The sequence below is a fragment of the Pogoniulus pusillus genome, chromosome 15 (assembly GCF_015220805.1).
Source record: "Pogoniulus pusillus isolate bPogPus1 chromosome 15, bPogPus1.pri, whole genome shotgun sequence".
In the NCBI taxonomy this organism is placed as follows: Eukaryota; Metazoa; Chordata; class Aves; order Piciformes; family Lybiidae; genus Pogoniulus; species Pogoniulus pusillus.
Window position 1 is genome coordinate 9,748,216 of NC_087278.1, and position 279,910 is coordinate 10,028,125.

General features: G+C 46.9%; 12 protein-coding genes and 3 long non-coding RNA genes across 33 annotated transcripts in view; 8 read left to right on the forward strand and 7 right to left on the reverse strand.

Moving 5' to 3' along the window:
* The first annotated feature begins 326 nt into the window (after positions 1-326).
* On the forward strand, positions 327-20,588 carry TMPRSS6 (transmembrane serine protease 6). The gene is made up of 17 exons (XM_064154803.1): positions 327-474; positions 642-784; positions 979-1,046; positions 2,223-2,407; positions 5,272-5,313; positions 6,607-6,811; positions 7,137-7,273; positions 8,806-8,918; positions 9,366-9,475; positions 10,126-10,271; positions 11,492-11,590; positions 14,163-14,276; positions 14,531-14,647; positions 15,787-15,955; positions 17,421-17,692; positions 18,853-18,989; positions 20,430-20,588. The coding sequence occupies exons 1-17, from the start codon at positions 327-329 to the stop codon at positions 20,586-20,588; spliced, it is 2,364 nt and encodes a 787-aa protein (XP_064010873.1).
* A 1,370-nt stretch (positions 20,589-21,958) lies between these two features.
* KCTD17 (potassium channel tetramerization domain containing 17) lies at positions 21,959-29,505 on the reverse strand. 9 transcript variants are annotated; one of them, XM_064155314.1, is made up of 9 exons: positions 29,209-29,505; positions 28,502-28,610; positions 26,731-26,822; positions 25,709-25,804; positions 24,924-25,049; positions 24,176-24,314; positions 23,639-23,711; positions 23,441-23,525; positions 21,959-22,137 (listed from the first exon to the last, which is right to left on the reverse strand). In XM_064155314.1, exons 1-9 carry the CDS (start codon positions 29,413-29,415, stop codon positions 22,114-22,116), a joined length of 951 nt encoding a protein of 316 aa, XP_064011384.1. In that variant the 5' UTR covers positions 29,416-29,505; the 3' UTR covers positions 21,959-22,113. The 9 variants fall into 9 exon arrangements, with proteins under 9 accessions (XP_064011384.1, XP_064011386.1, XP_064011389.1 ...); XM_064155316.1 differs by having other exon boundaries at positions 24,176-24,242; positions 29,209-29,503; XM_064155319.1 differs by lacking the exon at positions 23,639-23,711 and having other exon boundaries at positions 29,209-29,503.
* A 6,296-nt stretch (positions 29,506-35,801) lies between these two features.
* Positions 35,802-38,762, reverse strand: MPST (mercaptopyruvate sulfurtransferase). 2 transcript variants are annotated; one of them, XM_064155324.1, is made up of 3 exons: positions 38,673-38,762; positions 37,474-38,123; positions 35,802-36,880 (listed from the first exon to the last, which is right to left on the reverse strand). In XM_064155324.1, the coding sequence occupies exons 2-3, from the start codon at positions 38,066-38,068 to the stop codon at positions 36,582-36,584; spliced, it is 894 nt and encodes a 297-aa protein (XP_064011394.1). In that variant the 5' UTR covers positions 38,069-38,123; positions 38,673-38,762; the 3' UTR covers positions 35,802-36,581. The 2 variants fall into 2 exon arrangements, with proteins under 2 accessions (XP_064011394.1, XP_064011395.1); XM_064155325.1 differs by lacking the exon at positions 38,673-38,762 and adding an exon at positions 38,490-38,671.
* Positions 38,763-38,834: 72 nt separating this feature from the next.
* LOC135181873 (thiosulfate sulfurtransferase) lies at positions 38,835-48,176 on the forward strand. 3 transcript variants are annotated; one of them, XR_010305006.1, is made up of 2 exons: positions 38,835-39,797; positions 47,696-47,774. XR_010305006.1 is itself a non-coding variant. In XM_064155327.1 (2 exons), exons 1-2 carry the CDS (start codon positions 38,915-38,917, stop codon positions 47,992-47,994), a joined length of 909 nt encoding a protein of 302 aa, XP_064011397.1. In that variant the 5' UTR covers positions 38,835-38,914; the 3' UTR covers positions 47,995-48,176. The 3 variants fall into 3 exon arrangements, 2 of the variants coding, with proteins under 2 accessions (XP_064011397.1, XP_064011396.1); XM_064155327.1 differs by having other exon boundaries at positions 38,835-39,524; positions 47,696-48,176; XM_064155326.1 differs by having other exon boundaries at positions 38,835-39,500; positions 47,696-48,176.
* Positions 48,177-53,712: 5,536 nt separating this feature from the next.
* On the reverse strand, positions 53,713-55,564 carry LOC135181558 (uncharacterized). Its single transcript, XR_010304919.1, has 2 exons — positions 55,473-55,564; positions 53,713-55,149 (listed from the first exon to the last, which is right to left on the reverse strand). It is a non-coding gene; the product is annotated as an uncharacterized LOC135181558 (long non-coding RNA).
* Positions 55,565-62,042: 6,478 nt separating this feature from the next.
* On the reverse strand, positions 62,043-73,788 carry LOC135181557 (uncharacterized). The gene is made up of 2 exons (XR_010304918.1): positions 73,478-73,788; positions 62,043-62,878 (listed from the first exon to the last, which is right to left on the reverse strand). It is a non-coding gene; the product is annotated as an uncharacterized LOC135181557 (long non-coding RNA).
* A 93-nt stretch (positions 73,789-73,881) lies between these two features.
* Positions 73,882-86,437, reverse strand: CSF2RB (colony stimulating factor 2 receptor subunit beta). Its single transcript, XM_064154852.1, has 12 exons — positions 86,319-86,437; positions 82,569-82,753; positions 82,099-82,247; positions 80,576-80,747; positions 80,347-80,479; positions 80,083-80,243; positions 79,082-79,227; positions 78,806-78,980; positions 77,618-77,708; positions 77,269-77,338; positions 76,279-76,382; positions 73,882-75,995 (listed from the first exon to the last, which is right to left on the reverse strand). Exons 1-12 carry the CDS (start codon positions 86,435-86,437, stop codon positions 74,801-74,803), a joined length of 2,700 nt encoding a protein of 899 aa, XP_064010922.1. The 3' UTR covers positions 73,882-74,800.
* Positions 86,438-94,327: 7,890 nt separating this feature from the next.
* Positions 94,328-134,403, reverse strand: NCF4 (neutrophil cytosolic factor 4). Of its 4 annotated transcripts, none has more exons than XM_064155328.1 (10): positions 131,951-134,403; positions 105,534-105,618; positions 102,983-103,133; positions 102,084-102,154; positions 101,184-101,311; positions 100,145-100,202; positions 98,394-98,492; positions 97,535-97,665; positions 96,807-96,872; positions 94,328-96,044 (listed from the first exon to the last, which is right to left on the reverse strand). In XM_064155328.1, the coding sequence occupies exons 3-10, from the start codon at positions 103,131-103,133 to the stop codon at positions 95,834-95,836; spliced, it is 915 nt and encodes a 304-aa protein (XP_064011398.1). In that variant the 5' UTR covers positions 105,534-105,618; positions 131,951-134,403; the 3' UTR covers positions 94,328-95,833. The 4 variants fall into 4 exon arrangements, with proteins under 4 accessions (XP_064011398.1, XP_064011399.1, XP_064011402.1 ...); XM_064155329.1 differs by lacking the exon at positions 131,951-134,403 and adding an exon at positions 105,722-105,762; XM_064155332.1 differs by lacking the exon at positions 98,394-98,492.
* A 3,115-nt stretch (positions 134,404-137,518) lies between these two features.
* Positions 137,519-147,593, forward strand: PVALB (parvalbumin). Its single transcript, XM_064155333.1, has 5 exons — positions 137,519-137,537; positions 137,871-137,938; positions 139,904-140,036; positions 140,470-140,579; positions 145,977-147,593. The coding sequence occupies exons 2-5, from the start codon at positions 137,878-137,880 to the stop codon at positions 146,003-146,005; spliced, it is 333 nt and encodes a 110-aa protein (XP_064011403.1). The 5' UTR covers positions 137,519-137,537; positions 137,871-137,877; the 3' UTR covers positions 146,006-147,593.
* Positions 141,885-156,285, reverse strand: LOC135181877 (uncharacterized). The gene is made up of 3 exons (XR_010305007.1): positions 156,114-156,285; positions 149,931-150,018; positions 141,885-143,038 (listed from the first exon to the last, which is right to left on the reverse strand). It is a non-coding gene; the product is annotated as an uncharacterized LOC135181877 (long non-coding RNA).
* A 3,577-nt stretch (positions 156,286-159,862) lies between these two features.
* On the forward strand, positions 159,863-171,287 carry IFT27 (intraflagellar transport 27). Its single transcript, XM_064155334.1, has 7 exons — positions 159,863-160,001; positions 163,905-163,984; positions 165,056-165,115; positions 165,770-165,829; positions 166,761-166,878; positions 167,204-167,313; positions 167,516-171,287. Exons 1-7 carry the CDS (start codon positions 159,968-159,970, stop codon positions 167,612-167,614), a joined length of 561 nt encoding a protein of 186 aa, XP_064011404.1. The 5' UTR covers positions 159,863-159,967; the 3' UTR covers positions 167,615-171,287.
* Positions 171,288-185,114: 13,827 nt separating this feature from the next.
* CACNG2 (calcium voltage-gated channel auxiliary subunit gamma 2) lies at positions 185,115-239,561 on the forward strand. 2 transcript variants are annotated; one of them, XM_064155336.1, is made up of 5 exons: positions 185,116-185,451; positions 185,999-186,144; positions 233,983-234,066; positions 237,815-237,955; positions 238,444-239,561. In XM_064155336.1, the coding sequence occupies exons 2-5, from the start codon at positions 186,003-186,005 to the stop codon at positions 238,977-238,979; spliced, it is 903 nt and encodes a 300-aa protein (XP_064011406.1). In that variant the 5' UTR covers positions 185,116-185,451; positions 185,999-186,002; the 3' UTR covers positions 238,980-239,561. The 2 variants fall into 2 exon arrangements, with proteins under 2 accessions (XP_064011405.1, XP_064011406.1); XM_064155335.1 differs by having other exon boundaries at positions 185,115-186,144.
* A 13,324-nt stretch (positions 239,562-252,885) lies between these two features.
* EIF3D (eukaryotic translation initiation factor 3 subunit D) lies at positions 252,886-260,896 on the forward strand. Of its 2 annotated transcripts, none has more exons than XM_064155340.1 (15): positions 252,886-253,015; positions 253,410-253,544; positions 253,835-253,880; positions 254,255-254,391; positions 254,491-254,576; positions 255,020-255,092; positions 255,240-255,355; positions 255,569-255,701; positions 256,323-256,470; positions 256,653-256,783; positions 257,226-257,311; positions 257,535-257,664; positions 258,058-258,200; positions 258,976-259,256; positions 260,732-260,896. In XM_064155340.1, exons 2-15 carry the CDS (start codon positions 253,422-253,424, stop codon positions 260,743-260,745), a joined length of 1,647 nt encoding a protein of 548 aa, XP_064011410.1. In that variant the 5' UTR covers positions 252,886-253,015; positions 253,410-253,421; the 3' UTR covers positions 260,746-260,896. The 2 variants fall into 2 exon arrangements, with proteins under 2 accessions (XP_064011410.1, XP_064011411.1); XM_064155341.1 differs by having other exon boundaries at positions 255,243-255,355.
* A 117-nt stretch (positions 260,897-261,013) lies between these two features.
* On the forward strand, positions 261,014-270,831 carry FOXRED2 (FAD dependent oxidoreductase domain containing 2). 2 transcript variants are annotated; one of them, XM_064155338.1, is made up of 9 exons: positions 261,014-261,184; positions 261,758-262,288; positions 263,799-264,050; positions 264,522-264,791; positions 265,451-265,617; positions 266,272-266,437; positions 266,945-267,186; positions 268,074-268,244; positions 269,023-269,219. In XM_064155338.1, exons 2-9 carry the CDS (start codon positions 261,780-261,782, stop codon positions 269,121-269,123), a joined length of 1,878 nt encoding a protein of 625 aa, XP_064011408.1. In that variant the 5' UTR covers positions 261,014-261,184; positions 261,758-261,779; the 3' UTR covers positions 269,124-269,219. The 2 variants fall into 2 exon arrangements, with proteins under 2 accessions (XP_064011408.1, XP_064011407.1); XM_064155337.1 differs by having other exon boundaries at positions 261,016-261,184; positions 268,967-270,831.
* Positions 270,832-272,264: 1,433 nt separating this feature from the next.
* The window catches only part of TXN2 (thioredoxin 2), an 8,724-nt gene continuing 1,078 nt past the window's right edge, over positions 272,265-279,910 (forward strand). The window contains exons 1-3 of one of the 2 annotated variants that reach the window (XM_064155342.1): positions 272,265-272,322; positions 272,977-273,191; positions 275,110-275,233. In XM_064155342.1, coding sequence (XP_064011412.1) covers positions 272,977-273,191; positions 275,110-275,233 — 339 coding nt within the window. In that variant the 5' untranslated portion in view covers positions 272,265-272,322. Of the gene's footprint in view, positions 272,370-272,976; positions 273,192-275,109; positions 275,234-279,910 lie in introns of both variants that reach the window. The other variant, XM_064155343.1, reaches the window with a different exon arrangement.

Sequence of the window (279,910 nt, forward strand, 5' to 3'; positions counted from 1 at the left end):
CCAGTTTTAAAACTATTCTCAGCCTGGGAGGACAAATAAGAAATTGTTGCACTCATTTTTAGGTTTAGTAGAAGCAAAACCCAGGGAATGATTTGAAAACAGAGGGATTGCCAGGAGGCATAGACAGCACAGTGTCCTGCAAGCCTGACTCACACTGTGTTAGGGGTTTTACTCACATGTGCACTGAGCAAAGTCTTTGATCGTGAGCAAACAGACCTAGAGATCTTGGGAGAGCAGCACAGAAATGGCAGAGCACCTCCAGAGTCAGATGTCAAAGGATGCAGAAAGCCCAGCCTGACCATGTGTTATATCACTAGATGCCCCTGATGGAGGCCGAGCAACAGGAGGAAGAGTCCAGCTCCCTCTCAAAGGATGAGTCAGAGACTAACTCACGAGGCTGCCTCCGCTACGTGCCCCTGGGGATAGCCTTTCTTTTGCTGGCTGGAGCTGCTGCAGCAACCTGGTATTTCCTAGGTAAAACATCAACATATTTTGTCCCCATGCAGAGGGCAAATGGGTGCAAAGGCAATACCTCAAAGTGCATTACCAACTCTGGGTGATCTTTCCAGACTCATTCACAGGTGTAAACCCTTCTCTCCTACCTATCAGCAAGGTGATCCGGTGGTGTGTTCTGTTGGCAGACTACAGACCGTGGCACCTGGAACCAGCCATCCTGCAGTTCTACTGTGGCAGCCTCCAGGTCCTTAACCGCCGATACTTCCCGGACCTTGGGCGAGCGGAGTCCAGAGCCTTCTGGCTGGAGTCAGCGAAGCTCCAGAACGTGGTGAGGGCAATTTCACGACCAAAGCTGGCACTGAGGCAGTTCAGTCAGTAGAAAGGATATGAGGTTAGTTACCCTCATCCAAGTGACAGACTCGATGGGTCTGTACAGCAAAAGGGATGAAAAATAAGGGTGGCCACAGGTCCTTTGCCACTGTAACACTGCGCAATAGTTATCAGACGATGTTCTCGTTGCAGCTGAAGGAACTGATTCGTGCCACAGAGCTAGGTCGGTATTACAACTCGAGCACAGTGTATGCCTTTGGGTGAGTACCACCCACAGCATATTTGCTTCTTTGTGTGTGAAAGCTTCCAGTCAATTGTACTCTGGTTTCTCTGAAGTCTGGCCATAGCAACCTGCTGCAGTCCCCATCATGATCTCTCGCCGAGGCTGGGCAGACCAGGTCTAGAACGGTTCCACTGTGACAGAGCTGGAGATATTTGCTGTTCATCTTTCCCCATGGTCACAATGAAAAGCTAAAACTGAGAAATTTTTCAGAAAGGCAGAAGTTTAAGACAGGAAAAAAAAAAAATCACTGGGAAGAAGGGGCTGGGAGGGGAAGTCTTCCCTTTCTAAACAGAAACTAAGCAGCTGGAAATTAATTTGTCTAATTCAAGAAAATAATTGTATGGACTGATATTCTAAGCACTGGATGGGAGAGGCCAAAATTCACCATGGAAAAGGTACTCCAGGCAAGAGGCAGGGTCCATTTGGGAACAGGGCAACAGGACAGGACAGATGAGTGACTACAGCTTGGCAGGGCAATAGAGTAGATGAAGAAAGCAGGAACAACTTCCAAACTGACACCTACATTTGCTTCTGACTTTTTTTTTTTTCCCTGTGGAAAACTACACCCCTAAATTTGTCCTGAGCTAAAGATAATTCCAGTTTTCAAACAAGGAAAGAGAAGTTTCACTTGCAATTCTTTCTCCAGCCTTTAACTGAACAAAGGTTTGTTTCAACATCTCTTCCCCCTCCCTCAGCCAGTTTTCTCTGCCAGCTGGTTGGACAGAGCTTTCCCAGTCACAGTCTGCTGCAGCTTGAGCCTGCCCAGCATTAATGGCTTGTGGTAAGGTACTGAGTCACTGGGAGGTGAGACAATTAAGTCTTGAGGGTTACTTTTCACCCCTGGGTTAGTAGTAACAAAAGGTCATTTCTACATGAAATAAGACTACTCATTAGACCAGTCTTGATTAATGGTCACACCAATTTGACTATATATGGCCATCACTGAAGACAGATGCTATAGAATGGTTTCCTCCCCCCCCAGAGACTGAGCACTAACCAGCACCATGGACATAGCAGCTCTCCTACCCCGCTCAGAGTGATTTCTCTGGCTCCCACCAGTGAGCTGGGAAGTCCACACCGATGTGGCTGTGGAAGAGCAGTGTGGGGTTAATCCCTGGGATCTGCTGGGTTTAATGTGCTATTTCTCTCTTAGGGAGGGGGCTCTGACCTTCTTCTTCTGGTTTGCCCTCCAAATCCCCGAGAGTCAGCAGAAGGAGGTGACAGCTGAGAGGGTAAACACAATGCTGCACCGAGAGCTCTCCACCAGATTTAACAGCTCGGGCAGCCTGTCCTACCAGCCGGAGTACAGAGTCAACCCAGACTCACTGATCCTTCTGGGTAAGTGCCATCTGCTCGCCTGGGGCCTAAGCAGTCAGAGATGCTCCAAGATTTACAAGGTGCTGAAGGGAAGTTAGGAGAAAAGGTCAGAAGTCACTACTGAGGGGGATAGGAGAAACCTGAAGAGAATAGGTGGAAAGTGAAGATCAGGGGATACAATTAGATGCATTTCTAGAGGAGAACTGAAGTCTGATTGCAAAAAGCATCCTTCCTTTGAAAAATTAAACATCATTGGATATCTGGCTGACCATAACCAGCTAGATCACTTCTTTTTCTGCTCCCATCAGCTTTTGTTCTCTGGAGTAAGATCTTACAAAGGTCATGACTTTGATCAGCTCAGCTCAGCTCAAAAATAGCAAGCAATCAGGTTTCCTGCTTTCCTTTGGGAGATTATACCAGGCTGCTTGATTGGGAGAAGAACAAATGCAACATACCTGGGTCACCAAGAGTCTTCCTCTGAGGCAAAGCAACTGAAGCTACCACTACAGCTCTTGACAAAGAGTTTTAAGGATGATTTATTTTTATCCACAGCAAAAATCACAGCCTGTTTTAAAAGCCACCCCTACAGAACTGCTCTGAAAACTCTGAATCTGTTAAACAGATTCTAGGTAAAGGGCTCAGGATATGTCTATATTCAATGCATCCAAGTCCAATGGAACTCATATTTGGTCTTTATGAAACTTATAAGCCAGACCTGATCCTTCTTACAGAGCCCCAAGCCTCACAGGTTTTAAAATACATTGTGTTTCTTCTCTTCCCTCAGGACTCTTATTTCCAAGTTTATTCCTTCCAGGGACTTTACACCTGCAAGGTTTTTTGCCCAGACACACATTTTTCTAGGGTGAATCCTTTTTTTTTAACCATGTCCCATCCATATATCCTTTAACTTCTCTCTCCACATCTCTTTTGTTTTGAGGGCTATTTTTTGGGAGTCATCCAAAGAAAACTTGATTTCCTTTTTTTCACACCCTCATTCAGACCATCATGGTTGAGATACTATTTCTGAAGTGTCTCTTGAAGACATCTCTTCCTGAGATTACCATTGGTCACTTGTTTCTGTCATAGAATCATAGAATCAACCAGGTTGGAAGAGATCTCCAAGATCATCCAGCCCAACCCAGCACCCAGCCCTGTCCAATCAACTAGACCATGGCACTAAATGCCTCATCCAGGCTTTGCTTGAACACCTCCAGGGATGGTGACTCCACCATCTCCCTGGGCAGCCCATTCCAATGCCAATCACTCTTTTGTTTCCAGCATACCAAACATTTTGCTCAGCCAATTTGTATTAACTTTCTTAAGATATCATAAGAGAATGTTAAATGCTTCCAAGCCAGCCCATCTAGCATTTTCCCTTCATCTCCTCATTTCATAACAGAACCCATAAGCAAACAAACCCGATGGTGCCATTCTTTTAGCTGTTCCCAGTTCCTTCATATTCCTTCACGCTGGTTTCATGTTTTATTGATTTCAGCAGGCCACATTTCTTTCTATTTTGGAACTAGCATACCAATCATAGTCTCTCCAGCTCCTACTTTCCCTAGTCCTTTCCTCTCCACTCTGAAGCACTGTCTAGCAGCGCAGATAAAAGCCAAAAATCTCTTATACTGCTTGGCCAGAGTGACTGCAAGGCAGTGACTTAACCTCTGGCTTCATTTGCTCTGTAGAGTTGGAGCAAATAGCCAGCAGGACATTAGCACTTCATTGCTTTCTGACAGACTCATTTGCTGGCCTGCTTAGCTCTAAGGATTAAGTCTCCCCGACACCTGCTTTAAGACACAGAGTTGGAAACCCCTGACTAGCACAGGAACCTCTCCAACACTTTATTTTTACCAACAGCTGCTCTCACCCCAAGACCCTAGAGTCCCCCTGCCCCCAAAGAGTTTAGAGACTTCCTTCTGCTTACAGAAACCCAGGTTTTATTTATTACCTTCAGATAAAACATTACTTAATATTAGCTCAGCATATGTCCTTTCCTACAGCACACACTTCTCTGGGAGCCTGTCTTATGCCTGCAGGATCATCTTTTCCACAGTTGTTTTTGCCATAACAGAACTGCTCAGCTCTCCCCACAGAATTGCAAGCTTTGCTTAGGATCTATGAAAGACCAAAGCCCTGACCTAGGCAAGCCCCCAACAGCATTTCTCACACCCAACTGACCTCACAGTGCCTTTTGTCTTGGCAGTTATTCCCAGTAGCACCTGATCTCTGGCCACTTCCAGCTCAGCTGGGAGACTGGAGCAAAGCCCAGCTCTGCTAAAAGTTATTGTGCACCCTGTGACTCTGTTTTGCACAGATTTGTAGTCCTTGCATTCTCTGCATCTCCCTTCTCCAGAGGTGAACTCTGTAAGTATGTTGAGTAGCTCATCAACTAGTGATCACCAAGAGACCTCATTCTCCACCCTCAGTAACTCATCTACTTTTCAGTGAGAGTTATTTAAACTGGAGGAGCAGGGGAGGGGTGAAGGCTCCTAGAAGTGAGGCTGTGCCCTGTGGTGTGGCTGGCAGAGGAAGAAGATGTCTGAAGCAATGCCCATCTCTCACAGGAAGGAGAAGAGATCCTGGAATAGCACACAAAAATGGTCAACTAAAATAATCAGGGAAGGCTGTGGTGGGCTGGAAAGCAAGAATTTGGGCTCTTGTGTTTGGAGTGGAGACCAGAGAAATTTCTCAGAGAGATGGGGTGGGGAAGGCATGGCTGAAACAAATCCCTGAGGACAGACAAAGTACCTGGAGGGTGCCCACAGTGAAGTTGTGAGCCATTTGCAAAGGAAGTGAGGGAGTCACCACCGGGCAGGAGAGCACTCAAATACTACCACTTTATCTTTTTGTTTATCTTCCTGTATATATTTTCTTTCTAACAGAATCCAGTGTGAAAGACATAGTAGTGCTGAAATCCACTCTGGGTAGGCTACCTTCTCCTTTCCTTTTGAGTTCATGACTTTATGGGAGGGATTTTTACAGGGGACATGAAGCTTGTTAGTTTCCTGGAGTGGTAATTGCTGGGAAAGGGAGATGAGAAGAGCAATGAGGGAATGCCAGAGCTGATGTTTGCCCAGATCCAAACTACATGATCCAGCTATATGCTGGATGGCTTTGAGCATCTTCACACCTCTGCCCCAGTAGCGCAGAGAGAACAGCTCCCAGGGGCAGTGCACGGTCGTGTTGCCCCTGTGCTAAGGGGTGCTGTCAGACAGCTGGCTGTGCTGCTGCAATGGACTTAGGCCACTCTGCTGAGTGGGCTGAGGGTTTCCCTGCATGGCTCTGCACTGGATATGCTGTCAGTCATTTAGGACTCCACTGTCTTGGTGATGTTTGAAGATTCTTTCAGTAATTTCAGGCAGTGTTACAAGTTCAGCTTGCATTAGATAAGCTACTAGAAACTCACAGTATCACAGTATCACCAAGGTTGGAAGAGACCTCATAGATCATCAAGTCCAACCCTTTACCACAGAGCTCAAGGCTAGACCATGGCACCAAGTGCCACGTCCAATCCTGCCTTGAACAGCCCGAGGGATGGCGACTCCACCACCTCCCCGGGCAGCCCATTCCAGTGCCCAATGACTCTCTCAGTGAAGAACTTTCTCCTCACCTCAAGCCTGAATTTCCCCTGGCGTAGCTTGAGGCTTTGTCCTCTTGTTCTGGTGCTGGCCACCTGAGAGAAGAGAGCAACCTCCTCCTGGCTACAACCTCCCCTCAGGTAGTTGTAGACAGCAATAAGGTCACCCCTGAGCCTCCTCTTTTCCAGGCAAAACAATCCCAGCTCCCTCAGCCTCTCCTCATAGGGCTGTGCTCAAGGCTCACCCTTAAGTTTTTACTCTGAAAGCCTGCTGAAACCTGGAAATGAAACAAGGGGGTGTAAAGCCAGGAAGAATATGGGAGTGAGAGGAGAAAGAGGTGAAAAAGAAAAGAAAGCAAATGGAAGAGAACTGTACTGTGCTGATATTTTAAGGCTGAGGTAGTATTAGCTTAACCAAGGCAGAGGGGATAGTTGTTACAGAGAGAAACTGGGGCAACAGCATGAGACCTGCGGCACCACATGTGTAAAAGTGAACTAAGGGCACTGGGGTGAGTCAGCCTTACTCTGAAATAGGACAGTCTCATACCTTAATTTCCCTTACAACCATCTCTAAGCTTCCCTTTGTCTTCACTTACATTCCCTTGAGGTTTAAATTCCTCTGTCCTTTCTCTGGATTCAGGTTGCTACAGGTACAACTATATCCAGGAGGATGACATCCTAAGGTTGGAGGGCCCTGACTACCTGGCATCCAGCTGTCTTTGGCACCTCCACAGCCTTCAGGGCTACATGATCAAGCTGCACCTGGAGTGGACTCTCACAGACTGCAGGGACCGCTTGGCCATGTACGATGCAGCCGGGCCCCTGGAGCAGCATCTCATCACCTCGTAGGTAGCTCCTGAGCAGAGCTAGCACAGCAGGGAAGCTGGGCAGGATGGCACAGCACACCGCAGCAGGGGAAGGTGTTAGACTACAGCAGAGGAAGTTCTCTTTGATGCCTCTTGCCAATCAGCTGAAGCCACTGATGTGGGATATCACACAGCCAGCTGTGCAGTCTGAGCCTACAGCAGCAAGAGCTGTCTCTCTGCTGGCCCTTTATCTGATTCAGCAGGCGTGTCCTGTGCATAACAGAGATTTCCACTGTCTTTATTTCACTCCTTCTCTTTCCTTCGCTCATTTCTTACTTCACTCCCATCTTTTTATCTCCCCGAGGATCTATGGCTGCAGCCGGCAGGAACCTGTTGTGGAGGTGCTTTCATCTGGCCCTGTCATGTCCATCGTGTGGAAAAAAGCCATGTACAGCTACTATGACCCCTTCATCCTCTCAGTGCAAGCAGTGCCCCTCAAAGGTGAGGAAGGGTCAAAGTGGGTTGCCATGGATACAGGAATAAGATAGATTATCTCCTACAATATCACATCTCGTAGAGGTGCTCCACCCACATCAGGGTCAGAATTCACTCTATATTGCAAGGGTAGAGGTGGTCACTAAAAGCAGGTTAGATGCTGGGACCAGTGCTGTTTAACATCGCTGTCAGTGACATGGACAGAGCAACCGAGTGCACTCTCATCAAGTCTGCAGATGACACCAAGCTGTGTGGCACAATTGGGATGCTAGAGGGCAGGGATGCCATCCAGAGGGACCTGGACAGGCTGCAGAGGTGGGCCCAGGCCAACCTCATGAAATTTAACGAGGCCAAGTGTAAGGTCCTGCACCTGGGTCAGTGCAATCCCAAGCACAACTCCAGGCTGGGTGGCAAATGGCTAAGAGCAGCCCTGAGGAAAAGGACCTGGGGGTCTGGGGTGATGAAAAGCTCAACATGAGCCTGCAGTGTGAGTGCAGCCCAGACAGCAACTGTGTGCTGGGCTGCAGCAAGAGCAGTGTGGGCAGCAGGCAAGGGAGGGGATTCTGCCCCTTTGCTCTGCTCTCGTCAGACCCCACCTGGAGTAGTGTGAGCAGTTCTGGAGCCCCCAACACAGGAAGGACATGGAACTGCTGGAGTGAGTCCAGAGGAAGGCCATGAAGATGCTCAGAGGGCTGCAGCAGCTCTGCTATGAGGACAGGCTACAAGAGTTGGGAGTCTTCAACCTGGAGAAGAGAAAACTCCAAGGAGACCTTATAGTAGCCTTCCAGTATTTGAAGGGGCCTATGGAAAGGCTGGGGAGGGACTATTGACAAGGTCTTGTAAAGACAGGATAAGGAGTAATGGGTTTAAACTGGCAGAGGGGAGATTCAAGCTAGGAAGAAGTTCTTTACAGTGAGGGTGGTGAGACACTGGCACAGGTTGCCCAGGAAGCTGTGGATGCTCCCTCCTTGGAACAGTTCAAGGCCAGATTGGATGAGGCCTTGAGTGACCTGTTCTAGTGGGAGGTGTCCCTGCCTATGGCAGGGGGTTGGAACTGGATGAGCTTTGATGTCCCTTACAACCTAAACCATTCTATGATTCTGTGTTGCTCCCTTGCCTGTGCTCATACATTAGCACCTGGCTCAAGTCTTTACAGTCTTCTCAGACTGGAAATCAGAGCCTGAATGATCACCATACTTTAAAAAAAGAACATAATACCTTAAAAGGAGGCCAAACTTTCATATAAGGACAGACCAGATATGGCCTGGACATCACATCCAGATGCACTTGCAGATAAACTCAATTCAAGAGTCTCAAGCAGCAAGGTGCATTACCATTGCCCTTCTCTGGGCATGAGGAAGAAGCTGAGAGTCTTGCCAGATAAAAATGGCCCTGTGAAGGGCAATGGTGGAACATCCCAGTCCCCTCTAGCATCAGGTCTTAGACCCCCTTTTTTCCTCTCTTACAGCAGGATGAGCCTCAACCCAGGCTGAGGTTGAGCTGCCAGGTAGCAGGGCTTTCAGTGTCTCTATTTACAGCCTGTGAAGTGAACGTGACCCTGCGGGAGAGCCTGGAGCTGCAGGGGAAGATTGGCACCCCACACTACCCCAGCTACTACTCGCCCAACACGCAGTGCACCTGGCACATGACGGTAAGAGCTGGCTCCCACAAGAGCATCCAGCCCAGCCCTCAACCTCCTGTGGCACTCCCCACATCAGAGAGGGCTGCAGACGGCGCTCTCAGTCCTATCATGGTGAGGAGCAAGCAGAGGGTGGCAGCCTGCCTAGCCTTCACATGATGTATTTCTGAAGGAGAAGGAGTCTAACATTCCATGCCGGCACAGAGGTGCCGTTGCTGGAGATGAACTTGAAACCTGACCTTCAGGGAATCTTTTCAAGGCAGAACCAGGCTGCTTGGCTTTGCTAGGACACCCTGGGCTGCGGCAGAAGCGCACTCTATGGGGTGCTTCCTTCTGGCCTGCCATGTGTTGATTGTCAGCTCTCCCACTCACATCTACCCTGAACGTCTTGTGCCATCCTGAGGGGGCTGCAGCACTCACAGGAGTCATCGACACTGCTCTGGACCCCCTTGCCTGCAGGTTCCATCCCTCAACTATGGGCTCACCTTGTGGTTCAACGCCTACTCTCTCAGCAGACAGAAACAGGACCTGCCCTGTACCCAAGGCCAGTGGATAATTCAGAACAGAAGGTGTGTGCTGGGGTCTTGTTTCGGTCTCTCACTTTTCACGTTGGATTAAACAGGGATTAAACCTCTGCAAATTCCCCACTGTCTTCAGACACCAGGTCTGAGGAAGAAGAGCTTATCACCACCCCCACTGGCCACTGCTTATGCTGCTGCCTCAGGCTTTTCCACTTGTTTTCAGCCTCTCTTGTTCACAGGCTCCCAATGTGTCTATGTCTTACAGACTTGCTCTGAGCTACAGTCTGCCTTCTCTGTCATGCTGCTTGTATCAGTCTTCCTAGTTTCCTCCTGTGTGTGTAACCCTGGTGTCCTCCCACGTCTCCCGGGTTTGCAAACCTGCCTGTCACAACCTCTGCAATATTACCTCTGTGAGCCTTTGCCTTGCATACACCTCCGTACAGATCTTCCCCCTAGCTCCCTATCTCCTGCTTTGATTTCACCCATTTCCCACTGCCAGACTTCCCAAAATGAGCAGCCATAAGTAGCCAGGTCTGCTGTCCACCACTGCCCTGCTGCAGCTGCCATTTTGCCTTCCTGGATTCCCCTAACACCTAATTTGTGTGGCCCACTTCCCATCCAGCCCCACAGAGCCTCTTTGTCCCACTTCGTTGTCCTCCTCCCCTGCCTAAGGCATCCTGCCTTTGTTTGCTCCTCAGGCTTTGTGGCCTCCGGACCCTGCAAGACTACGCTGAGCGGATCCCAGTCACATCCTCTGCTGACATCACCATCACCTTCACCTCACAGATCTCCTTAACTGGCCCTGGTGTTCAGGCAGCTTACAGCCTGTACAACCAATCTGACCGTAAGTTCAGGCTGCTCCCTGATCCTTAGTGGAGCAGTGACAACCAGCAGCCCCGTGCTTGTGTTAGGAGAAATACAAGACACCCTGTGAGCCCTAGGTGCCAGCTGCCTGCGAGGCACATCCTCTCAAATCAGTGATGCACATAGCACTGATGCCCCAAAAAGAGGAGGCACTTCATAGAATCACAGAATGATGATGTTGGTTGATTTGGAAGATACTTGCAAAGTTCATCTAGTCCAGCGTCCCCCCTTGCAGCCAGCAGGTCCATCCTCCACTAGATCAGCTCAGAGCCTTGTCAAGCCTGACCTTGAATATCTCCAGGGATGGGGTCTCAATTACCTCCCTGAGCAACCTGTTCCAGTCTTTCACCGCCCTCATAGTAAAGAACTTCTTCCTAACACCCAATCTAAACGTCCTCATCTCTAATTTCAAACCATAGCCCCTGGTCCTGTCACTGCAGTCCCTCTCCAGCCTTCTCGCAGGCCCCCTGCAGTTACTGGAAGGCTGCTACCAGGTCTCCCTGGAGCCTTCACCTCTCACTTTCCTGCAAAGTTGCTTCTACACATGTGGCCCTGCCTCATACTGCCAGAGCATCCATATGTCAAAACCAAGGTCAGAGAGTTGCCTACACTTTCATCCCCATACCCACATCATGGACTGGCCTTGGGAATTCAGCAAGAGACCATCTGCAGCTTGAAGTGACTTTTATTTTGATTGTCAGAGCTCTTACAGAGAGCTGTTTCCTGCTCACCTCGGGATGCGTGCAAGTGAGAGACAACCACAACCACACACAACTGCACCTATGCAAATGCATGCCCACAGGCTGCCTTTCCAAGGTATCTCCATCTCCCTCCTAAACGGCGCCTGTAGCACACACCAGCCCCTCAATGCCTGCACCTGGCAACAAGTGTCTAACACCAAACCCCTCACAGTCCTGACCTCGTTTTAATAACGACTCCAGAGCTTTCCCACAGCATTCAGCAGTCATGAAACGGTGCTAACCCAGATGTACAGCATGCCAGGCGGGTGGTTGTCCTGCCCCTTGCCCAGGGGTATGACAGGAAGCAGAGGAAAGAGCCCTCTCCCTGCCTGGCTTCATTTGCTGCAGCAGCCATGGTCAGGAAGGTGGCAGCCCCACACTCCTCTTTGGAGCCACAGTACTCTGCTGCAAGGAGCTTTCCAACTTGCTGGAGACTAACTGCTCCCTGGTGTTTTCACAGCCTGTCCTGGGGAGTTCCTGTGTTCTGTGAATGGCTTGTGTGTCCCAGCCTGTGATGGAATCAAAGATTGTCCCAGTGGACTGGATGAGAGAAATTGTGGTGAGTGATTTCTTCACCCTGCTGGTCCCTAGTCTCAGTAGGACACAGCACCTTGCTTCTCCAAAGGTAGGGAACGATGAGGAGGATTCAGCTGGCCTAGGTGCAGCCTTGTGCCTGTTTAGAGCCTAAACCTAGGTGTAGTCTTGTGCCTGTTTAGAGCCTAAACATAGGTGCAGCCTTGTGCCTGTTCAGAGCCTAAACCTCTGCATCCTTAAAATACTTATGCCATGGCCATTTGGGTTCAGCCTGCTTGGGACAGAGCAGCAACACTTATTGCTGCTGTGCACAGCACAGTCTTCCCAGGGGGACCTCTAGTACTCACGCACCAAGAGTTGCAGGCAGCCTGAAAGAAGCCTCCTGCCCAGCCCAGCCCAGCCCCCACCTTGTCCTGCTTTTCCCCCACCCACGCTCCACAGCCAGCCTCAGCTCTGGCCTGCAGCTCCATCTGCTCTTATACCTTCCTGCCCACACTTCCCCAAGCCAGCCCTCTGCCCTGATCTCTCTCCTTTCCCTCCGGACCATTTCTGACACTTGATCTGTAGAGATCCTCACCTATATATTGCACCACATCTTTGAAGCATCTAAGTCCTTGATCAGCCATCAGCAGTCTGTGCTGATGCAGACACCATCCCTGGCATTCCAGGGTTCCTGCAAAGCCCCATTCCTAGGAACAGCTATTCAGACTCAGGCATGACAACTAATGATTCTGTTCTCCCATTCCTGGCGAGTGGGGGGCTTCTCACATTGCTGTCACCACTGAGTTTTCATTAGTTGTCCCCTGCAGCTGTTTTTTTCACAGACAGAAAGATCCCTCAACCACTGGAGATGGTAGCCAAACGTTCAGAGGAAGGTGTAGCAAAATCTAAAGTAGAAGAAGGAGAAATCTTTCACAAGGAAGGTTTAATTCAGTGCTGGAAATGTGAGAGCACTCACAGGATTGCTAAAGTTGTGTTTTGTATTCAGAGAATCACAGGATCATCCAGGTTGAACAAGACCCCTGGGATTAGCAATTCCAACCATTAACCCTACTCTCTAAAGGTCACCTCTAAACCCTATTCCCTGGCACCACATCTAAATGGTCTTTAGACACATCCAGGGATGGTGACTCAACCACTTCTCTGGGCAGCCTCTGGTCTGACTACTTTTTCTGTGACAAAAAATATCTTGCTAATATCAAGTCTAAACCTCCCCTGAGGCAGTTTGAGGCCATTCCCTCTTGTTCTGTTGCTAATTACTTGTGAGAAGAGACCAGCCCCAACCTCTCCAAAATGACCTTTCAGGTAGCTGTAGAGTGATGAGGTCTCCCCTTAGCTTCCTCTTCAAACTAAACAGCCTCAACTCCTTCAGTCACTCCTCATTAAGATTTTGTTCTCCAGACCCTTCCCCAGCTTCACTGCCCTCCTCTGCACTTGCTCCAGCACCTCAATATCCCTCTTGTATTGAGATGCCCAAGATGGGGACACAATGCTCGAGGTGTGGCCTCACCAGTGCCAAGTACAGGGGGACATTGTCTTGTGGACAGTGTGCTCTGTCCCATCACCCAGCTGTCTGATGTCAGGGCTTGCTTCCTTCCCTCATGGAGACACAAGCATCTGTATGAATAGCTGATCCCTCCTTGCACCTTACTAGCTTCTTGGTCCTGGATATATTTTGTGTTTCACAGGTCAGCACAGGCCAAGACTAAACAAAAATGTGTTTCTTTCTCAGTGTTTTCAAACACCCTTTTATACTGGAAAAACAAAACAAAGACATCCTTATTTCCTTCCTTGCTTGTATTCTGCATCTCTGCTTATTCATTCCGTGTCTGTATGGAACAATCCTTGTCCCATAGCATATATTCCATACCCAAATTCAGCTTTCACATGGCCTCAGACCTTCACGTGCCTTAGACATATGGGAGCCTCATGCTTACTAAGAAATGACAGTCATTGCAGTAAGAAAATGCAATGCAGCAGGTGCTGGCAGGAGGTACTGCCCCACCATGCTGAACAGAAACATAAAACAAGTTCTTGTTATGAAAATGTGTAATCAGAAGTTAGATTCTGTGACAGGTAGGCACCTTCAGCCCACCATGAGCAGCTCTCAGAGATAAAGGACACAGAGAAATCCATTGCTATCAGAGAGCAAGGGGAGAAGGTGGTGTACATGGGAAGCCGACCCACGAGCTGGGGCTGGCAGCAAGGCAGGAGGAGCAGCGACCTCACGGCACAGGATGCACTCCTGCAGAACCCAAACGAGACAAGCAGAGCAGGGCTGCTGGCGGTAACCCAAAGGCTGTCAAGGGCCCACTGATCCTGGGGCAAGTCTATAGCGATGAGACAGGCCTGAGGCCAAGCCAAGTAGTCAAGGAAGGCCAGGTCAGCACGGACAAAGTGAAAGTCAGGGTGCAGGCATACCCACGGCGCAGATCAGGCAGAGCCTGCAGGGCTGCACTGTGCCAGAGCTGATCTTGAGTACATCTTACGAGACGGGGGAAGAGGCTGCAGAGCCTCCTGGTGCCTCTAGAACCCTGACCCCACGCCCATTGCCATGTCTTGCGCACCTAACTCCTGGATGCTTCCCTCCCACACAGTGTGCCCTGCCAAGTTCCAGTGCCGCGAGGACAGCACTTGCATCGAGTTCAGCAGGGTCTGCAATCAGCAGCTGGACTGTGCCAACGGCAGCGATGAGGAGCAGTGCAGCGAAGGTAGAGGGGACAGGTCTGGCTGCAAACACCTTCCCCTGTGCTCAAGCCAAGGCTGCCAGCAGCATGCTTCCCTCTGGTGAGGCAAGGGCAGCAGCTGCTCGTGGCATTTGCTTTGCTTGTAGATGACAAAACTTGCTCAGGGAATTCCCTCACATCATTTATGGAGTTCTCCCAAGCTCCCTCTTGCCTCTGCCCCCACACTCAGAGGGCTTCAGGCAGCAACTACAACCTACCACTCCTTTCCCTCTTTGCAGTGGTGCCCTGTGGTCCTTTCACCTACCGCTGTGAAGATGGCACCTGTGTGAAGAAACCCAACCCCCTGTGCGACACCACTGCAGACTGCAGGGACCTCTCCGATGAGAAGCACTGCGGTGAGGAAATGCCTGGTGGCACTTCAGCCAGGCAGGGTCAGGACAAGGCTGCCAGTCCCCCTGCCACCCCAGCACAAGCACCTACCCTCTCTTGTTCCACCACCTTCTCCCTAACCCAGCTCCTCAGCAGCACTGATGGCATCCTGCAGTGGCAGTAGCCACAAGCTTGCTCTCTGTGCTGAGCCCTGAGCAGGCATTTGCTCTTTGGCCAGCTGCTCCCCAGCTCCTTCAGGCAGAGGCATCAGGCCAGCTATCATCTCACAGGCCAGGTCCTGCCCACAGGCTGCCTGTCAGATCGCTCTGTTGGCTTATGTGAAGCAATGCCATCCTGCAAGGCTCCAGCCAGGGAAATCACTCGTGCCTGCATGGTCACTGGCAGAGACAGAGCTTGTGTTTAGATTTCCCTGCTTGGCTTTTCTGGAACCCCAGTGACAGGGAATGAGTGTGAGGGCTCCTTGACATGGCAGCAGGTAGCACAGGCAGCAGGCTGCCTCAAAGGCACCCCCAGGCTGTGCAGGCATCGGCAGGCACATGTGGTGGGTGGAAATGTTCACGAGGCCTGTCCTGGGCAGTACATAAAGCACCTGCTGGCTGGGTGAGGCGAGGGATTAGAGTCAACCTCTTCAGTCGATCAAGTAGGAAAGGAAGGGCAGGCACAGTGTATCATGGCCTGGAACACAAATCCTATGAGGAGAGGCTGAGGGAGCTGGGGGTGTTTAGCCTGCAGAAGAGGAGGCTCAGGGCAGACCTCATTGCTGTCTACAACTACCTGAAGGGGCATTGTAGCCAGGTGGGGGGTGGCCTCTTCTCCCAGGCAACCAGCAATAGAACAAGGGGACACAGTCTCAAGTTGTGCTGGGGTAGGTGTAGGCTGGATGTTAGGAGGAAGTTGTTGACAGAGAGAGTGATTGGCATTGGAATGGGCTGCCCAGGGAGGTGGTGGAGGCACCGTCCCTGGAGGTGTTCAAGCAAAGACTGGATGAGGCACTCAGTGCCATGGTCTGGTTGACTGGCTAGGGCTGGGTGCTAGGTTGGACTGGATGATCTTGGAGGTCTCTTGAACCTGGCTGATTCTATGATTCTATGATTCTATGTGCCCTTCCTCCCCTGAGGTTCCTGCTGTGTGTGTCCCTCCCCAGAGTGCGGGCTGCAGGCCCCTCTCAGCAGGATCGTGGGTGGTGCAAGCTGTGTGGAAGGGGAATGGCCGTGGCAGGCCAGCCTGCAGGTCCGAGGGCGCCACATCTGCGGGGGAACGCTCGTCGCGGACCGCTGGGTGGTCTCAGCCGCGCACTGCTTCCAGGACGACAGGTAACAGAGAAGGGGGGTGCTGGGCAGGAGAAGGATGTGCATTGCTGTCCAGCTCACACATGTGGGAGGATCACCCAGCCCGTGAAGATGTCAGAAGGCAGCAACAGTCGGGCAGGTCACCTGTGGCTTGAAGCTGGGAAGAGGGGTATGGATAGGTGCACTAGTTTGGGTGCACATGCAAGGGGAAAGAGGCAGTGCTGGGATTCACAGGGGGGCTTTGGGAGGGCAATGGTAGGAGAAGGCACTTCACAGGTCCAACTTTGCGCTGGCTCTCACCTGTCCTCAGGTTGTCACAACTATGGTGGTGTCAGCATGTGCCAGGATGTGGCCAAGATAACCTTAGCTGTGGAAGATGCTGTTTGGGTCTCATGCTGGTGCTCTCTCACAGTTCCTGCCACCCAGTGTATGCACCACAGCAACCACAGCAGTAGTCAGATCATGGGGGCTCATTCATTCTTTCAGACTGGGATGAAGTGAAGAGGATGACAGGGCTGGGTAGAGGAAGGAGTGTGCACCCTCAGGACCAGTCTCTGCTTCCTCCAAACTCCCTTTTTCCTCTACCAGTGAGCCGGTGGAGAACACTCACCTCCTCAGTTAAAACTGCTGGACTTCCCTATCTACCCTTCTCTCCTGGTGCTATGTGAGCTCTGGAAGGAGGAACTGGTGTTCATCTTTGGTGTGGCAACACCAGCCTTGCATGGACTGAGGATGCTTTGCAGTAGGCTTCTCCCCTCATTCCACTCCTGCCATGCTCCTACCTGCATCCTACAACCCTGTAAGAAAACCCACCAGTGCACGGAGCAGGCCTTTCAAGCAGTCCATGTGAGATGCATTTGGCCATTTTGGAGTGTCCCAGTGCAGGATGGATGGAGCTAGCACATCTCTGTTAGATGGCTTATGTGTGTGCCTGTAAGGAGAATTTAAGTGGTGTGAGAAATAAGAAGGGAATGAAAAGAAGAGCAGAAGAGCAGAAGAGCATCAGCAGGAGCATGCAGTGGACCTTGCTGTGGGCAGCAACCTGTGGAGGCAACAGGCTGAAAGCGAGTCCTGAAGGAGAGTTTAGAGCCAAGGGAATGGTCAAACCAAACTAGGGAGGTTTTCACACCCAGAGAGGCAGAGTGGGAGAAACTGATACGTGTAAGGTGTACAAGACTTTGGGTCTAACACCAGCCCTCTTCCTGCTTCCTCCTGCTCTGCTCCTGGGTGATGCCCCTCTGACCTGCACCCTCCTGCTGGAGGCAGGTTCTCTGTCAGCTGTTAGCTGTTCTGCTGTCAGGGATGTCACCTTGTTAGGCTGTTTCCAGCTTTAGCTTTTGGATTCTCAAAATCAGTAGCCAATTAAAGGAAAAGGCCCCTCTGAGGGAGATTATTATCCATACCAGACTCCTCAGAAGACTGTAACAGAAGCAGACAGCCTTACCCATCCAGCCCTGTGATGAGCTGTCTTCTCTGCTGTGTCCTGCAGGCTGGCCTCTGCCTCCATCTGGACTGTTTACTTGGGCAAATATTTTCAGAATGCCACCAGCCACACAGAGGTGTCCTTCAAGGTGATCCACCTCTTCCTTCACCCTTATTACGAGGAGGACAGCCATGATTATGATGTGGCCCTGCTCCAGCTGGACCATCCTGTGATCATCTCACCCTTAATCCAGCCCATCTGCTTGCCTGCTCCTTCTCATTTCTTTGAACCTGGCCTTCATTGCTGGATCACTGGCTGGGGAGCCCTCAAGGAAGGTGGTAGGTGCAAGGTCTTTGCTGCTGGCCTACTGTAGCAGAGCCAAGGCAGAAACATATGCTCAGATGTAGGGTATGCAGGTTAGGCTTCTATTCACCCCAAAGCATCCTCCACTCTCTTTGCTTTTGGGTCACAGATTGGCCAAAGTTACCTATTGAGTGCCTTGAAGCCTCGTTTGGAGAGCCAGGCATGAAAGTCTGGGAATCTATATGGGGACAGCACTTGTTCCTTCATCCAGAGACTAGAACAGCCCTTCAGGAATTAGAGGTCTGCCTAGTGGCTATTAACTCATGACAACACTGTGGAGAAGCCCCAAGCCCAAATCCCAGCTGCATGCTTACATAGGTATGTGGGATGTAAGCATGATATGTGGGATGTAAGCATGTTATGTGATCATTCCACTGATCAGAGAAAGCAGAGATCAAAAACTTGCTTCTCATCAGATCTGGAATGGGCCTCCCAGAGACCCCTGTTTGTGTCCCCCATAGCTACACTTTCCCCATGTCAAAGAACCTAGACCTGCCTCCCCCCAGAATCACCTGCAGCAGTAAATTCAGTGTGAGCAGTGCAGGGCCACCTGAGGATCCCAGTGTGTAATTGTTAGCACACACTCTGGTACCACTGGCCCATTTTGACCACTGCTAGGGGCCAAGACCTGTCCTGCAGGGTGGCATGGATGGGTCCATTCTGGTTTGTGAGGAAGAATGTAGCTGCACAGATATGGACTCTTCATGTTGCCTCCCTGTAAGGACAGCAGAACGGGTCCAGGCTGTTCTCTGGTAGTGCCTGTCAGTAATATGGATGCATCCATGTCAGCTTAGTTGCCCTCACTAACAGAAACAGAGGTCTATCCAGAATGGGAATCTTTCTTTGCATACTTAACTGGAAGACCTTAATGCTGATTTCAGTCAAGAGCAAACCCAAAACTCTGACATCCCAGAGGCTTCCTCAGGTCAGAGGGAAAGAGACTGAAGGGGAAAGTTACTCCTTCCATGCAGGTGAAGTTCTCTGCTGAAAGCCAGACTATGATGGCAGTGAAAGCAGAACAGAAACTCAGCAGCTCTCAGCACATAGCAAAAGGGGCATGGTCCAGAGGGTCAGGGTAAATGATGGGAAGCTCCACCATTGCTCACTTGCACTATTTTTGGTGCTCTCCCCTCAGGGCACATCAGCAACGTTCTGCAGAAGGTGGATGTGCAGCTCATCCAGCAAGACATCTGCAGTGAGGCCTATCACTACATGATTTCTCCCAGGATGCTGTGTGCTGGGTACCGCCAGGGCAAAAAAGATGCCTGCCAGGTGACAGAGGGGTTGTGGGCTCAGGGCTGACTACCAGAGGTGGGATGTGTCCTAGCTCTCCCAAATGAACAAAGATAAGGGTGAAAAGACCATGAAATGCCTGACTCCCTTAACATTTTCTCTGATCTAAGTGGCCAACAAAAGCTCTCAGGACTGCTTCTTCACAGGTTTTTTTTTTGCTTTAGAGAGGATCCAAACACATTTAAAGCTCTCCTTTTCTCATTTCAGCCCATTCTCCACTCTACTTCCCTCTTTAAAGTCACATGTCTACATCAGCCTCTTACCCCCTCAGTCCCTTTAGCATCTTATAGAATCGTAGAATCAACCAGGTTGGAAGAGACCTCCAAGATCATCCAGTCCAACCTAGCACCCAGCCCTATCCAGTCAACCAGACCATGGCACTAAGTGCCCCAGACAGTCTTTTCTTGAACACCTCCAGGGACAGCGACTCCACCACCTCCCTGGGCAGCCCATTCCAATGCCAATCACTCTCTCTGGCAAGAACTTCCTCCTAACATCCAGCCTATACTTCCCCCAGCACAACTTGAGACTGTGTCCCCTTGTTCTGTTGCTGGTTGCCTGGGAGAAGAGGCCACCCCCCACCTGTCTACAACCTCCCTTCAGGTAGTTGTAGACAGCAATGAGGTCACCCCTGAGCCTCCTCTTCTGCAGGCTGAACACCCCCAGCTACCTCAGCCTCTCCTCATAGACTTTGTGTTCCAGGCCCCTCACCAGCTTTGTCGCCCTTCTCTGGACACCTTCCAGCACCTCAACATCTCTCTTGAATTGAGGGGCCCAGAACTGGACACAGTACTCAAGGTGTGGCCTGACCAGTGCTGAGTACAGGGGCAGAATAACCTCCCTTGTCCTACTGGCCACACTGTTCCTGATCTGTTAGACAACAACCTCTCTATTCCTGCAGTACTATCAATCTCAAGGAATTCCTGTCTCACTTCCCTTCAAGTACCCAGTTATATTTCACCAGCTTTCTTGCTCTCCACATATTTGCAAAGGCCACACTGAGAAGAAAGCAATGAAGCTGTCAGCTTCTTGGGACCTGGTTAAGGGGGAGGAGTTTGCACCATGAAGGAACACAACAATGGGTCAGATGTTTGCAGTGGAAATGGTTTTTCACATCTGCCTAAGGAACAAGGAACACTGCAGATGTCCCAGGCATGAATCAAGGGGTTGCAGGAACCTTCATACAGAGGGGCTAAAAGCCAGTGTGATCCAACAAGAGAAGCTGGTGGATCATCAATGCTTTTGTGTCTTTATTCCTTGAGCCTCTTGATTGTAAGTTGCTAAGCAACTTCAGTTCCTGCAAATTCAGCTGGATGTTTGGGGGTTGGACAAGATGACCTTTAAAGGTTCCTTCCAACCTACAGCATTCTGTGTTTATGTAATCATTACCCCACCCTATTTCTCTCTCCCTCTCTCTAGGGTGATTCTGGAGGTCCACTGGCCTGCAAGGAGCCCAGTGGCAGGTGGTTTCTGGCAGGTTTGGTCAGCTGGGGAATGGGATGTGCTCGCCCAAATCACTACGGAGTATACACCAGGATCACTCAAGTGCTGGGCTGGATGAACCAAACCATGAGCTGAGAAAAGTGCATCTCTGCCTCTCCCCATCAGACTTACACTCACATGGCAGTCATTCCTCATCTTGCTCATTTGCTTCTCAGAGACGAGAGTTTCTGTGTGGGATGTTACCAGACTCAAGATGCTCTTCTGAGCATGGCGAAGAAAGCCAAAACACAGATCTACAAAACTGCTATGGGGATTACAGAGAAAAGCAGGCAGATCCTCTTCCTCTTCAGGGAGCACCCCGAGATGGTCTTAGGCCATCCATCCAACAGAGGTGTTGGGGAGAGCAGAATGGACAATAACACAACACACAACAATGGTCCCAAGTTGATGGTTTCTGAGAAAAGGAATAAGGGGACTTGAACTTTCCATGAACCATGTGATTCAGCCACAACCTTGTGCTGGAACATTTGCTGAAAGAAAATGTGACTGATGTAGTTAGAGATTCCAGTAACTGTGAAATCAATCTGCCTCCCTCTTCCTTCCTGCTGCTCGTCCTTCTTCCCCCTTCCCCTCCCATCACTCCTCCTCTCCCATCTCCCTAATTGCTTTTCTGAGCTGGCATGTGCTGCTCAGTGTGCTGCTCGGCTCAGCCAGGCAGCTCTTCACGTCTCGCTGACTCCCAGGCACAAGTCCAGCATCACCCCCTCAAGCGCGTGCCCTGCCTCCCAGCTGGAGCTGCACCAAGCCTCCACTGCTGCACTTTCCTCAGGGAAAGGCCTCAGCCCTCGGTAAAAACACTGGAGCAGCATCCCATCCTCTTCCCTCAGCCCTTCTAAACACCTTTAGTACGAGGATGTCTCAGCTGCTTCTATCTCCTAACTCAGACAAGCCAGGAGGTGAAAGAGAAGGTTTGAGGGCACAGTGCTGAGACAGTGGCTGCTCTGGCTCTGTTTTTTTACTGCAGACACCCATGCACATATATACCATGGGCCACACTCTGGAATTAGAAATAAAAGTGATCAGAAGGGGGTTTTGGCTCTAGTTTGCCTTTCTCTGTGAAAAAACAGAAAACAACTATCTTGGAGTTTTTATCCTTTTTGACCAAGCTTCAATCCTGCAACTGGCAAAGGTTTCCAGAGCCCTGCCCCACCTCTCAGCTGGCCTCCAGGAGCAGTGGGGTCAACAGATTAGACAGATAGGTGGTCCTCACTTATCATTATGACTTAGGGGTGCAGATTCCAATAAGCAAACCTGCTCTGTAGCCCAGCTGCCTGCAGCAGAGGAGCAGCACAGTTGCAGTAAGAACTACCTCGAGCCTCCGAAGGACAGGCACAACACAAACAGCTACTGGTGGCTCCATGTGACGAATCCAAACTTCTCTTCTTCAGCTCCCACCCCGTTCTACCAACACCAAATTTCTGCCACTTGAAATGAGAGGCTGCAAGGAGGAGCAGACTGTGAGTTTTATTGAGAAGTTACAGCCCAGTGTCCTCGGGCACCGCAGTGAAGCCAATGCCCTGCTCCCTGGGACGGGGGACTTCTGCTGCTACCGGACACGACAGCCTGTTCCCGGTATCAGGGCTGCGCTCCTGTGTCCTCCTCACCCTGCTGACACAGGGCTGCTCTGGGGGACAAGAAGAGTGGCACTAAGGAGTATGATACCCAGCGCAGGGACACCCCACCAGCAGCGCAGCCTGCCCAAAAGAGGGCAGAGGCTCTGCATTTACCCTTCGACCACAAGACCAGACCAGCTGCCGGCAACAGCCAAAGGGTCCTTCTGCAGCAGCCACTACCCGCCAGGGCCCCAGTCGCACGCAGGATGCTGAGGAAGGGACCGCAGGCTGCAGTGGCTGATCGCAGATGTCCCCAGCAGGGGCCACTGTGACATTAAACAAAGCCAGCGTGCTAGGAACGGGAGGGGCCTGGGAGCTCCAGCCCTACACTAGCTTGGGACTGACTCCCCGGAGCACCTGCTCTCTTCTAGGGCTGGAGGCTGAAAGCTCCGAGGTGAGTCTGTGAAAAGTCGTGGGTGCATGTGAAAAGTGAGGGGGGCTGGAGGATGTCATTGTGGGGCAAGGGGCTGCCATACACTGCGGTACAAAAATACAAAGAAGAAACAAAAAGGCTGGAGCAGAGTGTCAGAAGCATATCCTCAGACCTCTGGCTTGCAACAGCTAGAGGAGAGAGAAAGAGAAAAAGCAAGTGAGCAGCAGAGGCAAAAAAAATGGAAATGATTGAGCATAAGGAGGGGAGTGAGGAATGGGGAAAAGGAAATTACAGAGGAAATGAGAACAGGAGAAAAGTAAGAGAGATGGTGACTGAGGGTGGGACAACAGAGAAAAAAAGGAAGGAAAAGTCCACATGGTTAACATATATTGACTCTTAAGAGAATAACACTCAATTCCCACAGCCAAAGACAAGAAGGCTCTCAAGCAGAGGGAGAGAGAAATGTCAGCCAGCTAACAAGTGCCCTCCACCAGGACAGAGAGTTGCATTGAGCATCTCTGGTTTAACAAAGCCCCACAGTTTTCTAGTATGACAGAGGAATCTTCCTTCTAAAGCTTCCTGTAGAATAAAGCCCCCTGGCCTGCTGCAGGATGGCCAGGCATCCTCCCTGAGCAGGAAGCAGAACACAGTGGCTCATTTCACACACAGCTGGGAAGACATCAGGAGCAGGCACCAGTCACTTCTGCTGTCAGTGCCTTCACCACCCTTTGCTAATGCACTCTCACCTTGGCAGAGGTAGTGGGGGAAAAGCCCAGGGAAGAGAGAGCACGGATGCAAAAACAACAGACTGCCTTCTGCAACCTGCTCCCAGACTGATAGGCAAAAGAGCTGTGGACAGCAGCCTGCAGAAGTGATCTGGTACGTGTGTCAGGCAAACACGTGGCAGACCCCCCCTCCTTCCCTCTGCCACCCCTGCCTACTTTGCATTCATTTCCACCCCTCTTCATTTCTCCCAGCTGCGCTCTCCCTTCTGCTGCCAGAGCCTCTGGTCCAGAACTGTGGGGCCTGTTTGGCAGGTAAAGGTACACATAGGATGAGAATTGGAAAAGCCACCTCAGGCATGAGTCAACTTCCCCCTCCCTCTTCCCCTCCCCGAGTGCTACAAACCAAGACCATACCCACAACAGGAATGTGAGTCACTCATGCAGAGCTCAGGCTGGCAGGAGCTGAGAGCGCAGACAGGTAAGGTACCTGCAGAGGAGGAAAAGTGAGGAGTGCAGAGAGACAGGGACCATTCTGTGCCCTGATGGGCAAAGAGAGCAGAGGAGAGGATGCTTGAAGCTGGAGTGTGGGGCAGGGCAGGAGGAAGGCAACAGTGCTGGAAGGAGGTGACAGTGCTGGGGTGGACACGGAGGGGAGCAGGAGGGAGGGTCTGGAGGAAGAAAGATTTTAGTGCAATCCCAAACAGACAAACAGTCTGCAAATAAAAATATAACCATAAATAAACCAAACAGATTAAAATATAAAGCAGCAGCCATGGCAACAGCTCTCCCCTGTCGGATTTATCTCCAGACAGACTCGTGCAGAGGACTGCCCCCACACCCCACACCTGTCCTAGTCCTTCTCTGCTGCTAACTGGGAGCTCTCACCAGAAAGGTGGATGGGTCTATGCTTGGGGGGGTATTTTTATCATTTTCCTCAAGGATTTGCTGCACCTTTCTCCTCCGCTTCTGCTTCGGCCTCCACCTCCTGCTCTTCCTCCTCCAGGTCCTCCTCTGTGCTCTGTGGCCCAGCATGCAGGACAAAGGGAAGAAAGAGTGGAGATACTTGCAAGATGAGCCATGGAAGTTCTTTCTGACACACAAGAGAATAAAGCAATGGTCATGACAGTGGAATAGAAAGGGACCTTTTCCCACAGCCAAGACACCTCTGGTCAAGGAGCAATGGAACTGTCTTCCTCTGGAGCATCATGTCAGGGCTAACCCACTTACAAGTGCCATGATCCCACTGCCCAACTACTGCATTCAGCTGCTAGTGCTCCTTCCACACATTTCTGTCCTTACCTCAAAAGGGCAGCAGGTGATCTCCTGCCCCTTAGGCTGAGACTCAGCAAAAGGAAAGAGAAGACTGCAAAACCTTAAGGAAAATCACACCCTAGAGGCAGTGACAAGCACAGCATGGTTAGGAGGAGGCATGAGAGGAATAGCAGAGCTGCAAGAGAAATGCCAGGGTGACTTGCTAAAGCCATTTGCCACAGGACCAGACACCACCACTCACAACACACACACTCCTCCTTTTGGGCAATAGGTATAATGCCACAGTGCTGAAGATCAGGACAAGCACCTGTATTCCACTGCTGAGGTGGCCCACAGGCATGGTGGAGAGAGGAAAGAAAGAGGGGGCAAATAAGAGCAAAGGATTTCATATGCAACATGATCAGAGCCACAGCAAAGTTGGTCTCACCTTGGCTTTCTGGCTGGGCCCAGAGCTCAGGCCATTGGGGGAGTTGTACAGCTCTTTGGAGACCACACACAGGAACTCTGTCTGGTCTTCATTCCCATAGTTATAGGATGAGCCAATGTTCACAAGCTGGAAAGAATGAGAGGAAGAATCACAAGTATATGTTATGCCTATCACAAGTAGAGGTATGCCTCTCCCAGGAAACCAGCAACAGAACAAGGGGACACAGTCTCAAGTTGTGCCAGGGGAGGTCTAGGCTGGATGTTAGGAGGAAGTTCTTCACAGAGAGAGTGATTGGCATTGGAATGGGCTGCCCAGGGAGGTGGTGGAGTCACCGTCCCTGGAGGTGTTCAAGAAAAGACTGTCTGGGGCACTTAGTGCCATGGTCCAGTTGACTGGACAGGACTGGGTGATAGGTTGGACTGGATGAGCTTGGAGATCTCTTCCAACCTGGTTGATTCTATGATTCCAAACATCCAGACCACTTCCAGAGCGAGACAGAGTCCAGCATGGAGTCCAACCTGTACTCTTGATAGAAAGGCCTCATAACCAAGCTGAGGAGGCAGCAGAGAGAACCAGGTGAGGAGTCAACCAGGATGCAAACCAGCTTGACCTCACACAATATTTTCTAAACCTCTAGAGAAGGGATAGGAGACAGCGAGCATGACAACTCCACAGCTTGACCCCATATTCTCAAAGAGGGTAGGTGCCTTGCCTGGGGATTGTAAGGTATCCACGATCTTTTTCCCAAAAGGAAACTCCTTCCCACTCTCCTGTACCTTCCATACCTGCTCAAAGCGCCATCCATCAGACATAGTAGACACCATCTGAGTGAGCTCCTCTTCCTGGCACTGCAGCACACGGTAGACATGCTTAGGAGGCACCTGACAGCAAAATCGTAGAGCATGATGACAACAGTTGGATGCTAACAGCTGCTGCTCTGCTGAAGAATGAAATGGTAGCACCCCCTCTTGACAGAACTGGCCTTTTCTCCAAGCCTCAGGCTAAAGGCATTTGGGAACCATAGCCCAGCTTTCTGCTCTGCTGTTGTGGGGAGCAAGAACAACAGTATCTGCTCTGGAGAGGAAGCAGTGAGCAGAAAGCTTCCTGCCTTGTCCCCAGAAGACACTGGGCTCGTTTGATGGGGAGTTTGCATTTGTTGCTCCAATGCAAATGCCACAAATGCTGATGGGGTTTTGCAAAGGCAAAGTGATTGTGTTGCTGGAGGCTTACAAGCTGAGGCAAACACAATGAAAAGTGAGCTATCAGCCAACACTCCCAGAAGAGAGGTTTTTAAAGGTTATTGGCCAAGAAAAAGGTGTGACTGTGCCACAGGATAGATTCCTTGTATCTCATTGTCTGCATTTGACTCTTCCACAGACATCTTTCCACCTATTCTCTCCAGGTTTCTCTACAGGCATCCCCACGCTCTCCACTGTGATCGCACTCCCAGGATGCCCCACACCAACATCCTCCTCTCCACAAAACCTTCACTCTATTCTTCTATAACCCACAGAACCCAGCTGCTTTCTTCCAAAAGCTAGAGAAGCTGATTTGGTTTCAGGGACTACATCCCACATTACTTCTGCAGATGCAAAAGAAGGTTGTCATTTGTTTGTTGTAACTAGATAGTGGTAGTCTGATCCCTGCAACATCTTGCTATACAGATATGAGCCCATAAACTCTAATCAGTTGTTTATTTCCACTCCTGGATGCTTCTCCCAAGCCTGATCTCCCTCTAGACTAACCTCTCCCTTTTGACATTCCCTCTTTTCCCCACCCCTCTCCATCTTCCCATTTCTTTCCATACTTGAGTTACGGTGTAGTCCTTCTCCTCCAGGCGATCCTTGATTATCCGGATTAAAGGACCAATGTTATAGAACTCAGCTTCTTCTAGAACCCCTGAGAGACAAAGACAGAAGGACCACCAGGACAGAAAATTAATAGCCTGTCTTTGGTTTTGAGTTTTGTGGGTTTTTTTGGCTTGCAAAAGATCAGTTCTCAGCTTCCTAAGGTCCATAGGGAGCTTCACTTTTTAACAGGTTTCCATTGACTGGAAACTCTTACTGCAGAAAGATGAATCCTGCATTGCATTTCTAATGCTCGCCCCAGTTTCCCTGTGCTGCCTGCTACTACAAAACAGGCACTGTAAGTGAAGGCTTGTGCTGAGGACTCTGAATACTTTTGCCAGGTAACTGGCCAAGGAGAGTAAATGTAGGCTCCATCTGTCCTAGAAAATATCAGCTTCTTTCCTGGGCCAGCTGGAGTGGCACCCACATTACAGCCCCATATGACTTCAGAAGATCTTTGGCTTTGTTCCCTGTGCTTCACCTCAAAACAGGTAAAAAGAGAAGTGTTTTATTTTTTTCCTGTGGTATCAGCACCCATCACATCTCCTGAGACTCACTTGTTTGCTAACAAGCCTTCAAGGAAAGGCAAGTGGGTTCTCAGGGGGCTGGTGAGGGAAAGGCAGCTAGAAGTCAACATTCTCCTGTTCCTAGGGCAGTACATAGACAGTGCTGGTGGGGAGATTGATCCTTTCCTACCTGACACACTCAGATTTCTTTCAAGTCCCTCATTCAGCCAGGAATTGTCTAACAGGTTAATTTTAAGACAGCCTGAGTGTCTGCAGCAGGAATAAAAAGGCGATGTTACGCTGCAAACAGGGCTCCTGTTTATGCTTTGGATTTGATGTCAAAACCTGTGGATGAACTTTGTCTGACTTCAGTACTATAAGAAATGTCAAGCAGGAAACACCTCAGAATTGTGTTTATTATAATTCTGTACCACTACTTAGATATACTTTTGGAATTATAACTCCTAAGATGATTCCAAAGAAAACTTTCTTTGCAGTAGATAAAAATAACGTGAGAGAGGCAAGAACAATAATGACCATGTAGAAACTATGATTGGCAAGGGCTAGACAGCATAACCTGCCTTCAAAATTGGCTACTTGTGAGCCCCTACTATTCAAAACCTAATGAGGTACTGGGGACTGCTGGCTGGTAATGCCATGATGTTACTGAGTCATCCTATTGCCCCCCCCCATCAGCTTCTAATAAGGGATCCGTTTGCCTAGCTTGCTCCACTGGAATTGCTGCTGTCCACAACCCATCAGAGCTTTACTGGCATACATTGCATGCCACTGATTAATGGTGGTCTTTATTGCAGTCAGGAGAAGAGATGAGCTTGGGTTTGTTCAGTCTTCTGGGATTTTAGTTCTAATTAGAAACGTTCATTCCTTAACGGAAAACACAGTCACAGAGCCTTGCTAAAAGTGGATCAGGGACAAGTGAAAATGGCTTATTGAGGCTGAGAGATCTTGCCCCTTCCATCTTGGTGACATCTCTGCTGAAAGAACAGTCACAAAGCTGCAATACCTGTATGATGCTATCCTCACCTGTTCCAAACCCCTTTAGTAAAGGAGAGTATGCTTTCTAATAACTGAAGGGATAGCCCTCTCAAATCTCCCCATAGCAGTCACTAGAAGGAGAATGAGGAACAAGAAGGTCAACAAGTCCTGTTGCACTCTGCCTACCCTAGTGATGTCAAACGGAAAGTTTGTGAGCTCCAGGACTCACCCTCTTCAGCCATATCTTTATCCAGGACCAGCTTTCCGTGACGGAGGAAGTTCAGAATGGGTCCAAAGTAAGTGGGGTCTCGGTCTATTAGGTATGCACCAGTCTCATCCTAGCAATAGAGATAGACCATGAGGAGAAAACCCCCATGGAAGCCTGCAACCAAGCCTCAAATACTCCAGACTATAATAAAGCACAAACCTAAGCAAATATAGGCAGTATTTCTAAGGCTCCTTGGAAACCATATGCCCCTGGGAGCCCTTAACTGAGTCAGCACAGTTTGGAGTTTAACTCCTGTGTTGGTATGCTCGGCATGGCCACCTCAGCATGGACCAACCCAGCCGAGAAAGACAAAAAGACAGGCCTGAGTCGTCTCCTGCAGCTGTGCATGCAGAGAGCCCCTTTAGAGGAGACAAGGCTGAGTCAGGCAGGCAGAGCTCTGAGGCAGACCCAGGGGAAGTGGGGGCGATAGACAGGCAGCACACAGGGGTGTAGGGGAGATGGCCTCTCTTTTCCCCAGCTTGGGAAGACAAGTGCTACAGACAGCAAAGCTGAGATCTGGCAAGGGGAAATCCTTCCCAGGAGAGGGGAGAAAGAGCAGGCGTTTCTCACTTAGTTGCTCGGGCGGCTGTTGGGGTCTGTCCCTGCATCCCTCCAGCCCTCCCCACGCTCTCTGGAACAGGCTGCGGGAGGCAACCCAGCCGCCTTACCCGGTCCGACTGCAGCTCCTCGCCCTGGCACAAGCGACACAGGAAAGATTTCTGCTCCCGACACAGGGTCTGCCTGGTGGTGAGGAAGACGGTGCCCCCCACATTGAGCCTCACCCACTTGGCCGGGGTGCCAGCGGGGGGCGCGATGTCCCAGGCGCAGCGCAGCCCCGCGGCGCCCTGCATCTCCTCCCCACCTTCCATCCTCATCCTCGCACACACACACCCCCTCCCCCGGTGTCCGGGGACTGCCGCAGGTGCTGTGGAGTCTCCTGTGGAGAATGCTGGGATCTGTAGTTTCTCTGCCTCTCCCCCCGCAGGAGCCAGGGTCCTCCCTGTGACGGCCACGGGAGGCCCGAGGGCAGGAAGGATGCTCTGTGCTAGAGGATATCGCTGTGGATATTAGGGGTGGGCAAAACAACAGTTCCACATCGCTGACGCTCCCTGGTTTCTCCCCTGTTCGTGTTTTCACTGACCAAGGGCCAGCCAGCACTCGGAGGGTGCAGGCTGTTATGCAAAAATGCTTATTTATGTCCACAGACATCTCCTCTGGCTCATGACAAGGCTCTGGGAACTGTAGTTTGCAGGAGCGTGCACAAAAGTGTGCTGGGATCTGTAGTTTTCCCAGCCTGCTGTAACGAGGTTGATTTAATAATGGGAGCTGCACCGTACTACATGAACTCAGCTCTGTGGCTGGTAGCCTGCCTGCTGCCAGTCCTAGGTCCTGCCTGCAAGCATCCTCGGAGTCAGGGAGAGCAACCTGGTCCCTGGCAGTCAGCAGGTTAACTCCACAACCGTCTTTTCAGGAGGTTCATTCCAGCAGGCTCGCAGCTCAGTGCTGCACCAGTTGCCTCGATGTTCCTGCTGCAAAACTGCAGACATTTGCCTTCTTGCTAACATATGTAGGGGCATTTCTGAGGACTGTATCCTGGATCTGTATGAAGTGCTGGCAGGGGCAGGAACAATTTTTCTTCCAGCCTGGAAGAGTCGTTGACTCAGCAAACTCCCCATCCCCCACTCCATGCTCTCCTACCAGCACAAACCAGGCCAAAGACTCCCTGCCTCCTTCCTCTGTGTTTCTGCCATCCCTGTTTGCGTCTGAGCAACAGAGAGCTCAGATTTTAACTTAGCTCTGTGAGGAGTTTCACCTCTGACCCAGGCACATATCACCCACCGAGGCTGCTGTGCCTGTCCTGCCATGCCAAATCCAGCCCTGCCTCTGCTGATGGCTCCTGCCAGGCCCAGCCTGGAGCTCAGCAGCTCATGGCCCATGGGACTCTGTTCAAACACACTCCTTGGCACAGATGCAACCTGAACGAGCTTTCTCTCCAGCAGTTCTGTTTTTCCCACTCCCATCCAAGTAGGGTGATGCTTGCCAGCAGCCTGAGCATATTAGGAATAGAAAAGGCTGATGTTTCACCTGAATGTGGCCCAAAGCCTTCCTTCACCTAAGCTGCTTTCTGGCTGTTCCTTGCCAGGGCAATGCAGCACTGCAGAGACACAGCCATGTCCAGCAGACACTTCATTGCTCTTGCACCTAGATCTTTGTGTCTTTTGGGGAGGAGGGGGACGTGGTTATTGGGGAAGGAAAGTGGATAAATGTTATGTTTTATTTATATTCGTTTTCTTCTCATCCTTCTCTCTTACTTACAAATCACTCCCTCCCTTTTATCAATACAGGACAAGAAGGCAAATCACCCAGAACTTCCTTCACAATGAAGGTCTGTGTACTTTGCTCCTTCTATAGAGGAGTGCAAAGGAGAGGAGGGGAGGAGTGTATAACACAGAAAAGGTTTCAAGATTGCTGACCTCAAGCTATTTTAGGCACAGCAACAATTCAGCTGCTGTAAGGTGTAGAGTCAAATAACTCTGTGTCTCTTGGAATTTATAGCAGAAGCTGACCAGCACCAGAATGATCAGTAGCAGGGAGAAAATGAAAAAATATTTTTGCCTACTAATATAGAACAGATTTTGCCCCAGATTAGCACCCAGCCCTTGGATCAGTCTCCACTGAGCAGAGGCATCAAAGATGCTTATACTAACAGTGACCTGAGCTGAAGCACCACACAGTGCAACACAGCTCTGGACCTTGGACTGATGTGATGATTCCTCTGGCTCTGAGTCTAACCGTGGCTCTGCCCCGCACTCTGGTGTGCAAGGAATAAAGGACTAAGTTTGTTCTGGCTGCAGTTTCAGCAGTGAGTTTTCCCCCCCAAAGAAATCTGCCCTGTCTCAGTTTTCTTCTATCAAGGGTTCACCTTGCCCCCTTTCCACGTTTCACAGCCCCTCAGCCTCTTGCTTCTTTTCAGGTCCATCTCTTGTTCTCAATTCCTTTCTCCCCACCCACTCCCATGCCAATACTGCTCACAGGCCAGGGACAGTTTGTGTTCAGAGCACACCTTCTATCAACACCAACCTCCATCAGTGGCCAGCACTTCACCACAGCCTGGTATGAAAGGTTAGTTTGTTAACCTGTAGAGGTATACCATGAGTAAGGAAAGAGGTCAGGGAAAACCACTCCCATCTCCAGAGCTTTCCTTTCTGCAACATACAGCACAAAGCTTACTGGAAACCACTCTGGCCAGGGCGTTCCCCTAGCATGTGAAAATCCTCTTTAGGAAGAAGTCAGCCCAGGGTGAGTTACCAACTGAAATGCTGTGATGAATCTGTGGCGTAGGCTAAATGCAGGCTTGACTTGCACACCATCACCAGACATAGTTCTGAAATGCAACTACCATGCTCTTGTTAAAGGTCCACTAAATCCAGCAGCTGTTCCTCCTGCTTTAATGGTAACTGTATATAAAACCCATGTAAAGCAGAGACAGGAGTAAGCAAGAGCTTATGATGGGCAGCCTAACACCATACAGCCCTGCCAAGTAACCAGTTAAATCACAGGGTCAGTTGCACAGATGAGACTAGAGGCAAGAAAAACTGGACAAGCACTGAGTAGGTATGTAATGGAGCTGAGCAAGAGCTGAGTAAATCAAAGAAGAGAGCAAAATGAGTGCCTCTGGTTTGGCATCCAGCAAGCCTGCAGTGCAAACGTGCAGAAAGCTCCACACACTGAAGCGCTCTGTGCATCTGTTACAGCCTGACAAGTCAGCTGTGGGTACACCCAGCTGATGCATCGCTGATACCACAGAGCTGTTCCTAGAGGACTGTTGAGCTGTGGGTCAGGGGTAGCACAGGCAGTGTCACCGCCCTGGCAAGCTGGGAACACAACAGGGTTTAAACTTGTGTGATCATTTAGTTACTGAACACACTGTGGTGTGAAACACTGGAAGAGACACCATCTCCTCTGTCTATCACAAGAGAGGGAGGACAAGAAGTGCTCTGACATTTTGGCATTAAGCCAGCATCAAACTGGGCAAAAGAAACTCCCTACACTGGACTTTGGGGTAGGAGGAAGACAGCTCAGTGGTAGCCAGCAGAGTCTGACTTGACTGCCAGCTGAGTCAGGCATAGTGCAACAGGGAGAGAAAGGCCCAGTGGCATGCAGGTGAGCCAATCTTTCTCCAGCTACTTGTGCTTTGTGGCACCTGTGACCAATACACTTGCACTCAAACTAGTGTGAAGTCTGTGTGATGTGCATCACTTGGCACCTCTGCTGAAAGAGTGCCAAGAGGAGAAAGAAGTCACGTGGCACCCAGTTGTGAGCTGGCACCAGAAGTGATGGGAGAAAAAGAAAATCCCCTGGAGGTAGCAGCAACTATCTTTGCTGATGCAGTGCAAAGGGACAGTGGTGCTGGCAGAAGGACTGCTTTGGGATTTGGGAGTATTTGCAAGGGAACAAAAAGTTTGCTGGGAAGTGTGAAATTGTACAATTGACTGCTAGGCAGTAGCAGGGAAGGAAGAGGAAGGCAGGGGTCAAGGAGGACACGTAAGGATTACCTTTGGAGAACCATTGCCTAGGCCATTTTCATAGAGTCCAAAACTGCTTCAGGACAGTAGTACTGCAGATAGTCAAGTATGTCAATAAACCAATACAGAGTTCACAATGCAGGCCTGTGATTCTCAAACTTACATAGAGAGCTGTAAAAGCTCCATTCCCAAGTTAGCCACAGCTCAAGGTGACTCACATCCTACACCAAGACTGCTTTTAGCCTACTTTCAGCCCTATTCCACCACAGATACACTTTCCCCTCTCCCTATGGCAGACTTTCCATAGCAGAGTTATGAACATTAGTGATTTTCATTCATACCCACAGTTTCCAGTTCCCCCATGAGACCCACCCCCTGAGTCAGGGACATAAAGATCTGCATAACAGCTATAGTCCTGGTGCAAGTCCTCTCAGCTATTCCATATGTCCAGTAGCATCTGCTATGGCCCAAAATAGGTTTTTACACTCTCCAGGCTTTGAAAACATTGTCTCAGTCCCCACAACATTCCCAGTGCTTTACCAGCAGTGCAAGAACACATCTCAGCTAAAAGGAGGGAGAGTATCAGAAGATGTTCTTGGACAGATTTGTGCTATGTGATGTAACAGGGCATAACCCAGAAACACAAAGTATCTTCTTGGGGGGAGGAAGTTCTCGGTTTCTCTGCTGTGGGCAAACCAAGGCAAAAACAAGCACATGGCAAAACATTTGCCAAAAGCTGAGAAACTGAAGAGCTGCTAAGATTTTGTGGTTCAAAACCCAGCCAGGAGAAGGGTAGTTGAGCACAACCAACCTTGACACACTTACCGAGAGGGGGAAGGGCCCTGCTAGATGTCACTAGACCACGGGGGACAGGGAAATCTTTCACTTTATTTGTGATCTCCAGGTGGACGGCTGGGCTGCAACAGACACCCCTCTGCAACACATTGGGCAGAGGAAAAGCAGCTCAGTCTCAAGAGGAAGTAGAGATTCTCACTGAACCCAGGGACTGCTGGGGTCAGTGTGAAAAAAGAGACAGTGCTTAAGCTGTATTGTCAGACGTTCGGGAAAGACAAAAGCAAATGCCAGCCCCCTGCCTCCTGTGAAAACGATTAACAACGCCTTGAAAGAGTATGTTGGTTTTCTCTAAGGAAAATTTCTTGGGAAAACAGAGCAGACACAGCATTGTTTGTCTGTACATAGGGCCCTGGCCACATAGTCACAAAGTTAGCCCCACCCAGACTGTTAAACCTTAATGACATGCCATATTAAAGCCTCAGGTTGGCTAGTGGTGGGAAAAGATAGAAATCCTGAACTGAAAAGATGTCAAAAGCCAAATCCTAGACAACACTGTACCAGTCCTGTTAACTTGAAGTGTCTTTAAAAGCAGCACCCGTGTTGCTCAGATTGGGAAGCCTCTCCACAGACTGTTCAGCAGCACTTGGTGTTCCCAGACAGTGCTCATCCTTTTGTTTTCAGATCAACACCATATTTCAGCTTAAAAAGTTTCATTGTAAGTGCTCAGTCACAGGCTATCAGCTGTCCTACATGACATGCTGACTAGCTCTGCCCCTTGGCCTGCAGGAAACAGTTGCTAGAAAATTACCCAACGTGGGATAAAGCAAGGTGTTGCTACTGGTCTTTAGAAACAGTGATTATCTAGGTGGGGGAAGCATGGACATAGAAAATCTTTACCCACCAGGAAGGAAAAGAAAATTAAGCAACCAGTTAGATCCAGAACTAAATGCCCCTACCAACCTGCAGGGCATACTGCAATCAGCAAAGGAAGTCTAAGCCCAAAGAACTAAATGGAAGGCACCAAGTATAAAGGCTCATTGTTTCATCCACATCTGTGTCTTGCAGTGTGTACTAAAGTGTCACTCATTTCAGACCCCTGTGCACTCTCTATTATCCACACTGGCTGTAATGCCAGCCCCAAATCTCTGCAAAGCTAGGTTAGTAGACTGGTTGCAAGCAGGGGAATTGAATGCTTTCAGTCACTGGAAATGAGTGGAAAGAAGAGTCAGGCTGTATGTGTGGGTGGGGAGGACAATGAAATCGTATGAACAGTGAAACTATAGCTCCAGAGGTGCACAGAAACAGAGCTTCTATGCATATAAGCAAAGCTCAGGAAGAAGCCAGGGCTGCACTCAGCATAGGCCAAAGCAACTGTGAAGAACAAACATGCTCCAATAGCAAAGGATCCAGCCCTCCTATTCAGCAGGTAGCAGGAGACCCTGCACATCTGTGACCCTAAGCATCCACTAGAAAGGAGCCCATTATCCTTGGATGTCCACAGGTATCACGTTGCTGTAAGCCCAAGAGCAGATCCTAGCACATCAACTTTCAAAGCTATCAGGGGTCCAAAATAGGAGCAGGGTTTTTTAGGCTTTTCTGGTTTGGTTTGCTTGGGGTTTCTCAAGAGAAAAACCTGGAGAGATAAATTCTTGAAAGTTGTCAGGAATACCCGAGGGGATTCCAGCTCTCACGTATGAGGAAAACTATGTGCCATTGTGACCGCTGCAGGTCCCAGTTCCCCTACTTTAAAGTTACCATGTGAGCTGCCATCCAGTCTTTGGAAACAGAGCTGTAACTAATGTGAAGTTTTAGGCCAAAAAATCAAACGCACAAGGACTGAAATGAGGAAGGTGGTGGAAAGTCCCAAGAGAGAGACAGGCCACTGTTTGTCCTAAGCAAAAGAGCTTGTTGAGGGTAAGAGATGTAGTCCTACACAGGGAGAGAAGGCATCATTTCATTTTAATCAAGACAAAGTGATCCCATACAAATAGAGCTCCTTAAAAGCAAGCACCCAATCAAAATGCACGTAAGTTCTATTCAGCAAGAGGACCTTGAAGTACATTTATTTACCTAATTTTAAATCCAGACTATTTTCTTTTTAACCCCAAGGGGAAATTTGGATCATGGGAGTACAAAACTGGCTAAGTACACATTGCAGTTAAGAATCCGAGTGCAAGAAGGAAACCAAACTCTCAAACCTAAGTGCCAACCTTGAAGCCATATTTGCTCCTTTCATAGCTGTGTCTTTCTCCAAAGTCTGCACTCAAAATGGCCATAAAGTGCATGGATGGCTTTTAGGATAGAGGCAGAGAGCAGGATCACAAGGCAGTTAAATTTGATCGTCCTGTGAGTGAACATGGTGGAATATCCCAAGTCACAACCTTGGCTTGACTCAGTTGCTTCTCCATGGTACCACCAGCATCCTCTCTCTTCCACCCAATTCAGTGGACACGATCACAGAAAAGCTGAAGCTGGAAGCAACTTCACCTGGTCCATCCTACCTGTTCTGGCAAGGTTACCTACAACTGTCTGCCCAGGTTATCTTTATGCTCCTAAGCAGCAGCAGGCTAAGAATGAAGTGCCAAAGCACCACGTCCCCACACGTCACCCAATACTTTCACCTCCAGACACATAACCAAGAATGCTAAACCCATCTTTTCCAAATCCCATTTCAAGGCAAATTATTTGCACAGCTGGAAGATAAAGCACAAAGCCTCTCACTACACAGTCTTCCCCTTTCCCTCAGAAATGATGTTTTCAGGCTGTGCCCGCATGTACCATTCCACCCAGGCCCCATCATACACAGCAACGTCTGCTTTGCCACAGAGGTAAGCCCCCAGTGCCACATGGCAGGCAGTGACTCCAGAGCCACACGTGGCTACCACAGGCTTTGAGAGGTCCACCTTCTTCTCCTGGAACAGACTGCGGATCTGCTCAGGGGTCTTCTCTAAGCCAGACTCTGTGAGGAAATCGGTGAAGGGAATGTTCGTTGACCCAGGGACATGACCAGGCTCAATTCCTGGAGGAAAAGCAATAAGGGTAAGAGTTAGTCCCTATTGCTTGGGACAAATCCATCACAAAATGCACTGTCTGTTCCACCAGGAGGAATATTTGTTGTGTAGTGTATTTTGTTAAAACAAACAATTTCTTTTTTGTTAACTTTTGCTTTACTAGATTACTCAGGAAGGATGACTTTAACCTTCAGGTTACCACATAGATGCACAAGTTCTGCTCTTCCTCCCAGTCCCCTCCACATCTTCCCTGCATCAGAGCAACCCACTCTGACAAGGCACTGACTGAAGCACCTCTTCCCCCTCTGAGGGGAAAAGCAGTACAAAACCATGAAGAAACAAAGAAGTATCTTTGAGGTGTACAAAAGCTACATTCCTCAACCCAGTCCCTCACCAGAAATTAAAATTAAGGCACCTTCCCTGCTCCTGAATTTTCAAATGATCCCTTGCTTGTCAAGAGGAGGACAGGTGGACACACTGGCTCAAGTCCCTTCTCAGAATGGACAACATATTGCTCTTCACTACCTCTACAGGATTCAAAATGATGGGCACCTTAACTGAAGAGCTTTTTTATTATGCCAGAGTCCCATGAGGACATTACCATCTCGGGGCTCTGGCTCTACTCCCCGGAAGCGTCCTGCAGCACGTGCATCTACTAGCTGGAAGCGGTGGGAATCCAAGTTCTCTATGACGTCCTCGTATGTTTTCACCATGGACTTGTCCAAGGAAGCATGGAACTCGGCAGGAGCCACCTGGCTTTTTCCAGAGGTCAGAGCATGCCCCTCTCGCTGCCAGTTCTTCAGGCCACCATCCAGAAGGGAGACAGCTTCATGTCCAAAGGCCCGGAACATCCACCACACCCGGGGCGCTGAGAAGAGGCCTTGGTCGCTGCCATCATACACCACAACGTGGGAGTCATTGCCCACGCCCAGCTTCCCCACGTACTCAGCAAAGTCCTCTGCCTTGGGCAGCATGTGATCGTAGGGAGAAGTGCGGTCGCTGCACTGGTCGATGTCGAAGAACACCGCACCAGGGATATGGCGCTCCTCAAACTCCCGCTTTGGGTCGCGCTTCATTTTGGGCAGATACCAGGATGCATCCACGATTCTCAAGGCCAGACCAGCTTGCTTGGACTTGATGGCTTCTGAAAGCCATTTTGCAGACACCAGAGCACGGTACAGGAGCTGCTGCGACATTGTTCCAGAGTTCTGGCTATTACCCGACTCCTGAGGGCTGCCTGAAGCCACCTGGCTGCAAAAGTCACAATGTCACAAATTGGAGACCAGCCTCACAAATGGAAAATCACACATCGTGGGATCAAAAACATTGCACTGTACCGAGACGCTGGCTCAGCTTACAAGTAAGGGGTCTGAAATGCTCCAGCACAGAAAATAAAGTTTCGCTGAGCTCGGCCCAGCTCTTGTCCCGAGTGGGACAGTCACAGCAACAGTCCTGCCCTGCACCCAGCCTCCCCGAGCCCACCTGGCCCCTCCACCAACCACCTGTCAGTCCTGACAGCATTCAACGGGGAAAGAAGACTGCCGCAGGCACCCTAAACGGGATGAGGCAACTACGACCTGCCCTACAAGAGGGGCCCTGACCCGCTGCTCTCCATACCTCGAAGCCGAGGTCTTGCCGGGGGCGTGGCGCCCCCCGCCCGCCACAGGCTGGACCCTCGCCGCCTCCCGCTGCGGCCCGTCTCTCCCCGGACACCCCCACCCTCGGCGGCTGCGGGACCGAGGCTTCCTCCGCTCTGCGGCGCGGGAACGAGCGGGGCCGGCCCGCCACACCGACCCGTACCTCTGTGCTGGGCCTCAGAAGAGCAGCACCCGCCCTCCGGCCCCGCCAGCTGGGGGGACGGGGGGGAGGCGGGAGTCGGAGCCTTCCCAGCGGGCCGGTCCCGGGCTGTGCCGCCCGCCCTCGCACCGCCTCCTCCGGCCGCGCCTCCCAAGCCGCGTCGTGTCCGTGTGTTCCCCCCCCCGCCGCCATTTTGCGTGTGTGCCCTCAGCGGCGGCGCCCCCTTTCGGCCTCGACCCTCTGAGATGGCGTCGCAGGTGCTGAGCCGGCCGCTGGTTACGGCCAAATGGCTCTCGGAGGCCGTGCGGGCCGGGCGAGTGGGGGCGAGCCTGCGGATACTGGATGCCTCCTGGTACCCCCCGCAGGAGCGAAACGCGCGGCAGGAGTTCAAGGAGAGCCATATCCCCGGGGCATCTTTCTTCGACATCGAGGAGTGCCGGGACCAGTCCTCCCCCTATGACTTCATGCTGCCCAGCGAGTCCCACTTCGCCGACTACGTCGGGCGCCTGGGGGTCAGCAACGACACCCACGTGGTGGTGTACGACGGGGACGCGCTGGGGACCTTCTACGCCCCCCGCGCCTGGTGGATGTTCAGGGCCTTCGGGCACAAGGAGGTCTCCGTGTTGAACGGCGGCTTCAGGAACTGGGTGAAGGAGGGCCACCCCGTCACGGCAGAGCTCAGCCAGCCCACCCCCGCTGTCTTTAAGGCCAGGCTGAACAGGGCCTTGCTGAAGACCTTTGAGGAGATGGTTCAGAATGTGGGGTCTCTGAAGTTCCAGGTGGTGGATTCCCGCCCCGAGGGCCGGTTCCGGGGTATTGAGCTGGACCAAGGTAAAGGAGTTGGGAGCAGCACCTGTGCCTTGCACCACGGTGGGATGAATGTCAGTCCTAGCCTGGGCATAACAGCTCGTCCTGGCCAGCAAACAGATTTCCCTAATGCACAGGCATGTGTCAGCCTTAAGGGATCCATAGGTGACCATTTGGATCCTGTGTGCCCTCACAGAATGCTTGTCTTGTAGCTGGTTGCAAAGCTGCTGGAGGAAATAGCAGTGAATGTATGGAGTCAGGTTACAACAGGATTCCCCATCCCACACCCTGCAGAGGTTAATCAGAAAGCAAACACAGGAGGTGAGTGCTCCCAGGGGGTTGTTCAGGGTCCTATCTAACACTAGCAGACACACACAAACTATCAGTATTCATACAGGCACTTCTCACCATAATGAATGCACCAGCAGAAGCCCAGCTTTTAGTCAGTGCAGTAACCCAAGGGACATTTTCCTTCTTGCTCTGGTTTCCAGCAAATACAGAACTTGCTTGAGCTGATTTACTCTTTGTCATTAAATCTAACAAGCTTAAGAAAGCCCCAGACCCTTCCCACACATGCACCTTTAACTTGGTTACAAAACAAGACCGTTTCAGCCACTGACATAAAAGAGTGGCAGTAAGAGTTGAGTTTCATTCCATCATCCCTGTTAGGGGTTCTCAGACATTTCCCCCCTACTAATTCAGTGCTTCTCAAAGCATTTCACAGATTTACTCCTGCCATTTTTACAGTTTTACAAATGGGCACCAAGAGGCAGCTAAACAGAGAGAAACTCAGCCTAAGCAAGGGGCTGCAGCCAGCGCCCATGGGTGATGTTAAGAGCGACCTTCAAGCCTAGTCCTGCCTAACCGGGGGGCCACCAGGCCCCCCGGCCTTTGATCTCACTCCCATTCACCCAGTGTGCACCATGGGGACTCACCAGTGACGACAGGAGGAGGATCCCATTGCCCAGTTTGGCACAGCTTAGGGCTTCTGGCTTTCCTGAGATGGAATAAAAAGGGGAGTGGGCAGGGAGGGCAAAGTGGTCACACCTGGAGTGGGAGGAGACTCTTAACAGAACCCAGGTGCTCTGAATTTGGGGGGTGAAAGGGGAAAATGTGGTGTGGGGTGAGAAAGGGGCAGGTATGATGGAAAAAGGGAGGTGGTGCTGAAAGGAGGGAGATGGCAAAGCTGGAAGCCCATGGCTTGGACAGGGGCACTGTGCTGGGTTAAGAACTGGCTGGATGGCCAGGCACAGAGAGTGGTGGTGAATGGTGCCACATCCACTTGGCAGCCAATCACTAGTGGTGCCCCTCAGGGATCAGTGCTGGGCCCAGTCCTGTTTAATATCTTCATTGATGATCTGGAGCAGGGGATTGAGTCTAGCATCACTAAGTTTGCAGATGACACCAAGTTGGGAGCAAGCATCTGCTAGAGGGTAGAAGGGCTCCACAGAGGGACCTGGACAGACTGGATAGATGGGCACAGTCCAATGCCATTAGTTGTAACAAGTCCAAGTGCCAGGTTCTGCAATTTAGCCACAACCATGCCATGCAGTGCTGCAGGCTGGGGACAGAGTGGCTGGAGAGCAGCCAGGCAGAGAGGGACCTCGTACTGGTTGACAGCAGCTCAGCATGAGCCAGCAGTGTGCCCAGGTGGCCAAGAAGGCCAATGGCATCCTGGCCTGTATCAGGAATAGTGTGGCCAGCAAGACTAGGGAAGTCCTTCTGCCCCTGTACTTAGCACTGGTTAGGCTACGCCTTGAGTACTGTGTCCAGTTCTGGGTTTCTCAATTTAGGAGAGATGTTGAGGTGCTGGAACGTGCCCAGAGAAGAGCACCAAGGCTGGTGAGGGGGCTGGAGCACAGCCCTGTGAGGAACAGCTGAGGGAGCTGGGGGTGTTTAGCCTAGAGAAGAGGAGGCTCAGGAGAGACCTTATTGCTCTCTACAACTACCTGAAGGGAGGTTGTAGCCAGGTAGGGTCAGCCTCTTCTCCCAGGCACCCAGTGACAGAACAGGAGGACAAAGTCTCAAACTGCGCCAGGGCAAGTTTAGGCTGAGTATTAGGAAGAAGTTCTTCCCAGAGAGAGTGATTGGCACTGGAATGGGCTGCCCAGGGAGGTGGTGGAGTCACTGTCCCTGGAGGTGTTTAAAAGGGGGCTGGATGAGGCACTTAGTGCCATGGTTTAGTTAATTAGAAGGGTTAGGTCATAGGTCAAACTTGATGATCTGGAAGGTCTTTTCCAGTCTGGTTAATTCTGTGATTCTGTAAAATGTGTGGTCTGTCAACCTGTCTCTTTTGGATGTAACAGAAACAAAAATCAATTTTGTTACCTCAGTCAAACTCTAGACATGCAAGCAGCAGGGGTGGGAGAGGTTCTGCACAGTGGGGACAACTGTTTCAGCAGTGTGCCTGGAATGAAATTCAAGTTAGTTGTTATAAGCTGCCCTTAGTGTGTAATTTAAACCTTGGCATATCCTAGAATAACCTCTCATCCAAAAGGAAATCACAGAAATGACTTCAAAAGAAATGCAGAGTTTCGAAAACAAAGCACAGAAAAGCTCAGCAACAGTTGTTTGAGTCCAAGTTGAGCTACACACTGCAGGAGCAGGTGTGCAGCAGGCTTCTGCTGCTGCCCTGAGGTAGTGCTGCACTGCTACCTCTCCTGCCAGTTGTCATTATGTTGTGACTGCTTGCTTATGTGTTTGCTGCAGCACAGGCGTTGAGTGCGATGCTGTCCTGAAATTAATTTCAGCATCCAGACCTCAGGAGTGTTTGGCTGTGAATGGCTCTGTACACATGGCTCACATAAGTGAGACCCTCCAAGCACACCTGACTTTTGCAGAAGATGGGAGAGGTAATGACAGTGACAGAGGAAGCATTGCAGAGGCAGGGAGACCTAGGCTTACCACTTAACTCTGTTTCTTCCTCTACTGCAGCCCATCAAAATGAAGGTTGGATTTAACCTCAAGACATGAATAAAATGCTCATCACTGGTAGCAGGTGTATTTCTCATTCTCTTTCCCAAAGTGAGAGCTGTCACCAGGTGACAAATACTGCAGCCCTTGTCAGCATCTTGAAAACAGTTTTTTTTTCCTCTCCTTTGAAATGAGTCAGCATGGGAACAGTTTATTTGTGGTGGTCCAGTTTTGCTTCTCACAGCAGATCCAGCAATGTAAGCACTCCAGCTGCAGCTGCTTCTTCCACATGAGCTTGACAGCCTTCTGAACCAAGCTAGCCAGTAGCTGTAGCACAGCCAGCAGTGGGTAAAAGACAGTGCTTACACCTCAAAGAGCAATTTGAAATCAATGCTGATTAATTACAGGGGTCAGCCAATCAGGGAGGAGAAAGGTTGCCTGCAATTTAGAGAAGAAGAATGGTCTTAAGGTTAAGGAACTTTCTGCTTTCTCAGGTGATTTCAGTTTAATTATTGCCTCAGCTCATGACTTCCTAATTAAGTCAATTAATCTCTCCCATGAACTCCATCTCTAGAAGAGGCTAATTTCAGCTGACTCTTTTGCCTCTTTAGTTTTTCAATTCCTTGTGGTAAGAATTAGTTGTCCCTGGTTTATTTTTATGCAGCAGCTGCCTCACTGAGTTTTAGAACTCTCTAGCATTTAAGCACAGCTAACTTTTAGTTGCTGGGAAAGGTTTACCTAGATTGCCAGGATGGGAGAAAGATGGACATTTTTTCTATATGCCAGATCTCATTGGTCTTAAATGCAGGTATTGCTTTGGATGAAGAAGCTTGGATGTTCCTGCATGTTGTGCAACATAAGCTCATTGTTTCTGGAGGAGCTGGCAGCTCAGGCCTGCTCACTAGCTGTGATTCAGCAGTGGTCCAACCAGGTCCTGCATGGGCTTGCTTGCTCAGGCTCTGTAAAGTGCAGGTCTGTGGTACCAGCCTGAACTGAGATAATCCAGAGGCAGAAGTTAAAAATGATGAGATGATGATTACTAGTGCTGACTCTCTCTGAGTACTGAGCACTGAAAGCTGAGCAGCAAGAACCATAGCTGAACAAGTACATAAAAGTTATAAATGTGTGAATTCTTTCACAGACACCTGTGAAAAGAGGAGAAAGTTGCCAGACAAGAAATTCATCATCTTAAAAACTAAAGTCCATTCATTTCCAGTCCCTGAGTAGCACATACACAGCTCTTTGCCTGTTTTCCTAGCTTCCAGTCTTCCCTGCCCCAAACATAAAGCTTCTGTTCATGCTGAGTGTGCAGTGGGAGTGAGAACGAAATGTTGGACAAGGGAGGTTATTCTTCCCCTGTGCTCAGCACTGGTCAGGCCACACCTTGAGTACTGTGTCCAGTTCTGGGCCTCTCAATTCAAGAGAGATGTTGAGGTGCTGGAACATGTCCAGAGGAGGGCAACAAAGCTGGTGAAAGGCCTGGAACACAAACCCTATGAGGAGAGGCTGAGGGAGCCAGGGATTTTTAGCCTAGAGAAGAGGAGGCACAGGAGTGACCTCATTGCTGTCTACAACTACCTGAAGGGACATTGTAGCCAGGTGGGGGGTGGTCTCTTCTCCCAGGCCTGACCAGCAGTAGAACAAAGGGGGACAGTCTCAAGTTGTGCTGGGGGAAGTATAGGCTGGATGTTAGGAGGAAGTTGTTGGCAGAGAGAGTGATTGGCATTGGAATGGGCTGCCCAGGGAGGTGGTGGAGGCACCGTCCCTGGAGGTCTTCAAGAAAAGCCTGGATGAGGCACTTGGTGCCATGGTCTAGTTGACTGGATAGGGCTGGGTGCTAGGTTGGACTGGATGATCTTGGAGGTCTCTTCCAACCTGGTTGATTCTGTGATTCTGCTCTTCTCCAACTGGAATTTGCAGCTAGGAGTGGACCAGCTCTACTTTGACCATGAAGTGATACTCAAGGCACAACATGGAGAGTGAGAGACTTTACCAAAGTCTGCTGTCCATGTGACAAGGTTGACAAATGTCAGCTACCAGATTTAGCATGGTGGCCCTGCTAGTCTTAGAGTCAACTTTTCTGTCTGTACACACAGAGAGTATTTTGGTAGTGGTGGCAAAGGCTTATTGATCTGACTGTGGAGACTCTCAGGGAGCTGGCTAGGACCAAGCTTGGAAGTGTTCCTTCCAGTGAAGTCACAGTAGGTTAGGTGAGGTCACTAATGGTGGTCACACAGTGTGTATGGAAGAGAGAGATTGAAAAGGAGGCAACAGAGGAGGAAAACTGTTCCATTTGGAAAGGAACAGCTATCTGCAGCTAGCCAGTTCCATGACCACGGGGAGTTAAATGTGGATAAGGCACATCTTTTATCTTTTTGACATTAAGCTTTCATCACAGAAGGAAAGGCTAGGGAGAAGGGGCTGTAGTCTTAGTTAGCTAAATAGCCAACAAAAAAAAAACAAACCAGAAAATAATATTTAAGCAGAGAATTTTAACAGATGTGGAAAAGGGGATTAAACAGTAAAGAAGGTAACATATCACAGGTTACAGACTGTAGGGGAGGATTGCCAGGAGCCAAGCTGAGTGAGACTTGGCAAAAGGAATTAAAACAAATAACAAAGACTGCTGGAGCACATTGAATAAGAAGAGAATGAGGAGAGGAGTAAATAGGGTTGCTCTGCAGTTAGCAGGGGTTCCAGATGAAAGACTGTTTGTGTACAGCCTCACAATTATCCTGGATCTGTGCTACCATTTCATTTTTTTTTTCCTGAGGATAAGTCTGCAGAGTAGGGCAGGAGTAGCAAGAAAAACACAGAAGTGAAAACAGTCATTTCTGCAGAGATAACCAGAAAGTGTCCATGTGTTCCAATCTGTGAGGCAGACAGTATCCATCCCAAATACGTGTCAGAAATCAGTCATGACATTGCAACTTCATAAGGCAAGAATGTAATGAATATAGTCAAGAGTATGGTTCAGCTGGACAAAAACACTAGAAAAAGCTTGTATTTGAATTTGGGATAGGAGGCACAGCACAACTTAGGTGACTGTTGATCTGTTACTGGATAGACTGGAAAATCTTCAGGAAAAATTATTTGAACTGAAGAGAAAGTGGAATAAAATATCTTGGTAAACTAACACTGCAGCTAAGTGCCAGCAGAATTGGTGTGCCAGATGAAGAACATGGTTCCCATTTCTCATGCCTGCCTGCAAATGATGTCTGAGCTTTTCTGACCATCAGAAGCACCTGTGAGCTGGACTTGCTCCATTTGGACTTTGTTAATGCTGTGGACATATTATCAGAGGGGCGGTTATTAGTTCAAGGGGAGAAAAGGACAAACAGCACAAGTACTGCTGGATTCCCGAAAGAACTGACTGAGAGGGAGGTAAGAATAGCTTGTGCTGAAAGCAGATCTGTGGGGCTGGAAGTTGCAGGCATGGGCCACCATTATGCTTCTGTGTTTTATTTCATCTTTTACTGAATCATGCAGGCGCTGAAAATAGAGAGCTGCTACTGAAATGTGCTGCTGGCACAGCCTCGGGAAGGTTTAAATGATCACTAGGGGACTGTTATGTGAGGTACCACCTGCAGGGATGGAAGTGACAAAGTACAATGCTGCGGAGAGCAAAGCTGGATGCTTAATAGTCTAAGTGCTCCTTGCCCGTATTTTCTCTTGCAAGCTGAAGAGACACATTTGGAAGGAATAGAAGAGGGGAAGACTTGGATGAATTAGTCAGGTGCAAGAACCTCAGATGCAGTTTCGCCTTGACAGCAGCAATTATTAACCTTCTGTCTGCCAGCTGATATGCTAGGAAATGCCACTTCTTATCCAGAAGTCTGGAGGCCACCTAGAACTGTGTCTAGGGTAGCTGAGGCAGTGCAAGATGTATCTAGGTTACAGCCTACGGCATAGAGGCTGTTGGGAATGCTGAGTGCTCACCATCAATACTTTGGAGCTGTAACAGAAAGGCAGAAAAAACATTTCTGCCACAGAGCAATGTTGGCTCAAGGATAAATAATGTATGGACCAAGTGTGATGAACTTAGGAGGAATATTAATTTCCAGGGTTCACATGAGCAAGGAGGTGCCTCAGCAGGAAGTTTCGTAGCAAGAATCCAAACTGGCTCTGAAATGGATTATTTTATGAGAGAGATCCCATACAGTGACCGCTGTAACAGCTGGGTGCCAGGCTCTGTAAGCCTTGCACTTTGTTCCTGGAGTTTCTAAGGGCAGCTGCATGTGCCTGACATGGAGTATACTTTATGCGATGCGAAGCAGGAGCAGATGCATCCTCTCCCCTGATCAAATCCCAGCTGTGGCCAGCTTGCCTTTCAGTCCCCTCTTTCTCTGCTCTTGTCCCAGCAGGGAAAGCTGATAAAACTTCCTCAACCACTCAAGAGCACTTCTTATACAGTCCAAGGGGTTGTGGCTGTGCAGTGTCAGCTCCTTTAGCTGAACACCCACATGCATGAGTAATCTTGGAGGTCTCTTCCAACCTGGTTAATTCTGCCTCTTTCCCTGAGATCAATTACCCTAATGGTAAGTGGAAAACTGTCAGAGAAACAGATTAATATTTATGTCACTTTCCCAGGGCTGTCCTAGAAGTTCAAACCTAGCAAGAACCATTCCCTGAAATGCGTTTTCAAAGTAGTATGTAAGGGTTCTTGCTCCAGTGAGTATTGCTCCAAAGCCTCTCAAAGTCACCAGACAAGGTTCTACTGAGTGTAATGGATTTTGACTAAGCCTATAGGGGCAGAGTTTGAATTTCAAGGGTGTGATGAAAATCTTAGCCATCGTATTTTTATATCTACTTCTCACTGAAGACCTTGTTCTGGAGATAACAGCTTTGAACTTGCCTGCAGTTGTCAGTTATTCCAGTAGAAAAATGGAACACATGCTGATTTCATCTGTGCAGTGGATAAAAAGTGATACAGAATCCAAATTCTCACTTCTCTGACCCCACTGCCCCAGGATAGCTGCCTCAGCAGTACTGTGGCTGCAAAAAAGGTTGCTTAACTTTTCTGAAATACAATTTTAAGGTGACACAGGAATAAACTGTGAACAGATAACTCACAAATTCCACACTTACTGCTTCTGAAAGCTGTGTCACTCCATGCTGCTGGTGTAGCTGGGGAAGGTCAGAACTGCACTGCTGCATTCCTCTTTACACAGATACCCTTAATGCCTGTGTTGGACTCTTTTCTGTGGTGGTTGATTCTTGTCACGTCTAAGGGCTTCTTTGAATCCCTGCTTCTCATTGATTAATGTCTCCTTGTTCCTGTTCCCTTTTTTTGTGTGCTCTTGCAGGGCTGGAATCTGGTCACATCCCTGGGGCCGTGAACATACCCTTCCACTCCTTCCTAACAGAAGCTGGCCACGAGAAGAGCATTGAGGAGATCCAACAAATCTTCCGTGAGAAGAAAGTGGATCTCTCCAAGCCGCTGACGGCCACGTGCCGCAAAGGCGTCACCGCGTGCCACATTGCCCTGGCAGCCTACCTGTGTGGCAAGCGTGATGTGGCTGTTTACGACGGCTCCTGGTCAGAGTGGTTCCACCGCGCTCCAGCTCACTACAAGGTCTCCGAGATGAAGCGCAACAAAGCCTAGAGGGGAAGCTGCTTTGTGGGCAATGAAACCTAGCAGCTGTCTCCAGTCCAGGGTACAGGGATAGAGGTGGTGGAAGTGAGAAAATAAAACCCAGGTTAATTTATACTTTGCCTGCTTGTCTAAGATTGCTATCCATCTTTCTGCTTCTTACAGTGAATAAAATCTAAGGTGATGCATGTGAATAGTTGTCGTTCTTTTCTCTTGCCTGTGATCTGCTTGTAGTGGGTGGGGAAAGCAGCTTTGCAACGTGAAGGAAAGTTGAAGCCTTCTTTGAAGACTTTCAGAAATTCCTGTGGCCTAGTGAGAGCTCAGGTCCGTGATGGAGCAGAATGGATAAGAAGTCTGGGGTTAAAATACAGTGCTGGGTGCTGGGCACAAGTTGTAATTCTGTCATTGGCACAATGTCAAAGTCAGCCTTCTGCCAGCTAAACACCTTCCCTTTTCTAGTGTAAAAAATGAGGACACTGTCCCCTTCCTCTCTGGTAGGGGTTAGTGAGCTCATGTGGAGCATTTGGAATGCTGGAAGATCCAGTTCTGCTAAATCTATGGCTGTGTTACAGGAGCCTCCAAAAAATCCTGTGTATGTAATGGGAACTTCTGGGCACAGGTTTTTCATGAGGCATGAACCTTCTGCTCCCTACCTTGTTTGTTTTTTTAGTTAGCAGGGATCACCCTGATCTCTGCCATGTTTGTTCGTGTTACCATGGAGACCACAGCTTACAGACAGAGGACGAGTTGTCCCCTTGTGCTTCAGCCTGCATCCCACTGCTGTACCTGGACTTCAGCAGGACCTGCCTCCTTGTGCAAATCACTGTGGCACCACAGCAGGGATCATGGAGCAGGTGAGGGGAAGGTAGTTGTGGAATAGCTTTTGCCTCTTTCGGACAGACACAGTAGGCTTGAGACCATTTTTTATCACATCTGGTGGCTAATGAGGGTGGCATACCAATTCCTACACCTGTCTGAGGACATGAATTTTCTGCCTGGGTAAAACAACTCCATGGCTGCACATCAGGAGTGTTAGGCTATGCTAAGCATAACATTTTTGTTTGGTTTTTGTTTTTCTTCATTTATTCAGAAAGATCAATTTTAATCCTTTTTAGCTTTTTGATCAGCATAGGTCTTTCATGGTGTATTGCCTGTTGTCACTCACAGAGCTGGCACAGCAAAGAGCCATGATTCTGTGGCCTTTGTTGCCAAGGAGTATGGTCAAATGGCCTTAAACTCATTCTTGGCATCATGATGCAGGAGTCTCATAGCGGTGCTTTGACTTTGGACCTTGGGGCTCAGAAGTGAGATGAACAACAAACAATCACATCATACACAGTTACAAACTAGGAGGTAGGAACAGTTGCAGGTTCTGGTGTCACTTTGTCTGGGAGAAACTAGGGAAACAAAAGTTACCAATGGATGGGATCTGGGAAAGGAGCATACTGCATTGTTACACAGCTTCTTTGGAAGAAAGGAGGAAATTTTACATCCTCAGACTGGAAAGTTCTTTCCACTGAATATAGTAATCTTAAGAGCCAGGCACATTGTTGCATTAAGTAGGAGGTGGTAGTTAACAGTAGTTTATTTAGCAGCAAAGATCATGTGAGTGTTTGGCTCTTTAAAGGGAATGATAAACAATACAGAAAAGAAGCAGATTGTACCCTGTGAACCAGGGCTGGCTTCCTCGCTTCATCTCTTCTATCTCTTCACCTCACCTTGTTCTTAGGGTGGCAGAGGCTCTGTCTCTAATACCTTTGCAGGGCACACAGTGCTGACTCCTGGTGTTTAGTTGATACAGTGACTTCAGCATTCCAGTGCTGGAGCAGACCTATTGCTGTGAAGCTAAGGCACAAGCTGCTGGTTCAAGCCAACACCCCCAAGTTAACATTGAAGTGTTAGGCTCCCTGCCCATTAGCTGGTGTCTATTCCAATAACCAGCCTGAAGAGCAGAAGGTAAGTATGGATGTCATTGAATGATAAAATGGTTTGGATTGGACCTTGAAGATCATCCAGTTTCAGTCTCCCTGTCATGGGCCAAGACACCTCCTCCTAGACCCAGGTTGCTCAAGGCCCAACCTGGCATTAAACATTTCCAGAGCTGGAGCCTCTGCAACTCTGGACAACCTGTTCAAGTGCCTCACTACCCTCATGGTGGAGAATTTCTTTCTTAAGTCTTCTTCCAGTTTGAAGCCATTACCCCCTGTCTTGTCATAAGGGACAGTAAAGACTTTGCACAAGTCCAGGTAGACAACATCAACTGCCCTTCCCTTGCCCATCAATGCTGTTACCTGTCATAAAGGCCACAAGAGTTGTCAGGTACATTTTCCCTTGGTGAAGGCATGTTGGGTCCTACCAATCATGTACCTCAGCAGAGTTTCCAGGAGGATCTCTTCCAGGACCTTGCAGAGTGCAGAGGTGAGAGTAACTGGCCTGCAGTTCCATGGGTCTTTCCCCCCCCTTTTTGAGAAAGAAGGTCCTGTTTCCCCTTTTCCAGTCAGTGGGAACTTCACCAGGTTGCTGTTACTCTTCACCAGATTGCCATGTCCACGCTGTGTCACAAGGTAATTGGACAAATGCAAGCATACACCCCTGCCTGATCTATATCCCATTTGTCCTGCTGCTCACAGCAGGCTCACAATGACCAGACTCACTAGATGGGTCCTGCATTCAGCTGTAACCCATGATGGGTTTCACATGAGCTCAGCCTGTAGGGTCCTGCTGAGATGAGGATCACACTGTCAGCAGGACATGTCTGTGGGTTACAGTGACATTCCCTCTGAAGGAAAGATGGGAGCTGCCTTCTAGTGCTGCAAGCAACCTGCAAAAGCTGGAACCTTGTGACTGATGGATCAATCACATCAGCAGGTCTAGCAAAGCAGAGCAAGGGTTTGTCTGTGCCAGAACCAGGGAAGAAGCTCAGCATCCAGCCTGTCTCTCTTCCTCTGCATAGCAAGCACTGCACAGGCATTTCATTTGTCATCTCCTGTCCCTGTTTTTTCCTGGCTTTACACCAAGCTGTTGTACAGCACATGACAGGTCTGACACCTTTAGGTGCTCCAAAGTAAACCCCAAAAAAATTACTTTTTAATTTACTTTTTTCTCCATTTTGGCTTGTGTCTGCACCACTGCCTGTGAGAGCCTGCAGGGCAGTATTCCCCAGAGGCACAGCTTGGCCATGTTAGTACTAACAGCAAATATCCATTTGCCAGTGCAAGCAAACCCACCAGTGAAGAAGAGGTATTGGAGAAAGCCGTTTGGTGTATTCTTTGTGGCAGGTTGAAGGTAGTTTTCTGGCACAGCAGGGGGCTCTGTGGGTGGGATATTAGCAGATTCTAGAAGATATGTAGAGGGGTGGATTTGGGCTTCACTCTAGAGGACAGTGACACATTCCACAGACAGCCTTTCCCAGGTCCTTTTTTAAATTTGCTTTTCCATCCCCCCTAAATTTGTAAGGTTTCTGTAGCCAGGCAAAGTCTGAACTCAGCAAGGCAGAATAAAACAATGTGGTACCAGAAGGCAGTCCAGGGCCCAGCATTTCACAGAATTAACCAGGTTGGAAATGCCCTCTAGGATCATCGAGTCCAACCCAACACCTAACCCTTCTAATTAACTAAACCATGGCACTAAATGCCTCATCCAGCCTCCTTTTCAACACCTCCAGGAATGGTGACTCCATCATCACCCCTTTCTAATTCCCCACCTTTGGACCAGCCTTAGCTGTCCCATTGTCTCAGTTCTATTTTGAATTCCCAGAGACTCAAATACAGTTGATAGAACCAATAACAATTTACAGAGTGCCCTTCTCTCTTCCCCCTTCTTTCCCAAATGAAAAGGAATTAGATGGAGAGGAAAGGTAAGCAGACCCAAACAAATAATCTCACTGCAATTTGGAAGTTAAAGGAAGAAAAAGTTTAACAATAAATAAAAGGTATGTGAGGTAGGGAAGTCATAAAGGTGTAGGGAAGGGAAAATAAGGTACAAAACATGTAAATATACAACCAGACTTGATGGCAATGGGCTTTGTCCACCTCGTGGTGATGATGGCCACATGGTGAAACAATAAGCAGCAGGGAACAGAAATGGTGATGCAGGCAGAGAGTGAGAGCAGGAAGCCCCCCTGCTTTTATGGATCTTAGACAGGAAGGGGGAGTGGACTAAACCACAGTCACCTGGTAGTGTTCAGACCCACTGCTGGGGAGGGATCAAGACCACCTGGAGTCAGGTTCAAGATCACTCTCCCCAGGAGGGTTAACCCTGTACACCCATGCACTCACAATGCTTTCAGAAGCCACTGAGAGAGACTCAAGGACAGACACAGATCCCAGGGATAAGCCAGAGCTCATGAACTTTTGCGGGGGTGGTGTTATGGAGGGGAAATTAATTAATGTGAGATGATATTTTCCAATATTAATATCGTTTATTAGTTTTGATATTCAGGAGTCTCACCACCCCTGACCAGTAATTTTTAATGACAATTGGTTCTTCAGTGGTCATGGAAACATTTTACAGATAATAGAAACAACTTGCAAAAATATCTAAACATTAATTGGTGGACTGGAAGAGAAAATTCTTGTGGCCAAATACTGCTTGCAGTCAATACACCACTTGTCCACTAGATGGACTCAAGGAGCTCCTTGCTGCTTATGGCAGAAGGCAATGGTGAACTACAAGAGGCTTTAAGTATTTACTCACAACATATCATCTCCCAGCTCACATAGAATCATAGAGTCAACCAGGTTGGAAGAGACCTCCAAGATCATCCAGTCCAACCTAGCACCCAGCCCTAGCCAGTCAACTAGACCATGGCACTAAGTGCCTCATCCAGTCATGGGGCTAGCTACAGCTTCAGACAGTACCCAAATGCTTTCAGGGAAGCCTTGCCAACAAGGCTTCTGATTCTTCCCAGGCTTCAGAGTGCTGGCAAAGGAGGCAGACAATCTCCGACTTTGTCCTCTGACTCTTCTGGATGATCTGTGTATCTCCAGGACTTCCTCCTGTCCTGGCAGGAGACTTTCAGGTGCAGGCAGGATGTCTTGCGATGAGCAGTCTCAGCATGATATCAAGCTGGCTATGCAGGCTGGTCGTGCGGAGGCATTTAGAGCCTGTTCCTGGTAAACTTGAGGCAGTGGAGTTTCTAGGCAAACAATCAGGCAGTAAGGCTGTACACTGCCAGAAACAGAAAGCAATAGCAGCAGGCAACAGGCACAAATACAATGGCAGAGCACATTGTGTTTGCCTGCATATCTCCTTTTATCAATGTAGCTGAGCCTAATGGGCCTTTGGACACAGAAGAGCCAATCAGAATGGCAGTTAGCCAAGCTTGACCACATTAGGTGAAGCCATAGGCTTGCTTTTCCCAAATTTGGGTAAAGCATAGGCTTTGCACAAGGCAGGCAGAAGTTAAGTGTGTGTACCTTGTTTACCACAGGATGTAAATAAGTCTGAGCAGGCCAGAGTTTTTAGACTCAGTGGCTCCAGGTTCTTGGTCCTCTTTCCTACGGTTGCTTCATCTGAAAACAGAAGGAGGGAGAGCAGAAAAACATACCTAGGCAAGCCAGGACATGTATATATCAGGCCTACCACACCAGGTGGAAATGCCAGGACCTCGCTGCACTTAAGGAACATGGACTGACAGTGATTCCTTGACATTTGTCTTCTCAGGACCAGCAAGCTCTGTGCAAGGCAGAACTGACCACAGGAGAGAAAGGACTCACTGACAGTACTGAAATGTCAGAAACCTCCTTGAACCCTACATCACTCAGTGATTACAACCAGCTTGGTTTTAACCTGAGAGCAAATATCTTCCAAGGTGAGGAGCCTTACCTATGCCTGACCTCAAAGCTGGTTCCACCAACATTGCCTGGGCTCAGGGCAGCCATACTGCTTTGGGTAGAGATCTGACTGCAGGTAACCCACACTTTTCCCTCTTCTATCCACAGTCACTGCTTTTCCAGACTGTGGTGCCTGAGGAAGCAAAAGCTAGAACCTCCCTTTTTATGTATATTCCATTCCTTTATTTTCTCTCTCACTTTTTTTTTCCCTCAAGGTGTGAAAAGTGAAGGTGCATCATGGCCCCTGTCCTCCATGGTCAGAGCTGCCCAAACAGACACTATTTGCAATCTGGTGTCAGCTGTTCTCTCCAGTCCCAGGTCATCTCCACTTCCAATACTGACTGTGTTTGCCTTCAAGTTTTAGAGAAATGTCTTCCCACAAATCTATTTCCAAGGTCTCCAGGGATCCCACCATCTAAACAAATCCTGGGAACTCCGCATGCATCCCATTATTGTTACCATCATACCCAAGAAACTCTGAAATAATTGTCTCTGATTGCAGCATGAGACAGGATCCTCCTCCTTGTACAGTACATTCCATGGCAAGACCTAGCTGGGTATTAAAGCCTGCATTGTCCTGGGTTTGTGCAGTCACACAGAAAAGAAGGATATCTTTCCCCAAGGAGCTCAGAGTCATTATTAGCAAAGAAAGGATACAACAAAAGGGAAGGTGAAGAGTACAGGTTGAGAGATTAAGATACAGCCCCCTCAAATGGCTAGAAGTCAAGAGGGGATAAAAAGAGAAAGCACAGCTGGGATCTATTTGTTAAGTATTGCCATTGAAAAGGAGTTCAGGGAGGCCTGGAGTGGTAAGATGGTGCTTGTTGTGGAGCTGTGCTGCTGAATAGGAAGCTACATGAATGAGAGAATTCAACAGGAGGCAAGTGGGCACTTGATTAAAGGGGCACTGGGATGCAGACAAAGATGATAACTCGCAGCAGCTTCTATGCGTATCTCATACTTAAGGATGAAAAGCAGATAAGTTGGCAAGCACAAGGTCCCCCCTGGGTCATGATGAAGTTGTTATTCAGCTCTTAGCCACGCATCTGATGTCAACATAAGCCTTTTCTTGAGCTCTGGAAACTGCTGGTGTTGCTCCCCTGCTCAGTTCCTGGAGGGCAGTAGGGCGATTTCCACATACGCTTCCTTATTAGCTGTTGCTTGCAGGTGGCCCACTGCAGAGCCAGAGCTTGATGAAAGATTCCTACACACCTGATATAATTCAGAAGGCAAGCAGGGATCCCAAGGACTGGCATGGAAGGAGGACCGATGAGCTAGGTATGGCTTCTGCCAGGGAAATGGCTTCGCAGAATTCCTGAGATGAGTGTTGCTTCTGCCAAAGACAACGAATGGGTCTGGGCAAAGGTGCAAGGGACTTGAAATTGGCATTTTCTCAAGAGAGGAGCTTTACAGCTTGAGGGATAACAGCAGCAGAAGGGAGGCTGTAACTGAGCTGTGATCTGCCTTCTTCACAGGAAAATGGCATCGGAAAAATGCTGCGAATCTTAACGTGCAGAAGGCATTGAAGGACAAATGTGGGGAGAAAGCAAACAAGCCTTAGAAGAGGAAGTTTTAGAATTGGAGTGCATTCAACAAGGGATCATTTTCCTCAGCTATCTAATAAACCTCCATAGAAAGCACAAAACCATTGCTTACTGGTTGCCAACAGCAGGCTTGTTGCTGGTGCTCCCTCCGCCTCTCCACTGGGTTGTCTCTGAGGAGAGCAATGCAAGATAAACCTGAATGCAAATACCAGTGCAGAGGGATGTGGTGGTGAGTGAAGACCTTGTAGAAATTCATCATCTCAGCACATAAGGTGAAGTAGAACCTGCAAGTGTTGCATCACAGTATCACCAAGGTTGGAAGAGATCTCACAGATCATCAAATCCAACCCTTTACCACAGAGCTCAAGGCTAAACCATGGCACCAAGTGCCACGTCCAATCCTGCCTTGAACAGCTCCAGAGGCGGCGACTCCACCACCTCCCCGGGCAGCCCATTCCAGTGTCCAATGACTCTCTCAGTGAAGAACTTTCTCCTCACCTCCAGCCTAAATCTCCCCTGGTGTAGCTTGAGGCTGTGTCCTCTCGTTCTGGTGCTGGCCACCTGAGAGAAGAGAGCAACCTCCTCCTGGCCACAACCACCCCTCAGGTAGTTGTAGACAGCAATGAGGTCACCCCTGAGCCTCCTTCTCCAGGCTAACCAATCCCAGCTCCCTCAGCCTCTCCTCATAGGGCTTCTGCTCGAGGCCTCTCACCAGCCTTGTTGCCCTTCTCTGGACATGCTCAAGCATCTCAATGTCCTCAATGTAAGAGGGAGATACCTGGGGGGGCTGTGTGTGTGAGTGCAAGCTCCTGTTTGCCAGATTTGTAACACTTCAACAGCTGCCCAAGCAATCTGGAGAGGATGCACTGGGAATGAACCAGGTTTGCCCCAGAACCTGAGCACTGCCTACCTCTCCCTGTACTGAAGACTATGAAACTTCCCTACAGAGAAGCTTCAGAGCTGTATGGCACACCTGCCAAGGAACCAGCTCCTCCAAGCTGAATTCAGAGACTGAAATTCAGGCAGTTGCCAGAAGAACACCAAACAACAACCTGAGCACAATGTTGTATGATTGGCATCAGGTGCCTATGTGGAGGCTCTGTGCCTTCCATGCTAGTTTTGCTGTTGTATTTCAGCAATGTGTGAAGACAAATGGAAACTGACCTGAGAAGAGACATCAGGGTGTTCACTAAAGCCCACACTGTTTGCAGGCCAAGCCAATGTGAAAAAACCTCAAACTGAACAAAAAAACCCACATCCAATTGTGGTGGTAGGCCTGATATACCAAACATGGGCTTATCCATGCCCTGGCTTGCCCAAGTATGTTCTCCTACTCCAACCACTTCTGTGCTGGGGGAAGCAACAGTGGGAGGGCAGGGCAAAAGCCCTGGCATCACCTAGTGTGGAGAGGCTTGGCAAAGTGCCATTCTGTCTGGCCAATCTATGTCCAATGCCCCATTGGTATCACATTATCATCATCAGGGTTGGAAGAGACCTCACAGATCAACAATGCCCTAATTTTGCCTGCCTGGCCCCAAGCTTTCACCCTTTTGAGACTCATATTTTACTCCTTGATATGAACTGTCTGGGGGCAGAATTTTAGGACTGTTACTTCGCCTTCATTGGCTGGGGCTTAGATAACAATGTGCTGACTTCAGAAAAAGAGTGAAAGAAGTTAAAATGTAACTGATGATAATCAAGGGATAACCATTTTCCACCACCAATAATTAACCATTTGGACAGCAGATGTTTCCAGGCACATGTCCAACTCTTTCAAATGGCAGCTTGTAGAAACCTCCCTGTGGCTTTTCCTTGTACATCAGTACCAAATGATTCCTGTCTGAGCACACACACCCCACTGAACAGCATAGTTCTGTAGCAGCACTGTTCTGTTTTGCATCCAACACTAATGACCAGCATGAGTTCAGGTGCATGATAAATGCTGTCCTCTGAGACCACAGCAAGCCCTAATCCACAAAACATGGAGCTGAACAGAAATCTACTTCCAACCCCTACCATTCTGTGATTCTGTGGCATTCTGTTGGTCTGTTGGAGGGTAGGAGAGCCTTGCAGAAGGTTCTTGACAGGCTGGATGAGTGGGCAGAGGAAGTTCTTCCCAGAGAGCGATTTGCCATTGGAATGGGCTGCGCAGGGAGGTGGTGGAGTCGCAGTCCCTGGAGGTGTCAAGAAAAGACTGGATGAGGCACTTAGTGCCATGGTCCAGTTGACTGGATAGGGCTGGGTGCTAGGATGGACTGGATGACCTTGGAGGTCTCTTCCAACCTGGTTGATTCTATGATTTTGTGATTATTTGGCATACTGGAAGCAGTCAGTTCAGGGTAGAGTTAGCTCACGCAGGACATAACATGTGGGCTGAATCAGCTCATAAGTTTACAGATCTGTTTCTAATAGGCATTAAAAACAGACATTAGAAGTAGACATTAGGGCAGGTAGACTGCAGCACTATATGGTACAGCTTGGAGCAAATGCCCTTTGTTACCCATGAATGGTTTATGAAGAGACTGGATCAGAAGGTGAAACAGACTGAAAGGGTTTCTCGGTGCAGCACTACCTCTGCCACAAACTCTGTTGTTTGCTTCCTGCAGGGGAGTAAAAAATCACTTTCTACACTATTTTAGAAACTACTTTTTTTTTATAATTACGAATAATATAATTATAAAATATGCAAGTAATGTAATCATCATTTTTGTTCTGATGATAAAAATAATTTAGTCTGGAGTTAAATAGCACCAAATGGCTGGCATCGTATAATGCACTCTTTGGGTGGCAGCTCTTTGGTGCCAACTGAACATACATGTGGCAATCCATCTTCTTTGCTTTGCCAAATGTTACAGCTTAGCCAGGGGCTGATGGGTGACACACTGAAGGCTGCAGAGATAACTGAGATAGCTTTCAATGAGACCACACAGCTACTGGCAGCAATCAATACCTGAAGACTCTGCGAGTTGAACAGACTAATTTATCCAGAACCTTGGCAAGGAGCATTACCCTGTGTGACACTGTGTTGACTACAATACCTTGGGTACCCAAACATGTATATTTCAAGCCAGCTTTGGGATCTGAAGTAGCACATCAGATGCAGTTAGACAAGAACAGAGAAGTCTGGAGAAGATGAGGCTGAGAGGGGATCTTATTGCCCTCTACAACTACCTAAAAGGAGGTTGCAGTGAGGCTGAAGCAGGTCACTTCTCCTGAGTTACTAATGATAGGTCAAGAGGAAATGGCCTCAAGTTGTGTCAGGGGAGGTTTAGGTTGGATGTTGGGAGAAAGTTCTTTACTGAGCAGGTGGTCAGGCACTGGAACAGGCTGCCCAGGGAGGTGGTGGAGTTGCCATCCCTGGAGGTGTTTAGAAAAAGAATGTATGTGGCGCTTGAGGCTATGGTCTAGGGATTAAGGATGCTGGGATGAAGGTTGGACTGGATGACCCTGGTGGTCCTTTCCAACCATAGTGATTAGATGTTGTGCTGAGGGATTTGGTTTAGTCAAGGACTTGTCAGTGTTAAACTAGTGATTGGATTTGATGAGCTTGAAGGTCTTTTCCAATCTAAGAAATTCTGTGATAAAAGAAGTCCTCACCACAGCTGCAATCTCTCTTCTACCCATTTCTCTGCTCTCAGCAAATCATTCCCTCTCGCTTGTTTTGTGCTGGTGCAAACACTTCCCTGCCCTCCCTCTGAACTGATTCAACTTGATAAACCAGCAAAAAAAAAATCAATACAGAAGCAAAAAGCAAACTTAACAGGTTAACAAAGGAAATTTTCTGAGTAATGGACCTTGTCACAAGGAAGCCAAAGAGTGATGTGGGTATGCAGGTGTCGGGAAAGAGGAGTGGAAGTGGAGTGGAGGGGGAAATGATCCCTCACTGTCTTTTTTTGCAATGAAGAATTAGTTGGCCTTTTGCTGTATTTATTGTCTCACTGAGCTGAGCACTTGCAACTTCAGTAGTCTGTATTTAAGTGGTTTTACAAGGTCTGATCAGTGGGTGGCAGCTCTGAGCCAACGTTTTTACTGGTAGGGCAGAACCTGGGAAGGGGAGAAGAGTTCTCACTTTTAGCTAAACCAGCCACCAAAACAGCTCTTTCAGAGCTGTTTCAGCCGTCTGTAAACAGCCAATGCACTTAACATGCACTAGAGTGAAGAGACTGTTCGCATCCAAGCTTCTGCATCACTGTCCTCAGACCTTCTAGCTTTACTTGCAGCAATGGTTATTTCCCATTTCAGGCTTGTGCATCCCTGCAGCTGAGGCACAGATCATTTTGCAGGATATCAGTTTAAGAAAGGTTTCATGGTCTCCAGCCAGTCTTTGATATTATTCTTTATCATTTCAGCCAAACAATCAGTGTAACCCTCTGACTTCTGCACATCTCATGGTCTCCTGAGTGTTTCTGACTTCTAGTATCTCTGCTGCAAAGTTTGGATGGCTTAGTAAAGAAATAGTAAGAGCTGTAAGAACAGGAGATAGCCTCTGCAAGAACTCTGATAACAGTCTTCAGGCTGCTATTAAAGTCTTTATGCTGTAAATATTTCAGTGAAATAAAAGCTAAATTCAGAGGTGCAACTATCCTGAAGTGAGCCCAGTATTCCTGAAAGAGTAGAGTACTTAGTGCTGATCCTGCCTATAAATGGATAAAAGAGAAATCCAGGGCTGCTTGAAGTGGCTCACAAGCTCACAACAAAGAGGGAGCAAGTGAATTGACTTCACTGGCTTTCACTCTTGGGCACTGGAGTTGAAATACAATTGTATCTTAAGTTTAAAGGTATTTAAAGTGTTTATCCATCAAGAGAGAATAGTGGTTTGAGGTTTAGGAATTATCTGTGATGTTCCCTTTGATAGTCTTAGAGCAAAGGAGCAGGAAAGGAAAAAGCAAAACAAAACAAAACAGAACAAAAAACCCCAAAATGCTACATCCCTCAGGGTTCTCTTTGGATTTTGTTTGTTGCTGACTCTTCTTTGAAGGTATGAAACACTAAGAGGACAGTGTGAGACTGCAGACAGAACCAAGGTCTTTGTGGACTGAAGCTGCCAAGAGCAGTGGCCTGGTATCAGAAGTGGAATTGTTGGATCTGTAGACAGTAAGAGAGGTTAAGAGCAATATCTCCTTGCAGATGGACAGTGGACTCAGCCAGCTCTGGGCAACCCAGGCAAATGGGCTACATTACCAAGAAACTCTCAGGGTTTATTGCTGATTTTAGTAAACAAGCCTACCAGAGTTGCCATTTTCTCTCTTCAGCAAAATTCCTTTTCTTTAAAAACCTTACATCCATTTCTCTGGAGCAGGAAAACTGATTATCCAAGCTCATCATGTGCCCAAGCAAAATCCTTTTCCTTTTCTATGCCCTGAGAAGTTTGAACCTGAAATTGATTATCTATTTTTAGAAAGGAGCCCTGACTAAATCTGAATTCTTCACCTGCAAGTCAGACCTATCAAGGCAATATAAGGCAAGCCTTGTCCCTCTTACCAAGCACATTAATGTAGCTAAGAAAGGCGAAAGGCTGCAGAGATGAATGCAGAGAAAGGAGGTAGTGAGAAATGGTAGAATGCCCACAAGCTCTGCTACTCTACTGGAGAAGGAAGAAACAGGATCACAGGATGTCAAGGGTTGGAAGGGACCCACAGAGATTGAGTCCAAACCCCCTGCCAGAGCAGGACCATACAATTTAGCTCAGGTCACAGAGGAACACATCCAGACAGGCCTTGAAAGTCCCCAAGGAAGGAGACTCCACAACCTCTCTGGGGAGCCTGTTCCAGTGCTCTGTGACCCTTACAGCAAAGAAGTTACCCCTCGTGTTGAGGTGGAACCTCTTGTGCTGCAGCTTACATCCACTGCTCCTTGTCCTGTCCCAAGGAGCAAGCGAGCAGAGCCTGTCCCCTCCCTCCTGACCCCCAGCCCTCAAACATTCACAAACATTTAAATCCCCTCTCAGTCCCTCAGCCTCTCCTCATCAGGCAGTGCTCCAGTCCTTTAGTCATCCTTGTAGCCTTCCACTGGGCCTTCTCCAGCAGATCCCTGCCCCTCTTAAACTGGGGAGCCCAAAACTGACAGAGCAGTGAGATGCTGGGTGATGAGATCTGCTGGGAAGATCCCCAGTGCTGTCCAGCTCATATTACATGGATTTCACAAAGAGAATTTGGCCCTTCAGAGGAAAGCCAGGAAGGTAAGAGGCATCCAACAGCAGCTGCTGCTCTTAGGCTGGACTGTCCTTACACTGCCATTTGTCAGCATTTTGCTGTGACTTTTAGGACTGAGAAAGCCTCAGGTTTTTACTCTACTTGCTTGTAAATCCAAATGAGCATGCAAGAAAAGCAAGATTCTGGTCTACAATCTGTGAAGAAAGGCTGGAGGTTTTTTTCTGTACTAGGCAGAATTACTTTTCAAGACATATTCAAGTCCAAAGCATTAAGCCTGGTGTTTTTAAGCCTCATTGGACTTGAAGCCCTTGAAGCAAAAGGCCTTCATAACAATAGTTAAAACCTCAAAATCATCTCCCCCTTTCTGTTCCTCATCCCCAGACAGAAATTGCAGCCATTCTGATACAATGAACTATGATCAACGACTTCAGATTGTACCTCTGTTTCTACTCCTGCACTGTAGAGGCCTGATGCTCCATGGAATTCCAGCAGATGTGGGTATAACACAAAAAGCCTAAAAGAGAAGCCTGTTGTCTCCTGTGAATGATCTTTTAATGCTCTCAGTAGGAGGAAATGAGAGTACTAAGACCAACTGGGCAATGCTGAACAATGACTTATTTAGCTGAGCACTCACAATTCAGCATCAATGTCCTAGGATCAGCATAATTCTCAGTCCTGATTTCTACAAAGTACACCCTGCTGTTCCATTGAGTCATGAACTTGCCCAAAAAGAAACAATTTTCTTGCCTCTCTTGCCACTCCTCCTCAAAAAATGTTCTTCTGGCGAATTGAGCCATCCAGTCCTCCTATTTCTTCACATTAAGATCTCATTTGCAGGGCTTCTGTGTCCTTCTGCTTTAGGGAGAGAGGGCTCCTTGCCAATTCCTTCCCCACAGTAACAACACATTCGCCTTACCCAAATGCTGAGTGGTCTTCAAGGCAGGTGGTTCACAGCAAGTGATTATTTGGCTCTCTCATCTATCACTCACATAAAGTTGGTGCAAATGCAACTGCCAGTGGGACTCCCACAGCTCTACCCCTTCAAATGAGCCTTTCAGTTGTGCTGTTGCAGTCTTTAGCACCAGAGGCATGTTTGATTTGTTCTCTCTGACCTTCCTGTTTCCAGCACAGGTCCAGCATCTAGGTTCCTGCTCTGACACCATGCAATTGTGAAGAAGAGCAAAGGGAGCACTTTTCACCATTACATTTTGGTTACATTATTCCCCAAGAATTCAACTCATCATTCCACAAATAAGGTGTAATGACCTCTTAACAGTGCCTGGACTTCACTGCTTGTTGTCTTCATTCCCGATCTGCACTCAAACCCTGTCTTTTAAACGATCGTTCTCCTTGCGTACAATGTTCTCTGCGAGGAAAAACCATTGCCATAAAGTTTAACCATCCTTAAATAAAACATCAGTTTTGTCTTAAAGACCTGCATAAAACGGTGCCCTTCTAAACAGTAGCACTAGAAGGGTGGATTCTGCTCACACCAAAGCCACCCTGCTAAGGGATTAAAATTCAAGCCACGCTCTGATTACGTCTTTTAATTTCAGTGATAATATCGCTCTGCATCAGGAGAAGTGAGGCAAATGCACTCAAATGGAGCCACTGTAATTTAAGATCTATTTAGATCTTCCTTTTAATCTTAAGGGGGGAACAAAAAGGAAGGAGAGTTGTGGCATCTAAAGAAGTGAGAGGCTGCTTTGTTGCTGCTTTCTCTAACCTAGACTTCAGCCTCTGTGGAAAGATTACTACAATTCTGGGAAATAGATTTATTAATTGAAAGTGCCAGAGCTCAAGCAACCTTGGATTATATCCTCTGCAGCACACACAGTCTCTTATGAAACAGTGGCAGCTGGAATGCATTAGGGGGAAAAAATAAATGAAAGAAAAGCAGAGTAAGCCCAAAAACAGGAAGAAGAAAAGAAAGCTACTCGGTAATAATGTTCAGAGTACGCTGTAAAAATGAGTGCTGCACACAGTGTATGGACCTGAGTTCAAGAATGGAGACTTTTTTGCTTTTGCAGTCCCCAAAGGGCACATATGCACTCTCCTCCTTTCTTCTTTCACAGCTGCAAGAGAGGTAAGCCTATCCTTTCAGTTTCTTCCTAACAGGCAGAGAAGGTCTCTCGCTTAAACTCAGAGACCACAGTGGATTGGCAGTGACTACCCAGGTACTATGTCTCTTGAATCTTCAGTCACTTGTAAGTAATTGCTTCTTTCTTCTCTTCATGCTTGTTAAGCACACTCACACTGTCTGTGATTCCAAGCAATACTTTGTTACTCCTCTCACTTAATTTACTCCAATTAGGTTTTGGCATCCCTAGACACAAAGGATCTACCTATCCGATGGAGTGCATCTGCAATAGACCAATGCTTGGGGAATGTGATCTTAAAGCTCTCTTGGATGGAACTGAGGCATCCCTGTTCAGCAAAGCTCCTACAGCAACTTGGGCTGGATTGTGGCCAGTCAGTGGCAGGGAATTAATGGTGCTAGTCTGATAACAGTTACCCTATCAGTTTGCACAGAAATCACTGTGCCAAGACTTACCTGCGCTACAAAGGCCTGGAGAGCTTTGGCTTGGGAAAGTTGGAAGGCAACTTGCTGCATATAATCAGGCTATGAAGTGGTGCCTTTCTTTTTAAAGGCCTCACAAAGGGAGTTAACTGGCATGTTAATTCCTTATCCATTAAACTGAAATGCAGCAACAAACTGCAGCAGCAACTTCAGATAGAGGCTCAAGAAAACTCTTCTGATACAAAGACCAGGTAGGAGAGATGAGTCTAAATCCTTGCTTAGCTTGCTGAGCTTTGGTGAAAGCAACTCATGGGTATATATAAAAAGCAGTGAGCAAATTGCCATCAACTCAGGGGTAATCTCTTCAGGACTACTGGGATGTGGTCTTTGACCAGAAAGACTTTAATTAATCCCTTCAGGAAGCACAGAATTTATCAAAAGGATATTTGTTAGTCAATTAAAATCTTTCAAACCCCCGAGTGATACAAAACTTGACTGAATGGGTGCACAAATCAAGCTCCTCAGCTTCACATCAGGACTTGAAGATGAAGCTAAATCAGCCTTTGGACAATGTGTGGGTCTTGTCATATCTGTACAGGCCATCCACAGGCTTTCTTGCACTCACAAGCAGTACCAAGATCATAGCAGGCAGTTATCCCTGACTGTGCTCAATGGATCTCATCTGCTCAATCTGTTCAGCATTTTAGTGGCTCTGTGATGGACTCTCTCAAGCAGCTCCTGTCCTTCTTGAGCTGGGGGGCCCAGAACTGGACACAGATGTGGCCTCATCAGGGCAGAGTAGAGAGGGCAAGGAGAACCTCTCTCGACCTACTAACCACAGCCCTTCTAACCCACCCCAGAATGGCACTGCAGCTCCTAGCCACCAGAGCACATTGCTGGCTCATAGCCATCCTTCTTCCTCTCAAGAAGTTATCTCAAGAAGTTATCTCCTCTTTATTTCTGCTGCACCTCTAAAAGCTACCAGACCAAGAGGCTGCATCCCTACACAAGCAAGCCCTACATACCCAGCTGGAGAAGGGACCTGCAACAAGCAGCTTGTGGGTCAGCACAAGAAGGTACCTGAGATTTGTGGTGCAAGAAAATGAACTTGGGCAGCAGGGCCAGCAGTTTCTCTAGAAGAGTAGAAGGAGAAGTCATCATCACCTCCCTTTGTCACAGCACCAATGCTAAGCCTTCAGACCACTAGTGGGAAACCATCAGTGGCCTGGCCTCTGAGCACAACCACAGCAATCACTGAGGCCCCACTGCAGCCCTTCCTCCAGAAGGAGGTCATCACCCTAAAAGTGGTCCTAGGTGACATCAATTCCAGCCAGCATTGTGCCATGAGTTATTCAACAGGTACCACATGCAGGCCAGTAAGGGTCTTAAGCAGGATGGACTCTCTTTGAGAGCAGCAAAAAGGAAGATACCTCCTTATTTTTCAACCAAATTGAGATCACAACCAAGTAAGAAAGAACACAGATGAATATTTGAGTGGATAAGGTGCAAGCAGTTGAAAAGATGGCACATACCATGAGGAATCTAGATACTGGCTTAGTAATTACTAGGAAAAACCCAATGGTTATGGCCCTTACGCACAGACCCAACTAATAAACAGCAGGTGAGGGGTCCTGAAAGCAAAGGGTAAGGCAGGAGACTAAAAATGTGCTGCACAGTAGCATTCTTCAGTGGTCCTGGCTTTACACATGGTGCCAGATAACAGAGGCTCAGTGGATGATTGATTAAAGTGTGTAAGGAAAAGGAGATTACATTTATTAGTATCTGGTAAACTTTTGAGGCAGATGGAGTTTATATCAAATGGGTTCCCAGCTAATCCAAACAGAATCAGTGCTGTTGACATTTAAGATTAAAAACACTGTGAGGCAATTTTAGGAATGAAAACCAAGGAAATCAGAGCAGATGTGGAAAGTAAATTGTTAAGATTGATATATCTGTGTGGCCTTAAGTCACAGAAAGCCTATAGCTTAGAAAAATGGATAGAATAGAAGGCAAGTAAAAACAGAACCAACAAACAGGTAGGCAGAGCATAGGAAACTTGGTAAACAAATTCCCAAATACTTCTATACAAATAACTGCCTTTTTAAAATAAGGTTTCAGTGGCAGAATCACTGTCAAATGCCTTTAAAAACAGCAAACTGTGATAGGCATTATGGAAGTTTGGTGAAAAGAAGATACTTGGTAGAACAAGTGGCCAGGAGAGCCAATGGCATCCTGCCCTGGATCAGGAACAGTGTGGCCAGTAGGACAAGGGAGGTTATTCTTCCCCTGTACTCAACACTGGTCAGGACACACCTTGAGTACTGTGTCCAGTTCTGGGCCTCTCAATTCAAGACAGGTGTTGAGATACAGGAACATGTCCAGAGAAAGATGACAAAGCTGGTGAGGGTCCTGGAGCACAGCCCTGTGAGGAGAGGCTGAGGGAGCTGGGGGTGTTCAGCCTGGAGGATGCTCAGGGGTGACTTCATTGCTGTCTACAACTACCTGAAGGGAGACTGTAGCCAGGTGGGGGGTCTGTTTCACCTCCCAGGCAACCAGCAACAGAACATGGGGGCAGAGTCTCAAGTTGTGCAATGGGAGGTACAGGCTGGATATTAGGAAGAAATTCACACAGAGAGAGTGATTTGCCATTGGAATGGACTACCAAGGGAGGTGGTGGAGTCACTGTCCCTGGAGGTGCTCAAGCAAAGAGTGGATGAGGCACTTAGTGCCATGGTCTAGTTGATTGAACAGGGCTGGGTTGGACTGGATGAACTTGGAGGTCCCTTCCAACCTGGTTAAACCAAAAACAAACGAAAAACCTCACACTGGAAGCCTGGTGTCAAATACAGTATTGTGGCAACAACTGTGCTGCACTACAGTTTCGATGGCTGCAGAATTTCATTCCATGCCAGAAGGACCAATTGCACTGGAAATTAATAATCATTATGAATTACAATAATTAGTTTCTGAATATAATTTTTATTATTAATATTTTTAAAATCAGGGAAATTCCCTGGTATTCTTTGGATTTTCCATTGACAGGAAGCAGTTGCACAGAACTAAACAGTTTAAACAATCAGAACTTTGAAAATAGGAATGCGAGGTGAGGAGAAAGTTCTTCACTGAGAGAGTCGTTGGACACTGGAATGGGCTGCCCGGGGAGGTGGTGGAGTCACTGTCCCTGGAGCTGTTCAAGGCAGGATTGGACGTGGCACTTGGTGCCATGGTCTAGCCTTGAGCTCTGTGGTAAAGGGTTGGACTTGATGATCTGTGAGGTCTCTTCCAACCCTGATGATACTGTGATAAAACCAGGATTAATTCTAACTATGCTTATGGAGGTCTTGACTTTCACTCCAGCAGATGTACTCATGAGCTTTTGATCCCTGAGCAAGTCTCCTGTAGCAAAGATGCTTTCAAACTCACGATAATGATCCCAGGGTAGCACATAAAATGTTTCAGGCAGAGAGAAGGAGATGCTGCTGAGCTGGCAGGTGTGAGCTGCATACACATGGTCACCTTTAACGAGATGCAAATAAGGAGAGGCAGGAAGGCTCCATGCAGACAGGCTGATGCAGAAGTCAGGGTTTTCTAAATCATCCCCCTTTAAATACTTCATTTTCAAAATCAAACTGGCCAATAATCCCTAGCACCATTGTTCTGGCCAATGAATTCAACGCTTTGTGCCTCCTTTGACCACACAGGCACATTGAGGCCAGCACCAGACACCTGACATGTGGTGCTAAGCCCCTTAGCCCTCAAGGCTTTGCTGGGGTCAAACCCTTATTGTTTGCTCACCTGACTCACTCCAGGACCCTGGCAGAACAGGAGGAGGACAGCAAGGGTTAAACCAGCCTAGCAGGATTTATGCCCTACCAGGACACCAATGTGTTGTTAGTTCTCTGCTGTCCATCACCTGATCAACAGGAGGTGAGCTAGAGATGACTAGAGATGCTGAGGGACCAACATCCTGGCAGCTGCTTGGAAGGACTTAAAGGGCCAAAATGGGCATGGAGTCATTGTGCTGCTTATTGCCTGAGCACAGAACATCACATGTGGGTTCCACGAGTGGCACATCTCTATTACGAGGAGAGATTGAGGGAGCTGAGACTCTTCAGTTTGGAGAGGAGGAGACCGAGAGGTGACCTCGTTTGTGTTTATAAATATGTAAGGGTTGAGTGCCAGGAGGATGGAGCCAGGCTCAGTTTGGAGATGCCCCATGACAGGACAAGGGGCAGTGGGTGGCAGAAAGTTCCATGGAAACATGAAGAAGAATTTTTTTCACTGGGAGAGTGACAGAACACTGGAACAGGCTGCCCAGGAGGGCTGTGGAGTCTCCCTCTCCGGAGATACTCAGGACCTGCCTGGATGCATTTCAGTGTGATCTGGTATAGGTGATCCAGCTCTGGCAGGGGGTTTGAACTGGATGATTTTTCAGGTCCCTTCCAGCCTCTAATATTCTATGATTCTCTGGTTTATTTACATGGAAATGCAAGGAGGGGAAGGGAGCATGTAGGGCATGAGGAAAAGAGGCAGAGGATCATTAACTGGGCTTGTATGGGAATTAGATTGTGTGTACAAGTGCATTTGACTGAATGAACAAGAAACTACACAAGGAATGGCAGGATGGGTTTGGTTTGTTTTCCTCTACCCTGTAGAGATGCAGGATTCTCAGAATTTTTCCTGCTATTGTTCCTTGAGGTCTTGGAGGGCTTTCCACTGCAGGCTTCCTTTTCTAGCAAACCATTCAGCCTCATTTTCCTTCCTTACAATAAAAGGCAACCCCCAGGCTAGCAAAAACAGAACAACAGACTAGTTCAGTATAGCTCTTAATTGGAACTATTGAGGTCACAATATATTTACTACCCTAATCTTATGCAAATTCAGGTAATGTCTTTCTGGCTGAGGAAGATTATGATAAGGGAATTACAAACTGATTACTTCAGAGCAATGAAGAGAAAAACGCCTGCTGTTAAAACCCAGGCAGAGCCTTTGATGCTTGAGCATACAGCAAGGAAAGGGTTGCAATGATTTCATAGCTGTACACTCAGTGTAAATAGAGAGTTGTAAAATCTGATTTGCAGTATTAATTGAGATGCCTACCTCTCCTTTTTTGACTGGCTAGGAAACATTGGTGACTCATCACTTAGATATACAGGCTGAGGGGCTGGAACTACTTACTAGGAAGCCGAACAGAGAGCCTGGCACCTAAGCAATGCACAGCTACTCGCTCACTTCCCCCCACTCAGGACATGATAATGACAAACAAAAAACCCACAAAACAAATCAAAATTAATGAATTGAGATAAAAAGAGTTTAGTAGGGCAGAAAAGGAAGAGAATAGTTATAACAAAAATTGCAACAGTGTTAAAATTAATTAGAATATAGAAAACAAGTGACACATGATGCAGTGGCTCAACATTCACCAACCACTGCTCAGTCAATGGCTGAGCAGCTGCCCTCAGCCAGCCTCTGTCCCAGTTTATGTGCTAGGCATGATATTGTAGGGTATGAAACAGTGCTTTGGGTGAGTTGTCCTGGCTGTTTCTCCTTCCAACTTCTTGTGTCCCTTCAGCCTTCTCATTGGCAGAGCAGGAGGAGCTGAAGAGTTGTTGACTTCGTATAAACACTACTTAGCAACAACTAAGAACATCAGTGTCTTATCAACAGCACTCTCATTCTAAATCCTACCACACTATACCCCCTATGAGAAAAATGATGCCCATGTCCCACACGTCTCCATAAATTCCAAGTAGCAACAGGTCCCCAGAGCAGAAGCTTATTCTGACCTAAAGCAATCATTAAAGCCGCAAAAGAAAACCGTTGTTCAGTTTCCCTAGCCTGGCAATGGCTTGTTAAATCTGCCAGTTCCCAGTTCCTACAGTGGTCTTCAGATGATAATGTCTGCTCCGTGGGGTTATAGCAAACATTCTGTTAACCCTCTCTCCAACAGTAGCCTCTGTAAATGTTGTAGCAGAAATTAATCATCTGTACGAATTATGACTATTCATTTTGGTATGAATATTCATTTTTATTGTTAATATTTTTTTAAATCAGGAAAATTCACAGTATCACCAAGGTTGGAAGAGACCTCATAGGTCATCCAGTCCAACCCTTTACCACAGAGCTCAAGGCTAAATTTCCCCTGGTGTAGCTTGAGGCTGTGTCCTCTTGTTCTGGCACTGGCCACCTGAGAGAAGAGAGCAACCTCCTCCTGGCTACAACCTCCTCTTCAGGTAGTTGTAGACAGCAATAAGGTCACCCCTGAGCCTCCTCTTCTCCAGGTGTCATGAGTACACCTGCTGCAGTGAGTGCCAAGGCTCCACAGGCATCGGTTAGAATTTTCCCTCTTCTCTTGTTACTGTTTTCTAAGTTCGGATTGTTTAAACTGTTTAAGTCTGTGCAATTGCTTCTTGTCGACCGAAAATCCAAAGAACCTCAGGGTCAGCAGGAGCAGGGAGGTTATTCTGCCCCTGTACTCTGCACTGGTTAGACCACACCTTGAGTACTGTGTTCAGTTCTGGGCCCCCCAGTTTAGGAGGGACATTGAGATGCTTGAGCGTGTCCAGAGAAGGGCGACGAGGCTGGGGAGAGGCCTTGAGCACAGCCCTATGAGGAGAGGCTGAGGGAGCTGGGATTGGTTAGCCTGGGGAAGGTGCAGGGGTGGTTGAGAGCCCCTCCTGGTGACTCAGGTTTCTGGGAGGGGAGTTGTGCTTCTGTATTACCTTTTACCTTGTATATTTCTGTCTAACTGTACATACTGTAAGTATCTGCTTGTATGTTGTGCTAGCTGTAAATAAACAGCTTCACTTATATTCCCAGAGCTGGCTGAGTCTAGTCCGAGTATTTCTAAAGTGGGGGGGGGAGGAACACCCAAACCATCACAACCCCTTATATACTTGATTTGAAAATCAAACTGGCCAACAGCCCCTAGCACCATTGTTCTGGCCAGTGAATTCAAAGCTTTGTGCCTCCTTTGGCTACGGAGCCATGGTGAGGGCAGCACAAGACACCTGAGACGTGGTGCTAAGCCCCTTAGCCCTTAAGGCTTTGCTCATCTACTCACTCCCAGACCCCAGCACAACAGAAGGAGGAGAGCAAGGGTTAAACCTGTCTGGAAGGGTTTATGCCCTAGCAGGACAAATGTCCAGGGTAGTGCAGAAGGATAAGGAGGGACAGATAGCTCTTGGAGCAGTGATTGCTCTGTAAATGAGCTTCACCCAAAAGCCACTGAGCTAAGTAAAATTTCTCCCACTCACTATTCCTGGTTATTAAAATCACAGCAACTCAAGGCCCAGCAGGATTACACATATCTAAGATGTGAATCCAGATATCAAATCTGCATATAAATTTGAATGTCTCCTTTTAGTACGTGCCTAGAGCACAGCCACACAGCCTGAAAGAGATTGTTTGCACTACTCATAAAAAGCTAAAGAATAGACCAACAAGAAACCCCTGTTGATTAGGAAAAGACTCCATTAAAAATCCCTTAAAGTGTTCAGTAATATTCTCTATCAGAGGCTGCAGCTACCTGCCTTTTGCTGTCAAGAACACCAAACCAAATGTGCAGACCTTTCAGGTTTAAAATGGCACTTGTTAAGGATTAAAATCCTGGGGAAAATAAAACCAGCCCACTACTTGTCACTGTTAATTTCTGAATCAGCACTGTGCCATTAAACCAGCAGCAGGAATCAGCTGGCACAAACACAAAACTCCTTCTCATTACCTCTGTCAAATAATAGAGCAAAGACAGGAGAAAACATCCTACTTCACAGGTGACACAGCTGAACCCACACAATTTTCTGAGGTCTCACCAAATGAGCCAGTATTGATGTTATTGCAACCACAAAGCTCATAATGCATAAGTGACTTCTAGGAAGAAATAATATTAGTACAGAATTTATTAGTACAGACTTTATCAGCACAAAATTTTTATTTGAAAGAAGATATGTGGTGGTTTGTTTGGGGTTAGTTGGTTTGTTTTTTATGCAAGCCTGCCATCAGGTTTAAAACCAAAGCCTTTTTCTGATCACACAGTGGCAGCTCTGGACAAATGCTCTTATCTTGCACCGCTTTCTTTACAGCAGAAATGGGAAAGAAATTACTCCTCTCTCAACACAGCTTATTGCTCAGAAAAAAAAAACAGCCAGCTAAGACTAAATCACATAGTGAAGATTAATTACACCATCTATAAACAGCCAATGAGTTCAAGAGGAAAACATGGAGTATTTTAACACTTAGAAATTGAAAAACTCCAGCAGCTATCAGCCTGTGCACCTTTGCAACACCTCTTGCCTGTCACTCTCAGTTGCCTACCTCGCTCCCTTCACTGCATGTTACAAGTCATAGAATCAACCGGTTTGGAAGAGACCTCCCAGTCCAACCTAGTACCCAGCCCTATCCAGACAGCTGGACTAAGTGCCTCATCCAGGCTTTTCTTGAACACCTCCAGGGATGGCGACTCCACCACCTCCCTGGGCAGCCCATTCCAATGCCAATCACTCTCTCTGCCAACAACTTCCTCCTAACATCCAGCCCGGACCTCCCCAGGCACAACTTGAGGCTGTGTCCTCTTGTTCTATTGCTACAAGTCCCGGAGTTTTCTTTCAGTAATGGTAGAATCAATTATCCATCCATTAATGTGGTTTAATTTTCCTTGATGCAGTGTTATCCTGTTCCTGTGTTTTGTCTTTGGGGAATGCAGAAAAGTGAACCATGCACTTGAATACTGAGTTACTTTGCACAGGTTACTAAGAAACTTTTAAGTGCATTTATAAAAGGTGCTTGATTGACAAACTTAAGAAAAATTATACCTGGTTTTGAAGGTGGAGAGAGCTCAAAATGAAGCACATGTATCATAAAACTATAGAGTTGTTTCAGTTGGAGAAAAGCTCTAAGATTGAAGCCATTAAACCACATCCCAAGGGGCCATGTCCACACATTTCTTGTACGCCTCCAGGGGTGGTGACTCTACTACTTGTGCCAACGCCTGACCACTCTTTCTTGCAGCAATGAAATTTTACTTAATATGCAACCTAAACCTCCCCCAGCAGTTTCAGACCATTTCCTCTTCTACCACCTGATAGTTGGGGGAAGAGATGAACTCCCACCTCATTCCAGCCTCCCTTCAGGGAGTTGTAGGGGGCAATAAGGTATCCTCTCAGCCTCCTCTGAGCTAAACAACCCCAGTTCCCTCAGCCACTCCTCACCAGACCAACCTTCCAACCTCTATGTTCTGTGATTCTGTGAGCATAAGTGAGCAGGAAGAAGCAACTAAACACAGAGGAGCCCAGCCAGCACCCATAAGTGATGTGAGAATGACAATCAATTCTCTAGCGACGTTAGAATGAGCATCAATTCTCTAGCCTAGCAAACCGGGGGGCCACCAGGCCCCCCGGCCTTTTGATCCCCTCCACCATTCACCCAGTGCACACCATGGGCACTCACCGGTGATGCCAGGAGGAGGATCCCTCTGCCCAGTTGGGCAAGCTGAGGGCTTCTGCCTTTCCTGGGGCTGATTATAAAGGGGAGTGGGCAGGCAGGGCAAAGTGGACACACCTGGGGTGGGAGGAGACTAGCAGAGCCCAGGTAGTCTGGGTTTGGGGGAAATAAGGGGGAAATGCAGTGTAGGCAAATATAGTGGGAAAGGGGAGGTGGTGCTGAAAGAAGGGAGATGGAGAGGAAAAGGATGGAGATGAAAAGAGGAAGATGGGAGACAATGAAGCAGATGGAGAGGAAAAGAGGAAGAAGGGGGAAAGAGGAGATGGAGAGGAAAGGAGGAAGATGGGGGAGAAGTAGGATTAAAAAAGCCCTAAAACTGAACGGGGTGGGGGGGGGGGGGGGGGGGAGGAAAGCTGCTTCTGCTCTGGCAGGGGGCTTGGACTAGATGATCTTTCAAGGTCACTTCCAGCCCCTAACATTCTGTGATTCTGTGAGCTCTTCCCCTAGAGCCTACTTGTGCATTCCAGCCATGTTTCCTTCTTATCCTTAGGCTACACTGTGATACTCTGAGCCTTAAAGAAGGTTTCCTGGACTCCAGGAATCTTTTCTTATTTTGTATTTACCTTTCTATTACTGTCTGGGTGTTTTCACCTTGGACAATACCTATTTTATGCCATTTGTGGAAAAGCAGAGATATAAAAGCCCCTTGGTACCTCTTTCTGTGTATTTTACACACACACACTGTGTAAACAGCAGTTCAATAAAACTGCTCTTAAGAATATACATTTTTCTCCCACAGTTTCCAAGCTTGTCTTCTTCTGATAGTATTTCATGCACTTCAGTCTGTATTTCTTGCCATGAGTTTGCCTCAGGCAATCTGATATTCATAGATTCATAGACTCAAAGAATACCAGGTTGGAAGGCACCTGAAGAATCATCTGGTCCAACCTTTCAGGGTAAGAATATCGTTTAAATGAGATGGGCTGGCACCCTGTCAAGCTGGGCCTTGAAGGTATTGTTGCAAGCTGACTGTGATCTGTCACAGGATCATGAGGAGGCTAAGTTCTTCGTTGCAGATAAGACAAAAAGGTTGAAAAGCACCACAAGGCAATGTCTGGGTTGTCTTTCATGCCAGATCTGTTAAGGCCATTGAGAAGTATTTTGAACTACTTCAAGTCTCTCAACACATTGGACTGGAAGCTGGAAAAGGCAACTGCCATTTATTTGTCTGAGGCTTGAGGACTCCTAGTGTTGAGGGTTCATTTTGATCAGGGAGTTGCAACCTCTTTCAGTTACCTGTAGCTTCGGTGTTTGTTCATATTTGCCCCTTTAACAGATTTCTGAGATCCTCAAAGACTGCTGCCAGGAGAAATAGTCATCAGATTTCAGGTTTTTGAAAAGCTGAATGGCTTGCATTTTTGATGCATCCTTGTCCTTGCCAGCAATGGATTCATCATCAGACACAGTCTGCCCAGGTGTTGTCTTGGCTTCAGAAGGTTTCTTGACTTGGTAGTCTTCCTGACTAATATCCACCTTCACACCAGATTTTAAGCTGTGGAAGCAATAGTCACCAACCTGGCAAAGGAAAACTGGCTCAGTGCTGTGAGGGTTTAAGACCACCAAGTCACCCTCTGGCAAAGGGTGCTTTCTAGGAAGATCCTTTCCCTTCAGCAAGACAGGCAAATCAGTCTTTGTGGGATCTGAATGTCCATGGAGACCCGAAGGGACAGTAAGATACTCTCCAAACGTATGCAGATGCAATTCAGAAGAGGTTGGTGCTTGACCTGAAGCTGGGACCATGACACCAGTTTTCCCAGGAGAAAGCTCATGGGAAGAGTGCTCCCTGGGAGCCTGGGGCTCCTCTGAGTCACAAGGTAACTTCCCTGCAGTGACGAGTGGTGGATGGGCTGAGCCACTGGCTGCTGGCAGTAACAAGCTCTCCGTGGTGATGTACTCCAAAGGGCTTTGCTGAGAGGCTGTTACACAGCTTAGAGTCTTTGGAGACTTCTGCTCTTCTGTTCTCATGTCTATGCCTTTCCCACTGGCTGGTGGGGCTGGTGAGGCTTCTTCCTCAGTGTCTTGGTGCTGCATCATTTTCTTCTGCTCTGGAGGCAGGAAGCATTGTGGAGGATGTGGATCTGGCTGTTCTGGCTTCTGTGGAGACTGGGGAAGGTCTTGCTTTGGGAGGGTCACATACTGAACGGAAACAGCTTTCTCACCAACTTCTGCTGAGTCCATGTCCAGAGGCTGGTGCACCTCAGGCTGGCAGGCCAACACTGGGCTATACAAGTATGGGCCATTGAAAGCAAAGCAGGGGATTGCTGTTTGGGAAGCAACACATGCATCAGCAGCGTGCTTCCCTGCAGCAGGAATTGTATGACTAGCGGTTTGACTTGAGCAAACAAGTGGGGCATGCTCTGGCTCGTTCAAAGTGTGGTATGAGTTCTGTAGGTCCAGTGCAGCGTGGGAAGCATCTGTTTGTTTAGCCTGCCCTTCAGGGCACTCTCCCAGAGTCTTCATCTGCCTGAATGTAGGAAAGGTAAAAGTTGCTTGTGAGAGATACTTTTTGTGGTAAACATTAAACATAACTCAAGCTTAGCAGGAAACACACAAAGCTACACACAGGATTAGAAAAACTCTTTCTTGGAGAAGAAGGCTAACCCAGATAGGGGGAAATGTAATCTCTTTCTCAAAAGCCACTTGTGCAGCCTTTTTAGTGACAGAATATTTGACCATATCTTGCTGTGACTTAGGGAGATCTTTGAGACTGTAACCTATGTTGCCCCTTTAATGTGCTGTTCACTTACCTGCCCACCACTTGAAGGAAGCTGGCCTGTTCCATCTTCTCTGAAAGGTTGTGTTTGTTGAAATCCAACTGACTGCTTGATGACCAGTTTGCTAAATGTACTTTCTGAAAATGAAAAAAAACACACGTGACAAAAGGTGGTTGGCAGCAGAATCAAGAACTGTGCATTCCTCCTGGACAAGGGAAACATCCAGGAGAGCCTGTAGCCTCTGGCAGTATGGACACAACTTCACTAATATGAATAGAAAGTTATATTCTCTTCTCCAGGAGATGGTTGCTTCAAATCCATATTGCCTTGCCACAGAACTGACTACAAGTACTCAGAGAACCAATCAGGAAAGATGCCCTCCTAGACTTGCTTCTTTGCAAAGAGAGAAGGAAATGTGAGAGAGTTCCTGGTACCTGCCGTCTTGGCTACAGTGATCACAAAATGACTGAGTTTAAAGTTTTCAGAGTCCTGAGGAAAAGTGACAGCAGAGTTGCTATCCTGGATTTCAAGAGAGTAAACCTGAAGCTATTCAGGGAGCTACTTAGTGTCTCCAGCTTTTGAGAGCCTGGGAGTCCCTGAGCGCAGGTCAGTTTTAAAGAGTCACCTCTCAAAAGCACAAGAGAAGGCAAGTTCAGTGTGTCATAAGTTAGCAAGAGAGACAAACAACCAGCTTGGCTCAACAGAGAAATCCTTGCAGAGCTCAACAAGGAAAAAAAAAAAATGTATCATCTCCAGAAGCAAGATGAGGCTTTTTAGGAAGGTTACAGAGCTGTGGTTTATATATGCAAGGAGAAGACACAAAAGGCCAAAGCTCAGTTACAGTTGAAACTGGCTCGTGTTGTATCAGACATCAAGAAGGGCTTTTTAAATGTATGTTAATAGCAGGAGAAGGTCTAAAGAAAACATGGTAACAGTTCATTGTCAACTAGGAGACAAGAAGAGTTCTTAAGATTATTTGAAGTCATGAACAAGAGAGAGAAATAATATGCAGCTCCCTCTTACCCCCAGGTAGCTCTGGATCAGGTTACTCTTGCTGGGGTTTGGAATCTTTTCCTCCCACATTTTCTTCTTCCTGCAACAACACCACAGAGTTCTCAAGATATGCTTCTCATCATGGCTACAACCAGAAAAGACCTCACCACATACACTGTGCTACTCTGCACAGCAAAGCAGTACCAAGGCCCTGGCATGCAGCTCCTGCCCTCCCATACATGCACAAGGCTGCCCATTGCATACCGAGGCTCATCTCCACATAGACCTCTCTCTTACGGGGGACAAGAAGTGCCTTAGCCTTTATGCCACTCATATGACAAACATGCCACTAAATGTCCTAGTCACAATGCAAGCCTACCTGAGTAAATACTTGGAGCTGCAATAAACAGCTACGAGCAAAGCGATGATGAGAGCTGGGAGCATCACCGGGAGAAGCACTGGTGGCAGAACTGAAAAAGAGAAAAGTAGAAGAAGTTTCCACCTGCTGGGTGGCTGCTTCCCCTAACAGGTTTTTCACTCTTTGTGTAAGCAGGTGAGGGAAATGTTGGTGGCATGTGAAGGGACAGGATCATGAGGCTTTCAGACTGTGGGAATGGATGCTTTCCAAAGTGGGACACACCAAATGTGGCCTCAGCAGCTTAAAGACCAGAGGAGTTCATTGTTTCCCTTACTGATTCTTTTTCTTTACTGCCAGCAGAGTGAGCAGCAGACACTAACACAAACATGGTGAGCTACCTTACTCCTCCAGGAACAAAAGAATGTCTTCAGACATCTTATGTCTTACTCTATCCTGCCCTGAAGACATGGGGTCTCAGAGAGATCTAATGAAGAGCTTCCTCTGCTAATGGACAAAATGGATAATCAACACCATGCTGATTTCTTCCTGAGTGCACTCATCAGCATTTGCCTGCTGTTTTACCTCTACAGACTTCCTCAGGACAAATGGTGTGAGGTCAGACTGCTTTGAGTACAAAACCACATGCTAGCAGACATCCTGCCCCTGTGTGCACATGCAGCGAACCGAGGAAAGGTTTTATCTCCAACAGACTCTACTATGCCACTCTCCAAATGTAAAAGACTGATAGCTTCTATTTGACTTCTCACTGTTTAGGGAATCTTCAGCCACTGATAGCAGGATGAACCACTGAAACTGGGAAGCAAAGATGATATCTTGTGTAGGGCATCTGTTTTACTCTCTACACAGAAAACTTTATGGCTGGTTGAAATCAGGAAATGAAGATGATGTTTTGTGTAGGACCTTTGTTTGATTCTCCACGTGGAAAACTTTATGGTTGGTTGTACTCACCTTGTGAAGGGAAGTAGGAAAGAAGTTTAAAAGACCATTCCTGCTCACCTTCTTGGTTAGCATTGCTCCTGTATCAAAAGGGCAGCTGTACAGACAGGACAGCTACCTTGTTAAATAATGCTAGGTAGCTCACAGCTGGACCTAACTTCAGCCCCACCTGAGACAATGTATTTCTCTAGAGGCAGTTCAGCCACTTACGAGGCTACAAGACCTTACAGCAGTAGCCTGCATGAAATGTACCATTCTCAGTCCTCCAGGTGAACTCCTCACTCCATTCACTCCAAGGCCCCTCATAATCCAGAGGCATATTCACCCTTGCACGCATTTTCCCCCTGTACTCTGTAGATGATGCCAGCATCTGCAGGGTGAAGATGAAGGGAGGCTCATCATTGCTGATGTTTAACCTCTGGACAGTCTGGGGAGAAAAAAGAAGTGCAAACGGTGGAGGTGAGAGGAAATACCATTCCTTTGCTCAGCAAAGACAAATCCAAGACTCCTGCACTTTCTGGGAGTTACCTTTTCATATTGACTGTCTTTCCAGTACTCAACTTGATATCTCTGTTTTATGAAGTCATATCTCAGAGCATGTTTTATCCATCGCAGTTCATACTCTTGGTTCTCCATCACAGTTACTGACACATTTGCAGGTGGCAGCACCTTAACTGGAACACAAGCAAAGTCTCAGAGTACTAGTCCAGAACTCCCTTTCACCACTGTGAGTAATTTCCAGAGACCAAGCCCAATGTTCTTTCATGCAGTGAAAGAAGCCTCTGCTTTTTAACAGTCCTTAATTCTCCTCATCTTCATTTTCTAGTCAAATACAATAAACCAGTAGTCCCATAAATAACAGAAAGTCCGCATCAAATAATATTGACAGCACTCTCTGTGTACAGAACAGCGGTAAAGCTATATATGAAACACCTGTGCTACTCCACCACATCTGCAGAGGCTTTCAGCTCTGGTATTTTCACCCACTGCAGGAGCTCTTCCAGCTTCAGTCTGTGAAAAGTAGCACCAGTGCTTCTGGAAACACACAGGCAGAGATGATCCACCTGGCACACCTCACGCAGCAGAGGACTTCTGCCTCATCCAGTGCACCAGAGGCCACCGAGAAACCCACAAGTGCTTGGGTGGTTCCTTGAGAAATCACATAGTGACATAGTGCCACAAACATCTCTCACCGCAGCTCCCTGCCACCTGGGACACCCATGGTTACAGAGAATGTTGTAGGGTGACATTCACTCACTGAGGAGATCTGGGTGACAATCTGAGTTTCTGCATATCACTGTAGTGCCACCTTCCTCAAAGTAACAAGTGCCACTGAGTACCCCACATCTACAAACCACCTACCCAGACCTCTGACCTGACACAGCATGAAGTTCCTTCCTTTATCTGTTCCAGTCTCTTCCTCTTCCCACCCACTTCTCTCCAACACTGTCCTCAGCCCCATTTGCCCAGCCAAGCATCTGTCCAAGAACCAGCAACCAGGAGGAGCAAGAAATAACACAGCAACTCACTGTTCTTGTAGGCTTCCATCCTTTTCTCCTCTGTCTTGACTCGGACAGACACATGGTACTGGCTCTGACTGCTGGGGTCACTAACAGGGATCTCACAGCTCTGGATCACATATGGCACCTGGTGCAAAGCCTTCTCGTGCACAGGTGAGCACTCCTCTTCTCTGAGGGCAGAATGAAGAGGTTGAGCTCAGATCAGGGAAACTGGGACAGAGCAGAAACTCCACGGGAGAGGGACAGGCATACTGCCATGAGCAGAGCACATACACTGATTCTGGAGTGGCCCTGAAGAACAGGGCAAAGAGGACAGAAGTGGTGACTGCCTTCTTCACTTCCCAGCTGCACGTTAGATGATCTGCACCATTGAAGAGGCAGCGAAGGTTCCTGGGCTGAAGGCTACCTTCAGAGAAGATCAGAGAAAGCACAGTGACAGAAAAGCTGTGGCTTCTTGGCCAGCACTTGCACCCCTGCACAGCCCTGGCTTGTCCAACACTACCTTCAGGGGTCTGCCATGATGCCTCTGTGCTCCACTCGCTGAACTGCCCGGAGAAGCTGCTGGCCTGCCCTGGTCTGGCTCTCACACGAGCAACGTAGCTGCTCCCTGGGACGAGGCCCTCCTGGCCCAGAAGGCAGCGTGTGGTGTTGGAGAGCAAGAGTGAGAAGGCTTTCTGTTGTTGGGAGAGAGGAGAGGGAGGAAAATTGGGGAGTTGGGGAATGGAGAAGAGGGGCAGGGGGAGGACACATAAAGAGTGAGGGGAGGCGACTGACAGGCTGCACCTGCCACCATCCCAGGCACAGTCCATGCACATGCTGCAGTGCAGCACAGCAAGGATGGGGCACGTTGTGCAAGAGCAGAGGAGGCAGCTCCTGCAGCTGGCAGAGCCCCTTCTGTCGTCAGCACAAGTTCACACCACTGCTCAGCACAGAGTCTTGTGGGAGTCTGGCAAAGGCACTTCCCTGAAGCGCTAAGGAGCAGGCTGGCAAGCACAGAACAGAAGCGTGCACAGCCCCTGTCCGTGCTTAGAACTAGCTAAAGGGTGGGTGTCAAGAGGGCAGGGCTGGACTGTTCCCAGTGGTGGTCAGTGACAGGACAAGGGGCAACAGGCACAAATTAAAACACAGGAAATTCCACCTAGTCATAAGGAAAATCTTTACTTCGAGGGTGGTGGAGCACTGGAGCAGGCTGCCCAGAGAGTCTCCTCCTCCAGAGGCTTTCAAAACCCACCTGGACATGTTCCTGTACAGCCTTATCTAGGTGAACTAAGATGGGTGGTTGGACTATGTGGGAGAAATTCTTCCGCAGAGGGACATGAGCTGTAAACATGAGGGAGATGTCCTTGAGCATTGCTGGCTCAGGAAGCTAGGCTGTGGACAAGTGAGCAACCCACGGACACCTGCAGGGGGCTGGACCTGCTGGCCCCTGGGGTGGACACAGCCACAGGGGACTGAGCCTGCCAGCCCCCTGGGGTGGGAACCACAGGCTGTTTTTGGCACAGGGTAACCTATCTGCACCTTGCACGTGGCTCTGGGCCAATCTGTACTGCCCACTTGTGCCAGCCCCAGGCTGACTCCACACACCTCCTCTGAGCACTATATAAGAGGCTTCACTACCCTAACAAAGCTGTACTGATGCATAGAAGCTGCTGAGTCGAGTCACCAGTACCCCGATCTCGCCTCTCGCCAGCCTCCAGACCCCGACAGGACTAGACCTCCAGAGGCCCCTTCCAGCCCCCACCATTCTGTGATTCTGTGAGCAAGGAAACAATTGGCACAGTGCTTTTTGTTTTTCAGTGAAGAACAGCTCTTTGCATTCAGTTCAGGACAAATGGTGTTTCACCTGCAAGTCACTTGCAGAAAGAAAGAGAGCCCTTTCCACCCAACCTGAAACAACATTTGTTGCATCTCCTCAGAGTGCCCAAGATTGGAATGGCCTTTCACTTGCACAGCTTGGACCACAGGCTCTCGACCACCCAAAAGAGTGTGGCCCAAACCAGGACAGCTCAGCTCCTCTGCTCTTACCTCCCAGGGCTCCCACTCCCGCTTGTAAGTGACTTCATAGTCGAGTGCATTGCCCAGCCCTTGGCTTCCCTCAGATGCTTCCCATGTCAGCAAGAAGTCTCCCGATCTCATCGAGCTGACTGAGAGGTTTTGAGGTGGGAGGGTCTGAACTGAAAGGTGAAGTTACATCCCATGAGATGACACAGCAAGCACAGGGACATGAAAATGAGAAGAAAATGCCCAGGTAAGCGTCCCTGTTTTCAGAGTATCTTATCACTGCCACACCAAGTAGCTCCTGCTTGTGTCCCCCTTTCATGTCCAGCTGCTCCCAGAAACTTGCTTTCTCCCCTCCCCGCTCCATCCTCTCAGTGTGGAACTCTTAGGCAGTTTTCACAACAGAAATGGAAATCACTTCCTCACAGAATGGCAAATACATTCCCAGAGATCAGCAGTACTCCTTGGAAAATAAGACTCTGGACTTTAATCCTTACCATTTTGGAAAAGGTTGACATTTAGTTCTGCTTGAAGCGTCTGGTTTGGTTTGAAGCTGTAAATATACTCTGTGCCTATGCCAAGGTAGATTGTGCTGGCATGGCAGACCCAGTGCACAAAGGATTCTGGAGCCTCCTGTAAGTCATTTTCTCTCTGGCGTTTGCAAAGCATCTCGTCATTCTCCCTGTGCGTACAGAAACTGATCTGTAAAGATCTGCAACATTAAGGGTCTGTAACCAGTTCCAACCCATTAGAATCAGAGAAGGCAGCAGCTTGCAAGGCACCTCTAGAGGTCGCCTGGTCCAACCTTCCCGCAGTAAGCAGGGACATCCCCAACCAGATCAGGTTGCTCAGAGCCCCATCAAGCCTGACCTTAAATCATAGAATCAACTGACTCCACCACCTCCCTGGGCAGCCTGTTCCAGTGTTCTACCACACTCATTTTGTTACCGTTTCCTCAGGCGTTTATGTCCTCTTCTCACTCTAGCATTTTAGTCCTGTTTTGCATCAGCTAATATGACAAACAAGGATTTGTGCAAATGCTTTACCATGTCAAAGCAGTGCAGCAGATTGTTATCATTTTTGGTACAGATCTATTGTAGTTAGCTTTTAGCCTAACTGGATGCAATCTCATCTATTTTTATGTGAGAAATAGCACGATGAAAAATGACATCATGGAAAATGCACCTTTTACTTCGAGGGAAAGGCAGCAACCTTTCTGGTGATCCTTAGCTTCTTAAAGACACTCATTCAGCAGCCCCAAAAAGACACTTAAAAGAAAAAAGTCTCCAGCAAAATGTACTTCTGTGCCTTTAGTCATTCAGTTCTGCCAAGGGACCTTACACATTCATTAAAAAGTATACAGACTTGTTAATCACCCTTTCAGTTAGCCTTTCTCCTGGCCAAGGAGCATCATGAAAATTAGAAACAATATTTTAAACCAGACAGGAGAGAATAAGCTTTGTGTGCTTCCAGTAGCCTGAGCTGCTGGGAAGATGCCTTGCTTCTTTTTGTACCCTCTGGAGTTTTGTTTGTGCTTATGGCTTCATGCCCAGTGTATTATACTGTTCCACTTCAGAAGAGAAATATTAAGTTGTGCATATTTAAGGCCAAATAATGTCTTCCAGGATAGGATGGAGTCTCCTAGCCAACTACATGTCAGCAAGCATTATTCAGCACTATTGCTATTTTCAAAAGTTGGGTATTAGCAAAAGAGAGAGAGAGCCTCTGCTCACCCTCTGCTCTGCTCTGGTGAGGCCATGTCTGGAATACTGGGTCCACTTCTGGGCCTCTCAGAAAGAGCCCAGCCTCAGAAAGAGCCCAGCACAGAGCCACAAAGATGATTAAGAGAGTGGAACATCTCCTTTGAGGAAAGGCTGAGAGCTGGGGCTCTTTAGCTTGGAGAGGAGGAGAACTCATTAATGTCTATAAATACGTGAAGGGCAGTGTCAGGAAGACAGAGCCAGGCTCTGCTCAGACATGCCAAATGATAGGACAAGGGGCAGTGGGTGCAAACTGGAGCACAGAGGGTTCCATGTGAGCATAAAGAAAACCTTTTTCACTGTGAAGGTGACAAAGCACTGGAACAGGCTGCCCAGAGAGGTTGTGGAGTCTCCTCCCCTGGAGACATTCAGAATTCTCCTGGACATGTTCCTGTGTGTCCTGCTCTAGGTGATCCTGCCCTGGCAGTGGAGTTGGACTGGATGATCTTTTGAGGTCCCTTCCAACCCCTAATGTTCTGTGATTCTCTGGTTCAGTGAAACCAGGTATATTCCAGAAGTATGGATGCAACTTACCATACCTGACTGTTCCCTTAAACAACAGAGACCAGGGGAATGAAACTACAAGTTGGTAGAATCAGATTGGATCTTAGGAAGAAGTTCTTCACCATGAGGGTGGTGAGACACTGGAACAGGTTGCCCAGGGAGGTGGTGGAAGCCCCATCCCTGGAGGTGTTTAAGGCCGGGCTGAATGAGGCTCTGAGCAGCCTGATCTGGTGTGAGGTGTCCTTGCCCATGACAGGGGGGTTGGAGCTAGATGAGCCTTGTGGTCCCTTCCAGCCCTGATAGTTCTATGATTCTAGGGGTCGTGAAGTCCTGAGGATGTTTCTGTGTGCTCACTAGCATTACCTTATGGTTTGGGTTTTGATCAGCTATTCTCCATCTACAAGCTGCCCTTGTTTAATCACAGGCCACTTTGAATTCACCTGTGTGAGTGTCCACACTTAGTACTTTTTTGTCTGATTAGTTCACTTCAGTCGTGTTTCCCATGTGATCCACACTCTGCATCGTGTAGCACTGTTCCAGAGAATCCTCCAAAAGTCCCTGTAATGTTATGTAATCTTTCCTCAGAAGTACTGGTTTCAAGGTCCTGTCCAAGGACCTTTCACTGATATCAGCTTCCTTCAGGCCTATTAATTCTCTTCTCTTTACCATAAAATCAGAAGTCCTTCTCTTTCTTTCATGTATCTCTACATTCTAATTCATTTTCTCAGCTTTTCCATCTTCTTCTGTCCCTTTACTGCTTTCCCTCTCTGTCCTTTCTTATCCTCACAACTGCTTCAGCTCCCTTTTCATAAGGAAAGAGATGTTAAAAGAGTGATACCTCCATGAACAGACCAGTATCTGTGGCAGGAGAAGTGATAGCACAGCTGAACTCACCAGTCTCCCCTATCTCACAACTGCAGGGTCTGTGCATGTTCCTCAGAAGTGAACAAAACCATACTCTCAGTGATGCTCCTAAATGGGCAAAATAACAGGGGGGGCATCTCCTCCCTTTTAGGCTTATAAACAGCACCCAGGCTCACACTGGTTCTGCCACAATCTTCTCCATCCCATTAACAGCAGACTTTATGCCCCATCTTATTTCGTCTCTATGCCCCATCCTATTTCCTCTCTATGCCCTATCTTATTTCCTCTCTGTGCCCCATCTTATTTCCTCTCTATGCCCCATCTTATTTCTTCTCTGTGCCCCATCTTATTTCCTCTCTATGCCCCATCCTATTTCCTCTCTGTGCCCCATCTCATTTCTTGTCTATGTCCTATCTTATTTCCTCTCTGTGCCCCATCTTATTTCCTCTCTATGCCCCATCCTATTTCCTCTCTGTGTCCCATCTTATTTTCTCTCTATGATCTCAGAGCAGAATTATAGGAAAATAATTGTAAAGGCAATTAAAAACCCTCACTAGCATACTTTAGTCATAGACTCATAGATTCATAGAATGCATCAGGCAGGAAGGGACCTCAAAGGTCATCTTGTCCAACCCTCCCGCAGTGAGCAGGGACAGCTTGAACTAGGTCAGGTTGCTCAGAGCCCCATAAAGTTTGACCTTGAATGTCTCCAGAGATGGGGCCTCCACAACATCTTTGGGCAACTTTGGTCCAGTATTTCACCACCCTCATTCTGAAGAACTTCCTCCTAATGTTCAACCTAAATCTGCCCTGCTCTAGTTTCAAACCATTGCCCCTTGTCCTCTCTCTACAAGCCCTCCTTAACAACCCCTCCACAGCCTTCCTGTAGATCTCCTTCATTTATCAGAATGCTGCTCTGAGGTCTCACCAGAGCCTGCTCTTCTCCAGGGTCGTTCCTCATTTCCTAGAAGAGACCTCAGAAGGAGGCACAACTTAGCTTTTAACCCAATGACAGAAAGAGCTGACCACATTTTCTGTAAACTTCACTGCTGAACCCAAGATTTCAAGTTGTGGCCAATTTCCTTTTGGACGTGAATTCAGCACATTCCAGGTACTTACATTAGGATATTATCCCTTTGGTAAAGAGTTACACCAAGGAGGGCGTGAGCCTCCGAATGCTCCATCCATGTGCAGGTCACCTGTGAGTTATAGTCATTATGGCAGCTCAGGGTCTCCATAGGGATACTCTCTGAGAGGGTAATGGAGGGAGAAAAAAAGAAGTAGTGATTACAAATGCAAACAGTGAGAGACAGCAGGAGGTGCAGCGATGCTGCCAGCAGAACGGGGAGGGCACTGGTAACAGCACTCTCCTCACGGCACCAATTTGCTGAAACGAGATTTATGACACAGAAATGACCAGACCTCTCATCAGGGATAATATTTTTTTTAACCTCCCAGCTGGAAAGTGTGAAAATCCACAGCACCCCTGGGACATGCACTAAGAAGCAAGTTGCTTTCCTCTCTTTTATCTTCTCTGAAAGTAAAAGCTGTGCTGCGCTATCAGGATATGACCTTCAGATGACAGAGAAGGTAGTATGAAAACATGAGTGTGCTCTCCTAAATTATTTTTCTTCCTCAGAACTCCTATCAGATTGGTTGAGGGGCTTTTTACAGGGAAAAAATATCAAATAGAAAAATGTGATGATGCCTTAGCTAACAGTCTTAAGAGCAAAGTCTTACTTTGATCTTCTTCTGAAAACCAGCACAAAGCAGATTCTACTGCATTCCTTGTGTAGCCAGAAAATGGAGCATCCTACACAGAAAGGCATGGTCTGAATGTAAGGCTAAGGTTTGGAATGCCAAAGGACCAGTCTGACTTACACTGTGATACGTTTTCCTGCAGAGATCTCAAAGGGAGATGCCCTGAACCTGACACTGCACCAGGCAGCATAGCTGCCCCAGCAACTGCAGAGATCAGGCACTGGCATCTGTCTTGGACGACATCAATGTCCACAGGTTTTAATTTAGCAGAGCTGGGATGGGAGGGGCAAGGTAGGGAAGAAGGCAGGGAGGCAGGAAGGTAGGAAAGGAGAAAAAGAAAGGAGAAAAGAAAGGAGGAAAGGAAGGAGGAAAGGAGGAAAGGAGGAAAGGAGGAAAGGAGGAAAGGAGGAAAGGAGGAAAGGAGGAAAGGAGGAAAGGAGGAAAGGAGGAAAGGAGGAAAGGAGGAAAGGAGGAAAGGAGGAAAGGAGGAAAGGAGGAAAGGAGGAAAGGAGGAAAGGAGGAAAGGAGGAAAGGAGGAAAGGAGGAAGGAAGGAAGGAAGGAAGGAAGGAAGGAAGGAAGGAAGGAAGGAAGGAAGGAAGGAAGGAAGAAAGGAAGGAAGGAAGGAAGGAAGAAAGAAAGAAAGAAAGAAAGAAAGAAAGAAAGAAAGAAAGAAAGAAAGAAAGAAAGAAAGAAAGAAAGAAAGAAAGAAAGAAAGAAAGAAAGAAAGAAAGAAGGAAAGAAAGAAAGAAAGAAAGAAAGAAAGAAAGAAAGAAAGAAAGAAAGAAAGAAAGAAAGAAAGAAAGAAAGAAAGAAAGAAGGAAAGAAAGAAGGAAAGAAGGAAGGAAAGAAGGAAGGAAAGAAGGAAGGAAAGAAGGAAGGAAAGAAGGAAGGAAAGAAGGAAGGAAAGAAGGAAGGAAAGAAGGAAGGAAAGAAGGAAGGAAAGAAGGAAGGAAAGAAGGAAGGAAAGAAGGAAGGAAAGAAGGAAAGAAGGAAAGAAGGAAAGAAGGAAAGAAGGAAAGAAGGAAAGAAGGAAAGAAGGAAAGAAGGAAAGAAGGAAAGAAGGAAAGAAGGAAAGAAGGAAAGAAGAAAGAAAGAAAGAAAGAAAGAAAGAAAGAAAGAAAGAAAGAAAGAAAGAAAGAAAGAAAGAAAGAAAGAAAGAAAGAAAGAAAGAAAGAAAGAAAGAAAGAAAGAAAGAAAGAAAGAAAGAAAGAAAGGAAGAAAGGAGGGAGGGAGGGAAGGAGGGAGAGGGAGGGAGGGAAGGAGGGAGAGGGAGGGAGGGAGGAAGATAGCTCTCTGCATCAGAAGAGGAAAGACATGAAACTCTGAAGATGATGTGGCAGGTGGTCTCTATACCTGTCAGCAATTCCATCAGGTCATCTGGGTGGTGTGGCCCCCACACATAGAATCATAGAATCAACCAGCTTGGAAGAGACCTCCAAGATCATCCAGTCCAACCTAGCACCCAGCCCTATCCTATGAACCAGACCATGGCACTAAGTGCCTCATCCACTCTTTGCTTGAACACCTCCAGGGACGGTGACTCCACCACCTCCCTGGGCAGCCCATTCCAATGCCAATCACTCTCTGTGTGAACTTCCTCCTAACATCCAGCCTAGACCTCCTCTGGCACAATTTGAGGCTATGTCCCCTTGTTCTGTTGCTGGTTGTCTGGGAGAAGAGGCCAACCCTCACCTGGCTACAACCTCCCTTCAGGTAGTTGTAGACAGCAATGAGGTCAGCCCTGAGCCTCCTCTGCTGCAGGCTGCACACCCCCAGCTCCCTCAGCCTCTTCTCACAGGACTGTGCTCCAGGCCTCTCACCAGCTTCATCACCATTCTCTGGACACCCTCCAGTACCTCAACATCTCTCTTGAATTGAGGAGCCCAGAACTGATGTCCCTGTCTTGTGTCTATTCACTTGCCTCTACTCTTGTACACTACCACCTGAGAAAACTGGGACTGCTTAGCCTGGAGAAGACTGAAAGGGGATCTTGTTAATGTCTATAAATATCTGAGGGGTGGGTGTCAGGAGGGTGGGATGGATTCTTTTCAGTGGCACCTGGTAATAGGACAAGGAATAATGGCTATAGGCTATAACACAGGAAATTCAAGCTCAGCATGAGGAGAAACTTCTTTACTGTGTGGGTGACAGAGCACTGGAAGAGGCTGACTAGAGAGGTTGTGGAGTCTCCTCCTCTGGACACCTTTGAAATCAACCTCTCTGGTCAGTGTTCCTGTGTGGCCTGCCCTAGGTGATCCTCCTTTGGTAAGGCAGTTCAACCTGATGATTTCTGGAGGTCCCTTCCAATCTCTAACATTCTGTGATTCTGTGAATCACACATCCCTTCCTTAGCTATCTATCTGAGTCTATTCACCAACTGTCAGGGTCTGTTCCTTCTTCCTGTTCACTCATTAACAGGTTAGCTTGTTCATCTCATCCATTTGTCCAGTATTTCACCTATTCCTATCACCAACATACAACTGATCTGTCTGCACGTGCTGCACCTACACACTGCTTTTGATCAAGATGTCTGTTGTCCAACAGCTTAGAAGATGGTGGGGAAGGAAGCAGAAGATGAAAGAAGAAGCCAGATATGAAAAGAAAGTGAGAAATGGAATAATAGTTTTTAAATACATATATATAGATATAAATTTGAAACTCACCTCGAGTGGCTTGGACACTGCAGACTAAATACAAATCCAATAGAAATATGAAAATCTCTTCCATGTTCATGTGGTCCTTTCATGCACAAGCTTGATCCTAATTCAGAAGAGAATGAATTTCATTGCTCACTCCTTGCTTTCTTGCTCTGCTTATAGTGGAGCTTCTGGTTTTCATTTCACATAAAGAGAAGTAGAACTAATTTAGGGAACTCCTTTAGGGTTTGTGTTAGAATGACGTTTGGAAAGAATTTTGACCAAGTGTGCATTGCAGAACAAAATCTATGTCTTCTTCTCATGTGAGTTTGCAGCAAGAATGAAGAAGTAAGTGCACATCTCCAAAGGAACAAAGAGATTCTTTCAGCTGAGGAGTGACAAGAAAAAAAATCCTGATCTGTGATGAGAACTCAGCCTTCAAATTCACTCAACCTCCTGCTCAGAGCTCTCCTAATGAACCACAGTGGTGTTATGGTCTTTGCCTTTCCTTAAATATATGATCCTCAGCCACATAACTCCTAGGAACTGTAGGAAATGAATTTCCATGTTTCTTCAGCATGCTACTTATCATAGAATCATAGAATGGTTTGGGTTGGAAGGGATCTTAAAGATCAGGTTGCTCAAGGCCTCATCCATCCTGGCCTTGAATAGCTCCAGAGAGGATGCTTGATGATCTCCCTGGGCAGCCTGTTCCAGTCTCACACCCTTGCTGGAAAGAATTTCTTTCTAATATGCAGTCCAGTATCTACAGCAAGTCTACTTTTCCAGCAGCTCCCAAACAAGTTGCAAATTGAAGAAATAATACCAAAGAAACTATTTTTTTTTCATGATTATTGAGACTGAGATTAGATTGAGTGGTTCAAAGACCATCAACCACATCACTCAATACTGGAATTCAAAGTCATTTTGGCCACCTCTCGCTCTCTCACATGTATAATATAAACTCACCTTCTGAAGTGTGTCACAGAGCTGAAACTCTTTTCTACTTTAAAGGAGAGTGGCAGAAACTCCTTTAAAATTCCTATTGATTTTTGGATGCTTGGATACCACTTCCTTTCAGCACAAGCAGCTGGCTGAGACTTGGAATAAGCATTAAAGCTAAGCAAGCTTCTACTAACTCCCAAACCCTTCTATGAGACCAGGCTGTCTGTCATTTTGCTTTCCCAAGAGAGAACACAGTAACCTTACCTGGATGCAGAGCTGGATGTGAGGCAGATGATTCGACCTGACGAGTGGCTCTCCCTGTCTAGCCTCACCCAGATCCTCGGGACCCTTTGACGCAGAACCCAGCAAAACCACACTTCCCTAGAACCTGGGACACAAAGTGACAACTAGCCACAGGGCTAGTTGTCCAAAATAACCGCTCTTTGTTCTACGTACCTTAAATGCCACTTTAAAAGAAGCAGCCCACGCCCTTTCAAAGAAAGTCTGTGTGATTGCCTATGAAATAGGAAGTCTGCACTTCCTATTTCAGTTGCTAAAGTGCTTACTGAGATGGGACTGTTTAACTGGAAAGAGAGGGGAAGGAAGTTTGTCATTGCAGATCTGCATGTCGACAATTAGCAGATCATGGGACTAATGTATTTTAAGATAAAAGAGAAAAAAAGAAAAAGAAAAAGAAAAAGAAAAAGAAAAAGAAAAGGAAAAAGAAAAAGAAAAAGAAAAAGAAAAAGAAAAAGAAAAAGAAAAAGAAAAAGAAAAAGAAAAAGAAAAAGAAAAAGAAAAAGAAAAAGAAAAAGAAAAAGAAAAAGAAAAAGAAAAAGAAAAAAGAAAAAAGGAAAAAGAAAAAAAATAAAAATAAAAATAGAAAAAGAGAAAAAGAAAAAGAGGAAAGGAGAGGAGAGGAGAGGAGAGGAGAGGAGAGGAGAGGAGAGGAGAGGAGAGGAGAGGAGAGGAGAGGAGAGGAGAGGAGAGGAGAGGAGAGGAGAGGAGAGGAGAGGAGAGGAGAGGAGAGGAGAGGAGAGGAAAGGGAAAGGAAAGGAAAGGGAAAGGGAAAGGGAAAGGGAAAGGGAAAGGGGAAAGGGGAAAGGGGAAAGGGAAGAGGGGGAAAAAAAGAGGATTGACCAGCAGAAGTGAAAAAGATTAACAAAGAATTCTCTGGATTTCACTCCAGTGTTGTTGCTTGCTGGACAATCATCAAGGCAGGGTTCATTCTGTACTTCATTTGTACATATATACTGAGGAGAACCTGTTCTAGTGGGAGGTGTCCCTGCCTACAGGGAGGTGTTGGAACTAGATGATCTTTGAGGTCCCTTCCAACTTAAACCATTCTGTGATTCTATTCTAACCACCTTTAGGTCTCTAACTTTTCCATTTGAGTAATTCTTTTGAAATTAGGTTTTCTCTATTTGTATAATTAATAATAAATTTTAAGTACTAGAGTACCTAGAAGAAATGAAATGAAACAGAAGTACTGGTGAGAGGAGTTAATCTGAAGTTATTCTAATTCTAAGGTGGCCAAGCTATTTTAAATATAGCTGAAGACTTAGTCAAGTAGCCTTCAGTAGTAAGGACACCGAGTTGCTGGAGCATGTGGAGGGGAGTGCCACAAAACTGGTGAAGGGTCTGGAGAACAAATCATATGCGGAGCAGCTGAGGGAACTGGGGTTGTTTAGTCTGGAGAAGAGAAGCCTGAAGGGAGACCTCATTGCTCTATACAACTACATGAAAGAAGATTGTAGTGAGGCAGGGGTTGGTCTCTTCTCCCTAGTCTCAAGTGATAGAACAAGAACAAATGGCCTCAAATTGCAGCAGGGGAGGTTTAGATTGAATATTAGGAACTATTTCCTTACTGAAGGTGTAGGCAGGCATTGGAACAGGTTGCCAAGGGAGGTGATGGAGTCACCACTCCCAGAGGCGTTCAAGAAACATATAGAAGTGGCAGTGGAAGACATAGTTTAATGACCATGGTGGTGTTAGGTCGATGGCTGGACTCGGTGATCTTAGAGGTCTTTTCCAAATGAAGCAATTCTATGATTCCATGATAAGAGCTACAAGAAGGTTAAGTAGTCATAAGGGAAAGACACATTCAGGTTTGCGCTCTCAGTGGTAGACTACTGAGGACTAAAATGAGTCTCCAGGTACAGAACACAATGGCCAGAGCCTGTATGCACTTCACTGCTACTGCATCTCCTCTACATTCTTGTAGTATTGCCCAAAATCAAGTTTAGCACAGTTAGGCTCTTGCAGTGATCACCAAAGAACAGAATTCTCAGATGCTGGAGAAGTGAAGTGGGTATCGGCAGAACTGCCACCTTGGATTTCCAGCAGGCAGACTTTGGCCTGGTTTAGGGACTGGTTGACAGAGTCACTCAAGAGGCAGTCATGAAGGGGCAAGGAGTCCAGGGAGTCTGGATGTTCTTTAAGAAGGAAGTCTTAAATGTGCAGGAGAGAGCTATCCCCGTGTGCCAAAAGATGAGCCAGTAGGGAAGGTGGCCAGCCTGGCTGAATGGAGAGATCTGGCTGCAGCTTGAGGAAAAGAGGAGACTTTATGATCATCAGAAGAAGGAGCAGGCTACTCAGGAGGATTACAAGGTTGCAGTGAGGCTATCCAGGAAGAAGATTAGTAGGTCCAAAGCCCAACTATAAATTAATTTGGCTTCAGCTGTTAAAGACAAGAAGAAATGCTTTTACAACTCTTTTAGCAACAAAATGAGACTAAAGAGGATCTCTGTCCTTTCTTGAATTCAGGAAAGAACATGAGGAAAAGGATGAGATACTCAATGCCTTCTTTTCCTCAGTCTTTAGTAGTGCACCAGCTGTTTGCTGGACACCCAGCCCCATGAACTGGAAGATAGGGATGGAGAACAGAATGAAGCCTCTGTAGCCCAGGAGGGTATGGTGAGTGACCTGCTGCACCACCTACACCTACACAGGTCTATGGGGCTGCATGGCATACAGCAGAGGGTGCTGAGGGAGCTGGCAGAAGTGCTCACCAAGCCACTTTGCATCATTTACCAGCAGTCCTGGCTGAGTGGGGAGGTCTCAGTGGACTGGAGATTGACAAACGTGACACACATCTACAAGAGGGGCCAGAAGGAGGACCTGGGGAACTACAGACCTGCCAGTCTGACCTCAGTGCCAGGGAAGGTCATGAAGCAGGTCATCTTGAGTGCCTTTATGCAGCATGTGCAGGGCCCAGTTAACATGGGTTCACGAAGGGCAGGTCCTGTTTGATGAACTTCATCTCCTTCTGTGATAAGGTGACCTGCTTAGTGAATGGGCAATATTGTTTAGCTGGATGTTGTAAGTCATTGTGCATTGCTTCATCCCTTTCCTAAAGCACAAGGTTACCACGGCACTGGCATGGGAAAGGCTATTCAAATGACTTCAACTAACCCCTTCCATCACTGGATAAAAAGGGAAGTCACCATTTGTGACTCTTCTGAGTATATGTTATATACCTCTGAAATTTAAGGTGCATGGATTCTTCAGGTGGAACCTCTGAACCTGGAACAGACACAGCCTGCAGCACACTTTGCAAGTCTTTGGAGAGTGCATTTTCTTATACAAGTGTTGGCAAATCACTCTCTCTGTGAAGAACTTCCTCCTAACATCCAGCCTAGACCTCCCCCAGCTCAACTTGAGACTGTGTCCCAAGGCTACTACAAGGTCTGCTCAAAGCCTTGGCACTTAAGTGTCAAGTAAGAAATGATTTCTAGACCTCAACAGAGCAAACAATATGCTTATCTTTAAATATAAACTCTTCCCTTTATTTCCAATACATGCAAAAATGCAAGGCTGCTGCTGACAGAATATTAAAGCTTTAGCATATAAACTTTCTATGATTTTCTAAACTTTAGGTATATACAGCAGGAATTAATAAACAATGACAGGCAAAGAGCAACCAAGTTTGAAGTAGAAGTCATTCTAAATATTGTTGTTGTTGAAGATCTTGTTACCTGGTGGCATAAGAAAAAGGCAAACCATTGTTTTGCCACTTTGGGGAGGAGCAGGTTAGTTATTCACACACTGTTAGTTGACTGTTTCTTAGTTCCTTCAGGTAGTTGTTAAACTTCTCTTTTGTCTGTACAGATTTCAGCAGCAGGTCAAGGAGAAAGATTTTTTTAATGAGGCCTTGTGGTTTAATGCCACAGAAACTAACAGCTGAATCCAATGCATGGCTCTTGAAAACTCTTTTAAGCTCTCATCTGTTCTAAGATTTTATATGATGATCGTTCCACTCAGTGGGAACTTTTTAACACCACGGCTACGTGGTGGGTTTAAGATCCAGTAGTAGGTATCAAATTCTTACAAGCAGCAGTGAATCCATTCAAGAGAAAAATAACTTCATTGCATGATCATTCTAGAAATTATTACAAATTCTGGATTTTCCATAATGAACTCCTCATTAAGGGAAGCTGAAGAGGTAACACTCAAATTCCTCTTTGAAATTGTCTCACTTTTGAGCAAAATGGAAACTGGTAAAGTAAACTTGTGCGATACTTCATTTGTTGCAGAATCTGATAGAGTGGGGTTTTTTTTTCCAGTTCTGCTTTGCAATGAGGAGTCAGGAAGCAAAAGACAAACAGAGAAGAAATTACTGCTTGAATAGGCATCAGACAAATTTCCCCAGAATGTAAAAATAAATCATCTGCATGAGTACAAAAAAGATCTATGAGAAACACCACAGGCATGCTAGGTTTGATTCACAGAAATCAAAATATTGGTCAGTGCCAGGAAGAAGGGGAAGGTGAGCTGCAGCTTCTTCACTGGCATATTAAAAGGTGTTCTTGATGCTTGCAGAACAAACTCTGACTGCCACGTGATGGAGATAATTACATGTCCACAAGCATAGAATGGGCATGGGCACACAAACCTTCCTATCAGCAAGTGAAGAGGAAATTATGGCAGTCAAGAAAAAAGGCTTATGAAGACATTCTGGACTAATAATTAGCCCTGGGAGCAACAACAGATATTAGAGCACATCTTGGGGTAAGGACAGTAAACTGCTCTTGCAGTCTAGCACTGACTTGCTTTATGATTATGGACAGTGATTGTTTTGGTCTCTGTGTAGATGTCTCTATTACAGAAGAGTGCTAAAAGCTGCTGAACTGTACAGATTATCTGTTGAAAGGTAACACATTACTAGAAAATTACTCTTTTCGAGGTCACTTCAAGGGCTTGCTAAAGGAAACTGCAGAGAGGAATTATGGAAGGACTGTACAGATACCTACTGGAATGTTTCTGTATAGGATTTACATTGCTCTTAGTGTTTAGGTAGCACCTATTCCTGGACTAGTGTTGTAGACACTCAGGTCATCTTTGTGAGTGATGTGCAGCTTCCATGGGAAGAAATGCTTCTCAGAGGGAATTTTCTTGCTCAGAGACACCATGAGGTCAACATCCTGATCAGAGAGCAACCGAATCAGATCACCATCAAGGTCCCGGTAATTCAAAACAAAGTCATCTCGGCCAAACTCCCGCCTGGTAGGAAAGAAATTGAATGACTCCCATAAATCACAGAATGCCTGGGACATGCTGCATGATGAACAACTTATTGGCCATCTAATTCATTCTGCTAAAAGCCACACAAACCCTGGGATGTCTTGGCATTCTTGATACAGCTAGTAGTAGCAATCATGCAGCAATATTCATGCTGTGTTGTGTTCAAGCTAAGAAATCTATCACTACCAAGAACCATTTATAACATCGCCACATGCATGGCACAATTCATCAGTGTGTTTGATAGAATACCCACATTTAAGAGCTGAGTGCAGTTGGTAACCATAAGGTCACTGTTTTTGAGAGGAAAGTATGTTGAGAAATGGAAGAATATTAGCACAGGTGTTCTATTATTAATATTTGATGTTCAGTACTATATCTAAATCTAAATATTAGTTTGACAGTGGTTAGAAGGTGGTGTCCTGCATCCTGCAGAAGTATATTAGACAAAAGATCCTTGCCTGAAGGTATGGCTCTGATCTTAGAACAAGAAGTGGAAACTCCCAGCCAGCATAATTGAGTTGGAAGCATGTGGCATTCCATGCTTACTGAAAATCCCAAGGCAGACTAGTGTCTGCACAGATGGCCATGGGCCAAATCAAAATACAACTTATTCAGGACACTTGAAAAGTATTTCACATCCAAAACATGGTGATGACCAATTAGAACATGGAAAATGTGGGACTGGAAGGAACTTGACAAACATTTCAATACTGAAGGTACAACTAACTGCTTGCACTGTACCTCATTAATTCCATGAGATCTTTCAGTGATGGAATGGTGCTCAGATCCTCTTCTACTGAGATATCCCTGTAACAAGAATAAATCATAGAATGGTTTAGGTTGGAAGGGACCTCAAAGATTATCTAGTTCCAACCCTCCACCATAGGCAAGGACACCTCTCACAATAGAACAGGTCACTCAAGGCATCATGCAATCTGGCCTTGAACACCTCCAGGGAGGGAGCATCCACAACCTCTCTGGGCAACCTGTGCCAGTGTTTCACACCCTCACTGTAAAGCACTTCTCCAGTTTAAATCTCCCCTTTGCTGGTTTAAACCCATTACTCTTTATCCTGTCATTACAAGACCTGGTAAATAGAATTGTAGAATCATCCAGGTTGGAAGAGACCTCCAAGATCATCCAGTCCAACCTAGCACCCAGCCCCGTCCAGTCAACTAGATCATGGCACTAAGTGCCCCATCCAGTCTTGAACATCTACAGGCATGGTGACTCCACCACCAGGGCAGCCCATTCCACTGCCAATCACTCTCTTTGTGAAGAACTGTCTCCTAACATCCAGCCTAGACCTCTCCCAGCACAGCTTGAGACTGTGTCCCAAGGCTACTACAAGGTCTACTCAAAGCCTTCTGTTCTCCAGGCTGAAAAGCCCAAACTAATCATTACATATCATGAAAAGAGAAGTGTCAGCATTTCATCAGCAGTAAAGTGGGTGACTGTCTTCTTGTTACCTGATAGTGCTCACAGTCTCATCGTAGTAATAGCAGCGAACTTTGTTAACTGCATCTTCCTGCTGTGGTAAATCTTTTATGATCTTCACAAAAGCACATGGGAAAATCCCAGTGGCATCATCAGCTGTTCCCTGGAATGCCAGAAAGTGTTAGAATGAAGACAACTATGCCATTTTGGCCATATACAGTGGGTTGTAAAATCCACTTCATTTTCATGAAAACAACTGTAGGGATTTTTCCACTACTGTCAAGAAAAGAAAGGCTTCAGGAGGGACCTTATGGCACCCCTACAGAAGGATTATACAATTGCATAGCCAAACACAAGGCAGAGGAGTGAAACAGTGTATGAAAAATGGAAGTCAGATGGTTACCAAGAAAGGCTGTGGTGTTTGGGCAAGTAGAGATGTCATATCAGCAAGCACACAGTATGTTCTCCTCATCTTTTTTCAGAACACTGCTACATTGCCCAAGTTCTCTCTAATCAAGCTGACGTCTGTTGTGGTATGAAGCATGAAGTATACAGCAACTTGCCTTGAGGCAAGAAACCAATTAATCTCTGAAATGGAGTTTCCATCCCCTTTCTGTGGCCTTTTTGTGTTCTAATCGCTTCCAAAGAATGTATCAACGTCTCAGCAGAAGCAAATGCAAATGAAAACAGAGGGCAGAAGATTTGCAAGCTAAAAACCATCAAGAAAAGAAACTTTTGAATTTGGAGTCAAGTATTTATTCTTGACAGCAAGACCTGATTATGATGCAGTTTCTCCTTGAGAGGAGGAGACAGGTCCCAAGGACTAGAGGAGCCCTTTCTGCTCCTATATTTCAATGTATGCTAATAATCAGTAGCCTACTGCAGTCTTACCTCCAACCAGTCTTTGTTTACTCTGCTAAGTAGATAGATCAAGTCTCCCTTCTTGAAGCTGAGTTCCAGTTTATTGGTTCCAGAAAAATCAAACAGTGCCTATTGAAAGTCATAACACTGAAAGTATTTATCCACAGAATTACAGAAGTGAATCTTTCTGCTCTGTTTACAGGGTGAGAGTACAAAGCAGGATGAATCAGATGCATTTCTGATGTAAGGTCATATGTGTGATCATAACCTGCACTTCTCACGATTTCTTCTCCTCCTCAGCATGCACAAAATTGCTTTGAAGAAGTAGTGAAGGTGCTGGGATAAACATGGCTCTGAGGGAGCTGCATGCAGGGATTGTTACAGTGGCTGGACACTGAGCACTGAAGAAATATAGGTAAGTTGAAAGCACCTAAGATCAAGTAAATCAAGCAAGCTGAAGACAACTGAAATCTTGACCATTTGAAAATCTGAAATCTCAAGAGTTTTTAAAATGTCTCCTATTTCTAGCTGCAGTATTTCAGCTTTCAGCTTTGCTGCAAAAATATCACAAAGAGCCTTTAAAAATTGCAGACCCTTTGTGTCCTGATTTAAGGGTAACTGACTGTTGTTTTTGCATTTGGCTTTCAGGCCTTCATGCTGAATGGAAAGAGCTGGGGAAGTCTGTGGATTTGATAGGTGGTTAATGTGGGAAAGGGAAGGAAACAAGACCAGGCTCAGGGCAGGGGAGGTTATTCTTCCCCTGTACTCAGCACTGGTCAGGCCACATCTTGAGTACTGTGTCCAGTTCTGGGCTCCTCAATTCAAGAGAGATGTTGAAGTACTGGAACATGTCCAGAGAAGGGCAACAAAGCTGGTGAGAGGCCTGGAGCACAAACCCTGTGAGAAGAGGCTGAGGGAGCTGGGGGTGTGCAGCCTGCAGCAGAGGAGGCTCAGGGGTGACCTCATTGCTGTCTACAACTACCTGAAGGGAGGCTGTAGCCAGGTGGGGGTTGGTCTCTTCTCCCAGGCAACCAGCAATAGAACAAGGGGACAGTCTCAAGTTGTGCCAGGGGAGGTATAGGCTGGATGTTAGGAGGAAGTTGTTCATAGAGAAAGTGATTGGCATTGGAATGGGCTGCCAAGGGAGGTGGTGGAGTTGCTGTCTCTGGAGGTGTTCAAGAAAAGACTGGATGAGGCACTTAGTGCCATGGTCTAGTTGATTGGACAGGGCTGGGTGATAGGTTGGACTGGATGATTTTGGAGGTCTCTTCCAACCTGGTTGATTCTATGATTCTATGTGTGATTCTGCACAAAGCAGTTCCATGTGCTTAATACCAAGTAAATACATTGCAGAAGACAAATGTCTTTTCAGCAGAAGGCTTTTGTTACAGAAAATACTAAGATGCTTCACCTACAAAAGCTTTTAAATGTGTTTTTGAAGTCGACAAGGCTGAAGCTCACTCTTGTTTTAAATTTCATTTATAGATCTCACTATGTAAATGTGGACCATCTGACAGCAAGCTGTACCTGTCCCTCAGTTTTGAAGCTCCTGTCATAATGGCTTCACAATGAATCCTCTTATTACTCAAGGAAGAAGGAACAGAGCACTCCTTTCCCGTCCTTTGTCTCATTCCCTGTTAAAATCAATTGCTTTCCTGGGTCGTTTTCACTTTCCCTTCTTTCATCAAGCTCTAATTGGAAAAGGCAACTTGATCAATGAGATAGCAAAGTAAAACAGAGTTTAATCTCCTATGCTATGACAGACTGTGCAGAGCACTCACCTCAGCCCGTGGAGCTGCTGTGCGGTCAAAAATAGGCCCTTGAGGTGAAATGCTCTTGCTGCAAAGAAAGGAGACACCAGGGAGGTAAATGTGTCTTTCTAGTCATCAAAAATATTACACAATCAGTAGTATGGTGTCTGCACTTTTATTACTCAAGAGGCAGGCAAGCCACAGATCACTGGAGAAACTGCATGAGAATCTGTGTGCAGCACTGAAGTAAACAAACAGGGATGCACCAACACTGTCCTAGTTCTCTCAGTTTCAGTGCAGAGCAGCAGTGATCTGATGATGCTTGCTGCTGAGAACAGATGGAATTTTCAATACAGTCAGGATCCTGAACCTCTCTTCCACAGCACTGCTCAACCCCTCTCCTTTGCCTTCTGGGCATTCCTGTTTGTAGTATTTATGACATTTGGTTTAAACCTCCGTCATGCACACATCCAGGCATGCATACATATGCACTGTTTGAGGTAAGTGAAAAGGAAGTAGGTCCATCTTTGCTTTGTTGAAAGGAGAATTAATTTGTCTGAGGGGTAATGAAGTATGACATTTACTTATAGCAGTTCTCCAGAGGGGTGTCAATGCTGCTATGTAGGACAGGTCCCTGTTTATGCAACAGGTAGGAACAAGCAAGTATTCAGTTTCATTTAGTGTCTGAACCACACCTCACTGACTTTAGTGGCACAAGCTTGGCCTATATGTTCAGTGATTCTGCACATTATAATAGATATTATCATTAAAGAATTATCAAGAGACAGAGCTGAGCAGTAGGTCTTTGAAAGCAAGCTGGACTCTTACTTTGCAAGTGTCCTTTAACCCAGGTACCATATCCACTTCAAAAATCTGAAATCACTGCAAACAAATACCCTGTGATCACTCTACCTCAAAGATCCTTATATTAGGACTTCATGGATGCATTTGGAAAACAGAGTGGTTATCCTCAGTTCTCTCTCCCTGCCCACCCCCTCATCCTCCCCCTGTCAAACTGGACAGCATCTCTTACATCAATCAATGCTGAACAAACACATCAATCTCTTACATTCGGCGTGTCCGTGGGCGAAGCCGTCTCAGCCTGTGAGGCACCTGTTCACAATCAAAGGTTGAGTGATAGAAGAACAGCCTCACCTCTTCATCCATCAACACCCAAACAGGTAGGCAGAGTAGGTTCTGTGCCAAGAGCAAGTAGGAAGCAGAGTGTAACAGTGGGAGAGAACAATTTGCTATTTATTTACATCTAATAAATATGCCTCTCTGACCTACAGGACCATGAAGGATATTAATTACTGCCAGAAATCTCCCTCCTCTCCCTTCTCACTCAGCAGGACATAGCTGAACAGCTGACAGTTTCTCCTGTTTACTCATGGAGTTGGCCAATATATTGCTTCACTTTTTTTGTGCCTGTTTTACTGCAGGAGGATTAAGCTGCTCTTCATGTTTCCCTTCAGAACATGCCTGACAATGGGAAGAAGGCAATCTTAAGAACTGGAAGTCTTGCTCAGTGCTTCAAGCTTTTACTAATTTAAAGTCAGGTCTTCAGTTAACCTGCACACAAAGAATTTCTTTCCTTGATGTTACTGACTGTCGTCACTGCAGAGCTCACTTCACTGTCCTTGTGCCCCAGGTGCACATACCAGCTCTGTATTCATGCAACACCTGGAGGTTCACCATCACCTCATACATCTTGGGGATGTTTGTAAGGATATCTCTTTTTTATCTGAAGGCAGGGAGTGAGCCTCTGTGAACTGAATACTCCAGGAGATCCTACAGTCTGACAATCTGGGGAATAGGGCTCAGGTTGTCCCACAGTGTGTGGATATCATGTCTTCAGGAAAAACAATACAGAGAGAAGCAGATATGTAGAACTACTACAGTCTTGTCTCATAGCTAATTTCATGGGGTAAGTGCTTGCTGCAATCTCTACCTCAAAAATAAGTTTTACCTTCATGTAGACATTTAGGATAGGAATCCTGTTCTCAGCAATCTCCCTTTTGGCCCCGACATAAACTTTTCCTGTGAAAGTTATGGTGGAGGGGGAAGACAAAGAAGGTGACGATGAAGAAGAAGAAGGAGAAAAGGAGAAGGAGAAGAAGAAGGCGAAGAAGAAGGCGGGGAAGAAAAAGAAGGAGGGGAAGAAGAAGAAGAAGGAGGGGAAGAAGGAGGGGAAGAAGGAGGGGAAGAAGGAGGGGAAGAAGGAGGAGGAGGAGAAGAAGAAGAAGAAGAAGAAGAAGAAGAAGAAGAAGAAGAAGAAGAAGAAGAAGAAGAAGAAGAAGAAGAAGAAGAAGGAGAAGGAGAAGGAGAAGGAGAAGGAGAAGGAGAAGGAGAAGGAGAAGGAGAAGGAGAAGGAGAAGGAGAAGGAGAAGGAGAAGGAGAAGGAGAAGGAGAAGGAGAAGGAGAAGGAGAAGGAGAAGGAGAAGGAGAAGGAGAAGGAGAAGGAGAAGGAGAAGGAGAAGGAGAAGGAGAAGGAGAAGGAGAAGGAGAAGGAGAGGAAGAAGAAGAAGAAGAAGAAGAAGAAGAAGAAGAAGAAGAAGAAGGAGGAGGAGGAGAAGAAGGAGGAGAAAAAAGGGGTAAACAAAAAGAAAAAAAAAGGCTGTCATAGAATTGAAGCAATCAGGAAAAAATAGACTCTCCAAGAAAAATAGATATTTTCTGAAGGACTTAAGCTTTCTAAATGACCTTTACCACAAGTGGAGGGGTTGCCAATGGAAGCTGACACATCTAGCATGAACCGCTTGGAATAGGTTCCCCGTCACAACTACTTCTCTAGGATGCACTTCTCTTTAGGAGAAGTCAGGCTGAGAAAGCTGCTAATCGTGCACAGACTTGATGCTGACAGCTTACCTGGCAATATGGGGAGTGTGCAGGTGAAAGGGCTGCTGCTCTCTGCCCCATATCTCTCCTCTAGTTTGGTGTGTAGGGCATAGAACTGACGATAGCGCCGGAAAATCAAGTATCTGCCACCACCCTTGAGCTTTACTTCAATGACAAACATCTGAAACAGAGAAGGGGAAATTCAGGCTGATGTCCATACATATAAATAGTTATCAAATGAAAATGAGGCACACAATAGGAACACAAGATCAGTGCTCTGATAGTGGGAATATTGTCCTAGGACCAGAATGGAAATTAAGCCCTCAGTTTGCCATCTGCAAACTCAAGTGCTAGAGAGAGGTGGGCACAAGCCAACTTCATAAGGTTCAACAAGACCAAGTTCAAGGTCCTGCATCTGGGTGGGTTGAGGCAATCCCAAGCACAGCTACAGGCTGGGCAGTGACTGGCTGGAGAGCAGTCCTAAAGAGAGGGACTTGGGGGTGCTGGTGGATGATAAGCACAACATGAATCAGCAGTGTGCACTTGCAGCCCAGAAAGACAATCATATCCTGAGCTGCATCAGAAGTGTGGCCAGCAGGTGGAGGGAGGTGATTCTCCCCCTCTACTCCACTCCGCTGAGACCACACCTGGAGTACTGCATCCAGTTCTGGAGCCCCTGTTACAAGAAGGATGTGGACATGCTGGAGTGTGTCCAGAGAAGGGCCACAAGGATGATCAGAGGGCTGCAGCAGCTCTTGTATGAGGACAGACTGAAAGAGTTGGGGCTGTTGAGTCTGGAGAAAACGAGGCTCCAAGGTGACCTTATTGTGGCCTTCCAAAAAAAGCTGGGGAGGGACTTTTTAGGCTCTCAGGGAGTGACAGGACTAGGGGAAATGGAGCAAAGCTGGAGGTAGGGAGATTCTGACTGGATATGAGGAGGAAGTTGTTCAGCATGAGAGTGGTGAGAGCCTGGAATGGGTTGCCCAGGGAGGTGGTTGAGGTCCCATCCCTGGAGGTGCTTAAGGCCAGGCTGGATGAGGCTGTGGTCAGCCTGCTCTAGGGTAGGGTGACCCTGTCCATGGCAGGGGGGTTGAAACTAGATGATCCTTGTGGTCCCTTCCAACCCTGGCTGATTCTATGATTCTGTGATTCTAGTTAGCACCTGACAGTGGGATGCATGTATGGGTGGGTGCAGCTCTCCTATGGGTCATTTCCCTTTGGCTGCTTTCTATTACATAATCATAAAAGGAAATCTCTAATTGCAAGATGCTTCTTTATGTTCCACACCTTCCGACAGTGACAAACAAAACATAATGGAGAGCTAAATATATTATAGTACCATGCTTTGGACGTAGCAGTCTGCAGACAGACACCTAAATGAGTTTATTTTCAGGGCTGAAGGCATTCATACCTTGCTTTCAATTCAAAATACACAGTTTCAGAAATTACGGTCTGGCTTCCTCCAGCCACTATCTTATTTCTTATCTCTTGCCAAAACCGCTTTGCTCTGAAAGAACCTGCAATTTCCATGCACTGACCTCCAAGTCACATTGCAGCCAGAACCTTCAGAAAACATAACAACAGAGCACAAAAACACCACAACATTCTAGAGTAAAAACTGCATATTGCAGTGGGAAGCTTTTATGAGCATCATCTCCAGCAAACCTCACGTAACCTGCAGAAGTGGCTGGAGCAGCTGTCCTATGAGGGCAGACTGAAAGAGCTGGGGCTCTTGAGTCTGGAGAACAGGAGGCTCCCAGGTGACCTCATTGTGGCCTTCCAATATCTGAAGGGGGCCTACAAAAAGCTGGGGAGGGACTTTTTAGGCTACCAGGGAGTGACAGGACTAGGGGGAATGGAGCGAAGCTGGAGATGGGTAGGTTCAGGCTGGATGTGAGGAGGAAGTTCTTCAGCATGAGAGTGGTGAGAGCCTGGAATGGGTTGTCCAGGGAGGTGGCTAAGGCCCTATCCCTGGAAGTGTTTAAGGCCAGGCTGGATGAGGCTGTGGGCAGCCTGATCTAGGGTGTCCCTGTTCATGGCAGGGGGGTTGGAACTAGATGATCCTTGTGGTCCCTTCCAACCCTGACTGATTCTATGATTCTATGAAGTCAGACTGAGCTGGTCTTACCCAAAACCACTCTTCAGAAAATATCCTGGTGCTTTTCTCTATTGTTTGCTTCCTGTATGCTACTTCATTACTAATTAATATGCTACCTTCTACAGTGATGAAAGCACCTTTATTTGCCACTGCCATGGAATAATGAACCCAAGACCCTCTACCCTCTTTCAATTCCTTTACCAATATCTTCAGCAAAGGTACAATACTCTAAGAGCAAATAATCAGAAACGAGGTAAAATTTTGGAAAACAAGCAATGTTAGAGGATATCTCTGCCACATTCCACCCTAACAATAAAATGTTAGACTAAATCTGTGACAGGCTAGCCAGCATTTGAGACTAAAGAAGCACTGAGAAGTCATCCACATGAAACTACTGATACCAAACTAACTTCATCTTGCTCCCCACAACCAAATCAGACACAGGTGAGGGCATACAGGGACAGGGTAAATCTGCCTTCTTACATAATAATTAGTAAAGCCTTTCTTCTCTTCAATATCTGCAATGTTAGCTGAAACAGGTACATCATCTGGAAGCTGGTCAAAATCACTGTGAAGCAAGAACAAAAGACAGAGGTTATTCATACTGGTATTATGCTTTGGAGGTCACTATGCTGCACAGAACAAAGATCACATTGTCTAGTGTTACAAACTTGTGGTGTCATTCTCTTCCTCTGAAGTTCTGATCTTGAGATGTCAAGTTCCTGTAAGTTCAGCACAAGTCAGTAACCACTGCTAAGATTCATCAAGCCTGAAAGGCATCCCTGGTATTCCTAGGCTTGCTAGAGTAGAAGGACTACAAAGAAACACTTGAGCTGGTAAGCTTCTCCTGAGAAATGTGATCAGCTGTGGATGCATTCTTAATCCTTCCTACAGCATCTAGCAGACTTAAAATAATAACTCTGCAGCAGTATCTCTTACTCTAAGGAGATCATCATGGTTTATGGTGTTATTATTACTGCATTATTGCATGGAATATGGAACAGTTCTGAGAAAAGAGCTTGTGCTAAGTGCTGAAGAGACTGACAGCACAAGCCTAATTCCTAAACCCCTTACACTCTACATGTAGATAGGTACAGTCTACCTTAGACATATAAGAAATGACAGAGGGATAAGCACAAAAAGACCAAAACAAAAGGCAAAGAAACAAAGACATACTATTCTTCCAGAAGATAACTAGTGAAGCCTGCACCAGCTGTCAAAATGTTGTCAGGTTTTCTTGTAAACACCACAGCAAAGCAGACTCTTGCAGAGGCTTTGAGAACAGGACAAGTAGCCTAGTAAATATTTGCAAGGAGATCTCTTAGTTGCAGCAGATAACCTGAAGCAAGCATAAATAAACTTGTTTGAAAATGTCAAAACGTGTGAAGGAACACATGAGAGTGGGCAAGATTAGAATAAGCTTCACAGATCCTACAAAGTATTGGATGTGAAGCAAAAGAGAAGGAAGAATCCCTACAAGACCACCTAAAAAGCAGCCATATGACCACACTCTCATGTTTCTTATCTGCACTACCAACACGTTAAAACAGCATGGATTGGCAGGTCCTTCTTCCTCTGGGGTCTTCCCTTTGGTACATCTTTGACCAACAGATGACAATTTGACCTTTGCTTCAGTCTTACAACTTGGTGTTGTCAGAGTGGCATTCAAATCAACACTTAAGTAAAAAGGATCAAGAATGAGGAAGAAAAGATAACAAATGAGGAAGAGAGAAAGAGAAACTTTTTAAAAGATCATCTAAGAAACATCAAGCTGATGTGATGTTAAACATTCTGATAACACACAAAAAAACACATATATGGATGGCAGTTGGCTCAGTTTACTCTACTAGAAGAATTTCCCAAACAGGGGCTTCCACAGTGCATTATTCCATCTGGAAGGCTGAAGTAAGTCTTGCAGCAGCTTGTTGTATGATCAGAACAGCATGAATCAGCACCACCCACAGCACCATAAATACTGCCACTTACTGTGAAGAGGGATGTGGTTATGGAGATCAAGAGATATAATTAGTCATATCACAAACACTGGTATCACAAACCCCAGCAAAAGGGAAACTGTTTGCAGCTGTAAAGAGGACAATGACCCAACTATTGTCCTAGGTGGTAATTATTCCCCACAAAGAGAAGAGAGTCCACTCCGACTTAAGAAATAGTCTGCTCCACACTGAGCAGCCCAGCAGTTTGGAAGTCAGGATAACAGAACTCTTTTAGAAGCTTGCATCGAAATTAAATGAAAAGATCACAGCAGTCACATGGAGGCTTGTAGGGAGGAGGGAGGCGGGAGAGACACAGTACCTCTTTTCTCGCAGCTGTCGGGGAAGAGACATGGTTCTCAGTGTCTTAAGTCCAGATGGCTAAGCTCTATTCCTCCACCTCTTGGGCAGTTCCTGGTTCAATGGGATGAACACAGCCAAAACAATTCCCTTTGTGTGAATCAAAACTCCTCTGCAAGGCCTCAGAGGTCTTTTTTATAATGTTTCAGTGTCAGACGATCTCTTCTGTGTCTCCCCACCCCCATGAGATTGAGGAAGTCCTACAGAAGAAACAGTCACGAAGACAGACTGGTTTGTGCTGTCTCTCATGTATCGAAACTACCACAGTTGAGAAACAAAATGCTGAACAAAAAACACAGAAACCAAGAGCCACATACTCCATTGTCCACCTCTTCACCGAAACTTGCCTCTGTGGAAATCCAGTATGAGTGGGCTCAACAAATTCTGTTTTGCCACAGCTAAAATGTCCCCATATATCATAGAATCATAGAATCATAGAATCAACCAGGCTGGAAGAGACCTCCAAGATCATCCAGTCCAACCTAGCACCCAGCCCTAGCCAATCAACTAGACCATGGCACTAAGTGCCTCATCCAGTCTTTTCTTGAAGACCCCCAGGGACAGTGCCTCCACCACCTCCCTGGGCAGCCCATTCCAATGCCAATCACTCTCTCTGGCAACAACTTCCTCCTAACATCCAGCCTATACTTCCCCTGGCACAACTTGAGACTGTGTCCCCTTGTTCTATTGCTGGTTGCCTGGGAGAAGAGACCAACCCCCACTTGGCCACAATGTCCCTTCAGGTAGTTGTAGACAGCAATGAGGTCTGCCCTGAGCCTCCTCTTCTCCAGGCTAAACACCCCCAGCTCCCTCAGCCTCTCCTCATAGGGTTTGTGTTCCAGGCCCCTCACCAGCTTTGTTGCCCTTCTCTGGACACCTTCCAGTACCTCAACATCTCTCTTGAATTGAGGGGCCCAGAACTGGACACAGGACTCAAGGTGTGGCCTGACCAGTGCTGAGTACAGGGGAAGAATAACCTCCCTTGTCCTACTGGCCACACTGTTCCTGATGCAGGCCAGGATGCCATTGGCTCTCTTGGCCACCTGGGCACACTGCTGGCTCATCTTCAGCTACTTTCTACCAGTACCCCCAGGTCCCTTTCCTCCTGGCTGCTTTCCAGCCACTCTCTACACTAACGTTTGTCAACGAGGATGAATACTTCTGATCCCTTCTTGAGGTTCTGTGAGTCCCAAGAATCCTCCTTTCCATGAACCAAGAGCCAGGAGGCAGGACTAAAGAATAAATTTTCAAGTAGGAGCACAAAGTACACTCAGGAAATTTAACCTTGTCAAACATATAGGTACTAACTTGTCAGGCACAGAAGATTAGGGTATGAGCTTTGAAGGTTGGATCAATGCAAGCAAGAATATGAGTCCTTGAAAGAGCAGAGATCTTTTCAGCTTCATGTGCTCAAAACTATCCACATCTGCCACCTGCAGAGAGAATCCTGACTGCCCTGCCTTGTATACAAGGTGCAGTGGTATAAAATTTGTCTAACAGCAGAAGACAATTTTTCAAGAAGAAAACAAAAGGAAGAGCATGGTGAGGAAACCTTCATTTCCTAACACTGCAGACAAATTGCAGCACAGCCTCATCCTAAGCTGCCACCTCCTGTAAAGAACTTCTTCCTAACACCTAGTTTAAATCTCCCCTCTGCCAGTTTAAACCCATTACCCCTTGTAAATAGTCCTTCCCCAGCCTTCCTATAGGTCCCCTTCAGATACTGGAAGGCTACTATAAGGTTTCTTTGAAGCCTTCTCTTCTCCAGGCTGAAGAGTCCCAGCTTTTGTAGCCTGTCCTCATAGCAGAGCTGCTACAGCCCTCTGAGCATCTTTGTGGCCTCCTCTGGACTTGCTCTAACAAGCAACTTTTTGTGTTGGGGGCTCCAGAACTGTACACAGTACTCCAGGTGGGGTATGACAGGATCAAAGGGGCAGAATCCCCTCCCTTGCCCTGCTGGCCACACTGTTCTTGGTGTGACAACACACGGTTGCTGTCTGAGCTGCACTCACACTGCCAGCTCATGTTGAGCTTTTCATCAACCCCACCACCACCCAGCCTGTATCCATGCTTGGGATTGTACCAGCCCAGGTGCAGGACCTTACACTTGGCCTTGTTGAATATCATGAGGTTGTCCTGGGCCCACCTCTCCAGCTTGTCCAGGTCCCTCTGGATGGCATCCCTGCCCTCTAGCAAGCTGACTGTTCCATACAGCTTGGTGTCATCTGCAGACCTGCTGAGGGTGCACTCAATTCCTCTGTCCATGCCACTGACAAAGGTGTTAAACAGCACTGGTGCCAGCACTGACCCCTGAGGGACGCCACTTGGCACTGGTCTCCAGGTGGGCATTGTGCCCTTGTTCACCACTCTCTGCATGCAGTCATCCAGCCAATTCCTTATCCAGCAGTGCTCCACCCATCAAGTCTGTGTTTTTCAGTTTGGTGACAAGGATGTCATGTGGGACAGAGTCAAATGCCTTAGGTCCAGGTAGATGATGTCAGTTGCCCTTCCTTTGTTATCAATATATGTGTGTCCTGGTTTGAGTTAAGCCTCTTCCAAGCAACTTTCTGGAGTTAATGGCATGCTTTCACAGTGTCTGCTTCTAGAAGTGATGATAATGCTTGATGTCTATAGGTACTACCAGTGACTGCTATGCAGAAAGGCTCTTGCTCACACCTGCTCCTATGGAAACCAAGGTCTCTGCTAAACCTTGTGTGCCACGTTGGTGGTGACAAAGTAAAAAGCCACACCAATGGGGAGGAGCAGACAGAAGAGGTGACCCTAAACTGACCAATAAGGTAGTGCATTCCAAATATGTCATACTCAGTATAAAGCTAAGGGGTCACATGGGTTCCACTCTCTTCTTCAATGGCTACTGTGAAAGGGCTCTCTCCGTTCCACTTTCAATCAAGACCTCTGTGCTCCTGAATCCAGTTCCAGGATCTCTGTGCTCCTGAATCCAGCTCCTGAGTTCAGTTCCCCTCTGCCACTGAATCCAGCCTGGCACTTCATCTGCAACATGATTGCCACCAGGGTGGTTGGGCTTGACATTATTTGTGTATACATAAATTATTACTATTTATGGATATTATCATTCTTATCATCATCACCATCAAGAAAGATGATGAAGTGCTTGAACACATCCAGAGAAGGGCACCAAGGCTGGTGAGGGGGCTGGACCACAGCCTTGTGAGGAGCGGCTGAGAGAGCTGGAGTTGTTCAGTCTGGAGAAGAGGAGGCTTAGGGGAGACCTTATTAATCTCTGCAACTCCCAGAAAGGAGGTTATAGCCAGGTGGGGTTGGTCTCTTCTCCTAGGCATCCAGAGACAGAACAAGAAGACGTAGCCTCAAGCTGCACCGGGGAGGTACAGGCTGGATGTTAGGAAGAAGTTCTTGACAGAAGGAGTGATTGAAATATGCTGCCCAGGGAGGTGGTGGAGTCACCATCCCTGGAGGTGTTTAAGAGGAGGCTGGATGAGGCACTTAGTGGCATGGTTTAGTTAATTAGAAGGGTTCGGATTTGCTGATCTTAGAGGTCTTTTCCAACCTGTTTAATTCTGTGTTTCACCATCATTATTATTTTCATTAAAGCCATTTTCATTTTCTTTTTGTCAGTCTCCTTTGTTCCCTTTCTCTTCCCTTTCTGAGAAAGGAGAGGTGTTAATAGAGAGCATCTGTCACTTGTTTAGTGGTCAGCCCAGCTGTAACCCTTGACAGTATGAACGCAAGAAAGTCCAGAGGGACTCACCCAACACAAGCAGAAAGATTGTGGGAAGCACAAGGACTGTACAAAATGTAACAGAAGTGGAAAAGGAAGGCTGGGAGGGTGCTTTAAAGGCAGCTGTTTATATTTGATGCATACCATAGTGTTGGTAAGAAAGTCTTCAGAGGATATTCTAACCTTTCCAAAGCTCTTGGAAGACAATCATCTGGGCATAAAGGAGATGCATCTTTCGAGAGATGGAGACGGCACAAAGCAAAACTACTCCTGCTCGTTGTTTACCTGCAGACACAGCTTTTCAAGAGCAGGTCGAGAGACAACCTCACAGACAAACTGTCAACTGCTTTGCTGTAAACTGTGCAAAACACATGGAGAGCAGCTCCTCACTTCTGCCACTCTCTGCTGGAGATTACAGCCAGTAATAATGCTTATCTAACAGGATAATGCTAAACCTCCTTAGAAACTTTCTGACTCCACAATATTTTCTTGTTCTGAACTAAACCAAACCTAAGACCTTTCCTGATGAAAGGGCAGATTCCTGCCGCAGAAGAGTGGAGAGCTGATTGCTCAGAGGGCTCCCCAAGCTGTGAGAGAGTAAAAATTGAAACACTGCTTTGCCCTGACCTTCTGTGCTAAATCAGTGCCTCAGCTACCAGGTGTTTCCTATCAATTCTTACCATTTGGACTGAAGAAATGGGCTGGGGTTGATCAAAGCCACATTCTCTTTCTGACCAAATAAGTACTTTATTATTGGTGAAGGAAATACTTGCCCATTACAGAACTGATGCCATAATGACAGTACTCGTGTCAGGAGGTATGTCTGCACTAGGAAAGAATCAAATTGCATCAGCTCAGTTTTGAGAGCAACCACAGGTAGTATGGTCATTACAGAATCATAGAAGCAGTCAGGGTTGGAGGGGACCACAAGGATCATGTAGTTTCAACACCCCTGCCATGGGCACCTTACACTAGATCAGGCTCTCTAGAGCCTCATCCAGCCTGGCCTTAAACACCTCCAGGGATGGGGCTTCCTGGGCAACCTCCCTGGGCAACCTGTTCCAGAGTGTCACCACCCTCACAGTGAAGAACTTCTTTCTAACACCCAATTTGAATCTACCCATTTCTAGCTTTGCTCCATTCCCCCTAGTCCTATCACTACCTGACAGCCTAAAAAGTCTCTCCCCAGCTTTCTTGTAGGCCCCCTTAAGATACTGAAAGGTCACAATAAGGTCACCTCACAGCCTTCTCCTCTCCACACTGAACAGCTCCAACTCCCCCAGTCTCTCCTCACAGGAGAGCTGCTCCAGCCCTCTGATCATCCTCATGGCCCTTCTCTGGACACGCTCCAGCACACTGCTACCTCTCTTGTAATAGAGGCTCCAGAACTGGACGCAGTACTCCAGGTGGGGTCTCACCAGTGCAGAGCAGAGAAGGAGGATCACTTCCCTCCACTTGCTGGCCCTATGCACACATCTTTATCCATATGCAGGAGAAAGCAGGCATGCAGATGCAAGAAAAAGGGCAAGGAGCATTGGGTGGAAGCTGAGGCATAGGAAGATCCATGTAAACATGAGGAAAACCTTTTTCACTGTGAGGGTGATGGAACACTGGAACATTCTGTCTATAGGGGTTCTGGAGTCTCCCCCTCTGGAGATACTCAAGACCTGCCTGGATGCATTCCTGTGTGATCTGGTATAGGTGATCCTGCTCTGGCAGGGGGGTTGCACTGGATGATCTTTCGAGGTCCCTTCCAGCCTCTAACCTTCTGGGATTCTGTGAAATGCTAACAAATTACTTAATTAAAGGAGACTACTCAGAAAACCCTCAGGAGACTGAATCATGACCATATGCTGACACCAGCACATACCTTTTCACAGTTCAGCACCTACTACATTATTTTGGCCATGTATGCCTGCAAGCTGTGAAATTGTGGCCTTCTGTGCGATGCACTTGTTGTTAGAAAACACTTGTAACAAGGATTCATAGCACCTTGGAAATCTGAGAGCATCAGCTACAACCAAACAGCCAGAGCAAGCATAGAATTTCAATGGAAAATAGGAAGGTAGTCCCAAATCACCAAAGATACATGAGCCACTAATAAAAGATAAATCAAAGGAACATATCAAAACCACCCAGCTGAATTCATTCTGACAGCAGCACTACAGACCATGTCTACTGGGGCAGCAGGTACTGTATCATTTTGGCTGTGTGTGTCTGTACACTTCAGTACAATGTGGCCAAGAGAGCCACTGCATCCTGGCCTGGATCAAGAACAGCGTGGCCAGTAGGACAAGGAGGTTCTTCCCCTGTATTCAGCAGTGGCCAGGCCACACCCTGAGTACTGTGTCCAGTTCTGGGCTCCTCAATTCAAGAGAGATGTTGAGATACTGGAACGTGCCCAGAGAAGGGCGACAAAGCTGGTGAGAGGTCTGGAGCACAAACCCTATGAGGAGAGGCTGGGGGAGCTGGGGTCATCTAGCCTGCAGAAGAGGAGGCTTAGGGGTGACCACATTGCTGTCTACATGAAGAGACCTCCAAACTCATCCAGTCCAACCTATCACCCAGCCCTATCCAATCAACCAGAGCATGGCACCAAGTGCCTCATCCAGGCTTTTCTGGAACACCTCCAGGGACAGCAACTCCACCACCTCCCTGGGCAGCCCATTCCAATGCCAATCACTCTCTCGGGGAAGAACTTGCACCTAACATCCAACCTAGACCTCCCCCAGCACAACCTGAGACTGTGTCAAGTTACAAAAGTTAAGTTTCTCATATCTGTCCTATCATCTTCAGTGCTCTTTTGCAGGTAGTGCTACAAAACTCCTAGAAAGCAGCTGGCACAATGGTAAGTAATGAGAGCCTAACTTCTCCTTGATGAGCAATGGAGCTTTTTTGTTCTTAAAGAGATCAGATGGATGTTCATGCCCAAGACTAGGCCAAGTAACAAAGATGGAAGCTCAGAAACAGTAACAGAACATTTCTACATCTAGATAGCAAATCACTTCCAAAATCAAAGAGCCAACTAGAGAAGAATCAGGGCAGGGCTTGCCACTGCTACAGTGTATGACAGATGTGAGCTGCAGAGTCCTGCACCTGGGAAAGAACAATAAACTGCAGCAGTACAGGTTGGGAGGTGCTATGCTGGAAAGCAGTCCTGTGGAGAAGGTCCTGGGAGTCCTGGTGGACAAGAAGCTATCCATGGCACAGCAATGTGCCCTTGTGGCCAAGAAGGCCAATGGGATCCTGGGCTGCATTAAGAGGAGTGTGGCCAGCAGATCAAGGGAGGTTCTCCTCCCCCTCTACTCTGCCCTGGTGAGAACTCACCTGGAATATTGCATTCAGTTTTGGGTTCCCCAGTTCAGGAGGGACAGGGATCTACTTGAGAATCCAACAGTGGGCTACAAAGATGATTAAGGAGCTGGAGCACTGCCTTATATGAGGAGAAACTGAAGGACCTATGGCTTTTTGGTCTGGTGAAGACAAGACTTAGAGGGGATGTAATAAACATTTCCAAATATCTAAGGGCTGTGTGTCAAGAGAGAGGAGACAAACTTCTTAGTGGTGCCTTGTGATAGGACAAAGGCCAATGGATATAAACTACAGCACAGTAAGTTCCATCTCAACATGAGGAAGAATTCTTTACTGTGAGGGTCACAGAGCATTGAAACAGGCTCCCCAGAGATGTTGTGGAGTCTCCTTCTCTGGAGACTTTCAAGACCTATCTGGATGTGTTCTTGTGTGACCTGTACTAGGATAATGATCCTGCTCTGGCCGGGGGAGTTAGACTCGATCTCTGGAGATCACTTCCGACCCCTAACATTCTGTGATCCTGTAATCAAGGTAAAGAAAATCCTGCTTCATCTGTTTCACAAGTTCAAGCCACCTGTCAAAATTACTTTAAAAATAAATATATACAGAGATAGATTCATTAAACTTTCTCAAGTCTCAAAATAGGGTTGGGATTTGCTACAATTTCTGTGGTGCTGCATTCAAACCATCCCACAGTGCTCCTAATAGCTTGGTTGCCCCATCCATTTGTTGAAATCCTGTGACCAAATTCCTCTTACTTAATTCAGAAACTTTAGATAAGTGCCTTTAGCTATGTGGAAGTTCTCTGAGCACACAGTAAAGACTGGCACTGCAGCCACCACATCGGACATCAAGTGAGACAACTCCCCCTCTGAAGGTTTTATCTGTCTCCTTGGAATAGATATGATTTATAAAGTAACTGCATTCCCAATTTTGTCACCTCAGGTTCCTAAAGTTAAGGAAATAAATCTGTGCCTTACCATGGACCTAGTTATTACTGGTATAAAGGTACCTTCCCACCAGGGACACAGCTATATTTGGATACGCACTTTTACACTGATATAATTGTCTTTACCCTAGGGGAGTTGTACTACTTATGCTACACTGATATAGTCAAAGAAGCACAAGTTTCTGGTACAGACACATCTACTCAGTTCATTATGGAGACTTTAGGGCTCGTTTTCTAATGGTTCATAAAGCAGGACAATATTCCCTAGCAAAACTGGAGGACAAAGCAGCTAGAGGTTGGGATATGGAAGCAAGTGGCAAATATGGAGGCAATAAGTATCAAGATACTGTAATTTTCCAAGCTCTTCTCTGTCAGTATTTCTGACAGCATGTACTTCTAGCCTGCCTTACTTGCTGCCTCACCTACTGGCCTTTTAATTTCAGGCTCTGTTCCTTGAAAGATAAACTTCTGGATATGCCCACCAATTACTGTGCCAATAAGCAACCTGATCCCAAGCCAGCTGCCAGTCTGTCCATTTCGAGTGTGGAAGGTTGGCATTTGTATCTCCCATACCTCAGCAGACAGAAGTCTGCATTGCTGTGTGAAGCCAGGTCTCACTAAGAGACCTCTCAGCTAACTGCATTCAGTTCAGTTGCTGACTCAGTCTTGCCACCTGTTACTCGGGGCTGACAGTAATGTTTTTTCTCGTGGGGGAAAAAAGTGAGGAGGAAAATGCTCAACAGAGCTATAATCCTTTGAGAAAGACATTCAAGAGAGATGTTGAGATACTGGAATGTGTCCAGAGAAGGGTGACAAAGATGGTCAAAGGCCTGGAACACAGCCCTGTGAGGAGAGGCTGAGGGAGCTGGGGCTGTTTAGCCTGGAGAAGAGGAGGCTCAGGAGTGACCTCATTGCTGTCTACAACTACCTGAAGGGAGGCTGTAGCCAGGTGGGGGTTGGTCTCTTCTCCCAGGCAAGCAGCAACAGAACAAGGGGACACAGTATCCGGTTGTGCTGGGGGAAGTACAGGCTGGGTGTTAGGAGGAAGTTCTTGCCAGAGAGAGTGATTGGCATTGGAATGGGCTGCCCAGGGAGGTGGTGGAGTCACCATCCCTGCAGGTGTTCAAGAAAAGCCTGGATGAGGCACTTGGTGCCATGCTCTGGTTGACTGGATAGGGCTGGGTGCTAGGTTGGACTGGATGAGCTTGAGTTCTCTTCCAACTTGGTTGAGTCTATGATAGATGATATGTAAGAAAATAGAACCATTATCCTTAACAACCCACTTGTACTCAAAATCACCTACAGTATAAACTGAAAACAATATTTTAAAGTATTAAAAATATTCCAGTGATGCTCTGATGCTGGGTCTCAAAATTGATTCCCAATCTCTGAGACATTAAGGTAGTTGCTGACCTATCACTTATGTTGAAGAGCAGCAACCAACGAGCCTGTCTAGCTATGGAAAGGAACAAGGAAATGAAACAAAGAATAACTTTGTGCCCCAGAGCATTATCTAATCATAGAATCAGTAAGGGTTGGAAGGGACCACAAGGATCATCTAGTTCCAACCCCCCTGCCATGGGCAGGGACACCCCACCCTAGATCAGGCTGGCCAGATGTGGGCATTCATCATCCTGCTCAGAGACTGCTTTAATAATTTGAGTCAAACAAAGGTAATGGGGGATTTTGAAGTTGTCATCTCAAGAAATGAGTTTATGGTGCCAGTATCAGCTTAGGAAATTCCCTGTCTTCACATACTTTGGCTCTTTCCTGCTCCACAGGCTGGCAGATCTGAGGCTGCGCTTCAAACCACACCAGCTAACTAATCCAGCTGTGAAAACAGAGTTTTTCAAAACCATGGGTCAGTTTCCCGGCACAGACAACAACATGGAGAACAAACGGGGAGCAACACGTTAAACACAGGCACAGCTGCCTGATAACTTCGTCTGACACCACTCTGACAACACAGCAAACACAGAGGCATGCCTCCACACTCCCAACAATTAGACAAGTGCATGTGCATGTCTCTTGGCAATCCATCTCCACCTACAGATGACAACTGACCTCTAGTGCTATGCTTCAGGGCAATCTAACGCTGCCATGGCAAGGATTTCACCACTTTCCTGATGTAAGGAAGGAGTGGAACCATGACCTTTTCTGCAATAGATTTTCTGAATGAGATAGCTGCTGAGATAGTATCTGAAGAATCCAGCCCTTGAATATCTGCTCTGCCCTGCTTTAATGCCTTTGCCTTGTTTGCCAGCACTCCATTTAGTTTTCCAGATTCACTACATACAACTTGCAGAAGCTGTTCCACAGATGTAGTGGCATTGTAGTGGTTTTCTCACCAGCAACCAGACCACAAGAAGGTGGAAAGGAGAGCAGAAAACTGTTTATCAACAGCACTTCTTCAGAAGTGTCCAGTTCTGGGGTCCTCAATTCAAGAGAGATGTTGAGGTGCTGGAACATGTACAGAGAAGGGCGATGAAGCTGGTGAGAGGCCTGGAGCACAGCCCTGTGAGGAGAGGCTGAGGGAGCTGGGGGTGTACAACTGGATAGGGCTGGGTGATAGGTTGGACTGGATGATCTTGGGGGTCTCTTGAACCTGGTTGATTCTATGATTCTATGAAAAGCAATTCCTTGTGAAAAGACAGAAAGCAAGAAATCTTCACAATAAAGGAAAATGAGCAAGTGAAAGGGAAGGAATACAACAAAAGGGGGAAGAAGAAAGGTCAAGCAATCCTGTTACTAAGACATACAATAAAATCTATTTACTAGTCAAAAAATCTTTCCTCCAAATCCCTTGATTATGACATTTTCAGATGGGTCTGCTGCAAAGCAGTAAAAGGTAGAGGGGGGATTGATGTCCTGTTCCAGTTCTTTCTGTTCCACCTCTCGCCTCTGAGTTCTGCTGAATGTGACATTTTTTCCCTGGCACCTAATACACAGGACTTTGCTACTAATTTTATGCACAGAGTTCTCATGCTGTGTAATTTGAGGCCAGAGACTCCTCCAACAGCCTGCCCGACAGAATACACACCCTTCAACACTGCTCCTGCTGCAGAGAGATGGGGGAAGGGATAAGGAAATAAGCCAAAGAAGAAACAAGCTTTCAGACTTGTCCAAAATGTTTGGCTGATTTTTGGCACTCAGATCCATGAGAAATCTACCTCCAGCTCTCCCTGTCCTGTTTGTCAACAGACCAGTTCATTTGCTAGCCATTACAAAGACTCAGTCCAGTTAAGGTGCTCACTTTTCCTTGTTTTTTCCCATATTAAATTTTATTTGGCTGCACTACTACTAAATGAGACTGCTGGCCACAATTCTCATTTAATACTACCCTGAAATAAAACCAAACCCAAATTATTTCTGCAAGACTGTACCTGAGGATTTAAAAGATAATCTGATGTCCCTTGCTCCCCACCTTGGTTAACATCTCTGCATCTGACAGAGCCAGCCTGTACTGTAACATGTGCCTCTAAAATGAGAGCAGACAAGCAACCTTCCAAGTCTGTCCTGGCTGTACTCAAGAAGGGTTTGAACTGGATGCATCTCCATTAACTGACTCAAAGACCTATGTGCCAGACACCCCTCCTTGCTCCCAGCTAACTGCATTGAGTTTTGCTGAAGACTTCTGTGCAAAGTGGTCATTCCACTGAAGAGGAAATCTTGAACTAGACACATATTTTATACTACTTACTTCCACCCTGGCACTGACGATGCCACAAGGAGAATACACCACACCAGTGTCTATTCCCAACACCGACTTTTTCTTCTCTTGATGGTATGAGGCAATAGGCAGTGAGAGAACTACAGGTTAAAAAGGAGGGGGGAGAGGGAATAATTACTTTGATAACATAATTATATCAGTAACTTCTCCTATTGCAAGGACTTTATGCCAGAAAAAGATAAACTGCCCTGCCTAAAGACTTCTTTGGATGGTACAGCATCCTTCTCACTAATGATTTTTCTCCTGTAATTATGTTGACCAGGAGTATCAAGCACAGACTTGGCCTTAGAAAATAAAAGCACCACAGATCTTGCTTCACAGCAAGTGCTGTTGTAGCCACAGATCTATCTGAGACTGAACAAAACCTTTCTTGAGGATCTGAGCAGAGACTTTTTCTGCTGTTGAGCTGCAACACAATTCAAGCTTAGACATCCAGAGAGCTTTGCAGTTCATTAAATATGTGTCTACCTAGACAGACAAGAGAAGAAAGTCTGAGAAGAGGAAAATAGTCCTTTATTCCATATCTGGGGTGGGGGATAAACAGGAGATTAAGCATAAAAAAAAAAAACAGGTAAATCCATATACTAATCTGGTACAGCCATCAACATGCTTAGCTGGAGAGAAAGAGGAGTATGAAAGGAAAAACAGAGGCAAAGCACAGGTAACAGAAAAAGGAACATAAAAGGAAAAACAGGGATGTGTGGAAGCAATCAAATGTAAAGAAGGATTAGGAAGAATCCATCTCTCCTATAAAGACATGCATTGCATTTCCAAACTTGACCCACATGTGTCTGGCTATCCAATTTATGAGAGACATGAAGCTGACCAGACAGCAGGCTGGCCATAAATCACCTCTCTTAGGTAAGCCAAGATGATTTACATTAGGAAAGAGGAAAGGAAAACTAACTAATAAGATCCTTGCCCTCCAGGACACTGCCTGGGCACTCTTTTGGCACCTAAAAATCTGCAGGTGTCCTGAGGTTGGCAATATTCCTTGCCAAGACTTCTTCACTGTAAAAGCTAATAGATCAGAGCCTTCTTTCCATTGCCTGACAGCATGGCTGTCTGGCACAGCTACACTTTCAGATCCATGGTACTCACAATTTTGCTGACTAAGGTTTGCTCAAACCCTTGCCTTTTCTTTCACATATCTCAGTGGTTTACCCTCTTCATTTCTTTTTTGCTAACAGGAAAAACAACAGTAGGCAGTAGGTCAAGAGAATTCATTTTTCTTCTCTACTAAACACTTTAAAGGCTGTATCTGGAACACTGGCACTGGTTTTGGAGGCCACAAAACAAGAGACATATTGACAATGTGAACAGAGTTCAACAGAGGACAAAATAGGCTGGAGTATATGATGTACAAGGAAAGGCTGAAGTAAATGTGTTTGTTTAGCTTGGAGAGGACTGAGAGGGAGATCTAATTACTAATCCAACTAAATGAAGTGGAATTAAAGAGGAGATGCAGCTAGACTCTTCTCCTAGGTGGACAAAAAAAAAAGGCAGGGAGCAAGAATCACAGGATGTGAGAAGGCAAACATCTCATTAGAGATAACAAAATATAATTCAGCCTGACACTGGAACAAGGGCTCAGACAGGCTATGGGATCTCCATCTAGGGACATTTGCAAGCTTTGACTAGACAAGCCTTATCTATCTTTATTATGAGCCCAGGTTTAAGCAAGGCATTGCATCGATGACATCCTGGGGCCCCTTCTACTCTTATTAATTTTATGTTCAGCTACCAAATGCTATCTTCAGCTAACTGAAGTCTCCACTAGAGTTATTGGTTACCTATTCCAAAACAATCTGCTCAACCTGAATTAAAATTTCACATACATTTGGCAACTGTGAACAGTTTACTGTGTATGGTACAGTGCCATAAAATTCCATTTTTCTGCATAAAAAGTAAAAGAAAGGAATGAGAAGAAACAAGATCTCCTAAAAACAAGACTTCCAAAACCATCTCCTGTAATAACTTCATAGCAAAACATATTGATGGATATTCTTGTATCACATTGCCAATAGGAAGCAATTAACTGACCTCTGTTACTTGCTTATACTACCTGCCACATGTATCTACAAATCTTTTTCTCCTTGAACACCAGCTTTTTCCTCCTCACTGCTTTCCCCCTGTGGCATTCAGCTCCCTCCAAGCTCATTTTCCTCATCAACATACTTTTTAGGCTTCTTTTTTTTTTCTTTTTCATCCCTATCACACTCTTCATGATTCTAATCCTAAATCTCTGATCCTGAGTTGGAGTGGGTGTAGCAATCTGGAGCAAGTTGAGGGCACAGAGTGTCTGCTCCACAAGTTTGCTGATGACACCAAACTGGGAGGCTTGGCTGATACAGCTGAAGGCTGTGCAGCCACCCAGAGAGACCTGGGCAGACTGAGAGCTGGGCACAGAGAAACCAGATGAAGTTCAACAAGGACAAGTGCAGAGTCCTGCATCTGGGGAGGAATAATAAACTGCACCAGTACAGGCTGGGAGGTGATCTACTGGAGAGCAGCCCTGTGGAAAGGGACCTGGGGGTCCTGGTGGCTAACAAGTTAACCATGGCACAGCAATGTGCCCTTGTGGCCAAGAAGGCCAATGGGATCCTGGGGTGTATTAGGAAGAGTGTGTCCAGCAGATGAAGGGAGGTTCTCTTCCCTCTCTACTTTGCCCTGGTGAGACTTCATCTTCAATGCTGTGTTCAGTTTTGGGCTCCCCAGTTTAAGAGGGACAGGGATCTGCTGGAGAGGGTCCAGTGGAGGGCCACAAGGATGGTTAGGGGACTGGAGGGCATGGCTTATGAGGAGAGGCTGAGGGACCTGGGGCTGTTTAGTCTGGAGAAGACTGAGAGGGGATTTGATAAATGTTTATAAGTATCTGAAGGCTGGCCAGGAGGGGGGGGACAGGCTCTGCTCACTGCTCCCTGTGATAGGACAAGGAGCAATGGGTGTAAATTGCAGCAAAAGAAGTTCTGCCTCAACACAAGTGGGAACTTCTTTACTGCGAGGGTCACAGAGCACTGGAATAGGCTCTCCAGAGAGGTTGTGGAGTCTGCTTCCCTGGATACTTCCAAGGCCTGTCTGGATGTGTTCCTCTGTGATCTGTGTTAGATAGTATTGTCCTGCTCTGGCAGGGGGGGTTGGACTGGATGATCTCCTTGGGTCCCTTCCAACCCTTAACATCCTGTGAGCCTGTGAAATGCATTTTTCAAGGCACCTCTCATAAAGAGCAGCTAATTATTTGGTTTTGGGTCTGCTCCTGCTTTGTCAGCTCTGTCTCCTCAGCAGGTCTGTCAAGTGTGTGGGGAAGCTTTGAAACAGTCAAAGTACTGCTCAACACATCTACTTCACCATGCACAGACAGTGTTAAGAAGATGCAGCAGCCACATACTCGTGAGAATTCATGCTTGAATTCATGCTGCCACAGAAGGGCAAAGGCTATCTAAACATGACAGTCTACAAAAGAGGTGTAATGAAGGAAAGGAGTTAACAATAGCTTTGTTTTTTAATGGGCTACCAAACTATCTAGTACTCCAGCAGGTGTTTGCTAATGTTATCTCTTCCGACCAGGATATCTCTTTCCTACACTTAGTAAAGGGAACAACTCTCTTAAATATTCACACATTTGGTTTTATTTCTCCAAGAGTCTATATATACAAAAATCCCTTTTCACCTGAAAACAATCTATTTATTTCTCTGAGCTCTGGCTCTATGGTGTGCTCCCACTCTAAGGGAGACTTTAGCAGATGTTTTTATTTTGCTGTCTCATCTTCAGGCTCCTTTTAAGGAGCTATTAGTCTTTAAGGTTCCCTAATCCCCCAACTAAATTTATCAGCAGTAGATTGAAGCCAAGAGTTAAGCTAAATTAAACTTTGAAATCCCCATACAGTGTATCAGATGCACTTCTGGTAGGGGAGGTGGAGCAGAAACCTCCGAATGTTCCACTCACAAAGAGGTAGGAGAACTATGCTTTCCTTGGCATGTCCTCACACAGCTTCTAGACATCTTTCAACATCACCACAATGTCTCTGATTTTAGAAGAGCAACAACTCAGCCATTGAAACAACTCACCACTGAACTCCATATCAGGTGTGTGCATGTACACATGTGCATACATTTGCACACAGGTACACACTTCCCTCTGCAAGCATTTATATTATGTATGGAGGAGGTTTGTATGCACACACGCTTAGGTTAAGCTTGCATGCATGCTTGAGACATCTGTTCCGACTGACACGTGGTGAAAGGATTTTAATCTACATGTAAATATCCATGTCACGCACATATATGGGGCATGTGAGCGTGTATGTATGTATTTGTACACTGGTCTTTGAGCTCACACAATCATCTCCTTGTTTCCTCTCTCACTCACACTCATAAGTAACTTCCGGCACAGATACACCTCTGGCTCTCACTCCTGCTCTTAGTGAGATGGGTGGGCAGAGGTCAGTGGGATGAGATTTAACAAGGCCAAGTGCAGGGTTCTGCACTTTGGCCACAACAACCCTAAGCAGTGCTACAGGCTGGGGACAGAGTGGCTGGAGAGCAGATAGGCAGAAAGGGACCTGGGGGTACTGGTAGATAGTAGGCTGAAGATGAGCCAGCAGTGTGCCCAGGTGGCCAAGAGAGCCAATGGCATCCTGGCCTGGATCAGGAACAGTGTGGCCAGTAGGACAAGGGAGGTTATTCTTCCCCTGTACTCAGCACTGGTCAGGCCACACCTTGAGTAGTGTGTCCAGTTCTGGGCTCCTCAATTCAAGAGAGATGTTGAGGTGCTGGAACGTGTCCAGAGAAGGGCAACAAAGCTGGTGAGGGGCCTGGGACACAAACCCTATGAGGAGAGGCTGAGGGAGCTGGGGTTTTTTAGCCTGGAGAAGAGGAGGCTCAGGGGTGACCTCATTGCTCTCTACAACTACCTGAAGGGAGGTTGTAGGCAGTTGGGGGTTGGTCTCTTCTAGCAGGAAACCAGCAATAGAACAAGGGGAGAAGTCTCAAGTTGTGCTGGAGGAAGTATAGGCTGGATGTTAGGAGGAAGATCTTCCCAGAGAAAGTGATTGGCATTGGAATGGGCTGCCCAGGGAGGTGGTGGAGTCACCATCCCTACAGGTGTTCAAGAAAAGCCTGGATGAGGCACTTAGTGCCATGGTCTAGTTGATTGGCTAGGGCTGGGTGCTAGGTTGGACTGGATGATCTTGGAGGTCTCTTGAACCTGGTTGATTCTGTGATTCTAAAATACACAGCCACTTAAATAATTCACATGTCAACACCCGTAACTGGTTATTTGTGATGACAATATATGGTAATCCTTTATCATTCCAGAATCTCCATGCCAGAAGATGGATAATTACCTATCCTTAAACATACACACACATATCAAAAATAACCCCAAACAACAACACAACAACAACAACAAAAAAAAAAAACCAAAGCAAAAGCAAAAACAAACCAAATGCCCTCCCCCCACCGCCATAAAAAAACCAAAAACATTAAAAGGGCCAATCCAGCATGTACAGAAGCACACAAAATCCCATCAGACAGATTTTTTTCCACCTGTGGGCCAGCAATTGCAATCTGAACCACCTAATGATGGTTTCAGGTATCTAACAAGTGATCAGTACCCACTTAGATTCGTGGTATCGATCAACTTCCTAACAGGTTGGCCTTCTCTCTACAAAGTAATTACTCTGTGGTACTAACTGATCCCTACCTCTCTGCAATTTCTGTTAAAAGCTCTAGGTGAAATCTCCATTAATAACACCAGAAAGAGACTAAATAACAACTCTGTAAGATGGTTCAGGTGCTAAAAAGTCAACTGAGTTAAGACATCTTTCTGGCTATAAAAGCAATTCTTGTAAACCAGGTTACAGCAAATGAGTGAAATAAAACAAACTTCCCCTCCCAAGACTATACAGCTTTTATTCCAAAGATACTTCAAAGATCTGTTTCTGAAATCATTTCTCTATCATTTTCAGCAGCTTTTTTGTTTGTTTGTTTCAGGAGAGAAAGTGTGTGTGAGAAGTGTGATTTCTGCTGTCTGTGTCCCCATGGCTACTAGAAACAGCTAGAAAGGAAATTGGGCACATCACAGCAGACAAAATGTCAGATGAACAAATCTCAACACAACAGCTCAGAGAAAAAGACACCTGCTTTCTCCCACCTTCCTCCCCCCATATCACACGAAAAGAAGAGGTACCAATAAATAAATAAATACATAAAACAGCAAAGGAAAACCAGCCAAAGTCATGCAAGGGAATCAAAGATGTCCTTCAGAAATGCTAACTTCTCTAAAAATAGGATGAAAGGCTCAGCAAGTCACTTGCTTTTACTCACAGCATAACAAAGGGTCCTTGCAAAGAAGTCACACAAGTTCTGTGCTGTTAAAGTAGCATCTGTCTCCTCATTGCTGGGGAGAAATGGCAAAGAGGATTTAGAGCGTGTGTAACCTGAGAGGGAAATCATCTGTCATTCCCTCACAGGGCATTAGCAAACTTTGTCTCTCTGGGGAGATGGAAGAGCCACTCTCCTTTCACTGCCTCTTGTGATTACAGCTTTAAGCATTATTATAATAGACATTTTTATGACTAATGTTAATAGTTATAAAAACATCCAGATCTGTTATGAAAGGGCAAGAGAAGCCCGACTGAAAAGACACAACATTCTGTGCAATACCTAGGGTGAGCCTGGTAGCAAAGAAGAGGTCAAGCAACAAACAGATTCTTTCTGTGAAAGCAATGATCCCTTTGCTCCACTCAAGTGAAACTGCTATCACAAGCTATAATTCTCATAATCGAGATCTAGAGCATGAAAAAAGAAAAGGATGGTCCATTTTGGAAGATATTATCCCAGGACAGACTGCATTATGTCCTTCCTTGAGCCACTGCATTGTGTGGTCTGGCAAATAGTTGATGTGTTGCTGTTTCTGTTGTCTGTCCCTTAACAGGACAAACTGTTGTTGGTAAAATAAAACCCAAGTCATACAGTAGTAATGGAAGACATAGAGGTACAGTCCTCAGAGATCTGCAAGTTTTTATTATGTCCTGGTTTTTCTTTCCCAAACTGGGGAAACTGTCAACATAAGTGCAGAGATTAGGTACTTCAGAGAGGCAAAATGCTGCCCATCAGCACATCGCCTGTATCTTGCAAGTCTCTTCTTCATCCAAAGGCAAGCTACTAACGATCAACTTACTGAAACATCTCATTATGCTTCCTGATAGAAGTTTCTGTATTCCACTGAGATAAAACTTCAAAGGGCCTGGGACCTACTGCCTCTTACTAATAACTGTCAAAGTACTGCAGCAGGAGCTAAAAGTGCTGCTGCATATCGTTCTGATCTGTATGACATGCTAAATCGAAGCCCCGCTTCATAGAATCATAGAATCAACCAGGTTGGAAGAGACCTCCAAGATCATCCAGCCCAACCTCTTACCCAGCCCTATCCAGTCAACCAGATCATGGCACTAAGTGCCCATATTACAAGATTTCTTTTACCTCCACAAGGAATATTCACAAAGTCGTGAAAAGAGGAGTACAAAAAAGGCCCCACAGTAAGGTGATGTATGTAAGAGATGACCACCACAAACTTTTCTAGGAAGGAGAAACAATACAAAAGCACAAGAAAAAAAGAAGTATGCCCAGAATGTGCATCACTTCTGATGTGCACAGCATTAAAAAAAAAAAAAAAGTAATTCAAGTTTCTATAAAATGGGCTAATCCAATAAAACTTTACCGTAGCATAGAATCATGGAATCAACCAGGTTGGAAGAGACATCCAAGATCATCCAGGTCAACCTAGCACCCAGCCCTAGCCAGTCAACTAGACCATGGCACTAAGTGCCTCATCCAGTCTTTTCTTGGAACACCTCCAGGGATGGTGACTCCACCACCTCCCTGGGCAGCCCATTCCAATGCCAATCACTCTCTCTGGCAAGAACATCCTCCTAACATCCAGCCTATACCTCCCCTGGCACAACTTGAGGCTGTGTCCCCTTGTTCTGTTGCTGGTTGTCTGGGTGCAGAGACCAACCCCCAACTGCCTACAACCTCCCTTCAGGTAGTTGTAGAGAGCAATGAGGTCCTCCCTGAGCCTCCTCTTCTCCAGGCTAAACAATCCCAGCTCCCTCAGCCTCTCCTCATAGGGTTTGTGTCCCAGGCCTTTCACCAGCCTTGTTGCCCTTCTCTGGACATGTTCCAGCACCTCAACATCTCTCTTGATATTCTAAATTGTTGGAATAAACTTTTCATACTGTCTGGGGAAGAGAAAATAAGGAAAACCTCATACATAAGATGATGAACAAAGTGGGAAGATGATTATCAGAAGGGATATCTAAAAGAGAATTGTAAGAAGTTGTGGGACACTTGTAATAGTAGAGAAAATCTAGCCCCCTTAGGAAGATACAAGTGAGTCTTTCTTTAATAAAGCTGTCTCCAGAAGACAGAGGATGAGGATGTCACAGAAGAGAAACTCAATCTTTTTAATTTGATATTTATCTGAGAGAATCCCAGATGGAGCAGAAGTGAATGTTGCTGGACAAGCTAACACTTGAATGTCCATCTATTCTCTTAAGAAGTATAGCATAGCTAAAAAGAGTACAATAGAGATTTCTTTCCTGCAGTCCTCCCTTTAGGCAATTGAAAGTGATAAAGAAAAGAAAGCACAGGAGAATTCAGTGTTTAGGTCTGCTTTACACCATGAACCACATGGAGATATCCTTTTAAACCAAATAAGTTTGGTTTGTGTGGGGGTGTGTCTCTTCTCCCAGGCAACCAGCAACAGAACAAGGGGACACAGTCTCAAGTTGTGCAAAGGGAGGTATAGGCTGAATGTTAGGAGGAAGTTCCTCACAGAGAGAGTAATTTGCCATTGGAATGGGCTGCCCAGGGAGGTGGTGGAGTTACCATCCCTGGAGGTGTTCAAGAAAAGACTGGGTGAGGCACTTAGTGCCATGGTCTAGTTGACTGGTCAGGGCTGGGTGCTAGGTTGGACTGGATGATCTTGGAGGTCTCTTGAACCTGGTTAATTCTATGATTCTATCTGTTTATTAGCAGCTGGACTGGGGCTGTTTACTCCATGAGGGTGACTGGAAGAGTTCTAGAGAATAATGACTTGTATTCACTAATCCTTGGATGGATTCAGATCACGAGATACCTTCTCAGATTTAAGTCATTTATCAGTTCTCTAAGTGCAAGAGTCGTTTTCTAATGAAATGCTTACAATAAACAAACAGCTGACACAACTCTGTCTTTGTGGCTTGTTAGACACTTTCTTAGCCATCAGTTTCACTTGGGGCACTGGCAGGAAAAGTCTCGACTTACAGTTTGAGCATCGCTGCTATAAAATTCTCCCCACTCTCTCTTCCCTCAGAAAACCCCTTGACAAACCTCTGCCTTCTAAATCCATCTCACTGTGCACTGACAGCTCTGAAACAAGTGATTAGTAGAAAAATAAAATAATAACTATCAAAATTCGAGTTACCACAGGATTCCAACCACTAAAACTGAAGTCAAATTTATCCAAAACCTGCACACCCTTATTTGACTGCTCCCCTAGCAGCAACCTGGTATAAATGGGGATAAGTAATGAAGACAACTTTCTGCTGTGCTAGTTTTTTTCCAGAATATAACCCCTGTGGTAATAATTACATGGCCTTAGCCATCCCAGTGTGAACAGCATCGAAGTGTCAATTATGACAAATGTCTGATACCCACAAGCATCTGCTGTAAAGAAAACCAACTGTTTCCATTCTCTTAACCTTGGGGTCAGGATTTCCCACTGGGACTAACAGCTTTTTTTTTTTCCTGCTCTAAGTATCCATTTGAGAGCTGCTAGGAAGTGTTATGATACACAGACTTACTCTTTCAGCACTAGGGTTGTTTTTTTTCTTGTTTGGTAATCTAAGCCTAACTCTCACCAGGGATTTACACACAAACGCCCATCCCTGCTTTTCGTTTGTATTATCTCCTTTGGGTGTTACTGTTCAAGACATTTCAGTTCCTTTTTCACACCATCTGCAATGCAAGCTGGAGAGTCCCCAAAGCCCACTGGCAGCATGGACGATTAGTGACCTGTGTCTAGCCTTTGGGGTGTCTCTTGTAGCTCTTTGCTACTTCCAGCTTTTGAGCCAATTATCAGAAGAGTTGCATGTTAAAAAATGGAACCACTAAGCTTTGATCCTAGGAATGCACACTTCTCTCAGGCAAACCACAGGATTACATGGACTGTGAAGAGGTAATGAAACCTAAAAAGCCTGAACCACTCTGATAAACTCCATCTGGCAGAAGGAAATTATAATTAGTATATCTAAAAGAAGTGACATTTTCAGTTACAGGGGAGTAATGTAAAATATGTGTGTGTATACATGAACAAATATGCTCATACACAGCCTGAAGAGGGCATATAAGCAGTGTTAAGAATAAACATGAAGTTTCCTGGTTTATATTATCAAAGAAATATTTTTTTTTCCACTGGGTACTGTGAGTCAAATTTTAACTTATTTATTTCTCATATACATTCTGCCCACCTGATCCTTCCACTTTTCACATGTGTGGTACATTACAAACTACACTGAGAAATAGTAATTAAAGGCTTCGATGAGAATAAGACTCTTCCAGTTGTCTAACTCAGCATCCTGTTCCCAAAAGTAGGCAGAGACAGAAGTACTTAGAGGAATGTAAGCACAAAGCCATCACAATATTACACTTTGCCCTAATCCCAACCACTTTAGGTCAGGAACTTCACAGGCTGGATGTGACATGTCTGGTAACCTTCAGTGGATCTCTCTGCTACGATTTTGCCCATTTCTTCCAACACTCAAAAACTCTCAACATCACAACATCCTAAATTCAACAGGTGCTACATTCTTTATGATATAAAAGTGTCTTCTGAGAAAGCTACAAGTTGCACTCACTGACACAAAAAGTTTAGTGGTACTTTTGCCAGAAGAGCTTTGTCCTAAAATTCTGGACAAGTTCTAATGGTGAGTCCTGACATTTCATCTTTCTAATCACTCCAAACTGCTTTATATTAATTAAAAGTCATATTTGCTCCTACTTCTCCAAAAGACATCTCGCAGTACCTCGAGATACTGGAAGGTGTCCAGAGAAGGGTGACAAAGATGGTGAGAGGCCTGGAACACAAACTGTATGAGGAGAGACTGAGGGAGCTGGGGGTGTGCAGCCGGCAGAAGAGGAAGCTCAGGACTGACCTCATTGCTGTCCACAACTACCTGAAGGGAGGCTTTAGCCAGGTGGGGGGTGGCCTCTTCTCCCAGGCAACCAGCAACAGAACAAGGGGACACAGTCTCAAGTTGTGCAAAGGGAGGTACAGACTGGATGTTAGGAGGAAGCTCCTCATAGAGAGAGTGATTGGCATTGGAATGGGCTGCCCAGGGAGGTGGTGGAGTCACCATCCCTGGAGGTGTTCAAGAAAAGCCTGGATGAGGCACTTAGTGCCATGGTCTAGTTGATTGGCATGGGCTGGGCGCTACGTTGGACTGGATGATCTTGGATGTTTCTTCCAACCTGGTAGATTCTATGATTCAGGGTTTCTGGAATCCTGAATCACAGCTTTGTATGATATATGGTTATAAGGAACTCCTAGGGCATCACACAACAGCTAAGAAGGAGAGCAATATGGTATTTCTTTTTCTTGGAAGATGAAAGAGGACCGTGGGACCTATCTAGGACATTGTCAGAAGGGGCAAGTTTGATAGCAGGAACAAAAGGAAGGAACATGCACTCAAGGTCATAACTTGAAGGAAAAACAGCAAAGGAAATACTACCACTCTAAGGATTCCTATCGTGACCCTAAACACAGGTGAGATCAGCACTGAGCTTTGCCTCAGAAAAATGAAGGACCTCCTATATAATGAATGTTGGCTATAAAATGCTTCCAAATGTGTTTAACCAAAATATGCTTCTGGTACACGAAGTATTTTTAATAAGATTTTAAATTGCTGCTTTAATTCTTTTAAAACCTAAATGCAATGTGGATGAGTCCAATATTACATGTACATCTTGGATCCAGCAATTCAGCCTGGGTTATCATTTTTGTCTCATATAACAGGTTGGAGACTCTAGCAGGTATTTTAGAATACTCTAGAAGCTCAGACAGCAAAGTAATTCCATGTTTTGGTGGGCACCATGATACCAAGAAAATGCCAACAAAATTGGAGGAACACCAAAATCAAGTAAGAAAATAATTATTACAGGTTGAAAGGTTGATTCGTGGTAAAATATATTAAATAATTATTTCTCTATATTGTAACTATTTGAAAAGTCAAATTAAAGGTGAAAGCACCAAGAAGACGGTGGAAAAAAAACAGGTTGATCCAAAGACTTACAAGAGATATTGATAAAAATCAAAATATATAAGAGAAACTTAAACCTGACAACCAAGAAACATTTTTAATCAAGGAGACCTCTACATTCCAGCATATCCTTTCAAACAAATAAAAGGCACATGGCTTCTTTAACAAACAAGTAGTAAAAGCAATGCAGGGCAAGTGAAAGATGGCTGACTCATATCCCTGAAGATGAAGTTGCCTGTTGTGACACATGTACTAGACACAGGAGACAGCAGCAGGACAAGCCTCCTTTTTAAAGTGTCACGCTAGCACTGTGATGGCAACATCAACAATTTGAGCCACCTTTGCTGATGTTGACCTGGAGCACCTTACTATGCAGATTACAGGTATTTGTGTGTGGTAAGAAGGAGAAAAGGGAATACTAATGTATGAGCCTCCACATTAACTGTGCAGAATAAATCTACCCTAAAGGGGAAGCCCAGTCTTAACCTTCACCTGAATGAACTTGACTGATGTGATAATAGCTGTGAAAACACCTTACTGAAAGTGATGAGCGCAGTAACAAAGTCTTCTTCCCTAAATTCTGTTGACACAGGTGAATCCTCAGTGATCCTGTCGTCACAACTCTCCATGTCTTTCAGCTCCAAGCAGATCTGTGCAAATAACCTAGAAGTGTTGGATTTTTATTGTATTCTTCTTAGCACAAAACAAACAAACAAAAGCTCTTTCAATTAATTAAATACTTGACATGTAACAAAGGCCTCACTATATGCCTGATGAAGTCATAAATCTGCTTCTCTCTCCACGAATAAGCCTTAGCAGGAACTAACTAAAAGGATAAGAGAGGATTTCCACTCATCAGGATTGCTTTCACATGGCTGAATTACACAAAGGAATCATTTTCTCTCCTTTCACCAGCAGACAAATACATTCATTGCAATGGAGCAGACAGAAATTGAAGTCACACTCCAGTAGCCAAAAAACCAATGCTACAATCCTTATCCTCTCTAAGCTCCCAAAACAAGGTAATAATTTTTTTTCTGCCAGCTGCCAAATGGAACTAGAGCATCCAGCTAACAACCATGAGATACTGGTATCTCTCAATCAGAATCTAATCTTGGCACTACAGCGAGGGAATATAATATGTGAAAGTGTAATGCAAACCCTACATCACTGAATTTAGCAAACAGCATACGACAAATCATACTGTTCCAAAGGCAGCACACCAGTTGGTTGAAACATTTGGACCCACAAGAGTCAGCTATCTCACACTGTAATTAAATACAAAGTCTCACCTGCTCTGAGTTATGGCACAGACACACTGTGAGAAATAAAGTGGACTACCTGAAAAGTAGTAATAAGTTCCCAACTACTGTAGACACTGAAAAGGCAAAACCCCCATCAGTAAGTGCTATTAAAAAATAGTAAGAGAGACACTGAACCAATGTAATTAACCTTTGTCATGTTTGATTCAATAAAGCTTCCTCCTTGGAAATTATCTAAAGCTGCTGAAGAATTTCCAATTTATCACAGAATCCAACATCAAAATTATAGTGGCAGTTGAGAAAGATTTTTAAATATTCTTATCCCATGCATAGCTTAATTAGCTTTCCTCTCTTCTAGGATCAATTGATTAATCAAGCTACAAAAATCAAATCTCACTTCTGCAGCACCTGCTTTTCCCCAAAGATAATTTCACTTGTATCACAACAGGCTTGGTTGCTTTTCAACTAAGAACTGTTGGGTTTAAGACCCAAAACAGAAAATGGCTTTTAACTCACAAATATACTCCAGAGAAATGTGCTTGGTAGTCCTTCATAAAACGTTTCCCCAGAAATTAAAAGCCCTGACAACATTAATTATCGGGAAAAGTGTCCCTACATGGATTGCAAAATGGTAAATAGACCTCAATGGCATCTTTATTGTTATTCTTGCTCGACAGAGTAAACACCGAGGTGTCTTCAAGGGTGTCTTTCCCTCTAATGAGCAATTCTGCATAAAACGAATTTATACCCCAAAACGGTTACAGTCACTGTATTATATGCAGGATCACCTCATTTACAATGTCTCACCTCTCCTCAGAAAGCTCAGGCTGTACATTTTTTTGGATTTCTACAACGCTTTGCCCGATGGGACACAAAATGGATCTTTTGGATACCACTTTAAGTGTGACCAACCAGAATTACACGACCGAGTTTGCTGTTGTCTGCAGGGAAAACAAATAAATTAATTAATTCTGCCTTCCTTCAAGGCCAAGAGGTAGAGTGAAATGACGCAGGTTTAGATGCAGGAGGCAGATTTAAGGGTGTTCTTTCTTGTTTTGAGCAGCATCTGCAAGGAGTAAATACAGAAAAGGACACATTCCTGAGCTTGCCTCTGCTTCCCCTCACTCCGGTGAGAGGTTGCCTCTTCCTTTCCTTCTAAGCAGAGACTCATCTTTCGAACTGAACCTCCTGATTCTAGGTGGTGTCTCCGGTGACACCTACCTCTGATGCAGCACGGAGCGCCTATTTGCCCCCAGATAGCTCATTTATACCTCCTGCTTCTCCCTCTGACAATAAAGTTCCAAGAGGACGGTCAGTTTGCAGAGGTAATAGGTTTTCGCAGCCAGGGGAAGGTGAGGGCCAAGGATTATTAATAGTGTTCCCTGATTAGTTAAGGGAAAGATAAATGTGACACCGCCACCAAAATCCCTGAATATCTGATACCAGTGAGGAGTGGGGTATCACCTGCCAAAAATAGATAGACAGATTATATAAGTGGGGTTCCTACCCCGAGCTCCACCTCTGTTTGACCACTTCTCTATCTTACACCCTTTTCACGAGACCCAAAGAGACCCTTTTGGAAGAGATCCAAAGGTAAGTAGCAAGAAAATGTTCAAACTTCTACAGGAAAGGTGGATTCGGCCGCTCCCAGCAGAAACCCTGGACCTTCACCCTAAGAAAAGCAGATGAGGGTGTCTTCCATCGCTACGACCCTCTCTCCTTGCCCGCAGACAAAAGCCCAGAGACAAAGAGGTGCAAATCTCCCAAACACTGAGGAATGGCTTCCCGCAGAGAAGGCTCCAAAGGAGAAGAAAGGGTCATTAAAAAGAGAAAATGGGTGAACAAAGTGACGGGAGATGAGGAGAAAACGAAGAGAGAAAGTGAGAAAGTGGAAGTAACAAAACAGGAAGGGGAGGGAAGGGGGGAAAACGAACGAGAACGCGAGGAAGGACCCGGTGAGCAGAAAAGCTGATGAAGTGCTCATTTGTGAATCAAAGGCCAAAAAAAATATAGCAAACACCTCGAAAACACATCGCAGAATGACGTCTCTCTTGATGCACAGACAATCGTAAGCAATGGGATGAAGTTGCTCTCTTTGGTGTGGTCATTAGGAAGATAAAGGAAATCTGTCCTCCTTTTCCCAAAGGATCCCGGCTTTCTGCTTCAGCTGTTGGTGTGGGGGCTTCTTGCTGCTCATGCCATTCTCCCTGAATTGTTTGCTTTTAACAAGGGCGGGTTGATTTCTACTTAATACTTAACTTACTCGATCGTTTACTTAGTAAGAACGCCATCATTCTGGTGCCGGTGGAAGAGGGAGTTGATCTACAGGAAAGCTTCCAGTGCAGACACCTTGGAAATCCACGGTGTGGATTTTGCAGATAGTTCGGGCAGGAAAATTGGCAAAATCTCAGAAAGAAAGCACGCGTCCTTCATCTCTCAGGGACGATGAGAAAAGAGATGAAGGGTCGAGTGGGAAGCTGCCAATTCCTGTAACACCTTTTCTATTAGAATAACGTACCCGTTTGGACTAAAGCTTGGTGGTTAAAAACCTCTAGTACTTTGCTAGCTGTCCTTAAATGGGATGCCCTGCTGAGATTAGAGACGGGCCTCAGCCCGCTGCTGCAGGTCAGACCCGCAGCTGTCCCCTTCGCGAACCCTTATGTGGCTTTCACTTCCCCAGCCTCAGCTGCTGAGCAGGGGGCGAAAAGCTGAAGGAAATGTTATTTACGCTCTACAAATGGCTTCACCTGATCTGAAGCCTCGTTTTTCTGGCACTTCTCACTTTTCGCCTTCACAGCACGATTAGGCTGTGGCAGCCCGGCAGATCTGATGACAAGGGAAAGTGGGGCGGTTCGCACATCGTTCGGGATGCGGAGGGCACTGCCGGAGCTCCCATCCTCAGGACACGGAATGCGCCCTGGAGGCCTCTGGACGGTTCGCTTGGCATGAGGGCAGCTACCCTGCCCGGAGTCTGCCAGCACAGCAGGCAGCGCTGCGCATCGCCTCTGCCAGCCAGCGGCTCCGGTTACGGCCGAGGACAGCCTGCCAAAGGCGTGCTGCATCTCCCGCACCGAAACGCGAATCACCGCGGCCGGAGCATCTCTGCTGGCGGGCAGTCAGAGGCATTCCTGTCTGTAGGGACAACGCTAAGGCACGAAAAACCAGGATACCTCACCAACCGGTTTGCAAAGGGTTCCTGAGGAGGAAAGAGGTGGGAACAGGCCCAGCTCTGCTCTAAGCAGCGCCAATGCTGTTCAGATCAGAGCTGCTCAGATCAGGGCTGGCGATGCAAGGCCGGAGGCGCCTTGCACTGAGACAAGAAAGGACTCTCCTCTCCTGTCGGTTACTGGAAATGAAAGGGACGCCAATTACACAAGATCAGGCACATTGATTTCTCTTGTAAATAGCTGTATATTGACGGGTCTACATTTAACCCGAGCGCAAAAGAGGCTTAACGATTGGGTTTTAACCCGTGCTAGGCGACGCTTTTTCAACTCCGTTCTCCAAGCCGAACTCTGCTAAAGCAGGCGACCCGAGGAACCCAAATCTTCTCTTTCCTTGCACCTCCCAGCTCGAACCCAGGGCAGCAGCTGAGTGAGAAATGCCCGTGCGGGAAAGGTGCACGGGGACCTCCCGTGGGGTCGCAGTTTGTCTCGGGCCCGCATCCCAGGGCAAGGTTCCTCTTTCCCTGCAGAAAGATGTGCTCAGCCTAGGGAGTGGGATTAGGGTCCCCCACCCGTCTCCTTGTTCGTCCTTGGAGAAAAAATAAGCCCCTCGTGTATCTCAAGAAACACGAAAAACAAAAGTTCAGACGAGAAAGAAGGCAGTCCCTCCCACAACGAAGAGTGACTGTTTAAAAAAGAGAGGGGGAAAGAAAGGGGACCCCAATGTCACCTCCTCCTCCGTCCTTCTGCGCTCAGTGCCGTGCTAATGACTCACCCGCTGGAGCTGAACTTGGGGAGCGGAGGAAGGGACGGGGCTTTGCGCTTTCACAAGCGCCGAGGAGCCGCTCCCGGAGCGACCCGCGTTTGTGCAGCAGCCGCCTCCCTTCTCGCCGAACCGTTCGGGCCAAGGGTGCCATTGCGTCAGCGGGATCGGGCTGTACCCGCTGATGGCAGCGTGGGGACCTCGCTGCCACCGCTCTTGCTCGCCCCCGTCGTTCCTGGACCAGAGATGCCAACACTCCTGCAGAGATCTGCCCTACTCCTGGGCCCTAGCCTTGGCTAGCCTAGCCTCATGGCTCCCGCCCAAACTCCGAGAGCAAGTTGGACTACTTGCTGTATTTCATGTGAAAAATGGGCACAGTTTCTTGGAGGGAAAAAAATAAAATCAAGCCTGAAAAATACAATTCCTAAATCTTTCCTGACGGTGTCAGGAAGCGGCCGGTCCCGCCCGGGAAGCCCACCACTGCACAGGAGCTCCTCACGGGCATGTTGTCACCTTGCATCTCGTTTCACCACAGCATATCACGGATGATTCTGCAGCATATTGTGCATTACAAACGGGATCTGTAGGATTCGCAAGGATGTGATAATTAATTCAGCGAGGATGATGCTTAATATGGACTGGCCCGAAAGAAACGAGGTCTAAAAGGAGAATGTGTGTGAAGGGGAGGGGGACGGGAGGAAGGGGGAGATGTTTGAAGTGTTCGAACGGTAAGACAAATGTTCAAAAGCTACATTCCATTTGCTTCCCGACCTCAAGAGCAGCTCGAAGCTTGGCATATGCTGCAGTTCTTTACTCATCATCGAATATAACTGGTAAAGCTCGTCCTGAGTTCCTAAAGGAAAAGGCTCTGCGCTGCACCACTAGCTCTCCCACCGCACCCGAGACTTGACCTTGGCACAACTCTTCCTCCAGACGGTATCACAACAGACTCTGGCACTGCTCCAGTAAGGCTTAGGCTCCCACCTCCGGGGAGCGACCCCCACCCGCGTTCTACCCACCCCGGTTCCTGCAAAGGCATCCCCATACCCTCTCTTTAACCGAACCCTCGCGTCTGTGGACTACTTGGTGCTCTGCAAACTGGAGAGCGACAGCCCATGGCACTTCTCCAGGCAGAGCTATAGAGCTGGCGCGGGGCCAGCCTCTCCCGGTGTGCCGTCCCCACACAGCACTGCAGCTTTGGTCATATGAGCAGAAATGATGAGAAAAGCACTTTTTAATCTTTTCGCACTTGCCTCCCTGTTCAAACAGTTGCAGGATGGCTATGACTGACGTGCTCAGCGCTGAGGACATCAAGAAGGCTGTGGGAGCCTTTTCAGGTGAGTGGGGTTTTTTTCCTTTTTCCTCTTTTTTCCCCATTTAGTCTCTTTATTTTAGGATAGCAGTGCATTTATTTAAACTCGGGGAAGGTTCGAAGATCTGGCTACACAAAACAACAAATGAGGATATGTTCGCAGAAGTGCAGTGAAAGCCTGACAGGTCTATCAAGTACAAGAGTGCATCCTCAGCAAAGTTGCCCTGCACATTATTACGGAGGTGAAATACTTATTCTAACGGAAGGCAAGGAGTAACTGCGGGCAGACTTTGCTTATACCGGGAGGATACTTTCAAAGGGAATAAAACTCTCGGCAAAGCAGGGTGGATTATATCTTAACGTAGCATAGGGAAATCAGCCGTGGACGGATGCAGCTTCCCCCCCACCTCTGAAATTCAGTTTCAGGTATTGCAGAACGGCTTTTTCTCTTTTCAAGGGGTAAATGAACCGCTCTTTCCCTGCTTTCTATGCGGAATCCCCGGGTGGGCTTTGCTTTTCGGGATGGAGCGGAAGGTAACAGCAGAGCAAACGGGTACACTGCTCGACTGCAGAAGCTTTCTGCAGGACGAATGGCTGCATGCAGAGGTCCACACTTTCCTCTCAGACTCCCCCGGGTTTCAGATACTCGCTACCGCTTTAATCCATCGCGACCCTCAAACTGACTGCAGAGCCTCTCCGTGATTACAGAAATCCAGGTAGTTACGGCAGAAATCGTGCTTCGGGATGCACGTTATATTCATCCCTTCCCAGCCCTCCCCTCAGCCCATCTGCCGGTCGCACTGCCCGGGAGAGCAGTCGCTTTCTATCCTGCTCTATGCCATGACCTTCCCGAGCAGACAGAAGCGCAAAACCCGCTGAGCGCGACGAAACTCAGCAGCCGGAGAGTCGAAGGGACCAACAAACTGCTTCCCTGGATCCAGCAGCTGTTTTTCTCATTATCTTTCATTGTTCTAGGGCCATTTCAAAGTCCCGGAGCAGATGCAATTAGCAACAACTAATGACAGCTCTCAGGCAGAGCGCTAAACACCGAGCATCCCTAATTTTACGTAACAGGAAAAACTGCGGCGGGAATAAGAATGCGTGGGGAGAGGGGGAAAAGTCCACAGCATGTTTTGGAGGTCACTGTATTAGATTTCTGATCCACACCTTTCTAATGCACACCGCAGTCGTTAGGCTACGTGGGTGGGACAAAATCGGGTGCGGTTAAAGGAGAGAGGTGGAGCAGGTAAACTGGATTATCTCAGCTCCTATTTCAAGGGCTCTGTGTTTGGTTCCTTCCCTCCTCGGCGATCGCGCCTGACAATGTTTTGCAGGCAGCACAGAGCACAGTACTCCCTTGCAGTGCCTGAGCTTACAGACCACGACTGCAAAGTACCCTTAGCGGTAGAAACACAATACTGATTTCTAGTAAGTCTTCGGGAAAAACGAAACAGAACTCAAACACCCATGTGGTGTGAAACACTTTTTGCCACAGATAGGCTCCATGGTTGAGCAAGAGTGGTTTTGTTTGTTGTTTGGTTGTTCTGTTTTGTTTTCCAGGGCTAAGAATGTAAAAAGTGGCAGTGATCTAAGAGCCAGAGTCTGCTCTCAGGTGACTGTTTCAATGTAAAACTTAGAGTGCACACGCACACATACACACACCAGGAAAAAAGGCACTGAAATGAGACCAAGCAGGTTATACTTCAGCTCCCAACTCTATCACAGACTTCCCGTGTGACCTTGGGCAAGTCTCCATCCTTCTGTAGCTCAGCTCTTCATCTGCACAAGGAAGCACTGCCCCTCTCCCCTTTGTTTATTTCCACGAGCGCCTGGGAAGCAGGGACAATTACATCTAGGTCCTGCCACAGCCGGGTTCCACTGTGCCTTCCAGGGTAGGACAAGGAGCAGTATGGAAGAAAAGCTCGGTTATGTGTTGCTATATGTTTGAAAGATTTTTCTGAGCAGTTCTCTGACTTTTCATCTCCTATAGCGGCTGAATCTTTTAACTACAAGAAGTTTTTCGAGATGGTAGGATTGAAAAAGAAGAGCCCAGAAGATGTGAAGAAGGTTTTCCATATTCTTGATAAAGATCGAAGTGGCTTCATTGAAGAGGAAGAACTGAAGTAAGTAAAGATGTGTTCTTTCTCAGGTAACCTTATATTAAGAGCCTGGTGTCCTTTTTTTACCCCCTACAGGACTCTAAATAATAGCAACAACTCAGTCTCTTGACTGCTGTTTGTGTGCAATAAGTTGTTTGCTGATCATATGGTTTAAAGTGTGTTGGAGGTAGCTAGTTGTAACTTTCATTTCAAGATCTCTGAAGCACACCAGTGATCAATACCAATAGCTCTTCAGTCAAATGAAGCTTCAGACTAAAGTATTCTTCCTGAATGTTAAAGAAGGTCAACAGCAGAGAACACAACCCTGGAATCCAACTCATGTATCAAACCAGTGGTACAAATACAAAGTGAAACTGATCTGGGAGGGAAAAAATAAAAGGCAAAGAAAAAAACCCCAACAACAACAACAACTTTTTTTTCTATGCTTCCTCTTCAGGTTTGTACTGAAGGGCTTCACCCCAGATGGAAGAGATCTATCAGACAAAGAAACAAAGGCTCTTCTGGCTGCTGGAGATAAGGACGGTGATGGTAAAATTGGCGCTGATGGTATGTGATTAGAGGAGTAAACTTTGGCGGTAACAATGGAATATTGTTTTAACAGACAGGAATGGAGGAAATCTAGGAATCACTGTGGGCTATGACCTCCTGAAGGACACAGATTGAATTTAATGAGATGCCAAGTCCTGCCACGTTTGCTATACCTTGCGTGCAGGCTTGAGGCGAAAGAGGAGCCGAGATCTGACACTAGAGGGGGCAAGAGCCTGCAGAAATCCAGAGGGAGTGGAGCCACAGCACAGGGCTCAGGACTGATCCAGATTATACTTCAATTAATTTACATTTTCTGTTGACTGCAGTGGACTGAGGATCAGGACACTGAGAGTTCAAAGGCCCAGACTTGACTATAATTTTTTTTTTAAGAGATTAAAAAAGAACCCCAAAAAAGCCGAGTTCCAGCATCTCTGCTCGCTGGTCACTAAATGGGAAGGTAAAGCATAACCTAGCAAAGCAATGCTCTTAAAATTCAAAGTACAGTCAGTCTGCTCCAGTATTTCTATATAATAACTGTCTATCCATCTTTTGCTAGTGTTTATATGGGTCTTCACAGCTAAGAAAGCTTGTCACTCCCTTTTACTAAACATGAGAATTACAAGATAAGAGCAACTTCTCTCACAACACTGCTTTAAAAAAAAACCCACCTACTGCTGTTTTCTATTCCCCCTCGGGATGAATCAAATTAACCCACATACAAAATTTCTCCTTTTCCTGTATCCCTGAGACACACTGCAAGAGACATGAAGAAATGTATTTTTGAACTGAATCGTTTCTTGTTGCAGGAGGTAGTAGTGGAAGCTTGTGGCCACAGTAATAAACCAGCTAGATAGCAAGCAACTGCCAAGTTTTCACCATAATGAGATGCTGAAATGTAAAAAAAACCTCCAGCAAAACCAAAACAAAGCCACCAAACCCCCCCAAAAAAGCGCCACAAACAATTAAAAAAGGAATAAAACCCAAAATGCAGTTAACCAACATAGTCTCCTAATTTAGAAACTGAAAAAGATTGTACACAACATCAGCCACTGACCTATTAAGCAGGTGATATATTAGCTAAACTGCCTGTTCATAGCACATTGTCATGACTAGGACCCTGTTTCTAGACTAAAACCCCTTAATTTCTCAGACCATGATTATATTATGATTGAAGAGGAGCAATCATGAAGCTTATAAGGGAAGTTCTTAATACACTTTAGCAGTGTCCCTGAACCTGATGAGTGTGTCATTGTTTGACATTTTATAGCTTTATTATGTGAGTCTTCCTAATTCCCATTAAAATTAGAGGCAGTGGTACTATAATCAGTAGGCAAGATTATCAGATGAATACTTCATTCAGATAAACTTAGAGCTGATTCACCAGCCTCACATCAGAGGCACTTTGAGTTATTTCCAGAAGGCTGCAAAACACACACAGTATAAACTGGAATAAACCAACCACATTACAGAATTATTTTTGCTTACACAGGAGAATATAGCCTTTAGCTTTTGTGTTTAAGACTGATCATAACCCTCTTTAAGCTGAAACAATGTCTGAGAGCCAGGACATTGCAATATAGCAAAATGAAATACTTCATCTCTCTGTTCTGCAACTTTTACTCTTTCTTAACTTTGCACTGGCTGAATTTATACTTGATAATGAGGAGATAATGAAGGGCTTTATTAATTCATTTATTGCTTCTGGCTATATCCCTACTGTACAACATTATCAGTCTCTTTTCCACTTCTTAAACTTGACTCCAGCAGCAAATTGTTACACCAGAAAGGCCTGAAATACATGCAAAATTAACATCTGGGATTGTGCCCAAAGGATGAGTCTGACAAACTTTGCAGCTTTCCCTTCTGTTCATAAATCCAATTCCAGATCATAACTGCCTATGTAAATGAAAAGTAAAGCCACAACTGTACATCACATTCATATTTGTTATTGCAGTGCTGGGTTTCTGTTACAAACTGTAACTGAATTGTCAGGCACCAATCTCACCCCTCGTTTCAAACATCAGCTTTGTACATCACTAAACTGATTACAAACATGCAGCCTTTCACAGGGTTTAATGTCAATCCAAGATGGCCCTTAAGAGCTTTCCCTCAGGAGCCCATAGCAGTTTTAAGATCAGATCTTCATGGATTTTTACCACCACAGAGCCATCTTTTTCAGATGTATCACCACAAGTGCTAATCCCAACCTAATCAGCCTTCTTCCAGTCAGGGTCTCACATTATAGATTTTTCTCTTAGATCTCTTGCTTTAAACCTTTTAACATTCCTGCAAGACTTCATCTCAGAAACAGTTTCACCAGCTTACCTCTCATCCTATAAAGATTTGTAATTTCCTGGTTGATCTGCCAGTTTCGAGCAGTTGGAAACTTTGCAGCCTGTTCATGTGAGACATTATTATCTTCTGTGTGGTGTCAAGGCCCCTCCATCTTCCACCAATGTGAACAGAAGATGACCAATCTGAGGAAAGAGAAGAAAAAAAGAAATTGCAGGCCAAGGCCAGGCTACTTAACAAAACTGCAAATATAAGCTTCCAGCCTGGATTGGGAAGCGATGCTGAAGCAGCTCTGTCAGCTTCAGGAGAAAGTTTATAAGAAAAGAGAAAAGCAAATCGAGATTTCTGCTTACTATGTTGTTTGTCTGGGTTTTTTTTTAATCTATTTTGTGTATTGGCACTGGACATACACATCATACCTCTCAGTTTCTTGATATTTATAGACCTGAGAAAGTACATGGAGAATTCTCAAAGATCAGGCACTGCAGAGAGAACAAATCCAATTTTTTATCCCAGTGAGTCAAAAATCTTTCCCTTGATACAGCTCAGCTTCTGTGAATATTTGAATTATGCAATCATTTTCTTTCAGTGTTACAAAAATGAGAGATCAGGCACTCAAAATCACAACTGGTAAGTCATGACCTTGGCCACAGGTGAAAGTCATAACAAAAAAAAAAAAAAAGAAAAATCTTCTGAAGTCCTTCTTTTCTTACCCTTCTCTGTGCTCTTTTATCTTCTGAAATAGGCTAGTGTTAAGTGATTATTTATGAAGTTTCCTAAACAGATCTGCTGTACAGATAATGTAAAAACCCCACAATCTGATGAAAGAAATTAGTAGCCTGTAACATGTCCTCTGCAATTACATCTGTCATTTCAGTAAGATACTGCAGGGTATGCATTAGGCTGGTATACCCTACTGAACTGTACTGAACAGAGTGAAACAAGCCTCTCCTTTGAAGTCAGAGCTTTGACACTAGACAGCCAGTAAATTATTTTAGATGACAAAATAGCCTCAATCCCTGTAATTTAAAACTATTATTTGTGCAATGAAAGATGTAACTTAATTTTGTTTGGAAGGAGAATTACAACCATAAAAGAGGATAGAGTCAATCATAAGGATTCTCTCACTCCCAGGCCAGTCAGAGGCAATAAATATTTACAAGAACAGCCAACAAGCAGGGGCTGATATCAGACCTTTTGCATATATACCCTTTGTACCAATGCTTCCACGAGCCACCTGTGGTTGAGTTAACCCTCATATGAAAATAAGGAATGAACTAATTTACAAGATTATTCAGCTAGAACATCTTGGAGATATTTAAAGTGTATTGAAAGCCCTGTAAGAAGTACAAAGTACGCAGCAGTGATTCACATAGGAGTATGTCATGGTTTGCTGGCTATGGGAAAGTACTCACCAAATATATTGCCATTAAGTGATAATATCACTACAAGAATGTATCACAGAAAATATTTGGCTGCATGTCTGAATAACCTTTCCCCAATAGATTCCATAGACACAAATTGTTCTAAAAAGTACTGTATTTAACTGTACCAAGTAGGACAACTTGTTCTGATAGAATAGGCATAGCTAGTTTTCTCTTCTGGAAAGGTTTCATCCATTGCAGTCCATGCTTCTCTCCACAGGATTTATTCACACAGTGATCCAGTAATCATAGCTTTCTTTCCTTTTTCTGCCCAGAAGAGTCTGGGTTTCTATCACAAGCACTTTATGTTATCTCTTAAATTCAGTTTGCAACACTTTGGATCTGTGTACCCACCGCGTACAGGATTTACATGCGCTTTGTGTTAAGTAATCTGCATCGCTAATCCTAATTTGGATTTACATCTTTCAGAATGATGGATAAATTTGGATTGAATTTAAACCCTCTGATGACACTTTCATTTCTCAGTCTGGTTTGCCAGAATTTGGCAGCGTGGTTTTGGGTAGGTGGGGCTTCTCTTTTCTGGTTGGTTGTGGTTTTTAACGCATCATCAAAAGTATTATCTGGTTACACAAACCAGTCAGCAAAGATCTCATTTGTTTAGAGTTTAGTGGTTTAAAAATGAACATGAGAATGTTATTTAAAATGCTTATTTTCATCTTCTGTGGTTTCCAGTTGCAAGACATCACTCTTCATTATGTTAAACTTCAGTAATTCTCTCTTGAGTCTTTACAGATGACTGCCTCCCCTGTTTGCCATTTTGCTCTCAGCTGATTATGTTAAACCCATAAACCACTCTCTCCGTATACCCTCTAATCCCTTTATCATCTTTGTTGCCCTTCTTGGGATTCCCTCCAGTCTGTCATTTTTAACACTCTGAGGCACTGGGAACTGTGCAAGGTATTCCCATGGGTAACTGTTGTAAGGTTAGATGGAGTTAGGAATTATTACCTCCTTGGCATGCAGTATGCCAAGAAGCAATTCACCAGGACACAAACGTGCCTTTTCCATGCTTTATCACCCTGCTAAAGGCATTATACACACTAAACCACAAAATAACCCCAAACTGCAGAGAGAGACATTTACATAAACATTATGGATGTAAGACTAACCAAAGCCACAGGGTAAAATCCTGGCCCTCTGAAATCACAAGACTTTTCCCCATTATCACCAAGACTTCCATGCAGGTTGATGTCAGCCTTCTGGTTTTTGTAATCTGTCAGTTTCAGTCAATTCGTCGTTAGGAAACCGAGTTTGAATGTAATATACTTACAATATAGGGATACAAATACTCTGACAGACTCATTAATGAGTCTCTTTGCCAAACTTTGATACAAAGGAAATTTATCTCACTGTGAAATTAGATTTCTAGTTCTTGCCTTTGTCCCATTGAGATTTACAAAGGAATCATAGGGAACTAATCAAGTTCTTCAGATGAATAGCAGTGGACAGGCTCGACAGCCTGGCATGTATAGCATTTCTCTCTTAACCTCAGAAAAATCCCTTCATTTCACTGGAAGATTTCCCAAGTCATACCTTCCCTTTAATTAACTCGGATTTCTTTGTTCTTCTGTTATTGTGATGTTCCTGCTACTCTCTAATCACTGTAATATGCTTCCTCCCTCTTTACTTTTATTTGTGTTTTAAAATATTTTAATTTTTTTTTCCTCCCCTTCTCCAGAATTTGCAACTCTGGTGGCTGAATCATAAAGGCTTTGACCAATGCAAACCCTTCACCAATCCTTCACTGCCCAATTCCAACCACCTCCTGCTGACTGCTTTGGCTCCTGTTCTATTTATTTATGTTATTTTATACTCCAGCTCTGTTCTCTGCAATCCTGCAACTCTGTAATTGTGCTGAAAGACACTGTTAAAGTAATAAAGGTCACATCAATCTGGGCTTTATTCTCTCTCACTAGAACTTGTTTCTTATTTCATGCAGGCTTGGCACACACTGAGAGAAAATTTTACTCCTTCTTGCTGACATTCCTGCTGTTTTATCCCTAGCTAGGTTAAAGTGGGAAGAAATAAGTAAAAAAAAAAACCCAGGAATTTAAAAATCTGGGATAAAACATGCATATAATAAGTCTTTCAGTCCAAGTTCTGAACTGTGGCAAAACAGACTGAATTATTTTTAAGCCATCCTTGCTAAATGGATGCATACTCATAGCCTGGAAAATCTCTTCTGAAGGCAATTACCCAACTTCATTTGGCAGTTGGCTCTTTTGACTTAATCAGTCCTATAGCTAAACCAGTACTTCCTAATATTTAACCTACAGCTCCCCTGCTGCATTTTTGTGATCAGTAAATCAATCCTTGTCTGGTTTTGTGTTTAATAAATAGTTTGCCAGGAATATCAGCTGGTGCCAAGCATGCATGGGAATAACTTTGTAAACTATTACAAAAGGGGTCACTTCTGAAACACAGGATATGTTTGCTAGCAATGTTACACAACTATCTAGAACAGGAAGAATGGAATACACACAAGAAACAACAGCATGAATTTTAGGAAGGGGGACACCAAGGTTCAGGTGTTGACAGATGCTGCTGTTGACATTCCCACTGTTAAAACAGTAAATATAGATATATAGATATATCCTTTCTTCTAGAATTCACCAGGGAAGTGAATCATTATTTTGAGTTACATATGGGCATTTGAGACTGAAGCTAAGGAAATGCCTAGCCAGCAAGAAACCTATGGCAGAGCCAAGAGCTACACACTTGTATCTCAGATCCTATTCAGTAACTTTGGCACCAAGATCATGCTTTCTGGTTGGGGTTTAGTTTTGATTTTGGCTTGGGTTTTTTTAGTAAGGATTAAAAGGCAAGAAGGGGAGGGGGAAATCCTTTTAGGCAGCATCTTCCCCACATCTTGACAGAACATTGATTACTACTGCAATAAATAGGAAGCACATCTGGATTCCAACCTATTCCCTGCAGCAATAGTCCCTTGTTCCATTCAGATTTACTATCACTGATTCAGTAGACACCAGAAGATAAGGCTGCAGCTCTGTCACCATCACATTGTACAGAATACCATTCTCTGCCACAGCTATTACCCGTTGCTGCTCGGGAAGCCAATAAACACTCCCCTAAAGCTATTCCAGATTTTCACTCTGTAGTAACTCACGAGGAAGGTTTCTTGGGGTTTTGTTGCTTTGCCTTTTTTTTTCCCCTTCTTTCCCTGCTGTGCGCTGAAAAGAACTCCTTTGGTTTTGCACACTGTATATACGGATCTGAAGAATGTATTGATTTTTAAGTACTCTAAATAAAGCAAACGGAACCGGATGGCAACGAAGCCGCAGCTCATTGGCGTCTTTTTCCTCGGCTGCTGCTGCCCTCAAGTGGCAGCCGAGCGTCATTGCAAGGCCACACCAAAAACACTAGGAACCCAGCCACCGAAATGCCAGCAGAGAGGAGACATAAAAACGGCTCGATAAGCAAAGCCCTCTGCAGTCTTTGAACCTGTAAGGGTTTATATTTCAGTGTTTCACTGCATGGCATGAAAGAGGAAATTTTATCCGGGGCTTTAACAAAAAACCAGCACAGTAGAACAAACTGCAAATTGCCATTAAAGAGGCTAAAAAAATATATATGAAATTAAGTAAGTTACAGCAACATTTTAAGGCCAGGCTGGATGGAGCTCTGAGCAACCTGGACTAGTGTCAGGTGTCCCTGCCCACGGCAGGGGGTTGGAACTGGATGAGCTTTGAGGTCCCTTTCAACCCTGACAATTCTGTGATTTGTAGGGATATTTTACTGGCATAAAAGTCTGAAGACCCCAAAGATTCCTTTATCAGTCTTTCTTCACATTATTCTCTCAATCTATTAAATGTATAAAACCAGAAACTAACCAGATTCCTCCGTGGTTTTGCCTTTGGTGGCTCTCAAATACTGGTGAAGATTTAATGTGGGTCAACGCTGGAACAGGCTGCCCAGTGAGGTCATGGATGCTCCCTCCCTGGAGTGTTCAATGCCAAGCTGGATGAGGCCTTGAGCTACCCAGTCTAGTAGAAGATGTCCGTGCCCATGGCATGGGGCTTGGAACTAGGTGATCATTAAGGTCCCTTCCATCCCAAAGCACTCTGCGAATCACACCTGAGCAAGCAACACTCAGTGCCTAATACAGCCTGAATTTTTTCACCTATATAGTAATGAACAAACTGAAAACAAATATCCCTTTCTTTCAAACTGAAAAGAATTACAGTGGCACTGGAATGAACTGCCCAGGGAGGTGGTGGAGGGCGTTATGAAAAGATTGGATGAGGCACTTGGTGGCACGGTTTAGCTGATGTCATGGTGTTAGCTTACAAGCTGAAGTTGATGATCTCAGATGTCTTTTCCAGCAACAATGTTACTGTGATTCTGGCTTGTGAGACCTCCAAAATACCATATTCACCTCTCATAGTGCCTGTACCTGATGGTCCTAACATGCATTTGGTGAGTTTATTCAAATACGAAATTGATGTGCTCAGAATCTATGTAATCAGAATTCTCATAAAACCTGTTTAAAGCCACCTTTTTCCTAATTTATTTTAAATCCAAATTTCAATATTTCACACCTCTCTCACTAAAGCAGAGAAAAAAATCAATCAAGGGAAAAAAAAACCAAAATCAAACACATGTAATATAATCACTTCCCTAAAATAAAATGACTGCTTTATGAATTATCAAACCATTACCTTTTCTTGCACTGCTGCCTCTTCAGTGCTTTTCTTAGATCTCGATTTTTAGGAGGGACATTGAGATGCTTGAGCGTGTCCAGAGAAGGGCAATGAGGCTGGGGAGAGGCCTTGAGCACAGCCCTACGAGGAGAGGCTGAGGGAGCTGGGATTGGTTAGCCTGGAGAAGAGGAGGCTCAGGGGTGACCTTATTGCTGTCTACAACTACCTGAAGGGTGGTTGTGGCCAGGAGGAGGTTGCTGTCTTCTCTCAGGTGGCCAGCACCAGAATGAGAGGACACAGCCTCAAGCTACGCCAGGGGAAATTTAGGCTTGAGGTGAGGAGAAAGTTCTTCACTGAGAGAGTCATTGGACACTGGAATGGGCTGCCCGGGGAGGTGGTGGAGTCACCGTCCTTGGGGCTGTTCAAGGCAGGATTGGACGTGGCACTTGGTGCCATGGTCTGGCCTTGAGCTCTGTGGTAAAGGGTTGGACTTGATGATCTATGAGGTCTCTTCCAACCTTGGTGATACTGTGATACCCAATCTCTTTCCAAACCCTCCTCAAATCTCAAATGATTCCACTTCCAATTAAAAGGAAAGCTCTGGGACTTTTTGTTAGGTGGAAGCTATGAAGTCGTGGTTCAAAATGCAGTAAACAAATGCAGCATTTTAAATTACACTAAAATGCAGAATAAAGCATTACACAGTCAATACAGCATTCACTTTCATATTGCTCTCATTTTAATGGCTTTAAGACCAGATCAGAAACTACAGCAAAACTAAAGAAAGTAGAATTTGCTACAAAATTTAATATCAGGCTTCCAGTGAAGCGTGGATTATAGTATGCTTGACAGATAATAACAATTTAAAAACAAAATTCCACACTACACTGCACTGTTCATGAAGAAGGATGTTTGAATTTCCACATGCATAAGCAAAAGAGCCAAATTAAGTTTCTCCAAGAACCATTTACCTTGAGTTTCTTAATTGGCATCTTACATCATCTTCTTGGTCCTGAACAGTAAATGTCCCGTAATTCCTCCCACTCTGCTGTAATATAGCTGAAATTATGAAAGAAGAGCAAAATCAAACAACCTCAAACAACTTCAGTCATGATGTTGAAGACAAAGTTTCAAATAATCAGTGCACAACTTTTCCTTAGACTCATCGCCAATGGTGTGGAACGAGACACAACTGGGTGATATGTAAATGATGTTTACACACACAGAGAAAGACACAACTTGTTCACACTGGTATCAAACATGGCTAGAAAAGAAACACAGCTCACTCTCAGCTACAACTCTAAAGGAAGAGCCAAATCCTCAAGTCAGAAACAAACTATCATTTCCTGACATTTAACAAAGAGGGTTGGCACCAACAGACCTTCGCCAACTCTTCACATTTCTCCAATCACCATTAATAAACTTTAACCATCAAATTAATAATTGTTGATGCTTTAAGGGTCCTGCCAAGCTCTTAATGGAGTTTCATGGATCAACAATTTTCCACATGTCTTATTTTGGGAGTCAGTGGACTGGAGGCCATAACACCTGTTCATTTTGCAGAAGCTGATCTGGGATTCATAATTACAGCCTATCCACCTGCTCTGAGCTCAACACTGCCTAATGTCCTATGATTGCTTCCACACTTTGTTGACTTCATTAACACAAAGCTTGCTCGTTTGCTACCTTTGCCTTTTCTGACTTTGCATCTTTGGGGGGGAAGTTTCCCTAGTTTCTAAATACTTTTGAAGATTGGAAATGCAGCTCATGTTCTCCTTTGCACATAGTTTTGTTAAAGCTTCCATGCTACAGTATCTCAACATTAACACATTCTTTCTAAAACAGAGCTGATATTGTTATGGAATTAAAACCTGGCATTGCACAATATCATCACAGAATCACCACAGAATGCTTTGGGTTGGAAGGGATCTTATAGATTATCTAGTTCAAATCTGTCTTCCATGAGCAGGGACACCTTCCACCAGACCAGTTTGCTCAAAGCCCCACCCAACCCAGCCTTGAACACTTCCTGAGTTGGGGCATCCACAACATTTCTGGCAATCTGTTTCAGTGCCTCACCACCCCCACAGTGAAGAGTTTCTTCATTATATCTCATTAAACGTATCCTCTTTTCAGTTTAAAACCGTTACCCCTTTCCCCATCCCTACATGTAAAAAACTCCCTGTCCATCTTTTCTGTAGGCCTCCTTTAAGTATTAAAAGGCCACTACAAGGTCTCCATGGAACTTTCTCTTCTCCAGAATGAACAACTCTGACTCTCTCAGCCTTTCTTCATAGGTGTTCCAGCCCTTGAATCTGCATGGGCCTCCTCTGGATCCACTTCAACAGGTCCATGTCTTTCTTGTGCTGAGGACTCCAGAGCTGGACACAGTACTCCAGATGGGTTCACACTAGAGTGGAGTAGAGGGAAAGAATTACCTCCCTCAGCTTGCCAGCCACACTTCTTTCAATGCAGTCCTGGGTACAGCTGCCTTTCTGGGCTATGACTGCACACTGCCAGGTCACGTTGAGCTGCTTCTCAACCAACACTCCATAGTCTTTCTCCACAGGACTGCTCACAAATTTGCAACAAGCTCTGCCTCAACAAAGTAACATCAAAGATTATGAATTTATACAAGGGTCACTGAAGACAGAATAGTCCACAACATTTTTATTAGTGAGCATAAAGCACAAAGAAAACCAACTTGACTCTCAAATTCCAGACTGAAACATGAGTGGTCAGATTGTCTTATTTATAAATCAACTGCAAATGAAACAGAAATTATATGGCATGCAATAACACACCAAAATTCAGCTGTGGTTAAAGCATATGTGCACATTCTCATTCTAAGACCACCCAGGAACCATGAGGAACACAGATATGAGAGCACAGGGATTAAAATACACCCCCTACCATCACTAACATGTACTTGAACCTGAGCTGCTGCACCTTCATTCTGAGAGAGTATTTTAAGAGATTGTCTTTTCCAAAGGAACATACCCATTAGAAATCCCAACAATCTCTAGAGCTCCAACATTTCAAACAACTTTTTCTCCTAAACAAGAAAGAGTGAAGCCAAATGTGTCTAAATGGGGTTAGCAGCATGTACAAGAGATCAGTCACCAAAACTCACCCAGACTGTAGGGTCTCCCCATATGGGATAGCTTCACAAAGGAGAAAGTGCATTTCTGGTTAGTACTCTTCCAGCTAATAAAGTAGCAAAGCTTAAAAAAGGCTGATACACTTTTAAAAGACAGAAATTACTATTAATACAAATACCAGAGTCCCTTCTCCAGCCACCAAAAAAAACCAGAAGGGATTGCATAAGCTACAACAATAAATGGATCAGGAGACCCAAATGAAAATACTGGAAAGCACTTTTAAGCCTATGGAATGTGCAGATAGAAAAGATGAGGTTTTTTTTCCATAGACTCATTCAATCTTCCACCAAGAAAACATCTAAGTGAAATGACCTTGTCAGTATCTGCATTAGGATGTCTAGTTCCTGTTGCAACAACAGATGGTAATTCCAGGAGATGCCCATCTGAGTGACTGATGGTTTATGCACAAAAATGCAGTTGACCTCACTGGTGTTCCAGTGGCACAACACTGGAACCAACAAATGGATAGAATCATAGAATCAACCAGGTTGGAAGAGACCTCCCTTCGGGTGGTAAGAACATGGTAACTCTCCCATCTCTGCCACTGGAGCTTCTAGACAGGCCATAAGAGGTCGAGGACCAGATGTCAAATGCTTAATTGCTAATTATTGGAGGGATGGTCCCTGGGTTGCTAAAAAGTCAAATAGTTCAGAGACATCTTCAGGTCGTGGAAACGTTCCTTAGAAGATTGTTGGGGTATTTTTAACTGTACCAAACTCTATTTCCTCTATTTTTGCAATTCAATGCACTTTAAAAAAAAAATCACTAAAAAGATACTAAAACATAAAGGTAATAGCAAATTATCAAGCACTTATAACTGCTTTAATACAAAGAGGGATGAGAATTACGTGGCTGTGCTAATTTTATGCTTCCTTCTGCAGATGAATGAACATTTTCTGTCTTAAAACATTTGCATTCCCTCCCCCTCCCTCCCCCCCCCCCCCTTAAAGTAATTTTCAATTTTGCTGGATACAGCACAATTGCATCTACTCTTTCAGCTGCAATGGGTTGTTGGAATTGAGCTATTGCCCAGCACCTGCTCTTAGTCAGACAGCTGAAATCAGAGGTTAGGAGAAAAAAATGAAGATTTTATGTCATTGTAATGCATGTCTTCTTTTAGCTTTGCTGCAGTCAGTGTTCAATTATATTCTCTAACAATCTCCATTACTAGAGCCAGTGTTTTTCTGTTCCTCTCTGCATGTATTAACTTTCCTGTTCACATGTGATAGCATTCTTAGCATAGCAGAGGTGTCTTAAGAGACATTTGCCCATAGATTTAACGAGTCTACATCCTTTTTGGCCTGTTGAGGATTCTAGGGTTCAAATGAATCTTCATTTTGAATGCTTCAAAGGAAGATAACTGATACAATGGAACTTAAACTATTTCTCACTGAAAGCCTGATAGGTCAAAATTAACCTGAAATTTCATCTAGTCTATTGAATACCACACAGAACATCTGACAATGAAGGTCTCCCACGTAATTTTTTTCCTGGGTGTATCCTATTTTTACAAGCTCAGGATCTTTCTTGTGCAGAATTTTTATAAGCTCACTGTGAAGCCCAGATGTTCAAACCTTCATCAGAAGCAGAATCAAGGCCTGATGTCTGTAGAAAGAAAGTCACAATGATTTTGGCCACCCAGGCTCAGCAGCAAGTGGGAAGGAAGTGACTGGTGCAAAGGGCTACTGGGAATGCAGGAGGGCAGCCTTGCTTTTGAAGTAGGATTGTGCAACAACAGATGGACATAGAGGTCTGAGAGAGGGGCCTGAGGGTGAACAACGCAGAAATTCAGGGTCTGAGACCTGGGAGGAAAAGGGCATCAAGAGCAGGGAGGATTGGCAATGATTAGAGGGAGGATGTGAAAAAACTTAGAGCAGAAGAGGTTTTATTGTAACAGAAATATATTATAATAAACTGACTTTGAAAAGAAAAGACATGGATAAGATGGAAGAGCTTGCACCCCAAAATTAACCTGTTAGATGAGTGGAGATGACAGAAAACAGTGTGCTATAAACTCCTGAAATTTTCATTTGGAGTCTCAAACATTTCTCTTCCTCCTCCTCCATTAAACCTCCAGATCCTGGAGACACATGGCTGACTCCCAGTTTTCAGCAAAGGAAGAAAAAAATTCTAGCTGTTATGCCTGCAGAGAAAACCTTGAACATCCAAACCCTAAAAGCATAAACAGGATATAAACCAAAACATAGCCTTTTACTTTCCAATAGATCTCATTATTTGAATGCAGTTTGCCTCAAAGATTTATTTTTGCACTAGTGCAAACCTTGCAGCTGCTTTCTAAGCAGACAGCAGCTAGAGCTCCAAAAAAAGATTCCTAGCTGATATCAGGCACCATCACCACATAATGACTGGCATGATGGAATTATGGGTAGCTCATTTAAAGATGTCACGTATTCAAACATTCTGTATTCAACAGATTAACCCCTTCCCCGTGATGCACTCAGCTCTCACTTACCAGCATCCAATCACCCTGTGCACCACCCTGTGCAAAAGAGCATAACTGATTGCTCCAATAACAGTGTGCTCACAGCTGAGAAGGGTTCACGCCACACACAAGGCCACAGCAAGTCCTCAGTCTGTCACAGATACTCCTCCCTCGAGACGTCTATACAACAATAAGACCCTCTGTATGAAGTTCCAGATCCCCAGGCAGCTATCCACACCTAAAGCTCTGGGGTGTATTGTCTAAAAAGAAATGGAGATTTAGGTTTTGTTCTCAGCACTTTTGCTAGCTTCCATGTGCAAGAATAAACAGAGATTCAAGCTGGAATTTTTTCAGACAGATGCAGAATAAATTCCTCCCCCCAAGATTCTCCTCATCTTTATCCTTTGTGGGTTTAAATGCATCCTTGAGAAACCTGTCCCTCATTGCATATTCACTGGAAGAGAAGACCTAACAGTTACAATTTGCATCCTCAAACCAAGTTGAGGCACCTACCCCACATCTCATAATTTACCACTTTTCATTGATGCCACAACTGCCACTCATTTCTAACTTCTCCTTTCCAATATAGTAGATCAGAAACAAATGACAGATATGCCAGTTCAGTCAGAAGCACTGCTGCAACTGCCAACAAATCCTTTGGCTGATTCAACCATTTCATAATCATCTTACATTTCAGTGCACTGACTCGCAGCCAAAAAGCCTTCATATCTGTGTCTCAGTCCCTAACAGCAAAGAGCAAAATCTGAAGACCCAGAATTACAGTTACACTGTTATGAACAGTGATACCAAAAGCATCCAAATTCATACTTTTGTGCTAACAGCCACACTCTGAATAGAAACAAAAAGCAATTTTTGAGGGATGCCCTGAAAAGAGAAGAAGTTTCTGTTTATTGAACTGCTTGGGGCAAGTGCAAAGAAGTCTATGATAAAATTCACACAGCGTCCTTGCAGCTGTCAAAGCCCTCCAGACGTATCAGTAAACACTGGGAGTCAGTTCTGCAAGAATCAATAGATTCAAAAAGCTGCATGAACTCTGGATAGTCATCCACTTGCAAGGTGTTTCTGATGGTGGGGGTGTCACATTTTCCTCTCCATGATGCAAGATTAAAACAAAACAAAAACCAAGCAAACCACAACCTGATTTGCATTTAAGAGATCTCTTGCAGAACTACTAAATCCTTTCCTGCACATTAATGCTCTCCTGAGAAGCATTGCCTGCTCCAAGGAAAGCTGCATTACTTCCTCAGCAGCTTTTACTAGGCAGCAAGGTTAAATTACAGGTTGATTACAGGTTGTCACCTGCTCAACTCTGAACATATCCAGAATGCTTGCACCTAAACATGAATAAGTGTGAAAACGAGTCCTAGGAACATTAATGACTTCTGCCCCATAAAAATTGCTTTTTAACAGGTTTCTGTTTGGAATGAGACAATGAAGTGACCTGCACAGTGCTGGACAGACCCTCGAGAATAAGCCATGCATCTAAACGACTGCATGGCCTTGGTTTAACCCCCAGTGCAAAGCCTCACCTTGCTTCTGAAATGCCTTGCCACTCCTCCTGGAGCTGCAGTGTAACCAACGCTGCCTTCTGCAGCCTGATGAAACTCAATTTGCACATAGACACCATAATGCAGTTTATCTGCTGGTTTGTGACCACTGCTTGAAGGAATGTGACTTCAAATTCCAGGGTCTTGTGGCTGTCAGGGCACTTCTCACTCAGGAATCTTGCTTTACCTGAGGAAAAAAAGAAATGTGCAAATAAAAAGAGTATTCTAATCCTCCATAGCTGATAAATACAATATTTAACACAACAAACACTTCTCTAGGGTAAGGACATCATCCTTTGTTGCAGGTTTGTGTTTTGTTTTTTTTAATCCACAGGGTTTCTCTTTTCTTCTGTTTCTCACGTATTCAAGATGAGAGAAGCTTCAGTGAGCACAGCTACCAGTATTCCAATTTATTCAGCAGCAACCCCTGTAGACTGCTAACAACAGACTGCAGTTCTGCTTGGATTACAAGGTGTAGATAAGTAATTCCATCCTAAATCTATCACTGTCAATGCTGGTAAGGGAACAGCTTTTACCTGCGAGAAGTCAGAAAGAGAAAAAGCTTGAGACTAGGAAAAAATAAACAAACAAAATATGGGGCAAAAGGACAGGAGAAATGGAGAGGACTCAAGTCCATTAAGAGCTCTATGCACTTGCGTGTGGAGGTAGGTAGGTAGGGAAGGAGGGAACAGGACAAGGGACCAAGGTGCTAATGGGAAAGTAGGTAACAGAAAGTTGGCCAGACTCCACGTGGAATTTTTCCACAGTAATGAAAAACTCACTTCCAACAGAATCTATGCCTACTATTACACTGATCCCAGTGTAAAATGGTAGAGACGTTTGTGACCTCAGTAAATGCTGCTGGATACTACTACATTACAGCCACGATCAATAAATCTCAAGTACATCATAATGGAGCCTCAAAGCTTTCACATACAGACCTGTCACTAAACTGGGACAATATTACAAATAGACAACAAAGGATAATGCAAAGATTGCAAAAATGGAACAACACAGAGAAAAGTGCATTCCTTGGAGGATGGAGTGGAAGGCAGACGAGATGAAAAGGGAGGTAAAGCTATTTAGCCGTAAGTGATGGAGAGCATCAATACCAATACACCTGTTTTATGTGACAGCAGATTCAGGAATGGAAGAGAAAACTGTGAAAACAATAACAAAGCCTGGGATTAATTGTTATTTTCCTTTTTAAAGGAACTCCTAATAGTGACTCCATCATTGCAGATGATGTACATTGTACAATCATCTACAATTAAAGTCTCTGCTTGCTCAGGCTAGGGAAGTACACTTCATGTTTTTATCACAGAAACAATACGTTTTTATGGGCATATAGAAGACTCCTTTGATTTTGCTATAGTTACTTACTACATTATCCACTGCCTGCCTAGATGTCTGGCAGATATGTCATCTACTCCCAAACATGTAAAATGGGTCATTCAAGCCAAAAAAGAGATGCTTCAAAGGAGACACTGCCTTGAGGGTAAAATAAGACTTGGATAAAACAGTTTTCAACCAACCCTACTCTTGGAATGTCCAATCTTGTAACGCAGATGCATTACTCAATATTCTTTTCTTCCCATGCTTACTTAGTGCTTTTCATAGTAAGCAGATTCTGCACTCCACAGTAAACAACCTAAAGTGTAGCCCAGCAATGCTTATGCCCTGAAAAAGTATCATTATTAATGACATGCTTTTTAACAGCCTCAGGTATTTGAATTAGATTGGAAGGAGGGAAAAATACCCAACCACATTTCACAGTCAGCTTTTTCAGCTGTAACTCAGACCCATTAAGTTTGAGTTGGACTGCTTAAGTCTAACCAGTTTAAAGATCAAGAATACAGCACAGAAAGTTTGAGTAGTCAAATGAGAAGTAAAAATACTTGAAAAAAAAATAGTGAAAGAACTAACCTACTGCAGTGTGAAAGACTACAAGAGTACAAAGAGAGGTGGGGAGGGGGAAAGGAACAAAAATTGAAGATACAAAGCATAAACTTAATTAGTGAGCAAGAGTGAACTCTCTCCAGAACAGTAAGCAAAAATACAAGTTGGAGGAAAGTTAGTAGATTGATTTGTTGACCCATGCTAAGAGAAAACATTGCTCAACTTCCACACGGGATACACAGGTGTGCTAGTTTGAAGCAGGGTAGAATGTTTTGGTGAGAAGAACTAGATCATAGGCTGTGAAAGGAAAACAGTGGTGATGTCTACTCCCCTCAGAGTCTTGCTGAAGAAGAAATGAAAACATTAGATAACACTCTCGCCATTTTCACTCACACTCTGCCTTGGGCTACTGGCTGAGCAGCATCTTACTGCCTAACCTCACTTTCCATTTGGACTAACTTTTGCTTCTTAACCTCTTGGCTGAACCTCTGTTCTTCCTTAGGACTGGGGTAAGGTTGAGAGGGGCAGGGGGAAGGTGCAGGGGTGGTTGAGAGCCCCTCCTGGGGACTCAGGTTTCTGGGAGGGGAGTTGTGTTTCTGTATTATCTTTTACCTTGTATATTTCTGTCTATAATTGTATATACTGTAAATATCTGCTTGTATATTGTGCTAGCTGTAAATAAATAGCTTCATTTCTATTCCCAGAGCCGACTGAGCCTAGCCTGGGTATTTCTAAAGTGGGGCGGGCAGAAAACACCCAAACCATCACAACAGGCCGTGTAAACTGAACAATTTAAACACAGAGTCATAGAACAGTAAGGCCTGGAAGTGACCTCTGGAGATTGAGTTCAACCCCCCTCACCCCACGCCCGACAAGGCAGGACCACCCAAGGCAGGTCACCCACAAAGGCACCCAGCTGCGTTGTTAAGTCTGCGCAGAAGGACACTCCACAAGCTCTCTGGGCAGCCTGTTCCAGTGCTCCGCCACTCCCACAGCACAGAAGGTTTTCTGTACGATGAGAGGTGGAACTCCCTGTGTTCCATTTGACCCATGCTGACCCAACCCACCACGGATCTCGGGAGAGCTGTGCTCGGCTTAAAAAGCAGCCGCAGCGAAGAACAAAGCAGGGCACAGCTCAGACTTTGGGTCTGATACGACTCTAGATCTCGGCCCTGAATTAAAACCGACCCAAACCACGGGGCTCCTGCAGCCGGTGGCAGGACACAAGCCCCCTATCGTACGCGTGCACCCCACACCACCACGGACACTGCCCCAGCAACGCAAGGGCACTACCGCACGGGAGACAGGCAGGCACCGCACTCCCGCAGCGGCCGCTGACGCGCAGGCGCAGGGAAGCGCTGAGCTAGGAGTGCGAGAGGGGGTGCTTCAGGAAAGGAGATCGCCTTCCCTGCGCCCAAAGCCAGGACATGGAGGCGGTTCTCCCTCGCCCTCACTTGTCTTTGCCCGCCTTGGTGCTGGTGCGCCGCTAGAACACAGATTTTTACCTGTAACTTTATTATTATCTGCCCTGTCCCCAGGCGCTTAATTTCGACTCCGTGGTACTGGCCGCTGTATTCTGTCCAATAGCAACCCGGCTTCAGATAACGTATTTAGTTACTAGGCAGAAACTACTCTGTCCCAGTCGTCGTTCGCTGAGCCGGAGCCCCGCCTTAGCTACCAGAAGTTGGAGGTGTGTGGGGGGTGGTGTCGGATTTGAATGGCAGAATGCTTGGTGGGCGGGAAAAGACAAAAGAACCAATAATAACTCCGAGTGATATTGATGGGCACAGATCATAGCCAACTGATCTGGTCCATCACCCCCAGAGCAGGCGGGGCGCTCAGTTGCTAGGGCCGCGCTGTTGCTAGGGCCGCTGTCGAACGCAGTGGCGGTAATCGCTGCCCTCTTGGCCCGCGGCCGCCTTACCCGGGCTGAGGAGATGGTGAAGCTGGCTGCCAAGTGTCTCCTGGCAGGTAAGTCCGGTCCCACGCGTCTAGCTGGCCTGCAGGGGCCTGGAACGGGCTCCGTGAGGTAGGACGACGCCAGCACGGAGGAGGCACTGGGACGCCCGTGCCCCCACGGTGAGAAGAGAGCCCCAGGCGGGTGGTGGAAGTCCGCGTTGGAAGGCGGCTGAGGGGACCGGCGCTGTCTAGCCTGGAGAAGAGGAGGTTGAGGGGAGACCTTCTCGCTCTTTACGACTTCCTGAAAGGTGGTTGTAGCGAGCTGAATGTTGGCCCCTTCTCCGATGTAACAAGTGAGGACAAGAGGAAACGGCCTCGAGTTGCACCAAGGGAGGTTTAAGTTGGATGTCAGGGAAAATGTATTCACTGAAAGAGTTGTTAAGCGTTGGAAAAGGTTGTTCAGGGAAGAGCTCTGGAGATCACCAGCTCTGGAGATACGTAAAAGACGTGTAGGTGGGGTGCTTAGGGACATGATTTAATGGTGAACTTGGCAGCATTAGGTGTACAGTTGGACTTGATCATAAAGGTCTTTTCCAAACTAAACAATTATAGGACTCTTTTCAGCCCCTCATTAATGGGTTGCACCAATGAAGAAGAGGTGGGGAAAGAGGCAACAAGAGAGAAGTGGGGACCTCCAGCTTCCTCGGGATGAAAAGGTTGGAAATGATGCTGTTACCTGGCCTGTGCCCTTTTCCTCCTATGACATCCTATGACCTGTGGGGAATCAAGAGCTGTGTTCAGGACGGATGTGAAACATAGCTTGATCAGGTTGAAATGCAAAGAACATGGAAAGGGGAAAGAAAAGAAAACTAAGAAAATATGAAGGAATTTGGAGGAAGGAAGGAAGGAAGGAAGGAAGGAAGGAAGGAAGGAAGGAAGGAAGGAAGGAAGGAAGGAAGGAAGGAAGGAAGGAAGGAAGGAAGGAAGGAAGGAAGGAAGGAAGGAAGGAAGGAAGGAAGGAAGGAAGGAAGGAAGGAAAGGAAGGAGAAAAAAGAGGGAGAGAAAAGAGAGTATTTCTACAGTGTGGAAGTGTGGGCTGAGGATGAGGAAAGTGTGAAAGGGTCAGTGTAGACAGCCAAGTCCTGCTTTCCTATAGGAAGCTCCCTTTGTGCTGGAGGAAAAAATGATGTTAGAAACTGTGTGATTCCAAGAGGATGACAGAAAGGTAGAGCTGCAGCAAAGAGTAGAAGGACAAAGCATGTGCACATCACTGAAGCATCTTTCCCCCCAAGCAATGTGGAGGTTAACCTGAAAAAAAGTGAGATGAAGACGCCAGTGGATTTAGTCAGGATGGATTAGGGAGGTTCTGACAATAAGTGCAGCTGACTGTGGAAAGAAAACTTTCCTCCCTTCCTTTTACATTGAAGCTCTGTGCAGCCTCAGCCAAGAGAACAAACCCATAAAACTTTTGTGTGCAGATAACTCTCAGGCTTAACTCTTTGCTCAAAACCTGTTTTCTTTCATCCAGATTAAAATGTTCACCTTTTCTTTAACCTCAGAAGCAGATAACCAGCAACTTGCACAAAGCCAGGTGGGATCTTTGTCAAATGCAAAAGAGTTAATTGTCCTCCTGCTTCTGCTAACACTTCCTGTGGACAGCATGAGTATTACATAGATTAAAATAATACATATTGTTTTTCAACTTGGAAGTTTCCAGGTGCCAATGTGTAGACTCCACTTAAGTCTTTGAAGTTTTGTTGTCTGGTGTTACCAAAAGCCAATTCCAGGACCATTTAAAATTCACATGGGTTTTCTTTGGTTGACCTAGTTACATGCTTAATCCTAATTGGCTCTGGAGCTACCTTTTTGATTCTATTCACAACACAAACAACAGAAAGGTCTTGTCCCATATGTAGTTCTCCTAAGTGATACAATAGTATCCATGTATTAAAAATAATACATTAATGTGGCATAGTAGGCAAAATAACTCTTGTCTTGCAGAAGAGACCAATGTAGTGAAAGAGACAAAAGAGATGAGTAAGAACAACCTAGAGGGAACAAGAAAATGCAATTACATAGGTAGGAGCAAAACCATCAGAGATGAAACAGGCAACTCTTGTGTACCCAAGGAAATAATTATGAAGAATTGAGCATCTCACAGTATTGGGAGCTGCATCAAGGTCAAAGAGAACAACAGAGAAAAAGGGCTTTTATTTGCAAAAAAAAGAGACTATTACCTTGACAATAAAAAACTATTCCTGTGTTGTTTCAAGGGTAATTTAGAGACATACAGTAAAAAAAGTGTTGTCATTTGATCTTACTATGGAAACACTACGAAAAGATTTTAATTGTAGAAAGACAGTTGGCAGTAGCAGGGATTTTAGAGACATGCTACAGATTCTGGCAGAATAACAGAAATATGGATGGAATAAATACTGTGGGATGCAGTATTGGCAGATGAGACCAAACTAAATGAAAAGGGCAAGGAAGATTATTTTGGGAAAGTGTAGTGATGTAATGGGCTAGGAGGTTGTCAAAGAATAAGAAGGAGGAAAGAACAACTGGGGCTGTCAAACTGAAGAAATGCAACACTTTAGTGAAGAATTTGCACTGCCTGATGCCTGCACAGTTTGGAGCAATATATGCTTCACTGTCTCATTTTACAAAGACAGATCTAATTGTCTATTGAAATACAGAATAGCTTCCACTCAGAACAGAGTGTTGTCTTCAGCACAAGCTTGAACTGATCAGGGAACAAACAAGCTGACTTACCATATTTTCCTGTCTAAATATTATGAGCCCAACTCAGCTCAAAGTAAGCAAGCATGCTAGAAACGTTTAAACAAAAACTACATTTATGCATCTAGTGCAGTTGTGACTATCCTAAACACCCTTTCTCCTCTATAATATTATGTGAACAGATAACTTCAAGCACCATTTATGAAGCTGTAACAGGGTCAAAATATACCCCTTTCTGGGTTTATTTATTGACAACATAATGTAAAATACTTGCATTCCAGGCTTGGCTGCCATGAGTGTTCCTTAAGGGTAAGGCTAGAACCACTGAGGTATTTGATTTGCCACACACTATCCAGTGTGTGTAGAGAGGGTAAGCCCTTTGGGAATATCAAGCCTTTGTTTTGCAAGGATTATGGTATTTTTCATGGAGTGACATGGACATGTCTGAATGCTACAGCTCTCTGCCATTGTTCTAGATCTTAGAGAGTTTTATAACAGCGGTCCAGAGCAGCTGCCAGGATTTCCCAAAGTGTTGTGCAAGCTGTATCAGAAACCCTTGGCTCTAGAAGACCAAAAACTAAAGCCCCTTGGTTTTCCTTCCATATAGGGATGAATCAGCAGGCTCTTTCTCTCCAGCCAAGTGGGATTTGCTTCTGTTATACACAGGATGCAACTAACGAGCCACCAGCAGTATTGAGTCAGCAAGAGTTGCTCTCTTAGCAGGGTCAGCAAGAAGAGTTCATCGAGGAATGTTAGCAGCTTACACAGCTTTGTGATATATAAATGACCTGTCTGTTCTCTAAACTCAGTTTATAACAAGGATTTGAATCTAGGGGAATGGATAATCCAAAGGGAGGAAATAGCCTCCTGTGCAGCCCCATCACCTTTTTCACATTTCATGGTTCTCTGTATGGCAGTATATCTGGGAAATTTTAATGTTTAGGAGGAAGCTATGAACTAGGTATGAATTTTAGAATGGGCAGTAGTTGCCCCTGATCTGGGCATCCTTTACTGCCATTCATTTATCAGAAATCTGAAGTCAGTTCCAGTACGCATAATGACAATATTGATTTCCTCAGGCATTTTTCGATTGTTTTCTGCTTCTTGTGACAGTTACCTTGCTTGTATTCAGAGTTAGAGCACCCGAGCTCTTAAGACACATGGTAGTAACAGAACTGAGGGAAAATGAGATTCTGTAAGGTGAAACAAAAGTATTGCATGTTTTTGGTTTTGCAGGAGATCCGGCTGTGGGGAAGAGTGCTTTAGCCCAGATGTTCCACAGTGATGGGGCTCATTTTCAGAAGAACTACACACTGGTAAGTATACAACAGGCTCAAACTGCTATCCAGCATTTTTCTAAGTTGCATGAGGAAACTAAGAAAGTGTAGAACAAAATAAATAACACTGTTTTAACTTGAGGCATTCAGAGTGAGGTCTTCTGGGATTTTCTTCCCCTTACATCCTAGATTCTGAGAAGAAACCATTTACTATTCTGCAAGTCTTCACATCATGTGGGTGCTGATTTTGAAACTTAATGCAGAGTAATTTAGTTAATTTTATAATTTTCCTGCTGAACCAATGTTTTCACAAGCTTTTGTGGTGTTAGAGAGCTTCCCCTTTTAAGGAGTGCTCTACAAAAAAGCATTGCTGGAGGAGAAGGCTTTTAATTCCAACTATTAAATGTGCGTGTGGACAGGGTGCTTATCACTATGCAAACACGAAGATGTGCTGCATAGCCCTAAGATAATTATAATCTACAGAAACTGTTCCCAGATGAAGAGGATACAGTTTGCAGTCTTTTGGTGTGAGAATCAGCAGTGCTGACTAATGAGAAGCAGTATAAAAATAAAAGTAAATATAAGTAAAGGGGGGAAAAAAAAGGAAAAATGAGTGTGGAGAAAAAAACCCAAACCCCAGCCTGAAATGTGTTTATTCATTGAAATAAAGATGGAAACCCAGAAATTAAGGATAGAAATGGAACAAATGAGCAAGCTACAAAGCAGAATGAGATAAAAAGGTTGAAGAGGCATAAAAAACCTCAGTCCCATATGTTAGCTGATCACACAGTGCAGAACGTTCTAAGGCATGCTTTGGAGCAGCAGTGTGGTAGTGAATGCAGCCCTGCAGATTTCAGCTAATACCTTCAGTTGTATATAAGCAAATCTTGGCCGTTGGTCCTTTGTCTTTTTCCCTCATCAGAGCAAATCTACACGAATTTGACATGTAGGTGGAAGTGTGTTACGAGAGCTATGAGGAGTTCCTAGCAATCTGTTTGATGGGATTGTAATGATCACAAGAATTGTCTCAATCCGATGCATAGTTGGTATGCAGTCAGACAGGCTCTTAGAAACTCTTCTGAACCTTGTTTTGCTGATTTTTCTTGACAGACAGCGGGCATAGAACTATTGGTGAAGGTTGTATCAGTTCCAGAGACAAGTGATAGTGTGGTGAGTTTTCCTGTGATGTAAATTGGGGCAGAAAGGGACATTCAGAGCTCAAACCTCACTTCAGTCTCATGGTGGTGCAAGATTGCTCTGCATGTTCCTTGGCCATTAAGTTACATTAAGGAAATGTGGCTGATCATGTACAATTCTGATACTCCAGGGTTAGTTTAATCTTAAAAATAGCAGGTTTGCATACCTGTGTCCAAACATGACACCTTAAACCAAAGCTGTTGCCTCGTTAGGATTCTGCTCTGTCCTTTAGGGCACTCAGTTCATGTTTCTTAGAGCTATGGAAGCTGGAATTTACCTGTGATTTTTCCTTATTTCTCTAAATTCCCACTAGTGAAATGTGGGTCACATGCTGCAGTTTTGTGTAAATAGTGCAGGTTACTGGCCCACTCCACATATTATCCTTCCAGTGGGGATGGAAACCAGCTATGGGGCCTTGGAAGTAACCCCTTTATTGGTTGTATATGAAAACCAGTTATTTCTTTTCTCATACTATCTGAACAGGATTATTCTCAGTGTGGGAAACTTGTCCCTTACGTCCCCTAGGGACATGACACTGCTGTACTGAGCAAAATGCAAGAGTTACAAGTTCAAGTATTTACTTTCAAAGCCTTTTCCTACGCTGCATTTTTCTGTTTCCGCTTTCAGGAATTCTTCATTTTTGACTCTGCAGGAAAAGATCTATTTTCTGAAATGCTGGAGAAACTGGTAAGTCTTATGTAACAGTCCTCTTCTTCCAAAGAAGTGCTTTTGCTTTGAAGATTTGAACTTCCTAGCCTGGCAGATGTAGCAAACTTTGTCTTTAGTATAAATGGGAGCAATTACCTCACTTGCCAATGCATCCTGTTCTGCCTCTCTAAAACTTGTAAAAGTACTAGAAGAAATACTTTCCAGAGGAAGGAAGGCAGATAGTCATTCAGTTCTCTTACAAAAGAAAGGGAGATTTTTAACTGAGAATCACTGGGTGCTGTTGGTTAAAGGTATTTTTGTTTCTTAGAAAAGCATCCTCTAACAGTGAAACTTTTTGTATTGCAGTGCTGTGCTTGGTCCAAGAGGGCTCCTTCTTGTCCTTGGGCACAATCCTGCCCTTGATTTTTTTCATTCTTGCATTTGTGTCCTTACCTTCTTTGTTGTTACCTCATTTGGAGATGTAAGATTGATTAATTGATGTGAGGTTTCATAAGATGGCTAAGTCAACCTAATGGTTCGTTGCTCTACAAGAGGCAATTCCACTTTCGTCCTTGTACTAGGTTTGCTGTGCAAGTGACCTCTTTAGAAGCTGTCTCAGCTTCTCAAACTTGAAGAAAAACTTTCTCCTTTTTTCTCTAGGATTAATTTTATGCTGGTTCAGCATGAAGAATCAGCTTCCCCAGGGATCAGATGAGTGCCAGAGCCAGTACAAGTAAAGGAGCGGGACTATACAGGCAGGAACAGGCAAAGAGAGCAAGACCACCTCTCCCAGTGCCAGCAATTCATTTAGTCAGCTCAATTGAACTGTGAAGCCTCAGCCAGGGCATGGGATTCCTGTATGTTAGGCTTTTTATTTTTGTCTTAGCATCTGTGTTTGCTGTGTTTACAGACTGGCTGTTGACCACATTGGTTTCATTAGAGCTGACAATGTTCCTTTCTTGCTGTGCAGTGGGAGCAACCCAATGTCTTGTGCCTTGTGTATGATGTCACTAATGAGCAATCTTTCAACAACTGTGCCAAGTGGTTAGAGAAGTTGAGGGCTCAAGCAGTTGGAATGCACGTCCCAGGTAAAAAAATGTGTGAGATTCCTCTTACCTGCTTCTCTCCTATATCACAGTAATTGTTCCAGTTGAGATGAGGCATAGAGGAGTCATTTTAGGCTGGGGCAGGCATGGCTTCCTCACAGTTCCTTTGCTTCTATCTTAAAGCAGATAAGGCATGAATATGTGTGCTCTGTGGAACCTTTTCTAGGTAGTTGTAGACTGTTCTCCACACCTGACACTTTTTCCACCTACTTCTGTAAGTGCTGCAACTTATATTGGTTACAAGATAGCTTTTCTGGGTTGCTGTTTTTCTTTTGTTTCACGTTTGGTTGGGTTTGTTTTTCTATAGGTGTCTTAGTGGGGAATAAAACAGACCTGGGTGGTCGTCGAGTTGTGGAGCAGAAAGAGGCACATGAGTGGGCTGAGAAGCATGGTCTGGAATACTGTGAGATGTCAGTGGTGAGTATCTGCTCCTTTCACTGTCTCTGGAAGTGGATAAAGTTACCTCCTCTTTCATGTAAAAGGTAGTGACAGGCTCTCTTCCACTTGTTTGTCATCTAACCCACCCTCAGTTTTAATCTGTCTTTTGTGAAGCAGTTAGAGCTGAAATAGTCCAATGCTTTTTCCATCTGTCATTCACAACATTCTTATTTCTTTACAGAAGGAGATGAAAAATTTTGAGGCCCCTTTCCACATCCTGGCAAAGTCATTCCACCAACTCTACAAAGAGAAAGTGGAAACTTTTCACTCACTAGCTTGAGGGCTGTGACTGGCACAACTTATTTATCCTCTAAGCTTCATCTGGTTGCCAGAATCCTGCAGGATGGAAATCAGAGAGAAGAAAAAAGATGAGCTATTTGCTTCCTCCTGGTCATCTTCATATGAAATAAAATAGAAATAAGCAAGTGGGAAGACTGTCTTCTGAACTTGCTCCCTCAGCATTCCTTTCATGTCCTCTAGCTTGGTTCTCTGCTCACTGAAACTCTGCTGGATTGGAGGAGATGGAGAGTAAAAGAGGAGAGCAGAATGGAAACTGCCAGCTTTTTGCTTTGATATTGTCTTGTCTTTTGTCTGAACAGACTTCCTGCTGCTACAAGCAAGGGTGTAGAGGGCTGGAGAAGGAGAGAGGAAGCTGACAGGATGTTTTTCAACATAAGCAAGCCAACATTGATAGGTACATTGTAGGGCAGAACTGATTTGTCCCTGCTGCTGAAAAGCGTTTTCAGTAGGAGGACTGTGCCCTGAAATCAACACATGGAGACCAAGATGCGTGGGGACTGAGCTGGACTTGGTGTGTTTCTAGGAGTATCCAGAGTTTGAGGCCTGTTTTAACAGTGTTACCCTTATCGGTTAAAGAGCAGATATGCTGATGACTAAAACATTTCCTGACTTCTGGAATCTCGTTCTTTTCTTCAACGTGGCTCAATTTCATTGCCTGATGGGAGCTGTCTTTCATCTGTACTGCGGTCACTTGGTAACGCAGTGCCCTCTGCTGGTGACAGGTCACAGAATTTCTCGAGAAGCCACCTCTCCTGAAGCGAGCAGGGCTTCTTACAGACACATCCAAATTAGCTTTCCTGCAACATGGGGTCAGATAGCATCAATATTGCTTTTATTCTAAAGACAAGTCCAAAATTTAAAACATTAAAAGTTAAAGCATTTAATCTTTTCTTCTTCAATCTCGTTGTCATCTTATGTGGTTTTGTGTCATTTTTCTTTTGTCAGATGAACTTGGCAATTCCATGTTCTCTTTAGGTTCAGTTCTCAGTCATTTGCTAGAATCAGAGCCCTAAACTTTTCAAGCTCATCCTTGAATTTTGGGTTGAAGACCATGATTCTGGTGTTGCTAGTGGAAATGGAACTAAGGAGATGAAAGGCATCATGGCTAAGATACTCTGACTCAGCCCTGTCTGGCTAAAAGTTTAGTATCTGATGGGGTAAAAACAACTTAGAGCAAGTTGCTTTTTTGTGGGAAGCACTGATTCTGCAGATGTAAGAGTGTGTTTGCTAAGGCAGGATGGGAGAGCATCCATGCTGAGGTACTGCCTTGTAACCAAGCCTAACAATGAGAAGTTCAAAACTGCAACCTTTTTCTTCTCTCAGGTTATGTTAGTCTTCCTTGGGCCAGGGAAAACGAATTTTGTAGAAAGTGATTTTTCAGGCAAGCTTTTCAGGAATCTGTGTTTCAAGATTTTTATATTTTTTTACTTTTATATAACCATTTTTATGCCCAGTGCTAGGAAAAGTACGTTGGATTGAACACAGGAAATATGGCTGCAGATGTAGCAGAGTTTATGAAGCACTTCAAGAATCTAGAGAAGCAGCTGGGCTCATTTCACTGGCAACGCTTTGTGGATGCTGGGAATTAGCTAGGGAGCATGAATACCAGCTAAGGAGGTTAAGTAAGGAGCTCAGCCCACAAGAAAAGAAAATGAGTATGTCTTTTTGCTAAAAATCACCTAAAAAAAAAAGATAGAACTATCTGGAAAAGCTCTTCCTTCCTCCAAAGAAGGAAGAACTCCATGGGCTTAGGGTAACTAGAAGACTTTTTAATTGGATTAGCATTACTGGCATTTATATCTTATATGAGTTGTCTGGTTAATCCTTGGGGGTGTCTGTTGATCTACATGGGCTGAATAGAGTCTTGCCTGCAGGTGCTGGTACCTCTGACTATCAGGAATAAAAATTATTTTAGATGCTGTGCTGATCTAGTTAAAGAACTAAAGGTTTGGTTTGATTTGGTAGCTCATTTGCCCTTGGTTCAACACAAGAGAGGGATTTTTTCATACTGAAAATAGTGTGCCAGATGTGTGTGCCACCTGTGACACGGTGTATGGAGGGGATGTACATTTTGGGAATGGGTGGTAGAATTAATCCTCTGCAGTCTTTAACTACGGAGCTCAATCTCTCTGCACTGCAAGGACCTCCCATATCTTCAGTCTAAATGCACCAGTAAGATGAAGACTAGTGAACACTGTTTGATTAAATGAATGCAAAAGATGGAGGATCTCATTAAGGGAATGCTTGCAGTGGTGATTTGTGACTTATAGGGAAGCTACTTTTGAGAGGTTAGTGAAGAAAAATGCATCCCATGCAGGGAAAGATGTATTGCCTGGGAGAGGAAGTGTATGATCTAATTAGGTAGCAGTAGGGATTCACCCACTGCCCCTTTCCCTCTTTCCACAGGCCATGACTAGAAATAGAAAAGAGATAGTGTCTGAAGCATGTTGCTCAACTTGCTTTTTACAGGACTAATGTAGACACAATTTCATGTCCTTCAAAAGTGTATGTTTGTCAAAAACCATCTAAGTCCTTCCAAATGCATTTTAAAAGCATTTTGTTGTCCTTCCTGGCTAATGTGCTGTATAATACCAGCATGATGCAAGTGATGCTTGTTGCTCTTATCATTGCTTATTTGTGGCCTTGGTTGTAGAGGCCAGGAGTGAAGAGTGGGTAGAGAGCATGGGAGTTAGGTATGGGAAGGCTGTGGAAAATAGTTTTGTGCCTCTGTGAAGGAGCTTAAGGTACTGAAGAGGTGAGCTGGACCAAAAGGATGAGTAAGAGTCTAAAGTCATTACTAAGTTTCTCTTACTGTGCTCAGGAGCTGTTGCAGTCATGTCTGCAGGGTGAGGATATATCTTTGCTGCTTACAGCCTTAGCATCACTCTGAATTACAGACACAGTGGAGAGCAGTGGGTGGAAGGCAGAAAGCCTGTGTGCTGACCAGGAAGCTTCTTGTCTTCTTACAGCTCCCCTGCTTTGTCCAGCTGTGCAGTGCTGCTGGTGCTCAGCATGGGTGTTTACAATCCAGAAGAGACCCAGCTCAACCAGAACTGAAATTTCAAAAGAAGGGGAGGGAAACAAACAGGCTTTTAACCACTTTAAAAAATATATAGTCCTTCTTTTTTTCTTGCTTGCTTGTTTGATAAGACAAAAACATTCTTCCCTCTTTGGAGTCCCTCCTTACCCTTCCTTTGCTCCTCATGGTTCTGCTGCACAGAATTCCTGTTCTCCTTGTGCCCTACTTTACTTAGCTTGATACATCACCAACTGATTTTTTTTTTATCCTTCTAATTTCTGCACTATATTCCCAAGGCTGCAAGACATTTCTTCTTAGAGAGATTAACAGATGAAAGAAAACAAAAGTGGAATTTTTAGTCATATTGTCTTGGAAGAAAGAACCTTAAGAAGCTGACTGACACTGAAATTTTACTGGAAATTCATTTGTGTACAGCTGTCATATTAAAGGTGCTTTAATAGTTTTGTTTTGTCTTGACAGACATATTCTACTGTGGAGTGAAATGCAGAAAGATCAGATTTTATTGTGGGAGTTAATAGGAGTTTCAAAGCCGATCATACTGTGGCAAGATCTGTTCAGTCTTAACAATGGAGTGGTCACTGCTGTTCATAATAAAGCATTAAATACACTGAAATGTGGCTGTCAGAACAGTTTCTTCTGGAGATTTGTTCATTCTGGAGACGTAAAACTTAAGAAAGGACATAGTTCAGGGAACTGATCTGATAAATGACACTGTTTGAAACAGGGTTATTTCTGATACAACTTTAGTGCCTGAAAGGGCTGGATTTAGTCTTTTATGCCAATTGACTCCCCTGGGTAAGCCTCATTTCTTTACCCGCTATACATCTTGGACCGATCTGACCTGATAGTGAAAGACACATGATGTTGTTGAAAATGAAATACTGCCTTGGGGCAGAAGGATAAACTGTGTGGTCTCCTGAGGTCCTTCCAGCAATACTTTTTATAATTCTATTAGATTAAGTGGGGAAAGAAATAGCATGGAAAGCACAAAACAGGCTAAGTCATAAACTAGCAATTAAACTGGAAGCAGGGCTGGACTACAGCAGAAAAAGTACAATATATCCCAATTAAGAGCTGTATCTCAAGAGAAGCTAGAAGCCTGACACAGGTGCTGACAGCAGGGAAAACACTGCATTTCTGTTCTTTAGGCAGCAACTGCTTTCTACTGGTACTTACAAAAACCCGTGGGGGGTCCATACCCCTCTCAAGACTTTGCTTTTAATTACCATATCTATGATGTCCAAGTGGCAACTGCTTGCAGTTGCTGTCTCGTCTGCTTGTATAAAGCCTGCAGTCTGATGGCAGATGATCTGCTAGTAGCAGGAAGACATTCCTGTTCTTAACACCTACATGATGGGACTCCTTTCTCCCCGTGCATTCTCAGTCCTTCTTTTCCTCTCTCATATACAGCTCTTGATGGGAAAATCCACCTCTGCTTGTTCTTAGCAAGTAATTTTTTTCATCTTGCAGATGGTGCTGCATGAAAGCTGGGGCTAAAAGACTTCTGCAGCAGTGGAGACTAAGCAGGAGCTCTTTAAGGGCCACACTGGCCCTTGCAACGTATCTCTCAGCCTGAGGGCACATCAGCTCTGCTTCTCTCTCGAATCCTATTTCTTCCTCCTGCTGTCATCTTGCCTAGAGAACAATGTCTTCTGTGCCAGTTGCCCTTGGCTCTTTTGACCCGGAACAACAATGCTTAGGGGAGGGAGAAAGAGGAGAGCTACTTCATCTCGAGTTTTTCCAAGGCTTTGAGCTGTTCTGCCTCCCTGTTGAAGTCACCTGAGAGATGGGGATCTTAGTCTAGAGTTAATTTCCTGGCAGGAGATCCCCAGATGAAACCTGACAGCTTCATCTTGGCTTCTCAGAGCTTGCTGCAGTGTTCTTGCTCTCACTTGGAGTTTTGGTGGCTTTTTTCTTTCCTTCTCATTCCTCTGTCACGGCTTCACATGTTTCCTCCCCTAGAGTTATTTGTCAAGAGAAGTCTGGAATTTTTCTCTTTCCTGGTCTCTGAGATCAAATCCAAATCTGGCAATGTTTAAAAGGGAAATGTGACAGACCCTACATGTCAAGCTGGGGTCAGAGACAGGGTCAGTTTGATGAGTTTCCCTCCAGCCAGATATGCACCAGATGGAGAAATGTGGAGCCTCTATTTTTTTTGCACAAGGGCTGGAAAAATACATGATGTGAGGAGTTTGAGCTAGGGACTGTGAGCAGAGCAGGTACATTAAGCACAACTGATCAACTGCTGTGTCCCAAAGAGGGGAAAAGCAGAAGCAGTAGGAGAATAGGAGCATCTAGGAAAAATGGTGTATGTGTGGGTTATCCCTTCTTGAAGAGCCCAAAGGATTTGCTGAGGCAGAGTGGGAGGGTGGAAATTAGGGGTGGGAAGACGTAAGGCTTGGTTGTAGAATGATGTATGGAAATAAAGTGGGAGGAAAAGTAATTTTTGCATGAGCCATTGAGGGGAAATGAGGATACAGGGTAGAGCTGGATGACACTGCAGGTGGGAGAGCAGGTGGTGGGAATAAATAACTGAATGGAGATTTACAGGGCCAAGAGCTTGTGGCCAAGGTCAGTTTGGGGAATTCACAGCCATGATGGGTAAGGTCAATGGTAGCCATCGGTTTAGGTTCAAAATGTAGAAGCTGCACTAGAATAAGGCAGGACAAGTTAAAGTCTGTGTGACAGGGCTGATGCTGAGACTTGACAGGGCAATAGCAAGAGTCCAGAATGATAGTTTAGGAATGTGAGGAGGTAAGAACAGCAAGCTGCAATGCCAGGAAGAGCAGTGGTTGGAGTCAGCATGTCCGGGTGAGACTGTAAATACAAAGTAGGTAAGCTGAGGACAGCGTCAAACTATCAGGGTGGAAGAGTTGTTGAAAATTCAAACTGAGTACAGTTCTTCCAAGGGGATTTCTGGGTGGAGAGAAATGGATGCCTACAACTGTTACCCACATATCTTTGTATCATTTAAAACACAAATTAAATCCAGCATTATGTCTGTCCCAGAAAGGGATGATCTAATTGTTTAAACACTTCATCTTCTTTTTTTGTGTTTCCTTTTGCTTTTTTGGTGTTTTTTTAGGGGGCAGTGGGGAGGCAGGGCCAGGGAACAACACAAACTTATGCCTGATTTTGCTGCTGCAGCAGCCTGAATACATTACATTCATATGCTCACTGAGCAGAAGTGCCCACTACAACTTGAACACTGACATCTCATGACAAAAAACTTCATGATCAGTTCACAGAATTGAAGAACTCCCCAGAAAATCAAAAGACAGACAAATGTGATGTGTGTGAGCTCACTGTAAAGCACATAGAAATCGCTCTGTTCATTAATAAAATCACCTATGATAAAAAAAATGCCTTTAGCTCTTCATGGGAGGAATGTCTTCTGGGTTGGTTTCCCTTCTGTTCCTTTGCTGATTTCTTGGATTCCTGTGAAGCATCACTTTTTCTTTCTCTAATAGTTGTGCCTGGCCACTGTCTGCTGTGTTCCTAGGGCTTTGTGTAGTGCTGGATGACTTCAGTTCGGCGACTGTGAAACTGGAAGTTTTGGAAATCAGGTTACAGCTGAAGCATCAGACATAAAATCAGCTTGTAAGGACAGCAGAACAGAGTGTCTAGGAAAGATGTCTTACAGGGTTAAGATAATGCTTTTCAGTGCTGTTGTCAGCAGAGAGAGATCAGGCTGCAAAGAATGTGAAAATGTTAGGTGGAGCAGGAGTGCTGGTGGGTTTGGAAATGAGTAACAAGTGTGGCTTTCTTACAACTGAGGTACATGCAGAGAAAAGGGTGCTGCAATTCTCTGGGTGCAGAAGTGTGGGGAGGTAATGAAAGGAGGTAAAGAAGCTTTCTTGGACAACATGATGAAACTGGGTAAGGGCAGGAGGACAGTTCTGGTATAAGCAAAAGCAGAGTAATGCAGACACTGTCCTGTAGTTTCTGCAGCTCCCTTATGTCTCCCTTAAATGGTCATTGCTTCTGCCAACAGGGTGCCTTTCCCTCTTCACCAAAACAGAAATGGTCATTGGGTGCCATTTTCATCCACAACCATGTTGATACCCAGTTGTCCACACCTCTTGCCTTTTTCCTCCCAAGTGTCCTGCTTGTGGAGGTCTTGTATGTCCCCACAATTCTGCTGCGTCTTCTTTTGTAACTGCACTCCCACAGCTCTGCTACATCTCCCCATCACCTAAAAACTGCTTAGAATTCCCTGTGTGGTTTTCTTTCTGGGGTTATAAGGTGCTGTCAGGAAAAAACACACCGGTCTTTCTATCCACTGCCACCCTCTACTACCTCTCTCCTCTCCACCTGGTGCTAAGGTAGAGGTTGTTCCTTGTTCAGCTGGCTAGTTCTAGTACAAAACTGGAGTGGTACAGGAACAGGAGAGCTGTGCCTACGTTGGATGTGTATCTCTGTGCGGGTGAGGGGCATCCGAGGCAGGCACCCTTTCCTCCTTTTATCAGACTGTGCTCATTTATTATACCATCTGTTTTCCCAGTGCCAGAGATGATGCTGGGGATATGTGACTTGGGGCACTCAGGCAGAAACTGGCCTGCACAAGGCCGGCCATGTGTTTGCCTCCTAGCAATGCAGCGGTCAGCAGCGAATTCTTTGCCGCCGCCTCCTCTCAGTATGGGAAAGAGCAAAGCGTGGGCCTGGGTGTGCAGGAGACACAAAGAAATGAAATATGTGAAGGAGGAGAAGAAAGGGAGAGAGGTGGATTGGGGTACGTGTGCATCAGCTGGAGAGAACTGTGGGAAGGAGGGACAGACAGACAGATGGGCAGAGTGGGGGAGAAGGAAAGAGGAATGGATTCTAGAAGGGGAAGACAGAGGGAAGAACCTGGCAGGGGAGACAAAGGAATGGACTGGCTGGGGGACAGCCAGAAAAAGGTTGTGAATGAAGGAAAGGCAGGCAGATTTGGCAGGTGTGTGGTGTGAAGAGACATAGATTGTCTGTGGGAGAGAGATGTGTGTCAGGTAGGTACTACAGTAATAGGTAAGTAGATAACTACAGAGTTGGCGATAAGGAAAGGGGAAGGGGGGAGGGAGCATGTGTTTATATAGGCCCGTGTAAGGGGAAGCAGAACAAATTACAGTGAGGAGAAGACCCATAAGGAAAGAGGAGAGAGATAAAGCAGAGGAACAAAAGAGCAAGGCTGGAGATGAGCTGTGGGGAAAAGAGAAACATGGGAAGGCAAGGCAGTCCTTGGAGCGCAAACAAGAACCAGGATCAGAGGGAATGAAGGGGATTCATATCAGAAGAAGGGAGACTAACAGTGCTCATGATTGAGGCTGAGGTTTTCTTACTTGGACTTGAGAGAGGATGCAGGGCAGAGACCGGAGCAGAACTCCCCAGTGTCAAGCAGAAGCACTTTTCTGTATGCAGGGCTCCCTGCCAGTGGATGGAGAAACCCAGTGGACTGGGGAGTGTAAATGTCACCATGCTAGTGCAGACTGTTTCCTGCCTGCCAAGCTGCAATGTGTACCTGAGCATTTGCTACCTGTGGACTGCCTATTTCCAGTGTACCTGCTTGAATGCTGGGGCTAAGACGGGAGCTCAGGCATATATTTATCCTTCCCTTCCCCCTCCTTTTGTCCTTTTTACCACAGGGTAGTCTCAGTGGAAAAAAAAGGCATGAAAAAACAGTGCCCAGATTCACTTTCTTAGTTCTTCTGCCTCATGTCAAAGACACCACCTCGTTTTGCTGCCTACTTGACTTTCCTTCTGCTTGAACATTTATTTTGTCTTCTGTGCTCTTTCATCTGCCTTTTTTCCATCTCCTTCTTTGCCTCTTCCTCCAACTTTCTACCACTTAAAATGTTTACTCCTCCTTGTAATTCCACTCTCCCCTCCTCAGCTGTGATCAAGCCTCCTAGTTTACATGCCTCCCCTGGTTGTTGCAGCTTATTCCTTCTACTTGCCCTCTTTGTTTTCTCCTGCTCTTTTTTCTCTCTCCTCAATTCTTCCATGTCCTTCTGTCTATGCTAGTCTGCCTGCTTTCTCTCACTCACTGTCTGTCTCTCTTGAACTGGGTTGTGAATTCTGTTGGCATCAGAGCAGGACAAACTGTAAAACCGAGGTTCCCAGAGGGCCAGGTTGTGATCATTTTATTTTTACAATGTCCTTGGATGTGTAAAGGTGTTTGTTTGAGGGGGAGGAGCAGTGCATGTGCTCCATGTGGGAGAAAAGAGGGAGGAGTGCAGGCCAGAACGAATGAAGCTTATAACTAATATAGGTCAGTTGCAGAGAAGAGTCCCAATGGTCTGTGAAATAGAGAAGTGCTTTGTCCCTTCAGACAGGCTACTGGAAAGATGGCATCTGGAGATGGCTAACAGGCATAAACAATCTGGGAAAGTATCCTGTCAAAGAGTGCAGCAGTGGTGAGCACAGAAGGGCCAGCTCTGCACAGGGGACTGCTCCTCTCCCAGCCACTCCCTCAGCCCAGGGAATAGCTGACTTGAGATTCCCTTTATCTGCTTTGTGCTGTCTTCTCCTGTGCAGGTTCCTGTGTCTGTGATGTGGAGGGAGGAGCACGGCTGAGGTATGCTTCCCCATGCCCCCTGCCAGGCTTGCTTACTGTGGTAAACCAGACAACAGAGCACACACCTTAGAGAAACACAAAGGACAACCATATCCTAGCACCCTTGGAGGATGAGCTGAAATATTTGGGCAGCCTCTGTTTGGGTTGGTGCTGCCAAGACCCATAGAGGCAGCAGAAGGGCATCATCATGGTCCTGAGCTTGATCTAGTAGAGCTGCATGAGCCAACTGCACTGCTAGGAACTGCTTTGCTCTGCAGTAGACACCTCACTTCCCATGATTTGCCACTATACATGTGGGTAAACTGTGCTTTCAGACCATTCCCAGACATTTTCACCAGCGGTCAGTAGCTGCACTGAATGACTGAGAGTGTCAAATTCCAATGAGCCCAGCAGTTGGCCTTTAGGCTTCTGATTTCATTCCTGTTCAGAATTTTGTTGTTACTGGAGGTCAAATTTAAACTGCTAAAATGACAAGAAGGTGTCAGAACAGACATCCAGATTTTCAGAGGTATTTGGAGCCTCTACATCAAAATCAATGTGAGATGCTGACTGCTCAGCACATCTGAAAATCAGGACAGTTCCTCGATGTCTAAACATGGAGTCAGAAGCCTAAATAGACATATGTGTTTTGCCTTCCTTTTTAAAACAGGCCTCTGTTCCCAAGGCAGAGAATATCACCTCTCTTCAATTTCTCTCCATGGTATACTTTTCTGTGCATCACTATAATGCTCCAGTCTAGCATCTGACAGCCTTAATCTGATGTCTTTAACCTACTTCCTCTTTAGGGAGGGATCCTAAACCTTTACAATAGTAATGTAAAACCAAATCCTAGGAATTCACACAACAGCTCTATGGACACAGTACACCAGCTGCCTTTCTGCAACAAAGTGTCTTAAGTACCTGTACCTCTCATGGGATGCCTCCCTGACTATATAGGACCACAGAAGCAAACCCTCTCACTTTTAAATCAGCAGCCTTTTTACTGGCACCAGTAAGACCTGATGATCTTGAGTTTTCTAAGATCATCCACTCACTGTGCTCCTGAACAGATGTTGGGATACATGTTTCTTTTGAGTTATCCCTCTGAAAAGTCAGAGGGACTAAATAACCTATCCCAGAGACTAACAATTTCTCTTGTTTTAATTAGAATGTTCCTAATCCTGATTTACTGCTAAACATCAGAGAAATTAAAAGTTCAATATTCTTCCTCTGATATCCTAAACTACCAGACAGAAGAGCTGGAGATGTCCTAAAGAAGACAACAGTGTGTGTAACTGGCTTGCAGAAAAGATTAGCTGCTTCAGTAGCACCAGATCTGAGAGGAAGGCTGCCTCAAACAGTGGTATCTCCATGGCTGTAGAGGACCAATGGCAAAGGCTCGTGTCTGGTCTGGGTTGTGACTTTCAATGGTGATGCTGAATAGATGAGGCTGCACAGGATCCTCTTCTTTGTCCCCACCTGTGCCCTTTACACTGGAAGAAAGCCTGCTATCATAGGCTATCAATCAGTGTCAACACGAGCCATCCTCACCGAAGGCCTTTCCCTCAGCATTTGTCATTGTGCTGGTGCTTCCAGGTAGATTCTGAAAACTTTTCAATTCAGAAAAAAAGCCCAGGGCCATTCTCTTCCCTGCCTTATTCTTTGCAGTTCTCTGATCACTGATGTGTTTTCACGATTACAGACTTTTTTCTTCCTGAAGAAGCAGAGCACAATCCAGGCACGTTTCCTCATAGGAGTTTTGTAGACCTGCTTGTCAAGGAAAGAGAGCTTTTTAAGCTCATGGATTCTGGAGCTGACCAGGAGAGATCATCCCTTCCATGAGGATCAGGAGTGAGTCTTCTACAGTTAGTATCAGAGGATGAACAGATGAAGGCTTTATTTATTTGGAACAAGACATTTATTTTTGGCCACATTTCACACACAACAGGCAGCAAGACCCTTTGCTTTTCACATCCACTCCAGACACCTTTTCCCTGTACCTTAACCTTAGGGCAGGTTCTGATTATAAAATCTGTGCCATAGCCTTTTCTCCAACTTTTTCTTTCCTGGAATATGCTTCCAGGCTTGGATATAGGTGGATGTTGCTGGAGGCTACCTGTGCCTGCTTTTGGATGTGAATGGGAAGAACAAAGGAGCATTTCCATGGAGAACCTGGGGATACAGCTAAGGAGAAGAAATAGCTGCACGCTTGTGAATGAGTTGGTCGCAAGGTGACTTCTGTGGTGTATGGTTTATACAGGGAGGAAGGAATATGTTTATTTGCACACAGGATTGTCCATCTAGAAGGTAGCCTGTGGTTATAGATCAAGTGTAGAAAAACATATACTCTGGAGTGGAAAAGTATGAGGAACAGTATCAGATTGGGGGGGATAGTGTCTTTAACATAGTTATGTAAATACATGGAGATAGACATGGTGGTGGGAGGGGGAATGTTTTCACAACTTATTTTCTCTGCTACTCACTCAGAAAACTTGAGTGTGTGTATATATATATCATAGAATCATAGAATCAACCAGGTTGGAAGAGACCTCCAAGATCATCCAGTCCAACCTATCCCCCAGCCCTAGCCAGTCAACTAGACCATGGCACTAATACACATATATGCATGCATATATCTTCACTCTACTGGAATTCAGCTAGAGTGGCTTGTTAGCAGCCTGCCCTCTGTTAGAGCTAATGGGTTGCAGGCATTGATTTTTTTTTTTCTTTCCTTTTTTTTTTTTTTTTTCTATTCCTATTGATTAGGAGGCTGCTGCACATACAAACCTCAGCATGGCATGGCAAGAGAAAGGGAAGCAAAACAGTTCACATCCCCACAGTTCATCACGGCAGAAAAATTCATCCTGGGAATCCCAGTCTTCTCCCACTCTCTCTTCCAATTAAAGAAGGAAGCCTTTCCCTTTTAGAAGAACTCAACCTACAGGGCTCATGAGATGACATTTTTGTTTCCCAACCATCTTCATGCTGCGAACATTTCAAAAGTTACCACATCATGCAAGAAAAGGTTCTGTGAGAAAAAGGAGTCTCTTGCATGGAAAGCACAGGAGTTCTAGCTGCAAGACTCAATCTGGGACAGATTTATTTGGTGTCCATTGGTACCCAACTCATTTGTAACAGCAGCCAGATCCCAGATAAAACCAGTGCCACTACTTTTGTTTTGATGGACTTTACAACCAGGTGCTCAGTTCTTCAGTACCTCAGTGCCTTTGCAAACTAATGCATATCTTACTTTGTAAGAACGTTGTGAGGCTAAATGAATCGTTTGCACAACATTTAGCTTGTAAGAGGATACAGGTCAGAAACTGAGGGGTTATGTATTGTACTGTTATAACCTCGTACTTGGCTCCGTTCCTGCCTAACACTGCAGGGTTTTATTCACTCTCAGGGTAGCAAAACTTTTCATGGCAACCTGCTCATTTTGATTGTTAGACCTCTGTGCCCTGCACCTCCCTTCTCCTCTTTTCCTTTCTGGTCACAGTGTTACACTAGAGATGACTCTTCTGTAGTATTTGAATATTTGGTGTTTAAACTTTTATGTGGCTCCTCAAGTTACATGAACCTGAAGAGGAGAGGACCACTGAGGCTTTTTCCATCTGTGTTTATCTCCTTGTCTCTATCTCATCTCCAGCTCTAGCTCTATCATCTCCACCTGCCAATATCTGGCAAAAAAATAAGAATCTTCTTTCCTTAATTTGTTAAATTGGTCTAAGAAAACCACTGATAAGCACAAATGATGTGAATTACAGTTCTTAAGTGCTTTGAGACTCTCAGCTTTGGATAGCAGGGATGACTGTTCTGACTGTCCCCTCTCTGTGTCTAACCATGTGATATGTGACTTGTTTCAACTTTCTCCAGTGAAATCTCTTAAATTTCAGTTTTCCTTCTGCATCATATCTCACTTCTGTAGTCTCTGCCCCACTGGCTTTCATCACCCTAACCCAAATTTATTTTTCCTAACATCTCCTCTGCTGGTGTATCTGCCTATTAACACCTCTGCTCTGCTTGTGAATATAGCTGTACCAACTCCATCTCTTTTCCATCTCATTACAGCAGCTTCCTCTGAGATGGCCTCCCCAGGATGAAGATTCCCAGATAACAGTTTTCCTATACTATCACTGTCTGATTTTCTCCTTTGTGCTCAAAAGCTCCACTGCAGCACTCGACCCACAAACACTCTGTTCATTTCTATTACCATCCCACGGAGTTGCTTCCAACTTCATGCCCTTCATCTCCCTTCCTGCATCATTCTTGTGCCCCTTTTATTTTTCCTACGGCACTGCCCCTTCTCTCCACAAATAGCAACACTCTTGGTCTGCCACTGGAAGCAGACTTCCTGCAGCTCCCTGTCTCATCAGCTTCTCATTTCAAGTAATTTAAAATGTAATTTAAAATCTCTCTATTTCCTCCAGACTATTAATTTCTCTCTCCTTACTCTGCTGTAGATGTCATTCTGTGTTGAGCTATTCAGCAAGATGCGTCTTTAAAATCTGTCACAGTGTTTTTATTCTGGATTCTTGCTTTGCATTACCATTTTTAATGATTCTTTGTAGGAAAGATGAAATCTCAGCACAGCATCTAAGCCACAGCACAAGCAGTCACACAGGACAGTCTGGCATTTGCATTGCCTTTGTTGTGTTCTGCCATGGCATTTAGAACTGGAGAGGGATTATTGTGAGTGGTCTAAGCGTACATAAGTAGGGTAGCAGGAAGAGATTTCTGGAAATTGGGAAGAGCAAGGCAGGAAGCCATGTTTAGTCCTGATTCTGAGATGTGCTGAGCCCCCATAGGTGTCATTCCTCCTAGCCAGAGATTAAAGAGAATGCTACCCTGCAAACCTGGCCTTCTTATGCTGGCAGTTTCTCTGGGGAGAACATGCCCCTCTCCTCTTGCTGCAGTCACTCAAAACCAAACTTGTCCAAGATGTGGAAATATGTAACAGAGGCAACAGTTCTGGATCATTTTGAGTGTCTCTGTTTTGGCCCAGCTGTTCTTTTGTCCTCTGCATCTGACTGGACTTGGTAAATGTAAAGATATGTCATGCTGACATTCCAGCAGTATTTTTCCTGTCATAGAATAGATCTGCAATGTATTTACCCCAGAGTGCTGGGGTCTCCTGCAAGCCCAAATCCACAACCTCTGCAATCCTCACCCTACTCATTTTTCTAGACTCAGGTGGTAGCAGAAGGAAGCTGTTCAACCCACAGACAGCCTCTGCTAGTGCAGCCCAGCATACTCTGCCCCAAAGCAGCAATACCCTTAGTAAAGGCAAAACAAACCACCACAGAGGCTACCCAGGCAAGCAACACCCCTCCTCTCCTTCTTCTCTTTGCATGACCCTGTGAGTAAGGATGTGTGGGACTTCAGAGGACCTTTTTGCTTCCACCCACTCCAGCCAGGATGCTCGTGTGGCATTATTTGAAGAGATATGTTACACCTCTTTTGGGAGCTCAGAGTAACTGAGGAGCCCACCTTCCTCGGAGCTATGAGCTCCACAGATTTCCAGAGTGTCTTTCCCACCCCTATATGTGATGTTGGTGCTTGGTGAATTTCTGTCCCAGAGTTGCCAGCTGAAGGGTTTCTTTTTTCCTTGTCAGAGTCTTTCAGGCTCCTGGCCCAGCTTTTCTACCTACTTTGGAGAATGAGAAGACTGGGGTGGGGTTGGAGGGGAATTGCAACCAACACAAAAAGAAAATGCCTTAGAGATCAAAAAAATTACTTACTCCTCCCTTATGCCTTCCTTCTTTAGGGCCTCTTCCTTAATTCAGTGAGAACGTCTCAGAAGGGCCTCACAGAGCCTCCTCTTCAACACAGGCCGTCCCTGCAGCTCCCACCAGCTCAGGGCGTGCTCTCTGCGTCTCACTGACTCTCAGATTTCTCTGAACCAAGGACAACAGCTCAGAGAGCCTGTCCGCAGCTGCCATCCTCCACGCTCTTGCAGCGGGCTGTACTCCGAGAGCTGAAGGCACATGGGGGCCTTCCTCCCCCCTTACCCATCCTCAGCCGTTTGGCAGCTCTGCGAGCACAGGAAGTGGTTCCCAGCTCCTGTGGCAGAGGGCAAGGCCAGGACACTCCTGGGTGAGGACTCTTTGTCCCCCTAAAATATTTCAGTGGTAGCAGCCTCTACCCCTTCTGCTCTCCCAGGGCTTTTCCTACCTACTGGTGAAGATCTGCGCGTGGTTGTGTCAGACACCATGAGTGCTTGCTACTGAACACCTCCATGTCAGCATCAGCTCCAAGGGCAGCCTGGCTGCTGCCCTCCAGGTGGAGGAAATGACCAGTGGTCTGTAGGACAGCCAGTGGCCCTCCTGCTGCTTGCTATGCAGCCCTTCATGTGCAGCAGTCCTGGGGCAGGTCGTCCTGCAAGACAAGAGGCCAAAAGCCAAAAAAAAAATAGAATTAAGAAATTGCAGTATGACTGAAACCCTCCAAATGGTTCCACTTCCCAGCACCCCCTTCCCCCAGGCCTGCTCCCACACAGAACAGCAGTGAACCTGGAGCAGCTCTTCTGCTCCCTTCCTCACTGAACAATGAATCCGATCAGAGAGAAACCAAATCGCTAGCATCAAGGATGAGATTCTTTCTTTATGGCTGTTGCATTAATGAGCAGCTCCATGTATAGAACCGGGAGGTGACTAATGTAATTAACCTGGTGTAATGATACTGCTGAGGGAGAGAGAGAGGATTATGACAGACTTAGATGTCAGCACTGCACAATTTTGTGTACGTTCCCGGTACTATCGGGTTGTGTCTGACAGGGGAAACTCAAGCAATGACAAATTTCAGCCTGCACCCATTCAGCTCATGCATCTTTCCGTGTGAAACGAGGACATGAAAGGCGGATTACTTTTCCAGGGGGTGGGAGTTGGGGGAGAAGGAAATCGGGTTTGGTCCTTCCTTTCCTCAACCAAATGATAGTGATAATTATAAATCACCCTTTCTCGTGAAGCATCTTCTCAAAATGTCTGCTGCTTGGAGCGGGCATTGGGATTTCACAGAGAGCTGCAAAGGCAAAGTTGGAACGTGGGGATTCACACAACACTGGTCAGGGGGAGACAGAGGGACAGGAAACGAGCAACACCGAAACATATGCAATTTGCAGCGAACCCGAGAAGAGTGAAGAGAGAGCACTTAAAAATCCTAACAGCAGCCATAGTAACAGTCCTATTTCCAAGTTACCCTTCCACGTTACATTTTGCCCATCTCCCGGGCCGAGCAAGGGCTGACCGAAGTTTTGTGAGGGTCTAACCCGCAGGGTTGCACTTGCAGCTCTGGGCACGTCTGGCGGGGCTGCGAAGGAGGCTGAGCTGGGGGGAAGGAGGTGGAGGGATAGAAAGGCAGAAAGTGAGCAAGAGGGAGAGCCCCAGCTACGCCTTCTTCCTCCGGGCTCCGCGGCAGCCGGGGGGAGCACCCAGCCCTCGCAGGGGCCAGGAGCGGGGAGCGGAGCAGGGAGGGGGGGTGCCCCTCCGCCCCTCCCCGCCTGCCCGCCCGCCTGCCCGCGCAGCGCGGAGGAGGGCGGCAGCCGCCCGCGGATGCTGGAGCGCGGGCGGTGCGGGCAGGGCGGGCGGCGCGGGCAGGGAGCTGTCCTTCAGCACCACCGGCCCGGCAGTGCTGCTCCCACCCCGCCGCCGCCGCCGCCGCCCGGGGAGCTGTCCTGCGGCACCACCGGCCCGGCAGTGCTGCTCCCACCCCGCCGCCGCCGCTGTCGCCGCCGCCCGGGGAGCTGTCCTGCGGCACCGCCGGCCACCGTCGCCGCGGGAGAGCCGTCCAGCGCCGCGTCGCCGCCGCCGCCTTGATGCAGTAGCGGGGCCCGGGAGTCGCCGGGGGCCGCCGCGGGGCAGGGGGTGCCGCAGCCGGGCGCTGCTCCGCGCCCCCCGCCCGGGAGGGGCGCCGCGCCTGTCCCCCTCCTCCCGCCTTACCCCTCCCCCAGGAGCCCCCCTCTCTCTCCTCGCCCACCTCCGCCGGGAGCGAGCGCCGCGGCTGTGCGGAAAAGCCATGGGAGGCGAGACCTCGGCACCTGTTCAGCTGAAATCAAGGGCTTACAGTACACTGGGCAGTTTGGCTTGGTGGTAGGAACGAACCAAAGGAAGGAGAAGCAAGCAAGAAAAAGTGAGAGAGGATTGGAGCGACTGCCGCTGCCGGGAAAAAAAAATAAAAACCCAAGGAAGATAACTGGGAAGGAAAAGGATTTTCATGGCGCAGGCTGCAGAGCTAAGCAAGAAGACTGAAGGTTGCATCTCTGCTCTTACAGTCTCTAACTGTCTAGGTCCAGATAATGAGAGATTGTGTTGAGGATGCTGCTGCTGCTCCCCTGTTCACTGTGGAAGCCATCTCCAAATTAGCCATTACATATGGAAACTGGAGACCAGAATTTTAGAAAAAGGGATTAAGGCGTCTCGTTTTGGGGGGGGTTCTCTCTTTATTTGTTTAGTTTTTCTTGGTTCTTTTCTCGCCTTTTTTTTTTTTTTCTTTTTCCTCTTTCCTTTTTTTATATCTCAACCAGAACGTTTCCGATTTAAAAGGCAAGCCTCTTCCCGTGTGGTCTTTCTAATTTACACTCTTTTCCGTGGGCTTTCTTACCTCCCTTTTTTGATATCTATCTCTCTATATAAACCCATTATATTATTAGTCGGAATTATTATTCTTTTATTTTATTAAACACACACACCCCAAGAATCAGAAGGCGGTTGGGTATTTGTATAATGAAGAATTATGGGGCTCTTTGACAGAGGTGTTCAGATGCTTTTAACCACCGTTGGTGCTTTCGCTGCCTTCAGCCTGATGACCATAGCTGTGGGGACCGACTACTGGCTTTACTCCAGAGGGGTTTGCAAGACTAAAACTGTCAGTGAGAACGAAACCAGCAAAAAGAACGAGGAAGTCATGACCCATTCTGGATTATGGAGAACCTGCTGCCTGGAAGGTATTTGATTCTGGATCTTCACACACTCCCCACTCCCCCCACCCCCCTCTTTCCTCTCCCACTGCCCCACGTTTCTCTCCCCCTCCATATAAATCCCTCCACATTCCACCATTTTCCCATTTCATTCCTTTCACCACAGATCAAGAGCAGTGGGCTCAGTTGCTCAGGGCACAGAGGCAAGAAGACAGGCAAAACATTGTCTGTTCCGTTCCCATCTCCATTCCCATTCTGCCCCCCCACACCTCACCTTCCCCAAAAAGTCACTTTTCTCCTTCAACTGGAATACTCTGTGTGTGTTACAAAAACACCAAGAGACCCTTTCAAAAAGCAACTGTGTGGTCTGCCTGTCTTCAGCTTGCTTGTATTGCCTGGGAAAGCAATGCCAAAATGCTGTGTTATTGCTGTGCTCTGGCTGTAGGCACAGAGTGCAATAATTGCTCTCTTTGCAAATGGCTTATTTGCAAAGACAAGGCTGGGAGTGAGGGGAGATGTGGGGAGGGGGTGACTGCAAAGTGATTTAGATGTGATTATTAGTTCACTTGAGGAGGGAAAAAAGAGGGAAGGGGAAGCAACCTTGTTATGTCCAATACGCCTCGTACAGTGATTCGGATGATTCCAGTCATCTCAAGCAGAGTTCAGAGCATTTCGTAATGTCTGTAAGAAACCACATCACACTGGGCTGGGTGCAGAGTGGTCTAGTTGGTGTCTGATTGGCTTGGTTTGGGTCTGGGATTTTTCCCCTGTTTTGTTTGTTGTTGGGGGTTGGTTTTTGTTTGGGGCTTTTTCTTTTTTTTTTTAAAGGTTTGTGGTAAAGGCTAAAAATAAACACAAAAAAATCAGCCTAAGTCTGATGTGGTGAAACTGAACAGCAACTCAGTGACATGTCTGATGGCAGAAGAGACATCACCGCAGCCAACTTCTGGAATCAGACGTTCCTAAGGGAGGGGGTTAGAAAAGAGGGGCCAGTGATTTGCTTTTAAATAGGTGTTGCTTAGTATTTCTATTGGTGTACATGTGGGCTGGGGAGGTGGTCTGCAGCCCATGCCGGAGGGATAGGGGCAACCACTGTAAATGTGTGGTTTGTGTGGCACACATAGCACGAAGTGAGCGAGAGCACAAAAGTGCACATTACAGCCCGGTGTAAAAGCCCTGTTTATGAATCAGCTCCCAGCTGGAGGGTGGGCTGCTGGGGCGTTATGGATGTCCAGGGATAACGTCTGTGCCTGTCAGCGTCCGCCAAAGCTGGGTGTGCCTGGAGCTCCCCGTTGGTAGAGAACGGGGAGTGGGTACCGCAGAACTGATTTCCTAAGACCGGCACTGGGAGATGGAAGGCAGGGGGGAGGGGGAAATAAACTGTCTATGTCCTGATGCCTCTCACCAAAGCAAGCTAAAGCTGCTGTTTGGAAATGGTTGTGTCCAGGAAGAAGCGCGAATTTCCCCCACCCCCCCACCCCTGTTCTTGGTGCAAACGGTTGAGTGATGGCTGGACATGTTTTGAATAGCTAAGTGACTTCATTGAGCGATGGTCTATTTGACGCATACTGCATTTAGTGCCCTTTGTCAACCCAAACTGCTGCCTTTTAACATATCCTGCAGAGGAGCTCTATGCTGAATACTATATGCTGTCTCCACGCCAGAAAATCAATAGCAGTAATTTAATGGGGGATATTTTAAACACACTCGCTCACACACATGCACACATTTCCTCCACATAGATAAATATATAGAGGTATATATCAATAAAAAATGAAAAGCCTTTCACACAGCTATTCATTACAAGCGAGGAAGGAGACATCTCCTTAATTAAAAATTAATGGGGGGGGGGGGGGGGGGGGGGGAGGAGGAGGGGAAGGAAAAAAAAAAAAAAAGCAGCAGCTCAAATGCAAAGCCATGCGGGGAAGGGAGGCTGCGGGGAAGAGCTCCCTTCCTGAGCCGTGTCCCCAGGCTGGAGGGTGAAGGGAGCCTGGGGTGGAGACAAGAGCTATGAGGACCCCGGCCGGGAGAGGCAGTGGATTCAGATCATGTCTATCTGCCCACAGAGCCGTATCCAGAGGGACGCGGTCTGAGGGGGAGGAGGAAGGGGCGGGTGAGGTTTGTCAGATCGGAGGAGCTCGGGGCTCCTTCTGCTTTACATCTGACAGGACCCCACAGGCACTGTGGAGAAGTGGCTTCCATGGCAAAGGAAGGTGCCAGGATGCTTCCAATCAGTTAAAAGCTCCGAAGCGGCCCCAGCCCCACCAGTGTTGTGCTGCCAGCCCTGCCCTCTCTGTTGCCACTTTCGGTGGGCTCAGACTGCAGCCCCACACGAGGAATGGGAAACGCAGCCTGAGTGCAAGCGGCACGGCTCTGGCTGGGCGTTCTTGCTTACCCCAGCTCTGTGAGTGTTGGGCTGGCCTGTTCGACCAGCCCCTGGATGCTGGCAGAAGCAGTGAGTAGGGTAGGAGGGTGCAATGCACCACACGGAAGCTGAGCCTAGCTCTGAGTCCCTAGCCTGAGGGCACCGGTTGCACCAAAACTTGGAGAAAGACTCGGTGGCAAAAGCATCTCAGCAGGAGGCAAAACCAGCCCTGTGACCACAGGTTTACCTCATGGGGTGGTGCAGCATAGGTCCGGCAGCACCGCTGTTGAGATGCCTCCGCTTGGCTTCCTGCAGCCCCACAGCCTGCATGAACTGATGGCTGGCATTTTCCAGAACAGCACAGCCAAATAACCTCACCAGCCCCTGGAAAGCAGGCCCCTTACTGTCACTTCTGCTCACCTTAGGGGTGGTTATCCTGTTTCTCAGCAGAAGGAATCAGAAAGGTGTCCCCGGTTGACTTGCTTTCCCTGGTAAAAGCTGCTTGGTGGTGAGCGGGAGGTAGATGGGTGAGGCACAGGCTCGTTTTCACCATAAAGCAGAAGATGGGTGGCTTTGTAGAGGGAAAGGCTTGGCCCCAGGAGGCGGTGAAAAGGGCAGATCCCTTGGACTCTGTTCACACCCTGCCCATGGTGTAATACAGGCACCTGAGAAAGGGCACGAGACAGGCATGCTTCTGCTCTCTGGGGTGGTGTTAGGGCAGGTCTGTAGGGTGAGGGCACGTAGCGAAAAAGAAAGCAGGAGGTTTTGTAGTATGAAAATAATCAAAGAAATAGTCCATACTTCCTCCTGCTACTTGTAGGAAGTCACTGTTGAGGTTATCATAATTTCTTGAGATGTGCAGGGATGCTGTCATTAGTCAACACTGTAGACTGTCAGAAATGGTGAACTCCTCGTGCTCTAAATATTGTGCTAAATTGTCTTTTCTCTTCCTGACCAAACTACCCAGTAGAAAAAATGGACAAAGAAGCTCAGCCTGAGGCTGTACACACACAGACACACTGCAGTCAGAATTGCAAGCCCCTCTTGGAGAATTTGATACCTAGGCTTTCTGTTTTCTGGTTCCACTCTCTTCAGTCCCCCAGTTCCCCTCAGTGGATTTTCAATCTGCATTTCTCAGATCTTTGTATTTCTTCAAAGAGCAATGTTGTGTAGGGTGTTCCTCTTCTGTCGGGATTCTTCCTCCCCTCTGTCCTACACCAAGCCCCTGCTCCATGGTGGGGCTGAAGCAGAAAGGTGGCGTCAGTTTGTGTCGCTGCAAACCTCACTTCTGACTTTTTTCCTAATCTTCCTGGAGATAATTTTGTCTCAGCATGTGGAGCTGCCCAGGTGTCTTCCAGGGCCACTCAAAAATCTTTAGCCTTCAAGAAAATACAGCCTTTCACTGTGCTTTAAATGCATAGGCACAAGCCACACGCGCACACCAAGCAACTGAGATCTGCAAGCTCATACCACACATGGATACTGCACCTCTTACAGCTTTGAAATGGCTGCAGATCTTCCAGTCTAATTCCTTCTTGGCACCAAATGCTTTAAAACCACTTTTTATTATGAGTGATGCCTTGTCTAATTCTTTCATTAGCTCCTGTAGATCTACAGGATCTCAAAAAGTGAGCGACGATGCCTTATCAGGGTCTTATGAAGCAAGCAAATGAAATGTACTTTGTATTTGCAGGTTATTGGTTTTGTCATGTTGTCATTATTAGGAAAGGGATAGGTCTGGGAGGCTTTTATACTGAGAAGAAGGGAGGGAAGAGTCCAGGGCAGGCAGGCATGAGTGATGCGCATGGGGTTAGACATCCCTGTAGATCTGACTGGTGTGAAGGCAAGTAATTGAATGGATGTTGGTGCAGAAAATAATTCCTGCCTAGCGACCCTTCCCAAGGAAAATTAATGAGCAGATCAGTTCCCTTCCAGCTTGTTATATCTGAGCAGTGCATGAGAGTTAAGTGCAGTTTCAGTGTTTGCAAAAATGAAGAGCTGACAGCAAAGTGAGGCAGGGCACAGGCACTGAACAAGCTTCTGCCAGACAATCCTGGCGCTGCGTCGCTTCCTCGTGCTACCTTCTCTCACTGCTGTTTGCTCCTGGGACACCTCTTTCCTTTCACACCCATCTTGTGAGTGTTTATTTCCTTATCTTTCCTGTCACCTTTCCCAATTTATTTTCTTTTACCCTTTCTTTCTCTGACTGCTTCTAGTTTGTGCTGTGGAATTTCATGCTGTCCTAGTTCCAAGGATTCACAAATCTGCTTGGGTCCTTTCCCCTGACTCTTGTTGTCCTAATCTAGGGACTTTTCTGAACACACGTTGAAAACAGCAGCAGATTAAGTCAGGGTTTCCCTTACTTAGTGGTTCAGGACCTGGAGCAGCCTAGCACAGCTCTGAAATGCAGCAGGAAGCAAAGACCGAGCACACAAGTGATTGCTATTGGCATTACTTGTACCAGGGAGAAGGATGCAGAGGTGAACAGGCCACAGATGAGGAGGAAGATGAGGGATTTTTGAAAGTGGGCTAGCAGGTGGTGAGGGAGAACTATTCAGGACCCCAGACGTGGGTAGGCTTGGCTCTCCTTTCAGCTTAAATTCACACCTGGCTGTAAGTCAGGGAGGCAGGGATTTCAGGGGCTGAAACCTGCAAGTGTAATTCCTTTGTAAGGTCTGACAAGGAAATGTGGCTCCTCACCAGTGGGTTGCTAGAACTGACTTTTAAATTGCTTTTAACTTATGAATCTTCCTACTGACAGAGAAAGAGGAATGGGTTAATATTGTCCTGAAATGCACCAGAAATTGCCTTGCTTGAAGAGAGTGAGAGCGAAATGCAGTGGGAGGGACATGGAGATGCAGTGTGGCAGCAGTAATGTATAAAGAAATTACACAGAGATAGAACAAATGTCTCTTTGCCAGGAATACCAGGAGCTATTCCTATCCAAGGTTTCCCTTTTAACCCATCTCTTTCCCCTTGCAGCCCTCTGAGCCCCAGCCTCACTTTGCTGCGGCTGGCTACGATCGAAGCAGGAGTTTTTTGGTGAAAGAAGACTGCTGAGGTTTGGCAGCAGAATCTCCATATTTACTTAATTTAAAAGCAGCAGTGAGGAGGTTGCCGGGGGGAGCAGGAAACATTTCGGGCTCTCAGCTGGCTCTGCCCCCTGCCCCTGTTTTAAGAGCAGATTCCCAATCAAGCATACCCGGTTTATCCCAGGGGGAGCCCTCGCTGCTCCATTCTGCACTGCTTCTCCCTTCCATATTGCACCCGTTGTCAGAGGATCTGCTGCTGCTTTTCGTGGGCACGAAACCTTTCCCCTTGCAGGGGGCTCTCGGGAAGGCAAAAGAGGGCTGCTGCCAGGGGAACGGGTTGGCAGTGGGGCTCTCGCTCTCTCTCCTCTCCCCGCAGCCCCCATCCTAGGGCGACAGCTACCCGGCAGGAGAAACACAGAGCGCAGAGCAGGTCAGGCATGCACAGAACGTATTGCAAATACATCTAAAAGTTATTTTCCCCTTGCCTGTGTGACCCCAGGTTTTTTTCTTTGCCCTCCATCTTTGACTCATTCTATCCATCTCCATTTTAATTTGTTCTCGTTTCCCTCCTCTGTTTTTCCTCTTTATTTTTCTCTTTCATCTTCTTGCCTCTTCTGTGCTTTCTCTCAAGAGCAGTTTCTCCTTCATTATTTCTCGCTGTTTCTTTACAAGTTCTCTGAGGCCCATCCCCCTTGCTCTTTCCTCTGTTACATTATCTCGTCCTTGCTCTTCTCTGTCCCCTTTGCTCCTGCTGTCTCACATCTCTGTTCTTTTTCCTCTTCCCTCTGCCCTCATTTCCACCTGGCTTTCTACCATCTAACATGCAGTCATTCTTCCAGCTGAAGGGCCTCATCCTTCTGGAGCTATGTTGCTTCTGTGCTCCATGACAACTCTTTTGATCCCCTCTCTGGCTTTCCCACCCCCTGCTTTCTCTGGCCAGTGTTCCCCCATCCTCAAAGCCATGTGTGACACCAGTTGCTGTTCTGTCTTCTCTTGCTCCCCAGGGCAGCTTGACTACCTATGAGGGGAGAGAGATTCAAACCCCTCCTTCTGTTCCCTTCATTGCTTGTTGCCTTTGGTCAAGCCAGCATCCCTCCACTTTGCTGCCTCCAACCACTCGTGGCCTGAGGGCACACTGGCATCTCAGCTGATGAGCTGGCTCATCTGCATGCAGCCAGCAACTGGGCTGGAAGGAGCTCACAACAGCCCTAAATACCCTCTCTGGCAACCCTCAGACACAGATCAGGCCAGAACCCAAATGGAAAATAGGGGTATCTGTAGCCACAGCCCTGGGGCAGTTGTTGTGCACTACAGTGAAGGATCTTCAGTTCTCAGGACAAAGTCTCTCAGCAAGCAATCATCTTTTTCAAGCTGTTTGCAGGGGCATGGTTTGCTCTGAGATCCTCAAGAATGCCTAAGGTAGTGAGGCGAATGGGGCTGAGGTCTCCAGATCCAATGGATCTCAAAGATTGGCTGAATGAACCTCAGTAAGTCAGATCAGAAGGGACCACTGGCCAATGGGGAAAGGGGGACTGTGTAACACAGGCATAAGGACCAGAGCAGAGGGGATAACAGAGACTGCAGGAGCAAGGGCTAACCAAGGGGAGGGTTTGACAAGTCGGACAGGGGATCATAAGAAGAGATTAGGAGGTGTAGAAAAGACCATGAGTGTGAAGCCAGCCTGCAAGACTAGACATGTCTACCTGGAAAAGGAGATGAACGAGAGGGAGAGTGATTGGATTGTACTGAGTAATGAGTGGCCTAGAGAAGATGGATCAGTAGCTCTTGATTCCCCCATTTTGTAACACACAGACAAGAGGACCTGATGCGAGTCACCGGAGACCTAGTTAAGGCTTTCTCATTTGATGTGTACCAGGGCTGCGGAGCTCATTGCCACCGGAGCTCCCGTGGCCAAGATTTTAACAACATTTAGCAAGCGAGTGGGCATTTACGACAGAGTTCACGAAAATTAAGCATCCTCCTAATGGATGTGAGCAGCATTTGGGGTGTTTCATAATTCAGCAATTAAGCCAGTCACCATAAAAACCAGGATAACATTTCACAAGGGCAGCCTATCTCCTATCTGACTGCCATGTGTGTCTTGCCTCTTCCTTCCAACATTTGTCAGGGATTAAATGGAGCTCGGATTCACTTAGTCTGGCAGTTCTTTTGTTTCTAGATGCTATGCTCTGCAGTTGTAGCACACGATGCAAACTGGGCCTGCGTTTCTACCGGTGTCAATGACTGCTCTCATTTGACAAATTAACAGCAAGCTTAGGCATTTCTATCGTGTTTTTCTAGGAAGGATCTGGGATAGAGAGCAATTAAGAGCATATGGAATTAAGTGGAGTCCTTTTTGTTCACACCCCAGGGTATAAAGTAAGTAGTTAGCAATGAAGGTGCTATATATGTGTGAAGAATTATTGTTGTTGAAGTCCCTGCTTCCCAGAAAGTGACAGGCTTTGGGTCTCTTTGATGCTATCATGACTAAATTAGAAACGAGGTTGTCTCTTCTCTCTTGTATCTGTGGAAATGATTACTGAACTGGCATCTGATGACGTACAGTGCTGTAGTGTTTCTATGCACAAGAGATGAAGGCCTTATTCTCCCCTCATTTGCACTGATGCAACCTCACTGACTCGCATGGAGCTGTGTTGCTTATGCTGTCAGCGTAGGTAAGGGGAGAATGAGGCTGAGGAAGGTGGGTGCTTGAAGCAGCCATGCCCCCAAGGTCACTGCATATCCCTCCTTTGCCAGTGTCATAACCAACATATAAGGGCTGAATTCACCTCCAGTTTGAGTGGGTACAAAGTTAATGAGATTCTGTACTTCTTTATGCCAGCTGTTTACCCAGCCCAGCCGTTCCTCTTTTAACTATTTCTGTTTTCATCATCTTTCACCCTCATCAGAAAAAGTCAACCCGACTGCCCTCCTCAGGGGGCAAAAATGCTCTTATGGACTCCTCACCTTGGATTGGTGAGGTGGTAAAACAGCAGAGAGGACTGTGAACCTCCTGGCATTTGCCTTTCTCTTTTTCTTCTTTTTGCATTCCTATCGTTCATTGATTCTCTTTTATTTACTGACAGCTTTCTGACTCCCAGCCCCATTTATGCTCTTTGTGTTGCAGAAAAGCTCTCCCATAAAATTCCAAGCTACACAATCAGAGTTTTCATAACAAGCCCTGCAGGACAGGTGAAATCCACCTCTGGTTTTGTGGCACAGGCTGCTAAGGTCTACGCTAGCTTCCTATCAAATCTATAACTCTCCAGAGAAGCATAGGGACTTTCTCCTGCACCTCCTATTCCCCCCGAGCATTTATTCCGTGCCTGCTAGCTGTGAAAAACAGAAAATTAGAGTGGTACACAAAACCTCCAGAACAAAACACCATCCTGTCCACGGGTAGGAATTCTTCTGATGTGTGTTTTTGCTAGAAGCAAACAACTATAAATTTCTGATTTAACTTGTTGTATAAAGTATACAGCCTGTCAAATCAGGGATAACACGATCCACCTCCATCCCCATGGATTTTCTATCCCTTTCTGAGTTTTTTTTCTCATTTCTCAGTTTTCATTCTGCTCCTGAACATGATTTTTTTTATAGTGTCTGTTTTATTTTTCTCCTCCCACTGCTTCATAACTACATTTCATTCTTAAATTTGCTATCGCTCGGGGAATGTCTCTCTTCAGATGCTGTTTATGCCATCACACCAGTGTAGCTGCAGTGCAATGGATCAAGCTTGAACGTGCTTGAATACTTCCCAGGTTTATGATCATGTTCACTATCACAGATCAAGCACCATCAATCAAACCACTTCTGATTCAACTTTCTTTGCTGACTCTTGCAAGCATACTGTGACCTGTCCATTGTAACCCATCCCTGGAGATGTTCAAGGTGAGGCTCAGCAGGGCTCTGAGCAACCTGATGTAGTTGAGAATGCCCCTGCTTACTGCAGAGGGGGTTGGGCTAGATGACCTTTGGAGGTGCCTTCCAACCCAGACCGTTCTCTGATTCTATGATTCTAACCAATAAATTTCAGAGAACCTGTTTCTAGAGATTTATTTCCTCTTGAAGGTGTTGCTGAATACTTCTAATTCTTGGCTTCAATTGATTTTTTAATTTCATTTTCAGTTTTAATTTGTTGGGGTTTGTTTTTTTTCATTCTCTCCTTCGATCCCCTTCAGAATTCATTTTCTTCTGTTTTTCTTCATATAATCTCTCATGCCTGTGATTTTCACTGGGAGCCTCCATTCCTGATATTAGCTCTCCTCTTCCCTTTACATTTCTAACTGACAGTCCTTTTGGGTAGGAATTACTCCCCTTTATCCCATCCTGCTCAGTCTATGGAGAGTTGGTGGAAAAGAATCAAGAGCTGAGTGCCTTACCATGTATGCACACACGCACACGTGCATCTCTTCTCAGATGGGGCCGGCGTGAAAGATTGGTGGTTGAGATGAAGTGGCCTGGCTCTGACTTTTGCCTTTCAGACAGACATGAAGAGTCCTTTCCGAATGCAGATGCCCCCTAGAATTGCCTTCAGAATACAGGGTCTCGAGGGATCAATCATCAAGAATTTCTGCTGCTTCCTTTTAGACTCAAGTGTTGCCCTTTTCCTTAGGCTGAGGGTCACGGGTTTTTGAAGGGCAGTGGCAGCACCATGAAAGAAGACATTTTCCTCTTGCTCATTTTTGAGTGAAAGAGTGAATGAACTGTGATAAATATTTTTCTGTATATAGCTAGAACTGTCTCAAAGAAGTGGCAGAGGAAACAGATGGCAGAGGCCCTTTATAGGCAGCTGCTGTTGTCTCTTAAGGTGTCACCATCACAAGAAAAGTTGTTGTAATTGGGGAGCTTCAAGATCAGTAGCACCTGAAAGGACTCAAGTTAAAAAGAACGTCGTCTTGCAGCAAGGTGGAAGAGGAGGGAGACAAATCAAGTATTCAGAGACAAGGAATGGTGCTTGAGAGGTGAAATGAAGTGTAGGGAATAGTTTGAAGCAACTATGAAGTTTTACTGAATGACATGACCCCAAGATGGATAAATTCTCTGCATTTTGGTGTTCATACTTGGCCATGGGAGCATTGTAGGCAGGGTGGAGAGCTGGTTTAGAGTATTTTGGGGACAGCAAGAGGGGCTGGTGTTCAGAGGAAACAACTAAATAAGAGACAGAGATTCCAAATATACTGTTGAAATGAAGCTATAGGAGAGGAAAATTCTAGGAACGGCTATCTCCAGTTCTCTGTCTCCTCCAACTTACTTCCCTGCAATTTGTGCTTTTGGGATGTAGAGGGATACTGCAGCCTGATACAGAAGGCTTTGTCCCATATATTCCTCAGATAATTCATCTGCCTGGAGCCTTATCATCTCAGCATATGCAGCACAAAGAGAAATTTTAACTTGACCTGCAAAACAACAGAAGTGGAGAGGGAGCAGCTGCTCCCTCAAGAAATGGCCATCTCTAGGTTCCTTCACATATTCCAGACTGGGAGAGATTGCACAGTGGGTTAGACCGCCTAAATCTTCCAGCCATGGAGGTGTGAAAGCTCTCCAGCTCTACTTGTGTTTCCAACCGTAGGAGCCATGTATTTCTTTCAAAAAATGAGATAATTCAAAGAGAAGTTCAATAGAAGGTTTTGGAGAACAGGGAAGGTGTCATGGTCTATCATGAAATATAAGGGGTTGGGATAAGAGAGCAGCTGTGAACAGGCTTGTTGTTGGAGGTTGATTGGGGCTGAATGATGCGGAGTGTTCTCTAGCTGAGACACCTCCACTGCAACTGCGCTCAGTAGTCTCAAAGGAAACAACTGCCAAGAGCAGAGCAGAGCAGCTGTTCTGCTGTTGGGAAAAGAAGCAATAGAGAAACTAATATGTCTACCCTGCTGAGTGAACTGCAATCCAAACAGCAGCACAGAACACAGGAAGTGTGGGATTGACAATTTTCCTGGATTTCAGGTGACCAAGCAATCACTGCACCACTCCTCCCTTGCCACTGCTCTGCTCTTCTGCTCCTCAGTTATCACCTTGGCTGTGTGTTTGCAGGAAAGCATAATTCAGAAAGGCCAAGAGCAGCCTTCCAGGAATTAATTGCTGGGGCTGTCTAAGATCACAGGAGAAAGGTGTTTTTCCATGTGTTGCATCATTACAGCTTGGCCCACATTTACAGGAACAGCGAGGGGGAAAGCATTCACAGCAAAACAAGACTGCAGGAAAGCACACTGGGAGGGTGTAAAGGCACCAAGGCCAGGGAGGATTTGGACACTTCTGTACAATCTGAATGGGGTGGGTTGATTCTAGGAGCAGCTAGACTCAGATGTGGAGGAAAGCACTTCTGCATGCAGGAAACAGAGGGCTGGAAGACTCCGTGGTGGCTGGAAGTGTCTGTGGCAGCTGGAAATCACAGCTGGCCAGAAGGAAACACTAAGCAAGAGGGGTGCCAGGACTTGGCCACAGCATGGTATGGGGAGGTGATAATAGGAATGCAGTGTGAGTGCTGGAAGGAGATAATTGAGAAATATGGTCTGAAAGAGAAGGGTGAGTCAGAAGAAACCCTGGGATTCGGAGGTATGAGAAACTTGGATAGCTGAGAGAAGCAGGAATATCAGCTGGAGCTGATGGATGGAGAAACAGACCTCCTCATCCATCTTCTCTGCCCTGTGAAATGGGATGGATTTTCTCCTGTCTGCTGCCACATCTGAAGGCCTTTTCCCCCTCTTAACCCTGCTCCAGCTTATGGAAGACAGACTTAGACACACAGACAAGGCAAAATCAATTGCACAAACCAACCAACCAACCATGGACCTGTGGTAATTTACAAAGTGTGACCAGTGGTCGCAGCTCGGTGTGGTACAGTCTGATGAGGGAAGTGGGAAAGAGGAAGAATCAAATGAACTGGAATAGAATTGTTCTTGTCCCAGCTTGGCGATGCCAAGAAATTTATCTGTATCAGCAACTTAACTTGGACATGGCCACCTCCTGCTCTGGGGCTTTCTGCTAGTCTCACAACTATAAGCAAATGAAGCACTCTTCCTTCTTCTGGAGGCCTGAGGCACAGTTTACATGGAACAGAACCCATAGCTGGGCCAGATCATCTCCAGTAAGGAAAGGCAACCAAAATATAACACTCTCTTCTGACTGCTGCTTTTCAGTAGAGTCTGTGTATTTCACCTTTTATTGCCACTAGGGCTGCACTGAAATCCTTCCATGTAGGGCGGAGACACCTTTACAGACACTATGTATGCACAAAAGCTGTCATCTCTACATCAAAGAAGTGCCAATCTAAGATGACAAATGACATATGAAAGGCAACAAAGCAGAAGACAGCAGATGTGTAGAACTTGTTTCTGCATTGCTGCTTCTGACATCAGTAAGAGAGTATTACACCTGCAACTGACTTCATGTCCTTCTCCAGGCAGAGCAGAATGCAGATGAGGGCATGTCTGTCCAGTGCCAGAAGGAGATACCCAAATAACTCTAAGCAAGCTAGCTTAGGTCTTTCAAGCCCTAATGGGTACTCAAGCATGGTGCTCTGCACAGACGAATTAGCAGTGTGTCTGAGAGCTGTCAGGATGCACTGCTTACTCAGGTGTACTGCTTCTAAGACCCATGCAAGGTCACATTATAGTATGTCATGGAGACTTAATGGGAAGAGCCTCTCTCAGCTCTCAATCCACACTTAATTCCCACGAAGGCATGCCTACGGGGCAAAAGGGGGTCTTTCCCTACACTTGGTAACCACAGGTATTCTGAAAGAAATGGATGATCACATCTCCTTCTGTTCCTGTGGGAAGGGTACTGTGTTATCTGGGGCTCTGAAAGGGAGCTTACTGCCAGATGTGTCTCCAGTGCTTGAGAAAACCAGAGCCAGAAGATGCCATGATAGCTGGATTTCTCCTTTGCAGTTTTAGCAGGCAGGGCTGAAGGACACAGAGACTAATCTCCATGTGACCTGCAGATCCTGTCCTTTCACATGAAGGCTGAAGCTTGCTGAAGAGGCAATGCTGGAATGCTTTTGCCCGTGTGGTATCTGCCCTGGGGATACACGGCCACTTCTGTCTCTAGGGTTGTCGCTTACCAGTGAAAATCCATTGGATTCATGACAAAACTGCAGGATTTACCAGCGAAGGAATAGTTTGCTCTGAAAATAAATAAAATCTGATCTGGAGGTGGTAATTTACTCAGACACCCAAGAGATCACTTATTTTGAGTATCTTGTTTAATTCTCACTGAGACTGCTAGTTTTCCGTCACTCTTGATCTCAGTTTTCTTGGAAAAGAAGGTGCAATATGTTACATGGCTTCTTCCCCACAACAAAACAAAACCAACCCAAACCAACAAAAACAAAACCAAAGGAAAGCCCTGAAGGAGAGGAAAGCTCCGTGGCCATCACTTGTCTAAGCTGCACCACAGCAGTGACAGAGGTTGAACCCACATCCAAACAAATTCCCAAGACCTATAGGAAGCCTTGCTCTTTATTGGGATCCATGTGAAGAATCAGATCTTTGTAACAGATGCACAGTCAGTAGCTTTTCCCCAAATAATGAACCAATCAGAAATACTAAAAATAGGCTGCACTGGAACATCAGTTCAGCCATTTGGAATGTAGAGCAAATGGCAGCGAATGTGGTTAATGAAGTGAAAGAGCTTTGGGTTTGATCACTGAGCTATTGATAAACTGTTGATAGATGATCAAATGCAGACTTTGCTTTCAAATGTAACTTCATGAACCTGCCAAGACCTTCTTGAGCTACCCTTGCTTCTTTTAGTGCTAATGTGGTAGGACTTTCTGCCCTTTTTAGGGCATAAAGTAAGAATAGTTGTAATGTCTTTTTTTTTTGGGGGGGAGTGTTGGTTTTGGGTTTGTGTTTTTAATTTCTGGGGGTTATTTGGTTTTGGTTTCTTTTCTGTTTGTTGTTGGGCTTTTTTTTTTTTTTCCTCTGGATGGCAAATATTTAGCCTCTGGGCCACAGTGATCAGCTTTCAAGAAGAAATGTTCATGATTGTACATAAATCATACCCGGGGAACTGGGTCGGATATGTGAGAGAAGATGACAAGATGGGAGGCAGATCAGTTCACATCTCTACATGCTGTTACAACAATAATAGGAGCACATTAGATTAGGAGGGTGATGAGAGGGAATGAGGGAGAATTTGGGTTTTAATTGTGCAGCAGTGAAATGAGTGGGGAATTGGGGCAGAGCCTGCAGCTAAGGGGAGAATTCATTTTCATGCAGGGAAGGAAGTGAGCTGGGACTTCATGGGCATTAGACCAAGGGACACGCAAAAGAAGTAAGGGAAACTGAGGCAGCAATGGAGAAAAATAAGTCTGTTATAAAGGTTGAGACAATACTGTTTAGCCTGCTTGGTTCATGAGACACCATGCTGGCTGTCTTTCACATGTGGACTATATCTTCCAGTATGTCTGGATTATACTCAGCCCAGAATGACAGGAGGAGAAGAGTCAAGCTACTGTCACATTCGTGTCTCTGACTTGATGTCATCCAGGATTTCCTCTACATACACAATGTCTTCAGCTGGAACTTAAGCAAGGGGTTTTTTGCTACTTTGTGCTATTGAAGGGAGTGAAACAGCTGGAATGAATTTGAGGGCTGAGCCCTTTACTGATGCTGTGGCTGACATATGCCAACGCATTACTGATCTTAGTGGGCAGTTTGCCTTGCACCTTGAAGCTATCTTTACTTTTCCTTCCACTGGAGAAGAGCCACTACCTCTTTCTCATATTCCATATTTGAGATCTGGTTTGCACACCTGATAACGATGTTTTAACACCGGATTGCTTAGTGCACACAGTAGTTAACAGCTCTGTGTTAATACTGTTGGGGTGGGGAGTAACATCCAACCTATGCTAGGCTAGCAAGTAATTCATTAGCTGACTGACTCTTTGTATTCTGATTACAACTCACAAATCCTACCAGGAGCCAGCTTTTCCTTTTAACCTCAACTGCAAACCAGCTGCCCGTCAGTTATGACATGCTCGTACCTTAGGGTGATGAGAGCAGCAGTAAAGCCTAAACGGGTTGCTAGAAAGTGCTACAAGTGCAATAGGGATGTGTTTCATTAGCGTTGGGAGGATTGGCTGCTCTTTAATTGGATGAATCACCCCACGGGTGTGTTCCCAAAGCCAATCAGAGCGTGCCAGTTCAGTAGAGCCACAGTGAGCAAGGCTGTGCTGCGTCACTCGGCATTCTCTGGTGTGGTTAAATCCATGTCGCTTGTAATAAATCAGCTGTTGTCACAGGGTCAGTCTTGTGGGTCATGCCAGGTTATCATGGCGGTTTTGCACCGGTTATATCAGGTGTTGCTGTGTCATACAGGTTTATGCTGGGTCATGGGGCCATGCTGGATTCCTCAGATACCGTCTCTTGAACTCATTCAGGAGCCCTGCTGGAGTGTGTCAGTGGAATGATGAGAAGAGTTCGCTGTGTAGCTTTCCAGTGCACCTGGTTACGACCTCTTCTTGTGGCTCAAGTATCTCTTCCCTGGAAAGTGTGCATTTGTCTCATTTATTAAACAGACACTGTGACTTCTGTGATTTGTTCCTTTCAAAACAGCAGCTGCCCAAGGCCCAAACCAGGAAAGATCTAGTCTTGAGCCAGTGACATCCTGTTTTCAGAACAGAAAACACCACACTGTTTCAGTGAATTGTGTTCCTGCCTGACCCCACAGAGTAGGAAAGTGATTCTGCCCTCAGCTAACGTTGCTGCGCATTGCTGGTTTTAGCTCCCTGCTACAAAGAAAGACCCACATACAGCCATAACCCCCCCAAGCTGCCCTCAGTTAAGGGATGTGGCCTAAGGATGAGTAGTACAAGTAACAATTGGTCAGGCCACACCTTGAGTACTGTGTCCAGTTCTGGGCCCCTCAATTCAAGAGAGATGTTGAGGTGCTGGAACGTGTCCAGAGAAGGGCAACAAAGCTGGTGAGGAGCCTGGAGCACAAACCCTATGAGGAGAGGCTGAGGGAGCTGGGGATGTGCAGCCTGGAGAAGAGGAGGCTCATGGCTGACCTCATTGCTGTCTACAACTACCTGAAGGGAGGCTGCAGCCAGATGGGGTTGGTCTCTTCTCCCAGGCAACCATCAACAGAACAAGGGCACACAGTCTCAAGTTGTGTTGGGGAAGGTCTAGGCTGGATGTTAGGAGGAAGTTCTTCACAGAGAGAGTGATTGGCATTGGAATGGGCTGCCCAGGGAGGTGGTGGAGTCGCCATCCCTGGAGGTGTTCAAGCAAAGACTGGATGAGGCACTTAGTGCCATGGTCTAGTTGACTGGATAGGGCTGGGTGCTAGGTTGGACTGGATGATCTTGGAGGTCTCTTGAACCTGGTTGATTCTATGATTCTAACAAGACATCATGTTCCAGGAGTCCCCTGCTTCAGTGGAACCTTGGTTTGAGTCACAGTTTTGGTCAGGTATATGTTAGAAGAGCCCTGAGGTTACTATAACTTGCATCACAAACTAAGCCAATCTCTTCTGGTCTGATGCTCAGAAAAAACCCAACACAGCACAAAAGCACCTTTAACCTCCACAGCATCCATCCTGTTTCAGATACAACTGAGAAAGCTGGAAATCCACAGCTTCTCTGCAGAAGATACTTTGGATGGCGAGAGCTTTAAATGTTGGCATCTTTATAGACGTAGAAAGATTATTCTAGGACCTTTTAAAAAGATCATTGTGACCTCCTGCGAGTTCTGTGTGATTAGATGAGTAGTAACTGATGCTTGCTTCCACAGGGAAGGAACATAAGAATAGTCTCAATAACATTTTTAAACCTCTCAAAAATAAATTTATTTTCCATGACACATATGGCACCTCCAGAAGAGAGAGTGGCAGATTGTGGTATGAAAGTCTGACTGGTACCAGTCAGGATGACATTCCCAGCCCACTAGTGCCATCACTGGTCAGGTAAACAAAGACTAACAGATGATTCAGTGAAGGAAATGTCCCAATTTTCATCAGCAAAACCAATGCTGCTAGTGAGTATTCAGCTTGGTGCTTTCTATGCATGCCGTCGCTGTCCTCTGCTCACAGCAGCAGGTCATTCCTGCTAGTGCATGTTTTTTTCACTCCTTGATGCATTTCATCACTCAGTGCCTCTGGAGCATAAGAAAATGCTCCCATGCCCATTCTATATGTGGAAAATTTCGGACACAGGAAGGTTAAGTGGATAGCCAAGAATACACAAAGACTGCAGCAGAGTTGAACTCACTTTTCACTGATTCTTAGGTTCACATCCAGATTGCTCTACCATTCTTTCAGAGCAGTGTTCACCTGCCTATCACACCACAGAAGAGTACTGCCCATTTTCCAAGAGAAGTGCCTAGATGATCTCTAAAGCACCACAGAAATGTCATGGATTGCAATCAGTAGTGTATTAGAGCCAATTGAAGCTCTACAGTACTTCTTGTAAGCTCCCAGATTCTTTGAACAAGGGAGGTCTCTGCAGGAGCTGCATCAGATCTTTCTGGTCTTCTATTGGAGTCAGTGAGTGAGCCAGGAAAAAAGTTATTCCCTCTTCAATTGAAATCAAACTCATTTTTTCCTCAGCAGAGCTATTTTAAGTCGTTCATTATAATCTTTCTTTTCTCTAAAGCAAAGCCTGTTTGATGCTCAGAGACTGTTAGAACCAAAGGGGAAAGAGAGAACACTGGAGTATTGTTCTTGCTGCAGTGGCAGACTTACTTGGTACCTAAAAGAGGTTTTATTAAAAAGCAAGCCAACTCTATAACACTTTGAGGGAGGAGGAGAAAATGAGAAGGAAAAAAAGAAAAAGAAAATCCACGTTGTTGAAGTCTTGGGCAGTGCCAGGGAAGTAAGGACTGAGGTTGACACACCGAGTCAAATCCATAGCTGCTACAAGTGAGCGTAAATCCCTGGTTCTTCTGTTCAGCAGTGATGTGAGTGAGGCTAAGACACAGATTATCTCATTTAACCTTTGCAGTGGAAGGAGGATCCAATACCAAGTTCCTGTGTACATCTGTGGCAGATGGTGTTTAATAGCAACAACAGCCACTCTGGGTATGCCTTTCCATGTCTTGCTGGATTACAGCTTTCTCCTCAGGCTTTCCATGTCACTTGTAGCTCACCTGGAGAAATGTTCAGGTGTGTTTTTCCACTGCAGAAGCAAGACATGGAAACACATCGACACTAACTTGCCACCACAGTGCAGCCTCACGGGTACTACGTGATGCAGGCAAAGACACAGTCTGGCACCTCCTGTTGCTTGCTTTCTTCCACACACCAGCACAAGGAATCATCTCGCCATTGTCCGTTCATTTCTTCCTCCACCTGCTTATCTGTGGCTTTTCCCTTTCTCATTCATGTTCAGCAGGTGCCTTCAATTCCCAAACATGTTCCCAGATCTTTTCCAACATCAGCTGTGTAGCTAAAAAGGGATTTTCTGAATGTGATTGATCAGGTTGTCACAAACCTGGCTGGAAGCCATTTGTTGGACACTAATCAGATTGCTGCCGCAGAATCCAGCTGCTGAGTTTCCAATGTGCTTTCAGGCTTTGGAGCGTAAAGAGAGACAAAAGCTCTACACCTGACTGGGCATCTCCAGGGATGTTTGAGAGGCACAGAGCCTCTATCGACCATCTCTTCCTGAGAGCTTGACCTCCTGCTGCAGTTGCCTTTCCCTACAGGCTCATACAACTTCCCTCAGGTAGCTGAAGTGCAGCCTTTCACAGAATCCTATCATGAGGCATGAGCCTTCTGGCTTACAGTTTAATTCTCGGGGCACTGCTAGATGGAACACATGTGGGGTAAAGATGAACTTTGCACATAATGTCTGAAGCCAGCATCTCTCAGAAAATACAGATCATGAGAAAACAACAACGTCCCCACCCCCTCTCTCTCCCTTTGACTCAGTGGGAGATCTCCTGCCTTCCAATTGCCAGCTTATAATTTGTCTTTTCTGCATGTGGTTATTACCTTCACTAAATTAGGCTTTTTTTCTTGCTTTCAAAAAACACTCAGTCCTCTCTCTGCCACCCATTCTCTCCCATCTCCTGATGAAATTGCTTCATTTGTTCCTTGCCCAACTCTTTCTTTAATCCTTTCCATCCTCACCTGGCTTTCCCTGTCTTTTTGTAATGTGCACAGGGCTCAGCAGTCCCATCACCTTTGTGTTCAGTTATCACCCACCAGATTCAAGAACCAGCTACTCTTAATGATATCTGAGGGACTTTTTCCCTGTGTGGGTGACAGAACACTGGAACAGGATGCCCAGGGGGGTTGTGGAGTCTCCCTCTCTGGAGATATTCAAAACCCATCTGTGTGTGATCTGGTATAGGAGATCCTGCTCTGCAGTGTGGTAGGACTGGATGAGCTTGTGAGGTCACTTCCAGCCCCTCACATTCTGTGACTGTGACTCTGACTTTTCTGCCTAACAGTGAGCAGGCATCCACACTGAAGCTACTCTCATAGTTACAGTCAGGTAACAACACTGTGACACCAAGGAGAGTGTGCAACTCGTGCAGAGGTCCCACATCAACGTGAGGCTCAGGACCAGCTGTTCAGAAGCTGGGACCCAGGGAAGAGGCCTGTGCTGTTATAGTAGTGCTGCAGGCTCAATAAGTACAGTGACTCTGAAAGACATAGAGATTTATCTCTACAAGACATTGGGTCCCTCAACTGCTCATCTGGCAGGTGTTCAGAGCTGCTGGCTCCGAAGGACACCCACCCCCCTGGATCTTGTCCACCCATTCAAGCTCCCATCACAGGACCTGAAAGCAAAAAATAAAGATCCGAGTGCAGGTTATTTTCTGTCTGCTCCATGAGTCATGGAGCCAGTACACAGCATAACCCACATGTTTTCACAAAGGGAAGTAGGCGGAAGCATCACGTTATCCGTGGCTGCAGCTCAGCAGATGCTCCACTTGCACACTGCAGCTGATGGCCTCTGCTGTGGTACGCTTTAGAGGGTAGAGGATAGAGTGCTTTGGTTTCCTCAGGGACATGGAGGCAAGGGAAGTTTTCCCACTGATGGGAGGTGAATACAGCTTGGTCTATGAGACAGTCTTCCTATGCTGGTGTGCCCACACGCAGACCAATGCACAGATCACCCTTGGAGTGAGGATGACTTGTTGGGCTCTTAGTGTAAATGACCCCTGGCTAACAAGAGAGACAAAGTAATTTACAGCTCTTCCTGCGTTTCTGAACAGTCTTTAGTGGGTTGAATTGTTCATAAATCTAGTGCTGTTCTTTGGACACAGGTGTGAATCCAAGGACTCTCTGACTCTTAAAATGATGAAGTTTGGCAGGCACAAAACAATTTTTTTAAATCAAGGATTCGCTCTTCTCTCATTTAAATGCTGCAGGAAGTGGTGACACACAGGAAGTCAGGTCTGATTCTGGTAAACTGGGCTGCAATAACTTGCCATTTTCGGAGCAGGATGAAACACATGGTAATTATACTGCAAGAAGCTTTACGAGGATGGAACTGTTTAAAAGCTGATTAGGAAAAAGAAGGACTTGGCATCCAATCTGGAAGGGTAGTAGAGGGAGGGATGGCTGCATGGCAGGACTCCTGTTGATGTATGAATGTCTGCACCATGGTGGCATTGTTATCCCCTTCTTGTCCTGACAATATACAGTCAATGGCACTTCAGGAGGTGGGTGGGGGACATCTGGTTAATGAGGAACAGATGGACATCATCGGATGTGCTATACCTGCTCTTTTCTTTACTGCTCCCTCCCTCGCTCTCTGATTTCTCTCCTCTCCTCTGCAGCTGAGCGCTTCCTTCTCCTTCTTTTTAAACAGGAGAGAATGTTTGTGTGCTCTCAAGAAAAAGCAACTCATAGCTCTGATCAGAGCCAAGTTCAATACCGGCAAGTGCAGTTAGAAAATGTCTCAGCTGCAGCATGTGCCTTTCTTGGGTGTCCCCACACGCTGTGCTGTTCCCCACCTACTGTATTCCCTTCCCGCTCCAGTTTCTGGACCCACTGTGACAGTGGGCAATAGAGGCCACATGCTCATGTGCCATTTCTTTGATATGACCTATTTAATGATTTGAGAAGAACTTTCTTGAGGCTCACTCTCTGGGACTTGGCAGTTTACCCCACTGTGAAAAGGTGTTTGTTTATCCATCCTGGGTCTCCTCTTCTTAGCTTGTGGGGGGGACTTTTAGAAGTGATGCAGTGATTAGAGTTGGCAACCTGAATTTCCCTTCCATTCTTCTGGTTGTCTCACAGCACAGAGGTAGGATTTGTGTCTGTGCTCACATTTTCTCCACCAGTTAACAGATGCCAGCAAAGTGGGTTTGTTGGTCTGAAAAGTCTGAAAAGCTGAGTACAAACCAGATCCTGAGAGAAATACAAACTCCCGAAGGCTTGTGCATCTCACAGCCCAGAAGAGTCAGCAGAGAGCTCCTAGATGTGCTTCTACAAAGGAAAGCTTCCTAAATCCCTGTGTTTCAACCAACACTGACAAAATAGCAAAATAATTCCTATCAAGTTCCAATTGGCTTTCATTAATGCTGGTGGCTTTCACTGAGATTTTCTCCCTGAGAGTTATGACAGAAAAGTCAGTCCCTAAACCCCCTCTCACTCCTTCTTATGACAATTTTGCTTCACTATAGTTATGTCTGCTCACAGTTACTGATCCCTCAGTTTAATTTACATGATGTGCTTATATAACATCAGGACAAGATCTTCCACATTCTACCTTCCTCTAACTCACCACATACTCTAGTGTAGGTGAGCAAAGTCCCCTGAACCAGTCCTTTTCAAGGGCAGCAAGCAGAGGCATAGTCAGCAGTCCAGCCATGCTACCTTCTTCTGTCTCTCTACTCTAAGAGCTGTTGCAGTGTGCAAAAATGAGATTAATTTTCTGTGTAGGTCTCTTTTGGATAGGAGGCCTCTGTGTCCCTTCTGTCATTTTCAACTCCAGCTGCACTTGAGAGATGCTAGTTTCTACAGAGAGAGCACAAACATAGCATGAATGAGGAAGGAAACCTTTAAAAGAGGATAATTTTGGTTGGGTGAGGTAAGAACCAATTCATTTGAGTTTATCACTTCAGTGAGGAAAGTGGGCTGAGTCCTCTTGGTATTCTCACCACGGCACATAAATGCTGAGTTAGCATCCAGATCCATCCTCTGCCAGGATCTTAACTTTATGGGCAACTGGGAAGTATTATTCAATATACATGCCAGCCAAAGCTTCATGACTATATTTGACTGTCCTTGGCTTTCCTTCCAAGATCTTTTCCATACTCCCTCTCTTTCTGCCTTTTCCCAAATGAGCCTTTGTCCTCCCCTACATCCATGGGGAGTTAACAAGCAGATTCTAATGCAATGAGTTAGCAAAACCTCGGCAGCCTTGCAGAGCCAAATAGCTACTGACAGGATGGGGCAGAGAAAGGAAATGCCTGTTCATCCCTCTTCTTTCACCATTTGTAAGGAATTGAAGCATGCCTGCCTTAGCTTTATTCTATGACTCCCCAGAGAAGTGAAGATCCTGACCCCCGTCAGAGTAACCTTAGAAGCCCAGAGCAGCAAGACTGTCATAAAATCACACAATCAACCAGGTTGGAAGAGACCTCCAAGATCATCCAGTCTAACCTATCACTCAGCCCTATCCAATCAACTAGACCATGGCACTAAGTGTCTCTTCCAGTCTTTTCTTGAGCACCTCCAGGGATGGTGACTCCACCACCTCCCTGGGCAGCCCATTCCAATGACAAATCACTCTCTCTGGCAAGAACTTCCTCCTAACATCCAGCCTATGCCTCTTTATATTAGTCCTCTCCTACAAGCTACTGAGCATGCAATAGAGTCTAGAACTGGTGTATGTTTCACTGAGTTCACAGGGACATCCCAGTCTAAGGTTCCCATCTAGAAGTCCTGGGGGAGAGAATTCACTCAGCCATCCCTGTCAGCTCACCTCCAAACTTCACCATGCACATACAAACAAGTCTGTCAGGCCACTTTCCATCTGCTTGGATGGCTGTACACTTCTTGATTCATCTTAGATTCTTTCCTCAAACACATCTCATATCTCTGCTTGGACACATTCCACAGTGACAACTCTTTATGAAGCCCCCTACTCCATAAAGGCAGTATCGGCTCAAGGTCACTGATCATTCAGCACTCCTGCTGCAATGGAGTTGAGGTGGCCTGGGAGTTTCTCACCAGGGTTACCTCTCTGACAACTCCCTCCCCTTCAACCCCAGGATGCAAGTCTTGGCAATAAGGCCATCTTCAGTGTTCCACCTTTAAATAGCCCTCCATCTGCTGAAGAGTGAAAATTGGTGTCAGTGCACCTGAACCTGTTCCCTTGCAGGGAGATTTTCTATGCACTGCCCCAGATTTGTCAAGTCCATTATGAAGAATCCTGTTGTGCAGAATCTCCACTCGAGACACACTGCTTTGTAAGATAAATGCAGGTTGAAAGCATGCAGCTGCATTCCTAGAGAAAAGGGCTACAATTCCCCAGAGACCCTCGAAGGTCTAAGGTAACCGTAGTCACGACCTCATTGCCTGCACCAGTCTCAGCGCAGTAGTGGAATGAACTTGTACAAGCCCCACTGGAGAAGGGACAAAACTAATAATCCTGATCTCCTCTACTACAGCAAGTGCATGCCAGAAATGACCTGTGTGTGCCTCCAAGGAAACATTACGCTGAGGACTGCAGGGGAAGGGAGCTGGGGTTTACTGGTGGCTGTAAGAGTCAGTGGATTTTGGACTCTCGGTGCAATTTCTCGTGCAGTGCAAGATGGTATTTTACTTCCCACCAGAACGCAGCAACAGTGAAGTGCTTCACTTTGGGGCTGTTGAGACTCCTTCACTGGGATTCCAGGAGTCCAGTTTTCTTGCTCTGCACACAGCACTCCTCAAATTTGGTGGGACTCGTGGTCACCCCCCGAAGAACAAAATACTCCTGGCCTGAGTTAGAAAGCAGATTCAGGGTTTTTTTTTCCTCTGGTTTGTTTTCACTGGGAAGTTGGAAACAATGATGCACCAGAAATCTTGAGGGAAGCCTAGGTTTCCACCCCAAAACGTTCTCAGGCACTTACCAATTATGAAGAACATCACGGCAAGCCAGTGGAGTGGGTCTGATGGAGCACTCATACTTTTGCTATGTTTAGACTAGCATGGAAATGTCTTTTACTTTAATATATGACGCACTGGCAGGAGTCTGTCAGTATGTTTTCAGTCTGAGAAAGTCTGTTTCCCCTTGTACACGTTTTTCAATCTGATTTCTTTTCTCCTTATGAATTCTAATTACAACTCAAGCTTCAGCAACTGGATCCTGTGGTAGGATTAAATTTTGCAGTTGCTCCATAGGCGTTTTTAGCCTAGTCATTACAAATCTGCATATGTATTTTAGCACTGGCTTGGCAGGCTCTGCAGTGACATAGCGCTGACTTACACCTCCAGTTGTGCTTGTTTCTATAGATCCTTCAATCACAGGGCAGGGAGTGTTGGTAAAAGAAAGGTCATCCAGACAGTTGTGCTAAGTTAAGTTTGAATCACAGGATAACTGAACCATTCAGGTGGGAAGAGATCTCACAAAAGTCTCTCAGCCAAGCTACTGCTCAAAGCAGGGTCAGCTGTGAGGCCAGGCCAGTTTATGCAGGGCTTTATCCATGTGGGGCCATGTTTGATATCACATCCCAACAGAACTTTAAAGGACTGTGGTATATCACTGAAGAACAGCCATGTCAAAATTTCCAGAGGCATATGACTTTCTAAAAATTAACTCTTTGGTCTTAGTCATTTGTGCATCACACCTTTGAAACTTAGCTCCTCAGTCTGGCAGTCCTCACTGGGTGCTGAGCAAGACCTGAAAATAGCCCATCTTAGACCTCAAATCAATAGAAGCTGCAAGCCTTGCTTGGGCCATATCCTTCTCCTAAAGCCAAAGGAAGCACCTTGTGACTTTTCTAGGTGGTGCATACAAGCAGAGAGAAAGCAATGCTTCATCTACCTTAGCACAAGAGTTAGAGAGTAGGCAGAGAGTAAGAGATGTACAAACCCCTCTTCTGGAGCATCCTGCTCCTGGAGAGCTTACTGTGTGCACATTGGAAGTTGGAACCCAAAGGAACCTCTCTAATGTTTCTCTGCACTGCTATGTGAAATTTCACACACTTGATTCTAGTCCCTGCAGTCAGATTCCCTTCTGTCCTAGCGATGAGTGGAGTCCTCTTTGTGAGTCCCTTCTTACAGGCTTCTGCACATGTAACTGAAATGTAAGCCTTTCTGTTGAGAGAGCTAGACAGAAGGCATCATCACCCTGTCGTTACCCAGCCTGCCCATCCTCAGAGTCCTGGGAGCAGGGTGGGTGTTTGAATCCAGTGACATTGTCTCTAGTCAGCGTGGATGCTACTGGATTTGAATTCCTGCACTGGAATATGCCTGTGATAATGTCCTGTCAGGAGGGACAAGGTCAAAAATAGGCCTCTGAAATCCCATTTACTCAGCTTCTCTTTCAGGGAGCTCAGGGAGTATATTACTCTCATCATGCAGTACAAAGCATCAGGGAAGTTTTAAGAGCAACACTGACCAATTCAGCTGTGGCAGAAAAAAAACCTACTTTTTTGTTTTTCCTGAACATGACAAGGGATCATAGGCTCCATATGCTGGGGATCTGCTGCTGCAGGTCTCAGAGCTGCAAAACTGTGTCACCCAGGGCTGCTCAATAGTTCAATGGTCTATTGGACAAATGAGGGGATGAGAAACACAGTAAAAGGCAATCTGAGACCACGTGAACGTCTGTCAGCTAATGCCACAGTTCTGGAAAACCCTGGTTTGTAATTAGGAACAGTAAGTATTTCATACAGCAGTATCTCCTGCTGTGATATGTGTTAGACAAACACACATACAAGGCTTTAGGCTGGCCCACTGGATCTAGTCTAGTCCAGGCAGCCAAACCTACAGTCAAAGGAGCCTTCCCAAACTCTGGGCTTCTTCTAGAAGAGGCTGCACTTCTGAGTGGTTCTAGGCTCTGATGCTCAAGAGACACCAGACAGAGGGCTGCAAACAGCTTTGTGCAGACCACTGGTGATGGCTTGGGCCTCTTGTATGATCAGAAGCTTCTCACTTTGCCATAGCAGTGGATACACTGGTGACAAACATCTCCTCTCTACAGTTATCTCCAGTAATTCCTTGCATGCACACAAATGGGTCCCTGTGAAACCCATTTTCCTGAAGCTGATTGCCCAGGCCAGCAAGGAAAGGGGGCTGTGTTAGAGAGGTGTTGTACTCCAACCCTAATGCTGTGCAGTCACAGAAGCCCATTCAAATGGCTTCACCAACAGCCCCAGTATTGCTAGCTCACATTCACTGGTGCACCCTGTGGCACAGAGTCTCACTGTGCCACATATGGTAGATGAGCACTCCCAACCCCAACTTGTGGGGTTGGAAATGTGTGTGATTCCCAGGGCTGCTGATGGGATTTATAGCTGGCTTATAATCTATACGTTAGGCATGTAATGGTGTACAGTAGCATGATTGATCCAGAGAGAGATGTGGTGGCCCTGTCATCTCTGTCATCTCTCTTTTGAGCAGTTCATCAGATGTTTGCATTATAAGTTTCCAATACCAGCTTTGTTTACTCACAGCCATTACTTTGTGCTGCAGCCATTTCACTGCACACTCTGTCTGGCATTTCATTTCAGGACTTCTCCAGTCAGAAGCAAAGGCTTCTCGTTCAGCAAGCTACAAGAGCAGTTTCACTGGCCCAGATGGAGAAGATGGAAGTTTTTAACTAATAAAAATGCCAGCAAATCGTACAGATTTGGCTGCATTCACAGCTTGAGCTGAGTGATTGGAGGCAGCGTGAGCTGCTGTAATGTGTCATTTTCCCTGTCCTGCCAGCACACAATTCACACAACTTAAACTATCTTAACTATTTCAGGACTCCCCTGCACTTGTCCCTTGCTGCCCAATAAACAGGATAGTGATGTGGTGCTCCTTATAGCACCTACAACACTACCTTGCACTACAACGGTAGCGGTCCTGGAAGCAGCCAAGAAAAGAAACATAGCTGGACAGAGCAGTAATTGAGAAAGCTGATACATTTCCACCAGGAGAAGGTAGCAATTCATACCCTCTGCCTATCATCATGCTGAAATATTGACTCTCCAGTCACATTCTCTTTGTTAAATGGATTATTTCACCAAGGAAGGGCTGCGTGGTTGCAGTCAAACCGCGACTGAGCGTCCTGCCGCATTTGGAGTGAAAAGTGTATGTGACCTGAATTTGAGACTGACCTCTAAGATTGCCCTTTTAATGAAAACTCAGCATGCTACATCTCCCACTGTTGGTTAGCTCCAACCATTTGAAGGGACAAGTTATGCTCCAGTGGGTCTGATGTCAGGATGGTGCATCTTGCTTTGCAAAAACTCAGCGGTGGTTATCTGCTAGGCAAGCGGATAGGTTGTAGTAAATATCACATAAATATATTTGTGTCTGATCACTCAGTTTACATTAAACAAATTTGCTTCAATTGTCTTCCCACTCCGTTTGTCTTCCTTCTGTAAATATGTTCCAGCAGCATATTTACTGGCAAGGAATTTCACTCAAACAGAAACATTGAAGTGAATGTGTTTGTAAAAAAGCAAATGCCAAATCTATAACCAAAAAGCATTCACTCTGATGAGATGCTACCAATAATGGGTTAAAGCCACTACCAAAAGGCACCAAATTTTTCTGTGTGAGGAAAACACACCAATCATTCTTTTTTATAAGGGGCAATGGAAAATGAAACATTTCCCACTTCCAATTGATGACAATAAGAGTAACTTAGTAGATGTGTCCAGTCAGAAAAGAACTGAACTTTACATCTCATACCCTTAAAGAAACACTGGCAGAAATGGGTTAGCAAGCAAATCAGAGGCTGAATTGCACTTGCATTGTGAAAACATGTCAATCAACAAACAAATTAAGGGAAATTATTAGTATTCTCCCCCTTGAATTGTTTGAAAACAGATGGGAGTGAGGGTTAATAGCTTTGAGGGAGTGAGTACCTCCCAGACTCTTCAAAGGAGAGTAGAGCTGTGTCTTGATCATGCATGGAGCTGTACTCTTACACCGGTTTTTGGTCCCATCTCTTTGTACCATGTGCTAGAAGAAGGCAGGCTGGCTTGGGTGCAGAGAGGAAAAACACAAGATGTGATTTAAAAAAACCCAAACAATTGATGACAGATCTGGCATGAACTAAAATCAGCACAAAGGGGAAAGAGAGGAAGAGCCCAAAGAGCAGAGCAAAGAACACATTAGTCAGGGCAAAGGAAGCAGTATCAGGACAAGGTATCAACAGCTGGAGCTGTGGGAGCACTGTGGGTGCTAACAGAGAAATGCAAGTGATGGCCTAGACTGCAGCAAATCAGCTTGGGGGTTGAGGGGGAAAGTTGCAAATATGCTTTGAACTGAACAGAGAACCAAGAATTTGAGATGAAAAGGCAAAGAGATAATTCTCTGTTTAGTTGTATATATAAACCTGGAAAAGCTCCAACTGAGAACACATCAAAGGTCAGACCACGCCATAGATACGGCGAGTGGTGGATGTGCTGCTGTGCCAGACCTCTGCAGAGAGAGTGAGACAAAAGTTCACAGGAATGACCAAATTGTGACTAGCATCTACTGAAGGGGAAGAAGTATTTTAGATTACGAGGAACTGTTCTACCTGTGAAGAAATTAACTGAGAAAAGCTGCTGCTGATCCAGAAGCTTTCTCAGGCAAGAGAGGCTGCAGGTAAGCAGGGAAGAGCCAGGGCAGGTATAAAAGCTATGTGTATTCGAGGACTACTGACATTAAAGCGTCTGGTGGAGCTCTGAAGAACGTTTTAGTGAAAGACGTTTTTTGGTCTGTGAAAGTCGGCTTGTTGAAGCTGACACTCTGCAGGAGCCTGCTTTCTAGTCTCAGCAGAAAAGGTTGCTTAGATCTGAGATGGGATCACTAGTCAGAAGAAGAGAAAGAGAAGAGGCAATCAGAAGAGCCAAACGGTTAATTAACTTATCTAGAACACAGAAAATCCAGGGTGAAGCCTCTGCTAGGTGAGAAGAAGAATTTTGAACCAGTTTTCACCACTTCAATATTAAGCTTAGCTGCTAGACCACTTCTAGGGCAGGATTGTTTTCTCCTTTCCCCACAGGGAAAAAAAATAAGGAGATGTGGATATGTCACAGTATGAGTTGAAGTTCTATTCTGAAACTTCTGATGTACCCTGGTGGTTTGCACCGTCACATCTCTCCACCACTTAAGGCAGAAAGAAGACCCCAAAGCAACAGTATCCTCATGAATGAAGGTCTCTAACTCTGATGACAGAAGCAGGTGAGCTCTGTGTGCTCTTGATCAGATGGTATACAACTACATTCCCGTAGGTACTCACTTCTCAGCGCCTCGTCTGAGATACTTTGCACCTACCGTTCTATTCTGTATTGTTCAAAGGTGCTGAAGACCTACTGCTCCCTTTCAAGTCCTACGGCAAAGCAATTAGGTTAAGTTATTTCAGACTGGGTTCCCAGAAATGCAGATGCATAAAATGAATGAACACATGAAAATGTTGGCCCTAACATCTCTGTGACTCAGCTTTTCCATCTCTACAATGGAGAAAACGATGCTTCCTGATTTTGCAAAATGCTGTGAGCTCTACAGATGAAAAGCACTATGAGCCTGAAGTATGATTATGATTTTTATTAGGAAAAGGATCATTTATCCCCGGAGAAGGGATCCCAGCACAGAAGAAGCATCCCTGTCCGAAGAACTGCTTGAAAGTTGAGCAGTTGCTAAGAAACCAGAGTACCTTCATCGCAGTGAATACCCCGAGACAGATGGAGTGGGCAACCATTTCACAGGGCTGCCACGAGGCAAAAAAGAAATGGGACCAGGCATCATTAGCAGAAAGGAGATCATTAGATTCCTGTGCTATGGTCTGCATGAACCTACAGTGAAAATGGACGAGGACAGTCATGTAGGAGAGATAAGAGGGAGTGACTCTCTTAAGTGCTCTATGAAGAATAAGGAGGCTCTGGGTGCTTGTTAAATGGAACAGCAGTGTCGATGGAGGAGCCTGAGGACACAGCAGATAATGGCTTATTTTCAAAGAGCTGAACAGAGTACCAGAAGCTAAGGAATTACTGGGAATGGGAGTAAAGTAAAAAGCTGGAGTAAGGAGATAGGCCTAAATGATGAGAGGTACCAGGGTCAAGAGAAGTAGTTGTTTTCTTGAGTGACTGATTTATGTCAAATGTTTCCAGAGCTGCAAAGAGAGTAGGAGGAGAAGCAGGAGAAGGGCTTGGGAGAGGGGAGTGTTCAGTCTAAGTGAGATAAATCAGCACAGTTTGTGGTGGAAAGATGAAAAAAGTGTATTGTACTTGTCTGGAAAAGGGCTAGGTGAGAACACCATGGGTGTGCTGGGAAGAATACCAGTGTCAGAGAAACTGGGAGGAAGGGCCCAAAGCAGCTTGAGAAATTAAGAAGGAATGACCATATGTAGTAAACTGCCCTAAGGCTCCTGCTGGATGTGATGGAAGGGTTCACCCTGTTGTTTCTGAAAGTACAACCCAAATGACTGAAAATCAGAGACTGGACAAATTGTATTGCAGAAAATCTTGAAGTGATGGATCTTGTTTGGTTTTGGTTTTTAATGCAGATGGTGTTGGACAGAAATGGAGATTAACACAGCACTGCAGGTATTTCCATAATGGACTGAGAGAGGAAAGGAGGGAGCCAATCAAACTGCAGATGAGTGCTAAAAACCATGTGGGGATAATGCTTGAAGGGAATCTTGAGATGAAGAGATTGGCAGCACTGGGTAGGGAGGGAAAAGTTGGGCTCTTTAGAACAGTCACAGAGATCAGAAGGCTGAAGGTGAGAAACTGCATGTCACTTTTGGGCCCCTCACTACTAGAAAAACATCGTGGTGTTGCAAGATGTCCAATGAAGCTGATGAAAGGTCTAGAGCACAAATCTTGTGAGGAGCAGTTGAGGCAACTGGGGACATTAAGTCTGCAGAAAAAGAGCCTCTAGTGAGACCTTACCACGCTCAACCACTGCCTGAAATAAGGTCGCAGAAAGGTGGATGTTGACCTCCTCTATCAAATAACAAGTGACAAGACAAGAAGAAATGGCCCCAGGTTACACTGGGGCAGGCTTAGATTGGTTATTAAGAGAAAATTATTCACTGGAAGGGTTCTCAAGCATTGGAACAGGCTGCTCAGGGAAGTGATTGAGTCACCATCCCTGAAGGTTTTTAAAAGATGGGTAGATGTGGTGCTCAGGGGCATGGTTTAATAGTGGACTTGGCAGTGTTAGGTTAATAGTTGGACTCAATAATCTTAAAGGTCTTTTCCAATTTTGTGCTAGTCTGAATCTCAATGATTCTATGATTCTAATAGTTGGGAAAGAAGGAGAAGAAAGAGGAAGGGGCAGCCTGAAGAAAGAGTTGCCACAGTTGGAGCAGTAAAGCGAGGACAGTAAGAAGTCTGACAGATCATAGAAGGTAAGAACATAGAAGAAATTCATATGTAGAAAATTGCCTCAGGAGTGAAAGGAGACATCAGCAGTTAAAAGCAAAAAAGATCCACTCAGAGTTTCAGAGATGGGTCTTCTTCCAGAAGGGAATCACAGGAATAGGAATGTTTCTGAGTCTTGCCCATGCTGGAATTTCTATCCTTGGGAGAACATGATCTAGGGAAAGGTGTAATAAAAACCAGAGACAGCAGTATTATCAAAGAAAGACAGAATAGTATGGGTTGGAAATGACCTTAAAGACCACCTATTTCCAACTGCCTTGCCATTGGCAGAAATATTGTCCACTAGATCAGGTTGCTGAAAGGTTGATCTCCTTGAGGATGTGCAGGGTGTGGGAATGCTCTACTGCTGGGATTATCTACTTGGTCACCTTTTGGGGAGATCCTGAGATGGGAGGCAGTCCCACTGCTTTCCCCTTTGTAAAAGTGCTTCTTCGTTCTACAACCTATGGGCCAGGAAGGGAGATCCACAGCCCCCCAGTGCTGTGATAGCACCCATCCCACTGCTCACAAACAGCTGCCTCCCTGCAACTGCTTCCCCTTACAAATCAGCACTCCTGACGCGTGGCTGATTGATCAGGCAAGAGCAATACCGAGACAGTGCTCTACCGAGATATTTAGTCCAGATCACAAGAGCACAAACCCGCCCAACTCTCAGAGCCAGAGAGGCTCAGCAGGACTATAGGGGAGGCTTAATGCTCGCACCAAAGCACCCAGTGTGCAGCTGCTACATTATCTTTTCCTTACCTGCTGTTCCACTTGTGTCACTCTCTCTTCTCGAATCCCTGTGCTGACTTCCAGTCTCCTTCTACATCAAAGTTCAGCTCCTCATTTCATCTTCAAGGCCTCACGTGGCTCTGTTGGAGCTTGCTCCCTCCTTCCTCTCCCACCCTATTCGGTGTTCACACAGCGCATCTGCCTCTCCCTAGCCCCCCTCTATCTCCGTGCAGCAATGACTCTGCTCCTTCTCTCCTTCTGCTCTCTCCCTGCCTTTCACGGAACAACCTTGTTCACCTCCCTCACACCTGCCCTCAGGACTCATTTACTGCAGCTAGTCTTCCCGTGTTAATGACTTCCACTTCTCCTGTGCCCTTGGCAAGCTTTGCCCCTTCTGACTATTAACTTTGTTTACTGCATTACATCTTTAAAATAAGGAATGATTCAGAGATATTCAGCCAAAGCCAAGAGCAAACATGACATGAACATGCCATAGCTCAGCTTGTGACCTTTCTCAAGCACTCTCTTCCCTCATTCCAGCCTGCACGTCTCAGACCTAATCTTGTCCCTACTGTTTTCCCACTGACCTCACCAGAAGCAGGATCCAAGCCTCATAGTTGCTGTCTAACAGCTGCCAAGAGCCTCTTCTGAAGAGCTGAGCATCCTCAGTTGCTAATGCCCCAGAGGCTGGGGTCTTTGTAGTGCAAAATCCTGGGGGCACTCTTCTGCCTTTTTAGCTGCCAGTAAAACTCCATGTGCATGTGATGGTGTGTGGAAATACATAAGAACACTGAATGCCACGAGCAGACAGCATTAGCAGGGAAAGGCTTTCTGCTCCCACTCACCCTTTGTCTATCTGTTTCTTCCCCGTCGTCAAAATTTAGCATCCTCCACTGAGAGACTCAGCTTTGCTCTGCTGCTTGGAAGGCATCCAGTCTCAGCTCACTCGCTTTCCCTGCCAGTCTCCACAGGTATTCTGTACACAGGGCTTCCAGCTAGTCAAGAAATGCTCTCTCTTCTCCCCCCCGCAGGGGAATCTCCGAGTGTGGGGTTGTTACAGGATCCCGGTGGTTAGGCAAAGACATTCATTCTCGTGCTGATGTGTTAACCGCCTCTGCTCCACAGCACACTCCCAAGTGTACTACAGGAAAAGTGGAGATCCTCAGCAGGAACAGAGGGCAGACCTGAAGAGGCATTTACACAATGCATTTGTTATAGAAGCACAGAATTGTTTTGGTTGGAAAAGACCTCTAAGATCATCAACTCCAACCACCAACCTGGTTTGAGTCTAGCTTGGCTGAGACTCATTTTGGTGTTCACTAGAAGTGTGACTCCAGGAGAGACAGTCAGAGCAGGTGAGAGACCTGTGGTTTTTTATCCTGAAGAAAAGAAGGCTGAGGGGAGACCTTATCACTCTCTACAACTACCTGAAAGGAGGTTGTAGAGAGGTGGGTGCAGGTCTCTTCTCACAACTGATAGGACAAGAGGAAATAATATCAAGGTACATGAAGGGAGGTTTTGATTAGACATCAGGAAACATTTCTGTACTGAAAGGATTATCAAAGACTGGAATAAGTTGCCCAGGGAATGGTTGAATTGCCCTCCTTGGATACGTTTAAAAGCCATCTAGATATGGAGCTCAAGGACGTGGTGCAGTAGTGACCCTGGTAGAACTAGATAGTGGTTGGACTTGATAACCTTAAAGGTCTTTTCCAACCATAGCGATTCTGTGCCGTTCTGTGATTCTGTGACCAGAGACCAACATGAAGTCAGGTAGATGCAGAGACTGGGCTGGAAAAACACATGGCAAAACTATTTTCCTGTCTCTTAAAACTCCAGAATCGTAAAGCTTCATCTTCTCCATCATAATGGCACAGAGACAGGTTTTAAAAGGTTTTTTTTTCTAGACCAACCCCATGAGTTAGATGCACTGAAATTGTCAGTAAGCCAATAGTTCGGGTATCACTTCATCCACCAGGAGCTCGAGTGATCAGCTCAAAGTCTCTGTATGCCTCTGGGAAATTTGCATTGAAAAACTCTGACCAGCTTCAAGAAAGACTTTCAGCAGTGGCTGTAGCATGGGCTAAAAAAGGGCTTTACTGGTGGAGAGACAAGCACAGCGAGACAAACGCTGCCGTCCTTTGATCTTGGCAAACCTCCTGACTGGCAACTGCAGTTCGAAGGTAAGATAATGAGGTTAAGATCTAAGGTGCAGCACAACAGTTGTTGTTGCTTCACAGACTGCAGTAGCTGGAGCAGTAAATTAGAAACTAAGGAAGGGAACTTCAGATCAGTTATTGCAGTGGAGAACTGCTAATTTTTTCCAAGGAAACACGGGGGGGTTGGCACACTTTAGGAGATAAGTTTTTGTTTTACAGAACTGAGGTCAGGGAAATTTCAGTTCTGAGACCTACATTATGCCACATGTAGGGCAGGTGGGGAGATAGGGTTTGGTGTAACAAGCTCTGATAAGCATCTCTCCACGTAATACAATCCTGGCCACAGAAGGTGGCTTGGTACCTGGCTTGGACATGATTCAAACCTCTGAAACGGCCTTTCAGGTTTCTAACTGAGTGTAACTGGATCAGATCACATTAGAAAAAATATTCCCCAGTCTAGTGTTGTGAGTAAATTTTATCCCATTATGAATAGCCTCCTCCCCAGGACGCAAGAGTAATGTTATGTGTGGAGCAGCTGAAAACGCTTCAGAGATTAGCCCTAGCACATAGCTCACACCTACAGACGCTTCTGTAATAAATTAGTGTGCTCAGTGGATGAAAAAATATTGGTGCAGCAGCACGGCTTGCAGTCAAGCTTCAAAGGGGTTATTATGACTGAGCAGCAGTACCTGCTCCCCCATATGCCTTCTCTGGCTATGCTGCAGATAGATTCACGCTCCTTCAACCCCCCCCTTACCAAATCATTCTTCCCTCGCTGACCTCCGCTTACCTTTCTTGCAGGCATTGTCTATAACCGAGGCAGACTTCTCCCTCCACAGTTTTCTTTTGAAAAGCCAGGACACATACACGTGCATACGCAACCAGAAATGCCTCATGATCCTCTGCTGCTAAAAACCTCCCTCTTCCAAACACCCTGCTGGCACTGTTTGCTTGTTAAATAAGCCCAGTGCTGTGCTTAAGTCTAACTTTTGTTGTAAGCACTTCAGAAGGGAGCCAAGTCACTTTGTTTCTTTGTAAATCACTGGGGTAGCTGCAACCCAGAGGAAACAACAATCATAAAATTATTAATGTTCTAATAGCAGCCTCTAAGAGCTAACTCCACTTGCAAGGCTTGGCATTTGTTTTTTGCTCAGCTGAATAAAAAGGCACCCAAAAGCAAATCTGTGCAATATCTACTTTAACACCCAATGTTTGATGTGGATTATGAGTAAAGCAGCAGCTGGAACAGCAGCAGCTCGTCTGGAGACACAGAGAGCCACAGAATAGCTGTACTAAGGCAATTTCAGCAGACTCACAATGAGCAGCTACCCTGTTCAGCCCTGTGGGATACAGGCTGTGTTTACCAACACTTTCTGAACTCCAAGGGCCCAAGCAAAAAAATAAGCACGATGTTTGTTTTGTGTGTAACAGAGTTAACTCAGTGCCCTGACTCTTTCAGCACACAGGGCATTGCTTTCCAACAGCTTCCACAGACCAGTCCAGTTGTCACTCCAGGCATTTTCCCTGCCAGCAATGGCACCAGAGCAATCACCCCAGGGAACTGACCCATACATGCAACCCACACAACTCTTCAAAATCTAGGTCCCAGAATAGCTACATTTGGATCCAGTGTTTAGGCTGACTGGGAATCAGCCAGGGACATTGCCAGGGCAAAGAGCTCCTCTTTCTAGGGCAGCTGGGTACCCCAGGGCAGCCATCCGCTCTTCCTGCCCCATCTTTCCTCCTGATTCTTCACCGCTTCAGGAGCATTTGTCAGGCTCTGGATCATTTCATGAGTGAGATCCAGGTCAGGGGTGAATTCACTGAGGGTGTACACCTCAAGAGGTTTGGCACACTCACATTCCCCTCATGCCAGGGCGTTGGCCAGAGCACAGCACTGGGTAGCCTGGGCCCAGCTGGGGAGCTGCTCTGCATTGGGCTTCTCCCCAGCAGCAGCACTGCAGGGCAAGATGTAGCAACTGCTGGAGGGAGCTGCAAAAATCATGAAGTCCTAATCTCCCCTCAGGGGTTCCATTTGCTGAGCAAGGTGGGGCATTTTGGGGCACAAAGGGCACAGGCCAGAAAGGCTCCATGGGCACACGACCCTGCACATTGCCGCTCGACCCAAAGCGCTGCAGTCAGCAGGGCTTTCTGCCAAGGAAATCCTGCACCGAGCTCCCTCCTGGCCATCTCTGGTGGGCTGCCTGAAGGGACAGCAGAAATCCCAGTGTGCTCTCTGAACAGAGTAAGAGATAACCAATATTCCCTGTCTGGGTAAAGCCGCCTCTGCTCTCCAAGGGCAAGCATGTGTGAGCTCAGTGAGCACGTAATGGCTGCCATGCTCGTCTGCGGAGCCACCGCGCTGGGGGATCTTTCTCAGTGTTGCATGAAGGGCTTTGGGATCCCTGGGGTATAAAAAGTGCTAGAGAAAACCTAGCCCTTCTCTTGTTCTATTTCCTTACCTAAAATAAACTTCATACTCATCTGCTGGACTGGAATAGCCAAAAACAGGTTGTACATCCCCAGCGGAGCTGCTCACTCCAACTCAGACAACCTCAGTTAGACCCCAAGTTCTCACCCAGAGATCATTAAAGAAAGCAAGCAGTGCCTACCTGCCCGGTCCTTCTCCCAGGGGTGAGGAGGGCAATGAGATGACAGACTCGGAAGACCACCAGAGCAGGGCTGCTGTTCCTCCATGGGAATCAAGCTGAGGAATTCCCACGCCTTGCTATTTCCCAAAATTTCTCCTGCCGGCTGTCAGTTCTGGTACAGATTTGACAATTCCTACTGCAGGCTGACAGTGTTGTGTGGGAGAACACAGGAGACTTGCTGAGGCTGCCAAATTGCTAAACAAGTGTGATGGGGGTCTTTCCCTTCCTCCATGTGCCTGAGCCTTGGAGGGGAATGAGGAGGAGAGCTTAAGTGGTGTAGAAGAGGGAGGATGGATTAAAAGCTGCCTCTGTCATTGACTTGTTCCATTCTTCGTATTATTTCCCTGGGGTTCTTGGGTATTTTTATTATTAATAACTAATAATAATTTCTATAAAGCCCTTTGCATCCTGAAGGACCCTAAAGCACACCACATACTTCATAAGCTAATTACCAGCTGCAAGTCTAATTCCTCTCTTGGTTGTGACCATATCTGCTGAAGGAGCAGCTCAGAGTCACACTAGATTTACACCAGTTTAACTGAGGACAGCTTCTCCCTATAGGTCCAGCTGGATATGTCAGAGATAAATGCAGTGTGGAGGTGGAGATGCAAGATTTGAATTGCCTTTTCTCCTCCTTTGTAATTTAAAAATGACTAAGGACATTGCATTCAAAAAGCCTTGTGAGCACAGCATCACCACTGCAAGATCCACCATTTGCACCTGGAGAATAGGCAAGCCCACGTTGCCACTGGCATAGGTGCTCAGCCCCCATCTGAACCAAAGCACTGTGAGGCTCATGGCTGTGCTCCAGGCTGCACAGACCACTTTTCACGGTGTAAGGAGGGCTGCTTTTCCTTCTTTCCTTGCCTGGCAAATCCATGCCTGTATGCAGCAACTTCCAGTCACCCTTAGAGTTGTGTTCTCACCACTGACCCTAAAGATGACCTACTGTACCAAGTCAGCTTGAGTCTGTCCTCTGATGCACACTTACAGGTCAGCAACACAGTTATGTCTAGGGAGGAAAATGTGACCCAATAGCTGAATTATAAACTTTCTGTCCCGTGGATTTCCTCTGCATAGTTTTGAGGAGAAAGTAACCCACATGAGCTCTGGGTGTTTGAGTTCAAGTTTGAGATGGTTCAGTCCTTACATCCTCATCCAGCTGGGATGTTGTTTACATGCTTTGATTTCTGAGAGTTTGATGTTGTAACCCTATATGCAAAACCTGGCCTAGATACAATGTTGTTACCATGATAGGGAAAACAAGAGAAGCGACGTCTCTTAAATACTCCATCCCATCCGCCCCTTTCTCTCCAGGCTTACATTAGCATCTCCCTTCCTCTGACATCTGGATCTGCAGTCATGGATTGGGATTGCCTGTGGTATCTGTGGAGCACCTCCTCTCCTCCCACACCTTCTGCACATCATTTCTCTCTCACTGCAGATAATTGCATCACCCTTCCTGTCACTCAGCTCACAGTTGTAGTGTCACGTTTGACTCGTTACACACACACACACACACACAAAGGTTCTTGCTATGAATGGCCAGATTTTTAGTTTTTTTAATCCTCTCTAATATCTTGGTCTCTCTTGTTTGACCTTTCTGTTTTCCTTGGATTTCCTTCCATGTTCTGATCAACTTCAATTTTTCATCTTCCACCCCAGCAGCTCCAGCAGTTCAGGTGTGCTCTTGGAATTTAAAACCCAACATCACATCTGAGGACAACTACTCACAAACACTTTTCTCAATCCTTTTTCTGGTTCCCAGCTCATTTAGTGATCAGTTCTGCTTCGTCTCAAGGCAAAGGAAATGGTTCTTTCTGACTCAGCTGATCTATCTTGAAAACCCTGCAACAGAGCTTGCATGCCAAGAAGTTCATGGGTTTCCTAGCTTGTCACTCTAGCAATTGTAGAAACAGCTGCTGGCCTCTGCTGAGGAATCAGAGATATTGTCAGTGAATCAGAATCATAGAATCAGTAGGGTTGGAAGGGACCACAAGGATCATCTAACTCCAACCCCCCTGCCATGGGCAGGGACACCTCATACTAGATCAGGCTGTCTAGATCCTTGTCCAGCCTGGCTTTAAACACCTCCAGAGATGGGGCTTCCACCACCTCTCTGGGCAATCCATTTCAGGGTCTCACTGCCCTCATCATGAAGAACTTCTTCCTAACATCCAGTCTGAATCTACCCATTTCTAGCTTTGCTCCATCCCCCCTAGTCCTATCACTACCTGGCATCCTAAAAAGTCCCTCCCCAGTTTTCTTATAGACCCCCTTAAGATACTGAAAGGTCACAATAAGGTCACCTCAGAGCCTCCTCTTCTCCAGACTGAACAGTCCCAACTCTTTCAGTCAGTCCTCATAGAAGAGCTGCTCCAGCCCTCTGATGATCCTCATGGCCCTTCTCTGGACACACTCCAGCACATCCCTATCCCTCTTGTAACAGAGGCTCCAGAACTGGATGCAGTACTCCAGGTGGGGTGTCACCAGAGCAGAGTAGAGGGAGAGGATCACTTCCCTACACCTGCTGGCCACACTCCTCCTGATGCAGCCCAGGGTCTGGTTGGCTTTCTGGGCTGCAAGTGCACACTGCTGGTTCATGTTGAGTTTCTCATCCACCAGCACTCCCAAGTCCCTCTCCTCAGGGCTGCTCTCCAGCCAGTCACTGCCCAGCCTATATTGGTGCTTGGGATTGCCTTGGCCCAGACGCAGGACCTTGCACCTGGTCTTGTTGAACTTCATGAGGTTGGCTTGTGCCCACCTCTCCAGCCTGTCCAGGTCCCTCTGGATGGGTCCCTTCCCTCCAGCTGTCAGCCGCACCTCACAGCTTAGTGTCATCGGCAAACTTGCTGAGGGTGCACTCAATGCCTCTGCCCATGTCACTGACAAAGATGTTGAACAAGACTGGTCTCAGGACTGATCCCTGAGGGACTCCACTTGTCACTGGCCTCTACTGGGACATGGAGCAATTGACAGCCACTCTTTGGGTGCCTTACACATCTAGTGCATCACACAGGAAAACACCAGTTAGGAAGAAATCAAACTACTTCACTGCCATAGATCTGACACCACAGCCTGCATTTGTTATATATGTATATAGAACACTTTTTCTTTCTTTTGTCAATTGCAGAATGCCAGCACAGCAGGGAAATGTGAGAAACACAACATTAGGAGGAGGAAAGTTATCCACAGCTTTAGATGATTTAGATGAGCCTAATATATTTTTGTGGTCAATACTGTTCTCAGAAGAAATTCAGCTCAGGTTTGACTCTGCCATAATCTAGAAGATAGAGGCAATGGTCTCTCAGAGGAGACATTTGTATGCAAAAAAGAAGGGGTGGGGGGGAGGTTTGAATGATTGCTGTTGTTGCTGTGTTGAGGTTTTTCATTCGTAACTTGGACAGATATCTAGCAGTCCCTGAGAACCACCCACCCACAATGTTCCAGCTTTGTAAAGCTCCAAAGTGCTGGGTCTATGCACCAAACGTGCTCAAGAGCCTTTGCCCAATTCTCCCAGCCAGTCCCACTCTCTGCCTGTGACAAAGCACAGGAAAACTCAAGCCCCGGTGAGGATGATTGTGAAAGTTACAACACTGGGAAAAGAGGGTGTTTAAAAATGGAAATCTTCATATAATCTTAATAATAGGTTTTGCTACCACCGCCTCTCCACCCACGTACAAGGAACAGCTCCAGCCAGCTCTGAGGCAGTGTCTATCGGCTACTTAGCAGCGCTAGGGAGAGGGGCGGGAAGGTGAGGAGGCAGCTGCCTCCAAGGGAAACTGTAGAGCGGCTCAAGGCAGAGAGCAGGCGCAGGGTCCGGCCGCAGCGCAGCGCGATCCCCATTCGCTCGCTGCAGCATCAGGCAGGCAGAGCGCTGCGGGGGGACCGTGTGGGTGATGCTGAGATGTGACGGGGTTCTTCTGCACTCCCAGAGCGCTGAGGCTCTGCGGGGGAGTAAGCCAAGCCACCTGCAGCCACGCACATACAGTTTTCTTCTGTCGTTAGCCCTCTCTGCTTCATCGGGTGATTGTCAGCAAGTGCTGCAGCGAGAGAGCAAGGAATAAGAGCTGGAAAAGGCCGAACGGGAGCCTCTTAATGGCTTGGATGAGACTTTTCTCCCCAGTGCTCGGTGGCCGTTCACTGCCTCTCTCCTTTCACCTCATCATCTCCTCAGTGCTACCCTGTGCTAGCTTCTACTTTCCCCTTCCTTGCCCATCTGTGTCTGCATTTCTTTTTCTGTTTATTTACAATCTCCTGACTCAACTCCTCTCCCCAGAACTGTTATTATCAAGCCACGTTACTGCTGCAGCTTTGGTCATTGCTAATGCACTGTGATATACCCTTCCCTTCATGTTCATCAAGGTGGCAATGGTTTGTAAGGCAGTGTTTGTACCATTTTTACTGCAGTAAACTCCCTTTATCATCTGATACTTGGCAACAGCTGTAATAAACATGATTGTGAATAATAAGGTGAGGACAGCTGGTATAATGGTTCTGCCTTGTAGGCAGGGGGGATATTCTTTCATAACTCTAAGATCAATTTCTATTTTGCATCAGTTCTTTTACAAGCTTTTTCACCACAGTATCTGAATGATTTCCAGTGGCACATTAAGTGATGGGGCTTGATATCAGTCACATGTGGCTTGTTCTTTTATCCTCTCCCCAGGGAGAGAATTATATATGCAACATACTGGTGAGGTTGCTAAGGTTTTGTTTGGGTTTTTTAATGTATGCACTGCTGCATGTTTCTCTTAGAGAAGACCACATCAAAGCAGGCACTGAATTTGCACCAATTTCTGATGGTCCTTTGCTCTCACAGGATCTCTGCTATTGTCCCAGGCTTACCCCATACACCTCATTTTCTGCCCCACTGAGCTTCATCTTGTAGGGGAAAGTTCCTCTCTCCCTAAGAAGAGCTGTGGAATCTTTGGTCTTAAAACTACCCACCTGAGTCAAAAGATACTGCCACTAGTACAGCATCCCTTGCCACTGTGAAGGGTCAGAACGACAGAGCATCACTTGCTCAGGGCCAAAAATGACCATCCCTTGTGGCACAATGGCTACGCTTGCTGGTATAACCCTACACCCTGTAACCAAGACCTTTAAATGTGTACTCAGGCATGTGAAAAGATGGCCTCATTTTTGCAGGGTGCTATCTATGGAGAGATTCCCCTAGAGGGCCAATGAGCACTTTTGAAAAGCCAGCCTTTCTTTTGGGTACACCAGCACAGGTGGGTAAAAGCAGATGCCTGCGAGCACTGTCTGTACTCCCTCCACTGTGCTCTTCATCACCTCTAAATCCCCCAAAACAATGAATGCTCTCATTCTTGGAACGGTGTAGTCAAAATGCCCCTGAAGGGCTTTTCCTGTGTTTCCCTTGGCACTTTGTGAAACCTCACTCCTTCCTCTTGAAGTCATGTCAGGTTGGGCATTAACAACTCAGTGTCACTAGTGGCATTTTTTGACAGGGATAGCAGGCCTCCTCTTCTGGTTTGGGAGCCCTTTGCCAAAACATGCAAGAAAGATATGCCAACAATTTGCCATGTAGCTGTGGAATTTGTATTCCCAGCCCAGAAGCTGGCTCTGAGCCCCACTTCACCACCTGGTACCTAACAGACTCCGCTCAGAATCAGAGGCCTGGATCAGAAATAAATGTTTGTGTTTGTGTCTGACTACCCACCCTTCATTTGTCACATTTCTTTCATGAGTAGCTATCAATCTGTAGCAAAGATTACTTCTGAGGCAGGCATCACAACTGTGAATTTGGGAGAGCTTTCACACGCGTGTAGCCCTCACATTTATCTGAGGGACGATCACACCAAAGATCAGCATGTTATGTTTGAACTGGAAGGTGGAGATAATTACCTGGCCCAAATGACCCAGTGTATGAACACAGTCATATTTTCAATATAAATCTCTTCAGGCCATGTTCCTAAGGCAAGGAAATATCCTTATTCCCATTGTGAATGAAAGCAGAGCAGGGTTAAGAGACTTTCCTAAAATAATGCAGGGAGCGTGTGGCAGAGAAGAGGTACTGGATCCTTGGCCAACACCAAGCCATCTTTCTGAGCTTTTAGAGACAACAGCTATATCCAGTCTCCTTTATTTATTCTTCTATAAGCAATCATGCCAAAACCTCTGCTAAATTGGAGAGTGAGACTGAAGGAAAGCTTTCAGTGGATTGCTTTTTTCCATAAATGGAAATATCACAAATTATTCTGGGAAAACAGGTCTTTCTGTTCTCATCCCTCTTTGTCTGCTTCTCTCCTTTTGGACGTCTTTTCCTCTGGCTCCCAGTTTTCAGATGTGCAGTCCTGACCATTTAAAAGTGTTCCTACCCTGCAGGAAGGGAGTAGCTTTTCATTCTTTGGAACTTACTATTTTGCAATGGATTGCACTCTGCGGGCAAGCAAGACTTCTGAAAGAGACAGAGCTGCACAAAGCAGCATAAAAATAAACCATATCACCAATCCCAAGCCAGGTTCTCACTGGGGGTAACTTGGTCTGACTCTCGCTGCAGCAGAGCTGATGGCTGCCAGCTGTCCTGGGTACACAGCATGTACCCAAACAATGACCCAGCCACTTTAGAGAGGGTCTCTCTGAGGGCTGACCACGCAGTTAAAGTTGATTTTTGCACATCTTAGGCAGGTCATCCCTGCTCTTAATGACCCAGGTGGGCAGCTTGTGTCCTGGTCCAGGCACTGGGGGAGTCTCTTGCACCAGTCATAGTTCCTCCAGACTGAGTTTCCCAAAGCTTAAGCAGACAACAAGCAAACAGTGGAGATCTTGAGGATTCCCAGTAATACCCAGGGGACTTGATGGCTGCTCTGTGAAGCTTGTCCTGAGACAAGTCAGAGCTCCTCCCCACCTCCTTTGCAACCTGCACATCTCAGAATAGGCTGCTTGAAGATGCCCACACCAATACAACAAGGAGATGGAGGTGGCTGCAATGAATGAGAGAGACTTAAGAAACAGGAGGAAGATCTGGTGGGTGAGCACAAGAAAGGATGAAGGGAGAATGTGAACCATGCTGGGAGAGCTGCAATGAGGAGATGGAAGCACATGGCTTAAGTTTCTCAGAGAAGCATGCAGGAGATGCCAGAGAACTCAAACTCTTCCTGTTTCAGGGCTCACAGCATGGGATAGCTCTAGTTGGGAAGAATGAGAAGGGCAAAGGGACACAAGTACAGCAAAGACATTGCTCCTACTCTCTTGAGGGGCACTCAGAGCCCTGCATGCTCTCCCAGATAACAATTTGCACAGATATTCAGGAGTATTAAGTGTAGGGTGGTGCATGTGCAGCACGGGAACAGGCTGTTGTGTCAGACCTCAGCAGCACTGCTGAGCTGCTCCACCTCCCTCCCTGTGTGTGGCCACTGTGCTTCCACCAGCACAGGTGCCAGGGAGGCTGCTGCACCATCTCAGCAGGCCACAGATGTCTTGTCAGAGATTTGCCAAGTGACCTTGGCAGAAGAGGTGACAGCATGACCTTCCCTGCACTGAATGGGTTTCTGAACCGCTACCATTTATCACTCACCTACTCCATGTATTTGCACAGCTGCTGGCACCAGTGCACCCACACCATGCCCTCTTTAGCACATGCCCATACAGCATAAGGCAGAGGAGTGCTGTCACCCCCATTTTACAGGGTGGGTCTCTAAGGCAGAGAGAAGAAGCTGTTTTAACAGCATGCCTGTGGCAGAGTGAAAACGGAATCTTGTTCTCTTCTATTCCCAGTTAGCACATTAATGACCTAAATTCTGCATCCTTTCCCCATCCATCGCCCAGAGGAGCTGGGCGGCATTGGAGGAAAGGGTGTGGTGGCACAGGCAGATAGTCAGCATCCAGAGTCGCAGCACTCTGTGCTGAGCACAAAGTAGGACTAAAGTGGAGCCTGCATGTCCTTGCCTGAGTGACTGAACCTCTGACTTGTTATCCCACACAAGTCCATGTAAAAGACACCCTGCAAAGATGCAGCACATTTCCCAAACAGCTACAGCAAGAAAGGGGCAGGGGAGAGGGAGAAGAGAGGAAGCAGGGAAGCAGGGAAAAGATGGCACAGTGAGAGACTTTCCAGATGTAGCACCTTCTCCCCTCTTGGCTGATTCCACCTAGAGGGCTCTGTCTGCGCACTAGGAACCGTTCCTGGGAGGTGCATGCAGGCTCTGCTTGCTCCCCCAGCATGTGTGGGCAGGAGGCACTTAGTGCTCAGGATGTGCTGAGTAAAGAGATGAAAGCTGAGACTGGATACTTCCTTGGCGCTTCAGGGAGTGGCAGTGTTCACATGCACTGTACATCAGCGACTGCAGCCAAGGGACCAGGGTGATGAGCTGCTTGTCTGTCATGGGCAGATGGCCCAAGGAAGTCAAGGGCAAGCAAGGGAAAAGAGTTCCACGGATATTTAAGTGGGCAAGTAGAAGGGCATGAGTGCAGCAAAGGAATTGGCTTGGCTATGAATTCTTCCTTCTGGAAGAGCCATGGCTGAGAAGCAGACACTTCTTGAATGAGATAACTGGATTGGGAATGAGTGATTAATAACCTCCTTTCATAACTCACCATTTCAGTACGGAAATAACACTTCAGAGGTACATGGAGAAGCTTTGTTCTTACTTTTTTCTCCTATTACTTACCTCTTAGACACACACACAGAGTCCTTTCTGCTGTCTCTAACCTCTTAAAGGCAATAGGCATCTCAGAAGCATCAGTCGCAAGCTGACTGGAGGTAGAAGGAACTGAGCTTGGAGGCTGACCTAGAGGAACCCACCTGCCTGCCTTCTACATCTATTTGCTCAGCAATGCCTCCCAACACATCCCTAACCTTGCTCCACTAAGGTTTGGCCTCAGGAAAAGACTCAGGGGACATCTTTCAAGCTTGGTCCTTCTTCCAGCTCTTCTCAAATATCTAAAAGATAATTGGAGTTAATCCAGAATAAACCTTCTGAGACATGACTCGAGGAGCTGACATGGTCCCTGCAGGTCTCAGCCTAGGTAGAGTTTGCCTAGAAGAGTTCTGTGTTCCCCACAAGCAATCATTCCCAGATGGAACTATTGTAACTGTGGTGGTTCCATTTTCCCCTTGCCCTGCATGCCCAGCTGGTCCAGCGCCTGGGCTCAGGGCCAAGGTGGCAGGTGGCTTTCTCAGGTTGCCACAGCATTTGTGACTCTCCAGAATTTGGCTCTGAACTCTTCTTCTGAGGGTTCAGTCAGCCCAAGCCACTTCAGTGGCTGACCTTTGGTGAGGAGGCCCACGGGATCACTATGCCTATTCATGCACCTTATGCAGACACTGAATTCCACCTTTCTGGGCCGATTATGTTGATCAGTTCTCTGTTAATGGGCAACTACTTCAAGAGTCCAGGGGGAAATACAAGGCAAAGGAGGAGAAAAAATTGGGTGGAGATAAGATGGAACTGCCTCCTGCACGATTACTCCTTTGAGATTCTATTCAGCCAGTGGTGATGGTGATAATACGGTGTGAGGGTTACCTCTCTGATGTGGTATTTCTGATTCCAAGAGAAGAGAGACATGAATGGTGAAAATAAGGGGCTGGTAGGCATCCTAGATGGCAAAAGCCTGGCCTCCTGCTGGGATGGCTTTGCTGGTCATGGAGCATGTGAATAAGGGTACCCCGTGACTAAAGCCATCAGAAGGCCCTGTCCGTAAGCCAGCCTGACAAAACTAAGGGTAACCAGTCCAGTTTCCCTCACTTATGGCAGAAGATTTTGCTCCTCCAGTGCAAAGAGTGTTTTGCTGCAGATGCAGACTTCCACCAAGCTTCTTATAGCCTTAGTCTGTGAGGCAAAACAAGAGGAGCCTTGATAAAGGTATGCAAAACAAGCAGTCACAGGGAGGAAGTCAATTAAGAGCTTTTGTTTTTCTTGTTCCACACCAGAACAATGAGATATATCCTGCCAGACAAATGAACAGGCAGCAAATTCACAGCTGAGAAGCAAACACTTTTCCACCTAAACTTGATCACCCCACTGTGCACAGCACTGCTGGGACCCATCAAGGCCACAAAAGGTGAAACACAAACACCCACAACCACACTGTCCAATGCTGAGGCCAGGAACCCTGACCCTTGTGCTTTGCAGCAATAACTCTTCTCATTGCATATGCCTCAGAGGCAGGCAGTGCCATCTGCAGCGGGAGTCATATCTGCTGACCAAAGCCTCTGGAGCTTTCCATCATCGAGCAAAGGATGCTGGGCTAGATGGGCATCAGACTGGATCCAGACAGCAAATCCCATGCTCCTGTACAAATCAGAGGGAGAGATGTGTGCAAGCATGCAAGGAATGCACATGGGCATTTAATGGGCATCCATACACGAGCAGGTCTGCTGCCCAGGAGGAAGGTGGGAGAGGTACAAAGGCCAACAAAGAGGGCAGCTGTTTCTGAGAGGCAGAGTTTGGTGTTCTCATTTGTTCTTTTTTTTCTCTTGTTCCCTAGGGAATTTTAAAGGTCTGTGTAAGCAAATCGATCACTTCCCTGAGGATGCAGATTATGAAGCCGATACAGCAGAATATTTCCTCCGTAAGTCCGCAGGCTCCTCTTGCAGTGGCTCGTAGCCGGTAGTGTCGGGTGCCTTTTGCTTTCTGAAGGTAGGGTGGTGCAGATGCTGGGAACTGTGAGGCTCAGCATGCCAGAGGAAGTGATCCCAGAGCCTCACCGCCCCCCCAAAAATAGGTCCACTCTCACCTCCCCGGGCCCTGTCCCTGAGACAGTGCAAACTGCAAATTGACAGTAACAACCAGGGGCACTTTTTATTAACGACAATTAGTTATGGTGTAAACCCAAAGTCTTAATTCAAATCCCACGGAGAGCTGCTGAGTGGTCATGAGGTCAGGACTGGGCTAGCTGGGACAGTGTGAGTGTGTATGTGTGAGTCTTTGTGCATCCTCCTAAAGCAGAGGAATTTTGTATTTCCCTACTCAAGTTGCACTAGGTTAAAGCAATGAGCTGGATTGTGTCCAAGGAGCACCTTTTTCTGTCTGCGTCCTTCCCCAAACACCGCTTGCCTCCAGAAACTGCAGATCTGATCTTTGATGGTTTTAGTGGTTTTAGGGATGAGAAAGACAAGCAGGAACAAGAACAGTCAAAGCCCTTTGAAAAAAAAAAGACGTGGTGTTCACTTAGGGCCCCGAGGAGAGGTGCTGTACCTCAGGCACATGGTGTCTTTGTAAAGAAGCCTAACCTGAGCTCTGAGTCCAGCCTGGAATGTGCAGGTGAAGTTCACGCCAATTTTCACATGGGGACAGGGATGGCAGCATGGCCAGCAGGACAGATGCACATCATGTGCTGCCCTCCCTGAATTCAAGTCAGTATTTCCACCTGCCCCAGAAGCAGGACTTGGCTTGTCTTTTAGCACAGCTGGACCGGGATCGCTCCTCCACTTACGTCCCCACATCCATATCCTGCCTTCTCTCCACAAGCCCAAAGCCTTTTGACATCAGGAGAAGAGATCTTCTCCCTTCAGAAATCTGAGATAAGTGCTTTTGACCTCCCAAGGTTAAGCATCAGAGGTGTGCAAAGGCCGGGAGTCTTTCAGAATGTCTCCTTGTTATCAGGGTGTGCTCCAAGCCAGATGTGGAGAATCAGCCCTGCGGCAGGGATGAAAGAGGTAATTTAAATTCTGTGAGGCTCATTTGTATGTGAAAAGAGGTGGATCTTATGCTGCTTCCTCTTGGTTTCTCAAACAGTTCTTCATCCACTGTAAATTGTAAATAACCCAGGGAGATTGCTTCTTTCAGATGCCTTTCTGCAGCATCGATCTCTTAATCGCTGCGTGGCCCCTGAACAACAGAGCTGAAGACTAGGGTTTGATCCGGTTTGGCACCATGACTGTGCAGGTTGCCTCTGAGGCAGCTCTTGCAGAGCTATTTGGGAGCGAGGAAGCTGCTTGCAGCATCAGCTGCACTTCAGAAAAAAAGAGCTGGGGGAAGGGGGTGAACATCTCAAGAAGGACAGGCCTGCTCCCTCAGAGTGAACGAGATCTGAAGACAAAAAATTGGCTTAGCATCAGGACCTGAGGGTGTCCCCAGGATAGAGCCCTTCTTAAGAAGAAGATAGGTTCAAAGAGAGATTTGGCAAGTCAATAAAGGACTATTGGGTCTCTCCTGAGGGAAATGAGATTTCTGCTGGCTTAGATTTGACTGGAGAGGAACCCCACTGAACAGCTTCTTCCCAGGACTACTGTTCATATAGGGTCTCTGAGCACTGCGCATGGGCAATGCCTGGTGATACTAGCAAGAACAGCTAAGAAGTGGTATATTAGTATCAGACAAGGTGATTCCCTCATTTCAACGACCAGGATGATTGCAAGGCAGTGTTCATGGCTAGAAGGCCTCAGACTTTGTTTCTGCCAGCCATCCACTTAAGATGTCTTAGGCTTTTAGAAATCAACTGCCTATTGTCAGAGAGGAAGCAGAAGCTTCCCTCCGTTTCTTTGGTAGGAAACATCAGAGCTAGAGAATAGACAAATGATACAAGGGAACATTCAGACACTGTCAGGAAACCTCTTCCCTTTAGACCAAAGGTCCTGGACTGGATATGATTCTGCCTCTCTCTTGCTGACATGGTCTCCCTGAGGGGCAGAAAGCAGGGGCTGAGCAAGGCTGCTGTCTTTCCCCACCACATAATGCTTGCAGCTCCCCATGTCGGCTAGCAACTTTGTCTTAGGCCAACAGACATGAATTTCAGAATTAAGACCCAGATAGAAGTGATGTGGTCAGGACTAGGCTGTGGGACTAACCAAGCATTCCTCTAGAAACCCTCTGAACAGCAGATGTCCTCTTGATGTTTGCTCACTGCCATTTAAGCTTCATGTTGTCAAATCTCGCCTTGCTTTCCAGAAGCTATTAAGATGGTTATTATCACTAGCCTGTTCCCTGAAACACAGCCAGGCAGAACTGGAAAGAAAGCAAGAGAGATTTCTTCCTGCCTTTTGCATTTCCCACGAACAAGCAGTGGGCTAGAGCCCCCCTTAAGACGATGATTCCTTGTGCCTGGTAGGATCCTGATGCCAACAGAGTCTCTGAAGCGTGGTCTCTGCACGCTTAGGAAAAAGTCCTGTGCTTGCTTCATAGGGTTCAATTCTTACAGGCAAGGGAGGATTAGCTTTCATCTCCCCTTCCAGATATTTGTTCAAGAAGCAGAACTGCACCAACCTATATGATATCTTTCTTTGTCAAGCAAGGCTTCATCTCATACTTTAATGGCTTATTTTCTCTTGGGAAGGGAGAAAGGAAGGTATTTCCTACTTTGAAAATAGGAATATTGGCAACGTGAACTCGGGCAGACTGTTGGTACCCACTGAAGAGCCCACGAGCAGTGTGTGCATGCGTGTGTGCATGGGTGTGTTTATTACACAGCCCTGGCCTTACTCTGCATGACTACGAGAGTCTCCCCCAGAAGCTTTAGGGGTATATTTTCATGTGCGTCTAAGCACATCGGTGCGTCTGTGCCGTTGCCCTCTGCTGGCTGAGCTCTTCACGTATCGACCGATGGAGAGCTTGCGTGTGTGGGAGCTGGCACATCCAGACCCATCACTGCCCTCTGGAAGGAGCCCAGTTGTTTAATTACTAGGACAGGACCAGCGTTTCAGCATGCAGGGCTGGGACTTGCACTTCTCAGTCCTCACTGCAGCCGCAGAGCAGCGCACGGCACCAGCAGCTCCTTCTCAGCCCAAATAAATAAATAAATAAATAAATCTCTCCTTGAGATGTTTGTGCCCTTTCGGGAGGATTCGAGATTGAGCAGCTCCACAGGAAGCATTTGGGTTGCTGCTCTTTGAAGAGCAAGCTTGAGTGGCAGCACCCTGCTGGAGGAAAAGACAGATGGTGCCAGGGCTCCCACTCCAGCACACAGTCCCCCCAAAAGCGGAGGAAAAGACAGCGTGAGGGGAGAAAAGCAGCACAGACAGGTTCCCAGCTTAGACACCAGCCCCGCAGCCCCCAGCCCTGCAGCTCCTTCTGCCTCCCTACCCCGGACCAGCAGCTTAGCGGCAGCAGCAGAGCCAGGGCACAGGAGACTTGCTTCGGACTGTTCTCTTTGACACACTTTGTTTCCCTTTCGCTCCCTCCCTCCACTCCCTGATGACTTTATCCCCCCTTAAATTACTCCACACCCCACCCTGCACATTGCCCTCCGTCTCTCCCCTTTGCCCCCACCCACAAAACGTGCTCGCATCCGTCCACCCCTCACCCTGCCACAATTTCCGTGCCTCTTTTCCCTTTCTCTCACACCTGTGCTGTTCTTTCTTTTCCTCTCCTCTCCTCTGCAGGGGCTGTTAGAGCCTCTAGTATTTTCCCGATCCTGAGTGTGATTCTGCTTTTCATGGGTGGACTCTGCATTGCAGCCAGCGAGTTCTACAAAACCCGACACAACATCATCCTTAGTGCCGGCATCTTCTTCGTGTCCGCAGGTAAAAGGATGCACAGCACCCGATGCCCCAGAGATGGGCTCTGGGAGGTAGAGGGGGCCTGCCCAGTGAAGGCATCCTGCAGGGTCACAGTTGCCTAGGCAGGAGTGCGTGTGTTTCTCACGCCCGATGAGCTTTATTCAGGGTGAAAGCAGCCCAGGGATGCCTCTCTGCCCTGCCCGCTCTCTGAGCAGAGGCAGGCAGCAGCGCTCTGCAGGCACAGGCTTTCCCGCTGCTTGGGACCTGCTGGAGGGACTGAGTTTTGCTGCATCCAGCATCTCTCGGGGACCAGTAAGGATGTAGCAGGCATGTGGGGAGGGTCTTGTTTGGGTTTCCCAAGGAAAGCTGCCTCCTGGGGAGAGGATGGGTGTCTCGGTGCCCTCCTTTCCCCACATCCTGGGGTCAGGGGTTCAAGCCCATGACTCCCCCCCCCGCCCCCAACGGCTATGCGTGACCTTCTTGACATCCCTTTTCCACCGGTCGGCTGGCAGGTCTGAGTAATATAATTGGCATCATCGTATACATATCAGCCAACGCTGGAGACCCCTCCAAGAGTGACTCCAAGAAGAACAGCTATTCCTACGGCTGGTCCTTCTACTTCGGGGCCCTGTCCTTCATTATAGCCGAGATGGTGGGAGTGCTGGCGGTCCACATGTTCATAGACCGGCACAAACAGCTGCGCGCCAACGCCCGTGCCACGGACTACCTCCAGTCCTCCGCCATCACCCGCATCCCCAGCTACCGGTACCGCTATCAGAGACGCAGCCGCTCCAGCTCCCGCTCCACTGAGCCTTCACACTCCAGGGATGCCTCTCCCGTCGGGATCAAAGGGTTCAATACCCTCCCATCAACAGAGATCTCGATGTACACCCTGACCAGGGACCCGCTGAAGGCAAGCACCACCCCCACCGCTACCTACAACTCCGACAGGGATAACAGTTTCCTCCAGGTTCACAACTGTATCCAGAAAGAGAACAAGGACTCTATCCACACCAACACAGCCAACCGCCGGACCACCCCGGTATGAAGCCGTCGCCATGAGCCGAAAATGGGGCAGGAGCGGGCAGGAGGAAAAGGGGTGGGCTGCGGGATGGGGAGGGTGGAAGGGGCAGGGGCCAACAGGGGGGTGGGAAGGAAGAGGTGGATGTGCCCCGTAGCGGGTGGGGACCTTCCCAATGCAAAAAAAAAAAAAAAAAAAAAAAAAAAAAAAAAAAAAAAAAAAAAAAAAAAACCAAAAAAATCCATAAAAAGTAACAAAAAGACAAAAAAAGAACAACAACAAAAAAAACACTAAATGAAGAAGCAGACAAGTAGATGAACAAGCAAGCGAACAAAAAAACCAACCAAACAAAAACCCAAACAAATGCAAATGAAAAGGAAACATGAGGAAAGAGACAGCAATTTAAAAAAAAAAAAAATTAAAAAAAGGAAAAAGGAAAAAAAAAAGAAAAAAAAAAGGAAAACTTTGAAATCAAGAGAAAGAGAATTAAAAATAGAAATAAATTTAAAAGAAAATGCATGATTTCCCATGTACCATTATTTTAACATTTAATAAAAACAGACTTTAAAAAAAAAATAAAAGGGAATGAAGGAAAAAAAAAAAACAATTGACAATAAAATCAAGTGGGAGGAGGAAGAGGCAGCATTTTGGATTTTGGGAGGTTTTATTCTTTCATTTTGTGGTTTGTTTCCCACGTACCTTTAACCCAGCACCGGCTCCTCGGGGGACAGGGCATGGGGTGTTGGCTGGTAGCAGCTTTGGTGTCCTTAGTCCAGTTACGGAGGATCCCTGAGGTCAAACCTCAACCTGTTCCATTCCCCTGGGATCCGTGGGGATCCGCTCTATTCCCCCAGGGTCTGTGAGGATCTGCTCATGTCCCGCTGGTGTGGAGGGGTTAAAAGCAACTCCTGCCCCTAGGGAGTGCAGGAGCTGATGCTGAGTCACCCCTCCACAGTGTTCCTAGCGGGGGTCCCTGCTTCTTCAGCCCTGGGGGACCCTGGGGTTAACAGTGACAGTGCAAAAAGCAAACAGACACAGTAAACAAAGATATATACACAGAGGAAAAAAAAAAAGAAAAAAAAAGAAAAAAAGGTTTCTTAAAAGTGGCAATTTTTTTAATAAAACAACAGCTATAAATAAATGTAAATACAAGAAGTGGATTTACTTGCAAGAAAAACAGATAGTATTTTTTTTTCTTTTCAATTTTTGTTTCCTCCAACTTCAAACTGTGAAAAAAAAAAAAAAAAAAAAGAGGGAAAAAGGCAGCAGGGAGCAGAGTGGGAGGCACAGGCAGAGGGTGGGGGGCTGGTGGGGTCAGCCAGGGCCCCCCCATCCCTTCAGGAGGCTGCTGCTGTGGTGGGGTGGGGACACGGAAGGCCAAAGCTGAGGGCAGCGTGAGGTGGGGGAGGGCGTTTGGAAGCTTTGCACGCGTGGCCACGCTCACACCCACGCGCCCAGGTGCGCGCACGCTCTCCTGTGAATGCTCCAGAGGCTCCCCAGGGCAGCTGCGTGGCCCCCAGAGCTGCCCAGATCTCCCTTAGGTCCCACCAGTGGGGGCTGCAGCCATGTGGGGGTATGGCGAGGCCACCCCTTGAAGTCACTTATTCCTTCCCTAGGCAGGGCCAGCCTGCCCTGAGCCAAAGTCAGCCGCTGGCTGGTTGGCCCAAATCCCAGGGAGCCCCTTGCTCCGATCCTGAGCCCCCCAAGACCCAGCAGCCATGCCAGGGAGAGGTGCGAAGCCATCGAGCATCTCCCACTGGGTTTTGCCCTCATCCTGCCAATGCCGAGAGGGTCCCAGCCTGCTGCGGTCTCATTGGCAGCAGTAAGGAGAGCTGAGCCCCAGCCACCCTGCCGCAGGAGCCTGGCCACAGCCTGCTCCCTCCCTGCCGCGCCGGGGAACGGGCACTGCGGGAGCCACTTCTAACCCATCTCCCCCCATGATGGGTGCTGTGGGTACAGACGGGTGGGGAGGTGGTGGCAGGGAGGTGCAGGGGGCCTCTGTGGCACCTCATGAGTCCCTGGGCAGCGTGGGGCGAGGACAGGGCCCCTTCTGGGCCTCCTGCCGAACAGCAGCAGGCACAAGGCCAAGGGGATGGGGCCGCTGAGCCTTTCAGCAGCTCAGACCCACTTTTGGAGTATTTTTCCGTCCCCATTCCTGCTGCTCCACTTTTAGGAGCTGCGCAGTCCCCCGCTTCGGGTCCCAGCGGGGTTTCTGCTTAAAAGCAGCCTGAGCCTCCCGGTACCCCTCCCGCTACTGCCTTAACATCCCCTCCTTGCTCCCAGGCAGGGTGAGGGGCAGCAGTGGGGGGGGGGGGACACACCCCCACGAAACAACATCCCAAGGCCTGAGGAGGATGCAAGCAGCTTAGCTGGGTGCCCAGACCCTACCGAAATCCCCTCCCATCACCCCCCAGCCCATGAGAAAAAGATTCACAGGGACCCCCACTCCCCAAGGACTAAACTAACGGCAGTTCCCCAGACGCCGGTGCAGAGCGGGGGCTGGCACTGGGGTTTCCATCCTCGGCCACTCTCGCCTGCCCAACACCACGTGGAGCTGGGGAGCATTCACGGAGCCGAGCGCGCCCCCGGGCCAGGCGGGAGAGGGCAGGTGTGGGCAGGTGGCGAGGGCTGTTGGGGAAGCTGTTTTCCAAGGATGCTGCTCGTGTCCAGCTCAAACCAGTATAAGAAACCAACCTCCATTTTCTTTCTTTTGTGGGTTTTTTTCAGACTGTTAAAAAGAAAAAAAAATTTTAAAAAGAGAAAATGACAAAAAAAAAAAAAAAAGAAATCCTGGTACATGAAATAAAGATTTTTTTTTTATATATATATATATATATCTTGGTCCTCGTTTATGTGAATTTATTGGAGAGTTTTATTTTCCCAACGGACCTGCAGACCAAGCAATTGGTGAAGTGGCAGTGTGGCAGGGAGGCGATAGCCCAGCATATGGGACTAGGCTCCTGGAATGCCCCTTCACACCCAGCCCCGCCACTGGCAGCAGGGGTGCCACCAACACCTGAGATCTCCTCAACTCCCACTGAGCTGTCAGACCTTCCATGGCTTTCTGGAGCAGATCAGGATCCCCACAAGGCCCTGTGTGATGGCTTGGGTGTTCCCCACCCCACACACACACTTTAGAAATGCCCAGACTAGTCTCAGCCAGCTCTAGGAATATAAATGAAGCTATTTATTTACAGCTAGCACAATATACAAGCAGATATTTACAGTATATACAGTTATAGACAGAAATATACAAGGTAAAAGGTAATACAGAAACACAACTCCCCTCCCAGAAACCTGAGTCCCCAGGAGGGGCTCTCAACCACCCCTGCACCTTCCCCCTGCCCCTCTCAACCTTACCCCAGTCCTAAAGAAGAATAGAGGTTCAGCCAAGAGGTTAAGAAGCAAAGTGGGTTAGGCCATATTGAAGGTAAGGTTAGGGAGTAAGATGTTGCTCAGTCAGCAGCCCAAGCGAGAGTGAGAGAAAAAACAGCGAGAGTGTTATCTTATGTTTTCATTTCTTCTTCCCAAACTCCTCAGCAAGACTTCTGAGGGAAGTAGACATCACCATTGTTTCCCTTTCACAACCTGTAATCTACTTCTTCTCACCAAAACATTCTAGCTAGCTTCAAACTAGCACACCCTGTCACCACCAGCTTGGAGGGGTGATAGGGAAGGGCAGCCACCTGAGTGACAAAACCTCTGTGAAGTACAGCCATCAGGGTCCAACCCATCTCAGGTAAGCGAGACCACAGCTGAACAAGCAACTGGGATGCAGGGGGGTTAATCTGGCAGCAGCATGTGAGGAGCAAGGTAAAGGCGCACCTGACAGCGTGATCATAGCATGGCAGTTCTCCCTGCTCCCTGCTTTGCACAGGTTGGTACCAGCACTCAGCATCTGGATTCTCCTGGAGGGCACTTGAGGGTCTCCATTTTGGCTCTCCTCAGCATTCCCTTACAGCACAAACTCCTCCATCTCACCTCCTCTTTTAGACCCTCGTTATTCACTCATACCTCCTCAGCGTGCCTGTCAGCACATGCATTTCACAGGCCAGCCAGCAGTATGCACCACCACCGAGGTAATTTGGGCCATGCACCACTCCATTTCTGTTCCTCCACTGGGAACCTTTCCCAAGAGCAGCCTCATCAAGAAGGAGGGCACGAAGAGGGGAGAAGTAGCAAAGCAGGCCAGGCTCTGGCTCTGGGGGACACCGAGGAGCTCCCAGCCCTGCCACGCGCATGTCTAGGACACAACCACCTCCTTGCTTTGTCTAGCTCACAGACCCCAAAACCTTCTTGTTCCCTCCTCATCCTCTTTCCTGGCTCTGGCACACACAGGCATTGCATGGGATGAGCTAAAGAAGCCCCTCCACATCTTTCCCATCCTTCCTGCAGTGCTTCCAAAGCCAGCCCAACTCCAGTTCACTGAAGAGCTGGGGGACAAAAGGGTGCTCCTTTATCACTCCCTATGCCACAGGAGCACTGGAGAGATGTGGCTCCATTCCCCACACGAGTGGGTCCCCTGCTCAGAGTGGAGAGGGTTCATGACTCAGCCCCTGCACACAACTGCATGAGGTGCTCTTTCTTTGCTGGGTGCAGATGGTCTTGTTTTTTCCTCTCTGCTTCTCTCTTTCTCCTGGTTTTTGAAGGCTGAGCTTTAAAAGGCATGGGGAGTGCTGCTGAGGTGGGACCAGCCTCCATGTCATCGTAATTAATACAAATACTTAGCACTTATACAGCACTTTTCATGTTCAAAGCACTTTGCAAACATTAACTAATTAATCTGCCATATGAAGTGATGTCTTAAAGAAGTAGCATTGAAAGCAAAGGGCTTCTGTGTGGGTGGAAGCACTCATTCCCCCTCTCTTCCAGGGCGCATTAATGCTTAGGTGGGTGTGAGAACCTAAAATATTACCCTGTGCCCATCCTGGAAAGCTTTCCCTGTCTAAGTCTCAATCCCCCCAAGCAGTGGGAGAGGAGAGACAGCAGTCCCTTTGCAGTGTAGGTAGTACGAGTGGAAATGCAGTAGGCAAAATCTGGTTTGGTATCTTCAGCCAGGTCCCCACTGCACCCCAGCTCCAGGACAATGGTCACTGCCTACTTTCGAGTACCAAAGCAAAGCAGTGCCCAGCTCTGCATGGGGCTTATTTCTGACAGCCCCTGCTTCTGAATCTAAGGACATACTCTCAAATGCTAGCCAGGGATGGATGAAAGGCAAACAGAGGTATCTGCCAAGGAGAGTGCTGCCCCACTTAGATGGAGCAATCCCCTAGGACAGCTCCAGCAAAGGATTTGAGCTTGAGAGGGCATGCTCTACCCAAGGGATACTGGACAATGTTGGCAGCAGTGCCAGGTCTTCCCTCCCCAGGAAGGAAGGCAGCATGGCTGAAGAGTGGGCTTCTTTTAGGAGGTGGTATGAGACAAGGGAGCAGTTCCTGCAGAGCAGTGCCTGGCTTCTGGTGCTGATGGGTTGGCCATTAATGTATGCTCACCACTCCTCTGCTGTCTCTCTTGTATGGACCACAGCCAGGGCTGGCTGGGTTTTGCTTCTGTGGGAGACATTCTGAGAACTTCTCATGTGGGAAAACCCAGATACTTGCCTATTAAATTAAAGCTGGGCATTTAACAGCATCATTGAAATGGCTTAAACACCTAGGAGCAGTAATTAGTAATAATGGTTTGGTAAGGGAGGAAATTAAGACCCAGGTATGGAGCCCAGTATTTTTCTCTGCAGATAATTTTCAGTGCCAAATGACTACAGAGAGAGGCCAAGCGTCAGACACACAAGCCTACTGTCTTGCTTGTATGTGGGTACTGACACGGGAGAGTCCACATCTCACCTTTCAAGAGCCAATCACTAGGCCAAGGATAGTGAAAAGCTAGAGGAAATCTGATGGGGAAAGGGAGTCTGTGAGGAGGTATAGTCAACACAAGAGAAGCTGTTAGGTAAGCAAATCTAGCAAAGGGCAGGACAGCTCAATGTCCTGGAGATCTGTCCAAGGGTAGATGTGGCTCCAGATGACTCAGCATCCTCTCCTTGAGTGCTTTCCAGATGCTGGGTGCTTCTCCCCTCCTCTCTCCAGGCCCTTCTGGACACTCTCTGGAGAGACAGGAGGAAAAGGCAACAGTTTTGGTAGAGAAGAGAGGCAGAGGGAGGGTAAATTTATTTAAGAGTGGTCATGGACATATTACGCATTAATAGGATATGAATTAAATGGCACCAGCCTGAGTTTTCCCTTCAAGAGCAAAGAACAAACCATCCCTCTTGCTATGCTGAAGCCTAGGAGCGGGGCCCAGTATCCTGATCCTCACTCAGGCAGGGCATCTACAAGAAGTCCTGACCAAACTGAGTGCATCCACACCACAGTTTGGTGGCTCTGCAGAACTGCAGGGCAGCCATGAATCCAAAATGTCCCACAGAAGGGAGAAACTCCCCATCAGCCCAGGACATGGGACTTATTCCTGGGCACCTGTGCTCGCAATGGTAGGACAGACATCTATGATGTCCCAGTGTCCATGCTGCATGCTCCATCCACTGGCTGTTAGAAGCGTGCTGAGGACCTACTGGGCACCCAGCTGCAGTGAAGACTTCACTAGAAGATCCAAGTCCCAATGGGCCATGCTGCTTCCTGTGGGATCAGCAGCAGAGACAGGAGACTGGTGGCTAAGAGCTCACTCAGTCCTCATCTTCTTGGGCTACAAATCCTAGTTTTGACCTGTCTCTGGCAAAGCCAGCACAGACATAAACCATTCTGGCAGAGCGTTGTCACTTGTGCCAGTTTTACAGCGCAGAGAGGAGTAACGTGTGAATGACGCCAAACCCTGCTGGCCTCGTTTTGCTTGCCCTTTATTGAAACCTCCAGGCTGTGCAACCTGGGCAAAGACAGGCATGGGTCCAACAGCTCGTGTGTACAATGAAGGCTCAGGTAAGTTTGCCTCAGCACCAGTGGCTGGCTCCTGACATTGCAGAAAGTCCACAGTGAAGCAGCTGGCTGGGCTGGCAAGGGGGTCAGAATATGTGGGTATAGGCTGAGTCCCAGAAACAGATCTGCAAGGGCAAAGCACTGGGCTTGCGAAAGTGTTTTATCTACTGCTGCTCCTCCTGCTGCTCCTGATTCCCTCGGGGATGGAGAAAACAAGGGACTTTGCTCTCTAGGGACCTGTCAATCAGAATCTGCCACGACCGTTTAATTTGCTGAATTTATGCCTGGCAGGAGCGCCGGTCTGGCTGCCCGTTCCTGAGCAGGCAGTGCCATCCCGTGGGATGAACTCAGCACAGCAACGGAGCCTCAAGGCTGCACTATGCGGGAGCCAGAGCAGCCGCACAGCTCCCTCAGGAGACACAGCAGTGGGGCTTTGCCCAGCTTCCCTCTGGCGTGCAGAGGCCATTTTCAGTCTGCCAGCCCCCCCCTTCATTCCCCATCTCCTTCCAGCAGGAACGCTCAGAGGGACACAGTGACATAATTCACCTGAACATGGGGATTTGGCTCACTCCTGCCTGGGACAGACACGAGCCAGGGGCAAGTATCCTTTGAAGGGGGGAGAGCAGACAACAAAGCTCTTACTCTGGGCTTGGTGCAGCCATGAGGTTTGAAGCAGCGTGTCCCAGCAAGTTGTCTGCAATCAACAAGCCTTCCCACCTCCTCTGAATTTTGCAGCTCCTCTGGCCTCCAGCTGGTGCCAGGCACAGAATTGTCCAGGAGTGCTTAATGGGGAGATACTTCAAGTGTGCAGAGAAATAATCAAACCCACTGAGCACCTCCCAGGTCAGAAAGCTCCATGGCTGCCCCACATCCCCTCTTGGCCCTGCTGCTCTCTCTCGAGGGCTTGGCACTGCTCATGGGTCCATTTCAGAGTGATCAGTGCAGGGAAGGTCCCTTCCCAGCCCATCCTGCAGAAGGCACAGAAAAGCCTGGACCTGATCCTGAAAGTCAGCTGTGACCTTGGGAAGTGCCTCATCTTGAGGGACAGGCAGCAGACAAGGAAGAGAGAGAAAGACCTTGGGCTGCTGGAGTGTGAGCTTTCTGGAGCAGAGTGTGCATCCTTCCCAGCTGCCTTGAGGTGCTGATGCCCGATGGGGGACATACACAGCACAGCTTTGCCAGAAAGTACAAAAGCGCCCGGCTGACTCCTCCAAAGACAGAAGAGAGCAGATGGCACTGAAATCTGCTCAAGAAGAGAGGATGGAATAGCCCCGAGGCTCTGCACTCTCTGTACCCCAAGAGGCACATTTGTCCCTGGCCAAGCGTGTCAGCCAGCCCCATCTCTGACTTAGCAAGGGGCAGGGGAGAGAATGGCAACCGCAGGCTCACTGGGCTGCTGCGTGTCCCTTGCCACCATTCTCTTTTGTAGTGAATATACTGAGAGTCCCTGGGAGAGGAACAGCATGTAACATAGGCAGCATCTGCATTCCACTCCTCACTGCCTTGATAACTAGGTCTTGCACAAATAAGGCTTGACTCCACTCCTTAGCAGAAATCACTTGGACTCTCTGCCTCCTGATGTCCTGCTCAGATCTCTTTGCCTGGCTGGCATAAACAGCAAGCTTTTCAGAGAAGGGACCAGCCAGGCACCAGCGTCTGCAGAGCATGTTTAGTCCCACAAAATCCTGATTTTTCACAGAGGTTAGCACAATGCTGCTGATGTTGAAGGGGGCTGCCTCTGTGCTGGGCAAGGGCCCTCATAAAGATAGCCTGTGTTGCCAGTGGTTCTGCTCACACACAACAGGATCCTTCTCAGAGCAGTGATGAATATAATTCAGGCACTGGAGAACCGCAGGGCACAGAGCAGGACTCCCACAGCTGCAAAGCAAATTGCTAACTCAGTGGTGAGAAGGCACAGTGTGCCTCACACCCTTCATCACCCGGGGCCCCATCCTCTTCCCTGCTGTTGGTCCAGCTGGATCTATGCAGCATTTCCCAGATGCAGCAGCCGTGACCTGCTTCTGCCTCTGTCGACACCGTTTGTCATCACCATGATAGCTCCTATCTCTAACATATTTCTCCATGGTGAGGCAGGGAAATGTTGTTGCTCCCTGTGCAGCACAGAGGTACCAAGCTCCCACTGAGGAAGCTTACCAGGGCAGCCTGGAGCACAGCCGCAGAGCAAGGATTTGCAGTCTAGCCTGAGGACTCTGAAGCTCATACCCCAGCCACTGCATCAGCCTTGCTCTCCTTCCGCAGGCTTGGAGCCAGCAGGGACGCTGTTAGTGCCAGCTGCTCTAATTGAGCTTTGTAGAATAAACTTGTGGAATTAGCCTGTTGGCTGCTGGGATAAAATCCAGCACTGAGTGCAGATCAAAGGAGGCAATCTTGCTGACAGTTTGCAAGGAGACAGCTGGACCCAGGCTCTTTCTGCAGCTCTGGAAAGGGTAGTGTTCAGCAGCCAGGGATAAGGACAGAGCATGATACGCGTTGCCTCTCCCATGACACACGCAGTCCAGGCCCTGATGATTAAAGCTACAGAAGCCTTGGGAGAGAGCTGACACATGATAAAAATCATCAGTGGAAGGCAAGACAAAGCACTAATTCAGAGAAAGACAAATTTTGGGACTGTCATAGATTCATGACTTTCCCTGGTAGCACAGAAGGAGTAGGCAATGCAAGGCCAGGCTCTAAGCCCAGCCTACAGAAGCACTGTGTTTTAAGAAGGGGAAGCCTGCCTTTGCCAGGTTTCTGTCTATCCTTGAGGGCAAGACAGTTTGGCCCAGGCTGCACAGGGCGAACTCAGCATGGCAGGAGGAGGGAGGAGGAGAAAACCTCACAGTGAAAGCACTACCTCCTACCGAGAATAACAAACTCAGCACATTCCCTTTATGGACCTTACCGTACGGACAAGGCTGGTCTGAACATACGCAGCAAATCTACCAGACGCCACCTGCTTCCAGCCCCACTAGATTGCACAGGCAGCAAATGCAAATTCAGATTCACAGCATGTGCACAGTAAGGTTGCTTTATGGCCATTTTTCCAGGGTTCCTGAAAATCCAGTCAAGCATTCCCCCCAAAATCTGGCAAGCAATTGCCACATGAGGAGGGTAGCTTTATAGTACAGCTTCCAGGGCACCCAGAAGAGGGCTGAAAGCACTGGAAATGAGGCCATGCACCACAGCAAAGCACCTGGTCTGGGAGAACAGCATACTGAGAAAGCAGATAAAAGTGCAATGTGGAAGATGGGGTGTGAAGGGGAAGGCCAGAGAAGGACACTGGGTTTCACAGCCTGTGAACAACCAGCAGGAGCCAGTTCATTATATGGCCAAGGTTGATTGCAACAAGAGTCCAGGAGCCAGTCTTTGTGGCTTTAAAGACAATGACTTTGGATGAAGATCCTGACCTGAAGAAGTGTGTAACCATCAAGCTTCTCCACAGACGGAAAGTGTTAAGGCTGAAGACTATTTCCCCTGGTTTATGGGTTTGTCAAGAAGCAGGGGACAGCAGAGACTAAGCATACAGCATGGACATGTGGTTTGTTTGTTGTTTAGTGAGGAAAAAGAACCAAGCTCACTATTTTTGATGCAGTTGTTACAAGAATGAGAGAAAGAACTACTGGGAAATGGTGTTTTAATGTGAACATTAGTTTTCCAATACTCGGATGCCTCTTTGAGTGGAAGTACAGACATGCATGCTGGAAAGCAACTCTTACCCAAGGCAGAGGCCATCTATTTTCTAGGTAAGGCCTCTAATGGGTTGAGTGCTTGGGCTTGCTTTTCTTCATTTGAACCTAGAAAACCTCTGGTGATGCTGCCTGAGCCACACAGTGTCCACACTCAGCAGGTGGAGTGGGGTGCTCAGTGAGCAGTGCCAGGCCACAGCTCTCTAGCTAGCCCCAAATCGCAGCAAAAGCTGATACTGGTGAAGGTTTTGGACTGGAGCAGCCATGTACTGGAAATATGCCTCTCTTAAGGGATCTGCCAACACCAGCACAGAGCCCAAAAATGAAACGGGAGACAAGAATGTAGAACCAGATGGAAGCAACTTATCCTGGCTGTTCTCCTGAGCACCTTCCAGAGAAGAGTGATTGGTCTTATTAAGTGATTAATTAACTGATGAACTGAAATTATGGATCGAGGATCAAATGATTACAAGTGTATTTTGAGTACTCTTCCGGGAAATGAGGTATCTCACATGTGCAGCTAATGGAAGACAGAGGCCAGGTGGTAAACTGTTTGCCACAGCACAGGATGAGAGGCACACACAGCTGCGGGGTCCTGGCCTCAGCACAGTACAGGAGATGGGACATGCAGTGCCTGGTGCAAAAAGAGACAGATCTTATCCCTCTCCTCTTTTGGCAAAACAGACCTAAATGTAGCAGCAAATCTCACCTACTTCAAAGCTGATTTTTTTTTTTCCTTAGAACATTTCTTTGCCACGGTAAGAAACTGGGGAGCTACATCCTTGCCCAGAAGAGCATTTATCCTGCACTGGCCACTCCCTATACATGCTGTCTCCTTTGACCAATGCCTGTAGCCAACTCTGTCTTCTGAAAAGTTATGGGCTAAGCCCAAACTGCACATGATCTGTCATCCCTGGGACAGCAGCAATGTCACATTCTCTTGTAAGCATCTCACAGGCTCAGGGGCAAAGAGGAAGCTGTGGAAAGTGATTTTGGTTTATCAGTCTATTTCTCATTGCTTCTCTTTGGTCCTTCATCCAGTTTTCTTTTCATAACTTCTTGCTCCTTTTACCATGTTCTCTTAAGCAGTCAATCAATCACTTTGAGCACATTCAGCCCACTGCCTCAGCTCTGGAGGGCAAAGAACGGGTGCTGTGGACAGCACCCTAGAGCCGAGATAGCACCCAGCCACTGCCAGTAACCAGCAAGACAGTTCCAGCACTAATGATGTTTGCCTCCAAAAAAGCTGTTTAGGTGAGACAGTTACAAATTGTGTTTTATAAACTGTATTTCTATAAGTGGATTTTTTTGCTAGTGGGGAAAAGTGCTTTAATAATCTCACTTCTGATTAATGGTAGGGTGTCTTGGCAAAGCAGAGACTGCTGTAGCTTTGGTTCTTTCACGAGGAGGAATTACAAGTGGTAAATAAAGGAGAAAATGCACACCTCTCTGCCTGGAAAATATTGATCTAGACTCTCCTTAGATAAAAGATAGCCAGGAAAATTCTCTAAAGAGCTAGTTTTTAGCCTGAGAGCTAAAGAGATCTGTAAACAGGATCTTGCTCTTTTCAGGGGTAGTGAAAATTTCAATCACTCCAGCATGAGGACATCTGAGACTTAATGATTTATTAGCCTCACTCCCCGAGAAAATATACTACCCCAATTACAGAGGCAGAGATCTGAGGCATGCACTGTATTAAATCACTGGTTCGTGGTGTCCTAGAGAGGCTGCAGGGCTGAATTCTAACTTCCAGCCGTAGGGCTCTCCTCCAGCAGGTTAAGAAAAGTCACCAGGGGCAATGCAAAACCTTGAATACCACATTGAGAGCACAGCAAGGGCAACTGCAATTCCCATTTTCTGCACATCTTTACCTCTCAAAAATCAAGTGTTTGTAACAGCCTTTACAGTCAGTTCAATGATTCTACAACCATAACCTGAAACTTACCTGCTTTTCTGCAAAACCATTGCATGAGTTGGAATATGTTTTTATTTCAAGAGGCTGTATGAGAAAATTAAGATGCATAGCATTAAGTCATGTTTCTTGCTGTGATCTATGGCTTTATTGATCTACTTCCTTTCCAGAACCCTGTAAGACTGTTCTCTACCAAGGTTATAAATCTCTGAATTTCTATCTCCATTTTTGTTCATGAAAACAGGCATTTACCTGCCAGACTTTATGGTAATTCCATGTCATGTCTGTAGAGCTGCCTGGCACAACCAGAAGTGAACTGCACACTAGTTGATGAAATCTTCCTGTGACTAAGCTGAGGATCAGTAGACTTCTAACACTGTTTTAGTTCTGATAATTTGACTTCAGTGTCTTTTTAAAAAAAAAGAGAGAGAGACATAGCTTGGGAAGTTCTTTACATGGTTGTGAAGCCTAAATTATCTCCATGACAGCAGAGGACAGACAAGAAGCTTGACACCATCCTTCTACCTGCCATATCCAAAACAAGGACCATCAAAACCATTCCAAGCAGACATTTGAGTTGTCTACCAGAGGCTTAATTAATTCTGCCCTACGTTCCACACTTCTGGGAAGTTTAATCAACATTACCACTGCAGAAGGCATTTCTGACCCGTCACTACTGTCTTGAGCTGCCATGCTGCGTGCCCTGCTTTGAGCAGGCACAGAAACCATTTTCTTTCCCTTTCTGACAAGTGGGTAGGATCCCGATGGTTTTGCCGTGTCTCATCCCCTGCTTCTCAGAAATCGAACTCAGGCTTTTTAATGAATAGGGCACATTTACTATCATTAATGTCACTCTCTTCCCACGCCCACGCACTTTTGTTACTGAGCAGTAATTGTGAGGGAATGCAAAACGTAAGACACGAGGCGGGAGACAGATCGATTCCACGCGTGTGCGTGCCACACGGGACTCAGCCTCACGGCCCGAGTGCGCCACGGAACCCTTCCCGCCGGGCTCCGAAGTGTAACACAACCGCGGCCGCCCAGGCTAGAGGGCGAGGCACCACCGCTGTCCACCCCACCGCCACCACGTCCGCGCACGGCGGAACGGGCCACAGCGGTGCTCGAGTCCCCTGCCGCCCGCGACAGCTTCTCCACCCGCCCCGCCCCGGCTCTTCCACCCGACCCACCCCGGCTCTTCCAGCCGACCCACCCCGGCTTCTCCACCCGCTCCGCCCCGGCTCTTCCACCCGCCCCGCCCCGGCTTCTCCACCCGCTCCGCCCCGGCTCTTCCAGCCGCCCCGCCCCGGCTCTACGGCCGCGACGCTCCGCATGCTCCCGGACAGCACTTTACGGCAGCGGCGCTATGGTCCTCTTCGCTGTAGCTTTTTTTCGCTTTTACGACAGAGGCGCTTGGCGGCGCAGCGTTGCGCAGCCTTGACGCGCAAAAGGCGGGCCGGGGCCGTGCGCGGCCTCTTTCCGTGTAGCCGCTGGTAGTGCTCCGGCTGTATCCGCTGCCATCGGGGCCGTGACGGGGCCGCACAGGTGAGGGGCGCGCTGGGACCAACCGGGACTAGCTACATGCTCTACCGACGCTCGCCCGCGAGTATCGGAACCCCCAGCCCAGCTCAGTCCAGCCCCGCCCCGGCGCGGCCGCCACAGGTTCCGGTGGGGGCCGGTTTGCCGCCTGTCACCCTACACACAGTGGCAGCATCGACTGGAGTGCCCCCTCCCACCCCAGCCACTGACCTCGGTGCTGGCCTGGCTGGCAGCGGTGACCTTTCTGCCAATCCCTCACGGTGTCCCCCCGTCGTGGCCTGTGCTGGTATAAGGCCGCAGGCTCCGGTGCCCCACCCCAGCGGGTGTCACGGCGTGCGGCAGCTCTCACCGTGCGGTAGCTGAGGGTTTGGGGGCTTGGTTTTTTTTGCTTTTTCTCTAGACGTTTAAAAACATGGCGAAGTTCGTGACCCCTGTGATCCAGGACAACCCCTCTGGCTGGGGCCCGTGTGCCGTACCCGAGCAGTTCAGGGACATGCCCTATCAGCCCTTCAGCAAAGGAGACCGTCTGGGCAAGGTATCGCCACACTGCCAGGTTGCATTGAGCTGCTGCTGAGCGACCTCCATGGCATTCCACCTTTGCATACTGTCATCGGTTTTCACTTCTTACTACTATGGCTGCTCTTCTGACACCCTTTACAGAATGTTCTAAGGTGTACTGCAATTGGGAACAGTTAGCAAAGGTGGCAAGCAGAGCTGGAAGTTGAGCATCGCTTGCTGCTTCTGCTGAAAGCACTGCGTGTAGAAAGTCGGAGATTGGAGGAGAAACATCATATTAATACTTTGACTATTTATGTTTGTCTTTAGGTGGCTGACTGGACAGGAGCCACGTATCAGGATAAAAGATACACTAGTACGTGCTGTCTGGTGACTCTCTCCAGTTTATTTCCTACAAAGTTTTCTTCAAGCGTCATTCTTGCTTTCATGTCTCACACCCACTCCGGTGGTTAACTGCAGAGCTCAGCAAGAGAAACTTCTTAAATTAGGATTCATGCCTCACCTTTGGGAGAGCTCTGTGGGGCTCTCCCTGTCCTTAGGGCCTTGTGATTTTTATTACAGCCTCGTGAGTAGGGCTTCTCAGGAAGGAATGTTGGGGGGGAGAAGACATGCTCATATAAGGCAGGAGTCCCATCAGACTTAGGTGGAGGCAGTTAAAAGGAATTACCGGGAGAGAAGGGTGAAAAGTGCCGGAGTGTATTTCCTGGAAGCATGCTTTGTTATTTCCAGACAAGTACTCATCACAGTTTGGAGGAGGAAGTCAATATGCCTATTTCCATGAGGAGGATGAGACCAGCTTCCAACTGGTGGACACAACACGGACCCAGAAAACAGCATACCAGAGGAATCGTATGCGATTTGCACAGGTAATGCATGTTCAGAAGTAGGCTCAGGAAAGAGCTTCATCAGTAAGGAGGTACTTCACAACTGTCATCCTTTTTTTTTTTCCCCCATCATTTCTGCAGAGGAACCTTCGTAGAGACAAGGACCGGCGGAACATGCCGCAGTTCAGCATGCAAACGCTGCCAAAGAGCGCTAAGCAGAAGGAGAGGTTAGGCCTTGGATATAAGCATCCTGTGCTTGAGTTGGAGTGTGTGAACATACTGTTGGTAAAGGTGTGAATTTACTGTAGCAGAACCCACTGAAGCTAACAGCAAAGAAGAATTTCAGGATAGCTCCAGTCCAGCATTCTGCTGATGGCAGCAGTAGTTAGAAGTGTGGGTTTCAAACAGCTGTCAAAGAATTTAGAAGGATTTCTGAATCGTGCCTGGGAAGTAAACATGACTTCAAGGTACCTTTTCTGAAAACTCCACTGCAATCTTGGAAGGCTTTGAATGCCTTGGGCTTCTGGATCAATAGACATCTCAGCAAATGTTGCAGTGGCTTGGTGCCTGAAAACATTGCTCCTCTGGTGGTAGTTTGGAAGCTTAGAAGTGGTTGTGGCATGTAGGAGTTGAGAGTTCTTCATGGCTTTTCTCCTGTTTGCCATTTCAGAGATCGTTTGCGCCTACAGAAAAAGTTCCAGAAGCAGTTTGGAGTGAGGCAGAAGTGGGACCAAAAGTCACAGGTAAACTAGTAAGCTTTCTGTTGCCTGCAGTGGTTTGGTTTCTCAGGCTGCACTCACAGAGAAACTTTTCCTGGGGCAGCTCCTCTTGCACCAGTCCTGATATGTTGTGTCTCCATTTCTCTCTCTGTCCTACCTCTGGCCGCACAGCAGAAGCCTCGAGACTCCTCCGTTGAAGTTCGCAGTGATTGGGAGGTGAAAGAAGAGATGGATTTCCCTCGGCTGATGAAGATGCGGTACCTGGAGGTGTCAGAGCCACAGGACATGTGAGTTCCCAAAGCAGATAGGTGGCTGCTCTCTGATTTGTCTGAATTTTTGGAAAGCAGGAGAGCACGTTTCTTGTGGCTTAGTTCCAAAGTTCATACTGAGGTACCCGAAGCAGGGGAAGATGACAGAATGCTCAACAGGGCCCACTCTCTTCTGTTGTTCATAGCTGGTTCACAGGGGGGAATATCAACATGATGTTCTTGCCTTTGCAGAGAGTGCTGTGGAGCCCTAGAATACTATGACAAAGCCTTCGACCGCATTACAACAAGAAATGAGAAGCTGCTGAGGAGCATTAAGCGCATTTTCCATACTGTCACTACTACTGATGACCCAGTTATCCGAAAGGTATGGTAACTGCTTCCTGAAAGCCACAGCGTGTTTCCTAGTGTGTGCTGTTGTTCAACACCAGCTGTCACCATCAGACCAAAGTTAGTGGCATGAAATTCCATATTCCTAGGCTTGCAGAGGATCGTTACTGGTATTGTTAGCTGGTTCGCTACTGTTCTTAAGTCTGAGGCAGTTAGATGAATACAAAACTTGGAATGCTGGTAATGGTAAAGCTGTGGTTCTGGAAAAGCAAGCTAACTGGCACTTGAGCTGTGTTGGGAAATAAATTTGTGAGAGATGTGATTCTTGGGAGTTTCCGCTTTGGGAGACAAGGAAGTGTTGGAGATGCTTTCTGTGATCCAGTAAGCAGTAAGGAGTGGTGCCTTGTCCCAGCAGTGTTAACATTCGTTGTAACAGATTTCTTTCTTTTCCCTTGTTTGGGTGAGGGTAGACCTGCATTACTGGGTAGTATCTGATGCTTTGTCTAGCAGCAAGTGTTTTACCTACCAGTCTAGCTTCCTCAGCATGGGGGAAGTCACCAATGATACGGTTTTCTAACACTTCTTGTTCTGACTGGGGAAGGGAAAAAAGTATCTCTTGTTCCTGAAACACACTTTTCTCCACCTTCTGTATCCATAGCTGGCCAAGACGCAAGGGAATGTGTTTGCCACAGATGCTATCCTGGCCACATTGATGAGCTGCACTCGCTCAGTCTATTCCTGGGACATCATTGTCCAGAGAGTTGGCTCCAAGCTTTTTTTTGACAAGAGAGACAATTCAGATTTTGGTGAGTAAAAGTCCTTTATCTACTGCAGCATAAATTTAATGCAGGACAACCTGATTACGACAGTACACTTGCTAGTTGTAGGGGTAACTTGATATGCTCCATTGTGGGGCTGGAGACTCACTGAACCTGGCATAGGTATCCCCTCCCCAAGTATAACTGCTGGTGTCTGATTTTCTTCCCAGACCTCCTGACAGTGAGTGAAACAGCCAATGAACCACCACAGGAAGAGGGCAACTCTTTTAATTCTCCACGCAACCTTGCCATGGAAGCTACCTACATCAATCATAACTTCTCTCAGCAGTGCCTGAGGATGGTAAGATTGAGCAGTGATGGGTTGTAGGGTCTGTATTTCAGGGAGTCTGAAGGAGAGACTTTATTAAGGCTGTTTTAATATAACTCAGAAGCAGTTTAATTGACAGAGGTGTGTTATACTGGTGTTCTTCCAGTTTTGAAAGGGGTGAAGTTACTTCTGGTGAGCAGTGTAAGTGGTAGAAAGATTTATACCTTTATTCCACTAAAAAGAAATCCCACTCCCATTGGTGGAGCAGGCAGACTTCTGAGTACCTGTAGTGAGGCTGGAGCACCAAAAGTACTGCTTACAGCAAAGTAAATAGTGTAAAAATGAGGTTTCTCAAAGTTTAGTGTTTTTCTAGATCAAGGAAATTGGCTACTGTTGTCATAAAAGAATATTTGCCCAGGAGGAGAGAAGTACCTCACATATTTTTCGTAACACATCTTTCTATTTTCTTCTGCAGGGAAAGGAGAAGTACAAATTCCCCAACCCAAACCCCTTTGTGGAGGATGACATGGATAAAAATGAAGTAGCCTCTGTTGCATACAGGTTTGTTAATCTCCCCAATGCCTGCGTTTGGCAGTGGGGAAGGATGTCAGCATGTACAAAAGGGAAACAAGTTAGGAGTGTTTTTGGTAGAACCTTTTCCATGAGAGGATTCCTAGATGTCCGCATAGTGAACGTTTAAAGGGAACAAGATTTTGATGAAGTCTTGTGTGAATCTGGAAGAGAGCAAAGGTTGGGAACAGCTAACAAGGTTGTGTGTTGGCAGGTACCGAAGGTGGAAGCTGGGGGATGATATAGATCTCATCGTCCGCTGTGAACATGATGGAGTGATGACAGGAGCTAATGGAGAAGTGTCATTCATCAACATCAAAACTCTCAACGAGTGGGATTCCAGGGTGAGGAGGAATGAGATCTCAAAGCTAACTCTAATTGCTTCACTGCTGCCTGACATGCCAGGCACAGCAGATATCTGGCAGTGTCCCTGGGGCGGCTGCGTTCCACCAGGACAGTATAATGGTGCTGATGGGATTCTTCCCCAGATGCAAGGTGGCTGGTTTGAACTGTTGTACCTGGGCTTTTGGCACAGTAGGCAGTCTATACCCATAATTGCCTGACTCACAAACTTCCTAACCACCACTGACCAATCCCCACTATTCAAGTTTCTGCCTTCCAGTTCAAGGGCTTTCCCTGTAGGCTGCTGTTCATGTTCCTTCCTGTGTGATGTCAAGGTGGCTGAAGAGACGACTACTGTCTTGTTAGGTTGACTCTGGTTGCCATTCTTCTTTCAGTACTGCAACGGAGTGGACTGGCGCCAAAAGCTTGACTCTCAGAGGGGGGCTGTGATAGCCACAGAGCTGAAAAACAACAGCTACAAATTAGCCCGCTGGACATGTTGCGCCCTGTTGGCTGGCTCAGAGTATCTCAAACTTGGGTAAGATGGGTTTCACACTCAATGTGCAAACATGCACCTGTGCTAGTTTGAAGCAAGCACCAAATCAACTGCATTTTCCATTATTTAACCCAGTCTATGAGTAATCATAAAATCTTCCTCTGTTTTGAGTGGCCAAGAGGGGAAAGTTTGCATTGTGCCCCCCAGCCTCAGTGTAAGCTGCTTCCTCTCAGCATCTGGCTGATGTGTCATTGTGACTGGCTTTGTGAGACCTCACAAATGTGACGGGCAGGTGGCATGTGCAGCTCTCAGCAGCTGTGCTACCTGTCAGGAATCAGATTCAGATCCTCAATGCCTTGTTACTGAGAAATTGAGTGGAGGGGAAATATTGCCACAGGCCTTTCTGAGCTCTCAGCTTGAAATAATCAAGACTGTGCTGTGGATAATGAGCAGGAGACATTTGCTAACTCAGTCCTGGTGGTTCTGCAGTCCTGGGTTCCATCCTCAGATGTGAGACTAATGCATTTCCATCTGTTTAATTCCAGACTGCAGGCTAATGATGCTATTGCTTAATTTTTATCTGTGGGACTAATCTTTCTGTACCTTTTGTACCACCTCATCTAATTTGGTGTGGTGGAAGGGTTCCAGATATATTACTGTTTGACAGCTTGTAGCCAGGAGATCCTTTTAGCTTTCAGTGTTTGAGTATTAGGACTTTTCAGTTGAGAGAACAAAACTAAGATGGTCATGCTGGTTTTTTTTGCTAGCTGGGCTTAATCTCCTAATATTCCTCTGGTTTCTTCTTGCTTCCACTCAGGTACGTATCTCGTTACCATGTGAAGGACTCAGCCCGCCATGTGATCCTGGGCACGCAGCAGTTCAAGCCAAATGAGTTCGCCAGCCAGATTAACCTGAGCATAGAGAATGCCTGGGGCATCCTGCGATGCGTCATTGACATCTGCATGAAGCTGGATGAGGGGAAGTACCTCATCCTCAAGGACCCCAACAAGCAGGTGATCCGGATTTACAGCTTGCCTGATGGAACTTTCAGCTCTGATGAAGATGAGGAGGATGAAGAGGAGGAAGAGGAAGAGGAAGGTTTGTAGTGTACTTGGTGATTTATGCTTTTAAGTGGTCTACCAGTCTAAATGAAAAGGGACGACTTGTGATAAAGACCAGATCTGAAAGGTGAGATAAGTGCTATAACAGGACATAAGTGAGACTGGAGATTGTGTGGTCTTGAGAATGGGACTCTGGTGGAAGAAATGTGAGTGACGTTGAAAATACTCTGCTGGAAGCAAACAAAAGCTGGTATTTAGAAATGCAGATGTTTTGCCTCTGTATGGGTAATACTGAATGAGGACTGATGTTACCAAGGGTGGGGACCCAAGTCCAGAGCTCCAGCTGGGAAAATGAAGTCTGCCAAGAGGCTGTTCATTCAGCAGCTCCAGGATCTTGGAGGATAGATGGGTGCTGGTTTGTACTGGGATTATTTTGCTGAAGTTGTAGAAATGAGAATCCAAATGTAAGATGACGCCCTTAAAATTTTGTGGTGACTAAGCCTGATTGGGGTAACTCAGTGAAGGCTTTTAAAAAGCAAGTGACTATTGAAGTTGAGCAAGCACTGGTTGGTCAGCCTGGGAGTTTCAGAGGACTGGTGAAGCTACAGTGGACAGCTGTCTTTGCTTTGCTGCCTAAAACCGTCTGTGATCCCAGACCTGTGATCTGTGTGTGGCACTGACAACGGGAAATGGCTTGACTTAGAGCTCTGCTGTGATATGTAAAATATATTACAGCTTCCTTTGTTTTAGGGTTGCAAACTTAGCCTGTCTGCTCTGTTTTTTACTATGGGGATTCTAAGTTGCTGTGTAATTTGGCTCAGGAATGTAAATTGTGTCATTCAAATAAGGTTCCTGTGGCCTTCCTTGGCTGATAGACAGGCCCTGGGGGCTGCAAGGGGATGATGACAGGCATGCTGAGGTGGGATGAATCTCCCTGAAGTCACAGGCTTATTTTCTCTGGCAGTTCTCTGCTAGCTCTGGGGCCTCCAGCATAAGTCTAGAGAAGAGCCTCCAACATGAGCATGGGGTTTGAGCACTTCCACTGTGAGGACAGGCTTAGGCATTTGGGAGTTGTTCAACCTGGAGAAAAGGCTCTAGGGAAATCTTACTGCAGGCTCTCAGTACTTAAATGGGACGGTAAGGGAGATGGGGAGGGACTCATGATCAGTGAGCGCAGTGATAGTGTGAGGGGGATGAGTTTCGCACTGGGAGAGGGTAGATTTAGGTTGGATATTAGGAATAAATATTACGGTGAAACACTGGAACAGGTTCCCCATAGAAGTTGTGGATGCCCCTTCCCGGAAGCATTTAAGGCCAGGTTGGATAGGGCATTGAGCAATATCTAATTGAGTTTGACCTTGCTCAGTGGGGAGGTTGGACCAGATGACGTTTAAAAGTCCCTTCTAGTTCAAACCTCTTAGTGATTCCATGTGTCATTTCCTGGACAGGGTTTGGCTTGAGCTTCTTTAGCCTGCTGCGTTCACTTCATGCCTGTTTTGTTTTCTCTTTCAGAGGAAGAGAGCTGAACGCCTGTAGCGAAAGGAGGCAGCAGCGCCTGGCCTCGCCCCCCCTCCCGCGGAGGAGGCGGGGGCGGCTGCCGGCTCTGGCTTGGCCTGCGGCCGTTCTGCAGATAAGCCCTGAGGGTCGAGAAAGCGCAATAAAGTTCCTTTGGCAGAATGGCGCTGTGTGCTGCGTGGCTGCGGGGGCGGGGGCGGGGCGGGGTGGCGGCCGGGGCCGGAGAAGTGGCAGTGCTCGCTTCGTGCGCGCCTGTCCCTTTAAGAACGGCTCTGCTTGAGTCCGTGGTGAGCGAGCGGCGGCGGGCAGAGTGGCGGCTGTGCCACGTGGTGCGGCGGGGGGCGGGGCTGGGGCCTGCACCTCCCCCTCCCGGCGGCTGGGCGGGAGCGGCCGACCGGCCCTGGGCCCCCGGCGCGGGCGGCGGGGAGCGGCGCGGGCTCGGCGGTGCAGGTGCGGCCGTCGGCGGGACGGGGCCGGCCGCTGGCCGCTGCCCCGCGCTCCGGGTGCGCCGCGCCTCATGTGCGGCGGCCAGGCCAGCACGCCACTGGGCGGGGGCGGGAGGGGATAGGGGTCAAGACCGGTCCCTATTGGCAGGGGAGCGAGGGCAGCGCGAAGCGCCATATCTTGCATTGGTTGGCAGTCTTGTGCCTGCCCTTCACATTGGCTGTTGAAGCGCAGGGACAGGGGCTATGAGCTTACAGGTGCTGCCTCACCTTCTCACCTGCTGGCCCCATGGTGTCTGATACTGCCTGGAATAGGTATCCCTGTGAGTCCATTGGCTGGAAAACCTGGGGCCCTTTTTACTATTAGCTGTTAGGGATGTCAGGGCAGAGCCCCTTTCCTCACCTTGAGGCCCTGAGGGGTGGTGGTGGTGGCAGTAGCATTATGGTGACCAGGCCTGGGTAGGGGGCAGGCCTTTGCAGCAAGGCCTCCGTTGGCTGGAGTCTCTTGCCAGGAGGCCTCCTTGCTTAAAGCTGCTCATCCCTTGATCGATGTCCATCTCTCTGGTCCTTTTTCCTGCAGGGGTGGCTGTCCCAGCCCTGCCATGGCCCCAGCAATCTGCAGGATACTCCTGGGGCTGGCCTTATGTGTGACGAGAAGTGCTGCTTTTGTCTACCACGACTACTGCATCATTGGGGCTGGCCCCTCAGGCTTGCAGGCAGCCTATTTCCTCCAGCAAGCTGGCCGAGACTACACCGTCTTTGAGCGGAGCCATGCTCCTGGCAGTTTCTTCGCCCTCTACCCTCGGCACCGCAAGCTCATCAGCATCAACAAGCGGTACACGGGCAAGTCTAACAGTGAGTTCAACCTCCGCCACGACTGGAACTCCCTCCTCAGCCACGACCGCCGTCTGCTTTTCAAACACTACTCCCATGACTTCTTCCCTGATGCTGACACAATGGTGCATTACCTAGAGGACTTTGCTTCCCTACTGAAGCTTCAAGTTCAGTACAACACAGCTATCATCCATGTGACACTGGAGAAGGACGAGCAGGCCTGGAATGGCCACTATTTCCTCCTGACTGACCAGGACAGGCAGAACTACAAGTGCAGGTAACAGGTGAACCCAGAGCTAGCCACTCTGCTCTCCATGAGCATTTTCAAAGTAACAAAATTGTAGAATGATTTAGGTTGGAAGCAACCCATAAAAGTAATTTCCCTGAAGCTCCCTGCCCAAAGCAGGACCAATGACATCAAGTTGTCCCAGCCTTGCAATGCTGAGGCATGAGTATCTCCAAGGATGGAGACTTCCCAGCCTCTTAGAGCCTTAACCACCATTACAGGTGAAAAATATTTTACTAGGATCAGCGAGGTGGGTGGGTGTAATATCTGCCCCTGGAAAGCATTGCCTTTCATGAACAACACTATCCTTCAGACAGCTAAGCAGCTGGCAGGGCAGACACAAACTGGCTGTGCTTGCCATTATCACAGCTTCCATCCTTGATAAATCACTTTCAGTTTATCTCTAGATAATTGCTTTCTGTGAAAAAAAAAAACAAACCTCAGTCATACTTTTTACTGCTGTCTTTACTACAGACTCAGGTGAATCAGTGCAGTGACATCTCACTTCTCTTAGAAGAGAAGTATGCCCCTGAAGCCCAGGGCTAGCACAGAGCAGGCAGAAGGGAATCAGAAAAGTGAGGATGTTGCAGCTGAGGGAACCAACTGTGAGAAATAACCCTCATGGCTGCTGGTCCCCGAAATTCCCCTTCCCTTTATCATACTTACGCATGTGTATCCTGTACCTCCATTGAGCTGCATTCCTAAAACCCTAGAAGTTAGTCTTGTGAACATACGGAGTGTATTTCTCACCTCCTGAGAATCTCAGCTCCACAACAGCAGGTCGTGCTGGCTGTCACTTGGAGGTGCGCTGGCTGGCAGGCTTGCAGAGGACAGAAGGCAATCCCAGACACCCACACACTGCAAGCAAGTTGTGCTCTTGGGAGCTGCATGAGCAGGAGAGGGACAGCAGACAGTGCTGCTAGCCTGGGCTGCCTGGCGTTGCCATCTACTTCAGAAACATCTGCTTAAGATTCAGCAGAAATTCTAGTGGAGAGATTACTGCACATAATTTTGGTGTTAACCGTTATTGGTGTTGCTAACTTGTTTTTGTGACTACAAATTAGCTTTTAAAACATTGAAACCATTTTCTATCCCTCTTAAAAATTACTTGTGCTCTACTGTACAACTTTTAAATTGGAGTACTTTTATATGATCAGCCTGTGAAACCTTAGTATTGTATTTATCACCAGTGAGGACACTGGGTAGTACTCACACATTTGTCAGTGGAGGGAGACATACCTGTATGACACCCACACTGGCTTTTGTTATGTATAATGGTGCTCCTTGTTGTTGGTCCGAGGATAGGGAAAAGAGGAGCAGGTCATTAGGTGAAACTGGAGAGAGGTTCCTTTTCAAATCATGACCTGTGTAGCTGATCCAGTGTGGCTGCAGGTGTATATCACAGCCATCTTTCACAGTGGGAGGACAAAGGAGTGATGAGATGGAGCAGTGGCCTCACTCTTAATTCCTGCATTTCCAAGTGCTCTCTCTGTTTTTGCAGCTCTTTGTTGGTAGCTACTGGAACATGGGTCCCCAACGTGGTGAACTTCCCTGGCTCAGAATATGTCGAGGGTTACGAGACTGTGTCTATCAATCCAGAGGATTTTGCTGGCCAAACCGTGTTGATCTTGGGCCGAGGGAACTCAGCCTTTGAGACAGCAGAGAACATTCTAGGTGTCACGAACTTCATCCATATGGTGAGCCGGTCCCGCGTGCGCCTGTCATGGGCCACCCACTACGTTGGAGATCTGAGGTAGGAAACCATTTCAAAGAGAATCATTTATTGCGCAAATGAGCTGGACTGGCAGAGGATGTGCTGTGATCCTGGGGGTTACAGTGGAAACATAGCATCTTCTGTCTTTACGTTGTTTGTTTAAAGCAGTCCAGGTTGTAGTTGCTGAACACAGGAGCTTGATGCTACTTCACACACAGCTCTTTGGAGTCTGTGAAATAGGAAAAGACCTCTTTGGAAAATGTATCATTTAGAAGTGCTGATTCCCAAGTTGTTGCTTTGCTTTCAATCACAGAAGAGAACCAAGAGGTTGACTACGTCCTGCAAGGGTGTGTTACCTGTGGTGTTCCTGTGAGCCCTGAGGATGTAGCCTTTGCACTAGAGTGTGGGATGCCTGCTAAAGGTGTTTTGTTTTCAGCAGCTGAGACAGGAACACGGATCCCACCTCTCCTTCCTTCTTTTAGCCACTCCTGCACATTTTTATTTTCATAGAGCAATTAACAATGGCCTGCTGGACACCTACCAGTTGAAGTCTCTAGACGGGCTTCTGGAAGGTGACTTGGAAGATCTGGCTATTGTCAAGGACAAGAAAGGAAAGCTGCACATCACACTCCGGTTCTACCTGGAGGACAGGAACACTAGTGCGGGTATCGACTCCATCACCCTGCCACAGGACGAGCTGGACAACTTTGCCACCCGTGCTCCTTACGACCGTGTCATCCGCTGCCTGGGCTGGAAATTTGACTTCTCTATCTACAACAGGTGAGGGAAGAGAGTATTTGGAGAGAAGGGTCTAAGTATGGAGGAAAAGGCAGTTCCTCTCCTGGTAGTACTGCTCAGACCACTGCATGCTCTGACCTACCTGGTGCTGCGTAGTCCTTTGTTTTCTCTTCAGCTACAGCTGCCCCCCAGTAGGAACATGTGTGCCATGGACTGAGCAAACATCCAGGTTGAGACCTGGGTGACACAGGAATTGTGCCTTTAGAACTTAGCATCCTGACCTGCCAGATCACCTGGAGAAGTCTAGCAATGTTTTGAGGCTTTTTCAAAATGAAGATGGTAGAGGTGCTGATGGCTACAGAAAGGATTTGTCTACTTTTTTTCCCTGAGGGTGCAACCTTCACTCCGCTTTGGTTTATGTCTTGGTGCATCCTGCAGTTGAAAATGATAGTGCTAACTTTACTGTCTTCCAATCTTCACTGTCAGTGGCTCAGACTGGGATTTGATCTTCTCCAGAGCTACCTTGAGATGATCAGCCTGGTCTTCTGGAAGATCTTGTAGTAGTAAATCCCACTGAAGACAGTGGGGGGGCACGAAGCTGAGTCTTTCATGTCTGCAATACAACGTGTGCCTTTTCACACACTTTTTATTTTTCCATCCCTGCACTTTCTTACAGTCTGTTCTTCTCTTTTGCATATCAGATCCCTTAAAATGATGCCAGGAAAAGGGTATAAAAACAAGTATCCTCAGATCAATCCCAACTACGAGTCCAGAAGCACTCAGGGGCTTTTTGTTCTTGGCACTGCTAGCCATTCTATTGACTTCAGGAAATCTGCTGGGGGCTTCATCCATGGATTCCGGTATACAAGTGAGTACTAGGGTGTATAGAAAGGACAGAGGTTGGAATTGTTCCTCCTTTCGAAGGAACAGTTCATAGTTTGCTGCTGGAAAGAGATCACCTTCAGTCTTGTGCAGGCAATAAGAACAACAAAACGCAGTCAAGCTGCAGCTGTGTTGTCTGAAGCAGAGGAGAAGTGACTTGGGGTCATATCTGAAGTTTTTAGCTGTCTGTCTTTGTTTTGTCTTGTGTCTCTCTTGCCCCTTGTCTCTTATTTATGTAACACAATAGATTTCTGCCTGCCAGATGCTCTGCCTCGTGACAGTCTGTGGGTGAGAGGTCTGTGCTGTGGAGTTTAAACCCAGCAGCTCTGGGCAATAGAGAGAATTTCTGTCTTTTTGTGTGTGCCCCTCCTTATCACTAAAGAACTGCTCAGAAGTAATGAAATATCCCTCAGGACCCCCCACCCCCTCACCAACCACTTAGCATCACATCAGCTTTCAGAGGGCATCTCCACTGCAGTTACCAGCGAATGGGGTGGGAGATCCTGAGCGTGGATGAGCTGTAAAGCTTATTTATTGTGTCCTGCTGGTATCTGTGAGTGCTGCGGCAGAGCAATTGGATTTCTTCAGAGCAGAAGCTTGTGTTTCTAACAAGCTGTCTGTGTTTCCCTCAATATCTCAGCTCGTGCAGTCCACCGCCTATTGGAAAACCGTCACCACGATGTCCCCTGGCCGTCCACAGTCTACCCTATTACACAGCTGACCAATTCCATCATCAAGCGGGTGAATGAGGCCTCAGGCCTCTACCAGATGTTCAGTGTCCTGGCTGACATCATACTGCTGAGAGAGTGAGTAATTGTTCCCAGCACTGCTCTCCATCGTTTCATTTCTTTTTCTTTGCTGTTGTTTCCCATGGTACCACCACACAAATTGCTTCAGTACTGCGTAAGGATGTTGCTATCACATAGGCAGTTGCCTCAATACCTATACTGCTACCACAACTGATGCCAGAATGCACAATTCTGCCAGTTCCCTCTCTTCAAAGGCTGTATTGGTCCAGTCCTTCCCTCTCAGCATAGAGATGTAGTACCTTTTTTACTGTCCCCAGGGAAAAGCTTTTCTTGAGCAGTGCTAATTTGGAGAGGACTTCCACAATATATGAGATTAATAGAGCCTTGTAACAGTATCCTCAGCTTTCACAAGCTCTGCATCGAGTCCAACCCAAATGTGTAATGACCAGAATTGATTACTATCTGATGGTTCCTTGGCCTAAGCCCAACCCAGTTGAAAGGATGTTGGATCCCAGATGGCTATTTTTGGTGGAAACGTTTGATGGTTGTGGTTGCAATTCACAGGAATGCCACAGCCTTTGAATACCTGGAGGAGTACCCAGTTGGAGTCCTGGCTGAACTGGAAATGCAGACGGGGAGGAAGGCTCCCGGTGGACTGTTTGTTGTCATCATGGAGTATGGGAGGAATTTCTCTGGGGATGACAAGGATGTCTTTTACTACAATCGAGCTGTGGGGGAAGCACAGCATGCCTGGCAGTCTAACTTTTTGCACCCTGTTATTTACTACTACAAACACCTCCCAACAGGTAAGCTTTCCTCACTCTCCCTGTTAATTACCTGATATGAACAGAACAGAGAGGGACAAAGACACTTCAGAGCTAAAGGCTAGTGGCGGGCAGGTGTGGTACCTGAAGGCACTGCACACCCTTCTCCTCCACTTTCATCATATCCATCCTCTGGACCACTTGCCACTACTGTCTTAGATGAAAAACAAAAGCTGGGAATTGGCAAGAAGTTTCTCTTGGTCAGACTTATGTGGAGCGCAGGGTGAATGGGATGTACCAGAGACCATTTGAGGATAGGAACAAATAGGTATATTGGAAATTTCCCCATCCACAAAAAGAAGATAATTTCTTCCCTTTGGCTGGCACCCTGTGTGTGTCCCAGTGGATGAACCTGGACTGTTCAGTGTTGCTGCTAAAAGACAGCTGCTGTCTGTGGCCAGCCTAGGTTTGAAAGGCCAGAGAGTAATAAAGGCAGCCAGAGGCAAGAGTTTGAAGCTGAGTGTTGTGTCCATCAAACAAACATGCTCAGAAGAGATTTCCTTAGGAAATGAGTGTGCTGAATCTTCATCTCCAAAAACCTAGGGTCAAGTTCTGTGCCTTGCACAGAAAGAAGCATGACGGGCAGCATTGTTAAAGCTTGAATGCAGCTCAGTCTCTCTCGCAGTCCCTGCCCAAGGGGAGCAGGAGTGAAATGAGATGGAAATACTGCTGGCTGGGACAAGGGGCAGCTGGACAACAGGAGGGCTACTGAGGCCTGAGCTAGCAGAGGGGATTGCACAATGAAAGTAAGGTAGGGATTAAAGGGTCAGGACAAAAGTTGAAACAGCTGTCATAGCTGCTTTCCACTTCCCAAGCTCTTGTTAATGCCATCTGGATTCTGAGAGATTCCCCTTATGTTCTCTTGGCAGAGCATGAGATGAAACTTCGACCCCCAGATTGGCCTCTTCCCCGCCCAGATGCCATCCATCACATTGTGGAGGACTTTCTGACCGACTGGACGGCCCCAAACGCTCACATCCTGCCACTGAGGCGGTTCCTGGAGAATTGCCTCAGCACTGATCTGCGCAATTTCTTTGCAGGTAATTTGAGCACAGGGTCGAGGTGGCAGGAGGAGGAGGAAGAGAGAGAGTGGCAGGAGTGATCTTTTCTGCAAATAGCTGAGATCTGCCTGTGGTGAGCTCGCTGGTGGTCACGCTTCCAGTCACACCTCTTTGATGCTCTTCCATGACAGTAAAAAGCGTGGGTAGTGTGTAAATGTTCCCAAATAGCCTTTGCTTTTGCTCACCACCAGAGTGAGACTGGCCCAGGCACAAACGGATTTAGGGAAAGGTTTATGAGTTTGGGTTCAGTTCCTTTTCTAGCTGCAGCTTTCCTTCCTCCTCCATTATTTGAATGTCCTTTGTGCACCAGATCTCTTTCCAAATACTGATGTGGGGTTGCTTTCCCATGGGAAATGGGAGTGCTGGGATGTCAGAGATAGTCACAGCTGTCTCCCTTCCTGAAGACTAGTTCTGGAAACCTTTTGGAGGAATTCTGTGTGGCACATAGAGGGAAGCAATCCTGTTGTGTGAAGAAAATGCCAGAGCTACGAACTCAGATGTACACACTGGAGATCCCACCCTTCATCTCCTGGACTTAAGTCAATCATTCTGCAGCCATGAGGAGCAGAGTGCTGGGAGGGAAACTTGTCATTCTCCCTGACCCTCTCTGCCACTTCATTTGAATGAGTCCTCGAGTGCATGGGAATTTTCCTTTATGAAGTGTCTCTGCTGTGTCTGATTTTTGATCCTTTCCCCCACAGAGTCCTGTTTCCTGTTTGCCTTCACCCATCAGAAGCTACCTCCCTTCTGTCGGCAGGGGTATGCAAAAATGCAAGGGCTCCTGGGGAGCGAGGGGCTCCGGCGCCACGCGGTGGAAGCTGGTCTGCTGGAGGATTATACTCTCACAGACTTGGGTGACAGGCGTCCTGACAGCCACAGACAGTCACAGGACCAGCTGCTGAGAGATCACGTGATATCAGTTCGTCCCTTGCAGCATCTCGTCAATGCCAAGGATGAGCTTTAACCATTCTTGCTCCATGCTGAAACCTATAGGTGCTGTCGTGACAATATTCTAAGAGATCCACAGCAGGATCCTGCTCTTTCCCATGCACCTTTTCCATCCCCATGCCTTCCAGTGATCATGAATTGCCAAAGACCTGCTCAGATCTTGCTGTTACAAAGTGGACCAAGATGCTCTGAAGAATAACCGAGGAGCCAAAACCCAGTGGTGCTGAGGCTCCTGCATTGTCCTTGCAGAGTTCATAGTTGCCTGAAGATGGTGTTTGAGTTTATCTCGCAGACCAATGTTATCAGCGACGTGCAGGGGTCACGGAAGAGAGTGCATGAACGCCTGGGTAACTACATGTGACATACCTCTTCGGAGGTGACCTGCTCTGTTTATGCCCTGTGGCAGCCCGGTGCGGGCTCCTTGTTCCTCGGGTGCTGTCAGCTGTGCTGGTGCACCAGATCCCAAAGCGGTGCTGTGGGCAAACTTCCCAGTTATTTCTCCTGCATTGGAATTAGGGTGGTTGCAGAGCTCATGTGGAGAGGGGTGGTTTTAGTTACCATCTAGGTCGGATAGTTTGTTATTTCCCAAAGAGCACTGCAAAGGACCCTTTCATCCCCAAAGGATAAGGCACTTGCCTGGGAATGCCTGGGACACAGAGACACAAGAGACTTACACTGAGTTCAGCTTTGCTGTCCTCATGTCTTTTTCCTGCACCAAGCAGCCTGAAAGGTTAGCCCCTGTCTTTTGTAAAGCATGACCAGTTTTTCTCCTGTTTGCACTATGTCCCATCAAGAGAATTTTGGGACTTTGATGTCGTTAAAAATGCTCTGTTTCTATTATATTCCACTCCAACCACCTCGAGAACTTACCAGCACTGAGTGAGAGGCTGTCTGCCCTTTATTGTTCCCTCTGCCAGCCAGGTGCATTTGTCTGTCACCTCTCTGTAGGCTGCTTTCATAGCCCTGAAGTTGCAAAGCAAGAGCAGCTTTGAGCTTGACCTTATGACATCCCTGTGACTTCTAGGAAATAAGAGGAGGGGTAAGAGGGAACAGGCTTTTACCTCAACACATTTTCTAGTCCCTTAGAATCTAGGATATACCACTCTGCACCTGTGCTTCCTGATACCCCACACTGGGAGGTGGGGAGCATACCTAACTGGACCTAAATCTCTCCCAGTCTTTCAAATTCTGTAAAGCCCTAGTTCCAACCCCACCTCTGCTTCATCCTTGGAGAGACTGGGGAGTAGTGAAGGAGATAACAAATGAGTTCTTTCTCCTCTTTGGGAATACTGGGCTATGCTAGCAATGCTGCATAGGAGGAGAAACAATCACCTTCTCAGCTGGCCTCAGTCAGCATCAATTTGTAGGCTTTACATCCCCTTGCCTCAGCTCCAAGGCCAGCCTGGAGGCAGCTTTCATAGTCTGTAGTTGACTGTGTAGTGCCATCACTTGGTATTTCCTTGACACCACAGGCATTTTATTTCAGGATTGTCCAGAGGAAGCAAAGGGCCTGTCACTGAGTTGGGTTTACTGGTCGTTGCTCAGAGCACGTTACATTCATTCCTTGTATGCACTGACAGAGTGCCTCCCTATTGTACATAAACACATGCGTTCTCCAGATGTTTCCTCTTCATCCTCAGATTCCCACAAGAGATCACAGTTCATAGTATGTGTGTTGCCTCACTTAGAAAAGTGACCATGTGTGTAAAACCGGCACACACCAACTCTTCCAACGTGCCCTACACCAGCTCCTAGAGTTGAATGTGCCACCTGAAATGGCAGAGGTCTTGCTGCCCCTTGCTTCCAGAGGGTCCTAGGGAGCAGACACTTGAGTTCCCACCCCTCATAGTCTGCTAATAGAGTGGTGTCCTTTTAGCCTTGCTCCAGCTGGGACTGATGCCATCAGTCTGTAGTCACCTGTAGGAGCAAGGGGGCAGCTTGACCTGGGTGCCCCATGCCACTGTGTCACGTGGACAGGAGTTAATCACTGACCACAGGACTGGGAAGCTGCAGGACCATGGCTTGCCAGGAAAGCTGAAAGAAGCAGGTGGCACAGCAGTATTCTTCACTTAGTCCCAAGTGGAGGGGACCTGCTGGCTAGGTCTGTGTGGGCAAGTAAGGTAGGGCAGGGCAAGGCAAGGCTGCTGTTGGGCCCCATGCAATGCTACAGGCTTGGGGTGGAATGGCTGGAAAGCTATTTGGCAGTAAAGGATCTGGGAGTGTTGGTTAAAAGTCAGCTGAACATGAGCCAGCCATGTGCCCAGGTGAGCAAGGCCAAGAACGTCAAGAATGGTGTGGCCAATAGGAGCAGGGCAGTGATGGTGCTCCTGTACTTATCCTGCTGAGGCTACACATCAAATATTGTGTTCCGTTTTGGGCCCCTTACTACAAGAGAGTTATTGAGGTGCTGGAGTATATCCAAAGAAGGATAACAAAGTTGGTGAAGGGTCTAGAGCACAGTTACAAAGAGCAGCTGAGGGAACTGAAAAGTTGTTTAGCCTGCAGAAAAGGGGGCTGAGGGGAGACCTCTAAGACTAGCTGAAAAGAGGCTGTAGCAAGGGGAGCGTTGCACACTTCTCCCAAGTAAGGAATGATGCAATGAGAGGAAGCAGCCTCAAGTTGCACCAGGGGAGCTCTAGGCTGAACATCGAAAGGGCTGCTAAGCCCGGCAACAAGCTGCTCGGGGAAGCGGCTGAGTCGCCGTCCCCGCAGGCATTTAGACGCCGAGTAGCTGCGGCGCTAAGGGACACAGCTTGGCGCTGCTGACGGAGCAGACCGCACGGCCCCGCACCCCTGCACCCTGACCTGCTCTACGCTTCGCTGCGCGCCTCGCCCCCCTCCGCCCTACGGCGCCTATTGGAGGGTGCCGCCGCCAATCAGCATCCCGGACTCGCCCCTCATGACACCGCCCACAGGCTGCTGCAGCACAGTGGGCAGGGGCTTGAGAGACGGCCGCGGTGGCCAGTCAGAGATCGGCGCTTGGGGCAGTGACCAATCGGCTTGGAGAGCGGGCTCCCTTCTTTCGCAGGCTTCCGGCGGCGGCGCCCAATCAGCGTGTGGGTGGGGCGCTAAGCGGAAGTGTTGTGAGGCGCGGGTCACCTCCGAGAAGGTGCGGGGTGGTGGTCGTGGCCCGGGGGCGTCCCTGGGGACTTTGGGGTGTGTGGGGGAGTGTCCCATGCTGGGTGGGGGCCTGTCCTATGGCGCTATGGGTGTGAGAGCCTCCTGGCCAGAGCTTACTGCCCCTTGCGGCTGGGGAGGGCAGTCGGGTCCATGGCTTGGGGTGGTCCTGCCTTCTGGGGCTGAAGGAGCAGTAGACCCTCGTGGTTGTGTGAGGCTGTCCTTCCCCACCAGGTTCGGGGTTGAGGGGAGACCCAGTGGCTGCAGGGCCTTGTCCCACTGGTGAGAGCTGTTGGGATCCCTACCCTGGTTACAGAGAGGGATCAGGCTGGGGTAAGGCGCTGCTCAGTTGGGCAGAAGGAAATTGGGATCCTGTGCCTGGTGCGAGGGGCCCTGCCTCACAGAAGAAGGAAGCTGGATTCTGTAGCTAGCAGGTAGGACTCCACTGCTAGGGTCTGGAGCTGCAGTGGGGTGGCAGGGGCTAGGCATGGGGGCAGTAAACGCTCTTATGTGGTGCCCCATATATTTCTGTCCAGAGGACGTCCAAGCGTGGTGTCTTGCTGAGAGGGCTTTAAGTGGGGTACTGCTGCAGTGGAACCAGTTGTGGGGGACACTTAACACCACATACCTTCTCCTGTCTCAACAGATGGCACAGAGGCTAGCTCTCCAGCGGCTGTTCCTCACCCCCAGGACATTGCACCTACAGGGCCCCGTGGCACAGCGTGCTTCCCTGGCTCCTCATGGCAGGGCCTTCAGCACCTCAGCAGGCTGCAGGAGCACTTTCAACGTGCAGGATGGCAGTGATTTCCAGGACCGTGTGGTGAACAACCCCAAACCTGTTGTGGTGGACTTCCATGCACAGTAAGTTCCCCGTCAATGGCTCTTGTGCCCCTCTGCTGTTAACGCGTGCAGGTGTGTCCCTGCTGCCTTCCTGTGGGACTCAGAGCACACTGGGCATGTGAATACGCCTGAGGGCTTCCCACGCTGTGGAGATGCCAGCCACTCTGCTGGACATTGGGTGTTAAAGGGTGCTTCTGCCCCTATGGCACACCCTATAGAGGTTTCACTCGTCGAGTTGCAGCACTCTAGGTGTAGATACACCCTGCAGGAGTTTAAAATACGAGTGCCAGGAATGTGTTCCTCAGAGCAGCATAACTGCACCTCCCAAGTGCTAGGGTGTCACCCTGTCCTTGGCATTGCATCATCCTGCAAAAGACACCTCAAGAAAATGCTTTGCTAGCTCAATTTTTTGTGGATTAAGTGTCCTTTTATGAATACTACATGATGTTAACAGCTGTGGAAGAACACTATGCTTGGAATACCCTTGCACCATCATGTTTTGTCTTTCAAATTTTCTTAAGCTGCATGCTCTTGAGGTAGGGCTCCTGACAGCAAATGCTTTTAGTAACAGCCACGTGGCATCAGTGGCAGCATGTGTCATCAATAGCAACACTGTTGTCCTCCTGCCAGTAAAAATATTCCTAGAGGTTATCTGCTGGATTAACAATTCTGATTATCTCTGTTTTCTCACATATTTTCCTAGTCCCACAGCACTGTCATATGAGCCTGCTGTGGCTGATTCTGGGCAAACAGTGTATGAAACAGCTCCAAAACTTAAGTTCTTTGTAGACCAAGCTGACAAACCAAAATGAACATTAACTGGCTGAGCTTCAGTTCTAGAAGAAAAAAGCACTTAGGACTTTTAACTTATTTTTTTTTTACTGAGTAAGCCCAGTCCATCATAACTGGTGCAGTTAGAGGATGCAGGGGGTGGGTTTTGTGCACAGGGCCCTGCAAAGTCTCCTGTTGCTGTACTTGGGTTTGGAATAGGTGATCTCTCTCTGAACAGTTGCAACACGTCTGAGTTTTGCAGCTAAAAGGGCATTTCTGTAAACCCTGCAGTGGGCATGGAGGGGAAATCTGTGATCTGATGATTGGCATAACTGATTTGAGTGTGGGCTGTGACTCCTGCAGCAGCACTGGCTCTAGGGCAGCTTTGTGGTCAGCAGGGTCACAGCTTTGCCTGTATGCATCAGCAAAGCAGGATAGGGATGAAGAGCTGTAAAGGGCTATGAAGATGATTAAGGAGTTGGAGTATCTCTTAGGAGGAAAGGCTGAGAGACCTGGAGCTGTTTACTTTTGAAAAGACTGAGAGGAAATCTGATCAATGCTGATCAGTAGTTAAAGGGTAGGGGGCAGGAGAGTGGGGCCAGACTCTTTTCACTGCTACCCAGCAACAGTACAAGGAGCAAACTGGAACACAGAACTTCCTTCTGAACATGAAGAAAAACTACTTTGAGAGTGACAGAGCCCTTTAACAGGCTGCCCAGAGAGCTTGTGGTGTGTCCTTCTCTGGAGATATTCAAAATCCACCTGGATGCAGTCCTATGCAGCATGTTGTGGTGAGCCTGCTTTAGCAGGGATGTTGGACTAGATCTCCAGAGGTCCTTTCCAACTCCTACCATTCTGTGAATAGCTGAGAAGGGGGGGGAAACTGCAGTGTGATTGAAATAACAGTAAAAAAACCCACCAGTGCTGAACAGCAGTCTCTTCTTTCACTTAGCCCCCTCCATCACACACCCCCACACAAGAGTAAAACCCCTTTGACAGCTCTGTTGTGAGAGAAATGTTTTTCTAAGTTGTGATTCAGGGATGATGTTTCCAGGCTGACTCTCAAATGGAATGGTATGGTGGTAAAGGCACTGGTTTACCAGTAAGCCTTCCATGGCTGTGGCTGCACTTGCCTCTTCTAGTGTCCTCTCTTCTCCTTTTCCACTAGGTGGTGTGGCCCCTGCAAGATCCTAGGCCCCAGATTAGAGAAGATGGTGGCCAAGCAGGAGGGGAAAGTGCTGATGGCCAAAGTGGACATTGATGATCACACAGACCTTGCTATTGAGTATGAGGTAGGAGCTGGGATTGCATGGACTTTCTTTTGCTAGCGGTGCAAAGAAGATCCCTCCCTGGGGAGTAGTGTGCCTGCTGCAGTGGTGTTGGTGGGGAGAAGTCCAGTGCCTATAGGTTTTTGATCCCTTGGGTTGTTCATTAATAAGTGAATTTCACTGCTTGGCTCTCATCCATCTCTGCCACTTGTGCTCGACTTCTCCACCTTTTGTTCTACAGAAGGGTGTCCTCCAAGCTTCAAAGGCAGCTATCTTGCCTGGCCTCAAGGAGCCTGCAGCATACACAGCATCTTATCATGTGCACAGCTACGCTGCTGAGGTGCAGTGCAGGGCAGGAATGTGAAGTGACAAGCCCCGGTCTGCTCTGCTCTTGTGCGTTCTTTGTGCAGCCAAGCTGTCCTCTAGTTCCCTTCCTTGTTCAAGATTTCTTGCTGGATGGCAGCATCTCATCCTTACACCACAGCACAAGGGCACTCCGTGGGTGTTGTTTGAACAGGTCAGAGAACCCACCTAAACAGGAGCGTGCATGTTACTCTTGTCAAGCACAGCCCTTGGCACTTACCCTAGTGTTCTCCGTGCTTGTTGGATGTGTTCCCCGTGCTGCCTTGCTCCCAGGAGGGAGCAGAGTGACTAGAGAAGGCCACGAATTTGGTTTAAAGTATTTAGTTTTACCCTGTGTCAGTGATTAGGTAGTTTAAGAAACACAAAAACTCCACTGATGACTGTTCTCACCTTCTTGTAAACAACATCTCAGTCAATGGAGTTAGGGCATCCTGCTGCTTTGTCTTACAGGGAAGAAAGTGCTTAATTTCACTTGCCTATCACACAGATGGAGCTGCTTCCCCTTTGCAGGTGCAGTCCCACTCGCAGGGTGGAGGCCAGCACAGGAAGCTCCTCTAGTTACCCAGGAAAGTGTGAACCATCTACTTAAGCAAGCTGTCATCTCCTCCTGCCTGGAGGAGCTGCTCTGTGCCATTCCTTCACCGTGCCAAATCAGAAAGAGAGGGAAGTGGAAACAGCTTGCTCCCTCCCACTTTTTCCCAAAGAGACTTTTCTGCCTATTTGGTGGTGGCTTGTCTACCCAGCTGGCACCCACAAATGTGATTCAGGCTCAGGTGCTTTCCTCAGGATGGTGTGCTGGCAGCTATGCCCCAAGCCGAAGAAGATGACTACTGGCTCCTGAGCAGGGATGTGTTTTGCAAGCCTGAAGGCTGCATAGCATGAGGGTGCTGGTGAGAGGAAGCTGAAGAGGGCGAGGTTGTTTTAGTTGTGGTCAGAAAATGTGTGAATCCTAATAGAGCCAGGCAACGTTCTGGTAGCAGCCACACTGAGGAGAAAGGGAGAAGAGAAGAGAGATTAATACCTTAACTCTTGTATTGTTCCAAGCCTTCCAGTAGATGCAATTAGCTGGGATTACAAGAGGATAATCTCAGATGACTGGAAAACAGCAAACAGCATGTGCATGTGAAGATCTTTAAAAAGAGGATGAAAGTTCCCAAGTTGTGCAGGTTTGGTGAGGCACTGCTTGGACTCTCTCACTGAACAGTGAGTGAGTGGCTCCACTAGCTGCTTTGTGCACGCATTTGTCTGTAGGGTCTGGGCTGTGAGACAGCCCAGGTGGCATAGGTGCAGGCAGGACTGAGGCCGCAGGCAAGGACCAGCTTCCAGCTATCCATTCTGGAGCCACGTGTACAAACACGATGAAGTTCTGGGTGTATGGGAGGGCCTGGGTATTGTCACTGTCCTCTGCACTCCGAGTGGTGTGTGTGGCTGGTCTTGACCATTATTCCTGTGTCTAAAACCTCACCCTTAGTGTGATTAGGATAGTTGCAAAGAAGATATTTTTCTTTTTGTCTTAATAGTTTGGGGCATTCTTTTCAAGGTAGAAGTCTGGTTCATGTGCTGAGCATATACTTGGTTTTGCTTCATCTTCTGGGAAGTTGCTGCTTAAAGATATGGGAGCATAAGGCCTGATGGGAAGACACCAATTTGAGATGAAAGTGGGACCCCGAAGATAGTGTTTGGGAGAGATCAGGAAACCCACAGGTGGAGTTTAGGAGGTATAAGGAAAGATGTATTTGTTTTAAAAGCTTTTGGGTTCAGATGTCTGCACGCTAGAGAGGTTTTGTGTTGGCCAGTTTCAGCATCCATGCCACCCCTGTAACTCCTCCACTGGCTGCCAGGAAGTCTCCTTCCACCCATATTTATTCTCCTGCCCACGCACGCAACCCCCAGCTTGCCCCCAAGTTGCACAACGTCCTTTTCAGCAGCCTTCTTGGCGTGGGGGGAGGCAGGGGGAGGGGGAGAAGCCCCTTGGAAGAGCTGAGGAATGCCGGCACATTCCTGCCTAGCCCGCTGTCTGCCCTTGGCTCCCAGCCGTCCCAGTTTAGCACGAAGCAGGGATGCGTTTCCTGCGACCAGAAGCGTCCCCAGCACTCTTCCCTGTCCAGTTATGCCCAGCATAAAAGTTCTTTCTCTGGGCATCCCTCTTTTTATCTAACACCTTTCATCTCTGGTTGTGCCTTTTCTCCACTGCTCCAGCCTGCTCCTGACCTTTCTCCTCAAGAGCAGAAAGGGGGAAGAAACACTTTTGTTTAATCTGCTGTCTCTTAAAATTCTTCAGATTCATCTCTTGCCTTGGCCTGTTGCCTGCTTGTCTGGCCACTGGGAAAGGGCAGCCCCTTCTCCAGCCACTGTGGGTGGGCAGCTCAGGAGAGCTGCTGGATACAGGGATGGTGGTTCATCAGCAGAGCTCAGTCCTGTGTTGCTACTCATTCTGCAGCCTGAGTGAAAATCCTTCCCCCTGCTCCATTGTGTGGTATCTGAGCTTGTATAAAAGCCCCAGTTTCAGATGAGGAAGACCATTGGTGTGGGTGCTGCCAGGAATAGCTTGGATTGGCGCCTTTATTTATCTGTGGTCAGCACTGATCACAAGCAGCCTGACTTTTTCTCTAAAAATGCTCTTGAGAAGGAGAGTTTGTTTAGGTTCAGTGCAGATGGGACCAAAAAAAAAAAAAGAAGCCCTCAGCTTTGCATTCTAGAAATTCCCATGGCATTTGCTTCTCAAGCAGCAAAACAGAGTGTGTGCTCTGTTAATGTCTTGCCCTTGCTGCAGCTGGTAGGAAGGAAGCTCTCAGAAGTGTTGTGTTTCCTGGGCAGAGGCAAATTGCTCAGTGCCCCTGGTTCTCACCCAGCACTGCAACACCAGCCCCAGACCAGCCACTCCTTCCTGGGCTTTGCTCACTAGCACCAAAAGAGGAAGACATGGAGGAGTCAAGGCTGTGTGAAGCTTAAGGGTATGCTGGTCAGCGTGCACAGTCCTGTGACTTGGTCTTAGCTGCTTCTCTCTAGCACTTTGAAGAGTTGCCCTTTCCTCACCTGGGCTATAATGGTTGGATGCTTCCTGGTGCTGTTTGGGTATGCTGGATTTTTTGCATGAAGCTGGGGCAGATCTGCTCAGAATTAACCCACTTTGAAACCAAAGAGAGCCTCAGCAGGGTTTTGCCCTTCTAAGTCAGGGAGAGAACGGTTGAGTGCAATGCTGATACCATCCTTAGTCACTCCTAAAATTACAAGGGAGAGTGCTGGCAGGACCGTTGCCAGTGCTGTACCCCGAGCCCAGGCTATCTGGATCTACTCCTGCCAGTCACTAGGAGGAGCTGAAGGTTGTGTGTTCCAGCAGCCCTGTAGCTCACATCCCTCAGATGAGTGCACAAGTCCTGAAGGAAAGACTGTGGGGAGGCACGCTGGACCTGGCCGGCAGGGACTGGCTGGGAAGGGAAGCACAAAATGTCTTTCATCTCAGGCTCCCGATGGGAGAAGAGCCAACCCTCTGGCGGGTGTCCAGAGGAAGGATTTGCAGATCCTAGCTGGCAGCACATGTGGGGAAGGCCCCACAGACTTGCAGGGAGGCAACAGGCAAGATAAGCACAGGACATGTTTCATGGTGGGGAGGCTTTGCAGAAATAAGGGCACCAAAGCCGAGGGGTCAGAAAGGCAACCAGATCTCTCTGCTGCCGCAACTCTCTGAGCTTGGGTTGCATCGGAACAGCTTGCCCAGGGCAGTGGTGGAGTCCCAGTCCCTGGAGGTATTTAAGAGTCCTATAGAGGAAGGGCTTAGGGATATGGTTTAGTTGAGGACTTGTCAGCGTCAGGCTAATGATTGGACTGGATGATCTTAAAGTTATCTTTTCCAATCTAGGCAAGTTTGTGATTCTCTCAGTCATATCCCCAGGGTCTCTTCTGTTGTCAGTCATTCAGCAAGTCCTCGGGGAACGTTGTCATTTCCACCACTGTTCTCTTGGATAATTCCCAGAAAACTTTGTTCTGGGCTGAAAAAAGCAGCATCCAGAGCAGCACAGCACAGCTGCCTGCTGGCTCTGGTCAAAGGGACTTTTTCACTTCTTACCTAATTGTCAGGAATCTGCAGTGAACAGCCACTGGTGTGTGAATAGCTAAACCACTGAAAACAGGAGCAGAAAAGGAAAGAGGGCTTGGGGAGGGGATTGTGGTTACTGTGACAGGATGAAGCAAGAAATCTGCCTGTGCAGTGACGAGTGGAGAGCCCTCCTCTAGCTCTAACTCCAGTCCTGTCTGGAGAGCACAGGTCCAATCTGACACCACCCTGACTATAAAATGTCCAAAGGTCATGTCTGAGAGGCGTCCTGGTAAAACACTGGG

Excerpts from the sequence above, each read along its gene's own strand:
- MPST (XM_064155324.1), bottom strand. The coding sequence starts at position 38,068 with ATGTCGCAGCAGCTCCTGTACCGTGCTCTGGTGTCTGCAAAATGGCTT. Across the intron at positions 36,881-37,473 it reads AGAGCCAGAGCCCCGAGATG|GAATTGAGCCTGGTCATGTC; the intron begins GTAATGTCCTCA and ends CTTTTCCTCCAG.
- TMPRSS6 (XM_064154803.1), top strand. The coding sequence starts at position 327 with ATGGAGGCCGAGCAACAGGAGGAAGAGTCCAGCTCCCTCTCAAAGGAT. Across the intron at positions 14,648-15,786 it reads CTCCGATGAGAAGCACTGCG|AGTGCGGGCTGCAGGCCCCT; the intron begins GTGAGGAAATGC and ends GTCCCTCCCCAG. Across the intron at positions 18,990-20,429 it reads GCAAAAAAGATGCCTGCCAG|GGTGATTCTGGAGGTCCACT; the intron begins GTGACAGAGGGG and ends CCCTCTCTCTAG.
- CSF2RB (XM_064154852.1), bottom strand. The coding sequence starts at position 86,437 with ATGGAGACCCTGAGCTGCCATAATGACTATAACTCACAGGTGACCTGC. Across the intron at positions 82,754-86,318 it reads CAAAGGGATAATATCCTAAT|GGAGAATGACGAGATGCTTT; the intron begins GTAAGTACCTGG and ends CTGTACGCACAG. Across the intron at positions 76,383-77,268 it reads TGATCCAGAGCTACCTGGGG|AAAGTACATTTAGCAAACTG; the intron begins GTAAGAGGGAGC and ends TTTCATTTTCAG.
- IFT27 (XM_064155334.1), top strand. The coding sequence starts at position 159,968 with ATGGTGAAGCTGGCTGCCAAGTGTCTCCTGGCAG. Across the intron at positions 165,830-166,760 it reads CTGAAATGCTGGAGAAACTG|TGGGAGCAACCCAATGTCTT; the intron begins GTAAGTCTTATG and ends CTTGCTGTGCAG. Across the intron at positions 166,879-167,203 it reads AGTTGGAATGCACGTCCCAG|GTGTCTTAGTGGGGAATAAA; the intron begins GTAAAAAAATGT and ends GTTTTTCTATAG.
- EIF3D (XM_064155340.1), top strand. The coding sequence starts at position 253,422 with ATGGCGAAGTTCGTGACCCCTGTGATCCAGGACAACCCCTCTGGCTGG. Across the intron at positions 253,545-253,834 it reads AAGGAGACCGTCTGGGCAAG|GTGGCTGACTGGACAGGAGC; the intron begins GTATCGCCACAC and ends GTTTGTCTTTAG. Across the intron at positions 256,784-257,225 it reads CTCAGCAGTGCCTGAGGATG|GGAAAGGAGAAGTACAAATT; the intron begins GTAAGATTGAGC and ends TTTCTTCTGCAG.
- CACNG2 (XM_064155335.1), top strand. The coding sequence starts at position 185,934 with ATGGGGCTCTTTGACAGAGGTGTTCAGATGCTTTTAACCACCGTTGGT. Across the intron at positions 186,145-233,982 it reads GAGAACCTGCTGCCTGGAAG|GGAATTTTAAAGGTCTGTGT; the intron begins GTATTTGATTCT and ends CTTGTTCCCTAG. Across the intron at positions 234,067-237,814 it reads TACAGCAGAATATTTCCTCC|GGGCTGTTAGAGCCTCTAGT; the intron begins GTAAGTCCGCAG and ends TCTCCTCTGCAG.
- LOC135181873 (XM_064155327.1), top strand. The coding sequence starts at position 38,915 with ATGGCGTCGCAGGTGCTGAGCCGGCCGCTGGTTACGGCCAAATGGCTC. Across the intron at positions 39,525-47,695 it reads AGGAGTTGGGAGCAGCACCT|GGCTGGAATCTGGTCACATC; the intron begins GTGCCTTGCACC and ends GTGCTCTTGCAG.
- FOXRED2 (XM_064155337.1), top strand. The coding sequence starts at position 261,780 with ATGGCCCCAGCAATCTGCAGGATACTCCTGGGGCTGGCCTTATGTGTG. Across the intron at positions 265,618-266,271 it reads CCATGGATTCCGGTATACAA|CTCGTGCAGTCCACCGCCTA; the intron begins GTGAGTACTAGG and ends TCAATATCTCAG. Across the intron at positions 266,438-266,944 it reads GACATCATACTGCTGAGAGA|GAATGCCACAGCCTTTGAAT; the intron begins GTGAGTAATTGT and ends TGCAATTCACAG.
- PVALB (XM_064155333.1), top strand. The coding sequence starts at position 137,878 with ATGGCTATGACTGACGTGCTCAGCGCTGAGGACATCAAGAAGGCTGTG. Across the intron at positions 140,037-140,469 it reads ATTGAAGAGGAAGAACTGAA|GTTTGTACTGAAGGGCTTCA; the intron begins GTAAGTAAAGAT and ends CTTCCTCTTCAG. Across the intron at positions 140,580-145,976 it reads TGGTAAAATTGGCGCTGATG|AATTTGCAACTCTGGTGGCT; the intron begins GTATGTGATTAG and ends CCCCTTCTCCAG.
- KCTD17 (XM_064155314.1), bottom strand. The coding sequence starts at position 29,415 with ATGAGGATGGAAGGTGGGGAGGAGATGCAGGGCGCCGCGGGGCTGCGC. Across the intron at positions 26,823-28,501 it reads TAAAGATATGGCTGAAGAGG|GGGTTCTAGAAGAAGCTGAG; the intron begins GTGAGTCCTGGA and ends TTTGTCTCTCAG. Across the intron at positions 25,805-26,730 it reads AGGACTACACCGTAACTCAA|GTGCCTCCTAAGCATGTCTA; the intron begins GTATGGAAAGAA and ends TTTTGCTGTCAG.
- NCF4 (XM_064155328.1), bottom strand. The coding sequence starts at position 103,133 with ATGTTTGTCATTGAAGTAAAGCTCAAGGGTGGTGGCAGATACTTGATT. Across the intron at positions 97,666-98,393 it reads TAAACAAAGACTGGTTGGAG|GGAACAGCTGATGATGCCAC; the intron begins GTAAGACTGCAG and ends CTGGCATTCCAG. Across the intron at positions 96,045-96,806 it reads GATCTCATGGAATTAATGAG|GCGGGAGTTTGGCCGAGATG; the intron begins GTACAGTGCAAG and ends CTTTCCTACCAG.